Source organism: Larus michahellis, chromosome 1, assembly GCF_964199755.1.
Source record: "Larus michahellis chromosome 1, bLarMic1.1, whole genome shotgun sequence".
Lineage (NCBI taxonomy): Eukaryota > Metazoa > Chordata > Aves > Charadriiformes > Laridae > Larus > Larus michahellis.
Genome location: NC_133896.1, coordinates 65,737,598 through 66,025,955, shown reverse-complemented (window position 1 = coordinate 66,025,955; position 288,358 = coordinate 65,737,598). Strand labels below are relative to the sequence as shown.

Below are 288,358 nucleotides of genomic sequence, written 5' to 3'. Positions count from 1 at the left end.
ATTGGTTAGGTACTCCAGGGTTCACAGTCTGTCCGGAGCGCCTAAAATCCTTCCCGGATGTCCTGCCTCTGTTTACTTCCCTTTCTGCTACACCTAAAGGGATTATCTGACTAGTTTATTTCTTTCCTTTTTGGTAAAATCACTCAATGTCATTAGCCCTGGTTAAATGTTTGACTACCCTTCTAGACACGAATCCGGTATGAATCAGTTTGTCCTTTTGTCTGTGTGATAAGAGATGTTCTACAAGCCTTTGCTGGAGCCTCTTTGTCCAGTCATTCCCTTATCATGTCACCTCTGATGGAAACGGCTTTTCTCCATTGCAAAAACAATACCTGCCTTTCTTACAATGATGTAGGCTCATATCATCCTATAGAAAAGAGCTAACTACATGTCATGGGAAAACCCAGGCACAAGTGCAGGCAGAGATAGTTAGCAAAGTTTATGAAGTGGTATTTGGGTAGGTAATCACAGCTTTCCAGAGATGTGCTCGCTTGCCTGTCTTCTACATGGGAAGGCCCCTCAGACTTTAGCCAGCAAAAAGATACTCAGCCCTTTTATGTGACAGTCCCTAGACCTCTGTAGGGATCTGAGGGACAAAAACATGCTGGTGCTATGTCCATCTGTCCCATTCCTGTACGGTGAATGCATCTGCCTTTGGAGAAGGGGTACCTTGAGATGCTTCTCAAGGGTGCTGCTTGTCTGTGAGGCTCTCATGCTACAGCTGTATCTGGGGCAGCCTCACTCCTCAGGGTGGCTCAGGAGCATGTCTCCCATTTGGCCTCAAAACAGCTGCCAGTGTCTTTTGCCTTCCTGTGCATGTAGGTTGAATCATTTGCAGTAGACTGCACTAGTGCTGCTCTCAATATAACCTTTTTATATATTTCCACTATAAGATGCAATAAGAAGCTGCATTTTTAGGGAATTTACAGTGACCCCTTTCTGAACGGAGTCGTCTTACCGGAGAGGAGAAAGAACCAGGATCTCCTTTTGGGACGACCAAGTCACAGTGGATAATGGGCCTGGCATGACTGTACACCTGCCAGTAATTTTGCTTATTAGTTAAGTGAGATAGTAAAGGACTGTGAGAACACTGGCCATATATATACGTTTTAGTATATGTGCCAAGCAACGTATGACATTTGGTTAATAGGGTGAAAAAGCTTTAGATGGTGGATAGATGGGTAAACACAATTTAACTTAGAATAATTGGCTAGTTAATTTACGTTTAAATTGTTTGGCTGCTTCTCCTTTACACCTGATCTAACTAAATGCACTTTGCATGAGAAAAATGTTCTGCTACTGATTTTTACTACTTTGATGGCAGTGCCTCCCTAATTATCTTCAATGATAATAAGTATCTGGGAAAACAGTGGGATTTTTTAGTTTGTTCCCATGAGATACAAATAAATCATAGCTGCGTTGCGTGACCTTGCCTCCCCAACTTGTTTTTCTTTTATCAAGGCAGGATGGTTTACACTGTGCTTTGAGATAACACATTTAAAGATGAATTGTGTTAGTTGGCCTCTGATGAGCTGCTTATATTTTGGTAAAAGAAGAGCTACTCACTCAGAAATCACAGCTATCTCTAGCGTTACGGGAGATGTGAGCTCAGTGAAAGAGCCCACCTCTGACGCAGAGCAGTCCCAGTGAATCTTCAGAACCCAGTCTTTCCCCAGCAGATCATCAACTGTCAGGCGTAGGGCTTTTGCATGTGACTAAGAGCCACGTGTACGCTCAGTGACTGCAAAAATGAAACTGATTTGGGGAAATTAGTTCAAACGGTGCCTATGCATCTATATCTCCAAGGCCCTGGGTAGCAAGTGCACAGGCTTAAGGTCCAAATTCCCAGTGAGACACACAAATCATGACAGGCAAATTCAGAGTCTTATTTGACAGAAAACAAAATACAAAAACATGACTGCACAAGCATACACAGTTTGCTACAGGGGTCCTTAAAAATCATTGCTGGTAAAACAGAATTTCTACTATGACCAGTTCTTTGTCAATTCAGCAGCTCTCAATTCCATCAAACAGGGGCTATATCCCCAGGAATTCCTCTGGCAAAGGGGTCCCCACGAAGGTTATCCAATTCTAATCTAAAGAAACATACAGTGAAGGACAATTGACTAAAGACAGAAGTCTCTGAGTGTTAGGAAGAGGGAAAGAAAGTGAGAGAGAATGAGAGCGAGACAGCTTCAGTTTCTCATATGAGTGAAGTGAGGAGAATTTATACCTGCTCTTAAGTTCTGATGAGTGGAGTCAAGGTCCCTGGTGTGGGATTTGGACATGCCTGCTCTGCTTCCACCCTTCTCCTTCTCTGTCTCTCTTGCTGTATTGAGACCCCATATTTATGTGAGAACCTTACATTGATTCCTATGGAGTCTTTTCAGATTTATGTGCATTAACAGAGAGGGGCCCTTAACTTGAAAGCAGTGTTTTGGGCAGCACCAGCAGAGAATCTGGGATGCTGGGAATCCTGGTGGTGTACCCAAGTGCTGAGTTGGCTGCTTCTCCTGACAGCAAGAGGGAGACACCAGAAAGCCATTACCTTGGAAAGGCCACCCAGGGCAGCGCCATCAGCAGCTAACAGCTCTTCCAGCAGCCAACAGCTATTCCTAGCTTGCTCCAGGCACTTGTCCCCAAAGGGACTCTGGTACCATGCCTGGAAGGGGAACTGCACCATGATGCATCCTCAGCACATGCCCATCACAGGTGCTGGGATCCCTGAGTTGCCAAGGCAGAATCAATTGCCAATTGACTGAGAAGCACTTGAGCCTGACTGCCCATCCAGCCCATTTACTTTTCTTTATTGCCCATGGCTCCTGCCCACTCACCCTCAAGCACAGCTGGGCAACCCTCCCTGCTTTGGATCTGGCCTCATGGCTGTTGAGTCAGTGGATGGCCCAGGAGCAAGCTGGAGCTCTGCGTTACACAGCAATTGCTTTCATGGTTTTGTGAGGGTGTTCATTTCCTCTCGAATAAGGTGCTTCTCCACAATAGCGTTGTCAGGATTTTTCAGAATTTCTCAGTTCTTTATTTACTGAGAAACACTTATTTATTGCCTGACCTGCATAGCCCAGGTATAGTATTCTGCATTACCTGGTTTGCTCTAGTGAGATGCCTGTAGTACTGTCAAGGGGCAGGAAGATGCACGCAGTCAGTAATATGTACAGAAAAGTATACTTCTGAAAAGCATTCTCACACTTTTTCACTCATGTCACTAATAAGCAAAACTACCTGCAGTTATGAAATCATGTTCCCTACACTGCCAAATGAAGAACATAGCCCAAAGATGCACTATATATTCTTACAGCAAAATAAACCTAAAATAAAAGGTGATGATGAGCCATTAGATAGGCACAAACTTATCATGTGACTTTACATTCTGGCTGTGGTTTCACAAGCTGATGAGTAGGAGTATGTCTCACGCTGCCTCCTGTCTATGTGGTGCCAACCTCACCCTTGTGCTGCTGCTCCTAGTTTCAGTGGGACCTCGTGAAAATAGCAACCTAACTTATGTTTGGCATGTTATTTTTGTTGGTGTAAATACTCTCCTCTGTATTAAAACAATTTCCTACAGTGGATTTTAAAGTGGAAACTACAATGTTTTAGTGGTTTGGGCCCTCAAACCAGGACAAATGTGCATGGGGACAATCAATATGCAGGGTTCTTGATGGTACGGAGCTGAGGCACAGCTGAAACGCACATCAAGGGGTCAGTACTGGAAAAGACGTGTGCCCCACAAGAAAGACATTTTCCTACAGCGTCTAGAAAATTAGAGTAATGATGATGTGCAAGTGAGAGTGAGCTCAAAATTTATGCTGCTGCTTAGAAATTAATAGATTTGCGAGAATGAGTGTACTCTCTTGGGAAAAATATTGTGGAAGTGAGACACTCTGGATTTGCTTTATATTTAACAGGAGTCATGTTTGGACTCAACTGGGCTGCTGAGCCAGCAGGTCTGCAAAAGCAGTTGTTTCCAGCTGTTGACAAACAGCTGTGAGAGGAAGCTTTTTAGCTTGGACATCCAAGGTCCATCATGCTTTAGATGTGGACCACATCAGATAGGTTTGTACTCATGAGGCTGTATTCCAGTGGGTGACAAATGGTAAAAAAACCACCTACTGCTTCAGCTACGGCCAGGAAGAAGGTTACATGAAAAATCCAGTCTATACTGGAAACTTTATAGTATAAATCTAGTACAGCTATAGAGATATTTATTGATTAAGTAACCAATGATAAAGGGTTGTGTGAATTGTATGGTTTTTGTTGGTACTTTATATGAGTGTTTACGGTGACTCTAAACAGTTGTTAATTTATCATGAAACTCCTGTGTTGCTTAGTGTCCAGGGCAAGAGTTGTATAACTTTATCTAAGCTCATGTTTGGAGGAGAGAGGAGTCACTACGTATTCCAGGAAGTCCCTTTCAGACCATGATCAACACATGTTCATGTGACGCCAGAGCAAGGCATCTGTCATAAAAACTTCTTTTGTGGCAAGAGATATAAACCACCATGTCATATCCTTCCCACACACCTCCACTTGCTCATCTACTCAGAATTTTGTGCCTAAACCATTTATAACTGCTGTAATTTGTTCAAGTTATGTGGATAAAGTCGATGCTTTGTGGTTAAGTCCCTGTGAAAAACACCGTAAGATTAGTCAAATGATATAAAAAGGACTCCTCATAAATGCGCTATATGACATAACGTATGTGCACATAAGAGATTGTTTTAAAACCCCACAGAAGTGCAGGGAATTTGCAGAAGCAACAGTACCCCCTATACAAAAGCAGGAAGCTGGTTGTACTGGCCATAAAGCATTTTGTATTGCAGGCAGGCTTTAGTCCAATAATCCTGAAAATCCTCCAAACAAGCACTAAATATCTATGCTCAGAAAACAAACAAAAAAAAAGAATACTTCAATGCCCCAAGGGTTGATTAATCAGATAAGCCACAGCCTTAATGAGCCAAGGGAGAATAAAGATTCATCTTCAGTACCACAAGAACCACGGTCATCACCATGACGTTTTTATTGCTTATGCAGGGTTCCTGCAAACTACAGCAGGGGGAAATAACTATTTACTTGTCTTTGTTGATATCATTAACTAACTTGATTGAATCTCTCTCCTAGAAAAGGATAGCATAGAGGTCTATGCACTTCCGTATCTGACAGAATACATGATTTCCGGAGGAGGCACTTTCAGTTTTGTAAAACCCAATCATACTTCACAGAAGAATTAGTTCAACTGATTTGTAAATAACAGGTTATAAACGTGCTTTCATGGTCCTAGATTATCCCTGAGTTGATGGGAATGCAGAGAAATCAAATCAAACCGTTACAGAAACCTTAAGGAAAATTGTAACTGCATGATTTAAATTACCACAGATCCCAAAGGTGCCTCTACAAATGCTTCAGCCAGGCTTAGCCTATTTGAATCAATGACTAAGCAGCAATGGTATCCTTCAGAGCCAGGGTACTCTAGGCAGCCTCAGACTCTTTTCTGAGACCAATTTGCAAATAATCTAGGCTGCAAGCTGAACTGTGTAAGACAGCATGCTGTTCAGCGTTTAGGTAAATATCAAGTATGTTAAAGAGGGTTGTACACAGCAAAGGGGCAGATCTATAAGCTTGCTCTGAACCCAGCCCTGCACAGGCAAGGGTTGCCCAGGGAAGTTGTCGGTGCCCCATCCCTGGAAGTGTTCAAGGCCAGGCTGGATGGGGCTTTGAGCAGCCTGGTCTAGTGGGAGGTGTCCCTGCCCATGGCAGCGGGGTTGGAACTAGGTGATCTTTAAGGTCCCTCCCAACCCGAACCATTCTGTGATTACCAGCCTAGTTTTGGGATGAGGTATTTCCATCAGACTATATTGTGACTGGGACTCCATGTGAAAATTATGGAAACCTAAGAGAGGAGCTGAACAAATGGTGATTGGGACTGTTGTAGCTGATTGGTAGTCAGTGGCTTGGTTTTGCTCTTGTTTTGTCACAAAGCATTCTGTAACCTTTTAAGTTCTCTGCAATGTTGTGCACGACACAAGGTCTTCAGAGGGGTAAGCCAAGAAAACTGTAGGCCTACTTTAGGGCATTTGGTAAGCTTCAACTCCTAAGACACTACGTGATCCTAGGTTGATAGGTCCACAAACACTGAAGATGCCTTAGCAAGCTTTATGACAGTATACTAGCCTATGCTGAAAGCATTCTTACTGGAAAGATACAGAAGAACTGGAAAGCAAAACAGACAAAACACATTAGAAGCAAAGAGCTTCCCTATTGTGAGTCCAGCTAGAACTTGTTTGACAACAGAATAGACAACTAAAACTAGCAATCTGATTTATATATGTGATGTTAGTGATGGATATCATTCAAAAAGAAAGAAACTTGAAATCCTAATCAGCAAACAAACTCTAAACTTTTATTCGGAATTTATGCAGACATTTGCACCATAAATATTCAGGTTGTTCTGAATAGAGTGAGAGTGGAAATGTGTTTGGGCAAGTGGAAACATGAGAAGAAACAGTAGAACAAGGATTAATAATGGCATATATTGTTAGCTAAGGTCAGCAGTTCACTTGGATCACAGTGCAACCTATGCATGGTTTCATTCAATAACCAGATAGCAAGAAAATGAAATCATAAGATAAGATGACCAGAAGAAAAAGGAACTGGCTTGGAGCCAGAAGATAACTAGATAGGGAAAACAAAAGCAGAGCACTGACTCAGCAGTGTTGCCTAAGGCTCACGTGGAATGAAACTAGATATGGAGGGAAAGCATCACAGTAACTATCGACTCTTAAAGGCTATATAAGGCCTATGCAAAAGCAGTTTGTTCTCAGCAATGAAGAGGATCTTGGGACACGTAGAGAGGATTCAGTAATGGCATGCCTTGTCCTACATGTCATGCACAAGTCATCCTGGCCAGATTACTTGGTTACACACATACTGATACTTCTGTTGGTGAAAATATGAGTAAACAGAGTCAGCTGACTTACAAAGTTTAATAAAAACCACTTTCCCTATCTGTAAGGTCTTGTAGTGAGTTTTGTTTCATTAACTGCCATATTAGTTGGCAGAGAATCCAAGGTGGGAAAGCAAGAGGAAGTCTTTTCATCATTGCTTCTTCGTCGTGAAAGGAAGGGGTTGGATCCATTCATTGGAAAAGAAAAAAAGGTAGAAACCACACACAGTAACTGATAATTTAGATAGAGAAAAAAAAGCCAATTTCTATATAGTGGTTGGGTCTATTGATGCAGAGATTTGTAATAGAAGTGTTAAGATTGGTAAATATACATATGTGTCTGAAAGCACCAGCAGAAACAGTAACAGAAGGGCCAAAAGAACAGCAAGTGTTGGTGGCATAAAAAGACAGATTGTTACCAAGATCCCAGAACACCAGTGAGCATAATGGGAAAAGAAGGACGGAATTGAAGATGTGAAGAGAGAATGGCAGGAAGATAAAGGACAGGATTTTATCCATAAAATATCAGGAGAGGGAGAAACAAAGAGGAGTAAATCAGCAAAGTTACTTCAGGGAGGTTGGACAGGGTGAAAAGAAAAAAGATTACAATCAGTGTGAACTCCAGAAGTACCTTGAAGAGTGAAAGGCACGTTGAAAAACCAGTTCATTTTCCCCAGTCAAGAAAGATAATGATGACCGCTCTCCCTTGTCCTCCTTTTCATATGCAAGTAATCTTGTCTAGACCACAGGCACTCTAAGTGGTCTGACCAAAATGACTTGAATATGACAGGTACTCTTAGTGTTTGTGGGTTTGATGGTATTCACTCACACTCATGATGGCATGAGTGTGAGTGAAAACAGTATTGTTTAAAACAAAAAGTGCCTTCCCTTTCTCATTTTGCTACATTAGCAGCAACGTATTCTGAAGGGTGGCTTATTGGGTAAGGAGAATGATAGCTCTGGGCAGACCAGGTGTAGGTGTTGGCTGATAATAAATAGGTTTAGAAATAAAGAAGAGAAAATAGAAGTTATGTGGTAGAGCACCCATCCATTCTCCTGAAGAAAATTCAGGAGCAAGGGCCTGGTCATTGGACAGATAAAATGAGACCAGGCAGTGCAGCCCTGCCTGACACTGAGAAAAGTTTTGATAGATATCATACTTTATACAAAATAAGTGAAAAGAAGCAAATAACATCGCTTTATGCCATCCAAAAGGGTATCCCTTCTCGGAAAAAGCTTATGTGCTTACTGTCAGAGATGGAATAGTCAAATAGGAAATACAAAAATGTAATAATTACACTCTGCAGGTACCAAACCAGGGAATACAAGAGATTTAACTGCAGGACCATTTAACTGCTATTGCGCAGAAGATAAGTGAGTTGCAAGAGTATCAGAAGCAGGTGGGAGTCTGCAAGTTTTGATTTAAACAGTTGACCATAGAAACCCAAGATGATGGTATTACAACAGATAAAGCATAATGAATTTATGCTAAATGAATCATATTACAGTGTCTGAGTAAAGCAAGACCTAAGCTGTAAGGAGGCTGATATCTTACATCTGTTTCACCTAAAGGAAATGAGTCATTAGTCAGATGCTGGTCTTTCTGTAGGGAAGGGCAGTTTCATGATAAATGATTTTTCTCTTCGTTCTCTCTCTTCGGGGATTACCTTCTTTTATTGTAGTGTGTTACCACATATGCATCAGCTTTCTTCTGCTACCTCACTGCATGAAAACTCTTCTTTGTCAAGGCAGTGCCATCCTACTCTCATGTTAGTTTCATATGAAAATTTTCACATCGGTAGTAGTTTCGTATAAAAAGCTAAGGACTATTTTGTATCAGGAGGTGTTATAGTTCTTTTTGATTCCCAACAAGAAAGGCACAAACATGCTCAAGAAAAATAGTTATTTTATTAATATCCCAGAAAAGGTGATAGCAAGCTATAAAGTCCTACATCCCTTCTGCTGTTGGGAGCCCTGAGATGACACAGCATCAGATGGATCTCCGGTGATGGCAGGGCACACTGTGCAGATGCCATCCATGGTGAGGTTCACCAGGTCTGTGCTCACCTGCACTCTTAGAGAACTTTGCTCACAACACAGATTCGTCAGCCCTGACAGCAATCAGATCTGGGATGTGGATTAGCTTTGAAAAGTCCCTTGGGAATACACCCTAATATCCTTATGACATTCATAAACCTACAGTTCCTAGGATCAATAGATGCAATTGGTAACAAAAGACACACAATATTTCAAGTGGACAGAAGAATATACTACACATGTGCTTACAATTAAACACATTGATTAATTACTCAATGATTAAATACACATCCGTTAGGGTTGAGTAAAGGTCACATGGTATTCGTGATACAGGGGCAAACACCTGGATTAGATATTATGTGGATCGCTAACTCCTGTCACAACAGTTTTACAGGCTGCCCACTACAAATGACATATGTAGAAATCCTATACATCAGCAAAAGATTCTCTACAACTGTAACTGTAAGCTTAAAGAGTTTATGGAGCACACGGGAGACCGGGGAGGGCATCTATCGTAAGCCTGTGCTAAGGCGCAGGCATATGCAGGCAAAGGCAAGGCTTTAGCAGAGCTAGAGCCACAGGAGATAGGAAGCAAGAAACGTGAACAAGAACTAGCAGTGTGTTAGAACTGATCGAACAGAGCAAATTCAAAACCAATTGAAGTAAAAGCTCAGTTAGTGCAGATGGATGTCAGATGATTGGAAATAACAATTGTTACAACAGGAACATCAAACAGTGAGGGGGAAAAAAAACCAAACAAAATTAAAACATGTGCTTGAAATGCCAGCCCCTGTAGGGGGGTTGCTAGGAATGGTGCTGGGAGAACTGCCCATCAATTGGCTAAAGAAGGAAACAGAGTGAGAGTGGGGTCAAAGGCAGGATGAGGCTGTAAAACAATTAAAATTGGCAACTTTTCAAGCTATGAGGCTAAAAACGCCAGATTTGACACATCCTTCTTAGCCACCTTGCCAACAGCACAGGCAATAGTCTTGCCATGAAAAACAACAGAAAGGCAAGCTGGTCCAAGTTACAAATCCAAAAACCAATCAGCGCTGAATCAGATGATATAGTCCATGTTTGGACAGAACAAATATTCCAGGTATATATGGTCAGAGGTCCTAAAATTCCCTTTAAGGCATAGCTTATCACATTCATTGGCAGGAAATAGAGTTTCTTAGACTTGTATTGCCTGAACCAGCAGATACTCCTGACACTTCATTTCCTGGCCCATTGTTGCATCCATGTTTCAAGAGGCTTTGAGTGGAAGTAATCAGAGGCGACACAAATATCAGAGGTATATTTGCCCTTAATAAGATACAACTGAGATATATAGCACTGTAGAATGGCTGTGACTGATTGTGCACACCTGACTCAGAAGCAATGGTGTTCGCACGATTCATAGTTATTATATCGGAGTTATAACCATTAGCCTGCTGGTGGGGTCTATTTTTTGTTGTTGCAGTCTTAGGGCCACATCTAAAGATGGCTCTGGTTCTGATATCAGTTGCTGGCATCCTCAACAGATTCTATGTACGGTCAAGTTACGTGTCCCATGTGCAATGTTTGAATTACAGGTTTTTGGTTTTCTTCAATATTGGGCTGCAACATGTAACATTTGTGTGGACTGAAGAAATACACTGTTTTGGCACAAACAGTTTATTGTTTGAATAACTAAAGTCTTAACAGCAAAGCCTTGTTATCAGTCCGGTGACAATGGTACCAACATTAATAGTTCAATTCATATAAATATTATAGAAAAAGCCATATTAATTAGCAGTTAAAACAGTTGTACAGAAAACTCCTAGTACACGCCCCTGTTCTCTGGTGTTAGACTCGCCCTTCCACTGCCCTCCTGGCCCTGAAGGCTGGTGGTGACAACTCTTACTTGAAAAGGAGAGTTATGGTCATTCATTGGTATTCCTTGTTCTTCACGGGGAGGAGTTTGATGTTGATGATGGGGACTTCTTCCTTACTCTCGGGTCTGTGCTTGGATTTATTTTTACATATTTTGTAACATGCACCACATCTTCCTCTTTCTCTATTGCTTTACAATTCCCTATTCTAACAAAAGTCACTGTCTGTGGTTTAGTTTATATTATGCTGGATACTTCCTCTTTGTTCTCTTTGTTATCCTTAAAACCAGTTTTATCCAGCTCCCAAGGCTGCATTCCTTTAGTGACCAGTAATCAACCACCAGTGATTTGTTTATAACCCTGGGGCCTCTGGTATCATCTGGTGCCTGTACTTTCAAGGCCTCTGGTATCATCCTGCACTTGTACTCCTCTACACTTCTAGGTCACAGACAGTTCCCTCTACACAGAACAATGACCCGTTTTCACTAGCTGTAGTTAGAGAAATACATCAAAACTACCATAACAGAATAGCACACAATTGCATGAAGCTAGCTGAAGTTAAAACAAGTCAGGTTATGTTATAGGTAATTGGATTGTTAGGCAATAGCTGTTACAGCTAAAGAAGCTAAGGCAAAACCCCAGACTAGGCCAAGACAAGCCCAGACAAAGCAACTGTTGACAAATCCCAACCTTGAATCAGTACAAACTAAATCACAGCCTCTGGCCTCTGTACCAGCAACGGCAACACCGCATTACCTGGACTACAAGGCTACACCGTCAAGATATAGTTTCCTGACAGCATTGCCATTTGTGGCTCCATGAGTTTTTCACCTATCATTGGTAGTATAGTTTATGTTTCCTCTGATGTAGCTTAACATACTTTAACATATAGTATCTTGACAGTGTTATCTGGGCGTAGAGTCTCAATAGTCTCAGGACATTCCAATATGGTCCTCTTCTAGGGTTAATGACTAGATACTTTCCTCTTCTAGCAACCTTCAATATTCACTTAATACGTTAATGGTAAAACAATACCTGCATACAACACTTTTTTCAACTGCTTGTCCTTAATATCTATCTAATTATGGCATATTACTGGTATGAATTTAAATCTGATTCTCTTCAGGTTATGATACCATGCCTTTAGTAATGAAGGACCAAAACATGAATGCCCAACCACTGTAAAAGAATACCCTATGGGTAGAAGGCTTTGAAGCATGAATGCATAATTTCAGCACAAGCAAAATTTGGTTCACTATTGGAAGTTCAATGTTAAGTGGAAGATGGTGCATTGGATGTGCAGCCCTGAACATCCATGGGGACAAACGTCTGGGCAGGTAATCCCAGCCTGCAGGCCCGCAAGTGATTTTAGAGATCATGAGGTAATAAAAGGATGGGCAGTTCGTCATTCAGATTACTGTGTGCAGGAAATAAGATTCTGGATATTTGCTTGAGCCAAAGGGTGGTGGAATTCAGGAGATGGGAAGATCATTTCAAATAAGGATCCATGTAAAGAAATTGATAAATAGACAAGTCAGTCTGGGAGCCATTTGTGAATCAGACATGTGAAAGCTCATCAGGAGGAACAGGATTAGGAAACTGAATGAAAAAATGGTGGATATGACTGTTAGAGAGATTGCCAGCCTGAGGCACGTGACACAATGAGTAACAGCAAATATCAGTGAAACGATATCAACAGAAACATGAAGCTCAAGAAAACAGGAAAGGGAAAAGAAGACAGAGGAATAAATAAACATATAATATATTGCATGATAACTGGAAACATAACTGATGTGTGACTCCACACGTCACTGACTCAGCTGGAGGTCTTTGCTTCAAGGGTTTAGTGACCACAACTAGCCTCCAAGGTCTGAGGCTGAAGCAAAGGTTGCAAGTGCTGAATGACCTTCAGTCATCCTGCCTGCACAAGTGGTGCGTGAAAACCAAACCGTTACAGAGGCGTTACAGAGGCATTACAGAAGACAGTGAATAAGAGCAGGAAGGACTGTGATTACCAGTTATCCCTAATCTTGGCAGTTTTAAGATGCTCTGGTTGATTGGCGTCTGGGATTTAGTTCTTCCAAACCCTTTTTTGGAATGAAAATGCCCTTCATTATGCCCTTTACTTCACTAGAAACTCCTTCGGGGGAGATATTTTAACCTAGATAACTGAGATGCATCAGGAATGGTCAGAGATACGAGAGAAAATAAACTAGAAGATTGAAAGAGTAGGAATGATAGAAGTGAAGACGCCCCTTTGAATATGTATGTATGCAGAGGTTGGGGACACAGTTTTGTATTTGAAGTTGTTGACAGAACACAATTTGCAGGATAAAGGTGAAGATCCATCTGTGACTATAAATAGGATGGGTCCTCTGTCACGTCAAATCAGTGAAATGCCATAATGAAAAATGAGTACGTGCATCACAGTTCAAATGCGTGGACTACTAAGAAAATTCTGCTGTTTTCTATCCCTTAGATAGCAATGTTATTCATTGCAAGGCAAGGACTTGGAAGATTGGCGAGGAGTCAAGGACGAGGCTTGGTGTGCATGATCTAGTCCCAGTTCACAAAGCGAACATCCTGCCTCTGCTGATAATCATCAGTTCACAGTGACCTCAGCTTCTAATTACTGAAACACTGAATTGTTTGATGTGGAACCACGTGAGTGTGATAATACATAATCCACTGTCAAAAAGAGAAGAGTATATAAGTGGAGACAGGGACATCCCTGAGTTGAGCCTCAACTAGACACCTGCCCTGACTGTCTGCTTTTCCCATGGGCAGCTGGGGCAGCCCCAGCCTCCGGCATCAGGCACCGCTGGGACATCAACCCATGGATGGGGGTCAGGGTCAGGCCTAGTGAGCGAAACTAGAGCCAGACAGCCCCAGGCTGGCTGGGCAGGGCCCTGGGGACGCGCCAAGACCTGTCTGGGATGTTGACCTGTTGTCAAAGGAATAGGCTTGTAGACTCTTAGGCAACAGCGAACTGTGACCAAGCTTAATTTTTAATACAGAGAATAATTATATATCAATGAGTAGATAGATTATGGCATTGTAGAATTGATTAATAATATGCAGGTGGTAAGAACAAACCATAGAAAAGTACTGCTCATTTGTCCTTTGTATAGCCCTTACCATGGCTGGCTCAAAAGCCAGTCAAGCTGGATCAACAGAATAGCGAATGTAGATAGTAAGCGTAAGACAGAATCATAGATAGGAAATAAGTGATTAACTTAGAAAAGGCTGGGCATTCAAAAATAGACAGAGACTAAGCATATAATTAATAAAACATCTTAAGTTTCTAAGAATACTACAGGTGAAGATTGTTTGAAGAAGATAAGAGACTGTGGTGACCAGACACTGCACCATTGAGCTGCAACTTCAAAAGGGGAACTGGAACGAGATGATAGAATCACCTGAGACAGAGGAATTGTATGGACTTCTGAAATTACTAAAGAATAGAGAACTGAGAAGTTGTGAAGGAACATCTAGACCCTCTCGGACAAAAATACCAATTATGTAATGTTTGTTTCAACTGTATATATATGAGATTATTCCTTGTCAGTCTTTGCCAGTCACTGAGGTGATGACCCAACTCTGAGTTGTCAATAAAGCAAACCTAGAGGTACCCAACATCTGTTGAAATTCATTAACACCTGTAGCTTGATGCAGCTTGGTGAGGCTCATGGCCGACGTGGCGGGGCTGTGGGGAGCTGGAGACCGGCACTGCCGTGGTGTCACTGGGGCAGGGACTGACAGCCCTAGGAGGGCACTAAAATGGGGTCCTGGGACTTGAGCAGGGTAGGGGGAGCCCCTGGGGAGCTGGGCAGGGACGCTCAGGGCTGCTGGTGCCCTCAAGTCCATGACATGGATCTAGGTAATAAGAAAAAATGGATCCAGTTTGACAGCCTCTCCATCACAAGAGAAACCCTGGTTCTTTCGGTGAAAATAGATTTTTCCACCTATTACTGGTGATGATTGTGGAAATAATGATGCGTATTCCTTCACTACTCTAAGAATTATGAAAAGTTGGTGCTGTGGGTCAGTAATATTGTTTGTGTTTCAAGATGCTGGGAACAACACTGTTATTGATGGACATTTTTGATTGGAAGAAAATGAACTCTGTATGGACTAAAAATGATAGTAACCTGACCTGAAGAGTTTATTCAAACTCAGTCTTGTAAAAAATCAACATAAAAGAGAGCAATTACAATGGAATCTGGACATCTAGATGAACTGAAACACATGAACAAAACATGCCATGGACTGAGATTAAAATGAGTATGAGACCCCAGGACAGAGTGGAAATTGAAACCAGGACATGTTTAGTCCCTGGTACCTCCACTTTTGCACACCACCATCGATAAGCACTTGCGGTCCTAGTGCCAACCCATTTTCTCCTTCCCTGAGCCCACCTTTTCACTGTGCCTACACATACCTGCTTGTCTCTGCCCAGATTCTTCCCAAAACAAACAACATTCCCCATATTACTTCTTTGTCATTGGCCTTAACTCTGCTACTCCTGCTTCTCAACCTGGTATTTCCGACACTTGTTACCTGGACAATTTTGACCCAATGCAGTGTAACTGATATAAGTGCTAAACTGCATCAGTCTTCAAGTAGAGCAGGCTTGCCTCCTGTCGCTACCTTCCAACACTTAATTTATAGTGGTTACATTCCATTTATGTTATATGCTTTCTAAACAGAATGATTTCACTTGATCCTTGATCCTTTACTTTTTCAGAGTGCTCTCCTGCCCGTAGTTGAGCCATGGCACACACCAAGGCCTATTACACCCGGTTCCTGTTTGCATCATACTGCTGGTCACACCTCATTATACACAGCTCCTGTTTGTGTAGTATACTCAGCTCTTGACCAAGCAGAGGCCACACCTGACAGTTGTTCCCGATGCCTGTTCCAGTGACTGACCACCCTCTCAGTAAAGAACCTTTTCCTGATGTCTAATCTGAACTTCTCCTGGTGCGGCTTCATTCCATTTCCTCACGTCCTACTGCTGGTCACCAGAGAGAGATCAGCTGCCACCCTTGAGGAAGTTGTAGACTGCAATGAGGTTGCCCCTCAGCCTTCTCCAAGCTGAAAAAACAAGTGACCTCAGCCACTCCTTATAAGTTTTGCCCTTGAGGCCTTTCACCATCTTGGTCACCCTGCTCTGGACACACTCTAGTAGTTTGATGTCCTTCTTATACTGAGGCGCCAAAAACTGCACACAGTACTTGAGGTGGGGCCGCACCAGTGTAGTGTAGAGTGGGACAATCACCTCCCTTCACTGGCTAGCTACGCTGTGCTGGATGTACCCCAGGACACAGTTGGCCCTTTTGGGTGCCAGGGCATACTGTTGACTCATATTCAACTTGCCATCAATCCAAGCCCTCAGATCTCTTTCCGTGGGGCTGCTCTCCAGCCTCTCGTCCCCCAGTTTGTACACAAAACCAGAATTACTCCATCACAGGTGGAGAAACTGGCGCTTGCTCATGTTAAATTTCATACGGTTGGTGATTGGCCAAGCTCTCCAGTCTATCCAGATCTCTCTGTAATGCCTCTCTACCCTCAAGGGAGTCCACAGTTCCTCCTAATTTAGTATCAGAGGCAAACTTGCTTAATGTACATTTGACTCCTGTGTTCAGATCATTTATAAAAACATTGAAGAGCACTGGCCCTAAAATTGAACCCTGGAGGACCCCACTGGTGACTGGCTGCCAACCTGATGTTACCCCATTTACTATAACTCTTTGAGCCCAACCTGTCAGCCAGTTGCTCACCCAATGTATTACGGACTTGTCTAGCTGTGTGCTGGACATTTTGTCCAGAAGGATACTATGAGATGGTGGGGCCTTCAATGATGATTCTCTGTTGCTGGTGCCACCTCAGTCTCTGAGTAACCTTTTAATGCTTTTTTTTTTTTTTAAGTTTCTGCAATCTGTGGCCCCTTGTACTTCCTTATATCCTTTAGATTAATTGCTAATCGTCCCTGGCAAATCACAATTCGTATAACCAGCGCAGAGATAATCAGAGATAATTGGTCACTGTGCCCTTATCCTGCAGCTTAAGTGCAGCATTGTTACATTGCTTACCTTGTTGCTTTCCAGATGTTAAATTGGCAACCTTCTAAATGTGCTAAACCAGCAAGTTGGTCTTTGTGTCACCACAAGAAAAGCTAAATGCGTTGTGCTGGGAGTTGCTTTACTGTCCTGTCGTGGCACATAGTCTCATTTCCCTTTCTGTGGGTCCATTGCCTCTGGCTATTCTTAGATTTCCTCTTACACACGGGACCACAGAAATTTATTAAGAGGATTTTGAGGTTGGTTTGAATAAAACGGGGATGACACATTGTTACCTAAGGTCGGCGGTTCACCTGGGTCACAGCACAAGCTACACATGGTTTCATTCAATAACGAGATATTGAGAAAATAGATCCATGGGACTGGTATCCCCAGCTCCTGACACCTGGTACAAGATCGTGCCAGGACATGGTGACACCTGCTATGGAACAGCGAAGCATAACAGTATGTGAGATGCTCTGGATGGCAAAACTCATGATCCCCTGGTGGTCAGGGATGTCCCCTGTGATTGCTCACTCAACTCTTGCTCAGATTTTGGCTAACCCACAGCTCATGCTAAGGCCTGATGTATGCTGGGAGCAGCACCATTAGGTCAAAGCCAGAGCAACACCAGGTAGGCAGGACAAACTGGGCAGGAAGAGATAAAGATCATTACGCAGCCATTACCAACCACAGCTTGCTTCTCCTGCAGCCAAAATTATTGCATATTGATTTTCTGGCACCTTCTTCAGAATCCACTACTTTATGGAAGGAAGCGGTAAAGACCAAACTCCTCAACTGGGAGGTACAAATACATCAGCTGATCCAAAAGGCTTTTGAAGTGGATTAAACCACTGCCTTTGTGTTTCCCAAGGTGATACAGGCACAAGGAATGCCAGCACCCTCACTGTCGGCTGGAGTACCAGCCTCCATCATTCGTCTTCCTCTGAGGGTTGAGTGGGTGACTCATACTTTTAAAAGCCAGACTCTAGATTATGATTATTGTATTGTGCACTGATTATTAAGAATTTGACCCCATCTGCAGAGGGTGTAGGTGACTAAAAATTCTAGTTAACTGAAATTTTAGGTAATAGGAAAGCTATACCAATTGCGAGAAATTCTGTGTAATGATAAGCTACGCTTATTGCTAAAGTCTATACATAATAATAAAGCTCTAATTATAACCATAAACTTGTGGCCAGATCTCACTCTATCTGTCACCGTAGGGTTGTGTGACAGCTGGCCTGGAGCCAGAAGGTAACTAGAAAGGGAAAACAAAAGCACGGCGTTGACTCGGCAGCGTTTCCTAAGACTCACGTGAAGGCAAAAGGTCACAGTAGGCGTTTACTCAAAAAGGTTATGTATACATGGCCTATCCAAAAGCAGCTTGCTCTCAGCAATGAAGGGGAACTCGGGACGTACAGAGCAGATTCAGCAGCTGCCACATCTTCTGTCACATGCCAGTCCCTCATCCTAGGTGTCACACCAGCCTGCTTGGAGACACGCATCCCGATACTTGCGTGAGTGTCAGCTCATTTATAAAGCTCAATAAAAATGACTTTCCATGACTATACAGTTCTGTAACAAGCTTTGTTTCCCTAACGGCTACTCAGGATACGTAACTTAAGGGTAGATATATTCAGTATACCTATTTAAAACTTAAACCTTTTAAACAGATCATAGCCTTTTGGTAATTTTGTGATGTTAAATTTATCTGTAAGTACTGTACTGCTTACATATGATATCTTTGCACGTTAAACATCTAACTTTTTTTTTTTTCCATCTACCTAGCTTTTACAGCAGAACCTTTACATTTATCAGTCCCCACTTCCCCTAATTGCAAGCTTCCCTCGAAGGCCCGGCTCGTCCTCGATTCGTGGGGTTGCGTGTGTGTGTGTGTGTGTGTGTGTGTAAGTGTGTATTTTGCTTAGAAATCGCGATGTGCCTGAAGCGGGGGAGCTGCGGGAGTTCTCCGAGGGCACAGGGAGGCAGGCAGGGAGGGCAGCAGGCGGGGAGGCAGGCTGTCAGGGAAGGAGGGAGGGGGAGGGAGGGAGGAGGGGCTCAGTCTGAAGGGATCTGTGAACCCGAAAGCGAAATTCGGCCGCGCCGCGCAGCTCCCTGTCAGCGGCCCCGTCGAAACTACAGGCGAACCCCGCCTCCTCCTCCTCCTCCTCCTCCTCCTCCTCGGCAGCACCGCCTGAACCGCACACCTCTGCCTTCGTACCGCCCCCCAGCTCGGCCACCTCAGGCCCCCGCCCGGCCCGGTCGGGGCTGGGCAGAGCGGTGGGGCCTCCTCCTCCTGCCCCGCCTCGCCGGGGGTCCCGCCCCGAGGCGGGTCCGGGCCCTGGCCCAGCCGCGCTTCGCCACCGGCGGTAGCGGTGGCCCCGGTGGTTCTCCTTCCGCTTCTCACCGGAGCCAACAGCCGGTGGCTCCGCCTCTGCGCGTCGAGTGACTGGCCAGCCGGCCGCGCCGGGTGCGGTGAGGACGGGCGGCAGTGGGAAGGGAGCGGGGCGGGCGTGAGGGATCCGCGGCGGGAGAGCAGGGAGGAAAGCTGCCGGCCCGCCCGTAAGGGCCGCGCCGCTCCTCCGGCAGGGCTCGGGGCGGGTGGTGGAGCTGTCTCCTCGGGCCGGGCCGGTGAAGCTGGGCCGCCTCCTCCCCGGGGTAGCGGGAGAGGCCGTGGGCGGAGACGCCCGGGGCTGTCGGCGGGCGAAGGCCCCCTCAGGGCCGCGGTCTCCCGGGACCGTCCTGGGGGGCAGGGGCCTGGTGTGGAGCGGGTCGGGCAGCGTGGCGTGACGCCCGGTGACCGGCAGGTAGTTAGCTGTTCCTCTCGCGGCAGCCAGTTAACATTAATTAGGTGCCCCGCGAGTGGCAGAGCCCAGCACACAATGAGATCTGCGGGCGCGCTTTTCGGCCGCAGTGTTTCTGCCTGCAGAAGCGCTCGCCCCGCCCCGGTCGGCTCCGGCAGAAGTTTATTTACTGTCTTTCTCCCTGGGGTATGGCGGATCCAGGGAGATGGAGCTGGCAGACAAGAAGTAAGAGCTTCCAGGGTCGCGGGGAAGACGAGGTGTTCCGAGTCTCCCCCGTGTTTCAGCTCTGCCGTGGAAGTTCCAGGGTTTGCCCGTGATTTTTTTGCTTCTGCCTTTTCGGGTGGGCATGGCAAGGTGTGCGGTGCGGAGCCTGCATTTGTGTTAAGAGGGTACACCTGCAGCCGAGCCTTGCGGTTGAACTGACAAACCCGTTTGTATAACTAAAGGAGGAAAAAAAAAAAGGTTTTAAAGCGGTATAGGCTGATATTTCTGCTTTGGGTTGTGTGGGTAGTGTAGTTGAAAGAATTACCTAGCCAATTCCATCTGCGAAGGCAGATGGAAATGTGAGAAAAAAGGCGAGTACCCCATCAACGCTTCTTTCTCAACTTTCTTCGCGTGCTCTTGGTGAAATATGCTTGAAATAAGCTTCATATGCTCTTGGTATTGGTGAAAACTAGAGGCATCTGCTAGAACGTGAGTGGGTTTTCCCAGCACTGGAAGAAGCCCATAGGAATGCTGGAGGTTGTTTTCCTAGAAGTTGTTATGACGTTGACTCAACTCTTTCTAGGAGCTCTGTGGTAATGTCAGGCCTTCCCCTGCTCTTAACTAGCCTCCTGGGATGACTTAAAAACAGAACAAAACAAACCCAGCTCATCCTGACTCCTGGTAAATATTTTCTGGCTATTACATCTGGGAACAATGGGAGTAAAACTTGTCACTAACATTAGAACCTCCTTAACTGGGCTCTTATCACCCGATTTCCTTGAATTAACCAGCCAGTGTCCCCAAACATTTAGATAAACATTCCTGACTGAGAAAACAGACTTATGTTAAAATAACTCCTTTACTCTCGGTAGCTGTGCCAGTATAAAAGCTCCCCTGGGTCTCAAAGCAAAGCCTTAGCCAACGTGCGGAGTGAGTTCTGAAGGTGTTTATCAGGAGCCGTTGGCGCACTGTCTTCGTGTGGCGCTTCAAAGGTAAAGGATGAAGCCCTCTTCGTAGTTCGAGCTTAAGCAGTATTTTTCTTTCAGGAAATAGTATATTGTCTGGTGTTTTGGCAGGAAGTCTATGGGGCGTTCTGTTTTCCTCCTTAGTAGCAGCTGAAATAGTTTCTTCAGTTCGTTGGTCTGCCAGGTATTTAGAAGAACTTCTTATTTTGTCATTTTGGTTTTGTTTTCTACTTAAAGCACAGATGCTTTTTCGCTCCTTCCCCTTCCTACCACTCTTAAAGGAAAATAATTGTAGATCAGTAAAATACTCTGCTCTTCAGGAAGCTGTCCTTCAAACACTGGCTTTTTAACAGCCAGCAAGATATTGTCTTATGTGTCTTCTGCAGGCAAATGTGTTTTGGTAGTGCTACCTGTAATCGAATTTAAAGTTAACCATGGCTCTATAGTTAATCGAGCTTTATATTCAATGGCTCCATAGTTAAGAATGTTGTAGATAGTTGCTAAGTGGTTGCTAAGAAAGGATCAAAGGGGAATTGTTTGAAGGAACATCTGTAGCCTAATTACTTGGTCTTCCTGGGACACTAAGACCTTAAATGAACATCTAATCAAGATGTTTCTACAAACAATGCCAATATGGCAGTGAAAACCAAAGTCCAGGTGTCCTTAACTGAACTGTCTTCATCATAATACTAAAAACCTACCCACAGGTCAAGAAGACCCTTGCCCAGGTGAAGATCCTTCCTCTATGGAGGTGCAGTGATTGAAGAGAATGACACACCAGATATTATAACTATATTTAAATTACTAACCAGTCATTGTAATTGGGAATGTACTACCTTGTAACATTTGTGCATAAGTATAATGAGGAAATGGGCATTGGGTTTGCTTGATTTGTGGAAATCCACTGAGCACCCAGGCCTGAATAAAATGCAATATCTTTCCTGTGTGTGTGAGAATTAGTTTATTGCAAGCTGGGTAATGAATGTGCTTTTCAGACAACAGTAGTAGAGTATTTTTATATCTGTTTCTAAAAATTACACAAACCAGTGTTTCCCAGCCCTTTTGTTTGCCTGGTTTTTTTTTTTTTTGGCAAGGAAAAATGATTGAAAGGGGCCTGTTGTGTTTGCTTAGTCACCTCTGAGGGAGTAGAGGTGTGATGGTGCACCTGGCCAGGTGTGTGCTACTCTGGCAGTCCTCCTTGCCAGGCCTTTTGCCCATAGTGGACCAGCTGGGCTGCTTACTGTGACCTTCTGAGCCATCACCTGGGTCTGTTGACTTTTGGCTGTAGGTTGCAGACAAGGGAAATGGCTTCTTAAATCCTGTATGTGCTGAGCTTGCTCAGTTTCGTTTGCTGCAACCATGAGCAACATATCAGTGGGTTGGAGATATGTGACTTTGTCACAGTGTTTGTGGTCTCTGCTGATCCTAATCAATGGAGTCATTAATCTCTTAGTTTGGTGCTGAGCCTTTCTTCTCTTTGTTGATGACTAATAATCAAAAAATGAGCACAGGAGGGAGATCAGTACTCCTCGCCCCCTGATTTAAAAGGCGGGGGGGAAGGCTGAAGACAGCAAAGAAAGAGTGAAGGGAGCAGAAGTCCAAGTAGGTGCTGTTCAGCTCTCCTACTTCCTAGAGCAGCTCGTGCTTTGCTTGTGAGAAACTGTAGAGAGCCTGCTGGTGACTCTTAAGAGGAGGAAAGGAAAAAAAAAAAACCACAAGGAAAAATGGTGAAAACACACATTATGGTTGTTAGCATTGGGTGATTGCTATTCTTTGCTTTTATGAACTGATACTGGGCACTAATATTAGGAAGCTGTTACTTCAAAGCAAATAGGACTTGAAAACCTGCCAGGAGATCCTCTGATTTATTATTAGTAACTGGGGACATAGGAGACTGTTCAGTGATATTGTTGGTGTAAGTCATTGCTACTTCAGTAAAAGTAGCACTTGCAACTTAATGACTATTGTCCCTTCTAGGAGCAAAGGCCAGTAAGGAGCTCCTACTCTTCCAGTGGATGCTGCACATCTGTCTGAAGAGACACACACTAACAATATTGCTGAAGTAAGTGATCTTACTTTTTTTTTTTTTTAAATTGGAAATATGGCAACTCTTTTATTATCTATAGTCTAGTTCATCCTGAGGCACCACAGTAGCAGATCTGGTGCAACTGAAGATGTAGAAATGGGGAAGAAAATGGGGTTGGGGAAAACATAAACTTCTCAACCTGTCTTTGCTACTCAAAGTATTTCTAAGCTGTACTTGATACTGTTACAGCCACAGTTTTTCGAAGGACTATCACTTTCCCATTGCTGACAGGGAAGGGGTTTTTGCTTTTTCATGCATTTCACTGCTAGACACTACTAGGATCTTTCTTTTTTTTGTGTCTCTGATAAGCATGAGAGTTGTTAGTTCTCAACAGTTTTGAAACTGCAAAGGGCAGTGAAAATGTAAACCAAAAAGCTGCAGGATTTTAGACTTGGAGGAATTGCAAGGAAGATCATCTAATGAGTGGAAGCATTGATAATGAAACTTGCAGTGTACAGGGAACTTCACAAATCTGTAGAGAAGAAAGGCATTAACACAGCTATACTTTTTTTTTTAAAAAAAACCAAACCCAAACACTCCTGTGATATTGAAGCTAGTAGCATGCCTTATTTCTGGTATAAATGATCTCCATTAAATGCTGAAGAGCTCTTCTAGTATGTGCTGGTGAAAGATTACTATTATTCTCCATGACTGAAATTAAATTAACTTCTTAGTTTCCGCTTCAGTCAGTATTCCATACATAGATTGTAAACTTTTCTTTAATTAGTAGTCATTAGCTGTTGAATGATTTGAGTGCAATACTTTTAAAAGGGGGTATAACTGCTGAAGATGTGAGACAGTTCTTTGAATGTGCCTTAAAACTTGGAGGGAACTTGGGGAGTCTTCAGAGATTGAAGTGCATTTCACAGTTACTCTGCATTTCACAGTGATTTCCATAAAGTGTGATAAGTAGAAATCTGTAGCTGTAGCATAGGGCTGTAGGTATCTTCTAAAAAAAGTCATTCCATCCAGGATAAAGTGTCTTTGGACTCTGCTTTATCATTAGCTGATCTCTTTCATCGTAATAATACAACTTAAAAGCAAGAGTTACAGATGTATACTTATAGGTATATATTTCTATTATACACATGAACTATGCTACAGAGGCAAGGATATTCTCATATAAAGGAGGCTGGTGCTAGTATTAAAAAGCTTTCATCTGTAGGTTTCTGAATAGAGTATTAGGCTATGTTAATCTGTGTGGTGAATCCGATCCCCATTACTAATGCCTTTTTTCCCAGCGAATCTTCTAATTTTGTGTTGAAAATTGCTCTAATGCTTACAGCTATTAGTCAAAAGTGAACATAATTTTTCCCCTGAGGAGTGTAAGCAATAAATGCTTGGTTGATACCATCAAGCAATCAAATACAATCTTGAAGATTTCGTTTTGTTCTGAGCAGTGACATCTCCATTGCCGAAGTTGCTGTGCTGCTTGGTATTGTGGAGAATTAGAATTCTAAAAGTCCTTGCAAAGCATAGATCTTCCAAATACCTGGAGTCCATGGTCCTAGTGGAAAATTCACTTTTTATCTTCGTGCTTGGTTTAGATGCTGTTTATGACAAATTCAGATTTTTCTGTATCTAGCGCTTCTGATTGTTGATCTGTGGCATCGTGTTTATCTGTGTTATCTCATTTCTGGTGAGAAGAATGACGTCTTTCCTGATGCCCTTCTGGCTGTGACTGCAATTCCTGTGGCTCTTACGCAGTGTTGCTGGGTGTGATTGCTGTAGGACTGTGATCAGGTCCATTGCCAAGTGCTATGGAGTGCTTTTTCCTTGGGTTTTTTTTTGATTTTTGTACTGTCTCTGGATAAGTTTTAAAATTGAATTACATAGTTGTAATTTCTCAAGTTGTTATTAACTGCCTGCTTCAAGAAACACTATTTTAGTACAATCTGTAGGGTATTAAGCAATTATGGATAGTGTAGTGTGCAGAGGTCTGTGTAGTGTAAGGCACCCATGAAAGCTATCAACCGTTGTCTTAAAATCTTACATTCAGCATAAACAGGGAAAAATTGACCAAGATTTTTAACAGTTAATCATTTTATTGACAAATTCTTTTGTACACAAGTGACACATGAATACAGGAGTATTGGGTCATATACTTTGTGACTGGTCTGTTGTTGGTTAACTGTTGGGTTTTCCTCCTCCTCTGGCTAGTTCAGCTTGAAATTACACTTGCACACCCACACACATTGTCATAAATCCACTATGGGTAAAATTTAAATATACTGAGATCCGCTTAATTACTGGCCCTTGGACCTCTTGCACACCCCCTGGTATCTCCAGTTGGTAACTACATATGTAGCCCTGTGACCTGCAGCTCCTTTTCCAGTTGCTGGCACCCAGACTACCCCTGCATGCCAATCTCTCCAGTTGCTGGCACCGAGACCTCCAAGCCCTGTGGTCTTTTCTCCAGGTGCTGGCACCCTGCTCTCTTCAGTTGCTGACCTTAAACATACAAGCTATCAGCCCCGGGTCCTGACTGGACCTTGCTTAACGTGTGACCAACCCTTTTTATTCTCCCTCTCTATTTCACTCTTTCATTGTTCTTACACATTCTCCTTTCCCTAAGCATTCCTTAAGGTTTTTAATAGTCCTGCATCCCTGCCTCAAATATCCCTACTGAAATGTGACTTCAGATTTATAATATGAATATTAGAATAGCCATGACTGATACATCAGTGGAAATGTGTGAGAAAGCGGCAGAAGGAATAGCAGACCACGAGTTAAAAGAATGGCCTGTGTTGACAGTGAAGGAGCACCATTTCCAGGACAGTTTCCAGCAATAAAACTGTGGAATGTGTTGAGTGTAAGGGTATGTGGAAGGTGGTGAGAGCATCTGCTTTGTTAAGGTTATCTGCTCAAGGACCTTTTCAGTGTAAATGGAGACAAGAAGGGAAAGGGAATAAACAAAATGTTCAGAGACACAAACCTGATGGCCAAACAATACTGAGGATAACAAGAAGCAAACCTCCTCAGCTATGCTAATTGATAAGAGGGTGTGGGATGTGAGGGTGTTTATTTCGACAAGATTATCTGATCAAGGACCTTGTCAAATGGGATTATAGGGGAAGGAGGGAAGCTGTAAAGAAAACTTGGAGGTAAACCTGACAGGCAAATGTGAAGGAGACAGAAGAAACAAACCTCAGCAGTCTCTCTTAATTGATGGGCCATTGAGAAACTGCAGGCAAACCTAGACTTTTAAAGTGATTAGAGTGCAAACCTAGGAGTCCCGGGTGTGGGTGGGAGAAAGAGGATGATGGAACCATGCAGAGGGGGAGCAGACAGAAGAGGGTATAGAAGGCATCAGTCCTGTGTAAACCATGGCTGTCAGGAGGTCTGTCTGACTGAGCCCTCTGTCTGATCCCTGCAGCCAGTCCTGTCTTCTTAAGTCCTTTCTTAACTATCTGCATCATCTCAATCTCTGTCCCCTGTGTGCAAGTGCTACAAGAACTATGTGCCAGCTACTGAGGAGACCAGTGTGCGTTGGTAACTGGGCCAGCATGTGGAGTCAGACTTGAGGTGTAGGCACCCCTGGGCCATGGTGCTGCTGGAGTGAGAGGGTGTCTCGGCATCAGTAATTGGAAGGACCATAGCTCATGGGAACATCTCCACAGGTTCCACAGGCTTTGTCTGGAGTGTAGACACCCCTGGCCTGCGGTGCCAGCGATTGGAATGAACAGGAGACTCACCAGGGTGAGTGGAGTGAATGAGGGTCTCAGTGCTGGTGGCTGGAGCAGAACTGTGGGTCTCAGCCCGTCTGTCTGAGGCTGGCTGATGGTGAGAGTGCGTGGGGCATATCTTCCCCAAACTGGGTGTGTGGGGCTTGCCTTTATAATTTGCTAGCAGACTTCAAGGTGGACTAGGTGTCCTGGGTACAGAGAGAGGTATTGGATGGGCAGATGGTCCACGCTGGTATTTGAGGGGATCTATGAGTGTGAAGTGCTTATGAAACAAGTGTGTGCATCTCTTTGCTGGTGAGTATCAAGGTGGACCAGCCAGCAAGTAGCAGATCCTTCAAAGTGTCTAAGAGGGCCTGGGATCTATGCAGGGGTATTGGATGGGTAGTGGGGCTGTACTGATACTTAAAGGAATCCATGAATGTGTGTGTGCGCTAGTGTCTGTAGGCCATGGGGTTGTGTGGGTTTTAGAGAGACACTCAATCCTGACCAGACAAAGACAAGGAAAGGGACTTGTCTGTCTATACTTCTATTTTATGTGAGTCATGCATGTCTGTGGCTGTCTTGTGTCGGTGTCCTGTGTGTGTCTCTGGGGTGCGTGCTCAGCCTTGCTACTGGTTGAACCTGCAAACAGGAAAGCAGCAGCAGCTGTGTCCATGGGCCTCCAATGGAGACATCCGGGTCTCCAGGCTGGGCTCTAGCCCGGAGGCAGAAGGAATCACCAGGCCTGGGAGCTGCTGGAGGTGGTCATTTACGGCATCCCTCAGCAAGCTCCAGGGCTATGCTACTGAGATAATTTGAAGAGGATGATTCCGATGGGTTTTGTTTTAATGGGTGTTGCTTGAACTGAAAGATCTCTGTCCTGTTTCTTCATCTGTTCTGAAAAGGTCCTGTTTGTTCTGAGTGCTCTTCCTGCTGTGCTGGATTTGGGCCTTGAGGTCTTTGATAAAGAAGTGTGTTCACTTAAAAAAAACGCAAAACAAAAACCAACAAAAATTCTAACAAACTGACTCAGAAATGCTGTTGGATAATACTGAATAAAGTTGCATTAAAAGTTCTGGTTATTGGAGGAAACAATGCTAAGAACACAAAGGAAGGCTGGGAGGAAAAGCCTGATTTAAACTGAAGTTCAAGGGTGTAAAGCTGAAACAGGCCCATCCAATAATTGTTTTTGTAATGCTCATCTGTGGCAGCAGATGGCATTAGGACAGCAAAGCCGATAGGTGAAAGTGAGAAATACACTGTTGGAAATGGTGGGATGGGATTCTGCAACGAAGAGTAGTGATGTGTCTTCATATGCTTAAAGTTACTGTAAATACTCTGTGATTGATTGTCAGTCTTAGATACAGGTAATTTTTAAGAAGTTATCTCTTATGTAACTGCTAAGAATTCTTGTGGCAAGAAAACCTGTGTGTGCTGGTGCTGCTGTGATGTTTACAATACAGTTATAAACTGAGGAAAATGAGAATTCTTGATGTGTATGTACTCCTCCCTTTGGGCATGTTTGGTTGATTTGGGCCATCTGGTACCACAGGTGCGGGTCTGCCAAGCTGCTCTAATCTTTCTGTGATACCATGATGTCAAATGTACTGAATTAATTTTAAATGTTTTTGGTTAACTGAGACTGGCTGCTAGATGTCCAGAAGCAGGGGAATGAAGTCATGCTGGCCTGCAGCTGAACTTTTGTCCTTTCAGTTCTTAGAAGCTTGTGTTTGCTGAACTCCATGTCCCGGAGTGGTAGGAAACCACCGAGATCAGAGTGGCTGGCATTGAGTTATATATGTTTGGCGTTTCGAGTTTTGGTCCAGTTAAAGGAAGCCTTTAATAATGAATAAGAATATTTTATAACTATTGTTAGTGCCTCAGTTACACTTGTCACAGGGGAGATTGACTGCTTTCAACAGCCACCGCCAAAGGTGGCAGAAAAAGTAATTGCAGTAAGATGTTGTAAAAATGAGGCTTAAGAAAGTCTGATGGCAAGGTTCAATCTATTCCTTACTGTACAGAGGACATAATAAAAATGCAAAAATACCAATATAAGATCTTAATGCCCTATGATACAAGGTGATGTGTGATATTAGTCACCAAAGATCTGCAGTTGGTAAGGGGTCTCTTATCCTCAAGGAGTAACCTTGAGAGTCTTCCCAACTCGAGGAGATCACCACTGTGCTTAGCAGGGAGAGCTCAAAAAAGGCTCACTTAGGCTGTCTATTTACAGAATAAAGTGGTTGGCTTGTGGTCAAATTATGTGCAACAGAAAAGGTAAGCATGAGACTCCTTGTACCCACAACTTCATTTGTTCCTTGACAAATTAGTCTTGGAAGAACCACCTACTTTTCATGTGTTAATCGCATGATTGGTGTTCTGGTTTCCTAGCTCATATGCATCAAAGCTCACTGTATCACCCTGTTCCTGCATGTGTTTTGAAAGGACGGGTTGGAACTAGAGGTGTTCTTGACCCTTCCTTGGGAGCCTGAACCAAACTAATCTCTAGTTTGGTCAAGGAGTCAAATGCATCCATCACTTTCCATCAATCCACTTTATCGACTCATAGAGTGGTAGTACAGTTATCTCTTGCCTCTGTGTCATAAATATGCAGCGTATTGCAGGTCAGTGGTAAGGGTACAACGATTTGGTGAGTTGCTTAAGTGTTACAATTAATGCTAATTATATACCATTGCACATACAGAATCAGTTGATAGCATAATTTGTTTCATTATGCACCAAACTTTGATATACAGAATGATTATAAGCAATAAAGTCAAAACTGACAAAACTATGACTGGATGTAACATCAAATTCAAAGCTCCAGTTGCTGTTGGTTACCATTCAAGTTCATAAACATACACAGCTGTTCCTGACATAGACAAGTGCTGTCTCAGCGCATTTGTTGGGGTGTACTGAGAAATGTCAGACTCCCCTAGGGGGAATTAAAGCACGTATCAGAGGTTCCAGAAGAATTCCTTTTGCGCGTGAGCCCCATCCTAGGTCAGGGATGCAAGCTTCAATGTCTACCTATTGTCTGCCTTTATTTCTCTGCCAGGCCTGCTGTGATGATCCATGGGGTGGATCACAGATCCATCTTGGCATAAAGCCAGAGATGATACAGAGTAGATTAGTTCAGTAGTAGCATCTCCTATAGTCAGTACACGGGCAACAGCTAAGTCTATGTTTGCAGAGAGCTACCAGACGTGTAGGTGTCATTTGGTGTCAGTGGCATTATTTCTGACAATCTTTATGAATTTCAGCGGGTGGGATTCTGATGTCACCTTGTCACCTCTCTTAAGGTTACAGCTATTGCAGCTCGGACCCATGGTTGGGCTTGTAACTGCTCAGAGCTGAGGAAATGTTTGCTTGAGTTACCTCCAAAGGTTTAGTAATAACATGCAATCACTGTGTTTTGGACATTCCCGTAAAGGTAAAGTGCTTGTGGTCAACCACTGTCCTAATCCCAATGTAAGTAATGATGACTGTAAGGGAAAGTGAAGATTTTGCAGTAAGGTAGTTATTGTGTCTAGTTTATTGGCTGGAGCTTCTGAATCCATACTGTTGAGCACTCCAAATACCTTGTAAAGTTTCTCTGTGTGTTTGTGTTGTGCTGAGTTAGGTTGTAGCTGTGGAGCCAGGCTAGCCAACCTTGTAAGTAGTAGACAAGAAGAGGGGCACACTGAGTTCAGTCTAGATACATTGGTTGGCAGTGTTAACTCTGACTGTTTTAAGGACCAGTTAGGATCCAAAATTAGCTGTTGCATATGATTTTTTTCCAAGTCACAGAAGGACCTATTTGTCCAGAGGAGGGCCGCGAAGATGATCGGGGGCTGGGGCACCTCTGCTATGAAGGCAGGCTGAGAGAGTTGGAGTTGTTCAGCCTGGAGCAGAAAAGACTCCAGGGCAACCTTATAGTGGCCTTCCAGTACCTGAAGGAGGCCTTACAGGAGATATGGAGAGGGATTTTTCATGAGGGAGTGTAGTGATAGGACAAGGAGTAATGGTTTTAAACTGAAAGAAGGGAGATTTAGATTAGCTATTAGGAGAAATTCTCTACTGTGGGGGGTGGTGAGGCACTGGAACAGGTTTCCCAGGGAAGCTGTGGATGCCCCATCCCTGGAGGTGTTCAAGGCCAGGCTGGATGGGGCTTTGAGCAGCCTGCTCTAGTGGAAGGTGTCCCTGCCCATGGCAGGGGGGTTGGAACTTGGTGATCTTTAAGGTCCCTTCTGACCCAAACCTATGGTTCTAATCTATACTTCAGTAACAATGGAGGATGGAGTTGAGGGTGAGTTAGGAAGAATAGTTGGAGGGCTGGCTGAGGTGAGCTCGAGAAGTACCAGTGAGACTCAGACAAGAGAATAGTATTAAACTTAGAGTGGTTAAAGCCTTAACCTAAAGGCACGCAATGTCAACACAGTGAGAAGGTATAAGGGACATGCCACAAAAGGGCTTGTACAGGCACACGTGGCACACTGATAGTTAGACCGGTATAATCTCTCCTAGTATTTCCATAGGGCTGGCTGTGGGTGGCTGATCGCTGAAAGAGACTGGTTCTTCCCCACTTGGGCTTGTGTGACACTTGGTGCTATGTCTGAGGGAAGACGTATTTCATGGTGTGCTGCAACCCTGACTAAAGCTTTAGCAGCAGGATGACTCTAACACTTGTGCAACCAGAGAGCTGGTTCTGTGGTCCAGGTTGGAAGCTTGGGTTAAAGTTTCCTTAGTTTCATCTGCTACTATTGGACTACAGTTGGCTTTCTCATAGGTGTCAGTGTTTGCTACCACTGCCACCCCTCTGATCACAGCAGTGATGTCTGCTTGGGCATTCCATATGGGCTTGGCCATGGGACATGCAGAATGAGAATCAATATGGCCAACAGCCAACGCACGTGAGTGGGCATAGTCCTGTATTTTCTTACGAAGAAGTAATCCCCAAATTTCCCTAGTATGGGTGTGGAAGGAGTGTGCGTTCCAAGAAGGAAGCCAGTGGATGCACCCAGTGAAAACAGCCCAGGAGTTGGTGTAGACCCGGTCATCAGAAGAGTGAATGACCAGCAGCAAAGGGAATTTCCAAACAGATGTTGGGACTCTGTGGGCTGCCTGTTTGGGAGTGCCTGGAGCCAAACAGGTGTTCCATGCTTCAAGACACTTTGGGTCAGGCCCTTTTGCACAGGCTTAGGGGGATTTTTAACTAACTGAATGCAGGGATGTTTGGTGGTAACGATAGCTGCATCTTCACAGAGGAGGGAGGATGACAGAATAAGTATAGCAGAAACTAACTTTACTAATAGTTGGGACCATGTGGCGCTGGACAATGTGCCTGTAAGGCTAGTGCCTGCTGATGTTAATAGTCTTGAGTGGACCAGGACTGTTTTTGACTAGTGGATGCTGCAGTGGCTCAGAGGTATGACAACCTGATAGGGCTTCATCTGTCACAGGGACTACATCTAAAGCGTGATTGATAACCAGACTACCTGTGCTTCATTCCAAATCTGTGTGACTGGCCCGGGGAATAGTCAGAGGCCCTCAGTCATCTCAGGGCCTTTATCACTACCGTATGCTAGTGATGCCTGAAAAGAGTCTGTATTTTCCTCTGGAGTTTGCATCTGGATTCCAGACCCTAGAGGAGGGTTGTTGGAAGCAGAGATCAATATTGCTGATAAACACCTGGTGCCCAGAACAAACACAGAAACTGGGTGAAGATCCGGTGGTTTGTGCTGCCATGGCACTGGGGAGGAAAGAGAAAGCAGGGTGGAGGCTGCACAGTCCCGTTCTTCTGCTTTTCACAAGAAACGTTTTGTACGGCCGGTCACAAGAAGTGTTTTGTTCGATGGCTCATGGTACGACCACAAGGAACGATGGCTTGACCGCAGTCACACCCACTCACTTTGCACAATAGGAGTATAAATATTACCCTGATTTCATACCGAATTGAGGGATGAGAATTCAACGACAAATAGTAGGGACAGATTAAAGGGTTTGTCCTCCTCGCCCTCCCCAAAAGGGATGCCTTTTGGTAAGGTTTGCAACCTTGGCCATGCTGTGTGCTTACCCATGAAATCAAGCTTGCGATTGCAATCGTATCTTTAAAGCTATATAGCTATTCTGCAGTTTAGTGCATTTATCACCGGCAATCTTTAAGAATCTGTATATGTTGCTTAAAAACAAACCATACTATTCATGCACCTGACTGCTGCTTTTGAATGTGGCCGGACCTACAGCAGACGGGCTCTTTGTGCATCTGGTGTCAGGCCTACAGTCACAGCAATAATTGGTCTCACTAAAGGTAATGTTAAATTGGCATCATGGACAGGATTGCCACCGATAAACTACTGTAGGAACGCAGTTGTGCACCATCACAGGCAGGGATTAAATGAGCCCAGAAATTTTGGAAAGATTAGGACAAGGTAGTAGAGTGAATAGAACAACATAGGAGTCAACAGAAACTAAAAAAAAATAAAAGTTAAGAGTGATTTGTGTGGTTTTGGGGGCTTGTTTATCTTGCGGGTAAAAAGAAATCAAAATGTCGTTAGCCCCTGAAAAGATTGCAAATGTAACATACATAGCTCTGAAGTTAGAGATTGAGATACTTAAAGTATCATTGGCTTTTGAGAAGGAGACATGGGGAGAAATAAAAAGGCAAGTAGATGATCTTTTAAGTTAAAACAAGCAATTAGAAAAAATACGGACTGTGCGGGTTAGAGGAACAGCTGCAGGAAAGGTTAGATAAATTATTTGATCAAACCTGCTCTGATTCAGTCCAGCACATTCATAAGGTGGTACTCTGTAATGATCCCGAAACATGGGATGGAGACATTTGGTATGACAGTGATTTCCCAGAACAGGTTCGGCCACTAAGGGAGACTGAAACTGCTGATGAGGGGAATGGAGAAGCCCACACTACTGTATGTACTGTCCCCTGCTGAACTAGCTAAACTGCTGGAAAAATATTCCAGGCCTCCCAGAAGGAATCAGAAGATCCTTCAGAAGACCCTCCATGTTGCTTTGCAAGCGATATTGTACGGGGAATCGCAGATGTGGTGGATTCTTAGCATACTAGCTGCGGCTGTATTTGCACTACCCTAAAACTTTTTCATTTTATACCTTTCCTTAATGTGTGAACAATGCTGTATTTTTGATCATTTTAGTAATTATTCCACAGCATCCCACCTCTGCTCCCTTCTGTGCCGCTTCTTTCCTTTGATTGCTCGGAAATACTGTATAATACAATACTAACCCCACATTTCCACCCCTTCCTTACGTGTCTCAGTGGGGGAAAGTGTGGTCTTTGTGTCCTGGCTGTGCAATACCAGGACTGATGTTTATGCCACGCATAGGTGTCAGATGCAGAGAAGAGTTTGGTCATGGCGTCTCTTTGTCTGTACTTCCTTTTTGAAATGGAAATATCGTGTTCTTTTCAGAAATTGTGAAATCTCAAATGACTGAAACTGAAAAAGCAGAGGCATGGAAGGAGAGTCTGTAGGGCTAAAACTCGATGTTGTCCCAGATAATTGGTCTCTCTCCTGGTTGCGCTACAGAGTTTTATTGGGAAGATAGAAAAGTGATGTGACTGAGTGCATTGTAGATATTGTTAGTCTTGTATATTTTGTGAGGTTTTGTGCAGAGCTCCAGCTTGCTCCTGGGCCATCCACTGACTCAACAGCCATGAGGCCAGATCCAAAGCAGGGAGGGTTGCCCAGCTGTGCTTGAGGGTGAGTGGGCAGGAGCCATGGGCAATAAAGAAAAGTAAATGGGCTGGATGGGCAGTCAGGCTCAAGTGCTTCTCAGTCAATTGGCAATTGATTCTGCCTTGGCAACTCAGGGATCCCAGCACCTGTGATGGGCGTGTGCTGAGGATGCATCATGGTGCAGTTCCCCTTCCAGGCATGGTACCAGAGTCCCTTTGGGGACAAGTGCCTGGAGCAAGCTAGGAATAGCTGTTGGCTGCTGGAAGAGCTGTTAGCTGCTGGCCTTTCCAAGGTAATGGCTTTCTGGTGTCTCCCTTTTGCTGTCAGGAGAAGCAGCCAACTCAGCACTTAAGTTAAGGGCCCCTCTCTGTTAATGCATGTAAATCTGAGAAGAGTCCATAAGAATCAATGTAAGGTTCTCACAAATATAGAGTCTTCACACAAATGGAGATATTTGACACAATTGTGATTTACAGCAATTCAAAACTTATTAATGATTGAGGTAGATCAAAAAATAAGTTTTAGCATTAACCGATGTAAGGATTTACAAGATTATTTAATAAAATAATTGAACAGTGACTTAATTAGCAATTTGAGAATGGCAAGATTCACACTAACTTGCTAGAAGGTATCCCAAATCAATAGATACGTATACGAGCACAAACATACAAACACACACCACTTGGGGGGTTGCACATATGCTTACACATGAGTTTGTAACTGCGAGGAATAAAGGTCTCTTCATAACAGGTAACTCCAGTGAGCCAACAGGTGCCCCTTTTATGCACATGCAAACAAATATTTGGATCCAGTGAAGTATAGGAACATCCATGCTGTAGAAGCTAATGTGTATATAGAGAGGTGGATGAAAGAGAGGCTAGCCTATAGTTAAAATTTCCCTCTCTGTTTTTGGAGTAAGTACAATGCATCAGCATTCCTCAGTGGCGGTAACTGAGACTTGAGGGCAGTTGACTCTCTTAATCCTTGAGGTGTTTGCCTGAGCAGTGTCCTAAATTGGGGGAGACACTGGTCACAGCCCTCTGCCATCCAGGAGAGCTCAAAGGGTCTTGCTAGAATCACTACTTACAGGGTCTGAGATAATTGACTTTTGTTAGGTATTTTTCCACTCCAGCCCAACTCAGACGATGGGATATGCTGGTACTTTCCACCATCTGCAAGTTCTGGTATCATCCCCCTTTGGGCCATGGTCCAGGTACAGATATACTAGGCTGTCAGGGAGTGATTGTTCCAAGAGATAGGGCAAACAGGAGCCAGGCGTGTTAAGGGAGTGCCTTAAGGCTCTGGCCCGCTATCTTTTGCGATTCATGCCTGACTTCTCCTAGGTTGGGATATGAGCCAGGGGCAGGGAATAGCGCCGAGCACCTAGAGGCCAAAGGCGTGGGGTGGTGGTGGTGATGGTGTTTTACCACCACAATCTGCCCCATGACTAAAGTCAATTGATCTTGTTATAGTTGAATTTAAAATAAATCAAGTCCAAAATAGATTCAATAAATATTTATTGAGGTAGGCAGGCAAAAGCAGTGCTGGGCGGCCGGGGAGTCGCAGCTCCACCAAAGGCTCGCAAATTCAAGCAAGCTGAGCAGCTCTTTTTATCTTCACGGAGGTCGGTTTCGACATCTTCAGTACGCCCCTCTAGCTTCTTGCTTGAGGTAGTTTAGATAAAATGTTGGTCACAGAATCAGCTCAAAACAATACATTCCGATAACATTGTGGTTAAGCTTTTTGTCAAACAGGAGTTCCCATGTTGGCGTAGCAAGATAACATTGTGGACATGTCTCTTCTGGTTAAACAGGGAGTTCTCAAGACTGCCACAATGGGTTCGTTCCTCTTGCTTAACTTGTTTGATCAGCAAATCACCTTTAGTTACTTATTACAATCTCATCCACAGAGTGGCAGTGTGATTGCCTCTTGCCTCTATGCATATAAACAGGGAATGCTGCAATCCAGGTGTAATTTGAGGGAAATCTTGTGTTTGGTCATACTCTTAGAGTTTCATTAAATGTGGTTAAGTGACAGTTACCATTTTCTGTGTGATAAGTGAAGTTCACTAACTGCCGCCATGATTGAAACTCCTTTTCAATGTTGTCCCTGTATGGGGTCACCTGGCTAAACAGGTTACGGAGCACAAAGGCGAAATGCAGGGAGTTGTAATTCCTTTTTGATTTGACAGAGCCTTAATCCATTAACAAACAGAATGCCCTGAATCCCATTCCACCACTATTCAGTAACTTTGTGTACTAGACATCACAAAATTAGCAGTGTAGACTAAGGGACTGTCACATCACCAAAGATAAGCATTCCAGATAGTATAGTCCGCTCAGGCATAATCCTGCCCACCAATCAAGTCAGGAAACAAAAACTGTAGGGTTCAGGACACTGTACAAGGTAACTTCCCAGGGATTAGGAGGTGAGGAGAGGGTAAGTGATCAAGAAACATACATATGGTATTTGTCATGCTTTAAGATTGTGATTAGTGCACTTTTTTAAGGTACCCATATCTAGCATGCTTGTGGTTTGTCAGAATCACTTGTAGGTTGTAATAGCGTATCCTGTGAATTGCTTTTTAAATTGCAATAGTGCGTTCCTGTGCTGTATACATAAAACCTGCAGTAGTGGCATATTGGACCTGTGAGTGAAGTTCAAATGAATTGTTAGTTTGAACCTTACGGTGAAGTCTCTCTCTTTCTGTCACAGTCCCAAATCAATTTACAAACCTCAGGAGGTTGGGTTCCTCCTTGTCCTTCTCTAATAATGGCTCCTGCTATGCACTGTATCCATGATTGTGCTTGGATGCAACGCAGGGCAAGAGAGGTGCTCCCTTGGGTTGCTCTGAGGGCTTTTGCAATTAATTGACGATCATTTTCTTCAGTTAGTTCCCAATGAGGTAAAGGGTCCAATAGAAGCCATTGACTTGCTCCCAAGGCTGGTAAAGATCACCTTAGCAGGCTTTCCAATTTGGTTGGGTTGTCAGTAGTAGCAGTTAGTTTATTCATTAGGACTTCAGTGTCTATGCTCTTTCATACTCCTAATCCTGTTCCAAATAACCTGGTGGTATCCTGTCATATGCATTGGGATTGTTTACTGTTAAAAGATCGTCCATGTAGCCATGCTAGGCAGCCACTGTGAGCAACTCCCAGAAAGGTGGAACAGTCTGGTCTTAATTGCTGACACATTAATGTGCAGCGTTAGTTCCACTCTTTTTAGGGACCAACTGGGGTTAAAGAGAATTTGCTGTTGTGCTGTATTCTTAATTATGTAAGGGCCTGTGTTATAAATGTGAGGAGACAGTTTAGTAGGATGCCAAATTGGAAAAGATGGCTGTTGAATTTTGATTTTGAATTGGAAAACCAAACTGGAATGGAATTTGAAGTTGGCCCAGAAACACATTATGAGTACTGAGTGGTATATGTTAAAGCTATACCAACATTTGTGTCCATAAGGACAAGCATGTGCGTGGTCAAAATCATGTTAAAGTTTGTTTTCAGTATATTCTGCAGTCATGTGTGAAGCTGTTGTACACTCAGTACGGTTTTCAATTTGGTGTCCTATTGAAATGGTGTCTCCACTTGTTCCTTTTAGAAATGGGATTTGCCAGGCTTCTCTTTTATGATCCATTTTTGCTTATGGAAGGCAAAATTATTGCATAACGCTGCTACAGACAAATTTAGAGATTCGGCAGGGTAAGTATTGGGTGTGTATCCATTATAGCCTATATGAGCATGGATCCATGGCCATGCTGTTGGGCATGAGTTCCATATATTGCATGCATCAATTGTAAAATCAAATAGTAGATCTGGGTTTTTATCGCCCCGAACACACAATGCAATTACAGATTATGTAAAGGTGAAATTATACCAGCAATCTAAATTTGATTCTCTTATTTTGTAACAACTGTTCTTGTGGTTTTCCACCCTGGAAAAATCAGTATGAAATATTTTAATTTCAGTTGGCTTGTGGTATGTGGTTGATGTGTGGTACGTTCATACCTGACTTCTCCTAGGTTGGTATGTGGCTCAGGGATGGGGAATCGTACCAAGCACCGAGTGGTCAAAGGTGGGGAGGGGTTGCACTACCACAGGTCTCCACAGAGCAAAAGAGAGACAGACGGAGAGATAGCGAGAAGGAGAAGAAAAGAGGGGTGGAAGCAGAGCAGGCATGTTCAAATGCCACACCAGGGACCTTGACTCCACTCATCACAAACTTAAGGATCTCCTCACTTTACTCATATGAGAAAGTGAAGCTGTCTCACTGTCATTTTCTCTTTCTTTCTCTCTTCCTAACACTCAGAGACTTCTGTCTTTAGTCACTTGTCCTTCACTGTAAGTTTCTTTAGATTGGAATTGGATAACCTCCTGGGTTCTGGGGGACCCCTTTTGCCAGAGGAATTCCTGGGGATATATAGCCACTCTGTGATGGAATTGAGAGCTGCTGAATTGACAAAGAACTGACTAAAGAGATGCTGCTTTGTTCATAGTAGAAATCCTGTTTTACCAGCAATGATTTTTAAGGACCCCTGTAGCAAACTGTGTACCTGTACATCCATGTTCCTGTATTATTTTCTGTCAAATAAGGCTCTGAATTTGCCTATCATGATTTGTGTGTCTCACTGGGAATTTAGACCTTAAGCCTGTGCACTTGCTATCCCAGACCTTGGAGATCCCAAACGTGGAGGAACCTGTAAGGAGATGATCCAGACCGAATAGGGCGCTGGGCTTGCCCAGCAACAGCAAAATGATACTGGTAGGTGGTCAGCACAGAAAGCACCGAGGAGAGGGGTGTATAAACTGCTCCCTGAGAGCCCCATGGCGGGAGCACTCCTGAGGAACCCATGTGTGGAATAATTACTAAAATGGCCAAAAATACAGCATCACACACTTAAGGAAAGGTATAAAATCAAAAGGCTTCTAAGGTAGAATACAGCCATAGCTGGCATGCAAAGAATTCAGCATCTGCGATTCCCCGTACAATATCGCTTGCAAAGCAACACGGAGGGTGGAGCTGAATGGAAATTTGATGGCCAACCTCTGTGATAATACAGCAGATATAGGAACAAGATGGTACTATGGAACTGATAAGCTGCATACTTTCTACCCTGAGCCAACAGTCTGTCAAATTTTGACAAAATGCTGTCCTTTGTGCGAACTTTGCTCATTATAATGTCATTATAATACCAAAACACACCTCCACCCCAAAGGCTACCCACCTCCAAGGTGCGACCACTCTTCCTTGAGTCTGTGCCCTGAATTTTTAGTAAACTATACCTTTAAATGTGAAGCGAGAGAATTTTACACCGATCATAATAAAAGTATTTATGACTAGAGTCACTCAAACTCCACCTTGAAGGTAAAAAATAGTATAGAAATAGCCCAAGAAAGGGGGAATATCAGGGAAGACACCATCGTGAGCTAGTCAACTCCATCACAGACTGCCTATGACTTCCAGGACCAGTCGACGGGCTGAGCCTTTCTTCCCCCCATAGGGACGCCTGTGGTGGATAAGACTTAGACTATACAGAATGCTTCCTCTGGAAACCTAGGAATCTCTCTAGAGAGTCTTTCCTACATTTATAGCCAGACTGTATTGTTTATAACTTTGTCGTGCATTTTGTATATTTAACAGTACTTTTATTTGCACCTGCTTTGCAGATGGTGTATTTATCACCAGCAGTCATAAGAACATATATATCTGTTGCTTAAATGAACTGCACTGTTTAAGTACTAGTCATTTTGGTTTCTCACTGAATGCGACCAAAGACTCAAGAGTGGCCGTGCTAGTTCAGGAGCGCGACTAGACTGAGGGTGCAGTCCACTATTAGTGTATCCAGATCATAACAGTTTAATACATTAAACGTGACTGGACTGGCAGTGGTGAACTGGGCATCACTCGGAATTTAAACCCAGCCGCACCTAGCCTCCCATCTCGGTGAGGAGTGTTAGAACGCAAGGGGGTTTATTTTCTGCCAAAACGGCTTTGCCCCTTTCACGCAACAGAAAATTTGGCGTAGTCGGCAGGATTGCTATGAATAAACTGCTGCAAAAATATGATTGTGCCCTTTCCCAGACTGGGAAGGAGTGGGCCCAAAAATTTTGTAAGAATGAAGAGAAAGTGGTAGAACATACTGAAGAGTGTCGGGCTTCACCAAAGCTCAGAGTGGGAAAAGGCAAAGGTGTGATTTCTGCGGTGTCAGGCACCTGTTTATCTTGTGCACAACAAGAAGTTAGGGAAATCCCTGCTCCTAATCTGATTTCTGCTGTAGAATATGCAACTCTGAAATGGGAAAATGAGGTGTTGAAGTCATCATAAGCTTTTCAGAAGGAGACGGGAGAAAAACTAAGAACTCAAGTTGATAAGCTTGTGGGTAAAAATGAAAGTTTAGGAAACCAGAATGCTCGACTTAGGAGTGAAAATCTCCAACTTAAAATGTTATTGGAAAAGGTGACAGGGCTCTTAGATAAAATGCAGCCTTCGGCCCAGGTCCAACAAATTCGTAAGTTAATGTGTTGTCCAAATTCCGGAACCCAGACTGTAATTTTTGGTCTAACAGTGAGGATAATGAAGAAGATGAGGCAGAAGGGACTTTCACTTTGAAATCCCAAGTCTTTCCTTTACGACCTCTGGTTAAAACTGAAACTGCAGTTGACGATGAAGTCCACACCACTGTGCGTACTGTTCTGTGGACACCAACAGAGTTGGCAAAAATAAGGGAAAAATATTCAAGGCGTCCAGGAGAGTCATCTGTTGAGTATGTGTGGTGAGTTTCTTCTGAAGGAGGAGATAGAATTATGGTGAGTGAGGAAGAAGCAGGAGATTCTTGGGGACCAGAAGTGTTTTTAACTACTATGCCCGGGGATCATAATTATTCCCTAACTGCTCGAGCAGCCTGTTGGGCAGGTGGTATGGATCCATGAGAGAGGGGGGAGCCGTTAGAGATTAGAGCGACGGGCTACTCTGATCTGTGTGCGCAAGTACGGAAAGCAGCTTGTCTGCAAGCCATGTATGACAGAGAATAACTTCGGAAATCCCCAATGTCAGCCCCTATCAACCCCGATTGATTAGCCCCTCTCATCCGTGGTCTTCCTGATTGGCTGAAACTTGTCAGCACTCAAGATCTCATATGAGATGTTCGGGGTAATTGTAGGCGGAGTCAGTGTCACTCCATACCCACCTGGAATGAATATGTTCCAGAAATAGACAACTACAGATGCTGAATGGGCTGGGCCAGCCTAACTGGTGAAAAATCCTCCAATCACCCCTGAAAGGTTTGCCAAGTCCAAACTCATGCTCAAAACCCTAAATCAGATGGAAGGTTTAAGCCTGATTAAAAAGCCCTAGAACTGGGAGTACGCCGACAATTCTTGCATGGTGTCCCTACGGGAGATCTCTGTACACTGGTCCAATCTCTAACTAGAAAGAATAATTCGGTTGGGGAGAAAAGTCTAACCAGGGAGTCCCCAGGCCGTGAGAAAATTGTGCCTTCTGCACCAGAGCATGATGTTCACGCAACACCATGCTGTGGTGATCTGTCCTTTACTTGGGACATCGGGTGAGGATACTTTCCCAGGAACTGAGTGATACCTCTTAGGTAAATTATATGGAATTAGGAATAAAAGCAGGATAGTCCTCAGTCACAGGGTGGTGTGATTGTTACCTACTTAATTGAATTCCTTATCCCAGTAAACCTCACTGTGTGCCTTGGAACCTTATTTCTTCAAGGGGTAGATAGCAGCAGAGGGTGTGACCACAACAGCACTATTTGAACGAATTTCCTCACACCAGTTTCATTTTTTCATTCTCTATTCGTGTGGCTCTTAGTCACACGCACAAGATGTGCAGCAGTGCCTAGAGAGAGACTACTTTTTGGCATTGTTGTACTGTGTGTTCAGGTTAACGGTTTACATGAATAAACTCGGAAAAGTTAAGCTGAAGATCCTCTCAGTTGAGTTGAAGGTGCTTATTCTTAGTTTATATTCCTAGTTATTTATACATATATATAAATAAACTTATGTCCACTTTTTTATTTTTAAATGGGAGCCCAAAACACAGTTTTAACTTAAATTCCTTTACGTAAGTGAAACACATAGCACCGTATTGGCTTGAATGTGATGCCATGTGCAGTTACCTTCAGGCTCAAGCCAGATCTTCTTTGGCCAGGTAAAACACAGAGCAAGCCAAACAGACAAGGCTCAACACCTAAATGGAAATTAGTATGTTTATTAGTTAACCCTTACATTTAAATTATCATCTTGCAAACTTGAGGCAGATGAACTACTCTTATTCACATTGCTTTCTACGCCATGTACTACTTCCTGACTATTTATGTCCCTGATCAATTTACTTATACTTGTGTGAGGTTGTTGGAGGACAGCCTCAGTGGTGGTGTCTGTGTTCTCCACCAGCTTGTCGCACCTCCAGCCGTGGTGCTGGAGCACAACGATCAATTCGTAGCAGTCGATATCTTTAATGCCTTCAGCATGCCGAATTTTGTCACGGTGTGCTGGGACAGTAGATTGATTAGCATGGAAGTGGTTATGCCAGGGAAAAAGATGAGCCCTTAATTCAAGTATCTGTTTTCTAAAACTAATAACAGAGTAGTTCTACAAAAAGCGTATCAGCCATGAGCTTTACAGTTCAATGCTCTTTGCAGCCCTATGCTAGGTGTGGGTGGGATGGAGTTAATTTTCTTCACAGCAGCTGGGTTTTGGAGCTGTGGCTAAAACAGTGTTGGCAACTCACTGGTGTTTTGGCAATTGCCGAGCAGTGTTTGCACAATGCCAAGGCCTACTTTTCCCACTCTGTCCCCCCCAGCAAGTGGGGTGAGAGTAGTCAAGAGGCTGGGAGGGGACACAGCCAGCACAGGTGACCCAAGTTGGTGAAGGGGGATATTCCATACAGTATAACCCCATGCTCACCAATAAGAACAGATGGAGGAAGAAGGGAGATTGGGCTTCCAAGGTGGCTGGTGCTCAGAGACTAGCTGGGCATCATGCTACTTGCAGGAGGTGGTGAGTGATTTCCTTTGTGTTGCTTGTTTCCACCCCCAACCTCCCCTTACCTGTTAAACTATCTTTATGTCAGCCCTTGAGTTTTCTCACTTTTTGTTCTTCCAATTTCCTTCCCTTCCTGGTTGGGGGTGAGTGAATGGCTGCATGAGTCCTTGGCTGCTGGCCAAGACTACCGCAAGCCCTGCTGCAGTATATCAGATGAGTTGAGCTCCCATGGACCTATCCTGACAGGTAACTGTGGGGAGGCCAGCCCTATGTTGGCTGTCACACTGGTAAATAAGAGGTTTTGCTGACCACAGTTCAAATCAGGGTACAATGCTAGCTTTCGCCTTATCAGTGGACCTGGATGAAGTAAACTGCCATGCTGTTGAAAAGCACTGAGGTCTACTGGTGGCTGTTTCTCCAGTGTGGTCAAAGGACCTTCCACACAGGGCTGGCTTTGATGTACTGAATTTATATTACTAGTCTCCTGGTCCCGGTGTTACATGGGTCACCTGATCAAATACTCCTTACTTGTCATCCTTCCTTTATATCCTGTGGCTGGTTACTTCCTCATGATACTTTCAGGTTACTGATGTCACTAATGTCCCAGTGAATATTGTTTACTTCTTCCCACTAGTCATGTTTAAGGTCAGTCTGTTAGTGGGAGCAAATGTATGCAGTGTTACCTAGTGGAGGATGGAGACCATGACTATGCAAGCATTACAGTGATACTTTTTTTTTTTTATAGCCCAAGCACTACAGTGTACAATTGCAAGAAAAAATTGCACAAATACAGTAATGTATGGTTATGGCAAACTGTAGTAGAGAACTATTCTGCTAATGTAGTTTATTCAAGATTGAAGCAGTTTATTAAGAACATATAATTAACTGGCAATCACTGAACTGTATCTTCAGAAGGAAAATTGGTAATATAATAAAATGCAACACTTTAAAAATGTTAAGCATCTACATTTTCTGGATGCACCCACTGTTTCTAACCACCTTCCTTTTATCTCAGAAAGTTTTAATCTCTCCTGTGACATGCATCCCTCTCCACCATGTAACCCCAATGTATGGGTTACAAGTACAAGCCCTCTTCTTGCAGGTTGCTCCAGCTTTGTGAGTATTTACTGTTCCCTATAACCTGCTAATCCCATGCTGGTGAGGAGGTGTCCTATGAGTTTGCATGCACACAGCTTGTTGCATGCAAAGTAAGTCCCTACTTGTTGCACCCTCCAGTGTTAGTCTTCTAGCTGGATACAGGCTGGGCTCTTTACAGCATCTGATGGAGAGGATGCTCTATCTGGCACAGGTAGACGTTGTGATATTGACAGGATGTCACACAGGCCTTGACTACTGGTGTTTCCACTCCAAGGTGAGTTCCTCATGTTAAAAAATTCCATGCTGCTTTTATACTTCTGTTGAATCCTTTTTTTTGTTTCAAAACCGTCTTTGAACTTCTACAGTTCTATTTAATCAGGTGATGATTGTATTCCTCTTCAACACCATCAGTTAGTGGTTGATGACCATCTTTCCTTTAGACTTGATCAATTTTGGGCAGATGCCCTCCAGATAAAGTAGTCTTTGGCACATGCACACACACAGAATGCAAGCTCGAATTCTGACCTTACCAGGTATAGTTATCCAGCCCATTTTTCAGGGGTTGACTATAGAAGCAACCCTAGAGTAAGTTCTCCCAGCCTTTTAAGGTCCACAAGATCCTTATATTAGCCCTTAAGAGACCATGCTCATGGGATGAGGGCTCCAGGAACACCTATCCTTGTGTCTTGACATAGCCTGGAGAAGGATGTTTGCCTCCATAACCGTTGATTTTTCAGTTGGTGGGGATCTTCAGTGTTGTGATCCTCTGCTGCTGGTCTTAGGCTCACGCTTCCTGAGCTATCTTTTTATATCCTTTAGTTTCAGCAACCTGCTGCCTTCAGCATTTGCTCACTCCATTTTAACTGATTGTTCATGTTCCCTGGTGAATCATAGAAACCGATTGAGAGGTGAGTAGTTTACCTGATGATCATCATGCAGATGTCTTACCTGCTCCCTCGTTGCATTTACCATTTAACCAAAAGGCTAAATACATTAATGCTAAATTAGCAGTTAGGTTACTGCCAAGCTTTTCTCTGCAGAAATGGTAGATGTTTGCTCAGGGTTGACTGTTCAGTTACTGTTCAGTCTTGGCACAGTAGTTACCACACCACGGTTCTGCAGCCTTCTGCTGCATTTATGTTAACTTCTGCTTCCAGCAATCTGTAGGATAAGGGGTGTAACCTCATGAGTCTTAACTCCATGTCCTTCTATCTTCTTGACTGGTGACAGTGAACTGGTTTGCGGTGTGCTTTCTATACCCTTAGGAGTCAACTGTTACTGTGATCTTGGTTTGCCTCTTGTGAGTCCTGCACAACATTGCTGAGTCTCATACTCTCCCTGTGTTTTCTGGCTCCAGTGTGCAGGTGTACAGACTTTTAAATTACAGTGTTCAGTGAATAAACTATTAAATCTTTGCTGGAATGTCTTACCCAATGCAATAGATCAAAAGCCTATAACAATTTTTTCTGTGTTTTAGGCTTCATTTATTTTCCTCTGTATGTATTTTCCTAGAGGAGGGCCCCTAAGAAGTAATCAGTAACAACCATTGCCAATGAAAATTGAGATCTTTCCTATGAGAAATGAATTTTAGATGATTTGTGTAGATTAAGGCTGTTAGAAAAGGAAGGAAATGTAGCTTTCCACTGTTTGAATTTTTTTTTTGAAGGGAAAAGTACATAGAAACCCATAACAGTTGAACTTACTGGTCTCTATATACATGGCCCAAATTCCCCTCAGATCTCTCTGTGAGGTGAATGTGAGAGTGGTTCAGGGACGTTACATAAGACAGAGGCCAGAGATGTGCCTAAAACTATCTGATAGAGAAGTCTAGGTGTAGGTGTTTTAGTCATGTGGTAGATTTGTTAAAGACCTGTGCTGTTACTCCTGCATTCAGTGGGGGTATCTCTCCATTCCCTTTATATGCGCAATCAATGAAGAATTGGCAGTTGCATGTGTAGTAGTTGCTGATGGTTTCTGAGTCTTGTGGTCAAGATGAGAAAGAAGCAGGCATGTGTGAGGAGTAGTCTTCTCTGTCTTTTGGAGTCTTGTACTGATAGTGATCTTCTCAAATGTTCTTCCTAATACAAGCGCTTTCTGCCAAATATCACTTTTTAAAGTAGCATATTTTGTTGTATTTTAAGGTCATGATCACAGTTGCAAACTTAGTTTTCTTAATCCAGCTAATAATGATAATGAACTAATGTTGTACTCCTCACTTTTATGGTCTTGACAGTGACAAGAATTGGATTTTACTCCTGGCTAAGTTGTGTGCTGCATATAGTCAAAGGTTCTCCTCTGTTTAGCAAGGATTTTACAATTACTACTAGTTGGCATCTTGTTTTCATATCTCAATCGTGTTTCTGGAATGTATAAATGTCTTAAATTTCTTCAGTAGTTATCTAATTAAAGGACATGACTGTCCCCTGATTATTTTTCAGGAAATTCCCAGTATAACGTTAGCAGTCTGAAATCTTTAGCTTGGATGCAAAAGCCTGTTTTCTCATCTAAGATTCCTGCATCACTGTAAGTATTGCCTTAATACTGTTGTTGATGTTTTTTATTAATTTCATCTGTGACTGTTTCCTGTTTTCTTTTGTTATTGGTGTCCTTTAAGAGCAGAGAAAGCAAGAGGGAGAGTGAAGGAAGATAGCTCTATCTTTAAAAGTGGGGTGTTTGTTCTGTTCTAGGTGGGTTTGACCATACTGAAAGGAACTTACTGAGATGCAAACACCATTCGTGCTTGTAGGTTGTCATGGGTTTTTTGCATTTTCCATTTTTGAAGACTGAAATAGTGTTTGATTTGAAGGTGTTGTCTCTAACAACTTTCCAGAGGTTATTCAGCAGTAACGTGCTCACCCAGTTTGGCTTGTTGGTAATCAATGTGAATTCTGGAATATAACACACAAAGAGTTGGAGATTTGTGACTTTTTACCTCCTGGAGGTGCGCTTACTGCAGTAGCAGAGGTGATGATGTCATCTTCATGCTGAGTAAGTTAGTGCTACCAAACATTAGGGGTGGTTTGCTTGTAGCTACATGTGCTGTTAACTACAGTCACAGACTTGTGTTTCTCAAAAATTAGTAAGGGCCCACAGTGTCAGGGAAGAGCAAATGACGTATAAAATAAAAACAAGTGGGCCCCATTATGAGAGAACTTTACTGAACCCAAATTCATTTTCCTTTCTTTTATTGTATTTGAAGGTATAATTGAAGTCCAGTCGTCCTACATGAAAACTCTGATATTTGTTATGTTCTGTAGTTGCTTCTTATGCTCGGCTCTTAAGCATTGCTTAAGCATGTTATACAAATACATTGGGTTTCTTCCATTGCTTTTTGGATGAGAAGGTAAATATAGCAATCTATTGTTAAATTTAAAAGTTGGGTGATGATAGAATTAGCAAAATAATGTGAGGATTTTGTTATTCATTAGACAGTCAATAGATTTGTTAATTGCTGCTCTGTCTTTTTGTACCTTAACTGTGTTCTGGGAAATAATTTATGCAACTTGACATTGACAACATCAATGTCCATGGGATCTGCTAATGGAGTTGCTTTTCTACCTAGCAATTTAAGTTCCACGGTTCTGTTCATAATGCATTCTAAATCACTTTGTGGTAAGTGACATCAGTTTTGATCAAAAGATTTAGGTTTGATTTTATTTTTTTTAGCGTTTCGGTTTTTGGCTGAAGAAATCAAGAAAAGATGGACTGGAATGTAAGACCACCGCAGAATGCTGATGCAAAGAAGAACCTGCAAAGTGAAGAAGCATGTTACAATCAATTGTTCTCTAATGCACATACTTTTCCTCAGACAAATGCCTATTCCTCTAAAAATTCATGCACTTATGCTGGCAATAACCAAATGGCATATCTGCCAACTAGCACCGTTGCCTTCCCTATTGTAAATGCTGAAGGATTCAAAACTTCAGATCAGGCCTTACCAGGAGCATCTGTAACTGGTAACGATTTTTTTGTCTCAAAATACTTAGTTGATAGACGTCCACCGTCTTGCCTGCCAATAGCTCCAAAGCCTCCCAATCAGACATCGCGTTTGCGGACAGAGATCACTCAGACTTCTTGGCCAAACTCTAATGCCTGCACTTATTCCCATAGAAAGTTACCTCCCCCATCTTCTCAAATGAACACTGGAAATAATGTGAGGAATGTACTTTGGGAACATCAGTATGTCACCACAAACAGTTACACTGTGCAGCCACAAATACAGCAGCAGAATTCTATGAGAACTACAATATTATATCAAAGTAACATTAATTCCCAGAATAATTCTGTGTCTCTTGGTACATCTGGGCAACATGTCCAAAACCAACTATATCATCCCAACCCTCAATTTAAAGTTTCACACTCGGTGAATCATAATACTGCAGCAAACGTACAGCTGCTACAGTATCGGCCAAGTCAGGTGGGATCAGAAGCTCCTAGCGGATGTTCTGCACCATCTTTCTTGCCTGCCAACTGTGATTCGAGAGCTGCAGCACAACCTTCAATAGGTGTACCACAGGCAGTTCAAAATGTGCCTAATGGATACACTCTTAGCCAACAGAGGCACCTATCAGATCCAAAAACTGCCTCTGGTTTTAACAGTGTTCAGCAGCACTGTCAGAAACAGCAATCTGGAGAAGTCAGTCAATCGGTTAGGAATGCCTGTAATTCAAGTGGAAATGTGACAGCAAATCAGCCTTTTAATGAAACGTCTGTGCCATCCTCTGGTATTCCCAAAGAACTGTATGATATCGTGCAAGAAATGGAAACTCTTTCTTCGATGGCTGCTTCAAAGCCACTGAGGGATTCTGCTTCAGTTCAGGAAAGCCAGACTAGTAATTTAATGAATGGACCTGTTAATTCTCAAATTTCTTCAGCAGCAGCAGATGGAAGACCAATTACAAAGGACACACTAGCTTGGGAAGCTCAAAGGCTGCTCACTATTAAAAAAAAGTGTATCCTGCTTGAAAGGATGCATAACTATAGAAGAAAACTCTTAGCAGCTTCAGGACATGACAAAAGTACTCCCTCACCTCTTCCAAGTTATCAAAGTAGTCTTGCTAATGGGCATTGGGTGCCCAACCAAAATGTACTGCCTTCGCCATCTGAAACAGCCAGGACAGAGAGTCAAATACTTAACTCTTCACCTGAAGAAAGAAATGACAAAAACATAGCCAATGCTGATAACAGAGGATTAGAGGTGACTCAAAGTAACCCTCAGGTGGAGCAGGGAAGCCATTCATCAAGCTCTGCTCCTGTTCTCTCTCAGAGCAAACTCCCAGCTCAATTAAATAATACTGAGCCCACCCCCATCTCAGAACAAAGCAATGCAGATGCCTTGGCCTCTTCTCAAAAAACTGTGACATCCTTGAACAATGCTTCATGTTTTAATCGAGTGGATAATAGCTCTATTAAAATTGCATCAAAGAATGCGCCAGCCAACCCCAAGAACTCATCATTTCTTCAGTTCGTATTGAGCAGCACAAATGTACTGAAAGAGAAGACAGCTGGTGCTACTGCTGATAAAATACTAACTAGCCTCCTGTGTAGTGAAAAACCGCTGGTAGATATACCTGTCTCGGGTGGAAGCATGGTAAAAGACACTAGTGAGGAGAATGTAGAAAGTTTGAAAGGTGAGCAGGCATTTATGGTTCACACAAACTGTCCTGTACCAGAAACAACTAAATCTGGTGAAACTAAATTCCAGAGTGATGTAGCTCAGAAAAAAACACCATTTACCGAAAATACGTCTTTTAAACAAAGCAACTATGGTTATTCTGTGGAAGAGCTAACTGCGTGCCTGGGCTTGTGGAGAAAGCATCCATCAGAACCTGTAAGTGTGCAAAATACCCAGTCAAATGAAACCTCCACAGCAAATCAGATTTCACCTTACAGCCAAAACACAAAAAATGGAGAACAAAATAATGTTCAGGTTAGTACAGACGAAGCAGTTTTGCCTGTAACAACTGCTTCTGTAGGACAAAAACTTGATACATTGAATTGCAATTTGATAAAAAATTTTGAACTTCAAGTTGCAGTTGTCTCTCCTTTGGTACTTTCTGAACAGAAAACACAGAGTGAGCAGGTAGACAAATGTCCAACGTCTGCAGGTAAAATCTACCCAGTGATTGATTCAGGAAGCACATGTAGCTTGCAAGAAGAGGGGAAAAACGGTTTAAGTGTGGTAAATACCAGTAAAGGAACAATAGAAGCTGTTCGGTTGTCACCCAGCGATTGTGTTCTGGTACAGAAAGTGGACTCACAATTGCAACAGACCAAATTAACTGATAGAAACAGAATAGTAAAAAACAGTGTGAGTGCAAGTGATTCATGTGATGAAAACCAAAGGAAAGTTAGTCAATCGGCACAAAACGCTAGAGAAAATCTGCAGCTTGGATTACAAAACAAGCCTTCTCCTGCATTGGGCATAAATTCTTCTAGTCAAACCTTTCAAGAAGGTATAAGAGACCATAATAACAAGCAAGGTGTGTTAGAGACAGGAGATACAGCCACAGCTGTGTTGGAAGAACGTATGTTTTGTATTTCTAGTGTATGTTCTCTTGTTGAAGGTGATACATCTTATAATCCACAAATAGCAAGTATGTTCAGGTCAGTCCCTGAGACACAGGCATTAAATGGTACCTCATCAGAAGGAAATGCATCTGACCCAAGGCAAATGGAGCAACGTCTGGACTTGGATAAAAATGAGCTGAGCAATATCACTCCCCAAAGAGACAGCTTACTGCAAAAGATGTTGGTAGAATCACCAAGCTGCACGAGTGAAGCAGGTAAAATTTTGGATGGTATCACAACTAGTCAGTGGGAGAAAGAAAGCAGTGGCAATCCTCTTAAAACAATTTCTGCCTCAGAACAAAAAATGTCATTCAATGCATCTTTCAAGCATCCTGAAAATGACTTGGAAATTCTTGCTAGTATAAACCAGGAGTTAGCTCAAAATTCACTAGATCTCTTGATTGGCGTAACTGCTGCAAGAAATACTTCCACTGTTCCAAGAGACAACAGTAAAGAAAACTGCATGTCTGGTAAATATAGCACAGAAAAAGAGATTAACCTTTTTGGAGCAGAACCTATTAAATGTCTAAGTGATCAGCTGTCTGAACTAGTGAAAGAGTTTCCATATGGCATTGAAAATGCGGATGTGCTAACAAAAGAAGCAGTACAAAATGATTCTGTGGCTGAGCGGATGGAGAATCAACCTCAAAAAGAGAGTCAAATTTGTGACAAGAATTCTCATTTGAAGGACCCAGTAGATCAGATAAAAATTGTAGTGTTAAGCTCTGATCAGATGCAAGAACTGCTGCCTGAACACAGCCACTGTTCCTCTGGTGACAGCAAGAGAGTAGGGAGTCAACAGTCAGAAAAGGCTTCAGCTGAGGGGGAGAACCTTGAAGGCAGTATTCAGCCTAGCCAGAGTCTATGCGAGCAGAAAAAAAAACTACAACAAGCCTCTAACCCCAGAAAAAAAAGAAATAAAGATTGTTCTTTAATGTGTTGTTTATCTGGAGCATGTGGAATGCCCTGTGAATTTGGAATGTCTGGTTCAGAGGAAACTAACGATCAACTTTCAAAAACTGAAAATACGAGCTCGGCAGAGATACAAGAAAACAATGGTAAATCTGACGCTGTAATGAAGAACAACTGTGCAGTGGAAAACCTGCCAATTTCTGAAAAAAATCCAAACAGTGTTAGCAAAAATGAAAAAGACAGTTGCAAATACACCTCTGTAATGAACAAAGATGCTAGGCTAAAGGTGAATAATGAATACAAACCGCTTACAACACAACAGGGAAAAAAAGGACCACTTAATTCCTCTGAAAACCAGGATGCTGATAAATCTAAAAGGAGCAGCTGGAAGGAAGAGCTGCAAGTCGACAGAGGAACCCCATTGTTGGGCAAAGAATTTCATTCTGACAAAAAAGAACATCAGACAGTCTCAGAAGAGTTGTCGGAGAAAGCTGGTCATACAGATGCAGACAAGGTGACAAAGTTATCCAAAATGAAAAGGAGAGTTTTCAAAAGGGAGTGCTGTTCAAAAGATAAAACCAAAACAGGTTTGGCCATCAAATCCAAAACAGACATTGACAAATTTACAAAGTCAGGAACTGTTGAAATGAAGCCCGCTAAAGTCAATCAAGGACAAAAAATTAAAACCTGTGAAGAGAACTCAGCTGAAGAACAGAACTGTAGGAAACAAAAGGAGATACTTGGGCAAGATGTAGAAACTAACATCAAAGAGAAAGCCAATTTATCAGCAGAATTAGAATACAAAAAGCTGAATAGTTATTGTGCTGATGCTATAAAGTTCCCAAATCTGGGCACTGTAGACTTAAAATCAAGAAACCACAAATATCCTCAGCCTAAATCTATGAAAGTTCATTCTTCACAGGAGCAGTTGTACAAACGGAAGAGGAAGGAAAATATGATTGGGAAGAGAGATGTTAAGAAAACAAAGGTGGAAGAGGAAAGACTGAATCAATCTGAAGCAAAGAATTCCAAGCAGCTTTCACATAATTGCATGATAAATACTGACAAAGCTAAAAAATTGAATGGAGAAAATGGCCGGAAACCGAAGAGTTCATTAGCAGATCGCTCTGTGCTTAAACTACAGAGAAAAAGAGCTCAGTCTTCCACCATCTCCAAAAACTACTTTTCTAATAAAGAGAGACGTCTCGATGGTCAAAACAAAGACAAGTGCTCTGAGAAAATGTTTCCTGATAAAAACCTGCTGTACTTAAATAGAAGAAATAACAGATTAAAATTGCATCTTCAAAAGGAACCGAAAAAACACTACCTGAACAGAGTTGCATTTAAACGTATGGCACACGAACGCATCTATTTGACAAAATTGGAGACGTCACCTGTCAGACCTGTCTGGCATCGTAAGGCCAAAGTGTCACAGAACAGCCCAGATGTGAAAAGAGATGCTTCTGTCTCAGAAGTCGACAAATCGTGCAAACAGGAGATACTTGAATTTAAGCTGTGTCCAGAGATACTGTTCAGAAATCCAACCACTGATGAAGAAAGCTCAACTGCAAAGAATTCCCTGGAGAGAGAGAAAGCCATTGTGGCAGGTATGGTGCTACCTTGATTATTAATTTCTAAGTAAATTAATTTGCAAGTAAAAAGTATGTACCCCTCTTTGAATTCATGTTACATAAAACTACAGGCAGTGAAGATGTGGGATTCTGAAGGCTGAAATAGCTAGCTTTCTGACAGACTGTAGCTGCGTGTTAAGCTGAAAAATAACACGAGACTGACTTTTCCTTCCATTTAATGTTTTATTCCTTTTATAGAAATAAACTAGTAAAGTTAGAGTAGTTTAGAGCATGGCCATTTCAGGTAACTTCACAAGAAGGCTTTCTTAACCTACTCATAGAAGATAGCTTGGCTTGTTTGTAGAAAGCAGATTGTTACCAAAGGTGATCTGATTTGTATTCAGAGTTCACCTGGTTATGTATCAATCTGCCTGGGTAGAGAGTGGAGGGAGAGATCTTTTGCAGCATTGAGGAAGAGGGAGGGCTTGGGCCAGACACATCCTGCACTCTGTAATCTTTGCCATCTTTGCTTTAAGCTGCCTTTTTTTCCTCCTCCTCTTCCCTATCCCCAGTCTTCTGATGTGTTACTGGTGTATTTTGAAGCATGTTTGTGTCAAATACCATATTTGATTTTAAATAAAACAAAATCTTAAGCTGTACATACCAGCCCTTGCAGTCGTTTTCACACCCAAAGGCAATTTCCTTTTGCATGTGCTAGTATACGTGTTAAAACTTGATGCTGAATAGCGACGAAAACTTGTCATATAAGAACCTCAAAAACATTTTTTAAGTTTTCTCTTTAGGTGTCAAGAGTAAAAAAGAAGATTGGTTAAAATGTGATTCAGTGAAGCAAAAAAAGCTGGAAGAGATCTCTACAGGTGAGATGACTTCTGATTATCTGTTTTTAAATATAAGTTAAATACTCTTTGCTTGGTTTTATGTGTTCCTTTACAGTAGAAAATCTTAACGAGGTATCTTAACCTACTCTTTACTAGCTCTGCTGCTGAAGTGGATACCGTAGCGTAGACGTATGAGTTTCAAAGATTTGTGGAGATTTTTATTGTCATAAGAATATGTTGTTGGAGATTGGAATTTTCCTGCATACATATGTGCGGTTGAATTGAATTGGAGTTAGCACTGGTGACAAGATTCAAGTACAGTTTTGAACTGATGGTAAAGACCAAGCTCGCTCTTTCCCACTTTAAAATGGAGGCAGTGGCATAACAAAACGTAGTGATGTAGTGTGAGACTATAAAAACAGAAAGTGATTTTTGTTTTTATTTGGTTTTCACAGTAAGCCGACGCTGTCCACACATATACCTGTGCTCACAAGTACCAGTGGTATCTATCATCGAATTTAAAGTTAACCGTGGCTCTGTAGTTAATCAAGCTTTATGTATTGGCTCTATAGATAAGGACTGTAGGTAGTTGCTCAGTAGTTGCTAAGGAGTGGATCAAAGGGAATTGTTTGAAGGAACATCTATAGCCTAATTACTCAGTCTACCTGGGACACTAAGACCTTAAATGAACATCTAATCAAGATGTTTCTACAAACAATGCCAATATGGCAGTGAAAACCAAAGTCCAGGTGTCCTTAACTGAACTGTCTTCATTATAATATTAAAACATACACCCACAGGTCAAGAAGACCCTTGCCCAGGTGAAGACCCTTCCTCTATGGAGGTGCAGTGATTGAAGAGAATGACACACCAGATGATATAACTATATTTAAATTACTAACCAGTCATTGTAATTGGGAGTGTACTACCTTGTAACATTTGTGCATAAGTATAATGAGGAAATGGGCATTGGGTTTGCTTGATTTGTGGAAATCCACTGAGCACCCAGGCCTGAATAAAATGCAATATCTTTCCTGTGTGTGTGAGAATTGGTTCATTGCACACTGGGCAACAAATCTGCTTTTTGGACAACACCGACAGCTGTGTCTCTGTAGTCTGGGAAGGATTGTATGTGTATGACACACAGAGGAAAAGTGGTGCCACTACTACATCTTCCTTATTTCTCTTGATTGGCAAATTACTTTTTGGATGGTCTTTTATACCCCTTAGGAGTCAACAGTTACAACAGCGGCATCTTTCATCTCAGGAACTTTGTTGTTTCATCCTTTGTAAATCTTGGACGAGGTTGCTCCATGCCATCTTTGTTTCTTTGCTTTAGGTATCTTTCTAGCTATAGTCTTGTTTTCCTACTGGTCTAGCAGAAAGCAAAATGGTGCATTCAGCATGCTGTAACCTTGTTGCCATCCTCCTCTTAGCAGAGTGCAAGTTCTCTGCTGCCAAGTTACCTGTGTTTGGTCTTTATGCAGGCAATGCATTTTGCAATGTTTACATCTTTTATTGCTGTTGAACGTGTCCTTGGCTCTTGGTGTCTGCCATTCTTTTAGCCCTTCCTCTTGTTTCTTCTCTTACTTTCACAAATGCATATTTTCATTCATACCTTTCTTAATATTCTTTAGAAATCTCTTCTTCAAAGACAGCCAAATGACCATTTGGTGCTTAAAGATGCACTGGAGATTGATTTAAATCTGAGGTGCCTGGTGCTTTAGGAAGGAAGTTTGTGGCATCCTTTTTGACAGTGGGTGGCCTTGAGTACCACATGCATAAGGAGTAGAATCATTTGAGACTCTTAGACTTTTGCTTTAACCTGGTTCTCTGTCTTTCAGCTGAGGACAGTATTCCACTTGATACAGCTATGCAGATCCTGGATGGAGATGGTGAGGCTCTTCACATTCCAATCAAAGACTCAAAAGAGATGTTTCGGACCTTCAGGAAAATGTATCTGGAAAAAAACATGCAAAAGCCTTGAATAGCACTCTTGTGTCACAGGTCTAATTCAGTATCACTGGGGGAAAAATGCCAACATTAAAATCCTTTTTTTCTTTTAAATTTCTGAATAACTGTAAAAAAAAAATATATTTTTTTGGGTGTTGGCAGTGTCATCTCCCCCCCTCCCCCATTTTGCCTCATTTGTGAATGATTGGGATCTTATTCCGTATTTATTGCACAAATCCCAAATACGCTTTAGTGGTGAAAATGCCATTGTATTATTTTTTTGGTGTATGTGAATTTTTTTTTTTAAAGTTACAGGAGATCCTGACCAAAAAAACCTCAAACACATTTAAATTGTCATAGTCTGTTTTCTTTTCTCATTCTGGAAAACTTGTCGTATTTTCCATTGCTGGCAGTAGAAAAATATTCCTACTGGAAAGGAATTCCAGTGGATTTCCAAGCATTACACCTTTATTTTCTCCTTATGCTTATTTTCTACTATGGTAGTCTGATTGATGTGCTTCTGACAAGACTTTCTTTTTTTGTAGAATCTTTCTTTTCTCTTTAGACTGGGAATACAAATCTAAAATCCTCAAACATACAGATCAGGGGATACCATGAAGTATTTATGCTGCTACCCAGTTTTCTTACATTTCTTTTTGTGGAACTTTGTACAAATTGGACTCTAAGTCCTTCATCTGAACACAATGCTGTAAACTGATAGTTGACCGAAGACTTCGTGCTTTTTTTTCACTCTCAGCTTTCTTTACACTTGAAAGAAAAGTGTGATTGTTGAAGTGCAGGGAGTTTGAATTCACTCTTGTCTGGACTACCTTGCTCACTTTAACCAGACTGTAATTAAGTTCTTTGTAAAGTGTTAGATGATGTTTGACTACACTTTCACTGTAACATAAGAGTTATATTTGTTGCTGGATATCTTTTGTTTAAGTGCCTTTTCATTATTGTTCAGAATTTTGAATTGAGTCATATTTTTCCAGAAATTTGGACTTTATTCTTTCTATCTGTTTAAACCTTTATACTGAAAGTAAAAACTGTAGATATTTCACTGAACGATTTTTATACTTGAAATAAACTTTTGAAGGCTATGCCTTGTCTTTTTTTTGGTTTAAAAGTATAAATTTGTGTTTATTGCAGTTAGTTAAATCAGCATTGAAGATATTCCCGTAGACAAAGAGCAGCTTTAAAATAAGTGCAAGATCATCCTTCTTAAAAAGTTTCATAGTTGCAAGTGAAAACTGGACTTGAGTCCAAGCTTTTTCTAATGAACTCCTAACAGGATGTACTTGTCCTTCAGAAAACATAACAGAATGTTTTTCTTTTCAGCATCTTTTTTTATTTTTTTTTCGTCCTGCTCTGACTTAGAGTTGGGAATTGATTGGCATGAGTACTTAAAAAGCCTCCAGTACTATTTCATTCCTGAAGAGATATGCTTGTAGGCATCTTGGATATAATTACCCAGTAGAGCATAACATTATCATTTCCTAGCCTTATCTGCATGCTGAATTAAAAATTGGCTTTTTTGGGAGAAGGAAGTCCTCCCTATCCATCATGTATTCATTTCTTCTCTCAAACCAGGGAACTATTTGGGAGGTTTTTGACTCCCTTCCTGCCTGGCACAGCTATCCTGATAACTTAGACTTTTTTTTTATTGTGTTGGGGTTTTTTTCTGGCTGGATGCCCAGCTAGTAGTCTGTGGAGAAAGTTACCATTGGAGAATTTTGTAATAATGTTGGAACTCTGATAAGGTTTTATTTTACATTGTCTTGGGAGTTTAGCACCTGTATTATATTGCCCGTATCAAGGAAGGTTCATTGTAGCCTTAAGTGTACCCAGTACGAACAACACATAGTTCCTGTCAAGAATTTATTTGGGTTTTTGTTCTGCATAATGATACATGAAGCTGACTTTAATGCTTGAGTGAATTCTTTTCAATAGGAAATTATTCAATCTATTGACCCATGATGATTATATTCTAAATATTTGGAGAAGCTTACTTAATGACCCTGGCACCCAATAAATGAGAATGCCAGTTTTGAGTCTCAGTGGATACAGCTACATCATCTTCCTCTCTTATACCAAGGAGTGAATCTTGGCTCTGTGACCATGTTTACATGGTGACTTGTGCCTACGCTGCTTTGGTATGGATAGGATCTTTGGGATAGACTGGCCACATTCTTTCTGCTTGGTTCATGTGTTGGCTCAGCAGCTATCCTGTACGGTTTTGCACTTAAAGTACTTAGCATTTATGGCTGGCCTCTACCCTGTGCTGCACTGACTGCATCATTGCTGCATGCGCCTGCATGCTAAGAGGACTGTGCCAGATGTTCTTATTTTATTGCCGTTTCTCCTGCTCCTTGTGGGGCTGACTGAAGCCATGATGCTACAGCAAGCCCTTGACCTTGGACAGGCGAGATGCTGACATCCACCTAGATGTGGCTACTGTGAAAAAATGACTACTATGTTGTTTGAAGCAAATGTGAGCATGAGGGCATTCACTAGCAGTGAAGGTACTTACCCTGGATGTGACATGTGCCTGTTGTCTTGTGTGTTGCCTGTACTTGAAAGGACTTGTAATATGAATGTCACCAGTGGGGTTACTTTGTACGAACCTGTCATGGCTCTGAGAGCACTAATAGTTTTTAATAGTCCCGATCATCCATCTGTGGGACATCTACTGCCACCCCCCTGCTCTGTGGGCCCAGGAACTCTAAGTTCAAGCCAGGGCTTCAGTCCCTGCCTGAGTGATGTTCAGGGTCTGCCTGTTACAGTCATGCTTCTGTGTGGGCATGGAAATTGCCTGTTGATCCAGACCCTGACCCATGGATGGTCTTCCTGCCTGGACTCAGGTTATGTTATTACTATGAATCTGCCTGTCAATCATGACTATGTCTGACCCTGGTTACCGTCATTGGATCTGATCCTAGCCTGCAGATTGACTTATGAGCTTCTCATTGGCCTTCCTTCATCACTTCAAGTTTGTCTGGTGATCTGGACTCTGGCCTGACCCTGGTTACCATCCCTCTCTTTGGGTGCTGTGGGGATGAGGCCTTGGCTGGTGAGGCCCCTGCCTTACCAGCTGTGATATCTCCCTCGGCTTCTGGCCCCTGGCCCTCGGGGAGCTGTTGGTCCTTGCTGAGCCCTGACAGATAGAAAACTGGAAGATGTGGGTGTGGAACATCCTGTCCTCTTGGTGTCTATCTTCTCTCTTTCCATTCCTTTCTAGGAAACTTTCTGTGTCAGTAGGAAGAGCTACCACTTTTATCATTCTTGCCTTTGTGCCCTAAGAGAGTCATGGATGAGGTTCCTTATAAATGTAGAAAGATAAATGTCATTTGTCACCCATTTTCAAAGACAAGAAGACAGCCCACAGAACTACAGGAGGCTGGGCTTTTTCTTTGGGTAGATTATAGAATAATCCTTGAAGCCATGACTACCCAAGTACAGTAAGGATAAGGTAATTTGGAACAGTCAGTGCGGATTTAGAAAGGGTAAATCACACCTGAACAACCTGATGACCTTTTATGATGAGATGACAGATTCTGTAGACAAAGGGAACGTAGAAAATGTTGTTTACCTTTAACAAGGCTCTTGATGTAGTTTTTAATGGTATTTTTGTATCCAAATTGGAGAGACATGGTTTGGATAAGTGACCTACATGGTGGAAAATCAGCTGACCAGCTGGACTTGGAGAGGGATACTGTCTGTGATCAGTGGTACAAAGTACAGCTGGTATCTGATTACTTCAGCAATTGATACTGGGTCTGTCATTGTTCACCGTCTTCATTAATGAATTGGAGAATGGGATGTAATGAACTTTTGCAGGTTTGGATGGAGAAATGGGGTCCTCAGGAAATTCAAGAGTAACTTTATGTGGAAGTTCAGGAAAGGCACGCAGGGTGTTTCCCAGAAAATGCTTAATCCCAGCAGGTGAAACGAGAGGTACTCACACAAACTGGTTTCTAATGGAGTGATGAGGCCGTAGCCCCAAAGGATGGCCTGTCCAGCAGATGCCTATCTTCGGCTTCAGGCAGCAATGCCTGCGTAGGAACTGGGCTCATCTGCTCTAGGACCTGATGAGGAGCCTCTGCCCTAACCATCTAGCGAAGTGATGTTCGAGAAGGTCAGTAGCGTGGAAGTCTGTGTAACAGCAAGATAGCAAATTTGACGTGGTTAGTCGCAACACTGTTATTTCCTTTGACCAGATATGAATGCAGGTGCCATAAATTCAGTGGCCATTTACTTCATATAGCTGTCTTGACGTGTTGTAAGTCACACCCACTGTCTTGCCATGTGTCCAGACATACAATGACATAGTCCTTGTAAACTGAGAATAGAGTCAGTCATCAAGAAAAAAAAAGAAAAAACACCAAACAGAAAACAAACATACAGGAAAATATGCATTGAAAAGTGCTGGGCTTGGGAATTTGGAAAAATGTTATCACCACATTTAGTGTTGATAGTACTTTCCTTCCCAGGTGTTGCAAGTAATCTTTTTTGCTACTGATGCCTCATTAGCTGAGTGCTAGACAGGTGTGTGCTCTTTCCAATCAAGAGTGATTTTCTTGGTGGCAGACAGGTGGGTTGTAATGTAGAATGCAGCCTTTATTCCAGAAACCTGGTCCTTTAAATTAAGCTTTCCTTTAAACTTGGCTGTAGCGGCTACGCTTACTACCTCCCCGTCTCAGTCCTCCTCTCTGCCTTCCTAGACCTAAATATTTTGCCCTTACTTTTGGAAACCTTGCCTTCATCCTCGCTTCGTTTCCCTCCTGGGACTTCTTGATGAATTTGCGAGGTTGCCATTGCAACCTTGTTTTTAAAAAACTTTTTCTCTCATCTTGCTGGCCTCCAACTTGTCTTCCTCTGCCTGCAGGCCTCCAGCCTGTTTTCATCCCAGTCTTGAAACTTTTCCTGGGCTCTCGCTCCATGGTTCAGGAGCTGAACCATGCAAAGCCTACCTCATGTTTACACTTCTGCATTTAAGCCAGGGAGCTTTTGATTTTGTTTGCTGTCTGTTTATCAGTATTATGACTACAAGAGGAAAATGGTTCCACGCTTCCAGGTCTTGTGCTCATTACTATAACATCTTCTAGCTGAGAAGAAAAGCAACTGAGAATGTTTGCTTCCTCCCTGCAGGCTTGGGCTGGAGCATACCCATGGCAGTGGGAGCTTTGGAGCGCTTAGCCTTGAGTCTCAGCAAGTCCCCATGGGCACGTACGAACTGATTATCCAGGCTAGGATGTTCGGATTTTGTCTGCTTACCCACTTTTTTTAGGGGGTTAGTGGTTCTGAGGGAGATCAAAAGGTGCACAGCCACACCAGCAACCCATGGTCCTGGTTTCCAGCCCTTCATCGTCAATAGAAAGATGCTAAAGTTTCCCAGTGAATGCAGCACAATTTTTCTAGCATTTTCTTTGAAAGGTCTGAGCTATTTCTGAATAAACTTTAAAAATAACCTGAAGCTAAGTTCCATTTTTGTGGCGTTTCAGTTAAGGCAGTTAAAGTTTGGTACTCTGTGGTGGGTTGACCCCAATCAGCAGCTAAGTACCCACCAGCCACTCATTGATGCCCCACCTCACACACAGCAGGATAAGTGGGAAAATAGGAGCAAAAGCAAGAAAATTCATTAGTTGAGATAAAGACAGTTTAATGAGTGAAGGAAAGGGAAAAAAAAACAACCAACAAGTGATTGAAAGGCAATCACTCACCACCTCCCACCAGCAGATCAATGACCAGCCAGTCTCCGAGCAACAGCTACAGAAAGACTATTCTCCAGTTTTATTGCTGAGCATGACATCAATTGCTGTGGAATATCCCTTTGGTCAGTTTGGGTCACCTGCGCTGGCTGTGTCCCCTCCCAGCCTCTTGCCCACTCTCTGTGGGGGCAGAGTGGGAAGCAGAAAGCCTTGAGGCTGTGGAAGCACTGCTCACCAATTGCCAAGACACTGATGCGTTAGCAACGCTGTTTTAGTCACAAATCTAAAACCTGGCACCATACGAAGAAAATTAACTACATTCCAGTCAGGCACAGTACATTGTCAAAGATGGACTAAAAACTTCAGCTATGACACTTGTCATGGAAAAACGAAGATCCTTGTGGCTCTCTGGAAGCACCTCAGTCCTGGTGCAGAGACTTTGTGAGGAGGACACCTTCTTAAGGCTGTGATGACGGACAGTGGTGTCTGTTAAAGTTCAAATGAACGTGGGCCTTGCAGTCTTCAATGGTAAAGGTAAAATTCACCTCAGTATTTTCATTTAATGAACAGGAGGAAGAGAAAGATGTCTACCTTTACGGTCATATCATGGCATAAAGTGAAAGACATTAATACAGTGTAATGGTGGACTTTGCCAAGGTATCTGTTTTCTGTAATGTTGCTTTCTATGGCTGCATACATAAGCATTTTGCAGCGCTGATTTGTTCATACTGCTCCTTGGGTTTCTCCATGCGGTGCTAACTGATGAGCATTGCTTGTTGATCTGAGAAAGCCGGTTTAGATTATTCACAAAATTATTTCAGTCTTAAAAAGTAAAATTTTACACCTCAGTGTAAAATGACAGAGGTTTCCTGTTTCTGTTTCGGTTTTGCATTGCTATGGCACTAATAATTCAAGTCCGTGGGAAACAAACCCCTGTTTGAAAGTGTGTTAGTTCTGTAAAACAGAGCCTGCACTATTGTGCACCTCCAGCCCTCCCATGTTCCCTGGGGGACTATCCTCTTTCCTCCAATCTCAGTGCTATTAAAAAAGTCATAAATAGCATTCTCTTCAAAAATAAAATTAAAAAATAAAGTCGTCCTGCCATAGCAACACTTGTTGAATAGAGGACAAGCTGAAAGCCATAAACTGTAATCTTTGCAACAAAATAATCCCACAATAAATCACCAGAGAAGATGGTCTTCAGACCAAAATGTGGAGATATAGCTAATAAGGAGTAAAAAAATACCCTGTATGTTAATTGGCCAATAGTGCCTTTCCCTTACATTCCATTAGATATTTTACGGAAAGAAATTGGCCTGCCACGGTGCTTTCACCCAGTAACTTTGGACTCTGTTGACCAATATTAAGCAAAAACTGTAGAAGATAACATAGATGAGAAAAATTATGAGTCCTTCCTTCCCCCGACGCTGCTGTAAAGACAAGGAGAACTGAGCCCTCAGGTTAGCCCACAAATCAGCATATGTGTGGTTCCCAGCTAGCCAGCCACAAGACTGACTTCCACCCTACCAGGAAACAATGTGGGATGCAGTTGGGGTGCTGTATTTGGGTGAGGGAAAATATGGGTCTGAACAGGGAATACTGTAGAGAGGTGGCTGATGGCAGTGGTGGGGGAACATTTTTTTGGACATGTTGGATGCACTTTGTTAATCTCACTGCTTACAGTACTTCTCTGCCTGTCTGGTTCTTTATTGATTTAACTACTATGGGAAAATAATGGAAGATGTCGAGGAGGATTGTATAGATACTCAAATGACTTGCACCTGGGGTGTCAGAAAACACATATATCACACTAATCATTGTTTAGTCTTATGTGCTCAACAAGTAGAACATCTGCACTTAGATAACATAGGCTTGTGATGGACTCAGAGGCACCTTATCAAACATACCTGAGATTCCTGCCCTGCTGTCAGAGAAGATCAAAGCACAGTGGAAAACTACGCCTGCTTGAATCCGTGATACGCGGGCAAGAACAGCAGGTTTGAACTCTCTGTCTTGCTTGCAAGGACTCTCTCTAGCAAGGACCGAGCTCCGCGCTGCCTGCATTTCCACTTGTGTGCCTCTGCCTGGGTGCTGCTTCAGAGATCCCCCGGTTCACAAGGTATCGAGATTAAATTTACTCTGTGCATTTCATCTGTGGTTTTGTCGTTGTTCCTGTGTCCTGCCTGTGTCAGCTCATACAACTGCATTCATTAAAAAAATACATGTCTCTGGTGCTTTAGAAGTACAAGACTGTCCTGAATCTCAGGCACTGCAGAAACAAGGTACGGTGTTGGCAGAAGCACTAGAAGAAGCCTAGACAAGGAGAATTTATTGCAGGATTCACTTTTAAACTGAACCAAAATTAAGTTTGGTGTAGAGAGGTGCTTGCTCATACTCAAAAGACATGAGGAACTAGAAAGAGCAGTACCAATACAAACGTGAAAGATGTTGGTTAATCCATAGTGTTCTCTCAGGAGGACTTTGAGGAACAGACAAAACAATGTAGATTGGAAATAACAGACTATAAATACAATGGATATGAATGAAGACTAAGATAAATACTCTACCTGTGCATGCAATCATTCTACAAGTAACAAGAAAAAAGACTACTCTTCTTAGACCCCAGCAGGAGATAAATTGTGGCCTACCATGCAAATTCATCTTCTAGGACATTCAATTAGAACAAAAAAAAATAAATTGATAGGCATAATAGACATATTCTGTAGGTGGATGGAAGTTTTCCTAATACAAACCAGCAGGGCCACGACAACAGCTCGTCAGCTGGTGGAACAGGCATTTTCCTTTAAAGAATTATCTGCAGAATCCTAACTGGATCTGGCATCGCACGTTACAGGAAACTTATGCAAAACTGTCCATAAATATAATGTGCACGAGATGCGTATTCCTTGCTGTACCCAGTTCCTAGTGCAGGAGGAAAAGACAAATGGAATCATCGTACAAATATTAAGAATCCCTGTATCAGTCAAACAGCAAAGATCATCTATTTCCAAATATGAGCAAATATCAACAGACTAAGAAAAAGGCGGCAACAAGATAGCAAAAACCATATAGGTTAAAAAAAAAAAAAGCACATTTATTTTCTGTTCATTATCACAACTGGCTTGCTGAGGCATACTGATGAAGGGAAAATTGTCCGATCTTATCAACAAGGAATAATTAGTTCAGTCACAGTTATCCTCAGGATATGTCAGGGGCTGTTACACATTTGTAATTTGTCAAGCTCTGTAAGCAAATGTCCGTTAATGTAATTTGCAGTTTGGGTTCAATGATGCCATATTCAGTGGGTTGCTATTACTTTAAACCGCTCTATGCAGTTCCAGTCTCCAGTGTATTAACTTCATAGTGATTTTGCCAATATTGGAATCTCCTTGATAAATTGCCGTGACTGATAAATTGGCCTCTGTTCATTCAGGCAGCTGCTCCGAGGAAAATACCTGCAAGGAGCAGCATTATGGCTACAAGGAGCACCTACAGGGAGCAGCATAAAAAGCCTGGAGACCATCTGCTCCATAGAAGAAGCAGTTTGGATATATACATAAATGTCGCATGTTAACACCAAACCTCTTCTTGTGGTCATGCTGGCTTGGCATAGCAGAGGACCAGACACGACTGTCTCTGGTACTGTCTGCTTCACCTGTGGGCATCTCCAGCAACTCCAATGTAACTGGGCAGCTCGGCAGAAGAGCCAAGAAAAGATTTCCCTAGGGAAACCTGATGTTGTTCCTCAGCATTTCTGCTCTGCATCTCATGCAGCTGTGGTTGAACCTGTTCTGGTGTACAAGTACATCCAAAGCAGATTTATTCTCTGATAAGACCTTAAACAGCTACAGACAGGACTTAAACATGTGTGAGTCCCTAAACCTTAAATTTTCAAATGTCGTTATGACAAAAAGATAGTCTTTATAGAAAATGTATGGGAAGGAGAGCTCAAATAAAGTACTAAACTATGACATGCTTTAATATTTGCAGGCGACCATATATATAGGTATATAAATAAGGTTAGTTCTAAGGGTTTAATGTCTCTGTAAACTTTGTTGATTTTGTGGTATTAATGTTGAAAGATGTCTTTCTACTCTGCTATAACAATATACATTCTGGGTAAGTCACTGTTGTCTCTCACACAGACAGATTTTGAAAAAGCTTCACCCTGATATAATGAGCAATATGAAAGAGATGTTTAGTAATGACTGTATCCTGAGGATACCTGTACTAGATTTGTTTGTGAACACTACTCCCAGAATGCTTTTGACTCGTATTAATTTGGCACTGAGATGATAAGTTTCCTTACACCTTGTAAAAAAGGGCTCCCAGGGAAAAAAAGCGGAGTAAGATGAGAAGTCCCACTGCTGTCTGGTGGGGATGCACTCTCTGCAGGGTTAGTGCAAGTGGCTTTCAGCTTTTCTGTACTCCTGGGATGTTTTTTTGCAAGGGAGGTTGTTTTGCAGAGTTTTCTACAATGTTTTGATGAGAACCTCGCTTACTCCATTGGTCTGTGTGTTGGGAACAGGAGAAGGGTCAAATGCACAGTCAGTGATGACTAGATGTATGGATGCTATAGCTGCAAGTGCTGTTTCCTATATGGACCTGGCCAGGGGTCTTCCTGGGATTTCAGCAGAAGAAATCCCCGCTGTCTCTCTGGATCCTTGTCTGCTGTGTAACTCTTTCTTGGTTGTTACACGAATTCATGATTAATTCTGGTGTGGATACAATTTGCAGAAAGCACAAAGTGGATTGAAAATACGCTGTTTTCCTTCTTGAAGATTCTCTTTTGAAAGATCAGCAGTGACTGAGAAGGCAACTGCTTGTTGAATGAACTTGAAATTAGCAAATAAGTGTGTTTTTGGAGGGCTCCTTCATTTAGTCAGGCTGAGATGTCCAGTTGGTTCTGACTCTAGGCAATGTCCTAACGAGAGAGAGTCTGTGAAGAAATCTGGAGGGTAAAACATCATAACGGCATGCTGGTGGTTTCTTATGTGATTAATAAGATGCACATGTGATTTTTTTTCTGATAGTAGGTATTTAATTTTCTATTGGGAGTCAGTGTGTTATGCCCCACTTAGAAAAGAGGGAGGTAAGTGACTTAGATTCGCAAATCCCCAGCGGCATGGACTAAGTTGACAACTCTCAAGGTCCATATACAAACTTCTATTAAATTCCCGCAGTGATTAATACATGTCTTAACTAGGTCCACGATAATTGGTTGGGTGTATAACAAATTATGGCAAGCAGTATGGTATGCCTTGTGTTACTTATCAACAGATATATGACAAATTATGGCAAGCAGTACTTAACAACAGATGTTCAATGTATTATGGCAAATGGTAAGGTATGCCTTGTGTTACTTACTTAACAACTTCAAAAGAAAAGAGAAAAGAAAGAGAAACAGAGGGACAGAGAGATAGAGATAGATACATAAAGAGATCACTGGTCCAGGTTCCAGCGTTGATCCTGCCAACGGGTGGGTGGGTGGGTGTGTGTAAAAGTGCTCTTCTGTGTATCCCTCCACTTATTTTCTCCTTTTATCAATATGACCTGCCCCATTGCTATGGAGCACTTTCGTCTCAGGTTTCTCCCCCCCAGGTGATGTGTAGCCTGATTTGGGTGGAGAGACGAGTGCTAATGGTGATGCATGTTTAGCATGGCCTCGATAATCTTCATTAGCATATACAGGGGTGTCAACTTTAATATGCATTTCGCAGATAATGAGGCAAAGGTCATTTGTCAGGCACAGTAGGCTTTCAAAGAAACGAAGAACTATGCAGATTCCTGTTATCTTGTCCTTGCCGAAGAAAAGTAGGGCTGTCCTATCTCCATAGGACTTTCCCCCCTCCAGGCGCCCCTGGTCGTATCCTGTGCTCTTTAGGCCCCCTGCACGAGTTACACAAGAAATAAGTTACACAAGAAATAAGCAGGCGTAAGCCTTATCAGTTCTCTGAGCAGAAGGCCTGCATTATCCAGGCTCCACATCATCCATCCCGACTTTTTGTGTTTGAGACATTCCTCAGGAAGGCTTGGAGTGCCTGCTGCCCCTCCCCTTATCTCTCACCATTTGTTTCATGCTTCCCTTAGGCTGCTTCTCTCAGTCTTTGTTTAGGGGAAATTACAAGTCTGTTATACAGTGGCAATGTTTTGGCAGTGGGGAGGCTGCAGGGGGTGCTTCTGTGGGAGGAGGCCAGGAGATGCCCTGGCTCCAGCTGGGTCCACAATGCACCCACTGCAGCACACAGGTGACCCCACCACACAAGCTGGTGGTGCCTCTGGGAAAACATGTTTAAGTAAGGGTAGAAAACACCAGAAAGAGAGAGGAGGAAGAAACAAAAGAGTGAGAAACAGCAGAGGGAACACCAGAGTTGGAGGAGGAGGTGCTCTGTGGTGGAGCAGATATTCCCAAAGTAACTGATGCCCATGGAGGACCCACACTGGAGCGGATAGATACTTCCTCAGAGGGACTGTGGCCCGTGGATGAGCCCATGCTGAAGCAGGTACACCCCCAAAGAGACTGCAGGCCATGGAGGACCTACACTGGAGCGTAAGAAAGAGCAGCAGAGAGAAACTGCTATGTCCTGCACTGCGTGTTGCCTTAGCGAAGGTTAGAGTGTGCCCTGCAGTGGTAACAAGGTGGGAGGAGAGGTGCCTGGAGTGATGGAGTGAAGCTGGGCCTGGGAATGGGGGAGGAAAAGTGTTTTCCCTGTGTATAAACGTTTGCTTCTTTTTTTGAAACAAAAATCCAAATCACTACTCAAATATTTATTTTAATTTATAATTAATGAAGTTAAATTCCCTGAGGCAAGTCAGTTTTGCCCACAACAGTAATTGGTAGGTGATCTCGTGATCTCACTGTCTTTATCCCAACATGAGTTTTGCCTTTCTTTTTTGCTATTTCCTCCCCTATGCCACTGAAGGATGAATGAGCAGGTGGTGGTCCACCACAAATTTAAAAGGGAAAATCACTACGCCTTGAGGGAGCACTAAACTTCTTTGTGAGAGTAGTGCACAAGGAGGTGAAGAACATAAAATCTACTCCTTGCCCATGGCCAGGATGCTGCATTACCAGATAGTCCGTGTCCTCCAGTCCTAGGCACGCTTTAGCTTCCAGGATGCCCAGAAGCTGTGACACCAGTGCTCAATGTGTAACATTACCTATAACCATAGCAAAAGGGCTGTTTATTGCCCAAAAGGGAATGATAGCAGAAGCACAGCCTGAAAACCCATCATGTGATTGTATGTGTTGGAGGGTTGTTGAACTCTTTCTACAAGCAAAGCTCAGAAAGCCCCCAGTAACACTGACCGTAGTTCCTATGCTGTGAGCTCATCTTTTGACACCCCTGAGGGTTTCTTTATCACGTAGAAGTAGAGAAACCTCTAGCAGGGGAGGGGATGGCAGCTTCCATTCCTGCAGTTGACTGTCCATTTTTCTAGCAAGCAAAGAGCCCCCCCAAAAAATCAGGTTTTGATTTCTTCTCAAGGCTGTGTTCACCACCTCTCATCTTTCTCGGTGACTACATTCTCCTGTCCCTGTGTGAAAAGCATTTAAGTTCCTTTTGTTAGCATGCCTAAAATAGAGGGGTTTCCTTTTTATTTTGTATAAGCAACACCTGTGAATCTTAGTGCTTTACAGTAGAGTGAATTGGACACTTAGAACTCTGCTGTGTTTTTTGCTAAAGATAATTTAGAGAGGCAACACTTTTACTAAATTAGACCAAGTCATACCAGTTGGAAATAGCATGTCAGGACACAGTTTAGAAATGAGACGCATCAGAAGGGAGAAACAAACCAAGACTTCCCCCCAAAAATGAGCTTAACCACAAGTAACAAAATATGTATATCCACTTGCCTTATTTGGGAGACTTGGTTCTGCGTATTCATGATAAGATTATGGAAGGAGAATTCTGCTCTGAAATATTTTTTCTCCTGGCCTGAATTATGTTACTCCAGTGGTCCATTCAAAAGGGACAGGTTTCTAGAAAGAGCTTGGTGCTGGGCAGGTTAGCCATCATTTCCAGGAGACCTGCCACCTCTAGCGAGGTCTAACACAGACTTAATTTCCAGCTTATTTTGTATCTAGTACATATACCAATTTCTGGACTCCTTATGTCCTTTGTGCATCATATCCTGCTTAATTTTCTTATTATCATTGAAGTCAATCTAAATTCTTGGCAATTAATTGCTGAAGAAGATGGGTTTGTTTAGAGCAGGTTGTCTGAATTCTGAACTTTTCTACACACAGCTTTTGTCTAGGATTCAGCCATGAATGTGACAATGGGTCTGTTTCCCAGCTAGGTCAATACCGTAGCCTCTGGAACAGACTTTTTCTCAGAGTTTTTGGCAGAGGGTCATTAAAATGGTTATTAAACTGGAGATTTCTATTAAAAATAACCTCAGAATGCACTCATGCAAAAGGTTTTTGATAGAGCTTGTGATGTGAATGCAGAAGCGCAGTTTTAGAGAAGAAAAGCTGTTCCATACTATTAGGTTCTGGTTTGGAAATTGTTAGACTAAATAATGTTCAAAGTCTCACTCCTTTCTGTTGTATGTCAGTGGCCTCATATTTCTCCTTTACAACTTCTGACAAGTCATTTTCCCTTCTGTCTCTGTTTTTGTAAGAGAAAAGCTGGAGGCAGTGGAGGGTCACAGATCCTTGGTACAGGAAAGTGACCGTTGAGCTGAGGTGGGCCGTTGACAAAAGTGCCAAACCAGCACAAACATATTTACCATTTTTCTGATGAGACAGAGACTGGCCAAACTGCCAACTTAGTATAACTGTAAAGCAGTAATAGAATTGCTGGCCTGGCATTAATATATTTAGCTAATTGCTGATTTAACATCTGGTAGACCGTAGGGTTGATGTTGTGAAATCATTGTGGTTAAAACAGCTGAAGAGCGAGGGTGAAGTGGTCGGTTGCCTCTGGGGGAGCCTGGGGAGCCGACTCCTCAGGAAGGCAGCTCCAGGATGCGGATGGAGCGACAGGTTGCCTTTGGGATGGATTCAGAGCTGACTCCCTGGGGATGATGAGCAATCTGGCCACATAAATGAGGAAGTACAGAAGGCCACAGGTCACTGAAACTGAGAGGATAAAAGAGAAAATCAAAGACCAAGAGGTAGGCTCAGCAGAAGAGGATCAGCATGGAAGATACCACTGTCTGGGGATCCACAACTACAAAGGCTGACATCTTTTCCAGGCCACCTTGATACATGAGGTGGGACAGCCCTCATAAGCATGGACCCTAAGGGCCAACAGCTGCATCTTGCAGACCTTCTTGAACTGGGATAACTCAGGATTTTGGCAATGCTTGGCATGCTAATAACACCACTTTACTAATATTTATCATACCTTCATACTGCTAAGTTTATCATAGTTACATACTTGTTAGGTTTAGGCAAACATAACTGGCATAACTGTGTGTCATGATTTCCTTATCTCTGCAGTACTTGGGTTTATTGAGCAATTTCTCAGAGTAGGAGACTGCAAACAATGTGGGGTTGGAGCCTGGAGAGGCAGGGGTGCCGTGTGAAAAGACAGACAGACAGATGGCCAGTGTGCTCAGCCTGTAGAGCTGTCTTTGAAGACTGGAGGGGTATCAAAGGGCACCTACACCACTTACAGTAAATCTATAAGGGGATTTATTTTGTCTTTCACAGACAAGAAACTTATTTCTACCTTACTGTAAGGAACAGAGTTCCTTTCCTAAAAGAAAGGAAAAGACATTCTGCAGTCACTGGTTGGCAGTGGGGAGCTATCCTGCCTGGGAATTACAGTAACCCAAAGAAAAAGGGATTATTGTGCAAAGTGATTAATATGGAGAGAATGAAATTATTGTAAAAGAGGGATTCAGAAAGGAGCAATCCCAAGAGAACCGAGTGAGAAAAGGCAGAAACTGCAGAGGAGGGAAAAAAAAAGTGGTTTAGCTGCAGTGTGTGGATTTACAGTGCAATTACAGTGTAGTACTGAACTGGGCTCTGGCTATCACTGCTACATCCACTAGATGACAGTGTGGAGACTGCATTCAGCCCGACAGCAACATCTGTCCTTTACAAGCCCGTTGGCACTGTCTCACCGCGCTGCTAGAATATCAAAGTTTGCAATGTGCCTCTGCGCATACCCAGGGGCTTCGCGCGTGTCCACGGAGAGAAGGTGGTCTCTCGGTCGTTACTAACAATAAAAGTAATGGCATGAACGGCCATAACTGGCATGGAAGAATGAACTCACTTCTCTGGCACTGGCTGTTTTTTTCCTAAGCCTGGAGGTCTGGGGACTTGGGTTAAATTGGGGAGTGATGATGGAAGGTGAGCTAAAGGATGAAGGGACAGCCACCATCTCTCTGCTGTGCCGTGCAGCCAGTCATGCAGGGGGACAGACTTTTTAGCAGGGCCTGTTGCAATAGGACAAAGGGTAATGGTTTTAAAGGAAAAGAGGGTAGATTTACACTAGATACAAGGAAGAAATTTTTTACAGTGAGGGAGATGAAACACTGAAACAGGTTGCCCAGAGAGGTTGTAGATGTCCCAACCCTGGAAACATTCAAGGTCAGGTTGAATGGGGCTCTGAGCAACCTGATCTAGTTGAAGATGTCCTTGCTCATTGCAGGGGGCTTGGACTAGATGACATTTAAAGGTCCTTTCCAGCCCAAACTGTTCTATGATTCTATGCGTCTGTGTGCACACCATGAGCTCTCCCCATCGCTGCCTCAGTGCATACCCGCAGCGTGTGGTGCCTGGCCCAGCCGTCCCCCAGGGACCACCGACTGATACAGCAAAGAAAAACCTGGAAGGAAGAGACTAGAAGACAGCGAGTTGACAAGGACTAGGTGCACGGTACGGTTTTGGCTTCTATGGCTTTTCCAGTTTTGTATGAAGTAATGGGCAAATCAAGGTGAGAACGCCTGGGGAACACAGCAGGTTTCCTTTCATAACGCTGGTTTCTCCACACAGCCTCTTTCCAGCTGGGATGTGGTGCGACCCTGTGTACAGATATTATTACTGTAGCTGCAGTGTGAAGGACCACTAAAAGTTATGACTGAATATTTAATACTCAACTGGGATTTACACTACAAGAAAAAGAAAATTGAAGCAAAGACTGCATATGAATCAAAATCAGTGCAAACTACGTTAATGTAAATAAAGCTATATATAAATGTAATGTAATTTTTATGACAACACTGCCTGTTTTGAAAATGTGCTGTCAGTATGCAGGCAGGATATAAGTTAATGAGTCTGCAAACCTTGGTTGCTGTGATTAGCCTTGCTTTCAGTTGATAGGTGTCATCTTTATTGCTTAGTCCTCTCAAATACCCTTCATTTTGTCAGGCACCACACATTTTCACCCCAGGATTGTCTAAGTTTCACGCCAGTTCCGTGGGTTGCTCTCCCCTCTTTCTTGCAACATTAATGGTTTTTAGTTGTGCTGCCCGGAGAGGTTGCAGTGGTGTCTTCTCACGGTGGCCTCCCTGGGGCAGGAGCTCTGTGGGGGGCTACAAACTGTCCGATTGCTGTCTGTGGGGCTAAGGTGATTGCCCCCTTCCCTTCTGCTCCATTTCTCCCCTATTAAAAAATGCCTTGGTTTGAGAGACATGAAATATTAATCTGTTGTGTCATTTATTGTAGCGCGGCTTACCACGCACTGGAATCCCAAAATGCCCTGAATTTTGTCTTAGCCTGATACAGATGCCTTGAAACTGGCATTTGGCAGTTGTCCTGGTGATTTTATAACAGCCAGACTTTTAGGATTTTTGATTCACGTGCTGCAGAAACTTTTCCTTATATGGGATAACATGAAATTCTACAAGTGAGAACGAATGGATTTTCTTTTGCTCTGCTTTTTCTTTTAGGGGAAGATTTGTCAGTCTAATTTTCCTTTCTGCTTTTTCTGCAACTAGAAAGAGGAAAAGAATCACTGTGAGTGATCTCACTTAATAACCACCAATCCATGAGTCTTTCATGGCCTTTGGATAGGCGGCTGTGCGGAGAAGGATTTAAAATCAGGATGTCCGTGAATATTCCTTTTCTTCAAAATTAATCGTATATTGCAATTTCATAAACAATTATTTCAGTCTCTTTACTTCTCAAACACAGTATTATTTATCATTAAAGGCTGCTTTGAACATAAAACTATTAGGATGCCCTTTATTAGAGTAGCTTGCCGCAGCTCTCTTTCTAATGAATTTTTTGCTTTATGACTTGCTGGCTGAGTTTGGGCTCTTACTTTAAATCACACAATTGATTCAGTGTTCAAAGTCAGTTTATCAGACCGTATCTTCACGAAATTGCCTGCCAGCAGAGCAGCCTAGGCAATGAAAAATTAGGATGGAAAACAAAGTAACCTTGTTATTTTTCTAAATTGTCAAACATTTGCGGTCTGCTTCTGCAGCCCTGAAACTGTGGGAGGGAGGGGAGACTCTGCTGCCAGCCCAACGAAGCCAAAAGCAAGCCATCCTCTGGAGTGACACCGCTTCCCTCTGGAAGCGGCAGTGAACAGCCTGGGACGGCGGCAGCATTCCCGACGGGTTCGTCACGTGGCAGGCTCCCTCTTCCTATTTTTCCAGTGAGATGCCTGCAGACCCCGATGCTGTAAATTCATCCTGCGGGTGGATTGCACAGGGAAGGTGGTAGGCCCCAGGAAGGCCATCGTTCGTGCTCTGAATGATGCGAGCCATGAAGGCATGCCCGCCTTACAAAACTATGTAGCAGCGAAAGCCATTTCACGAGATACTGTAGTTGAAATGATGATGAGAAACATCATCTGAGAGGATGAGGTTGTGACAGACACTTAAGAAAAAATGTTTGTCTTCTGTTAACTAGCCGGATCTTACCAGTGGTCAAGCAGACATCAAGGAACGCTGGGAGGGGGACATGTAAAATGGCTGGGCGCAGAGCTGGGGGTGGTGTGTATCTGGGATATCTGCAGTTCTACAGCCAAGGGTAAAAGCTCACCTGCCTCTGGATTAGGCACTCTAGGGTCTCATCACCTGGATAATCAAATTTATCTGCTTTTGTTTTTCAATGCATCAGTCACAGCATCTCGGCTGGGCCGAGGCCTGGTTGCATGCACGCCTCTGGTTTGTAGGCAGGAACAGGATTTGACCCTTTAACGAAAGAAAATGCCACATTGCAAAACCTCTTGGTAATTCTGGATTAAGACAGGTCACAATAGGCACTTCCTGAATGTGCACGTGCTTAATTTTGTGCACTCAGACATTGTAAGAAAAGCCTTATTGTACTGAGGTACAGTACAAACTTATATATATTTCTTGGCCGCACAATATGCCAAAAGAATTTTTAATTTGCCAGCAGAACACAGAGTTAAATAAGTATCCAGAAAATCCTGGTTTTTGAAGAAATATCTCATTTTACATCACCTTCTCAGAGAAAAATTATTCATGTTAAATATGCATCAGATCTTTATAAAATTTTTAGTCACTTCTTATTGATTTTCCTTCCGTTATTTTAGAAATATATTGAGGTTTGTTTAATAAAACTGCATGTACTTCAGTCCTTTGGTGCTGAAATAAAAGCCACTGGATTGCTATTTATGAAAATAACTTTATTTGTAAGCCACAGCAGAAAGAATCATGACGCAAACTGCGGTAAGAAAAGAAGCGCTAGGACACAGAGGAATCATCCCGTAAAAATAAGATGTTCTAGTGAAGAGGAGATGGATAGCTACCTAGGATCTCTGGAAAAGTATTTTACTCATCAGTGGAGGCTCCATGTGCAGACAGAAATGTTGACAGTCGCCTAGGTCAACTCACATGGCAGGCTTCAAGACTGTAAGACGTAATTTCTAGAGCTGGGCGAAAAAGAGATCAAGAAAACCTGATAATCACAGAATCACAGAATGGTTCAGCTTGGAAGGGACCTTAAAGGTCATCTAGTTCCAACCCCCCTGCCATGGGCAGGGACACCTCCCACTAGACCAGGCTGCTCAAAGCCCCATCCAGCCTGGCCTTGAACACTTCCAGGGATGGGGCACCCACAACTTCCCTGGGCAACCTGTTCCAGTGCCTCACCACCCTCACAGTAAAGAATTTCTTCCTGATATCCAATCTAAATCTACCCTCTTTCAGTCTGAGTCCGTTACCCCGTGTCCTGTCATGACACTCCCTGATAAAGAGTCCCTCCCCATCCTTCCTTTAGGTACTGGAAGGCTGCTATAAGGTCTCCTCGGAGCCTTCTCTTCTCCAGCATTAATGCAGCATTAGTTTTGACCTAAATTGGAATGCAAATATGAACTGTTTTCCCCTCAAGATTTTGATCTAGAAGTGTTAAAAATTTGCATCAAAACAAACCAGCCTGACATTCCTGAAAGGGAAACACATTTTGCTGTAACTTCTTATGAAACTAAAGTAACACAGACCAAATTCTGGTTTTACCCCACTTCAAATTAGTCTGTTGTGACTGGTAACGGAACTTGGCTCTACAACAAATGAACATTGTTGCACTGTCTAATAACCATGTGAATAACTCCAGGACCAAGTAATATTATCTGAAAAATAGTTATTGATTTTAAAAATGCTTTGTTTAGGGTAATTACTCACATACAGCTTTTCCAGTATTGTGCATTGCATCTTGGATGTTGCTTTTGAGCAACGTGATGCTTACTATAATGCAGAATTTCCTGGTCAGACACATTTTCCATAGCACTACGAGGGCCCTGTGGCTCCCACAACGCACCATACATGCCGTTTAAATAAAAAAACCCAAACACTGAATTGTAGCTGGGAAACTAAGACATTAAGAAAGAATGGAGACTGGCACTCTAATTTATATCATGCAACACACTGCAATCAACAGTAGCAGTTTATAGTAGAAGTGCTTCAGAACGAAACATTTTGGGTCACTTGGAAGAATATTGAACTTCAACTTAAGTATATTCTCCCTTGAGTTCAACCAAGATAATGTTTTGTTTCAGTGATTCAAATCGTAAACTGAAGTTTTTCCCAATGGAAATTTTTAATCCTGCAAAAGTTGCTTTTATATCAGGAAATGTGCTAACTGTTCAATGCCCCAAAGACTTTGCAATTGAACATTCCCTTTAGCAGTACAGGGCCCATACTGCAGAAAATATGACCGGCTGGCTTTGATCTTACTTGGGTTTCATCAGAGAAAAGGAAACACATGCTCAAGACCACTCTGAACTGTAATTAGACTTTGACCCAGCTATCAAAAGCCAATTCCCAGTGTGAACTGGAAAAAGTGAAGTAAGGTTGATATCACACAAGTGATGCTGCTGGGTTCAGGAACTAACGTGGTAACTATGCTATTCTAACGGGCCAAAAAAATACCAGAAATATATTGCTTGCCAATTTGATGGTGCTTGATGAAAATTGTATGCCAGCAAAACCAGATAGTTGTAATGAATTACTTTTAACTAAAAGCGTAGACGTTTGGGTGTTGCTTTAATACTTTCTGAAGAGTAAATATACAAAGAGCTAATTCAACTAGTCAGAATAATTTTGGCTCCTATCTGAGGAACCTATTCAGTTACCTAAGCTTGTAACAAGCCTTTAATTACCTGGCAAGGCACGGTAGTCCTTGAGGAAAGCCATCTGGTAGCAGAAGACAGGGAATTTTTAAAAACGAATTCTTTGATGATCCATTTCTGGAGAAAGTAAGAAGGCGGTGGTCTGGCCTGGAATTGGGTAGAACAAAGCAGAACGCGGCTGCCTGGAAGGGTGAGGACTGGTGGGGTGGGATGTTGAAAAAAGCTAAGGAAAGGAATCGCATGCAAGTCTTGTGGGGTTTCCTCAGCTTTGTATAATTTCTTCATCAGTCTTTAGAGTAAAGTTTGTGTTTAGATGTTCCTCTGGAGACTGTGAGTAACTTACTCTGTCGTGTCACCCATGAACATGGAAACCAGACACAGCCTGGCGTCACAGCCTGGGGAACTCTTGGGCTGTGCAGAAGTTGCTGATAAGATATGAATGAGCCAGTACTTGTTTTCTAGGTTAGGTAGCTGAACTAGATCAAGTCGTTGGCTACAGAGCATTTATTTGGCATAGGAACTAAAAGACCCCTGGATGTGAAGGACACAATGCTGAGGAACAGCCAGCCCTATTTGCACGAGATACAGGAAAATCAAAGTCTGGGGTCAGCATTGTAGCTTCTGCAGATGTAGCTTATCCAGGGCTTTACCAGTTGGATTAAAGTTTATTCGTTCTGTTAAGAAACTGTGGGAGTAGATGATAAATGGAAGAAGAGACGGGAGATAGCAAAGAACTATTAAAATCTGCAAATCATGCTATGGGTGCCTCTTCTAGATTTAAATGTATTAATATAAATTAATTATGAACTTGTCATCAAAGTGAAAAGATGGAGTATTTATGGAAGGGGTACAAAGTGGTATAATCTAAAAATAAAGTAGTTCAGGCTGAATAAGAGGAAAAACGGGGCCAAAAGCTTCCAGTATTCTATCTGCAGCTTCCATGTTTTGATGATCATTTGTCTGAGTTTGTTCTCCAGTGCTGCAGAATATTATGAGATCAAAAAGGCTGACCCATATGGAAATTTCTGTTGGAAAATAAAACCTGATCCTGCTGCTTTCCTGACCCCAGTGAGGTTTGATAACAATGCAAATCACAGAAGCAAAGAAAAATGCAGCTGAAGAAAAGTATTTGAGGAGAACTTCTTCCTTTCCCAGTGCAGACCTCTTCTGTTTGGGCACTGATACCAGGGATACAGGTCTATGGGGGCAGGAGAATACCATGAAAAGAGGAAAATAGAATCTATTGGAATTCCCTCTACAAAATGTATAAATGATCCCACTCCCAAGGAGGTATACTGAAACATTTCAGTTGAAATACGCTGAACGAAACCCAAATGAAATAGCTACCACGTACCCCTAATTTTTAGACTCTGAAAGGATTTAAAGAAATACAGACACTAAACACAAGCAAAACTTTCCTTTGTATCTGGGCCAGTTAAGTGGGCATCGCATTGTATCAAGATAGTAAAATCTTCATACATGGAAATGTGATTTAAGTTTCAGTAATATACGTAATAACAAAAATTATAAATAATCACCCTCTTTAAAGAACAGCTTTCTAAAGTTGCAAGGCTCAGTGGGGATATAAAGAACCTCTACTATGTACCTGAATAATCAGAAATAATTTTTAGATTGAAATAAATAATGCTAGGTGTCCTGTGAATGGAGATGAATATTAAAATCTTTCTTAGGCATCTTATTTGAAGAATATTTTCTCTAAATTTGCTATAGAAACACCAAGGTAAAACAGTTTATTATTTTAGCTGAGGAAATAGATTTCTCTTCTAGTGATACTAATTTCTTACAGTACCTATCTGTCAAGATGGTCCTAGTAATTATCATTCCTCATTATAATGGAAATCAGATCTCATTGATTGATTTCCTAATACATCTTTGGAATGGGCTGGGATGTGAGCTGGAATGTAAGTTAAACATTGATGCATAAGGTAGTGCTTTGGTTTAAGTCTGTCCTAAATTCCTTGGCATCACCTTCACGAACAATGTGAAAAAATGACTGGGTTTGACATGGGAGTTCCAGTCTTTAGTTCACCTTATAATTTCTGTTCATTTCCTCAGTTCTTATGATTTGTCTATTAAATTCTGAGCTCAGTCAGTTTTGGAGGAAAAAAATATCTAATTTTTCCTCCTACCCCTGGTTGGGAGAGAAACAACACATCTGATACAGTCATCATTTTTCCACATTGACTCCTCACAAAACGTAATCCTCCATAGGAAATCCTTGTCTTGCTTCAAACAATGGAAAAACTTATGATTTCATTGGAGTGCTCATTTCAACCTTACAGAGAAGATATGCTTCCTTGCTTTCTCTTTTTTTTTTCTCATTTGTACAGATTTCTATCGTTCTCTTTTCTCCACTCCTCCAGCTTTAAGATTTTGAAGTTATTTTTATTATTCAAGATATGGAAATTTTCTTTAAGGGAAAAGTAGTGTTGCTTCTGGTCTCATTGAAAAATCAATGTCAATTATTCTAATATGATTTCCCGTTACTGACTATATAGCTTTTGTAAATAGTCATTCTGACCAAGCAGCAGGTGAACAGCTGTACTATATCAGAACAAAGCTCCATATACCCTATCTGATATATTGTATCTCTACTATAGCCAGTGGTAGATAGTAAAGAAAAAACCATAAAACCAGGGCAATCTTGGATTCATATTTTTTCGAGGATACTCCTCCCATTTCCAGCAATTTCTGATTTAGAGACTTTCTGATCTACAGGTTGTATCTACATCGTCTTGTCCAGCTGCCCTTGACAGACCTTTCTTCTATGAACCCATCTAGGAGCTTTTGGAATTTATTTGTACTTTGGGCTTGCAAACAAAACAGGGTGTTACGCCCTGCAATGCAATTGGGCACTGCATGTGAAAGTACTTTCTTTCATTTGTCTTTGACCTGCTGCCTGATGATTTCATTTAGTGCCCTGTAGTTCTTGTCTCATGAAAAATAATGACTAATCATTCCCTCGCCACCTGCTCCTCGCGATTTATGTTTTTCTAGACCTCTATCATGTCCTCAGGAGTCTCTTTTCCAAGCTGAGGAAACCAAATCTCTTCACTTTCTCCTACAGTGTAAATTGTTTCTTATTTAAGACCAATCTGGCCTTCCTTGTCTGTATACTTTCTAGTTGTAAAAACTCCTCTTTGAAGTGACCAGAGTTTCACACAAGATTGGGTACACCATAGCTTTATGGAGTACCAAATCATAGTTCCTGTTCCCTTCCTGGTCTTTTTGATGGTTGGGGATTAGGAAGCTTCATCTTCCAACAATCTGTAATGATGTCGGAGAATACTCAGTGATAAAAGCTGACATGAGAACTCGCTATTGGGAACATGTAATTAGGGTCACTCTTCACCACGTGCACTGCTTTGCGTTCATCATTTCTTCTGCCACTTTGTTACTGGGAGGTCTTTCTGTAACTCCTGGCTGGGCAAGTTCAATTCTGCCATTCAGCACTAGCCCTGCTGGGAAAAAAACCCACCAAAAACTAAACAAAACCAGTCGAACCCCAAAATGATAGAGGTTTTATGCCAAATCTCACAGAAAAAGACATTTTCTTGTGTTTGCTTCCAGCTGTTAAGCAGCCTAGAGTAAAAAAAAACCAAAAAAAAACCCAAAAAACCCACCAAAAAAACCCCAAAACACCAAACACCAAACAAAAAACCCCCAAACCAACAAAAAAACCCACCCAAAAGATAAAGTCAAGGATTCTTTTTTTCAACTTACTTTGCCTCCCAAATTGTCAGGCAAACCATTTCCTTCAGTTATAAACCGAAGGCAGAGGCCAGGGAGTCTCCATGAGTAAAGTTTTCAAGAACAGGCTAGACTGTAAGGAATTCTGTAAGGAATTGCAGAACAACTGCTGTTGTGGGGAGGAGAAGTACGAGAGGTCTGTCTGACATCCCCTCCGATGCCGCGACTATGGGATCGATACATTCACAATGAGTCCGTGCTGGCTTTGGCACATTTCATTATACTGAGTGAAAAATAATTGGTCTCATTGGTATATACTTCTTTTATGTGTGTTTTTAAGGATGGGGATACATCACATGTATATTTTATCAGTGTCCTGTCAGTACATAGCAGCTGAACCCGGCGGTGATGGCAGTATTATTTAGATTAGAGTTATATATAGAAATGCTGTGAATTTTCACTTTATTAACAGCTTTGCAGGAGACAGGCTTCTTGTCTTTTATTTTATGCAGTATAAATATGAAACTAAATTATCTGAAGAAGCCTAGCTTTTGTAAGACAACTTAGTATTGTCAATGATATGGCAGCAGGAGAAGCCTGAGGAAAGCGGGGAGTATAAAGGGGAACAGAGAGAGGACAAAAAAGAAGAGGAATATGCAGAACAGAGTGCTACATAGCGTCAAAGGGGAATTTAAGGAAAACAAAGCTGCTCAAAGACCAAGCAAGCAGATTTTTTGTCTCCCAGGGAACCAAATGAAGTTGCTTGGGAACTATTGACATACAAACCCAGGGGGAAGAACAGAGAGCAGAAATGTAAAGCATTGATGCCTATGGCAAATGATTCTTGCAGTTGGCGCGAGCTGATCCCTGCCCGCTCCTGCCTGTTGTTCAGAAATGTCTGCAGATGGTGCAGTGGGAAGTGCAGAGACACATCTGGAATTTGCCTCGGAACCCGGCCTTCATCATTTGAAAGAACAAACGCTCACCCTGGCGTTGTACAGTTCTGCCCTGTCTCTGGGTATCGGCAGGGAGCTGCTTTAGTGGCTAGGACAACAGGATGTCCTGTGGTCTGTGGAACAGGTAAATGTGAACTTTCACGTGTATCAACAGGTCTGCAACATTCAGCATGAAGTATTGTTTAGAGAACAACTTATTTCTGACATAATTCCTAACTCAAGGAAGAGACGCGTTAATACAGAGCCACCCAGTGAAAACATCCGATCTGTGTGATGTGGAGAAAATTCAACAAAAGGTGGCAGAGACCTTTGTCTTTAAAGGCTTTTTTTAAAATTCACCCTGCCAGTCAGTGCCTCACGCTCCGAAACCGTAAGTGTTTAGAGGTTAACTGCAGTCAGAGGAAGCGGTTTAGCCACGCTAAACTAATCCTGAACTGCGACAGCCTGCCAGGTGTAGGCGGGAGGGTGTTTGAGGAGCGGTGCCTCGGGCAGTGCCTGCTCCCAGAGTCCCAGCATCCCCATCCTCATCCCTGAGCCGCAAGCCTGGCAGCTTGTGATGCTGTGCACTGAACCGGGTCAGGGAAGTGATCCACCGGCAAATTTTGGTCACCTGTAATATTTTTTGCTTTTCTCTCTTAAGAAGATCACTGGTTAAAAATAAAACAGGGAGTCTTAGAGCAGCTAATGTAACCTCTACCTACATTTACTGCATGCAGTCATTACAACCACAGCTGATTAATGGCAATAGTTTAAAAGAAACTTTGCTTAATAGTGAGGTTTCTTTTCCCCTTAGGCTGCCAACAGCTTTCCCGTATACAATCTCATTTTTCAACATGAAGTTTTGTCTACCAGGCTGGCTATAATAGGCCTCTCACTTCATTTTTTTTCAGTGCTTAGTCACCTAAGTAAGTTTTCTCTTGATATTTTTATTCAAGCTTTTCTATTGAGACAGCAGAATCTGGAGCACATGAAGCTGCAGACTGAAGAGGAAGCCGCATGCTGGGGCAAGCGTTTGGCCTGTCAGGCTTGTCTCAAGCAGCTCATTTCCCAACATCTATTTCCCATGAGTATGGGAGCAGCAACCTACCATTGAGCGCGTTTCCTGAGGAGCCAGGAAGGGAGGACCCATTTCAGTTGCCGGTCATATCCCCAGACATTGCTGACAAGGATCAGGTGGCAGGTTGCCACCTCTGAAGTTTGCGCTGGGTGGACAAACCCTTCATTCTGTCTCTGATCCACTGACAATTCCCTTCTCAGAGAGTCACTGAAGTCTTACACATTTCCCATACATTTTCTGATTTTATTTTCTTCGTATTGTCACATTGCCAAAGCCATCCTTCCATCCCTCTTTTTTTTTATTTTATTTTTATTTTTCTAGTTCCCACCTGTCACAGGTGGAAAGGAAACACCAGACAACGCGATACTGCCAACCTCAACTTACTTAGTTCACCAAGTGAGGGACAGGCTGTCTCAGGAAAAGCTACACACAAGAGCAAGCACACACACAGAGAATTAACGGAGACCTTCACCGTGCCCAGTGAGTTAGCACCGTCAAGCCCAGGGGAACATGACACTCGCTCTGTCCAGCCTGTCTCCACGTTGGGCTCTGCGTAGCAGCTCAGCACCAACATGTGATGGTTCCACCTTGAGCGTGAGGTGTTGGACATCTGAAGAGCAATGCCTCCCCCCCAGTCTCTGTTACTCTCTAGTGCCAGGGAACTTACAGCCAGATGTCGACGCAGGCCACTAGCCAAATCTGTCTGCAATACCATTTTCCCAGCAGTTTCAGATATTGTTCTCCAGTCACTTGTTGATCCACGGCCTGTCCCAAGGCTCATCACACTCAGTCATTTGCATTAGCCTATTAACCACAGCTCATTATGCTCAGTAACACAACCCTTGATCAAGGCAAAGTCACGATGCTCCAGTAATATCATTATTTATAAACAAGTATATAAATAAATGTGTGTTTGTGGGTATTTAAGCCTTGCTTTGTATTTACTTAACACCAATTCTCAACTGCTTATTGCAAAAGACAATGAAAAAAATATTCTGCTTGTCTTTTTCTTTGGCTTACCTTGAAGCATATGTGTGAGTGTGCGTCTGTTCCAGCTTTCCATGGATTGGAGTCAAAGAACAGCAGCTAGTGGCCACAGAGGTCAGCCGAGAGACATATCTGTCCTGACCATTCCTACGAGGAATCCCTTGTCCAAAACAAGTCCCTCATCCTGCTAATTCATTTTCAAAACATGTTTCTGCTCTGACAGATCCCTTGCAGAGAGAATCTGTGACAAGTTTGCAAATCAACCTTCCCTTCTGCATCTAACATCAGTAAATTGCCAAATCCCTTAAAATGTAGGAGCTGCCATTTTCTCACAGTATTAAGGAGAGGGAATGCTCTCTGAATAAAAGTAGGGAGGAGAGAAGGGTTAGTGTTTGGTTTTCTCCTTTTAGCTGGGCACTTGTAATTGTCTTCTCCATCGTGGTGAAGTCTCTTATTGAAGGATGTTTACTATTTATTCAATTGCTCGTCAACAACAGCCTTGAGTGATCGGCAGCAGACACCAAAGCTGCCGAAAGCCAGGCAGAAGTAGGAGGATGATCTGGTGCCCACATCTATTTTCCCATGGTTGTACTGAATGGTCCAAAGTACCATCTTTCATTCAGATTCGTTTATGCCTCTATCTGTGTTTGCAGAGATTGTTTCATTCATATCGTACAGAAGATGAGACAATAACAGCTGCCTGAGTTTTCAGACGGCCTGGAAACCAGAAAAGATTCATGAACTTACTAATCTTAAAAGGAATAATGAACAGTAATCATTAAGCAGCAAAGTTAGATAATATCAAGATATAATACCTCTTTGCTCATCAAAGCAAGCGAGAATGAGAGGTGTGATCAGAGACCATGTCAATAGCAGCACTGAGATGTTCTGCAGGGCTGTACGGTCTGGTACCACAGCGATAGTGGACTTTCCTTGTACCTGGATTTTCAGAAGATATTATCACTTGCCTGTATTCACGGAATCACGGAATCACGGAATCTTCAGAGTTGGAAGGGACCTCTAGAGATCATCTAGTCCAACTCCCCTGCTAGAGCAGGATTGCCTAAAGTACATCCCTCAGGGCTGCATCCAGGCGGGTCTTGAAAATCTCCAGAGAAGGGGACTCCACAACCTCCCTGGGCAGCCTGTTCCAGTGCTCTGTCACCCTCACCATAAAGAAGTTTTTCCGTGTATTTGAACGGAACTTCCTATGTTCTAGCTTGTGCCCATTGCCCCTTGTCCTGTCGCTGGGAACCATTGAAAAGAGCCTGGCTCCGTCCTCCTTAAACCCACCCTTTAGATACTTGTAAACATTAATCAGGTCCCCCCTCAACCTTCTCTTCTCCAGGCTAAAGAGTCACAGCTCTTTCAGCCTTTCCTCATAAGGGAGGTGCTCCAGTCCCATAATCATCTTGGTTGCCCTACGCTGGACTCGCTCCAGTAGTTCCCTGTCCCTCTTGAACTGGGGAGCCCAAAACTGGATGCAGTACTCCAGTTGTAGCCTCACCAGTGCAGAGTAGAGGGGGAGAATGACCTCCCTCGACCTACTGGCCACAGTCTTCCCTATGCAGCCCAGGATGCCATTGGCCTTCTTGGCGACAAGGGCACACTGCTGGCTCATAGATAATTTGCTGTCTACCAGGATCCCCAGGTCCTTCTCCTCAGAGCTGCTTCCCAGCATGTCCGCCCCTAACCTATACTGGTGCTTGGCATTCTTCCTTCCCAGGTGCAGGACCTTGCACTAGCTTTTGTTGAACCTCATTAGGTTCTTCTCTGCCCAGCTCTCCAGCCTGTCCAGGTCACGCTGGATGGCAGCACGGCCCTCTGGAGTGTCGGCCACCCCTCCCAGCTTGGTATCATCAGCAAACTTGCTGAGGATACACTCTGTCCCATCATCCAGGTCATTAATGAATATATTGAACAAAATTGGTCCAAGCATTGACCCCTGAGGGACACCACTCGTTACAGGCCTCCAACTAGACTCTGTGCCGCTGATCACAACCCTCTGAGTTCTGTCACTCAGCCAGCTCTCGATCCACCTCACTGTCACCTCGTCTAGCCCATACTTCCTCAGCTTCCTAATGAGGATGTTATGGGAGACAGTGTCAAAAGCCTTGCTAAGGTCAAGGTAGATGACATCTACGGCTCTCCCCTCATCCAGCCAACCCATTATAACATCATAGAAAGCTATCAGATTGGTCAGGCATGATTTGCCCTTGGTAAATCCATGCTGACCACTTCCAATAACTTCCTGTTCCTCTATGTGTTTGGAGACGACATCCAGAATGAGTTGCTCCATTACCTTCCCAGGGACAGAGGTGAGACTAACTGGCCTGTAGTTCCCTGGGTCCTCCTTCTTGCCTTTTTCAATGTGGGACATCAGGGAGCAGTTACTTTGCATGTTGTCCTATATAGCTGAGCTGTTCTGGCTTCTCACAAGCCTATTTTAGGACCTACCAAGAGCTGAGCAGAAGTACAGCTCTTGTCATGTCCCCTTCCATGCACAGAATTACTCTCTCTTCCATCTTCTCCTATACAACCCACATTCACATTTGCCATTCACAAGCTGTCTGAAGCTTTTCCACACAGTATCTCCAGGATCTCATGGGACACGACAGGGAAGCAGTAGCAGATGGGTTCCTTGCATCAAAGGGATTACCATCTGTTATTTCTCTTCCCAATTTTGTGCAATGCTGGCAAGAATTTGACTGCTTCTCCTGTTCTCCCTTGATCCTTTGCTGCCCAGTTGGGCAAACAAAGGTAGGCAAATTGCAGCATCCCTCTTGCCTTTTCCTCTGGTAATACCAGGAACTCCCATGAGCAATGGTAACATTCAGCACCCAAAGGTGGTTGCACCCCGGCTTCACAGACTCCCCGTGGCCAAACTCCATCTGCTGCACTTTCAGAAACTCATAATCATCCAAGAAGGAATGAAAAAAGCCTCCAGAGACAACCTCACAGAAACTCCCAATTAACTTTGTGCCTCTCCCAAATGGTAGCACCTATCAGGAGAGGCTCTGGCACTGTGGGATTGGTTTACTCCACTCTTACACCGTATTATTATTTCAGAGCTAGATACGTTTGGATAGCCCTACAACATGATATCTTTCTACATATCCTCATTGACAAGACTTTCTTTTGAAAGAAAAATGCTTCACCCAAATACCTTACTGTGTTTCCCACCAGGAGAGCTCTAGGAATTCAGTCGTGTTTTCTGGTCTATAAGGTCAGGGTTGGCAACCGCTGCATTCTCAATATGTCTTGCTAAATTGCAGGTTTAGTTACAGTCCATCTCTCCTGGGCCTCAAAAGTTCATTCAATAATGATGGAGGTTTTGATTTTTCTTTTTTTTTTTTTTTTTAAAATAAAGCTCTTGGTTGTAAGGAAAAGCTGGAACCAGACACCAGTGAGTTTTGACCTGGCTCAGAAAGCTTGAGGCAAATGAAAATAGCCCAAAATATTGTGGCAGAACAACCCACAAAGAAAATACCCTTAGGGTGTTTTTTATGGGTATCAATTATTTTTTAAGGGTCAGTTTTGACAATACAAGATTCACATGAAATAATTTTATGCAGTACTTGTTTCAGCTATTCCAGTCCTTGTCTCTGTGTTGAATACTGTGATTACTGTAAGACGAAGCATTTATAGTATAAATGCAATTATTGAAAAAAGTTCTAGAGAGGTTTTGAAGTAGTTAAGCTTGTGATACCCTGCTTTATGGTAGACCTATCATTTCATCCAAGACGTACGAAGCGTAAGTGGGAAAATTCACACCGAAGTCAATGTCCAGCTCAAGATCTTAATCTCCTAATTGTGCTTTGACCCCTCTCTTACCTGAGGAAAATAATTGTAGCTTTGATCCAGATGCCTTCTTTGGAAGCCTTTATTTTAGCATTTTGAATACACACCACCTGTTCCGTATTAGGTATTTTGACAAAAATCTAACAAAAACCAAGTTTATAGGATAATGTCATAAATCTGGCCCCTTTCCCAAATGCCACACTCACTTAATACAAATGTAATATAATTTTCTTTGTATTGTGTGTTCTGCATTCATTGTAATGTGTGTTTAGCAGCTGCATTTGAGAGAAGGCCACAACTAACCTATTCTTGAGTACTGAAATATTAGCTTATAGCTCTCTAAAAAAAAAGTTAAGTTGTATGCCTTTTTTAGTATCTGAATCAAATTTTCCTAATATTATCAACACAGCATTATAATTGGATTCCACATAAAAATTTCAATTTCTCTCTCAGCCATCATTGTCTGTAAATGTTTTTAGTCATTGATGTGTGATAAGGAATGTAAGGCAAATAAATGCTAACTTTAGCAGAAATAAGTGCTTTTTGAAGCTGTATTTAATAGGTGCACTGCAGTTTCTAGGCTTTCAATTTCAAGACCAGGCACGTTGTTAGATACAAATTTGTTCTTCTCCCACACTAATCACTTCTGAGGAGAAAAATCAGTTAAAATGGGCCCATAAGCTGCAGTTTGGTTCATATTTCATAGTCAGCTCCCATTTCAAACAGGGGATCTACCTATTAATCTGTTTTTGCCAGCTGCTTTTGCCCATGCTGTCGTGGTAGGAGGAAGCCTGGGAACCGGGTGCATGTCCACTAGCTCCAAAGATGCTGGCGGGGACTCGGCGTAATAAAAGCAAGAAGGAGACTGGAGGAATAATGTACAGCCTCATTTTGCTTCCCAGAAAGACACTAAAGATGATTGAACAATTGATTTGTGAGTGTCTGAAAAAAAAAAACCAACAAAAAAAACCCCCTGGTTTAAAAAGTGCCAGGGTAGAATTGCCAAGAAAAGAGGGCCTCGGACCCATCCCTTTCTGCTCTGAGGAGAGCAGCTGGCCAGGGAGTGAGCAGCACCAGGAGGTTTGGGTCACTGCTGCCAGAGCAAAGAGCTGCTGTTGTGTGGAGGGACCGGACGGCAAAGCCCCTCATTAATCTCCACAGGTACATATCCATCTCGGAGGGTCGTTACTGATGGCTTGATGGCAGTGTGACAGCTTTACCCAGGGGTGCTGGGGAGCAGCAGGGTAGGTTGCCTGGTGGCCACAGGGAGGACCCCCATGCAGCCAGGACACTGGTCTGGGGGGCACCAGTGGGGCAGAGCCCCCAGCCTGGTGCCGGGCTGGTGGGATTGGGGGCAGCTGCGGTGGGAGGGAGGTGGCCATTACCAAGCAGGCAAGGGTAAGGGCTGTGGCCAGAGGAGTTTGAATTGCATGCAGGTTTTGGAGTATTTCTGCTAAAAAAAACCCCTCAGCTGTCATGATGGCAAAAAATTAAGATGCTGTTATCGTGCTGCTTCTGAGTTAAACGTGGCAAACCCAACTGTGTGTAGTGAAGAAAATCCCTGCTCTGATCCTGTTCTTTGGGAATGAAAAATTTTTGATCACATTTGTATGACTTTGTGGATGCCTCTGTATTGGAAACAATCTCAAAATGATCTCGACATGGTGAATAAGTGATCAAAAATCAACACGATGAACCTCAGCAGAGATAAATGCAAAGACGTAGTGGCTAGAAAAGCAGCAGTGCAAAAAAAAGATCCTGAAGCTACCGTAGACAGCAAAATACATACTAATTAACAATGTGTTGTGGTTTCTTAAAACATAGGATGGTGTGCTAGGAGCAGTACACTGGCAATGTGGGAGATATTTGACCCATGTTATTCAGTAGTGGGGAAGCCCTCACTTGGAGGGACTGTGGTCAGCAAAAAATAAGATAGTTCAGAAAAGGCCATCCCGAGCTCTGGATGGGATTAGAAGGGATGATTTACAAGGACAGACTGAAGGTTCTGCGGAAAATTTGCTTAATGAAGAAAAGAGAAAACTGGACAGTCTTCAAACATTGAAGAAACTGATGAAAAGGGGACAGTGTTTACCAAAGGACAGGAATAGATCATATTGATAAGCAGTGAAAAAAGTTTAAACTCTACAGTAGCAAAGTTTCCATTTGTGATGGTGGTGAAATACTGGAAAAGGCTTTGTAGGCATACTGAATATATGTCACTGAGGGGCTGAAGAACATATCAGACAACCCTAACCATGAATGGTCTAGATGCATTTGATCCCACCTACATGTGGGATTGGACTTGATGACCTCCTAAAATGCTTTCTAGCCCTCCGAGTCTACAATGCAGTGAAGATGCCAAAGCAGGGACCATACAGGGGGCAGAGGAAGGTGCAAAGTGCAGCCGGGGAGCAGTGGTTACACTGTCGCACTGCTCTTCCTGATGGTGAAGTGGGGCTGAACTTGTCGCTGGTGGCAGGATCCAGTCTCCCAAATGGAGAACTTCTTTCCTTTGAGGGTGGCAGAGCACTGGAACAGGCTGCCCAGAGAGGTGGTGGAGTCTCCGTCTCTGGAGACATTCAAAACCCGCCTGGACGCGTTCCTGTGCAACCTGCTGTGGGTGACCCTGCTCTGGCAGGGGGTTGGACTAGATGATCTCCAGAGGTCCCTTCCAACCCTATGATTCTATGATTCTGTGAAATACAAGCTGCCGTGGCTCTCCACATCACCTGCCTCTCAGTGGGCGCAGCAGTGGGGTGCCTGGCTTTCTGAGGCTCTGGCAAAAGTAAAAAGGTGTTTCAGGATATAGTTATTTTGCCCTCATCTCTCTTAACAATCTGCTGCCCTAGACAGCCCTACTTGTAGTGCTTCACTGGGCAATGGATGCTCCTGCTCTTCATCTGAGATAAACCACGTTCTCCCTTCTCCTCCTCGTTTTGAATCTGTCTGGTAAGGAACAGTTCGCACTGTGACACTGATAAATCTGGGCTAAAGTGCTGAGAAGCTGTTTGGACAAAGTGTTCTAAGTGGACTGGTCTTCTTTGTGTCACAGGAAATGCCTAGTAGTTTAAATAGGCATAACAATCCTTTCTGTGCTTCTTTCAGCTATTTTTTCTGTTCCGTAAGACTCTGCATAGAGTGGAAGAGCTGTGTCCTGGGTCTTGAGCCCGGGGGCAATGCTGTCAATTAAAAGACTCAGCTGATGTCTGCGGAGCTGAATCAAGACCCGTGTGTAACACTTGCAACATCCTTTCAGGCTGAGGTGGTATTATTCAGTTTAACGGAATAATAATTCACATTCTTTGCTACAGTCTGTAGTTTTTCTATACAGCAGGTATCACTTTGACGCTTAGTTCTTGCTGACTGTGTTTTCTAAATGCTTTATTTTTTGGTAGTTTCTTGTAAAACTCAGGTTTAGTTCTCAAACCCCTGCTCGTTACGCATAAAGCATCCTGCCAACAATTTACGTAAAATCCTTTTTTGTGATTTTCTTGTTGAAGTGTTCTGGTTTATCCTGTTCTTCCTTCTGGATTCTGTATGTTCAACATGAGTGGTTTTCAACCTTTTCAGTTTTATGAGGCCCAAAATTATTCTGGTGGGGATACAGGATCCTGCACACCAATTTTAAGTCCACCTGACAATAACCTTTGTAAAAAATATATTATTTATTTACCTTTGCAGTTCCTTTAAAGGTGGTTCACAGAGGACTTACGTATGGACGCTGCTGTTTGAAAGCCTTTCTTCTTGAATACTGACACTCATGTTAATCAGCATAACATCATTACTTTTCATTATATGCATTATTGTTTATTAGCTCCTGTGTTTAGTTTCCATAAACCAATTTTCTTAAAACCTATTACCATTTCTATTGCACTGGGATCTTGAAATACCTTTTAAAATTTCATTTTCTTCTCAATGCCTCCCTTTTATCTCTAGGCTGGTCATTCATTACAAATGTGGTGCTTAAATTCAGCGCTCGAGGAAGACAAAGCTTTGGCAGTATAACAGCCACTTGTTTATTTCCAAACCAGACCCAGCGCAGTTCCCGTACTGCCTTCCCTCACTGCTTTTCCCCTCTTTTCACGTTCAGGAAATAAATAAATCCCGTTCCTACTAACAACAACAGATTGGTCCTCATACCATTTTTATTTTTACCTTTGGCCACTCAGGCTGGCCTGCCAAACACTACTCAGTAGTAGTTGTTAGATATGGGCTCCGGTCCTCTGAGATGCTCCAGACAAAGGGACTCAAAGTGATTTCTGTGTGTGCTGTAGGGGCAGTGATTCAGCTATCTGCAAAATATAGTACAGGGTGGCTTTTATAGCTGCATTTCCACTAAGATGTAGAATCAGTAGTTCACTTCATATAGGTAATTAAATGCTTCTTAAATGGTTTGAAATTTGCATAATGCTCTCTGGAGCAAGATTTGAACTGTATCATTTTGCCTGTCCTTGAATATCCGATTGTCTCAAAAAAAGGTGTAATCAGAACAGCATTTTTTGGTACTGGAACCTACTATCCTTAGCTTAAGAGTCTCCCAGTGTCACGTGCCAGGAATTCAAAGGGCAATTTCTGCCCATGAAAGGGATGCAATCATAAGGAGGCTCGTTTTATGAGGGTATGTTGAATGTCACTAAATGACTAACGACCTATTTGAAATATTCATGTGAAAGGGGCACAGCAGGGCACAATGAAGGAGAAATAACAATGCAGGGTGATATGGCAACCTTTAGTAAAATCAGGGCATGTTTTTTGAGCTGGGGAGGTAGAAAGTGTAAAAGCATTGTAGCAGGACTTAAACCAAGGTAAGGTGATGCATATCTGGGCAGTGAAATTATTTAAAATGCCAACATGATTGTTCAGGGCTATCTGCTCTGATGAGTAGGCTCCTAAAGGCACCAGATCTGTGACTGACACCTGCGCTTTGCTGGCACCACTGTAGAGTCACTTGAATCTATAGATTATTACAGGTGCTCCAGAAAGCAAGAATTCTCCATCAAAGGAGGTCCCGTTGCTTCAGTTATGAGATCCTCTCTAGGGAATGGTCATGCTGCATCACTTCCTTCTTTAATGATGTCTTTCCCTACAACTGTGATGCTGTTTGTAGGATCATCCATCTTTTTTCATCTCCACAGGGTCAGGAGTGAGGTGAACCAGAGCTCCTTATACTGGGGAAAGGAGCTTGAATATTTTTCAGGTCTACCAGTGGCCTTTGTAGTCCATTATAAATATAGATGGAGGAATCTGGACAGTAGAGTGTAGAGGTGCCAGTTTTAAGCCCTAACAAAAGATACAGACGAAAAAGGTGGGATTCATTTATTTAAGTGTCTATGTCTGAGTGTATATATCTGTGTCAGGTCCGCTGTAGTCAGTGGAGAGAAACTGACAACTCTGGGGCACGATTCATTTTGTCCCACAGAAGACTTCTAAAGCAGTAGACTTCTAAAACAAAGACAAACGTCACCAAAGGAGCCAGATTTGATGTTGCATATGTTTAGGAGGCAAGACGCAGAATAAATGAGTACTAATGATAGCAAATCATGGGCGTGCTGGGAGTTTTCAATTTAGAGTAGCTACAGGATCTCCAGTTTATGGAAACTCTCCCACAGCCACTGTGAACTTCTGCACAGTGCACAATACCTGGACTTCACGCCTCCTTCCAACTTTAAAAGGAAAGATTCTCCCTAAGTTTCTTGTTGGGTATTGCAGAAAAAATGACACATTTTAACATGCCAGATTTCCCTCCTAGGGTACAGATGTTCAGTCACGTGGTGAGGCTGCCCTTCTGTTGTGAGCAACATTGTCAACTAAATGATGTTAAGTGGAGTTACGCTGAGGCTAGATTAGCTGTAGCCATCCTGTTGCTTCAACCGATTTCCACACTGTCCTTGATCCTTTTAAACTGCTTGTTTTCCAATCCATTCCTGAATGACTGTTCACGAAAGGCTTGCTTGCATAGTGGCCTGGGTCAAAAGCTGAGGAACGCACCCAGACTAGAACTTGTAAAAGCTCTTGAGACAACATTTTGCTCATGCTTTGGGTTTTGGAGTTTTTTTTCCTTCCGATTTGTGGACTCTTTCATCCTCTTTTAAGAAAAGGATGTTGAAGTTCAGTTAGGTGTACGGTCGGAATTACAGTTGGAGCACTGCTGTTTTCCTCTTTGACATTCAGTCACTGATGAGAGCAACTCACTCTCCTTACCTATTCACACTTGTTTCTTTCCTATTAATATTCACACTTGCTTCTACACTAGAATTTATTAAAAATGTGCATTTTTGGAAGCCGTTTTCAAGCTACGCAGTTGACAGAACATCTATTGCTTTGCTTGCTTCTTCCATTTATGTTCTCTAGGCAACAAGAAGTAGTGTTTATGCAGGCTAGATTACAATGTGTCCATTATGTGTGCATGCACATACATTTATAAAATAAATATGTTACATACTGTATGCATATACTGTATAACCTGTGTTAGTCTTCCATTTGCAGATCTCAAAGCACTTTGCTGAGGAGTCTAAACATTTTAACCTCTTTCTTAGACATGGGGAAGCTGAGGTAGAAAGGGGATGTGGCTTGTTTAAAACTGCATTAACAGCACAGCAAGAAAGGGAATCTATGTCTTTGATTTCCAATAGAGTGCTCCATTGGTAGGCAGCAATATCCGTCTTCTATACATAACTTATTTTTTTAAAAAAAACCCCATACCTTCCTTTTCCTGGAAATTCTAACTCAATTGTTAAACTTTAAAGACCTAAATTTGCTAGTATTTTAGAAAGAAAAAAGAAAGATGTTTGTAAAGTGTGAAAACCCAGTCCTGCTAGTACTTAGAGCAAAAAAACCTTGGTCGATATCAATAGGATCAGGTCTCTGTTTGCAGGCCATAGTTTAAAGAAACAGTAAATTAGGGTTCAAGACTCCTAGTACCAAAGAAAAAAAGGCTGTGACATGGGACATTATGACATTTATCCAGGATGAACTCACTCTTCCAGTTCAGATACGTAAAATGCCCCTAATCCGGTGTGTTAACTTTTTACTGGCGGGCTTTGTATGAGATCAGTTACTGTCTGTCTGCACCACTCTAATTTTATGCTGGGCAAGTAGCATCTGTCTTTCTGCAGCCAGCATAAAGCCAGCATAAACCTGACTCAGTCTGTGCATCAGGTCCTCCGGTTAATTTGACAGAGGGACAATGGTGTGACCGCGTCTGCTCTGAATCAGTTTTGTCCTGCTGTCTAATCGGTAGCACAGAGACCTTGCACCAACGGTGCAGGGAGAGTGGCCTTAGCTCGCCCACCGCTGTTTCGCATCCAGGTTTTCTTTCCCATTCCCATGTGCATTCACCGGGAAGGGAGCAGGCAGCTCTCCCTTCCCGGTTTCCCGGAATGGCAGGGGAACACTGGAGGCTGCTCCCGCTGTTCCCTGGGCTGCATCTCCCTTTCTATTTTTAACCAGCCGCTAAACGTGGCCACCGTCGCCGAGAAGAGCCCAGAGGCGCCGAGCTCTCCCGGGGGAGAGCTCCGCGCCGCTCCGCTTGCCGGGAGGGCGGCGGAGGGGACCGGGGCCGGTTGCGGCACCGTCCGCCGCGCACCGGTGGCGAGCAGAAGACGACACCGCGGCGAGCTGCGGCTGCGGCCACCGCTCCCGGCGTCTCCGTCCGTCCCCCCCCGCGCTGTAGCGCTGCTTTCCCTCTTCCCCGGCGGGGAAATGCCAAACCTGCGGACGCTGTCATCTTAAAAGAGCGCGGGGGTGGGACCGTGTGGGCAGGGAGGCGGAGGTGCCGGCTCCCTGGGAAGAGGCGGGCGCCGGCAGCAGCATCTCCCCGGCAGCCGCCGCACCGAGGCGGGCACCCGGCCGCCCCACTCGCCGCCCCGGCCTCCAGCCCGACACCGCCTCCCCGGCCAGCGGGGGGCTCGCCCCGCCCGGCCCAGGCGCGCCGGCAACCGGGGCCGCCGCAGGGCCGGGGGAGGCGAGCGCGGCCTCCCGGGTGGCTACGGGGGAGGGCGGGGGGGGGGGCCGCGGCTGCGGCGGGGCGGCCCGCCCCTGCCATCGGCGGCGGCTGCCGCAGGGGGCCCCGGCCCCCATCCCCATTCTCCATCGCCATCGCCATCCCTAGGCCGGCGGTGCCGGTGCCGGTGCCGCCCCTCGGCCGCCCCCGCCCCCTGGCTGCCTCGGCGCGGCGGCGCGGCGGCGCGGCAGTGCCGGCGGGGCTATGGCTGCGGAGGAGGTGCTGCAGGGCGCGGACCATTACAAGAGCGAGATCGAGCGGCTGACCCGGGAGCTCTCCGAGACGACCCACGAGAAGATCCAGGCGGCGGAGTATGGGCTGGTGGTGCTGGAGGAGAAGCTCACCCTCAAGCAGCAGTACGACGAGCTGGAGGCGGAGTATGACGGCCTCAAGCAGGAGCTGGAGCAGCTGAAGGAGGTGAGCGAACCCGGGCTTTTGTCTCGCCCCGCCGGCTGCGGGGAGGTGCGGGGGAGCCCCCCACGCGTGTCCGTGCCCGGAGCCCCCGGGCCAGCTCCCCCCGCAGGTGGGCGAGCAAAGATACCCGGGCCCCGGAGCGGCTGCGGCGATTCGTGGGGTGGGGAGGAGGGGTTTCCCCGGGGCCGGAGGATCAGCCGGGACCGTGGAGCTTAAGGACGGATTAGCCAAGATTGCAAACCCCCTGCCCTGGGAAATGTCCCCGGCGCCGGGGCCGCGCTCCGGCCCCCCCACGCCGGGAGCCACAACTTCTGCTAAGGGGGATTTGGGGCGCGGGAGGTGGCTCCCGTCACACCTGCATCGTCCAGGGCTTTTTTTTTTTTGCCTTTTTTTTTTCTTTTTAAGGAAGAGGAAATTAAACAGCCCGTAGGATGCGAGCAGAGCAAAGCTGGTGTATAAGGACTCGGGATCTGTGTAAACAGTTGTCTGCAGTGCGTGAGGAGAGAGACAATTCCTTTGGAAGTTATTTATAGACCTGCTCCGTTCTGCCAGTGAGGGGAATCGCTGCCATTAAGGGAGGGGGGGTGTGAAGTAGCCGTACAATAGTCTCGAGGTCACCCCCCATCAGTGGAAATTAAACTTCTGCGTCATGCTGAAAGGATAAAATATTTGATGGGAGAAGTGGTTTTGGTTTATCTTTCTAATGCGTTTTTGTAACATCCGAAGTATAAAGTAGGGGAGTGCTACACCTCACCTTTCAGCTTTGCTAAACATGACTCTGAAATATCATCACTCTTCCGATGCTCATCATTAGGGGAAGTAACTTGAGACTGATACAGCGCACATACACGGCAGCTACAGATGAGGCGTGTGTACACACGTATGCAGTACTTATATCTCTATATTTTATGGTATTTTTATACTGTCGTAGAATGTGACTAATTACATATTTTGAAAAGAGAAGATGAACAGGTATTCTCGCAAATTTAAAAGGCATCTTTTTGTTCTACAGAAATATATTGGTATGTATAACGTTCAGAAATTCTATTCAGTTAGAAATTATGGACATATTACATATCGAGGGAAGCCACTTAATAAACTTAGGTTATATATGAATATATTCCATAGGATAATAATTGATGCACTTTTAGAAGTGTTTTTAATAAAATAAAGATTTCATTTTACTTGCAGGTAAATGAATTACGCTACAGGCTTGGTTCAGTGCCCAGAAGAGTTGAAAAAATTGTATTTTCAGTAAGAAGAATAAAGCTGTTTTTCAGAAAAACCTATTGATCTCCTTAAGCTTGATCTCTGGCCCCCCACCCCTGCTGAGCCTATGCAGTAGGCTCAGGACTTTGAAAGCAGTAATCACAGGTTCAGGGATAGAGATACATAACTTGCACTGGCATGAAGGCAGTGCTATTTGAAATGACCCAGCAAAGCAATAGAGGGGAAGAAAGTGCAATGCAATTTCGGGGGGGGGGAGGGAAAGAAAATAAAGAGATAAGCAGAGCTGTAGCTAGCTGTTATCCCATCACAATAATGTCCAAAAGAAGACTGATCAAAAACCAGGATGACACATGGGTGCAGATGGCTACAGATAGAAGGGATAGTGTGAGGAACTGAGTTGAAATTATTAAACGAGAGGGATTAATCAACACGATTAACTGAAATCAAAGATGGGCACAAATTCTTTTCCTGTTTACCTCCCCTTGAAGTCAATGGGATTGCATGCTCTGCAGCCCAGAACGTCTCCCGTGGGGCTGTGCCTTCATGCTGTGCCAGCCACAGCATGGACATGGAGGATATCCACGAAGAGGGTAAATCCTGTAGCTTGCCTGATGCCAAGCAAGAGTGGAACCCCTCCAATTTCCAGTTCCAGCCTGAGGCTCTCAATTCCAGAGCTCTCCATAGCTGCAGGTAGGGCATTTGCATCCCCTACCTAGGCCGCAAGAGATTTTTTTCTTGCTTCTGACCTTTATAGGAGAAACCACACTGATTCTTACTGTGCATGAAGCCCTGCAAAGGAGAATTTACTCCATTTTCCAAGCTTCTCTGTTACCACTTCCATTATGACTGTTCTTTGAGTGCAGATCAGACTCAGTAACTGGGAGACATAAGCAAATGGCACCTCTGATGACATTAGTGAGGCAGAATTCAGGATGTTTGGGCAAACCATCTTGCGGAGACTTGAAGGCATACCTTTTGGGGCTGTAGGGTTCTGTTTGAAAATTCTCAAAGTGGCAGAAGAAGTCCAAAGGCAGCTTTTTTGTTAAGGGTCTCTCCAAAATGTGTGGAGGAGGGTCTTTGTGTGTCATCTCCAGCAGGCCCTGCAGAGGATGGCCTGGATGATGTGGTCTGCATGGTGGGACATCGAACCGCCATGACTGACTAACGGGAGCTAGGAGGACTCCCAGTATGTCAGTGGGGTTCTGTGCTTCTGCTCTTACCTCACGACATCTGCAGCTTCTCTGAAGTCATCTTGGCATATAGAAATTAGGCCTCAGGTTTGCGCTGAAACAAATAGCTTATCCATTCATGAGGAATATAGGTGCAAGAGTGTGGGCAGGATTATGTTTAGGACTTACCTCTCCTTCTCTGGACCTTCTCTGAACAGATTCAGTTACTGGGGTCAAATTTTATTGAGGCAAGTCTTCATTTTTGAACTGCTTCATTGTTAAATTATTTTGTTCTGCTGCGAGGAGCTCATTGTATTTATTGCTCAGCAAAGAGAGCTGCCCGTCTTTAACTACTCAGTCATGGCTTAGCGGTCTAGGGTCTGAAGTCTTCTCCCATCCTCCTTGGCAATTCAAAACTCCCATGAACTCCAGCGGGGCCTGTTCCATATAGATTGCAATACAGAGCCTCAGCTATACAATAATTTCCTTTGTTGGAGAGTGAGACGGGAAAGCAAGGCCATTATAGGATGTTGAAGTAAAAGCAAATTGCAATACATTACATTAAATATTAATACTTGTATACAGGATATATGCTATCCACCATGCAATATGAATTGGTTTAGCAATCTCTGATGTTTCTTGTATTGAGAGGTGCTTTAGCCTAAGACTTTGATGTTTTGGGCCATGGCATTGATTTACATTACAAAAACTTTGAAGTTTTAATCAGTGAACTAATAAGGACTTCTTCTTCCAAAATAGGGCAGTTATTACTCATGTAAGCTGTCCAGGAAAGACATGACCTTATGTTTTCAAACATGAACTGAATGGTAGGAATGTGAAAAGGTATGCTCTGTTGTGTTGACTTTAACAGTCGGTGTTACGAGATGGAGTACTTGTGGTCCTGACGCTAGGCAAGATTGTAGTGTTAAACAAAACATTATTATTTTTAAAGCTTTATTAATTCTCATTGTTTTGTGGTTTTTTTTTTCAGTTGGTAAATGATGTTTCTGTGCCTCACTCAGTTACATCTCAAACTAGTGGAATTTTGGCCTTGTGGTAAAAACACTATAGTTTTAGCGCCCCTGTTCAGGAAGTTACTTTAGCAGATGTGCCTTTTAACTTGCAGTCCATAAGAATGCAGACAATAAGACTCACTGATTGAAGGTAGCCTGTTTTTGATTGACGGTAGCCCATTTTCACTGTCTTTCTGATGTGGGCATTTAATGACAAGTGTATTTTATGAAAAACATTTTTCCAGTGGTTTTAGAATTTGTGGTCTTAAATGTTCACATGCATTTGCTGTAAGGATAACATTTGTTGTTAGTTTTCAATCTTCTAATGAAGTGTAAAATGAAAATGGCTTCATATTGATCTTCTTGCCTGAGCTACCTGCTGTGGCTGTCCCTGCTTGAGCAGGGGGGCTAGATGAGGTGATCCCAAGAGGTCCCTTCCAACCTCAACCCTTCTATGATTCTGTGGTTAGCTATGCTGCACTGGTGACCTGTAATGTTTTGAAAAGGGGACAAATATCAGTCACCCCCAGTCATGATAAAATGGGGATAGAAGGAAGCTTTGACGTCCAACTCTGCAAGACATTTAGGCCTGGGAAATCCTAAGCAGAGATTTCTCTTTGGGAATCAAATAATGAACATAGCGGCTGAGTAGATCCTCAAGTCCCTCTCCTTGGCTCCCTCTCCAACTGACAAATTTAGGCAATATCTCACTTGGCTTCGTGGCTTTTATGTATTTCATTCTATGGAGACAAAAATCTTCCCTCGGATTACACATAGAGCTGGCTATGCGATTTCCAGGTTGAAGATGCAGTTTGGTGTTTGCATTACTTTAAACCCTATTATCCTTCATAAATTATTGGAAACTAAGCTATTGGTGAGCAGCCCTATCCTTGGAAGGTCAAAAATTCTTGTTTTCTTTACTTTGCGGGGATGTTGAATCAATGATTATGAAGTGCTTAGTCAGTTTACTAATGGGCCTTCCACAAACAATTCTTGGTCTGTGACTGAAGAGGGTTTTTGAGGAATAGATCTGAAGCTCTGTCTGGTAGCATCTTTCCTGTTCTGCTCTTCCCTGCACTACTTTAATGTGGGTGACTCAAGCTCTATCCCCCCTCTTTGCTGACACAAAGCTGCCCCTCCAGCTCCCCCACTGTTCTCCAAAGCCTCTCTCACACCTTCTGTTGAAGTCACTTCTCTGCCTCTTCTATCGTTGAAGTGTACAGCTTCTGGGACTTCTCTGGATCCAAAAAAGGCAGAAGAGGGGGAGACTCCCTATCCCAAATAGAGCCCTGTTAAATGAGGATTGCTCTGCACAGCTGTCTGTATCACAGGATGCTTAGAAAAGTGTGAAGCGGTTCATAAATCCCAATGAGATGTTCTGAATTCTTCTAAAAGATTAATGTGTCCCAAATACATAACTTGAAAGTTGTGAACTGATGCCATCTCAGTATATCTTTACACCTCCTTCCAGTGACAGCATCTGTGGGCCTGTGCCGGATGAGGCTGAACATTTTCAGCATCTCACCCTTATCTCAACACTTTGTCCTTGGTGTCTGTTCACGTTGTGTCACTCAGAAAGGCCGTGCTGCCTAGCACCCAGCTCAAAGGTGAGGACAGGACAAGGGGGAGCGAGCTGCAGGCCTGGAGGGACAGTACTCAGATGCTCCCTCCAGTGTTGTCTCCTCCAGAGCCCAGCCAACACTACCTCTGTCTCTAAGGCATTCACTGCTAATGGAAGAGCAGTTCGTATTGGGAGGTGCGCTTATAAGGCATGCCTTGGCAAAATCAAGCAGCAGCTTGCGAAGATTTTTGTTCAGTTATTACAAACTGGGGAGCAGGTCTGTGGCAAAGGATTTGGGGATCCTGGAGGACAGCAAGCTGAACGTGGGCCAGCAGCATCCCCTGACATTGAAAAGGCTAACAGCATCCCGGACTGTTTCTAGCAGAAGCATAGCCGGTAGGTTGAGAGAAGTGGATATCACTTTCAAATTGCCACTTGTTAGACCCCATCTAGAAAACAGCATCCAGTTTTGAGCTTCCCTAATGCAAGAAAGGCATGGATAAACCAGACCAAGTTCAGCAGAGGACCACCAAGATGGTCAAGAGCTGAAGCACTTGCCCTCTGAGGAGAGGCTGAGGGGGCTGAGCTTGTTCAGCCTGGAAAAAAGGCGGCTGTGGGGGACCCAGCAGCAGCCTGCCCATACCTACAAGGAGGTTATTGAGAAGACAGAGCCAGGCTCTTCGCGGCGGTGAATGGCGGGAAGACAAGAGACAACCGACATAAGTTGAAACTAGAGAGGTTCAGACTGAATTTAAGGAAGAACTGTTTCCCCACGAGGACAGGCAGCGCCACAGGTTGCCCAGAGAGGTTGTTCCTTTTCCTCCATGGGGTTTTTCAAGCCCCAAGTGGATACAGTCTTAAGGAACCTGATGTGAGCTCAGAGCTGACCCTGCTGTGAGCAGGAGGTTGGACTGGAGAAGAAAGGAGGTAGACAGCAAGGGACCTTGAACAATGCAAGGTCTCCTAGGGTGCCCACTGTGCCCAGTTAAATTCCAGTAGCAGCTTGCTGTGAGTTACCCAATATGTAACAGCATGCTGCCTGGAAACAGCGACCATTAGCAGCGCCGTAGCCTCACTTCGTGCTTGAATTTCATTTTCTCTGGCTTGTCATTAAGCCTGCATTGACCTGGGGTTACTGAGGGTGTAGTTTGATGTGCTCGTCTCTCAGCAAGACAACCCTGCGTCTCCCTTTGTCATTCCGTCCCCTGTTCCGGCTCTCAGCTGTGCAGCTGTTTATATTGTCACACCAGGGTAGAAAACTGACCTCGGTTAAAAATAACCGAGGAGGGGATGTATGCTGTCTGTAACCCAGATTGGTTACATGATCTGGTTCACAATAACTTCCCATAAACCTTTTTACCTGTATCGCCAAAAAGTCAGCAAGAGGATAGGAACGAATGCCGGGGAAAGTGGTGGTGGGGATGGTGGGGGGGAATGGGATAAACTGTTTAAACAGGTACTGATGTTAAGAGATGCTCATCAAATTACGGCAGGATTGCTTCCTCTAAGAGGAAATGAGTCCTGTGCATTAGCCTACAGAAAACATAAGCAGCTGAAATAATCTTAGGGGAAATTAGGGCTATTGTTGAAGCTTTGGCAGCACGCAAAGAAAAATGTAGATGAACCCTTTTTTTTTTTTTTTTTCGGGGACCTGTGTCGCCAGTTTCTCTCAGTAATTGCATTGTGTCCTTATGAGCCAGTGCAGATAAACATACGATTTTTAGACCTCCTACAATAGCCGACCCTTAAACAATGATAGTCAGCTTTAAAAACTGGGGGCTCACACACTCCTAAATAGAGTTCAATTTGTTTTCTCCCCACAGTTAAATTATTTTCTTCCTTTCGCTCTTTCATCGAAGAAATCCCTCTGTAATCTACGGGATTCTGATTGAATCAACGTCCAAGTTGAACTCCTCTGAAGTAACTAGAAGGCGCAACTGGATTTTACGTCATGGAAAAGTTAATTTTCCATGGATTTTTCTAGAAAATATTCAATTAGTACCAAATACAAAATAACTAATTGAAGTGTTAATGGGTGAGCCAGGCAGTATTATTGTGAAGTACTTCTTGTCTAAGGCTCAAGAATGTACAATTAGGGCTCACTGAAGAAATTTTAAGCTAACAGTCCGCATCTGTTTGGAATTAGGCCCTTTGCAATGGATTAAAAAAAAAAAATTGCTACCATCTTTTCACCTCCTTTTAGGTGAAATATTTTTCTTTAACTTTTGTATTGCATTGTAGATTTTCTTTCAGTCTGTATGCATAACAGTGGTCAGATCGAACACCTGGCTTTATTGAAAGTGCAACTAGGGGCAAAATGATGGTGAAGAAAATAAGATTTGGCATAAAACAGTAATTTGTGAACATTCATCATGGTAAAATGAGGAGCATTCTCAAAGTCAGATGTATAGACTAAATTTGCACCTGGGCAACTTCTATATACCTTACGCAATTGGCAGTTGGAGGAAAATAAATGCAAGATCATGTTTTTATGGCTATGTTGAGGGTGTCCAGAAAAAGAGCTTTCTTCTTGAACAACCTCTCAGTTTTTCAAATGAGCTCAAATATGTTCGTTCTTCAGCACCTTGTTTTCTCTCATGTTTTCGCATTGGTGTTTTGTCCAGCGTATGGACAATGGGAATAAAAATGATTCACTGCTTGTTCCTGCATCCCTCCTGGCTCTGCTACATTGTAGGGCTTTGCTGCACAGTTGCCTTTGTTATGGATTTGCCTTCCATATTTGTCTGATACCTGAGGGGGTAATGTTTAATTCAATACGATTCTGTAACGTACATTTTTTTCTTTGGGATGATTTCAATTTATAATGGCAGAGACTGAAAAGCATGCATTCATTTCTGCTGAACTGCTCTTATATTTATTTCTGGCGTGACTTTCATTCTCCTCTTCTTTCCTTATTTCCTGGTGAACTCAACAACACTCTCATTTCATGGGGGAGGAGAGAGGGTATGTTCCTAATTTAGAGGAATTGATATGGCATGTAGAGACATGAGTGTGCCCTTTGCCCCTTTACCCGCTTGCATCACTAGCAGCAGATGATTATGAGGAGAAACCAGCAATTTTTCATACTGTACTGTGAAAGCAGTCCGTGAGTACAGACCAGCTACAGATGGAAGTATTTAGGACTAGTCAGAAGGTGAAAAATGCATCTCAGCAAGGGCAGGTGCCTAAAGCTGAAGTAAGCAGGAAGAAATCAAGCTAGGTTGCAGATTAGTGTTTTAATGGGAACGCTACTTCTCTGCCAAAGTTAGTACTAAAAAATAATTTTGTGATTATGATTATATGTGTTTCTGAATTTCTTTCACTATCAAAATTTAATTAACTTAAAAGGACAGAGCAGGCCATGTCCTAAATCTATGGTGTTGGGACAGACCTGTGAAGACCACTAACACCAAAAGGCTTTCACTGAGACTGAAATTGGTCCAGTCCCGTTTTCTGCGTCTCTCTTGTGGTTCCTCCCTCTCTGTTTGCAGCCTTTCATTTTTTCTGCCTTGTTCTTGTACAGCATTTGTCTCCTGTCCATGATGGCTTATGTACTTTTTTATCTTCCCTTTTTCGGTCTCTGCCCTACATCTTAATTAGTGTTGATTTGCTGCTCCGTAAGACATGGAGCTGAATTTTTTATATTAAAGGCCCTTTTTGTCTTTGTGTGAATGTAAGAAATCTGGCCATTTGTGACAAACTAGACCTTCCACGCTCTGCTCGGATATTGTAATGACTTGAGGGAATACTAGAAATACTTCGCAATGTTGTTTTAACAAGGGCTGGAAATGAAACAGCAGAGAATTTGTCAGCTCTGCTTTCCAGCAGCCTCACTATTGAAATCATCCTTGGGAAGATCACTTCTAAGGCAACTTTGAAATTGGTTTGGCTGAAGGAAGAAGGTACCTTTTCATAAGATTTTGCAAAAATCAAACCTTTATTTTTTTATTTATTGTGTGGTTTCTGGGGTTGTTAATTTCTTTTTTTAACCCCGGCCAGGAGAATTGATGCCTGGTGGGGTTAGATTAGTGCGCTCAGTCCTTGGGATCAGCGCTGGCAGTGGGGCCCGTTATCCATGCAGTCCTGCCATACCCTCCCCATCGCCCTCTCTGCCCCGACTCACAGCTAATTTGCCTCTGTGCTGTGCAGCTGTGTTAAACCCATCTACACAGCAAGTAGTTTCCCTGTGCCCGCAGTGATGTATACAGCACTGTGCTCAACCAAGAAGCATAGAAGAAGTCCTGAGTTGCCAGAGTTAGTCATCTTTCACTTCGGTCAGTCACTTCTGGGGAGATTTCAACAAGATTATACAAACTTCATCTTTCCTTCCTGTTCTTTTTTGTCTGTATTTGTTTATTTTTAATTTTGTGGTCCCTCAGAGCTCACAGATGACACACAAGTTAGCAGAGGCAATGCCATGCATTCATTATGTACTTTGGGAAGTTTATCCATAGCGAACAGCCTTTCCTTGGTTCCCTTAGTCACTCTGGATGAATTTAAACGTCCGTGTACTGAGAATGAACCGTGAAGTGCTGTTTGTCATCACTGACTAATGGCTACATCCATGGAGGGAAGCTAGAAGTTGTTAACAGTTGGAGTTTTAACTTCTGGTTTGGGTACTTAGAGGAGGAAAACCAGCTCCTAGTAGTTATAAAGCGCAGTTAGAAAGATGGAAAAGAATCAGAAAGTCTCTAAGAGTAAAGACAGGAATTCGGGTCGGGCAAAGGGAACAGGTGGCTTGGTGAAATAATTAATTTATAAAATTTTGGCTGCTGGCCAAACATGATCACAGCATGATTTGGATTTAGTCTTGCTCAGGACTGGAGTCTTGTCTACTCACAACACAAGGTCAGGTGCAGGATGCCAAACTGCACTGAATCCGGGCCCCGTAATTCCAGCAAGACGGAGCTCTCAACCTTTGGGCGTTCGAGTTTTAAGAGAGCTAAAGCATTTGGTGTGGGGGTACGTGGGGAGTTCATAACTGGGTTAAACTCTGTGTAGGCATAGCTTCTGGTTCTCAGTTTGATGGCTAATCCAGGATACTTAACCACTATTGTACAACTTGAATCTATGATGCCTTTTATTAATAACGTGGTCTCAATAGCTTGTAGTTTGTATAATTAATAGTTTCAATAAAGACAACTTGGGTTTTTTTTGGGTGGGTGAGTGAGAAGAGTTTTTCTCATAGCCTGAATACCTCACAGAATTTTTAGAAAGCATTAAAAGATTGCACTGTTCTGGATAATTCCAGGTGTGTGCATGGCAATGGCAAACATGCAGGGCTCGTCCGCGTTTAGTTGAGGGGAATGTTTGCATGCAGTCCTTTCTTTCTTTGATAACTGCACGTGATTCCCACCTACAAACAGTTAGGAAATATTTTATTTAAGCATCTCACACGAAGAATGCTATCTGTAACGGTATACCCTGTATTCAGGATGGCGCCTCAGGGTCATTTATCGAAGGTATGACTTGAAGACCAGCGTCAAAGTCCTAGCTACGTGGGTAAGTCAAAGGTAAAACGGGGCAATGATTTAATGTTTGAGTCTGTGCCCACCACCTGCTGGCAAACAGCACTGTCATCAAGATGTAAGCGATAAAATGTGTTATAAACTGAGAATTCAGATTTCTTCCACCAAAGAAGGGAGAGCTGGCATAGCTATAATTATAGAATTTCAAACCTGCGATCTTATCCTTGCACCTTAATGAATTGTCGTAACTCAGCTGAGCTCCAGTAACTGATCATGTGCGTGCACTTGGCTAGCCCCAAATGTGTAAGGGCAAGGGAAAAAAAAAAAACCCAAACACAAAACCCAGCAGAAACCTGAAGGAAAGAGTTTTCAGCTGACATGTATCATCCATCTGCAGTGAGCTAAAAATGTGCACTGAATCAATTACTAATCCATAAAATCTCAGTCATAAATCTGGGTCCTTGGTGACAAAAGTGAAATGTAAGGATATAGTAACATGGAGTCCTCTGTGAAATAAAGTGTATGACATATAACTATATAGAAGAGAAACAGGAGTTGGAATATAATTTTCTATGTATACCAATATGGGAGATGGAGGCACATGACGTCAGTTAGGAATGCAGTACTTCGGGCATTAGGTAATTACATTTCTTGGGCATTAGATAAGTTTTCGTTTTTTCTGCCAGTTAAGGGCTGATGGTTGCCATCTGATAATAACAAAACTTTCACTTAAGATGCCGTAAGCTCGGCTGTGTAAAAATAGTAACAAATCTGGAACAACACAGTTGAGTGATAACATTTTTTCCCAAATGTGCTGAATTTGAAGTTACAATCATGCTATATATTCTTAGATGCTTACTATTCCTAAAATAAAATCCATTTTAAAGTGATAGAATGGGATTATCAATTTAGACACTTGGAAATTTCTACCCTAAAGTCTGCATTTTAGTTATCATGGAAAACGTTGGGTTTGCTTTACTAAGTGGGCTGAGCAACCGTGTATTGAAACCTATGTGACTTCCTTTTGCCCATACACTTTGAAATTACAGACCACACCTGTTTGGGTGACTATATGCAAATTTTGGTATACACATTTATGCTCTTGGCTTTAAACTTTTTTTTGCTGTGATCTACTTAACACTGCTTCATGATTTGTGATTTCTGTCATCTTGCTTGTGGGGAGATAGTTATTCAAGAAAAGAAAATGCAATGATGCCTTGAGTATAGCTTTGGCACTTGGTATTTGTAAAGTACTTTACTCACTGTTCCTTGGGCTGAGATTAGATACACTCAGAGTCATTCCTATATTTTATGGCTGTTGAATTTGCTTTTGGAGCAGATTAGACTGATGAGAAGAAACTTAAATCTAAAATGAGCGTACAAGCCTTTTTTGGGTATAAATAACCCTTACCCTGGGTAGAACAGGACGAGTTGCAGTTAAAGATCATGCTGTGTACGCTTCTTATTCTGTGAAGATCCCTTATTTGCAAGATTCTTCTTGCAATGGTGTCCCTGGTTTCTTTGCCAGCGAGGACTTGAGTTCGGCACCCACAGCTGAAGCTGGGCTGGGTACCAGCAGTTGCTGCTTCCTTGCTGTTACCCAAGGGTCTGGGTGTTAATTACTGCACTCTTAAGACGTGAATTTGGAAAAGGGGAACCTGAATTCTGTCCCAAAACCCTGTGGCAGAGACTCCTCTCCTGCCAGGTTCCTCAGCTCAGCTGTTCCTTAGGGAAGCTCTCTGCTTGAGAGTGAGAGGCCTCTATTTCAAGTCTTTCATCACTTATTTTTTTTTAGTGGAAAGTAATCTACCACTTGAAAAGGAGTCCAAAATCTGATAAGCAGCATTTTTAGGAGCTCGCAGTCCAACGCTTTGTCCTGTCTGTGGAGAAAGGAATTGCAGCTTTGCAAGTGACAGCGTTATGAATAGTCAAGCACTTACCGGAGCACTGGCACTGGCTGGATGCGGGGGAAAAGCCAGAGGGAGTGAGTCAGCATGACCTTGGCTGCTGCCAGAGGGATGGGTACCGCATCCAGCCTCAACAGTCGATGGCACTGGTTGGGGTCTTTAGGGGGAAGAGCCTACGGTGAAACAAAATTCACCAGAGTAACCACTGATGGTGTGTGTCTGACAGGTGACAACGTGTATATAGTAGTAATGAAAACATGCATCAGCATAAAACGGTTTGTAGTTATTAAAAAGTAATTTTGTTAGTAAACAGCCCTGGTTCTTTGTTACCATGTGAAAGAACAGGCTGCGAAAGCGGAAACCTTTGGAAAAAATAAAAATGTCGCTTGTTTCGTGAGCTGCTGTTTTGCCCACTAGGTCTCAGCAGGGTGGGATAAATGGTTATTTATTGCATGACAGTAGTACCTGGGGATTCCGAGATGCATGGCGCAATGAGTTTCAGACGTATAAATAAAAGCTTAGATATTCTACAGTGAAAATAGACAACCTTGTCAGGGATTTGCTATTAAGGAATAATAAGGGGAATTTACAGATGAGTAATGGAGGCCCTGGAGCTGTGGAGGGGTAGGATGTTCAGCCATAATTTCATAGGGAGTCTGTGGCTAAATCACAAAGAAAACACAGATTTTTCTCAGACCTAGTCCAATCATTTAGTTTCCAAAGAATCTTCCATTTTAAAAAGCCGGTCAACCAGAAAGCCGAAGCAATCAACTGCCCTGTACTCACTGACCAGTGCGTGCACTGGCAGCACTTCCTGCTGGTGCCAGTGTGACCAGTAAGGCCATTTAGGAATGGTTTTGCTGGTAGTTTTGCTGCTGCAACACAATCAAAACTTAAGGAAAAATAAGGGTGAGAAACTTATGGAAACCTCTTTGGTTTCTTAATTCATTATTTGGTGGTGTTTCAGTGGTGAAGCCCTCGTCACTAGAGACCATCGGTGGCTCTCTGCCTGCATCTCTGCCTCCTGTGGAACTGCCGCCTTCGCCTTACTGTCCTCTCGTGGTCCCTCTCCCACGGACTTTGGTGATCCCAGAGCACATGGAGAGTATCTGGGATCCCAGAATACATCACCATCTCTCACCCCCGGCTGCCCTTTCTGCTCTGCCCTCTCCCCCTCTGGAAGCTGACTGCTCCTGGCTGCCATCCCGGTATTTGTAACAGTCTTCCTACTCCTTCCCACTCATCCCTTTCTGAACCACGACTCTTCTCTGCTGTCACACAGATTTTCACATCAGCATTTGCTAATCCCTACGGCTGGTTGAAACGCTTCATTTTTCCTTGCTCTTTCCGCACATTTGGTTGTCCGTTGCGGGGGAGGACCAAATTCCAGCTGCCTCTCCCCGCGGAGAATGCATCTCGCCTCTCCTCACCCGCCATCTCGGGCTAGCCTCACCCCACAAAGTACCCCTTGTTCCTATTGCTGCATGGGGAAAAGTTAAATGACACGCTTTACTGTATTGAGCTCCGGGACGTGGGATGCCCTTTATTATGAGAGTACGTGGGAAATCTTCATGTAATTCTGCAAGGAGTGACTTTTGCAGTTCTTTGGGAGCTCGGGCCGGCTAAAATCTCTCAGGGTACGTTGAGCACTAAATCAGGCTTCTTGCAGAGCTGGCAATGGTTAATGTGGAGCTTGCAGAGGGCAAGGTCTGTGGGGCAAGGTCTGCCCTTACCCGCCTGTTTGTATTGAATGTAACACACTGAGCCTCTATTCTTGGCTGGGACAATTAGGTTCTATGGCAATATGAGTAATTAATAATAATAATGGGGCCTTTTCTGTGGATGGGCTGTTAGAAATAATTTCCTTCTGCCAGTTGCTTCTTTAGAATGTGGTTTTGAACTCCGAGATCCCCAAAGAGATAATCGAAACACAAGCAGCTGTCACAAACCTTTAGCTTTGTTTGTGTAGGCAGTGGTGGAAAGTCCTGAAACTAGATGGTCGGGTGGCTCGCTGGTTTGTGCATCTTTTGTTGCAGCATCGAGCTCTTACGCAACGGACCCTTGTTTGATTAAAGACCCTTCTCGGTAAGAGCGAGTTTCAACTGTCGCTATTTCTTCTAAGGGGAAAAGAAGGAAAATTGTGCAAGGCAAACCGCTGATCTCCCAGTGCTCTGCACCTGATTTGCTTATGGAGCCCACAGAATTAGCTGTGCTGTGCAGCTTCTGTAGCTGGTCCAAGAGGTAGGCTCTTGTTTCCAGATACGGTTTATGAGATGGTGGTGACTCTGAATCCTGCCTTCACCCGTGCGGCAGCTTGGGCCTAAAGGCAGGTTAAAGCGTTTGGTTGCTTTGGCACGTCACAGTCCTTCAACAGCTGTTCTTCATCCCCTTCACAGGACGAGTGGCATCTGGCCCACAGGTTGCCATTTAGATGAGCCTCGTGAATGGTGATAGGACAATGTAAGGAACAAAGTAACATGGGCCCTCCTGTCCACGGGGTTCATCGAGGTCTGAAGGCTCCTTCTGTCCATCTTCCCCATATGTAAGGGAAGCTGAATGGTAGAGGCCTTCAGAGACCTCTTCCACAACCTTCCTTTGTAGCCTTTGTCAGAACTCTGCCGAAAAAGGCATTAATGACTCTGAAATCTAAAGTCAGGGAATAAAGATACTTTATTCCCCCATTCTTTTTCCTAATAATAAAAACCTTGTTCCTTTAATGAACTCAAACCTGACTTCTTCAGGAAGCTGGTGACGTGATGGTGAAGATGAGTGTAACTGAGAATGTCACATCGTAATTCAAGGTTTTAGAGTACTGGGCTCCCAGTAAGCAATGAAAGAATGCAAGCAACCTCAGTAGATTGTTGCTAATGAAGACGGTAATTTCTGAATCTTTTTTTTCAATCCCTGTTCTGTTTCTACTCTGGTAACCATAGTAATTATGCTTCTGTTTTGTGGGTTTAACCTATCCATGACCAAAACCTCTTCTGGTGACCAGTTTGTTATTATAAAGAGCACGTTGTGGCCTGCAGCCAAATGCACTGATATTAATACAGAATGTGATTTTTATCTGTTCTCATAAGGCATGCACAGCCAGGTACAGCAAGTATTTTTTCAGGTTTTTTTTAAATAAAAATATTGGGCTCCATGACAGCACTGGAATTATGATCTGAATTCTCCGCTGCTGCACCTCTCCTGAAATCAACAGAATTATGCTAGCAAATAATTTGGTCCTTCATAGTGTTAAGTCACACAACTCTAACAGTGACTGTCATGATGATGTTCCCAGAACTGTAAGGTGTTTTGATGGGAGGGCTTGGCAGCAGACTGGAAGCACTGGTGACTCAGTGGGCAGTGCTCTGCCTTCGGAGTCAGAAATGAACTGGTGCCCCAGCAGTGCAGTTTGTGGTTTGGTTTTTGTGTTGTTCTTACAAGGTGTAAACCCGTCTGTTTTCATAAAATTACTGCGTATTACTTTTTGAAAAAGGAAAATTACTATTCTTGCTGCTTTTTTCCTAAATTTAATATCAAGATAACTACCCCTAGCTGTCTGTTTTTATGAAGCCAGTAGGAGAGATTAATCACCTTTGCAATCATTATCCTTCAGTGAAATTTGGTCATAATTAGCTAACAGATTCCAAGTTATTAGAAAAGGTGAAACTTTAAGCGCCCATAGGAAACAAGCTAAGACTTGCTGCTTGTTGTTTGCCCTGGATAGTTAGGTCTAAATTTCCATTACTGACTTGGGTCACCTTCCATGCTGAAATGCATCCTAATGAGGTTTAAAGCCAAATTCCTTTCATGTTTTCAAGTTTGGGATCTGTTTGCATAAAGCAGATTTTCTTCTATGATAGTTGTGAGAAGGCTTTTGCCTCAGTGCAGCGTGGCATGGAAAGGGCAGCAGTACCAGTGTCAGCTTTTACACACGGGACAGCTTCTTACGCTGGAAGAGATAGGAGCAGAATCTGGTCCTCATAGCTAATCTAGAAGTTGTGCGTTTTTGCAAATATTAGCTCAGACATTGAGCTAATATACTTGAAAAGTCCCTCCAAGTGAGTAAATGGTCTGGGGGTCAAATTCCTAACTCTGATATAAGAAGGAAACATGGGCACATCAGTCCCCAAGTTAATGACCTGTTGGTACGTCACAGTACATCTTTCAGAATCTGTTCAATGTAACTTGAACTAAGGGACCACCAGAAACATTGCGTAGCCAGTCTTTTTCTCCAGCACCTATATAGAGAATTATTGCAAAACTACTAAAAAAGTCTAATTTTAAGTTGTACAAGCCAGGGGAGGGAAGCCAAGGAACTTCTCTGTTTTGTAGTTTGTGGAAGATTCTTTTACAGTTGATGTCTGAAACCCACTGACTGTAGAAGCTAACAGGACAAAAAAATGTGCGCTTCAAATACCCACTTTACCCCCAAAGGTCTCAAATAGGTAAAGTTCCTTTAAGAGACTTATAGAGGCAAGGCCTGTTAAAGCAACATTGCTTTACCAAAAAAAAGTACATGGTTTTGGACAAAGGGCTCTAGGTGGCCCTACTTGAGCAGGGGCTTGGACCAGATGACCTCCAGAGGTCCCTTCCCCCTCAACCATGCTGTGAGTCTAAGTAAAGGAGTTCTCAAAACTGGCTTCGAAACTCCAGGTGTATGTGTGATATCCGTGGAGGATCTTTGCTTCTCCATTTGAATTCCCTCATCATGTTCATAAAGGTGAAATCAAGGAAAGCAAAGCAAGAGATCAGATTTATGGAAGGAACATCTCACCAGGGAAAGCTGCACACTGGATTGTCCCCAGCAGAATCAGCTTTAAAAACCTGTGGAAGTCCTCTTGAACTAGCTGGAACTGGAACGTAGGTGTTAGATAAGCACATTGCATTCAGTTGGTTTTGTTTGCATGATTTCATCGCTAAAGACGTGTTTAACCATATATTTGATGAAGTATGCTGAGCTTGTTATTTTTCCTCTTAACTATATCCAGTAATAAGTGTAATCTAAATATGAAAGTTCTGCGTATGCAGGCCTCTGATCCCACAGCAACAGACAACATTAGGAGGGTAGACAGACGCCCGTGGAAGAGCGGGATGCCTACAATGCGTGTCTTTTCTACGGAGCTGCACAGGGCTGCACGTGCCACGTCTGTGAACAGGGATCTGCTGCGGGGTCTGTGAACCGTGACCTGCCAGGAGCAAAGGGAGGGAAAACAGAGGATGTTGGTTCTCTTTTCCCTCAAAAGCAAACAACAGCAAATAAACAGCAACTCCCCTGTCCTCTCCGTCTCTATGGGTAGTGAGTTACGAAGTACATAAACATCATCAGGAACTGGGATGAGACGGCATCTCAAATGGATGTAAAAATCTTGCTGTGTGCAGCAATCGCTGTTATATTTGTGATCACAGTAATTTTGGCTGTGATGTAGAAACTCAGCTTGCACCTGTAACTGGCTGAAATGAAACAGTTTCTAAATTAAGCTTAAAACAATTTAAAATAAACTACAGTATTTCCTTTCAATTCCAGTGGAAGCCTGTTTTTATTTCCCAGGCTGTCTCAATTTTGGCTACATATCATTCAGAGCAGGCAGGTTTTCACCTTCTTTGTAACAGAGGTACAATGTAATTTGAGAAAGCATGGGGGGAAAAAAGTTTGCAGTAATTGTTCATTTCAAATTAAAATACGATTTGTATCTGCTGCAATGGAATTTTTTTTTTTTGGCCATAATAAAATAAAATATTTCTAAAATATTTCTCCTGTTTGTAAATATTTTTAGTGGCTTGTGAATGAAAGTGATATGCATTGCAAGATTTTATTTTTCATGACAATCTTCATAAGATGTGCAGGTAGGTAATCGTGCTCTGTAGTGTATGCACCAGAGGACTGGAAAGCAGCAGAAAAATAGTTGTAATTTACAGATAGTAAATTGGACTGCCTCTGTCAGCATCAAAAAAGCGGTGTTATTCTGTATCTGCTGAAGTTCTCATCCAAAATAATCTAATCAGTTATTGTAGGCTTTATAATATTGACTTTTTCTATGACGTTTCTATGTCAATATGACATTTCTGCATAGTGCTGTATAGCTGTAGTAATTACCCTGGCTTAAAGAAGTCTTGTTCATAATTTATGAATGACACAGACTTTCCGACAAGTTCTGAACGTTGAAGTCTTTTGTTATAGGTATACACAGACAGTCATGAAGAAGCTCATTTTTAATTCATATGGATCCAGTATTGCATAAAGTGACAGTTTTTAGTGCCAAACATACAATGAGACGATCTGGGGAATATGCCTACATGTGTACGTGAGATCTGGTGGGGGCTGCTGCTGCATCGCTGAATGCCATTCTGGAGGTCAGGTCATTCACGTGCTTTTAGTGCCGGGACCCCCGCCTTCTGGATGAAGCAGTATCTAAAGAGCAGTTGAATTTTGATGGCATTTTTTTTCCTAGAAAGAGCACCTCAGGATAAGAGCCTGGTTGGATGAATTTGAAGAAAACCAGGCTGACCCAGTTTCTCTGCACGATTGGGGTTTACAGGAATGAATTTACAGCAGTCCAAAGAGACCAGGTATTCTTACTGTCCCTGAAATCCCACCATGAGGCCACAGGGATAATTAAGCCTGCAGTCATAGACGTTATTCCCACTGCTGTTTCACCAGAAAAAGGGATTACTGCCTTTACCTATTGATCTTCCCTTCCCCATTCCTCACTGCCCGCTACCGATTGCCTGATCGGTCCTTAACGCAGTTCTGAAAAAAAGTATGTGAAAAGGAAAGTCCTTAATCACAGAGCTTTAGTAATATTGTGTGGAAAAGAGTAGTAATGTATGACAGTCCTTTTTTATGGGCTTGGCGTAACAACAAGACCAGGTGAGAAATAAAGAGGCTGCATAGGAGAAGGAAAAGGAGGTAAGTCTGTGTGGTGGGTTGGCCCTGGCTGGCTGCCAGGTGCCCAGCGAGATGCTCTATCACTCCCCTCCTCAGCTGGATGGGGGAGAGAAAATATAACAGAAGGCTCGTGGGTTGAGATAAGGACAGGGAGATCACTCGGCAATTACCGTCATGGTAAAACAGACTTCACTTGGGGAAAATGAATTTAATTTATTGCCAATCAAATCAGAGTAGGGTAATGAGACAGTAAAATCAAATCTTAAAATACCTTTCCCCCACCCCTCCCTTCTTCCTGGGCTCAACTTCGCTCCCGATTTCTCTACCTCCTCCCCATGAGTGGCACAAGGGAACCGGGAATAGGGGTTGTGATCAGTTCATCACACGTTGTCTCTGCAGCTCCTTCGTCCTCACGGGGAGGACTCCTCACACTCTTCCCCTGCTCCAGTGTGGGGTCCCTCCTATGGGAGACAGTCCTCCGTACACTTCTCCGACGTGATCCTTCCATCAGGCTGCAGTTCTTCATGAACTGCTCCAGCGTGAGTCCCTTCCATGGGGTGCAGTCCTTCATGAACAGACAGCTCCAGCATGGGCCCCCCACAGGGTCACAAGTCCTGCCAACCAACATGCCTCAGCGTGGGCTCCTCTCTCTCCGCAGGGCCACAGTTCCTGCCAGGAACCTGCTTCAGTGCAGGATCTCCATGGGGTCACAGCCTCCTTTGGGCATCCACCTGTTCTGGCATGGGGTCCTCCACGAGCTGCAAGTGGACATCTGCCCCAGTGTGGACCTCCATGGGCTGCAGGGGAATAGCCTGCCTCGCCATGGTCTTCACCATGGGCTACGGGGGTATCTCTGCCCTGGCACCTGGAAAACCTCCTCGCTCTCCTTCTTCACTGACCTTGGTGTCTACAGGGCTGTTTCTTTCACATATTCTCACTCCTGTCTCTCCACTGCAGGTTGGTTTCCCCCCCTCTTCTGAAATATGTTATCAGAGGCTGACGGGCTTAGTATCAGCCAGCAGCTCTCTCAGACACAGGGGAACCTTCTAGCAGCTTCTCACAGAAGCCACCCCTGCTACCAAAATGTTGCCACGCAAACACAGTATAGGATGTCCTGTGGTTACAGCCAAGAAACCATGTGGGTCCTGATTAAAAACCTATAGATTGATCTTAAGCAATATTCAAGGAGCTATTTCCCTGCCTTAGTTTTCACACCAAAGCTGGTGACTCCTGCTTTGATCTGTATGTTCCTGGTACTATGGAAAGTAAGAAGCAGCTGCTTTTGAAAGCTTTAGGCAGCCTCTCTGGTTCAGCTGTGCATCCCTCAAGGCTGGGCCAGCTCATTATAGGCCGGCTGACAGCACAGGAGCTGTGATTAAGGGTGTGCTTTGTCTCAGGGTCTGTTATGTTTATTCTGGAGGGTTTTGCTGTTCCAGGGAGGTTAAAACAAATAAATAAACAATCCTGCCATGGTTGCAGTAAAAAAATATGAGGCAAACTAACTCCCAGCTGCCTGCTCTGCTCCTCTGATGGACTTCAGCTTTCCCACGCTGAAGCGATGCTGCAATGGCAGGGGGTCGCACTCCGGAGCATTGGCTCCTATTGCAGGTGCAAATGGGTTTACACTAATGCAGTGGGTTGTAAGTGTTGCTGCCTCTCGCAGGGAAGGTTGTTGAGGCTGCTTAATTTTTAGTGCTGGGCTCCTGGGTTTTTTAAGAAGGTTGTGCTGCTTTATTAGTACTGGAGCAGTAAGGACCCATTTCCCTGTGAGAGAAGAAGTGGGGATACCCCAAGGAGAGTGCTGCTTCTGGGATTTGCTCGTAGCTGGGTAAGTGCCAGAGCAGTCAGGGTTTGGTGGGTGAGACGTGTGTGCAGCAGCCCAGGCAGTCTTTTCAGGGCTGCGGCTTGTGCTTAGCTTGGGAGAAAATTTTGCATTTTTATTACCGTGTATTTGTCTAGCTTCATATCACTTCCCGTGTGGTCAGAAATAGTCCGTGTGCAGGAACATTCATGGCTAGGAACTGCCTGGCCATGAATGGTGCTTCTCTCTGCGACGTGCCTTGGCTGTATAAAATGTGCTGCTTCTGCTGATCGTGTCCTGAAAGGCAGCAGAAGCTTCTCAGCCACGTTTGGGTAAATAAGGTTTTAAACAATGCTCTTTCTTCAGTTCTACAATGTTAGTAGCTCAGCTGTGGAAATGTAACTGAGGTGGTAACTGAGCTCCTGGAATGCTTTTTTCCGAGGGTGTGTGGGAAGTGGTGAACTCAGTGTGGCTTTCCTATCTATTGGCAAGTACTTGAAAGTGGTATTTAGAAAAGTCACTTATTTTTTTTTTTCTTTTAAACTGGTAGCTCTACCATAAAACTCTAAGCATGGGAGCCTAAAATGTTGCTTTTTCCATCCTTTTTTTTCTGAGGGGGGGAGAGGTGGCAGTGGGAGAGAAAAAGCCTCAGTAATTCAGCACAAAACTGTGCCTTTATTATGGCTGCAGTCTTGGTTGATCCCACGGCTAACCAAGGGCCAGACACGTGGTAGAGCCGAGAGAGACCGACTTCCCTGCTTGTTAGCTGGTAATTTAGTGACATCTCTGTGTCAGACAGTGAAGTAATTTCAACATTCATAGCCCGTTCCACAAGAGTGAATGTATGAAATGAAATATTTTGATGGAATGGATCGGTGTTTCCTTTTCACTTTCCCTTCTGTATTTTCCTGCCTTAATCTGATAGATGAGGCTTCCGTATTCCATCAAGTGCTGGATGAGTTGGTCAAAGGGACTTGAGTTTAATGTTTAGTGTGACAAGTTTAGGGTTACGTACCTCTCCTTGGTTAAACAAGGAGCTGGATGCAGCTTTTGCAGTTCATCGTGGATGGATTTCAAAGAGATTTGGATTTCAAAGAGTTTTCAATTGATATTTCAGGATGAAAAGTCTTAAAGCCACAAAGTAGCCTTGTTTCTAGGTTTCAACTACCTGTATAAAATGTATACCTGCATATATTAAATATGTAAGGCTTGCCTTAAGGGCAGCGTATGCTGTCAGGTGCATGATGCTTTCCGTGAAAGAAAATGGGGTGGATGCTTACAAATATTTAGGGTTATTGCCCAGCTGTGAATCTCTGTACTAGTGGCTCTGATTAAATGGAAAATATACTGAAAAGACTGTTTTCTGTAGTCACATCAACACCCATATTTATTAAAAAAATTAATTGTTGATAGGACAGAGTATTCTTCATAGAAGTCATACTACCAAGTTATAGCTTTGTCTCATTTTCCATTAATTAAAACTGTGTTTTAGACTAGTCTATAGTGAAGCTTGAAACTTTAGTCCTGTCCTTATTACTTGCCTGCCTCCATCAAACTGCTAATAGAAACCTAAAATGCAATTGTTCTTCCAAGTTACTATTGAGATGAAAATGTCAGTGGGCACTATGAAGACCACTAGTACTGGAGGTATGAATTAAATTTCATCCTCTTTTCATTTCTATTATAGCAGGTTTTGCTAAACACCGATTAGAAGGTATTTTTTTCTAATCTCTGGCTTGTTAGTATTTCAACATTGTTTACTGCATTGTCTGAATTTTTTTCTGCCTCTCAAACGGTGAGAGGAGAGATCACCTGCTCCATGTCAACTTGTCATTCTTTGGAAATACAAAATACATTTGTAGCCTGAAAGGACTCAAAGAAAAAGAATGTGGATTTTTTTTTTTTTTTTTGGTGCATGTCGGGGGTTTTTTGTCTTCCTTTTCTTTGTGTTTTTTTTTTTCCACTTTTTTTTTTCCTTCAGGTGTAGCTCTATCCCAAAGCTCAGGGGCTAGAATTAAAGGAGCCCTCCCTGCATGGATGCAGAAATGTGCCCTCAAAGCCAGACGTGCTGTGACTGTTAACAGAAAAGAATAATTTTCAGGTTTTAGACCTTGCTTCACTTGCCTCTTTTTGGTCCAAGGAAGTTATCATCTAGTATGTTCTTTTTCAAACTTGTAATGGCCTGTATCTGTCCTTTAAAATTATCTCTAATAATCTTAGAATCATAGGGTTGGAAGGGACCTCTGGAGATCATCTAGTCCAACCCCCCTGCCAGAGCAGGGTCACCCACAGCAGGTTGCACAGGAACGCTTCCAGGTGGGTTTTGAATGTCTCCAGAGACGGAAACTCCACCACCTCTCTGGGCAGCCTGTTCCAGTGCTCTGCCACCCTCAAGGTAAAGAAATTCCTCCTCATGTTTTGCTGGAACTTCCTATGTTCGAATTTGTGCCCATTACCTCTTGTCCTGTCCCTGGGCACCACTGAAAAGAGCCTGGCCCCATCCTCCTGACACCCACCCTTTAAGTATTTATAAGCATTGATAAGATCCCCCCTCAGCCGTCTTTTTTCCAGACTAAAAAGACCCAAATCCCTCAGTCTTTCTTAAGAGAGGTGTTCCAGCCCCCTAATCATCTTGGTAGCCCTTATCACATAAGACATGCTTCTCAGATAGTTTTAAATCACATGTAATTGTTGATGCATGTGTGTTATCTGTCCATTTTTGCTGTTGTGTCACTTTAGTCCCTTAATTTCTTGTTCTTTGGTGGCTCTGTCCTCTTTTTCCAATTACTAGGCTTTTCTCTCCCAAGTGTTTGGAGTAAATTTCTGGAAAACTGCATCATGCACAGCTGTCTAGACTTTCCAAAATATTTCTTTGGCTTGTATTCAGAGACAACTCTAGTAGCAAATAAATTTATGGGATTATTTTAGAAGAGAAAACACTTATTCACTAGCTATTTTTACATATGTAAATGCATATTTAAAATTTTGCATTTAGCTTTATGAGCTCATGTAGAAATGAGTTCTTTAAGGCAAGAAGCAGCAAGGGGGGGAATCACGGCTTCTCTTGTTGGATTTATTTTTTTTTTTTTTTGGAGGGGGAGTAGTTAAAAAAAAAAAAAAGTATTACTTAGTGGTAAAGCTGGAAATCTGTGCTGTGGTAATAGCCCATCAGAACATGAGCTCTCACTTTGCAACATTATTATAGATTACTGCTGTGAATTTTCTTAGTAAGGAAGCACTTCAGTTCAACTGTGCTCTGCTACACATGTTAAATATTTAAATGTCATTGAAAAAGACATTCAGGGTGCATGATGGTGAAGTATTTTTGCTTTAACGGTTAATACCTTGTAAGACGAATTCACCACGCACGTTTGGGAGAGACATTCTGTACACCTCTATGAGGAATCTCGTCATTTTCCCTTCGGTTCTTTTCATGGAGCGTTTCTTTGCAGTAACGCTGGTGCTGTTTGATGAACACTGTGTCTAACACATCAGCAATCGGTTTTGACAAATACCGTCCGGTCATTTCCCTTTGCTCCCCAATGCTCCCATGTATCTCTCTGCTGGTTCTTGTTTTAAACTCCAAACACCCTGGAGCAGGGGTCTGCCTTTCTGGGAATTCCTCCAAGGAATACCCAGCCCTTTTGCATCCCAGGCATTGACTAAGTGACTAGTAGGTACGACTACCATACAAGTAATTCATAATAGGGACAAAACTGCTAGAGTCACTGAAGTCAAAGGCAAACCTCCCCTTGACTTAAGCCAGGCTGAGATTTCGTTCCCAGCCATCTGACTATCCGATTCGTGCTTTTGTTTTTCATAGTGTTACATACTTCATGAAAGTTTGGATTCATCTTGCTGCCCTTCTGCCACCCAGATGTTAAGCACACAGCCTTTGGGGCTTCCTTCTTACCTAACGGAGGGAGCGGGATGGAGAGACAGACAGTCAGACTACAAGAGGTCACTTCTGGAACTGCCTCCACTGTGAGGAACTTCTGGCTTGTTTAGGTTGGACAACAAACTTTTAGACGACTTGATGTTGGGGAAGATAAATCTGATCCAAAGTGCTTACAGCTTCACCATTCAGACTTGCTTTTGGCTGGATGAACAAATTCATGGGGTTTAAGGGTAAAAAAAGTGCTTATGGTTTGTATAGTCTGACCTCGGGAGTCAGAGCTGGAATATAAATCTCCTATTAGCTCTGTGCTGAACCCTACGGTTTGCCTTTGTCTTGTGGGCATCTTCGGAAAAGGCATCCAGTCTGAATGTGAAGATAACAAAAGGTAGACTCTACTATCTCCTTGGCAATTAATTTTAGTAGTTAACTCCCTCTGTGATTAAAAAAATCTGTACCTATTCTCAGATTTCAATGTGTCTGGTTTTAAATTCCAACTGGAAGTTCTTTTTTGTGCTTTTCTGTGCTCGAATAAAAAGCCCCAAGGACATTGCAATTTCTGCCTGAGGTGATTTTTTTTTTAATTTTTTTTTTTTTTTACATGTCATAGTCAAGTCACCCGGCCACCACCTTCACCGCCTTTCATCTGCTAAACAGAGTGAGCTCCTTATTCTCAATGCTGAGTTTTCATATAACCTTGAGAGAGTATTGTAATTCTCAGCAACATCTCTAAATTTTCCATGTCCTTCAAAATAAATGAGTTATTGGAACTCTCAGTTAATCCTGCATCTGTGTAGCTAATACCTTACTGGGGGGGGGGGGGGGAAATTGTATTCTTGCTTCCTAATTCCTTTCTATATGTTTGAGGATTGCATTTGCTCTTTTCTGATGTAGAATTATGTTGAGATTTGTGCTGAATTGCTCATCCTCTACTACATCTCACTTCTCTTCAGAGCTTTTGTAGCTGCCAACATTATTTGTAAAAATACTGAATAGCGCCAGACCAGGACTTTATTAATTAGACACAGTCTCCGCAGTCTCTACTCTTCAGTAGAAAATGGTGGTGGAAGTTTAATGAAAAAGCATATTTGACCCTGTGTTTTATCTCTTGTATGTCATCATCTGCCTGCAGCTATGCAATTTTATCTGGATAATACTGCAAAATTAAGGAAATATGAAGGTTTTGGCAGCTAATTTCTAGGATTTTTTTAAATTGCTCTTCAAAAAAAATGAATTGGAGGAAAAAATTAACTGCTTCGTATCTTTGAGATATAATGGGATGAGTCTGATAGTAAAACCTTTCAAGCAGCAGCATGAAAAATACTGATTCATATCATCATTCTTCCTTATTGCATAGATGCAGATAACGATTTTTGATTTTTTTTTTTCCCCCCTCAGAGTTTTGCAAAAATTCTCTACATTGTAGAGAATTCCAAGGTTGCAGAGTTTCTTTTATACAGGTACCCAATGAATTAAAAAAAAAAAATGCTGCTTTCGGGGGTTTTTGGGATGCTTATCTTCACAAACCTCACTGAAAGTACATTAAGTTGCGTAACTAAGCTAAGAAGGAAACGGCTTTTTGGGTACTAATGTACTTCTTAACCAAATCTGCTTTAAAATGGGGGTGGTGGTGGTGTGTGTCTGTAAGTCTGTGCATTTATGTAATGTATTTGGATTTCAATCCAAAACTTTGAGCAGGAGTTAACTAGGGCTGTTTGGAAAGAGGAATTCCATTTTGTGCACATTGTAGCTTAAATCAGGGCAAATCTGAGCCTTCTGAACAATTATTTAAAAAAAAAAAAAAAGGAAAAAGGAGAGAAGAGGTGTCAAATGAGCTAATACGGGAGTGGTTATGTCACTCTCAGGTGATCTCAAAGGTCTGGAGTTAAGTGCTTCAGAACCATTCAGAACTGTTGTTTGCTGAGGAGGAGAGGAGATGAAGGTTCAAAATGGTTCTGACAGCTCCTTAAGGAGCAAGTTTGTTCCCAAAAGAAGTCCATCAGTGATAATAAGAAGCAAAATAGTTTTGAATTGAAACTGTATCTGTTTCAAATCAAGTCTGCCGAAGCTGAAAATTATTGCATTTGAATGTGCAGTTTCTTAAACAGCCATTTTCTGTTCTTCTGAGAAGAAACAAAGAGGAGGAAGACTTGCATTATATTTGCATTGAACTCCTCCAGCATGAAGCCTCAGCATTTGGCTGTTAGTATCTTAGGGAGGTGCAGTTCAGCCTTTGCTTTTCCTTAAGGACCTCAATCTGACCAATGTGGGGCACTTTAAATAAAAATTAAGAGTGGGGTAACTAAGGTGATTGAAAGGATAATACCAGATCCTGAGTGGAGGGCACTTGTGAATGTTATTGATGGGTAATAACCTACTTTTACCATTATACCTTGGAGTAAAACCTCAGGGCCTTTTCTACGGTTAGGTACCACTTGGTGAAACCAAAAATGTGGTAGTTAACAGGTGGTGGAAATATACCCTTCTGCTAGTGAAGATGATGGCCTGGGTGGTGGTGGCACCTCACGTGGCAGCAGGTGCTTCTGAAGCTCCTCTTGCTAGCTGATGGTGGTCCAACATCGCGGTGGCTCCCAGCAGTGTAATGTCATTTGGTTGGTACACGTTGGCTGCTGAGGAATGTGATCAGCACTTGGTTCCCCACTGCTAAATGCTTTCGACAGACTGCTGTGGAGAAGGTGAGGTAGCTCCTCAGCCCACTGCATGAGCTGAGCACTGGTGAGCTCAGTATGGCCAATCACGCTGCTCTTCTGAGGCTGAACGCGTTACTGCTCTAGTGTTGGATCATCACCTCCTGAAGGAGATGCCGTTGCTGTTCTGCACTTCGCCTGAGGTGTAGGAACGGGATGTCAGCACCGTGGTGGAGCTATTCTGCTGCTCTCGGTGTAGGCAGCATGATCTGATGGACTTATGGGTTGTGAGTGGGAGGTCATCCACCTCCACTGCAGGCTAGCACATCTCCTTATTTCACACCTACCGTTTTCTGCTTGGGAAGGTATATATTGTCATCACTGTCTGTTGCCTGTGTTACTATGGCTCATATGAGTCTTGGCAATGGAGTAGGACCTCACTGACCTAAACAACGTGCAGGCAAAGAACCAGGAGATGACTTTTGTCCCTGAAACTTTATAACTCTTCAGGGTATGATCTAGTGGTGAAAACTGTTGATCTAACTAGATGCAGGGTGTTTTGTTTGGTTCTTTTTTTTGTATGAAAAAAAATTCAATTTTGTTGAAATGCTTTTTGCAGTATCAGAGAAATCGCAGGCTGAGAAGTCTCTCATTTAAAAAATGAAAATGCTGTTTATTTGGAAACAAATTAAAAGATGCATTTAACTTTAGTAACAGAATAAGTACTTTTATTTAGGCAAGCACACAGATGTTAGGTTTGGGATTTTGTTGAAAAAGCTTTTTCGGTTATTCAAACTGATATTTTAGTTAAAACTTTACTACTTACTTCTCATCACTGCCATCTAGTTCTAGTCATAACCTTTGCTCCCAAGAAATGAATGTAGGGCTTACGGAGAGTCATATTTCATAACAAGAAAAAACCACTTTTTTCTGGTGACTTGTGATCATGGCAACTTTGTCTAAGTGTCTGTCCTATTTGAAGAAAGTTCATATGGAGAGGGGTGTGGTGAATTGGTGGTATCTACTTTGATTTGTGTGTATATATATATATATACATATAGACAGAGGAAGAGAAAGCTTTAAAACAAAAATGCTGTGAAATCTGATGCAGGAGGAAATTGTAAGTTTAGAAAACAGTCGTTCTACATTAAAAGGTTTGTGGCCATCACTAGCCAAGGCATAAGTCTACTTAGGCAAGTGGACAGTAAACTTGGTCAGGATTTAGGGTGTTCCTATTCAGGTATACCGAAGGCATAAGAACTCTGTTGTGCTTTCTGTCAAGAAACGGCGCAGGAGGAAAGAAATAATAGTGTAGCCATGGCCCACTGTTTGGCTCGAGGGGAATTTGACTGTAAGGGACTTGGGATGGAACAATTAATTGGAAAGTGCTAAGAGTCCTTTGGGAAGACCTTTTTCTAAGCGACTATTTGCACGAGAGCAATTGCTTCCCTGCCTGAGTTGCAGAATGGTGTGGAAGCAGAAATAAATCTGTGTAGTTTATGAACCTATGGCTGTTATTTATCACTTTGAGTACTAGTAGTTAGTTATGCACTGGGATAGCTCAGGGAAGGAATCTGGCGGGCAGCTGGCTAAGTGTTGCCACGTTGAATCTTTTATTTGCAAGGGAATGTGCTAAATGTAATGGTCTGTGGTGCCCTACCAATCTAGAGGGAATTATAATCCAGTAAAAGCAAGTGCTCTTGGGGGGTGTGTGTGTGAATATCGCTACCACTGTGCATCACTCAGTGAATGGTAAGACGTGCAATTGCTCTCCCTGCAGCTCAGCCTGCCTTTCAGCACATCTGACTAGGCTCTAGGGTGGCTAACCTTGCTATTGTAACAGGGTATTCAATTCAAGTATCACTTACTCAGATATTTTGTGTTTTGACTCAAAACTCATTGCAGATGTCATAGAATCATAGAGTTCCTTAGGTTGGAAGGGACCTTTCGGATCATCCAGTCCAACCATCAGCCTAACTCTGACAAAAACCATCACTAAACAGTATCTCTAAGCACTGTGTCTACCTGTCTCTTAAATACCTTCAGTGATGGTGCCTCAACCACTTCCCTGGGCAGCCTGTTCCAACGCTTAATAACCCTTTCAGTGTAAAAATGTTTCCTGATATCCAGTCTAAACCTGCCCTGGTGCAACTTGAGGCCATTTCCTCTTGTCTTATCACCTGTTACTTGGGAGAAGAGACCGACCCCCACCTCACTACAGCCTCCTTTCAGGTAGGTGTAGAGAGCGATGAAGTCTCCCCTCAGCCTCCTTTTCTCCAGGCTGAACAGCCCCAGTTCCCTCGGCTGCTCCTCATAAGACTTGTGCTCTAGACCCCTCACCAGCTTCATTGCCCTTCTCTGGACACACTGGATTTATACGTGGGTGCAAGTTAGCCCAGGAACCTAAAAATATAACTGCCTAATTTTGTTAACATACAGTGTGGAAACCGTAGTATGTTTTGACCTCTGTAGCTAATGAGCTTTGCAATCAGACCATAGCAGCTTAAATCACATATGTATGATGCCTTGTGAGTGTTTTGTTTCGTGGTCGTTTTTTTTCTGTTGTTTCCTTGTTTTAAAATCTAGCATTCAAGTCTGTCACTGAATTAAACGTGCAATGTTAACTACAGTGCCTCCTAGTATATCCTGTTAATGGTTATTTCTGCTAAAACAAGAAAAAATATTGCAGTTGTTTTGCTTCAGAAAGGATGTAAACAGTTTAATTGGAAACTAATTACTTATTAGCTTCTGGTGTCATGCGCTGTTGATCAGTCAGAAATGTAAGCGCTGCTGTTTCCCTGCGCTTCAGTCCCCTACTGAAGTCCTGGAAGTTAAATGTAGGTGACCCAGGGTATACCTTTTCTCACTAACAGCTCTGCATCTCTCCACCATTTTTGACATATCTTTTATAGATGACCCCTGCATGCATTTAATCATATTTAAAAAAAAAAAAAAGTTAATGTATCATGGAAAAATACTCTTTTCCTTTGTAGGCATTTTTGTGAAGCAGTTTAATGTATAGTAAAGCTTCAAAGAGTTTCACTGGCAACACAAACAGAAGACTTTGATACGTGTGTAACTCCTTTGTTTCACAAACAGGAGGTGCATTTAATTTCCTAAATTGAGATTATCTCAAGTGGGAATAGCACGTTTCCTCTTCCAGTTTGGTTCAGCTGCAGCAAAAGGGGTTTTCAACTTGTCTGGTTCAAAACTTCAGAATATTCTGATTCAGTTTTGATTTTTTTTTTTTGGGAGGTGTAATTGTTCCTCAATACTAACAAGCAGCTTTCTATAGTGCTCTTAATATGGTTATTTCAATGATTAATAGCGTTGCACAGTATACTGAGTGATAACACTGGACAGTGTCTTTAGTTTTAATTTTTTTTTTCCTCTGTAGATTCACCGTGTTTGGAATTCCTTTTTTACTCAAGTGATACTTTGTTGCTAACAATTAAATTTTGCTAAATGTAGATTATTTTTTTTCTTGCAAAAATGTTTCATAAAAATCACTGAGTGTAAATGCAGCAGTAATCTGGGTCTGATCTGCATAAATGCTCACTACATTTCAGCTATACATGAAGTTATTGACTGTGCAGGTAATCATCTCAGACTCCTGTGGAACTGATCCTTTTTTTTTTTTTTAATTTAAAAAAAAACACAACAAAAACAAACCCCACCACCCCAAAAAATCCCCAAACAAAAGCAAACAAAAAAACCTCCCAACAAACCAACCGAAAAACCCCCCCAACCAATGCAAAGCCGAAACAGCTGTTCTCAGCAGTTGGGTAAACTTAGGGCATCCAGTCTTCGTGGTCCAGAAGAGCAGCAGAAAGCAGGGAACAAAGGCTACCCAGGAAAAATATGAACTCTGAAGACCCGCTTAGAGATGCCAAGGTGGATGGAGCTCATATAAGCTTTTCATAAAGGTTTTCCTCTCTTGGGCACGAACTGCTTCTCCCGTGACCAGGAGCAAATGACACATTGGTACCTTAAAGACATAATGCTGCTCGATGCCGTGGCTGCTGCTGGTCTTTACCCAGCTGTGCAAGGTGTGGTGTCCCTTCTGAATTTGGCTTGTTTTGACTACAGCAACAGCCCATCTGTGGTGTGGTCCCTGTGATGCTCCTGGGAGTGTCATTATCTATTGTGTGGCCCGTGTATTTCCTTCTTGGAAGTGTTACCTTCCAGTCTATTGCTCTTTACCTTGCTCTGGTGACCAGCTCTCTGGCTTACCACTCTTAGGCTGCACTAAGTTATGCTAAGGTTTGACTTGAACAGAGGCTGAAGAAGCCAAAACAGGTGGCTTTATAGTGCCTTCTCCCTAGGGTCCTGTTCCCAATAACGATTGGTAGGTAGAGCAGCCAGGGCCCGGCAGGACTTGAGGAGCGTGAATCAAATGGCCCAGGCCGTGCTGAGATGTTTGGCTGACCAAGAGCAAAGGGGAAGTAGCACCTGAAGTTATAGCTGCAGGCGTTTTTGTGACAGAGAAATGTTGTTCTTCAGGTTTACTTTTTGAATAAAAGATGTGCTTGGTTAGTTTTGCAAGCATAGTTAGTGTAAACAATGTAATTAATATTTTAGTTATTACCTCAGAAATGTCAGTCCTGCAGCCAGGATCGTAATTGCTTATGATTTGGGAAGAGCGATTGACTGACTCTTTATACCTGATTTTCTAGATCATTAGTGCAGCTCAAGACAAAGGATATCTAAAGGATACCGCTTCTACAAGCAGTAATTAATTCCTTTCCAGCTGTTCTTGGCTATTTATTTATTCCATACAGCGTGCAGTCATTGATTTTCTGCATTTACTGTCCCATCAGTTTAAAGGTTGAAGTCAGGTAGAGATGGGTGACAATGAAAAATATTTTGTTATTACTTCATAAAGCGAGCTTAACTTTTTTTCCTGTGTGGAAACATATTTTGCTTATTAAATGATCCAATATGATACTAAGTACAGAAGTTGATTATTTGCCAGGTTTTCATCATTGTGGCTGATGTTACTACTACTTGCTGAGCAAAACTACTGCGAGCTTGTTCTTGCTACCCTGCTGTGACAAAACGCATTCAGTAGTATTGCCAAAATGTCCACATAAAACTGCAAGCTGTTGTGGTAAGTTCTGTTGGGACTATTTAGCTGCTTAAAGGTAGGTTTTTATTTCACTCAGCGATGAATATACTTGAGGTGGAATATAAACAGCTATGGAAATAAAGTATTAAAGTGACTGCATGCAAAAGTGTATACTATAAATTATTAAAAAGAGACTGCAGAGCAAATGGAGACTTTCCTACGGGGCAACGATGAATCGCAAAAGGAATCATGCATAGGTGTGGTAGTGGTGCCAGGATCTGTATTAGCAGGTTCGTACGTAGGTCCAGACGTTGTTTCTTCGGGCTTCGGTCAAAACCAACCTTTTTAGCCCATGAGGACTGTGTGCTGTTGTCATCATCACTTAGGTGGGAGCCTTTGTCAGTGTTAGGAAAGACTCTGTTCTGTGAGGCTGGGCAGTGACTCTGTTTTGAATGGTGGTGGGAATCAAGTTAAGTGGGAGATAACAGGACTGAATGGTGAATGCTTTAACTAGCTTATAGTTTGTTTTCTTTTATTTTCCTTAATCAGGGCATCTTCATAAAGATGCTAATTTTTCCTTTTTGGCGATACTGTGTCGTTCCTATGCTGGAAGTCCTTGTGCATCTGCGCAGAGGAAATGGCTTGTAACGTGTACATCTCCAGTCAGGCACTGGTTTAATGGGACATAACAGGAGTCTGGGTGCTTCAGCTGTGTTGTGGAAAAGGCAGAATCTGTAACAGCTGTTCTTTGAAATCTAACTTCTTCCATCACGATATGAAGAAGATGAGGAAAACAGTATGTGGAACTGTAAGCCCCACTACTTTAGATTAGATATTAGGAAGAATTACTTTACTGAAAGAGTGGTCAGGCACTGGAACAGCCTGCCCAGGGAGGTGGTTGAGTCACCATCCCTAGAGGTGTTTAAGAAACGTGTAGATTTGGCACTTCAGGGCATGCTCTAGTGACAGAGATTGTAGGGGGTTTTGTGTGTGTGCATGGTTGGACTCAATCTCAAAGGTCCTTTCCAACCATGAAGATTCCATGATTCAATGATTAAATCCCATCTCTTTACCCTAGTTTATTCTACATTAAACACCCATGAAAGTGTGGATGCTTTATTTCTCCAGCTAAGGCGAACAGGACAGTTTCTCTTTGGTCAGTCTGTGCAGTTCTAGTTAACCGGTGAGGTGATAATTGCTCTGGATGCAGAAATCCCTCTCCTGAGGGGTGGAATGTGACACCCTCAGTGGTCCTGGGTCTGGCTGAGGGCAGAGGGATTTGATTGCCCTTTCAGAAGAATGGTTTGCTCTCTAGTGCAGGAGCTGGGTAAACTCTCTGGTTCTGCTCAGCTTTGTGTTTTCCTGGGGGGACCCTGATCACTCTGTTGGTTATGCTTGTGCGTTGGAAAGGAGATGATTCCTCTCCCTAGAAGCGGTGGTGCACACCTCACAGTGCTTGCCCCAAATCCACAACCTGGGCATGGTGCGGTATTTGCCAGACTCTGAGGTTTTGTGTAGCTCTTCCGCTGGTGACGCCTCTCAGTTCAGAGGTCCTGCTTACCCCATGCTCCTCTAAAAGGTTGCTGCTTCCACCAGCAGGTCGGTTCAACTTTGCACGGCTGTGCTTTCAGGGAGGGTCCGCACAAAGATGCATTATCAAGGATGCTTCTCAGGAAGGTGTTTTCTCTGAGCTGGGTTAAGATATAGTTCTCTGAACAGCCAAAGCAATGCTGGTAGTGGTAAGAGATGGGCTGAAGGGGCACAGCTGCAGGCTCCTCTCCACTTTTCTATTTGCTCCCTGAGACTGTTGCTCACTCCCACCTCAGTAGGAGGAACCCTGCCTGCCTGGGTGGACTCCACCTTGCTCCATCACCTCTGTGGAAGGGTACCCATTTCTCTCTGTGTCTGTGCAAATGATACTGGAGGGATCATTTGAAGGAGGAAAGCCTGAATTCACGAGAGACGGTAACAAATCTGCTTGCAGCTCTCCTAATGAAGCTGCAGATGGTTGTGCTGATGCCTGAGCTAGTGGTTTTGTGTATCCGCATGGGGCTGCAGAAATGGAGGAAGGTAAAGCAATCATGGCAGCCTACCCCGTCTGTAGGTTTTCTATTTCTGTATTTCCTGGATCATTACCTAGCCCTGCCTGGATCTCTTTGCTCATCATCCAAACAGCTGATTTCCTGAAAAAGGTTCTTGTTTGATTCCAGCCACCTCCAGTTCTCTTGCATGGACGTTTCTGGAGAGGAGCCCTACCCTCAGCAAGCACTTAAGGAGAAACCAAAGTGGTGGTGGCTTCCAGCCGGTGCTGGAGCCCTGAGCGATGGCTTCTTGCTTCCCACACCTTCTGCAAGATTTTGCCTATTTCTGCCAGACAAAGGGCCGGCTCCATAAGGGTGCAAACCAGATCCAAGTATTTAGTCTGGGCTAGAGCAGTTACTCTTGTCCTGTTCTGCCAGTTGAGAGTGGTGACAGGATTACATGCAGAAATAAGGCAATTTCTGTCTCATAGCAACAGCTTGTTCCATCAAGTGTGTGCCTCCTGTTTCTTTTACAGACTGGCTTTAGGGAAAGGAGGGGAATTCAGTGATAACCTCCTTGTTTCTAGCGTTAAGAAAAAGTATTTATGTATCCAGCTATTTAGAAACAATATGGTGACCGAACTGTTTAAAGGAGGATGATTAATGTATGCAAACCACATTGTCCAGCTGAAATTTGTTTACTGCACTAAAATGTCAATATTATTATCCGCTATTATCTTGAAGTGGTAGTATTTCCGTCTTCAGACAATGCAGCATTGATAGAATACCAACGAGGCAGATGCAGGGGGGAGGCAGGGGACTTCTGAAGCTCATAACAACTCCTTATGTAAATCCGTGTGTGAGATTCATTCCGTATCCGTTATTTTGGGAAATAATGAATGAGGTTTTAGTGCAAGTTTCTCAAAATACATTATTTTCTCTTCGCTATTTCAAGTGTCTTTATCCACATAAGAAAGAATAAAAAACCCTATGGAATTTGAAAATAGTTCTTATATAGTAGATATGAGAATGTGATTCATGATCTTCAGGTGGGAAAATCCATTTGTTTGAAATTATGGATAGTATTTAAAGTATTTAGACTCTAAAAGTGGTGGTGGGTTTTATTTATTTTTTTTAAATTCAGTCTTTACCCTGGTTTTAGTGACGAAATGCTGCTCCGTTTCTTAAGGCTAAGTCGTGAAGATACAGTCAGGAAGCCAATCGCCCCAATACTTGTTTGCGGCAACACAGTGGGTACTTGTGGATATCTTAAGGGCTCGGTTACTTAAAGGTCACCCTCTGTTTGACCTGTCAACGCTTTAAAACTCTGACAGAAATAGTTAAACTATTGAATGGTCACAAAGGATGACAGTAAAATCCCACTACGCATCAAATCAGTCGCTGCGGTTGTGACAAACCCGTCTGTCTCTGCGGGGGCAGGATAGAGTCGCCATCGGGATGGGCTGACTGCCGGACCCCAGGAGGAGAGAGGTGGGCTGGGGACAGAGCCTCTGCGAGCCTGGAGGAGGGTGAGCAAAGGCTGGGTGCTGCTTCCTAGCCTGGGTCTCTGGGCTAATATGTTTGGCAAGAAATTCACCTGAGGAGGCAGATGGTTTTGCTTTCTAGTTTTTACCTTTGTGTGAAAAAAACCAAACAAACAAACCAAAACCAAAAAAAACACACCCAAAAAACCAACCAACCAAAAAAAAGTAAAAGAGTATTTGTGGAGGGTGGGTGGTGGGTGCTTGCAGCTCATTACCAAATAACAGAGGCCAGGAGACAAATGTGCTAAGCTCTAATGAGACAGACCCATAGGGAGACAAAAGGGTCAGTGAGCACCTTGAACTGATTCGAAATAGTATTTCTGGAGATCGGTGAGTTTGGGATGATTGAATGGTAAGGGGAAGAAGCATCTGAATTAGTTGAGGTTTTCTGTTGCTCTGTTCAGTAGCTTTGACTGTTCCACAGTGTTGGCTCGCTTAATGGCTCATCATCACTGCTAATTTATGTTCTCTACAAAAGCCTCTTGTACTAGATATCTTGAATCCTAGTCACCCTCTAGCATATTTTATTGAATTTCTGCTCTGAAGGATAGATAAGAATTATTTGTGCCCACAGCTGTTATTACACGCATATCTCCCAGCCTGATCTGGAGGTGAGAATCAGAGTTGTTTGGAAGTAACACCCGGTTGCTGCGGGAACTTTGTGATAATGAATTTTGCAAAAGAAACCCAAATCTTACTATCTGAAGGCTGAGCTGAAAATTTGAGGCCAGTCTTATCTAACAGCGTAATTTGAAATCTTCTCAGACTTGTTTACCAGAATCGCTAGCTCTGGTGCAAAAGGCATTGCGAGGCCTTTCGGTGCGTGGTCCTCTGCCTCCAAGCCCTTGTAGTAGGGCTGCCAGGGTGAACCCTCTGCCACCTGGCAATAGCGAACACCTGTGAATGAAGAGAATGGTTAGAGAAAACACCAACCCGCAAACCCCCACAGACAGGACGGCTCCTGAATTGTGTGGAAGCTTCCAGATATTTCTGGTGTGTGATCTCATCCTGAACTGGGGTTTCTTTGTGTGCACGGTGCGTGAGATGGGCCTGGCGCTGGGGAGGAGATGCTGGAGTGCTGGCTGAGATGCTGGAGTGTGGTTTGAACAGCACAGCTGCTCCTACAGCCCTCTTCAGTCCAGTCTGCTCCTTAGCAATTGCTCTGAGGTGCAGAAATATGCTCTGCAGCTACTGTTGAGCCACCCTTCAGCCAAACTCAGTAGCTTTAAAGCCTCTGAGGGTCTCTTATGTTCCTTGCCAGCTGTGGAGGTTTTTTTTTTGCTTACTGCCTTTGCACTCTTAGCCCACAAACCTGACTGAAAGGACAGAGAGAAGGGATAATAAAACTCAGTCAGTCAATTAATTTTCAAAAACAGATCTTTCAGAATGCTAGCTTTCAGCGTAACCTTTGCCTTTTGGAAATATTTCTTAGCAATCTCCCTGAATTGCCACTTCAATGTATTTCTAAGGTTTGCACTCTAATTTTGTTCTACCTGCAGTTAAACATCAGCTCCTGCAAGATGACAGCTGGCTCTTAGGTGCTTCCATGGTCGTTTTAGACAAGATTCAGTGTGTTTGAAATCAGGTGTTGATATATGCAGTAGGGAGAATTATGGGCATAAGTGGTAAGAAAACAACACATTTGGTCTAAATATGAAGATTTAAAAATTCCTCTTGGAGGAAGTAGAGTTTTGTTGTTGCTTTATTCTCCCTGTCTGCCTAGATCTGTCTTGTGATAACTTATAATACATGGGACACTGTAGTTTTGTTTTTGTAAATAGCATCTAGCACAGAGTGAGAACCTTCTTTCTGTTATAGTGGTCCAGCTAGCAGCAACGGAGAAAACTTCCTGAGCTTCCCTCCCTGGTCCCTCTTCCGAATGTCCATATTCTTAGTTATGTGTTGACTGTTCCAAATGAGCTACCTTTTGCGTTATAGGCTGAACAAACTCTTCCACTGTAAAATTTTCTTTACTTCATCTTCCTTATATTCCTACAGATTATTTTTTTTTTAATTACTCTAGTATTGAGTAATCTTGTGTCAATGGTGAAAGGCTTTCCAAACTACTTAAGGTAAACCCAAATGCTTGTTTGGTGGACATATGTTAATTTGCAGCAGCAGGTGATGTGGTCCATTTGTGCATGCATTCAGCTATTTATTTAAAAATTATAATAAGCTGGATGAAGCTTTATAAAATTCTTATAATTTTCAGGAAGCATTGCAAAGGAATTGCTATTATGAAACTAAAATGCATAAGCAGTCTTAAAAAAAACAAATCCCACATAAAGTAATGCTTATGCTTCTGGGATTAGCTAGGTATGCAGTCCCTGTATCCTAACCACAGCAGTATTATTGGATTTGGAAGCTGCAGAAAAGATCTTATGACTTTCAGTAGGTTTTCAAAGAAGGCCATCACAGTTACAGTAACATTAATAAGGCTATAATAAGTGAGGCTAGGAAGGAAATGCGATAGCTCTTATTAGAGCAAATGAAAAAGTGGTGAAAGGCAAACAAGCTTTCCAAGACCCAAGCCTTTACTCAAGTCTGAAACCAAAGCATTAACTTCAAGCAAGCTACTGACTGCAGACAGTTGTCTTGTGTTTAATTAACTATCACCTCTTAGCATCCAGTCATGCTGCAGTTGGAGTACTGGGGGATCTGCTACCTCCAGACAGGGAAGATACTTGTAGCATCTGGTGATATTTCTTACTGGTCTGACAAAACTAGGAGCTGAGCTGTACTCTGTATTGTAGAGTGCCTTCATGTGGCATTGAATTTGTTGACAACTTTGGCTGAGCACGCACATAACTTTTTTTTTTTTTTAAAGAATATGTAAATGTATTACATTGCATTCATTTCATAAGAAAATTGTGACAATATACTTAGGAAGTTTTCAGTAGAGTTTATTTTGGCTTCTGTTACACTTTTTATGATATCTGTCAATGAAGTGGATAATCTACACTATGCTTAGACACGTAGTTAAGTTGGGAACCCCAGGATTAGTTTGAATAGAGACTTTTTAAAATGAAATTTTAGGACCCAGCAGAAAACATTCTTGCTTACAAGTATGTGATAGATCATGGGCCTAGAGCAAGTTGTAGTCCATGTTCTGGTTTTTGTAGAGATGACAAGAAGAGAGATCTTTAGATTCCAGTGGTTTACATCTCTGGCACAAATAAATATAACTTATGAAATTGAAAAATTGCCAGTAAGACCATTCCTAGGTTTTCCACACAGCAATCTGGGGAAAAAAAAAATTGGAAGAATGGGTTTAGTGCAATATTGGAAGTGCCTTACCAAGACACTTTGGTCCATTTGATTTAAAAAAAAAAAAAAAAAAGTGTCTGGTACTGTGCCTGCAACTTTTTCATGTGTGGAAAAGCGGAGGTGCAACTGTATTACCATTGTTTCACGGGTGTGGACTGTGCTCTCACGTTTTAGCAGGTTGAGTAGAAGCTCCTTGGAAAACGTGGTTCAATCCTTTTATAGCCTTTATGTTCAACACGTTATGTTAAATGTATTTGTGACTGTCTGTATGGCAGTGATAAATGGCTTACTGGATCAGAGGTCTGGGATAAATCAACAAGGAAACTTCTCCTTCAGTATGTTTGTATCTGCTGATACCTGGAGGGATGTTATTGAATATCAGAGCTAAAAGAAAGAACTCCCTAACTACTGGCGAACTGCTGTTAGTCACACAAGAGTCTTGGAGGAAATGGCAGTAATAAAAATTAATTCTAAGCAATGTAGATGTAAAAGAGATCAGTAATCACTTCACATAACATCTATCAAAGAGTAAAACCCTCTTGCATATTTCTAGAAGCAGAAGTTCAGTGTAGCTAGTGGAGACTGGAAAGCTTCTCATCCAAGCAATTACCTGTGTCAGCACCTCTTTCTGCACTCAGTCATATGAATAATTTAGTTCTTTGGTAACGTCAGCAAGAACTGTTTACAAAGCTTCCTTTACATTAACTTTCTAGTCTTTATATATGGGCTTCCCCCCCTGCATCCCAAAATATGTATACAGAGCTGAAATCCTTCTTTAATGACAGCACCCCATTTCAGTGCAGGAGTTGCAGAGAGCGCAGCGTGGGGGTGGTACGATGAAGTCCAGCCCCATGGGTATTCCCTGAAGCACTGATGGTAGCAGAGGGCTGTGGCTTCTCTCGGAGCAGCTCAGGTTTTTTTTTCTGTACATTGCTATTCTGAATTGCTTGTGGATGATATGTTGCTGTATATCTTTAGGTTGGTTTTATGTTGTTCACAGTGATGGAATGCCACTATAATTTTTGTGAAAGATTCGGTGCAGGGTGTCGTTAGGGATTTAAGAGCATCAGCTGCCAGGCAAAAGTAGGGGTATTTAATCTCTTTCATGTTTGTACTTTCCAGCTTTGCTGAAAACGTGAGAAATCATCCCTGAGTATACTCATCTGGGTAAAACACTGTCACCAAAGTCCCATGTCTTGGTGCAGGAAAGGGAGAGGAGTAGGGAAAAAAAAAAAAGGCAGCTCTGTATTAAGGGATCAGTATCTCCCTCAAATCTGAGTTGGTGAATATTGCTCAGGGGAACAAACATGGTGGCAGGGTCCCCCCCGGGCTAGGCAGGGTCTGGCTACTCCGATAGCCAAAGGCCTATGCCTTTTTTCAGCTGATGGCTACAGGCCCTTTCCAGCTGGGAGCAGCACACCCTCTGCAGCTGATGGCAGTCTTGGGTGGTCACTGGCAAGCAAGAGGATGGTCTGCACAAGGTGCTAAATAGATACAAGCAAGCCTCTTATTGGCCTGCAAGCCTGCCGTCGATCTGCAGAAGCTTAAGCAAGCTTTGAGACAATTATTTTAAAGTTCTGGTCTTTCACACTGTTATTCAAGGAAGGACTGCCCGGTGACCTGCTTGCTGGGTTTTGGAGTGATGGTGGGCATTGCAAGGTGTTTGGACAGGTTCCGAGGAAGGAAAGGACCTAGTCATCGAGGTCTCTTGTTTGTATCCTTGGCACAGTGAATCAAGAGGTTCTGGGGAAAAATACTTAGGCAGTAACTCCCTCTGGTGTGCTCTCTGTAAGGCTTCTTTTGTCCGTTAGCGGTAATTAGGTAGGAAATAGATGGGAAGAGTGGAACCAAATGGACTGCTACTTAAATACGCACAGAGGAAAATAAAATCAGAAAAGGCATATGTATTTCTGCACTAATACCAGAAACCGAAGAAGTAAAATGTGGAACTAAATGCTTGTCTTGAAAAGAGGAGACTGACATAATATGCATCTTAAGTGTGGCAGGAGGATGGCAAACGCTGGGATAATGCAGTATCAAAGTACAGAGAAAGACAGAATAGTCTGAGCTGCCAGAGAAACTGTGCTGTATGCTAAAGCTTAAAGTCAAGTTGGATCAGCAGCCTGCCATAAGTAACGTAAAATCCCAGTGAGTTTAGACATAGGAAAGAAAAATAGGGCAGTAGGACTGTATTATTGCTGTCAGTGTGGTTACACCAACAGTGGTATGGAGGAAGATGGGAGAGACCATAGAGGGATGAGGAACAATGTGTTGTACCTCATCCTGTGTACCTTTAATGCCTGTCTGGGTTGGGTACGTGCCTTACTGGAATGAGATACTGAAACTAAGCTTTAGACGCTGTCAGTGGCAACTTCATGGGCCAACTGGTGAGAGGATTTATAAGGGAACAGGCAGCATCTGGTCCCTGAGCATGCAGAGCAGTTTCAAAATGTCACAGCAGAAAAGCTGCCCTGTGGTAGTAACTACAGCGCGCGTACAGTCAGCATCTCTGCAGGGGCAACAAAAGCCAGAAGATTCCCTCCCAGGAGCTAAGGACACCACCACTGAGAGAGCAGAAAAGGAGGGCGTTTGTGTTTGCTGTGTGGTTCTGTTTGGCTTTTGGTTCCTTTTAAAGAAACACTGAAAGGAGTAGTTAAGGGTCAAACCTTTGTGGTGGTTTAAAGATATTGCATCAGAGACTCCCAAGGACAAGAGTATTGCCTGTCAGGAAATAAAATAAAGGAAAAGTGAAAACACTGCGGTTATCTAGCAAGGAAAAAGAGGGTATTGTAACAAAAAAAAACCTCAAACAAAACTCCCAAAACAAAACCACAAACCACCCACAGCAAAAACAAACAAAAAAAACCCCCAACAAAACAACACTGACCCCAAAGACTCCTTTGAAAACCGGGAGTTGGATCCACATGAGGAATGTAAGAAATAACTGAAACCTGGCAAGTCAGATTGTAAACTTGTAAAAAGTGTAAGTAATTATAAAAAAAATAATATTATTTTCTTTGCAAATACATTGCGAGTGGGAACACTGCCACTGATTCCCCTGCTTTCCCCCCAGGGCCAACAGACCATTGTAGTGGACAGGGTTGTTTTCTTTTTAAAAAAGCATTCAGAGAAGATAGTCGTATTAGTAAAATCAAATTATTTTTTACTTTTGCCTTCCCAGAGAAAAATATTGGAGGCTTACATGCCACAACCCTCCTCTGTAAGGCAGGGGGATACCAAAGGACTTGTCTCAGTGTCTGTAAGAGAAGTGACTGGAAGAATAAATAAGTAAAATAGATAATAATAATAAGTCATCATGATGGTACGCTATTCATTGAAGAACTGAAAAGCTAATTGTGAGAAGTAATCACTCGCTTTAATATGATTCTGCACCAGAAGACTGAAAGGATGGTAAAGGGTCGGGGGGAGGCAAGAGTTTCCAAGGAAGGCCAAAAAGTCCATTGTCTGCATCTGGGAGATTAATTGAGGTTACTTTCTAGAATGGAATTAACTTTTAGATAAACATGATGCATAGCAGAAGAGCCAATATGGATTTTGCAACGTGAAGTTATGCCTCACTTATCTACTGGAGTTCTTTGAAGCACATGATGAATATGTGAACAAAGATGACACCCATGTGATGTGATATATTTGGAGTTTCCATAGGTGTTTGACAAAATCCCCTACCACTCTTCATTTAAAAAAAAATAAATAGAAGTTCAAGGCTGCAATGGACCAAAATGGTAAGTATAAATTAATAATGCATGAAAAATTGTAAAGCGCAGGTATGAGTAAAAGGGGCAAATCTCAAGGTGAAGTAAAGTACCAGCAAACTATTGTAGAGGTCTCTGCTGGAGCCAGTGCTGCTCAATATATTGATAAATAGCTTGGAAAAAACAGTGAATAGCAAAGTGATCAAGTTGCTGATGATACTTAGGTATTCAGGGTAGTCAGACTGTGACCTGACCAAAAAATTGCAGACAGGCTTTATGAGTTTGAGCAACTTGGCAATAGGAGGGCAAATGAAAATCAATGTATTGATCTGAGCTGCCATTTTCCCTTCAGAAGCGATGTCTTAAGATTATAAAAGACATTCGTGTGAAAACAGCCTCTTGGTAGTGGACACACCCCCAAAAAACAAAACCAACCAACCAAAAAAAAAAAAAAAAAACCAACAAAAAAACCCCAAACCAAATCAAATGCTAAGAGTTATTAAGGAAGGAATGAAGAACCGGCAGAATACTTCACAGTGGTCCTGCCTAGGGCAGTGATGCACCCATGCCTCGAACACTGCATGCAGTTTTGGACTCCCTTTCCTATCGTCTGCCACTTCTAAAATGATATAGCCTTACTGGAGCAGACATGTCCAAGAGTGACAAAGCTGAATAAAGGCACAGAATGATTTCTGAAAGTGGAATGATGAACAAAAATATGATTCTTTAGGCTGGAAAAGTGCTATCGTGGAGGTCTATGGGTTTGTGACTGTCAGGGAGGCGATACCTAGGAATGAGTGTTCACTGTGTCCTCCAGCAGGAGAGCTAGCAGCACCAAGCATAGCTGGTAGGCTACAGGTTCAAAGCACGTGAAAGAAATCCTCTTTCTGCACAACGTAGTTAAGCTGTGGAGCTTGTCACGTGGCACACTGCTGTGTTGTTTCACAAAATGACAGAACAGGTTTCAGAAATATCTGTTGAAGGCTGTTAAATAGGAAGATGGCATTTCTGGCTGAGGAAGTCCCAGATGTGCAAGCTAGCATGTATTCTGAGGACATCTTTGTGCTTGCTTTGCCTCCTTATGAGCAGCTGCCCTAGGGGCTCTGCCCCTTGCTGGATGTGGAGAGCATAGGTGGGCTTTTGCTTGGGTTGTACAGCCTTTCATACCTCATAGAAAACTAGTGTATGGGTGGATAAATACCTGTAAATTACACTAATATTCTATAGATTTGTGTTTTTAAATAGTATTTGCAAATAAATTCTCTCCTCACCCCATATGTTTCCATGGCTACTTTTAGATCTGCTGCCTTGAAAGAAACAGGTAAGGCTTCTGCTTTGCCGTAGGTAAAGCAGATAGGAGACTAGATAACACGTGTTGACCTAGAGCGAGCTCACCCAAGAGTAGACAGGATCACCGGTGAGTGAAAAGTGAATTAAATGCTGTTTCATTTGGGGTTTGTTTGTAGTTGTGTAATGGGTTGGCTTTTTTTGGATCCCTGGTCTGTCAGCACTAGGATACGTGCAACTTTGCTGACTGATGGGAGTGTGACAGTGGGAATGGGCGGTGAGGAAGAAGACAAGGGAAGGCTGTTCCTGGAAGCAGCCCATGCTTGGCTTATATGGTCAAGCTCTGCACCCTGGCATGCTCGTGGAAGGCAAGTGCAACTAAGTTTTGCAGAAAAGTTGCATTTGTTCAATCAAAATCGCTTTGCCTTTTGGGAACCGGTATAAAATTGCAGGTAGAGTTTCTATGCAATCCTGTTAGCTTGCATTAGCAAATAGTATCTTTAAGTTAATATACTGCTAACCAAATTATAATTAATGACAAGGTTTTGCAGCAGTTTTACTATAGGAATTAAAAAAAAAAAAGTCATTTATAGCTTAGGGTGCAGATACTTTGTCGTGTCTGTATTGCCAGAGGGCTCAGAAACCTCAGGAAGGCTTTTGTAGAAATCTTTCATGTTCTTCCATTGAGAATGTGACCCAGCAACTGTTTAAAGAGCGAGACTCTTTAAATGATTTCTATTTTTGGGTGTTTTTAGGGCAGAATAGAAGAGTAAGGCTGGCATCAGGAAATACAGGAAGAGACAGGCCATTCACTTCTTGCAAAGTAGGTCAACGTTCCCCACCGCCTGGGGTAAGCTTTCGGCTCCCCAGCATTTGTATCAGCTGCAGATGGGGTGGGGAGCATTGGCTGTGCATCGCCCTCTTGGCCTGAGGAGCAAAGTGACTGAGAAAGAGAGGCTCCTCTGAGGATGAGTAGGGGATGATGGAGGTCTGGGTGATGGAGGTTCACTGGTTAGCTGAGAGAAAAGTTGCATGACCCACTGAACCATTGTAAGGCTTAAAGAAACCCTGCGCTCAGTTAACTCACACTTAACAGTGTGAGAAGCAGCTTTAAATAATGCAAATACTGCCAGCAGCTAATTAGGAATAGTGATCTATGAATTGGTGCCTTTTATAGCAAAGTGTTGTCCAGTACAGCCTTGAAAAGCATATTGTCTTCCCTCAAATGTATGGTGGAAATCTGTCCCTGTTGGTGGATCTTCCTCTTTCTTTTCTGACCTGTATCAATGCCTTGGATTTCTTCTGCTCTCTTCCTAGAGCACATGGGAGTTGGTATTTGTGGTCCCTAATGATTTAGGGTACTGGAAACTGGCCTGTACAGGGTACGTATGTGCAAAATGGATAACTTAAAATCCTATATTTGAACATTCCTAATCACCATAATATCTTGTTTTAAAGGAAAAGAATTCAAAACAATACGTATTTTCTTCAAAAAGCATAACTTTTTATTTTAAAGATTTTTTTTTTTTAAAGTTTGACAATTTTTACTTAAAGGAGATATAGTATAATGAGACCTACGGAAAAAATATTAATTGTCCAGGTTTAAAATAATCATTACAGTAATTCGTAGAATTAATATTCTTAGTAGCTAATGCTTGACATGTAATCAGCTTTGTAGTGGTTTTTCACTAATTCTCCTAGTCTAATTTTGTGTATATTTAATTGAGATAGCATGGCTAATTCAATTTCTTTTATCAACTCTACCCATGGCAAAGGTCTGTGAAGCTATTTACATTGTCGAGCTGGAACGTGAGGGAGACTCTTCCCTCTCCATAAATCGATTGGTTCCTTTAATGCTGCAAGGTGCCCTGAAATCCATTATTTGTGCCGCGAAGTACATCTTGATTGAATTACGCTACTTACTTTCTGCCTATGCAAGCTCTTTGGTTGCTTTTCAGCTCTCCTACAAAACTACTGGAAATGTTTTCAGGTTTTGCTTTTTCTCTTTCCCTTTCAATTTGTGATTTTTTTTTTTTTAAATTTTATTTTTTATTTAATCTTGTGGTTGCATGTGAAAGGGGAAAAAATATCTAAGGGCTGTGCGGCGGGAGCTATCTGATTCCTGCTAAGCTCCTTCACGTACTGGATGGAAATCCATGCATCGTGCATGGCCACAGTTTGGTGAAGCTCATAACTTAAACTATTACCATGATGTAATAACTTGAGGGGATGCTGCCATCAGGAGCAGGACCCTGCCTATTAGGAGCCAAAGCAGCTAGAGAAAAGTGTCCACGTGTAGCACCTGGGTGTTAGCACTGAAGTCCTTGCCGGGAGTGTATTCTCTGGGCTTTAGAGAGTTTCCTGCCTGCTCGATTGCCTTTGTAGCATCATTGCTCTTCCTGGAGAGGGTAGAAGGGATTTGTTTATTTTTATACATAACGTAAGCTTGAAAGGTGCCAGAAAGGTTGGAAACAATGAAAGCTCTGAGGAATTAAAAAGCAAGAGTGAAGGCTGATATTGCACTGGATGGATTCCTTTTTTTTTTTTTTTTTTTTTTAAAATTACATTTAAACTTCCTTTACCATAGAAGCACTGTGCCTCAGCTTCATAAATCCTGAAGGGTAGAAACTGTTTAGAGAATCTTCTTGAATAAAGGTTCTTGTGTTATGATGAGTGAATTCATTTCCCTTTAGGTGTTCTGGCTCTGTGATGACCCAGACAAACTTTTGTACCAAAGATTTCAATTCTTCTTCTTTTCCTATGCACACTTCAGTGAAAAAAGGAACAGATTCTTTGAAACACCTGAGTTGTGAAACAAAACAGGAACAAATCTAACTGACCTAACTAAAATGAAGAGGTAGAGTGCATCTGAGGATTCCCTATCTATCTCCTGTACAGGCGTGAAAAAAAGCAACCCAAACCAAAGCAGTGAACCATTTAAGATCGCCTCAGATTTTAAGTATTTGAAAGCAGAGATGGTACTTTGCAAATTTTAGTGTGTGCTTTATATGTGGGTGGTTGGTTGGGGTTTTTTTGATAAAAATAACTGCACATGAAGTAATGAGTAAAATGGTTCAAATGGCTCAATGAAATAAGATTTTTTTTTTTATTTTTTTTGAACATCACAAAAAAAATCTGTGTTTGTCATACATAGCATACATAGGATTGCAGATCTTATGCTTGGAGCATAAACTTTTGAAATATGAATCTTCCATATAGGATCTTCAGTGATAATGCAGCTATTTGTATAATGTTTAAATGGCAAAGTAGAAATTTTTTGTATCTGTTTTCTGAAGTGCAGAGTATCAATGTTATTTTACAGTTGAAATTCCTGGGATCAGTGAAGATCTGATGTCTACAAGGCTTTCTTTGCTTGAGAGCATTTGCCATCTTTTTTTAAAAAAAAAAACAAATAAAGACAACAAAAAAACCCCAAAAACTTTCCTGTGATAGCGCAAAATCCATGTCCTACGCATGAATACATGTTAAAGTTTGGCTGCACGTGACTATTATCTTAAAAATTATTTTTCTGCATGAATATTTCTGAAGAAAATAGGACAGCTTATGAATGGCATAGTTTTTTATGTCTGTATAATTTCTAGTAGAACTACATTTGCACAGTTAACTTCCCTCAGAGGGGAAATGTATTTAACCCACGGCATCCTTCATTTTGGTGATCTGACAGAGGTCCCTTTACTGACAAATAATGATTACTTTTTTCTCCCCCAGGCTTTTACCTGCTTGCAGCTGGATAAAGCGCACACAAAACAAAGCAATCCTTATTTGCAGTGGGGCATTGTCCAAAACCAGAGCATTTTGAGACGGAGAATAAGGCAGGTGACTATTTTAGAAAAGATACAGATTTGGCAGGAGGGTTTTATCTGAAGGAAAGTTGTATGGTTTCTATATAAAGTTCCCGGCTTTGTGAATCTGACAGATGGGTGTGTCGTTTGTCAGGATTGTGACTCATCTCGTATATTCTAACTATAGTTATAACATTTTTTTGAGAGGCATTTCATAATTTATTCACTGGCAGGAGTCTTCACAGCTCTCTGCAGGATGAGGATTTTCTCGGCACTTCAAAAGCAGGGCAACCACTTCTTTAAGTGGGATCCTGCTTGGGGGCCAGCTCTGGATTTGGGGGAAAAAAGGGGTAGGTGGACCAAAGGTGCATTGCTATAGCTTTTCGCTTTGTGTTAGCTTTCCAAACCTGCCGAGGTCCCTGCTGTTTGCAGAGGAAGTCAATGAAAGGGGTAGTGCGTCACAAATGTGGGTGAGGAAGAGGGGAATAGCCTCAAATACATCTTACTGAGGTGTATGGGATTATTCACCATGCTTTCTGCTTAATGAGCTCATCTGCCTGCAGTTACGGTATAAAAGGCAAAGGTGATGAATAATCACGAATATTTACAATTTCCAAAACCTAGATGAAGACAGTTACCCAGACACCGGGCTGGGTTGCACGTCCCAAAAAAATGCTGCTGTAACTTCTCTTTTTCCTTATTGGAAACGTGATTCTGTTGATCGTGATGATACAAGAAGGTGTGAGATGGCAGATGAGAGCTGGCTGTGATTCAAGGGAGGGAAGGAGTGGGACCAGAGTTTGTCCCTGTCCTACAGGGAATGGGGGAGAAGAAAAGAGCAAGAAGAGGTTTGGGGCTCGGTGAAGGAATCTAGTTGCGAAACCTTTTGCCACCAGAATTCCCCTGATCACCCCAATGAATTCTGAGTTTCCTGTGTCTGCAGCTTGGTAACAGAAATAATACAGCTCTCCTGAAACCAGTGGGAACTGGTGAATGTTCAACATATGATTTAAAGTGGGCAATCTTGACACTTAAATACAGTGGGCATACTGTTAGCCATTTGGGGGAGAAGGGGGAATTGTATTTGACTCGCATAGTGAGAAGCGATAGAGAAAAGAACAAAACCTCTGACCACACGAACCTTTGAAATGAGTACTGAAACGTTGATTTAGTGCTGCAGCACCTTGGTCTGTATCTCCTGCAGCTCTGCCAGCCTTGCCTGCTTGCTTAGGACATGCCTGGTACATTGGGGTACCTTCTCCTTAGAAGATGTAATGCACAATGACTGGAATTAGGCATGACCTGTTTTCCTCTTAGTGCTAATAATGTTAGTGACTGCCTTTTGAATGCAGAATTTTAAACAACTTTTGTTGCTTGAAAGAAACCAAACCAAAACAAAAAACCCCTTTCCTAATGATATTGGCTATTGTACTGCGTGACCCTGAGTGTAGTTTACGGTATAACAAAGAGGTATTTTGCTTCCAGATGACAGCATAGAGCAACATTAATGGAATCAATATCACATTAAAGATTCAGGCTCCATTAGGTTGATATGAGAGATTATTTTCTCCGAGTGCTGACATCAGGCTTGGTTACATCCATTCCTGGATCTTCATGAGGTAGCAGTAGAGCTGACTCAGCCCTACTGAGAACTTCAGTCTCTCAGGAGGTCCTCCCTTGTGCCGCCTCCCGTGGTGCCGTCCCTCCTGGCGCGGTCGCCCAGTTGTCTTCACAGAGGCTGCAGCCAGTGCTGCATCGGGATGTCCTAGCACTGTGGTCTGTCCTGGGCTTGGTGCTGGCCGGGATGCTCGAGGTGGTCCTTGTAGGCCTTGCCAGGTGGCTGAGTTATCCAAAAGAGGAAGGTAGGTTGGAAATGGTCTGTAGAAAGCCACCAAAGGGAAGGGTGACACTGGGGAGGTCAACAGGGGAGCCAATTTCTTCCCTGGTGTTTCTGTAGCGATTTGCATGATAAGGTGTTGGGCAATAGCAGGGTACTGGAGTGGGATGAAAGAGCCTCAGCTTTGCTCCGTAGTTATGTCTCTAGCTCACTTTGTGGCCCTGAACAACTTGCTTTCAACTTTACCCATAGGGAAATCAGGAAAATAATGCATATTTATCTTTTTATAGTACTTTGAGATGCCCAACGGAAAGGTGGTGAGTATTATTACTCGTAGACTTGGTTCTTTTTCCCATTTCTCTTATTAATTTTTGTACATTAAAATTAAATGTTTACATCTCTTAGTCTGGTAAGATTAATTTCTCACTTAAAGATGATGTTTCATGCTTGCCAAATTATTGCTTTAATGGTGGTTATGCCAGTGTGCTGCTGGAGAGGCTACATCAAAGGAAAATGACAAAATGGTTTGAATTTCAAAGCCATGATTTTTACTGCACTGTGTGCAGTGCCTGGTAGGAAGGGACTTCCCTGATTGAATATTCAGCTGTGTTTCTAGGAAACTGTTGGTCTCCATTAACACAGCTCTTTCAAAGCTCAGGAGTAAAATTTGCAGAGTCTTTTATGCAATTAAAAAGTTTTCATAATTACATTAGCAGGTGTTGTAAAGCTTTATCATGTAGGGAGGTAAAGGGATGGTTTATAAAAGCAGCTGCATAACTTGTTAATCTACAAATAAGATCAGTCATTTAAGTTTCTACCTGTAGATGTAGATTGTCTAGCTCTATACTCTTGGTATTTAATTTTGGATACGTCACTAGAAAACATCATGTTAAAATGTGATTTTTAAAATGTCTAATCAGCTATTCCTTCTTCAATTTGATTCTCCATCAATGCGGAATTACATTTTCCCCTTGCTAATGAAGTAAATAAATCGATACAAATGACTTGCAGTCATAACGTCTACTGAGTTATAAGCTTATGCAACACCACAAAGTCCACAAATTCATCATTTTAGTGACTCAGCTCTGGCTTATGAAGTAGCAAGTTGGTAGGGGAGGTAATAAGGCTGGCAGGAAAGCTAGCAAGGCACAATTTCCCTTCTGGAATGGCCCATTTTGGACTTTTTTTTCTGCTGTTCCCTTGGAATGTGCTCTATGGGCTTCCCAGTCACTCCCATCCTCCTCCCTTGGGAAGTGCATGAGCCGAGGCTCCCGTCTCTGGTGGTGGTACTCATGCAGACTTCCCAGTGCTCTGTACTTCAGGCCTGTGCTCCCACTGACCATGTCCTGACATGCTGGTGCTGCTGGGAAGTGGGATCGGTGTTGTTGTTTCCCTCCTCTTCTTCTGGACCTTTCCATAACTCTCTACTTCTGCTACCCTCAGTATTTTTCCTTTTGAAAAAGGATGATTGCTTCTTTACAGAGAAATGGATTTAACAGTTGGGAGGAAGCAGGTGACCAGTCACCTTTGTTTAGTATCAAGGATATATGAAGTGTGTGTGTATATATATGTAACTTTTATAAGTCATAATATACAATATTTATAAAATTATAGATTATGTATGTGTAAAACAGGTGTATGGGATATATACACATGTATGTATACATATATGTGTATTTATACATATCTATATACACACATTACAAGCACCATATATAATTTTTTTTATATGTATATAAATAAATAAAAGGTTTAAATCCTGTACAGAAAAGGTTTAAAAACTGCTCAGATGAAGACATGTTCTGAATTTGATATATCTTGTCACTTTATTATTACTGATGTGTTTATTTTTTGGTGGAGCCTGGATATATATATAGAGAGATATATATAGAGAGATAGATAGATATTATATATAGATATAGAATCTATGCAAGACTATAGCACTATATGAAATACATAGTAATCTCTTCAAGACAGGAACTGAATAAACAAGGTGAAATGAAGGTAGAGGATAAGCAGGCACAGAAAAGATACCTGGTCTCTGCTGGCCTTTGCTTTTACCGGTATGCATTTGTGAAGCTAAAAGCATTAGCTTCCCAAAGTCAGGATACAACATGATTGTATGTTGTTATGAGTTAAGTGATGTTATGCTATGAGATAACTTTTGGTGATCTTTAGTTGATTGATTATTTTTTTTTTAAGTTCATTAAGATTGTTTGTTGAAAAACTTCTGTTGTAGTGAAAACTTTTTTTTTTTTTTAAATGTGAATTGCTTCTCTGTAATGGACAAAAACCTAATGTTGTGGTTTTGGAGAGCAGTATGTTGCTTTATTGATATTTCTGGTTTTTAAGATTAAATCACAGTGCTCTGGGAAACTTACAGCTAGCGGTAACAAAGCAGAGACCAAAACCCTCCCCAGGCAGTTGCACACCTGCGTAAGGAGGTGGTGCAGTGCTGGAGGTGGAGCCCGGCGGCGCGGCTGTGGCGGTGCACGCTTGTTCCGCTGATGGGTCACGGTCTGACTGAACTCAGGTGGATTTCAATTTACATCTCGATCGGATCAGCGGCAGAGCTGGGAAGGAAATGAATTTTCAGTTTCACTCACTCAGTAAGCTTCAGCTTTACCCATCCTAGAAATAGATGGGAGCTCAGTTTGTGTCAAGGTGTTGCGATTCAAAAAATTATTTGGCGGACTTGTCTGAAGACAATTTTTCATTGCATTTTGTATGAAGTGTGCCCAGCAGAGCTTGTGCTGTGACTGCTGAACTGCAGCAGCCCTACTCAGTCTGTTGCCTCTTCTAATTTAAATTTCAGATTTTGTTTTCTAAAATGGATGTTCCCTGCCTTCCTAGGGCATGGCTCTGTTCTCGAAGGAGTTGGTAAGAGGTGCTCGTGTCTGACTGCCCTTTGAGTTTCTTCCACGATGCAACCAGGTTTGCAATATAGACAGTCATTTCCATGGCCTTTTGTAGCCCACCACAAAACCCAAACCAAAAAAACAAATCAGAAAGAAATGCCGATTTACTGAACCCTGATCAGGAAGAGGAAAACCAACAAGTGATGCAAAGGCAATCACCACCTCCCACCAGCAGACTGATGGCAAGAAGTGGCTGCCTTGGGCAGATTGTCCTCCAGTTTTATCAGGGAGCCTGATGTTACGTGGTCTGGGGTATCCATCCCTTTGTCCAGCCGGAGTCAGCTGTGCCAGCTGTGTCCCCTCCCAGCCTCTTGCCCACCCGACTCGCTGCGGGGAACAGAGTGGGAAGCAGAGGGGGCCTTGGCACTGTGCAAGCACAGCTCAGCAATCGCTAAAACTCTGGTGAATTATCAATGCTGATTTAGCCACAGATCTAAAACCCAGCACCATATGGGCTGCGGTGAAGAAAGCTAACTCCATCCCAGCTGCACTCAGTGCACCATGATACGATTAATTTGAAAATACAAATAGCATCTGTAAAATAGTATTTAACTGAAGGCAATTTTTAACATTATTGAACTTTCATTTAACTTACTGTAACTGTGGGTAGTAGGTGGAAAAGAAACACTTGGTTTCTATTCTGTTGCTCTCTGAAATAGAGAACTGGGGCAGAGGAAATGTAAGGAATAGAAAGAAGAAATAGTTCCTTTTAGTAAAGACAAGCTTTATACTTTTTTTTTTTTACCAAGCATGCAACTTTAATAGCTGGAATATTTTTCCATTTGTACTATCTTAGGTACAGACAAACTGTTCATTGCCACAACTGAAATGTCCATATGCAGCGTATCTGACAGACAAATTTGTTTCAGATGGCTTTGTAAACTAATTTTATGGGGAAAGGTTCAGATGAAGGAGCCCTGTAACACCTTCTTTAACACTATATTAATTCACCAGGACATGAGTTTGCCACATGTACACACACATAAAATGAAACTCTTTCTTGAAGTACACTCCGTTCATGATAACACCTAATATATTGTTTCAGTGACAGCTTTAGTGGGACTCTGTTTCCACTCTTCAGTTCTCTGATGACTGTGGATATTACAGCTCTCTGCACGCTTTAACCAAAAACATTACATGGCTGTGGTCTTGGTCTACTTCATTGGTTAGACACTGAATAAGGATTAAATTGGAGTTTATTGATGCAGAGGTTATAGTGCTGTGTTCATCAGCTGGATAAACATCTATTTGGAGAATTGAAGGTAATGTTTTCTGGAAGTCATCAATATCTATTTATCCCCTTTGTTGTCCTTGCTTCTGTTGCAATAAGAAAGGGAATTTGCATGAAGTTTCAAAAATTTAATGTCAGTTCAGAATTCATAATGTGAGGCTGGAGGGTAAAGTTACTGACCTTTGTAGATTTAACTTTGCTTTCAATCTGTCTTTCTATAGATGGTCTTAAATGCAGCACGCACTGTGTCAAAGGAATGATACCGCATTATCTGCTGCTTCTGTTATTTATGCACCCTCTTGTTTCTGTTTCAACACATCTTTTTAGGCTGTCCTAAGATGAATGCATAACTTCATTGGGGGGAGGGGGGGAGAAAATATTGTTTGTATTTTATTTAAGCTGTTCAAGAGAAGGCTGTTACTTGGGGAAGCAAAAGTAGGTGGCTGAAAAGGGAGGAGGAGGTGTATTTCACCCCCCTCTCAGGGATTCACCACCCTGTCTAATCAGGGGTGCAGAGCAGGCTGATGCTCTGGCTGCAAGAACCTGTTCTCCATATCTGTTCCTGCCTCGTTCTTCCCTGTGCCATTCCCCTTACGTGGATTCCTACACAAGCAATGGGGAGGGTTTCATGGTACTCTATCTTTTCTTGGGAATACAAGGGGAGGATATAATGTTTGTCGTGGGCACTGTTGGGTTCTTGAGAACAGTTCTGTAGGGGGTTCTTAGATATAAATTTGGGGAAATTGTACCTTAGTGGCTGGACCTACAGGTTGACTGAGTCAGGGAACCTATAGTTGAGTCGTCTACCACTTGGCAGACTTTCTACCATTTTCCCTGTTGAAATAGTAAAGAATAGAAATTACATACAAAATATACCATTGATGTAATAACTTTCATCAGCAAAAGAAGTAACATGCTGCAAGATAAGGAAAAGTAAATGTAGGGCTGCTGGAGATCTGGGCTTACCATTCTAAAAGGTCTTGGGAACATGTGCTTTGAAAGTCTGCATTCTTCTAGATGGTACTGCAAGTCAAGAAAAAATGGTCACTTTTTTTTTTTACTACTATGTCTGTAACTGGTTCACTATAACAATGCAAGAGATCCCTTGAAATAGGGGCTGGTCCTGCATCTACTAAAGCAAACAGAGAGTGAATCTCATAAGCAAAATCTTCCCTTATTTTCACCTTCTTGACTTTTTTTCATCTTCTTGACTCTTATTGACAATTGATTTTGACAAGCGTATGCAAGAAGCAGGTCACGATGAAATCAATGCCTTGACATATTGTCAGAAACCGTTTATGATACATCCAGATTTCTTAAACTAGCATTTGAATCCTGTGGAAAGATGGGAACGTACATTCGCACAATTCATGGGTGAAGTAGAATGAGAAATGTAACCTGTTTAAGCATTTATATGTCTCACTGGTGAGATACAGCTTCTTTCTCTGACATCTATAATTACTACTCTTTACCATATGGTTGGAGGAGGACTGTTTTTTATTTCATTTTCGCTAAGATGTTCCTTTGCTTCTTCAAATCTAGTATCTATGAGGAGCTGTTCTTCCTGCAATTACAAGCTTTTAAAATGTTAATCTTTCAAGTTTTCCTCTTCTTTCCTCTGTGGTCAAGTTCATTGCGATCATTCTTGGCAATTAACTGGTTTATTAGCAAGCTCAATGCATGCCCTTAATTCCTGTCGAAGCAGAAACAATCCTTGATTTAAAGCTGCAATGGCAAATAATAAAATCAATGGGAAGTCATTCCTTCTAAATGAAGATGTATGGTAGACTTGCTTGGATTTATATCAAGTGTGGAATGATTTATCTTTTGGGACAGCCAATAACAACGCTACTCCGTGCCTTCAAGTAAGTTTGAAATGGTCAAGTAAGGAAACATAAAGAAAAATCCTGCCTGCCTTCCTCTCTTTCTCTCTCTCCTTGAAAGCTATGGGAATACTAGGCTGGACGTGAGTAACATACCACGCTCTCACCCCCTCACTGGCTGTACCTCTGAGGACAGCTTCAGGCGACATGAAGGAGGTAGAGCCTGCCTTACTGTCTCTAGTGGTTTGGCAGTTATTTTAGGCTTAAAATGCAAATTTGACTTTTGACTTTTTATTATTTTTCTTATGTATGTGACAATGTCTTTTCAGCATGAGAACGTGATCAAGCCAGTCTTTGATTTCACACATTGTTAAAACAGATGGAAATTACTCTTTCAGGGGAAGCTGGAAATTACAGAAGACTGTAACTGTAGGTGAATATATATTTTGCAGGTGGTTATTCTTTAAACATAATAAATTCCACTAGAGAGATCAATTTTCAGTGTATTCTGGATAGATTTACTTTTTTTTTCTTTTTAAATCTTTCATCTGATATCCAGAACTCTCCATTTCATCCTCACCTGCTGGCTTGAGTCAGCAAGCAGGGACGTTTGCAAGTGAGGACAACACTGAGGCCTGAGTCAAGATCCTCTGAAGTTGATCAAGGGGCTCCTGCTGGCATCTACAATCTCTTGATTGGGGTGCATGCAAGTGCTGGTTGTCCGTTGTGCTCCAGATTTAGGAGAAATCAGTGATTTCAATGACTTCCGTGGCAGTTTCAACTAAACCTAGTTCTATATGGCTGAAGTTCATTTTTTGGTGTATATGTGTGTGTATGTATACAGGTATTGCTGTGTGTGTCAATACCCTCTAAACTGAATGATCTGTGGCAGTTTAAAATGTTTTTAAGTTGAACAGGCAAGTTCCATAGCTCAGCTACCATCCCCTCTATTTCAAATTTTAGCAGTGTTTTCCAGATGGTTAAAAGAAAGAGGAAACTTTTTCATTACTGTGGCCTTGAAGGGAAAAGGTGAATCTCTTAATCTAAAGAGAAGCAAACTGATTTTAATCAAAATCCCAGGCTTCAGTGAGCACAAAGAGTTGATTTTCATCTCTCCAGCCTTTTTTAATCAAAATTATTTTTTGCCTGAGTTCTGTCGCAGACACTTTGACAAAGGGAAGGATAAAGTGTCAGGGCTGAGACTACTGTGGGGAGCAATAGCCGAAACAGCGGATGCACTTGAAGTGTCCTTGGGAGAAGAGAGAAGTCCTGAGGGTTGGTAAGCTTGCAGGGCAGGATTCAAACCCAGGCACAAGACCAATGCAGATCTGCAAACAGTGCAAACAAGAAATATTGGCAGCTCCGGGAAGGGTAAAGGCGAGGAAAGCCTTGAGTGCTGTATAACTAGAAGGACCCAAAGGATGCTGTGTCCTATCCAGGGATGCTTGGAGCAGCAGAGCTAACATTACCTAGGGCTGCCAGCTCAGACCTCATGTCGTGAAAACATACTATGCCTGGATTACCTTGTCAGAAGCCATCGCTGCAGAGCCTCGGGAACTAAAATTAGATTGGCATTTTGTCTTTAGGGATATTGCAGGGTTGCATTTGTTATGAATGTGAGGATGCCTGGTATTTTGAGTATAGAGAATGATACAGAGGACTGTTGCTCAAGAAATAAAAATAAAGCACTCCCTAAAAAATGAAATTGCTGAATTTTAGGCTGGGCTTCAAGATGTTTTTCCATGATAGTGTTGGTAACAAATTAACTTTGTTAGCTGAGGGATCAACAAAGAGCCAGGTGGAAGCCTGCCCATGTCATTGAACAGTCCTTGGCAAGGCATTTTGACTTTCCTTAGTCTGATTTTTATATGCTGCTGAGGGAGGGATTGCCAGTACACTAAGAATTTGGAAGAAGGAAGAAGTGACTTAGAAAAAAAGGAAAAAAAAAAAAAAAAAAAAAAAAGCCCTCTAAGTGCCAAGTCTATCATCTGCTTTATTAGTATGTCACTTGCTGTGTTGACTGAAAACTCCAGTCATGCTGGGAGTCATCCATCCAATATGATGCATGTGCTGTGATCGTTTCTCCTAACAAATCTGATTTTATCAGCTCTGTTTACAATATGGCAAATCATGCAAGTTATGCTAAAGTCTTTACTCAGGAAGAATGATACAGTTAAGGTTTACACTGGAAATATCAATTCTGAAAAGATCTTAAGGATGAGAAGGAAATTTAAATTTCATCTTTTGAGTGAGGGGGAAAACAAGTCATCAGAGCTGCAGGTAGAATAAGTCAGATAAATTGAGAGAGATAAAACATAAGAGGACAACAGTAAGAGAAAGGGGCTTCAACAAAAGGACTGGAAACACATTAATAGTGCAGTGGAAAGGATCACTTTAAGACCGGAACAGGCTAGGAGTAACTTCAGGTATACTCCATTGCCATGAGCCCCTGAAGTGTGTAGCAGGAGAGGGAAGAATGAAATACCCATCTTACCTCTAAAGAAACTGAAATAAAAGAGCCAACTCATGAAGGATTTTTGTGTTAAAAAAAAAAAAAAAAAAAAAAACCCACAAAAAAACAACAACAAAAAAAAACCCCCTAGTATTATGTTAATTTCTCTTACATTACTCCAAGCTTAAGTATTCAAGTACAGTCTTTCTACTGCAAGACGGATTGGGCTGCAACCTACTTAAGGCAGAAGTTTATTCAAGACAATATGTGTGAGATCAGTCCATCAGTGCCGTAATTGTAGAAGTGAATCCCCTATTGATCGGCTGTTCTACCAGCCACTGCAGATCTGCCCCCCAGATGGAGCCTGCAGGGTGTCGTCTTTGCGTGCTCAGTGTTACGCTAGCTCAGGCTAACCCGAGGGTCTTCACTTGTGCTATAAAACCCTTACCACACTGCTTCCCTCTTGTTCAACATCTGTGGGTTTGTTGGACATGTTTCAGTTTGTTAAATGTGTGGCTGGGCAACAACTGTAGAATCTAACCATCAAAACCTAGGTGACAGAAAAGGTCATTATTCAGTGTCTTATCTCCTTCCAGACAGAAGCACTGCCTATGAATTCGTCATTTCACATCTGTGTACTTTTCCTGACAGCTTCCTAGATCTTCTACTTATGCCCATTAAATCAAGGTTTATGTCTGGTAATAGGGCTTTGGATGTTGTAATCAAAACCTCTTTCTTCATGAGAATGCATTGTTTCAATCTTTTTTTTTCTCCCCCCCACCCCGTGCTTAGACATGTCACAGAAAATAGCTGACAGACACAGGGCACTTTTGTCAGGGTTTGTTTTTTTTTTTTTTTTTTTAATAGTTGGTTGTTTTTTTTTTTTTTTTCCAGGGGAGCAGCAAAGTTGAACACAGAAGGATGCTGCTAACCTCTGTATATGCACCATCCGCTCAGGTTTTGCTGCTCATAGGATATACAGCATGTTTCCATGCCATGCTTGTTTCCACAAGCTTTAAGGACAAGTTTTGGTATTAATACTGGGTCAGTAGCAAGAAATCTCTCATGAGAGCTGTAAATAAGAATCTCCGATTAGTGTCAGGTAGCAGAGACACTTATGCCTGTAGGTGCACCCATGAGCTCTGTAATAAAGCTGGTGCTGTGGGCTGTGTCAGAGATGCAGTTGTTCTAACCACTAATTTCTCTCAATATTTTTACCTGCTCAAATCCCTTTGTTTTGTTTTGATTCTCTTTAGTTGTCCTGAATCATCATAGAATCATTTAGGTTGGAAAAGACCCATAAGATCATCATCGAGCCCAGACATTAACCTAATACTACCAAGTCCACCTCTAAACCATGTCCCTAAGCACCATGTCTGCACATCTTTTAAATACCTCCACGGTATTTTTTTCTTAATATCCAATCTAAACCTCCCCTGGTGTGATCAGTGTGATTGCTAGGCAAAGTAGTCTTCAAGGTGTGTTCAGTAGGGTCAGCTGGGGCCTCCCACACCTGAATAAGCTTTCAGGTGACAGCAGCCACTCTTCTTGGCTTTGGTTAAAACACCTTGTGGAAAGGTCCATCACCTGTACAGTGATGCATCTTGACAGCCTTGTAGGGCACAGCTCCAGCCAGGTGCAGGTTATGAAGCCTTTTTAGTTACACTCAACATTCAAATAGTCTTTGCTGATTCTTGGAATTAGGTCAGTAAAACAGACTTATGACTAACTCTTCTCAATTTTGGCAAGCTGAATGGTGGCGCAAGTGGAAGGTCTGGGATTTGTGCAACTGGCATGTGGGTTGGAACCAAGGCAGCCTTGGAGTATCCTGGGAGCGTGTTCCTGTTTCTTTGCAGAGCGAGAAGCCTTGATGGCTTTGGACAGCCACAAAATATCTGACGATTCAAGAACCACAGCAGATCCGCTGAGTGTGTTGTGTCAGGAAGTTGTGCCTCTTCAAGTGGCTCAGTGTGAGCTTTGTCATGTCTCTCAGCCCCAGTACAGTGACACTTAAGAATGTTATGAATACTTAGGCAAAGTTAGAAATACCTTTCATGCTAAAGCAGTTTAAAGTTAGCAGGATGATTATATGCTCATCGGAAATATGCAGAAATTCCATGGCCTCCTCAGTTCAGCTGGATGGATGTTTTGCTCTGGGCAAGACTCTGAAGATTACTTCTTCTCAATTTTCATCAATAAGCGATGAGCATGAATGTCACTTGCTTAATGTTCTTTGTAGTTTGTTCCATTTTTGCCTAGGATCTATAGGTTAGAAGTTGTTCTGAAAGCTTTTGATGAGGGAAACTGATGAAATGCAGTAGAAGTTTGTGCTCACGTATGGCTATTATGTTTTTGATAAGTGTTTTTATATTGTTTTCTCCTAGTCCAGTAAATTCCAGTTCTCTCTTCCAAAGTGGTTGCTGCTGTTGTTTATGGCTGTAATTGAATTCAGTCATCATGAAGTAACTGTGATGGAAAGGAATCTCTGTTCCTTGTAACCAACAGGGGCCATCCTGAGTATATCTCATGTACCATGTTTCCACAAATAAAATGTCATCACTTGTTTTTTATAATCTCACGTTACTAGCATCTTACTTGAAAGATTAACTTTTTATGAATTTCTCTTGCTTTCTAAACTGACTGTTAAGACAGATGACTTCAGTTCCATAGAAATGCATAACATATTTGAGTTAATAGAAGATCAGCTTCCCTTGCTTTGAAGTTAACTTTTTTTTTTTTTCCAAAAATCCCTTCAATTCTGTTCACTAGCAAAAAGTAAGATCTCAGTTGTTCATATGTTATCTCAATAATGTCATGCCACAGTTTTTAGTTGTGGTCAATCTTGGGGGCCAACCCCCTGCCTTTGCCGGGCTAACTGACTGTAACCTTAGATCAGGATTCAAAAAATGCACTAAAAATAATCTTATTCTAGATTTTGCTTCCCCTCCACAGCTATAGCAGCCATACTACGTGAATATTAGTTGTATTAATAATAACTGAATAAAACATTTGAAACTGAATAAAAGATTCATCTGGATTCTGTGAACTGGAGTGGTGAAGCATACAGAAATATTTGAAATATAATAGGATGCTCTTGGAGAGCACATTACTTCTAAATGGGTGGAATACATGCATAGGCAACAACTGCAGCTCTCCTGTTAATTGCTTTAGACTCTGGAATTAAAGATGCAAAGTAATCTGCACATGCCTCCTTGGAAATATTAAGGACATTGATTCATTAGCTGGTTTCTGAAGAGAAAGCATTAATCCTCTCCTGAAAGAATCTGCAAGAACTTGCTTTCGCTTGTATGTTTTGTTGCATTTTTAATAAAGGAGGGAGAAGGGGAAACACAGACATGCGCCAAAAGTGCATGCAAGTTGGGCGAGACAGCCTGCTGGCTGACCAAACGCTTGCTCTGATCCTGCTGAATGCGTACTAGTAAAAGCAGTGCAAATATTTCTCGGGCAATTCTATCTCTCAGCCTCAAGTTCTGTAATTTAGCTGACTCTGACACCGGTGAAACTGCAGTGGAATAAATCAACTCGGGGGAAAAAGCTCTCATCACAGACAGGTGTTAGATAACTGAGAGGTGCAGTAGAAAGCATCCTGGGACAGTGCTCTCCAGGCAGTGCCTGTTCTTTGGCTTCTCCATGCTTTTAATACCCTTCTTGATTCATAGAGCTATTGCATTTACCACATTGCTCGCCTTGAATCTGTTGTAGTTTGGTCTGTGTGAGAGCTAAATGGATGATTGTACCAAAACCAGGACCTTGATACTAATCTGCATCTTATTAGAGGAGAAGTGAAACTGCCACTTCAGGTTATATACAGAAAACAACAGGAAGTTTCACTGAGAGAAACTAGCTTGGATTACATTAGAATTAAAATATTCCTCAGCTGTATTGGTGTGGCTTTTATTCTAGGGATTTATTCTGGATCTGGTCGGTAAAGACATAATACACATGTTTAAGTTATTTTCTTTTTAAAGATAATATGCTTGGAATTGTTTCTGTCAAATACAATGCTTCAAAATACTTTTTTTGCTTTATTAATCTACCTTACAGAAATATTTTTATTGGTTTGTTGTTTTTTGTTGTCACTGGAAGAAGCCGAAGAGGAACTCTTAATCTGTTCTTTCAACTACTGAGATAAAAGTATAGAGGTTAAGGGAACCTTCTGTGCGTTCTAGACTTTGGTTAAAAAACAACTCTCTTCAGGAAAAATGATGCTCCACGTGTTTATTTTTCCTGGATCAACAGTTAAAGATAGAAGGATGATGACAGCCTGGAATTGTGCATCTGGGACCCAAGCGGTGCATAGCTGTGAGTTACGCTGTAGGGGATGCCGTGGGGACCCACCACGTTCTGCCAGCCCCGACTCCCGATTCGAGCTGTTTGTGCCGGCAGGGCTGTAACCAGCCTGGCCTGACGTGTCTGATAAGAGGGATTCTCTGTTGTGGGTGCCAGTCTGTTTCACTCTTATTTCCATATTGTTTATCTACTCCTGGGTAGTTTGTGGAAGAGGACTGTGTGAGGATGGCTGTTCGGGACTGCTCAGAAGACTGAGGACCCCGAAATAGTGCTTGGCTTTGGCTGTGATGGCACGGTAGGATAGACTGAGTAGAACCTTAAGTGCACGTTTTGCTCAGGATCGCATGTTTCCTAAATTTGTTGCTGAAGCAAAACGAGTTGATTTGTTTTGAATTTCTATGTTTACATGACTTCAGCTTTTTCTTTCAATTGAGCTGGACTAAGTTACACTTTTAATACTGCTGCAGATGGCAAATAAAACTCAATTAGCCCCAAAAGATACTGTAATCTTATGAGATCATCTAGCATTTCGGCGACGTTATTAAGCTCAATTCTCAAGAGCGCTGCAATTGCAGAACCACAAAAACCAGCTGAGGTTATCTGACAAGCGTGCGCTTCTGAATATGTTGGTGTGTGATGCCAACAATTCAGCCCATCTTTAGAGGGGTGTGTTGCTGGTAAAGAAGTTGGGGGGGGTTGGAAATCAGTGTTGGTGATGGATGTGTGGCTGACTGGGACAGACTCCAGTGTTGGTGAGAAATAAATCTGTGGAGAGGTGTGATTCAGGCTCCCATCTCAATGGGCAAGGCTGCCCACTCAGAAGAGTATTTACTTGCCCTGCTTTACAAATAGCATGGAGTTTTGTTAAAAAGTAGGCGTGCATTAATCTTTCTGTATTAAACTTGATCACTAAGCCTCACTGGGGGAAACAGGCCAAGAACCTCTTTCTTCGGTGAAATATTCATTATGGTATGTTACTATCTCTCAAAGACAGTTGGAAAATTGACTGTTTTGAACTAAGTTAAACAATTATCTGCTCCTTCCAAAATACTGTCGAGGGGAGACTAAATATAATAAAAGCACCCAGAATTGTGTTACATCAACTGTTATTTAATGACTTTAAAAGAGCTCATTTATAGGTGATATTGTATTACTTATATTGCATATTTAGAGTTTATGAAAGTTCCCCTGAAAATTGGCTGAGGAATTTTCAGTTTTAGGATTGTGAAATACATCCAGGATAATGTATTTGTTGATATATCTGACTGGTCATGTTTTCAGTCAATAGTGAATCTGTTGAGGTTGTCTCTGAATATCCCAGATCTAATTCAGCCTGCAATAATTACCCGAGTAGCTGTATGGAGTTCTGTCCTAATCCAATGAAATATCTTCTTTGTTATTAGTGCCATGGAAACCTGGAGGCCTATTTACATGCTGAGGTTATCACGTGCTCAAGTGCTTACCTAGATTGAGAGCTATTTTGCATCTTTATTGAAAATCCACTTAGAGAACATCTAGATCAATCTTGTTGCCTTTTAAACTGCTAAAAAGGGTTTGCAGCACCGTTGTTTTTCCTCTGCTCATGCTGAGTCTCTTTTGCACTGCTTTTATTCTTCTTCATGACTTGAAGTGTACCCACATCCTTTTTTTTTTCTCCACTCCTTTTAGGGTGAAATGCTTCCCTTACATTTAAAGGATGATGATGTTGATGACCAAAGGTCTGGATTTTTGTTCCTACTGTTTTCCTTGAGGTTGTCCACTGGTAAAAACCTAATCATTTGTACATCAGCCTTTCTAAATCCACATCAGCTCTCTGGGAGACTTTTCTGTGATACGTGCTCATGTAATGATTTAAGATAGTGACTGTGACAACAGGGGGGAAATGACTTATAAGCAGTCTGTTTTTATGGCTCGTCTTATGTGCCCTCAGTTTTTAAGTACATGGATGATAGTCATGGTTTTGAATGTCCTTGGAGGTGACTTCCTTTTGAACATGGGTTGAGAGAGGTTGTCTGTGGGGAAATATAGTTGCATCTGCGTAGAGAGATCCACATTGACTGAAAGACTGCCCTGGACCCTGGGAGCAGTGTAGCACACTGATGTGGCACTCCACCAGGCAGGTAATCTGTAGTGAGCTCCAAGTTGTGGCTGGCCCAAGCTGTGCACCGTGCCAGCACGCTCACACTCATTCTAGTGCCTGGGCCAGCTCATTCACAGCTAACTGGGTGCATTGAAGTGGCACTGGATGGTGGTGTATTTCTCACTTCGTTGTGTGCTACCAGAATGACATTCCCTTGGACCCCATCCTGCTGGTGGAGGCTGATACAAATATGTTCAGTCTCTGATCTGTAAGAAAGGCTTTTGTGCCAGTCATGACATACCTTCTGAGGATTTCTTTTATCTTTGGGATAATCTCATGAAACACCAACCTCAAACCCAGAAAACACAAAAACCCCAAAACCAAAACGAAAAAAAACAAGCCTTCTTTGCCCAGACCTCTAAGCAGAGAACTATACTTTAAGCATATTCATGTCACGTGCCAAATTTTTATTTGGGTGCCACTTCATGCTTGTTCTTTCCTTGGAGCCTGAAGGATGTTCTTGGTGGCCGAAGCTTTTCCCAGCGCAACAGGTTAAGCAGTTCCTTGGACCGTGGGTCTCCTGTAGCCACCTGAGCAGGCACCTTACTAAGCTGCTTTTGGATCAGTGACTCGTTCTTCCTATAAACACTTTTCTTCTTGCCTGAGACTCAGCTTGCCTGAGCTGTTCAGACAGCTGAGCTAATACCCGCTCGTCTACGTGCTCCTTAGTTCATCCATAGTCAAGGCACCAGCTGGGAAGCCGGGGGCTGATGGCACAGACTGGCCTTCCTCCCCTGGCGGAGGTAAGGCTGTGCCCTATCTCCCTTTATCAGGGCTAACTGCACAAAAACATATAAAGTAGTTACTGGTAGCCTGCTTGATTCAGGACAGTTGGTTTGATTTCTTAAGCCATGCAGAGCTCCTTTTTGTCGAACTACCTCATTCACTTGAAGTATCAGGTTGTCTTTGTCGTCTTAGTTCTATAGCATTTTTCAGTAAATATCTTTCCTGCAATTCAGTCAGATTTAGGCATTCATCAGGGCATTCAGTCAGATTTAGTATTGATGGCAGACACGATTCACAGCTGCTTTTTTTTTTTTTTTTTTTTTGCTTGTTTCCCTGGAGCTGGTCTGTGTTACTGAACAGAAGGTTGATAATTCCCTGCTGAATTTCCAGGACTGCTGAATGAATAAATTGTGCAAGGGAGTGAGTAGGAGGGGAAACACTTCTTCTCTGTGGTGGCTTTTTTTTTTCTTTCTTTAATGAAAAATGTATTCTCTAAAATAGTGAAGCAAATCAACTATAAAAAGTGAGCAGCACCAACTATAAAATTAGCCTGAAACGTGCAGGGTGTAACTTCTGAGTATGGTTCTGTAGATAAGCCATATGATTTTTTCTTTTTTTTTTCAAAAGAGGTTAGAAGCAATCCATCCTTAATATATGCATGAAAATTAATCTTTAGTATTTCATTAGGCTACTTTGTATCACAGGCTGTCAACTTGGACAAAATCCAAGCATGGAGGGGAGTTTTTATAAGCAGTCTTTCCCCCCCATCTCCCTTCCCCAGCTCCATAGAGTACAAGATCTAAAGATGTTTGTTATTCCTGTTCTTTATAATTATTACATACATACATGTATCCATACAAATTAGTATTTAGAAATATGGAAAAGTATTCCTTACCACTGTCATAAATTAACTACTTATGCTGTTACAACTGTTTTGGGTTTTTTTAGGATGATGTTGATGCATACAAGGGAAAAAAATAATCCCCAAACTGCAGAATTTGATGCTGTCAATTTGATGCTATGAAAATACAGGCTGTGCAGGCATGAAACCTCTATGGAATAATAGGACAGACCTTCTGAAGTAATATATAGAAAAGGATAGATGATGAAAAATAGCTTGTTTGGTCAGAAAAGATTAATTCAGTCCCAGGCCTTTAGAGAAGATAGTGTGAATAAAACCAGAGGGTCCCTGCAAAAAGAAATGAGATGTTTTCTGGCTGTAAATTGGAGTAATTAGGTGTGAAAGTACACTTACCACAAGCCAGCTCAAAAATATAATTGATGAGTCTCTAATTGGCTCCTAGAAAGGAAAAAAGAAGGGACAGTAAATGGAAAGCAAAATTACTGAAAATTTTTTTGGCAATTAGAGATTACTTTTTTTATTATTTAGTGTGAAAAAGAGAGATTGCAGGCTCATTTGCCCACCATGCTGACACTGTGGACATATGTTCCATGGGATGATTTTTCAACTGACCCAAATACCAGATGAAGTTTTTAATGTAGGGGAATGATCATCTTTGTAGGAGCTTTTCATTTTACATAGTATGCTGGGATATTCCAGATGTCGATTTCGGCTACAGATAAAATCCATGACGTGCAGGGAGTTAGTGGCATTTCATCACCCAAAGCAGAAAATCAGTCTGCAATTGTTAGAAATGCACTCAGAATTACTGACTGTTTTTCTGTTTATTTTTCCTCTCACAAGTTTTTAGAAATGCGGTTCCTGAGTTCTTTTCAATAGGCTAAAACTAAAGTTCGGACCTAACCAGCCTTGAAACTGGATTTCCTTTTAGTTGTCTGTGTCAATATCTCAGGTGCTTATAAGAACCTGCCTAGCTCCCCATCTCTCTGAAGTGAGGATGCTTTTGTGGATGAAGAAATGTTACTTTAAATGTTTGAGCTTTACTCCTTATTCTGTTTAAAAAAAAAAAAAGAGAAATCTGTGCTTAAGAGGGTTCTGGCATACAAAGCATCGGTTGAACTTACTTAAAAGAAGCAGTTCAGGATGTTTCTTACAGACACGCTTTTGGAATGGACAGCAGCTTTGTTCAATAAAATTGATCAAGGTGTTAAGATGCACAAATAAGCTGCTGCCTCTGTCATGTCAGTAGATGAATTGTTATTGCAGCATAACAGTCTGTGGATTCTGGGTAAGCAGTTCCCCTCACAAAATGGATGTTAGATACGCTATTGGTGAGAAAATGGGGAATGCAAATATATAGCCTTTGTAACTTCAGTGAATCCTTGCTTCTGAAGTGGAAGCTTTTTTGATATTACAGCACCACGTATCTCGCGTACTCCAATATTAAATCTAGTCTTGCTCAGAGCAGCTTCACAGCAGTGGGAAGGTTAAGGATCTGGAAGGATCTCTGTCTTACCATACTAAAGTTCTTAATTTCTTCTCTTCCCTTCCACCTCCCGTAGCATTTCCTACTTGTTCGTCTGTTGTCCTTCCTGCTGCCTGATACTACAACTGGTAGGGCTATGTCATTTCCATGGGACCAGGAGATCTGGGTTCTCTTGCCATGGACACACAACCTGCAAAGTAATTTGGGCCAGTGTTATTCATCTTGGCTTTGAAGAGATAGAGACCAACAGTCGAAATGCATGTACTTAGGCAAGTAGCCTGGTTTTAGGCTCATCTGTCTACAGTCCTAGTGAAGAAAGTGAGGGGAGTCTATAGCTGGTGCCCCTGGAACGCCGCCCTGTATAGGCTTTTGGCATTAACCTCCTTTTTGCTTTAGTTTCTGCTTCTATGTATGTACTTATATGCATATATATACATGTTGTAGTAGAATTATCTAGTTTGTAAACCAGTGAAGTTATTTTTTAGGCTCTGATTTTGTTACTACTGGAAATACGATATTAAAGTACAAAATATAATTTATTGTTTTCTCCGTTCTGCTTTCCTCAGGGCTACTACCTATCTCCTGCCCAGTGAACCACTTGGAATGAAAACAAAGAAAACTTATCCTAGAGAAACTTAGTGGAAAAAAGTCTGTATGTTACTTTACAGAATAATGCCCAAAGGTCAGCGATGGAAGCTCCATTTACCAATAAATGGAGAACTGCCATGAAAAAATAAATAGCAAAAACCCCTACATGGAGCATGTAGCTCCTTGTACATGTGTTAAACTGTATTTTAGGGAAACAGAGTGGGTCATCCTTATATGAGTTCTGTGTTAAATACCTATTTGTGAATAATACTTGTGTAAAAGCAGGTGGGACCACAATGAAAAAGCAGAAACAGCATCAGTATTTTTTCTGACCCATTCCAAACTCAGAAAATCACAGAATGGTAGGGGTTGGAAAGGAACTTCAGAGATCATCATCTAGTCCAACCCCCCTGCCAAAGCAGGGTCACCTAGAGCAGGTTGGACACGAATGCATCCAGGTGAGTTTTGGCTATCTCCAGAGAAGGAGACTCCAAAACCTCTCTGGGCTGCCTGTTCCAGTGCTCTGCCACCCTTAAAGTAAACAAGTTTTCCCTCATGTTCAGACAGAATTTCCTATCTTCCAATCAATATGTGCCTGCTGCCCCTTGTCCTGTTGCCGGGCACCACTGAAAAGAGTCTGGCCCCATCCTCTTGACACCCGGCCTTTAGATATTTATAAGCATTGATGAGATCCCTGCTCAGTCTTCTCTTCTCCAGGCTAAACAGACCCAGGTCTCTCATGTTTGTTTTGGATTTCTATTTTTGCACCAATTACTGATTCTGCTTGAACATATTTTTATACAATTTATGTAAGAGCTTTTGGGAAGCCTTGTAACTTCAACACTGTCCTTCACAATAAACCCCAGCTTGAATGTCACCAGTACTGGCTTTTAGCGCACCGTCGTCTGCTGATCTTTCAGTGGCCACTGTAAAGTACTTTCAGATTGCACTAATGTGTGTTCCTTATTACAGGTGGTGTCTTATCTTAAAACGCTTCTCGTAATGTATTGTTATTAACATAAAGGCTTCTTTCTGGTTCAGCAGAAATAATAGGGCAAGCAGCCAGGCCGTCACTCACTGTCAGTGTTTTAACAGCTCAAAATCCAATTAGTTATCTCAGAACTGCTCTCTATTATAGGGATTTGCCAATTTAAATTCTGCATACAGAAATGCACTAACCCTTATGGTTTGAGTAATAGTCACAGTTGACATCCACGGTACTTCGGGTGAAAAACGTGGATGTTTTCTGCAAATCGGGAGGCTATTTCAGCAGCGTTAAAATTGGCCACGTAACTTGACTGTTATGATTCTTGCGTACTTGGACCACAATTGCTTCAACAGAGAATTGTGGTAGCATTTCTGTCCTTCCTGCTATGTGATTTACCTTAAAATATTTATGTGGATTTTCTGAAGAATTCTGACAAGTCAGTAAAAATACATAATTGTGGCACCAACTGATGATTTGTACACACACAGACTACATACGAAGTAAAATTTTTTTATGGTAATCTAAGAGAAAGAGGGAATGAAAAGTTTCTGGCTTTTTTATTTTAAGCAAAATGTTTTCTGTTATCTCACTTATAAAGAGCATATAACTGTTCTTTTAAAGTGTAAACATCTGTAATTTCATGCCATTGCCATTAGTAATGCTTATAGCTTGTGTCTATTTAAAAATAGAATAAAAACTTTTGTTTCAGCACTGCTGTTAACAAAAGTTGCATGGAAAATTAAAGCAACTGGGTTGGAGACAGTAACACTGTCAGATCCAATTTGATAATTTAAAAAACAAAATCAAAGTATGATAAATAGCACTTTGAGAAGTAAGAAAATGTTTACACAGCCTTAGATTGCCAAGATGAGTGTAGGGAAGGGATATTGATTCTTTCCCTTTATCAGATCCCAGGCTCCTTCCTCTTCAAACTAAAAGGTTTGCATGTTTTTGCATTTAAAAATATGAAATGTCTTAGATCTAGAGAAGGCTTTCTGCTCCATTTCTGAGGGGAAATACTAACTAGAATTAATCTTTCCAGGAAGCTTCCAAAATAACAATGGTAATAAATTACTTATGAGAGCCCAGTTTGAAACTAGGTTACAAGGGACTTGATATTTAGAAAGCACTGGCCTTTTAAGATTCAAAGCCCTTTGAGGTATATAAATATAGATACTCAATACTCTTTGAAAAATGTTGGCTAGTGTCTTCACTTTGGTATTGAAGAACATTATCGAAATGATGTGGTGATTTTTAAAGCCATGATCATTGTGGTATCTACTTAGTGTATAAAATGAACATTGATCTGTCTTCACCATCCTCCTGACCAAATGAATACCATATTCCTGTCAGTATGCTATTATTTATTCATATTGAAGTGGTATCTATAAGTTCCAGCTATCTATGAGGAAAAAAAGTCTTTATCGCTTAATGAATAATTAACTTAGTCAAGTAGTGGAGAGGTGGACTGATGCACACAGAGGTAATGTGGAATAAGCATGGTGAAACAGAAAGTTTTCCTGAGTTTGAAGTATAGTTTCTTGGTTTCTTTTATGCTTAACTTGTAACTCCTGTCTAAGTTTTAAACTCTTTTCTGTGAAACTCGTTGATGATATCTGACTTCTACTCAGGCAGTATTCTTTGCTTAAGAGTTATGTTAGCATCTCAGCTAAAAGATAGGGTTTTGAGGATAGTCACAGTGTCAGTATAATTATGATATTAAACCACTGCTTTCGGTTAACTGGAGTCAGCTCAGTAGTTACCAGTGTAGGGTTTTCAGTGTTAAATTTATGAAAAGGGAAAGGTTAATAAGCTTCTTTCAGATGTGATTTAAAAAGGTCAAGATTATTAAGAGAAGAATAAATCTGAAGGCCAGAAGAGACTGTTATATTAACTGTCTTAATTTGCTATTAAATGCAGGCTATAAAATTTCAGTCATTTTTCTGTTGAGTCCAAGATCTTATGTTTGACTAATGCATTTGTTGCGTCCGAACTTTTACCACCAGTCTTCAAAGGCCAGGTGAACAGACTGACCAGGCAAACATAGCCCCAGTACCAGAAATACATATCTCTCTTAATGGTAGTAGGACAATACATACATAACACTACAGACCAGGATAATCAGAGTAGTGACCGTATATCCAGTTCTGATGACAAAGGGACACCAAATGGTGGGTTTTGCAGTCTCGTATGGACAGCCTAGAGGCAGCTCTGCTGCTTCCGTCAGAGCGGTCAAGATGTGATTTCTTGTTTTCTTCTCTTTTTCTGGATTTTTCAAGAATAGTAATAATACCTTATTGATCATGGATTCATTTTGGGTTCCCAGACTTCTTAGCGTAGCTGGAAATTCATATTACATAGCAATGATAAAAGGACACATGTAATACCGCTCTATAGACAGGTGCTAACAACAAGTCAAATTACAGCAATATTATTGGCATTGGTTTAAACTCGGTTCTTTTCAGGTTACAACAATCTCCTCTTTGATGGTGACCTATTCAGATAACCATCGTCTTATAAATCTGGTTGCTCGTAGACTGGTTATCTATAAACTCTAGTTTATAAACTGCTAGGACTTCTGTGCTGCCCTTTGCATCATTATTTGGGTATCTTAGGGCACCAACCCCACCTCTATCAAGTCATTAGACTTGAGTCCCCATCTTTTTGAACTATGTATCTTGAGAAGTGACCTTATGAGGTATTGGGATCTTGATGACCTGCTGTCAGCGTGTGCCTTTCTGTTGCCCTCCCCTTGCATCTTCTGGTGCTCCCACACTCATCGATATTAGCATTTATTCTCCCTTTCCACCAACCTTATCAATTACATTACACTTCTCCATAGGTATAGTTTATCAAAGTGGATGTTTCTGTGCTTAACAGACTGAGTTTTGCTGCTTGCAATGTCCAAATACTTGTAAAAACCTTTTCCTGTCGGCACACCACATAGGCCGGGTCATGTTCCAGGCATTCTTCTTGCTGTTTGATGCTAACGAGGACATAGCCTGTTCAAGGAACAGTGATTCTGCTTGGTTACATACTAAGACTTGAAACTTTTTTTCTCCTTTCATCACATGGAAAACTTTCAGCTCAGCTTTGATCGCTTACTTCAAATGGATTGAGAGCTATACTAGTTAATGGCCTGCTTACAACTCTCAAGCTTCCTGATGAAGAATTTAGGTCTCTTCCTCTCCATTTTGCTGTTAGGTGTTTCTCACTCCACTGTTTGCCTCGCCTGGCATTTGCTCCAGTTGAGCTATTTGGAAACTGAAGTTCAGTTGGACTGCAGTTGATTTGTATCGAACATAACTCTACTCCAAACGTGAAACATTTAACTCTCCAGGGTGGTTTTGGGTAGTTGTGATCTCCCAGAGATCTCCTGCTAGAGCAATTATTTAATTTTTATAGACTCATTGGACACTGAGGGATGCTCAGTGGCTACCATTTAGGTTCGACCCAAAGTTGCTACCCTTCATGGACTGTAACAGGGAGATAAAAGGCATTCTGGGAGTTACTTGTGTTACTACTCCATCTTCAGTCTGCTTGAAAGGGTTTTACCATGTGACACCATAACGTCTGTTTTATGCCACAAACAGTGAAAGCTGTTCCCTGTCTGGGTCTTGCTTTTTAAGTTCAGACAAGATCAGAATTTGCAAGGTAACTTTATCAGTTTTTATGTTGCAGTTAGACTACTGATCTTTATTTTTAACCACCTCTGAATATTACCAACTGGTATGCTGGGTCGGTATCACTGAGTTATCTGTGTGAGTATAATTGTAGCATGGTAGGTGGACAAAAATCAGGTGCGCTTAGGAAAGCCTGTAGCACATTAATAAGAGAGTACTGCTTCCCTTGGAACACCAAAGCAAACTTACAGCGGAGTCATTCTGTTAAATCATAAATTATTATTAAACCACTTTATGATTCTGTGGTTCTAAATTTGCTAAATGTACTGCTGAACGCTGTTTTGCCCCTCCAACATTTGTAGTGTTTTAGCTGGAGCTAGTTGCGGACAAAAAAGGTTTTAGGGCTCATTCTATTGGGTTTGGGACTGTTCAGTGTATTTAGGATTCAGCCTACTGCCTGCTGCAGCAGTGGCTGGACTGGAGAGCCATGTATAGCCCAGGACGGCTGCGCAATCATACACTCCACTTGCTGACCTAAACTGGCACAGACCAACTGCAATCACGTTTCCGCCTGTGTATGATATCTGTACTGGCCCTGTGGGACTGGGGTTGGACCAGTAGTAAGTACTTTCACTTGACTGTTCCCATGTCTGTTTTTCTTATGGGCTGGGCGCTCTTATTGACTGATATGGGTGAACTGTGGAAATCCAATTTTCTCTAACCTCATTCATAGACATCTGCTAGCTAAATCAGCACCAAATTATTGTCCCTTAACAACAAGCTGCCTAGTATGGCTTGTTGTGTTCCTTTGGGTCCATCTTCAGTTGAACACACGGTGGTCCTTTTTCCTTGCTAACTACCTATAGTTTTTGCCCTTAGCGGCTGTAGCACCAGGCCCTTCATATGTGCTTGTGGTCTGCCTGTGAACTACATCTCCTGTCTATGTAGTCTCTTTGATTCCCTTTGGTACTCCAGGCTCTTATTTGCTCTGGCCCTGGAATCAGTTAACATAAAGGGGTGGTACTGGCTAGGGTTTATTGATAGTTTTCCTGCCTTCCCAAAAGAACAATTGCTGCTGTCCTAATCTGATCAGGAAGGGTTTTTTGCTATACCTGTGTTCTTCAGTACTTCATGTCCCTCATAGTTTTCACTGAGACCCTTCACTAAAGGACTGGTTTCTTATCTCAGCCGTATCTTCTCCCCATCCCTCTAATCACTCCCAGTGTTTTTGTTTCTGGTACCCTTTAAGGACATGGTCAGTCTTCTAATGCAGGTTACAACACATCCACATCTTTTTATTCTGGTTTCCTCTTCATCCATGAACTTTGCTTGATTCTCTAGGCCTTTGGGGAGGTTTAGACTGGATATTAGGAAAAATTTTTACACTGAAAGGGTTATTAAGCATTGGAACAGGCTGCCCAGGGAAGTGGTTGAGGCACCATCCCTGGAGGTATTTAAAAGACGGGTAGACACAGTGCTTAGAGATATGGTTTAGTGATGGTTTTTGTCAGAGTTAGGTTGATGGTTGGACTAGATGATCTGAAAGGTCCCTTCCAACCTAGGCAATTCTATGATTCTTTGTAATAGATTACCACTTCATAGAATCATAGGGTTGGAAGGGACCTCTGGAGATCATCTGGTCCAACCCCCCTGCCAGAGCAGGGTCACCTACAGCAGGTTGCACAGGAACGCGTCCAGGCGGGTTTTGAATATCTCCAGAGACGGAGACTCCACCACCTCTCTGGGCAGCCTGTTCCAGTGCTCTGCCACCCTCAAAGGAAAGAAGTTCCTCCTCGTGTTTAGGTGGAACTTCCTATGCTCAAGTTTGTGCCCATTACCTCTTGTCCTGTCCCTGGGCACCACTGAAAAGAGCCTGGCCCCATCCTCCTGGGCTTAAATAGGCTCTTCTTCATCCTTATTAAAAAGTATGCAAAAGTTCATCTCACAGTCTCCCTGTAAAATGTTTCAATCCTTCAGAAATTATCTACAAGCTCACCCAAGCTAGTTGCTGCTATCTGATGGGGCAATAATCACCTTAAGAGGTGACTTCATCCTTCATATACCGTTAGTTTGAAGCTATCTTCATTATAATTATGTTCCCTCTTGTTCTTGAGCACAAACACAGCTGCAGCTCCCACTAGTTGCTGCTTTGTGAAGAGCAATAAGAAAATGGGAGATATGAGGGATGTATAACATTAAGGCAATCTTGATAATACAGCAAAGCCTTTAAAGCACTGCAAGACTCATCAAGTCCATCTATTAGCTCATTTTTAGTTATTGGATTAGCTTGCATTTCTGAATTTAGCACAACCTTGTCATCTACTATTCTGGTTGCTTGAGCAATTTGATTTTGATCTATATTTTACCCTTCTATTGCAAATCACTCATGTCTCCCTGTTTAAATGCCTAATATAATTTGGTACGGTTCTAACTTGACTGACATCTAATTTCATTTCAGTAATAATTTGCTCATTTCTGCTTTGCTCATGATCCCTGGCTCTCTGTATTTAATAATGTGCTCTGTCGCAAAGTTTTTGCATTTGCTTTATTTCTTTCCTAATGGAGCGCAGGGAGAGCTTGTACTATGTTGTCCGGGACACTTGTAAAGTCCTGCAAAATGTGAGTCACGCTAGACGTTCCTGTGCCAGCTGTTTGAATTTTCCCCAACTTTTATGTCTGTTAGTGTACCTGTTTTCCCTGCTCACTTTCTGAAGCCGGTATTTGCTCATTATTCATTATGTGATCAGTAGTCTCCTTCTGATTCTTCTTCACCTCCAGCATGACTTGAATGGCAGCCTGTGTTTCACTGAATTTTTCTTCTCTTTTTGTTCTTGTGTCCTCTCGTTGAAAAAGATGGCTACCCCCTTTTCTGCTGTAGCCTCCTTTTCCTGGACATGTCTTAACACAGTTGCTCTTCACAATCTTTCTGCTATTGCATTACATTCCTTGACTTTGTATTCCTCTATCTACTGTCGCAGCTTTCACAACTCCTGCTCTAGGGCTTCAGCTTTTCTGGTTTTAATACTGTTTTCAACCTTTTTTTATCTTATTTTTCAGCTCCTACTTCTGTCTCCTTTGTGTAGACACCATGGTGTCCACAGGCTCTAATGCTGTTCAGATGTTCCTAACTTAATTCCCCACTTCATGTTTACTTTAATGCTCTCGAAAAATCATTCTGCATTTTCGAACTGCCATTAAAAAAAAAAAAGGTCCTCTATCCATGGATTGGGACCCCACTGAGAGCAGTTCTTGTTTCATGGTATTTTTTTACCCTCAAAATAGGTTTGCTGCTTTAGGTAAGTGACATCTTTTTGATAGACAAAGTAGACAAGTCTGCTTGCAATTGAAATTAAATGGGAGTCATTTATAAGCAGTCACGTCCATCAAAGCAGAAATGAAAGGGCAGAAATGCATTCCCCTCGGTTTGGGTCTTTGTTTTTTCTTTCATCCCGTCTTTAACGCAGTGGTAGTCACAATGCAGTTGAAAAGACGCCACAGGAAGAAAGTCTGGGTTTCTTCCAGAGGTGTGACGGGCGAAGAAGGTGGCCAGTCACAGGACCCGAGTGGCCTTCCCAGTCCCTTGGAAGAGGCTTGGCCAGGTCCCTGCTGAAACAGGCTGGTAGCTCAGGTACAGCGCTGCTACTTAGAGATACAAGTGGGTAACTAATGTGTTTCCAGGCACTTAACATTTTCCTTAGCAAGAGATCAGTGTTCCTAAAATCAGGTTGTCTGTCATAGGTGACCCCTCTACAAGGTAGCTAATAAATGAATTTTTCATGAAAAGTTTTTCATTAGAGATGCCCTTCTCCATGCCACCATTTAAAATCTTTTCTGTAGGAAGTGTTTCCAGCAACTTACTTAAGTTACAAGTAAGAATCATTCAGTTTTTAATAGTTGTTACAACCATTTGTCCTGTACTATCCAGGAGATTAGACCATATAAACCCTTGCTCCATGTTGAGCGCATAATCTCAGTCTGAATAGTAGCGAATTTTATGATTGTATCACAAGATGAAATCTGGCCACTTTTTCTGTCTTTGTTTTCAGTGCTTTTTGTCCTGAGAATCCTAGCCCATCAAGGCTTTTAACAAGTGACATTATTCTTTTTCTACAGAAAACGCGTTGTCGTTTTACTCTGAGCTTGCCAAAACCCCAGACCTTCCTCTGTGATATTTCACTGGAGTTAAAAGCTGGAATCCCTCTTTTTATTTCCAAATATACCTATTCTCTGTCACCAAGGGTTGCTGTGTGCTGTCATTCTAATTCTATTTGTTTTCTGTGCTGTATTGCAAGGGTCAGCAATGAAACATGATTATCTTGGGATCTAATGAAATAGTTTCCTGCCTCCTGTAATTCTCACAGCGGCTCAGACATTTGACCTTTTGACCTATTGGGACTAGCCTCCTAATAAATATACTGCTATGACAGCAGAGCTGTCTCAATTGTTTGCTGTATTTCCAAAAAGTCAAATATTTTAAACATTTAACATTGCACTTCTTTTACTTCTCACATATGATTTATTTTTTTTTTTAAACACAGCTCAAGAAACCTAGCCTGTGTTGAATTTTTGAGTCTTGCATCCTATCTACTTGAATTTTATACTAATAAATTACAGCATGCTAGGTAATATCTGGAAGAACTTCCAATGGCAGGAATTCAAATATTTTCCGTTAGGCTACATCATTATTTCTTTTTTACATTTTTCTTTACCTTTATAACCTCTCTGCCATTAGCATGTGTATTTAATCAGGACAGCGTTAAGTGGTGGACTTTACCATAGACATGGCTGACGAGGTTCCTGATACTCTGATACTTGATTTATGTGGCTTTTATTACCGTTCCTCTGGTTTCTCTGGGCACAGTTTCAGTCTGTGCCTGTGTTTCGCAGCTGCGAGATGGCGTGCCACACATGGCTGGCCCAGCTGAGCTGCAGCGCTGCTCCTGCAGAACACACCTTCATAAAATTGCTTGGAGCATGTTAGCTAAAATGGATTGAGTAGCCCTGAAAAAAAAAACAACAAAAAAACAATGAAAACAAAACAAAAACCCAAACAAACAAAAAAAACCCCAAAACAAAACAAAACCCCCAAAACCTATGAGTTGCTATTTTCAAAGCAGCCTAAGGGTTTTGGACAGTCTTTTAAATGAAAAATCCGTCTCCATTTTCTGGAGTGTTCTAAAATCATCAGGACTGGTGTGTAATTTGGTGTATGTGCATGTAAATACACACCACACTGTCTTTGGTGCTATTTGTGTAATAAACAGCAGACTCATGATGAGTTAAGCTCTTTTTTTTTTTTTTTCTTTGAACTCTGTCCGAATCAATTTCTTTTAAGAGAGATAGGATTATGAATCTCTGGTTTCTGTATATTGCCAGCCTTTTCTAATTTGCATCGGGGCAGAGATGTATAGTAGCATAATACTAGAAATTTACTAAAAATATTTCATTCCACTCTCCCAATTTTTCCTTCCAAGCCATGCTTTATGAAATCTTGTCACAGCTCCCAGTGATGTGTTAGCGGTTTTTGGAGGTTTCTGATTCATCCTGTAAAGGGAAACCAACACTTGAGAAGCTCTTGGAGGTGGCTTGGATTCACTGACTCGAACAGTCTTTTGTGCAAAAGGGGCAACTCCTGCCACGTGGGACCAGCCCAGAAACCAGGATTGTGGGGGAACGTGGTACAGAGATGGCTGATTAGCTTTCTACAGAGGCAGCCTGTGTTGGCTTGGCCAGTGTTGGAGCAGGTGAAGAAAATCCTGCTGGCCTGCTCTGCCACTTGAGGGCATTCATCAGCTTGAGCGCAAGACCTTGCTTCCTGGACCTTCTAATCCCAGCCTTTTTGGTTCGCTAGCAAGCCTGTGGAAAACCTGAAGTGCTGAGAAATGTGGTGCAGAACAGGCTGGCTGGAGCTGTGGTGGTCAGGCCGGATTTGGCAGGGCTCGTTCATTCTGGTTCATTGCAACCCACCTCCCATCCCAGCTGATGGTGCAGAGCCTCATGAGAGCCTGTTCTCTGCCTTCCTAGGGATCCTGCTTAACGGAGCACTGCACAGCCCCCCAGAGTGTGTCAGTGTTGCTATACACACAGCTGTTCTTCCACACAACTGTAGTTACAGGATTTTCAGAAATGTGTTGAGAAGCGCGCATCCTCCAGTTTCCTAGGGTCACTTAGGTGGGGTGGCTTTTGTTTGTTCTGCCATGTCCCCCTTTGGGTACACAGAGACTTGAGAGTGGTGAAGTTTCACTTAAACATCATCTGTATAGATTTTATATGGAGTCATCATTGTCTTTAAAAGGCTGGTTTAGAGATTCCCAACAGTATAGGCATCTATAACTATATTTTGAAACAAAGGAGTATCTATGATACTGTTGCAAAAGAAATGTGTTGTTTGATGACACAATATCTTTTTCACTTTGTGTATCTTTTTCTATTGGTGTGTGTTTCCTACAAATGCCCTTGCAGTTGTGCTGTAGTTCAGAGGTTCAAGTTCAAGATGTTTGCAGGCTTTAAAAAAAAAAAAAATTAAAAAAAAAATCCATCAGCTCTCTCAGGAGTTGCCTCAAAGTGTGAGTCAATAGGGAGCTCTCTGTCCCCTTCTGAAGTTAAAATACTTCAATTAACTGACATATCTTCCCAGCGTGGATTTCTCTGACACTCTCCAAAGGCTCTTTGTCTGTAAAGCAATGAATGGAAAACAGGCATCCCTATAGGCAACTTCATCGTCTCTGTCAGATGTCATATTGTGATAGTATTTTTTTCATCTAACCATCAAATATGATTCAGTGTAAATTGTAAATGCAGATTAGAAATGCTCTTCAATTAATGGAAGTATTTCTTAACACAAAGTATGAGAAGCTAACAATAAATGGAAACTGCTTATGATGACTTGTCTTGCACTGAGGTCCTGGTTCTTTCAGGATCTCAGTAAGAAGAGCACCCAACGCTTAAAGCTGGTCAACTAAGTTATTCAATAACGGATGGAAATTAGAGAGAGAGTGATGGCAATCTTGCATCCCTCCTGATGCTGGGACCCTGCCTGTTGTGACATTGGATGAGCCCTGGCTGGTTCATGGCACGCTGTGCCTTTCCCATCTGTGGTGAGTGTCACCAGCCTTTCTGTGTGCCTGATACTCTTGCAGGGTCTTGATCATAATACGTGTTCACCGATCACTTACAGCAGTCAAGTTTGGAAGGTGGACTTAGCTTTGAAAAGTCCCTTGGATAATATGCTCCACTACCTTATATAAATAAAATCATAGTTTTTGTACAGGTGCACATAGTAGTTCAAGGACAAGACAATGCTCTACACATATACTTACAATTGGGTATACATTGTATATATAAACGTTGATTATAGAATCATAGAATGTGTTGGTTTGGAAGGGACCTTTAAAGGTCATCTAGTCCAACCCCCCAGCAGTAAGCAGGGACATCTTTAACTAGATCAGGTTGCCCAGAGCCTCATCAAGCCTGGCCTTGAATGTCTCCAGGGATGGGGTCTCCACTACCTCTCTGAGCAACCTGTTATCTGTCTATTCATTTTGTGTACACAGATTAACTATACTATTGTGTAGAGCAGTCACACAGTATCTGTGATAGAGGCACACACTGGAGTAGTCATGGCTATTCTGCCATGGCTGGTTGGTGTCACAGATACCCAGAGCACACCTGCATACGTGAGAAAGAAGCAAGAGTGTGGGTCACTAACTCCTCAAACCACAGTCTTCCAGTTGCACCACTGCAACATTGAAGGATGAGTAGAAACTTGTGAAATGTGATGTACGCCTTTCACCAAAAAATACCAGCTGTGTTAGAGTCATTTTCCTAGTGAAGCCACTGTAGTTCAGGTAATATGAAGAGGTCTTCTAATGAGTTGTTAATGTTGGAGGTATGTACTTTTTTTTTTTAAATTATTAAAAAAACCCAACCATCTCCAAAGTGAGGCAAACTGTTAGTGCTTCTGGAGACCTCATGGAGGGGGTAGGTGATACTCATTTTACAGAATCTCTAAGATGCCTGACTTCTACCTACCTGCACTCATTCTGTTATAGATTTCATTCACTGACACTCTCATACGCACATACCTTCGAGAATGAAGATGTGTAGATGTGTATGTGTATACAAGTAGTCACGTCAGGATCATTTGTGTGACGTGGGACACCAGGTACTCATCATGTGACTTGAGTTCTTATTGACTGGTAATGACAAACTGGTTTTTGACTGTATTTTTTAGGAATGGATAGCAGTTTTGATATTGTGCTTCATATTTTGTTTCATTCCTCTGCAAAAAATCCTGAATTCCCCCGTTCTCTTTTTCCTTATCTGGATATTTTATGGTTTCAGTCCTGTTCTTCATTATCCTGACACCTTATCTTTAGGTCAGTTTGTTCTTCCGTTTCTTTTACATGAAATCACACATATGACACTCCATAGCAAATAACTGCTAACTTTCCTTTTAACCCCGGTTCTGCTGTTTTTTATGGTGTGCATGTGAGCATGTGTGCACACATACACAAATATTTTCTTTCGTTCTTCATTTGTACCGATATTAATGCTTTTGTTTTAAATCTCTTCAGGAGAGTAGGAAATCATTCCATCTTAGTCATTTGTGGAAGGCATTGATGTTTGCATTCTGCTGTTGCAACTGCGCATACTGCATATTGTTCTCATACTGGAATACATTCCTTTACAGTTTGCTAAGTATCGAGTTTAGAGTCGTGTGAAAGCTTCCTTTCTGGAAGAGAAAAGGAAAGCTCCAGGATCCGGTGCTGTGACAGGTTTAGCGTGCTAGCGAAGCACTCCCTCGCTGGCTGCTGGTGGGGGTGTTCTCCTGTCTGTGCCGCTGATCCTCCGCTCTGCGGGAGCACAGGAATTGCTCCAGCGGCTGGGTGTCAAGGGAAGAAAGAAGGCTTTCCGTTCCACGAAAACTGCTGTTGTGAGAAGGAAGACTCTAATGGGAAAATTCTGGTGGTGCTGGGGAAGTGGTTTGAAAGTCTCTGTGAAAACAGGACTGCCTCTGAAAGAGCTGAGATTGACAGGTTTTGCTGGTTTTCAAAAGTTAGTCCTTTAAACTGTTTGCAATTTGCTTGCAATTTCCACGTGAGCAAACATAGTGAATCAGGAGCCAGAATATGGTATATCATCCAGAAATAAATACCCAGGGGTGAAATCTGAGCTCCGCAGAAGCCAATGAAAGCTCTAGTTTCTTTCTCAGTAGAAGTCATGGATGCTTGATTTGCATATTCTTATACAATTATTTTACAGTCTGGAAGATAGGTCACCCTGACACAAAGCTGCTGACAAAGCAAAAGCATATTGTCCTCTTAAATTTGTTATCCTTTGCAAATTGCTTATTGGGAGGCAATTTATTTGACAAATGGGAGTTTTCATCACCAGGCGGTATTATGTATTTCACACCGTGTCAGAGAACAAGGCTGAGAACTACTCAAGAGTCTGGTTTTTGGCTGAGGGAAGATGGGGATATCCTACAAACGTGCTTGCAACTCTGGAAGTTGCCTGCTGATTCCTGACCTCACTGGTTTGCGTGCAGTTTTCAAATCCCATCCTCGCTGCAGCCGCCGCCTTCCGTATTCCTAGGGCAAAAGGAAACTAGTGCTAGGGACAACTGGGTCCTTAGGCAAAGGCACTGGGACAGCTATGCCTGGACAGATGGCCCAGATTGCAGGTTTCTTGCTTGTGAAAGCTAAATCTTGATTGGAATATTGCCTCTTGCTTATGTTAGGATGGCACGTGGGAGTCTGATCAGGCTGGAGCCCCGCTGCACTAAGGCAAGTAGGTATACAAATGCAGTGGATGGGGCATGGTCTGCCACCTTCAATTTATCATCAGGTTGGCTTTAGACAGGCGTGTTTGGTGTGAATGCAGCAGTACTTGGAGGAGTGCCAGGCCACCAACCTTCTCACGCAACCTCATGTGTCAGACAAGCCTTTCTCCTCATTTGGAGATCTGCTGGTCAGCCAGCGTACACCAAACTCCTTTCCTCGCTATCTTTACTTTAGTTGAATAAATGAGCAGGGGTTTTTTGTTGGGTTTTTTGGGGGGTTGGTTGATTTTGGGGAGTTTCCTGGGTTTGGGTTTGCTGTGGGTGATTTTTTTTTTGTTTTTTGTTTTTTGTTTTTTTTTTACCCCCTATACAAAATTAATTGAAACTCCCTATGGATTACAGTGGGGACAGTTTACAGCAATCCCATTCTTTGATTCTTTCACTCTCTTTTTTTTCTTTTCTTCCTTTTTTTTTTTTACCCTTGTATTAAGTAGACAGGCTGTTGTTTTTGTAACATGATTATCAGTACCACCATATGCCTTAAAATCTCACTTGCTCTAGCGGGATGAGATTATCCAGCACTTGCAGCGAGCACCCAGCTGCAATAGCATTGTGTGAAATAGGTGTGTGCGCTGCGTTGATCAATGCTAATGGAAGCACAAAGTTCCCCCATGGTAAATCTGTGGCTGGCAACACTCTAATTAAACCTTCCTTTGAAAATAAATGAGAGGTCTGTAATTTTGCCCTCTTGTTCGGAAGGGCATGCTTTTATTTAGGGATTTTTCCAACTTCAATTTTTAGGAGGTTTTATAAAAGCCTGAAGCAGCACAAATGTCTGAATCACCTGTCTTTCTCCTTTTAAACCTTTGGTTTAGAAATTATTTCTCTAAAAGCTAATGTGTAGCAGCAGCAGAAGAATACAGTTTCCTTCTAACTTGAGACCAAACCTCAGAGTCTCTCCTAAAGTGAAGCCCAGCTACTTTAAAGCTTTCAGGTGATTCAGTAGTTCTGTTCTTCAAGGGTGGTGTGGGAAAATAACAATTAGGTTTTTTTTAAAATTGCATGAATGTACTTGAAAGTTAGCATAAACCCAGTATTATGAAAATAAAATACGGTTTACCGTGCATAATTTTTATCTGTGTTGAGGCATATTCCTTACATCTTCAGTAGACGTTGATACAGGATTTCTGCATTGCTTATTTTCCTCTAATATGCAAAGAGCACTATCTCTTAAGAAGCAGCTTTCGCTTTCGTTGCTTCATCCAACTTAACTGGTTGGTGTGCATCTGTGTCTAGGACGTGGTTGCGTTCCTACTCCTCATTTCCCCACCTCTCTTGTAGAAGAGGCGTTCTGGGCGTGTGGCCTTCAATTCCTTATACGCTGCTCTGCGATCGTCCTAATTTGTTGTGATAAGAGTCCGTCCTTCCTCCCCCTCGTCGTGCCTTTGCAGCTGGAAATAATCTTTCCCTATACAGTGCTACCATTGAAACTTCTCTCCAGCAGAAAACTACAGCAAAAGGTAGTAACAGCAGAATGCAGTTGGTATCCTTCATGAGTTGTTTTTATTATTCACTAACGACATGACTTTGCTTAGACCTAAAATGCTCTATAAATGTGCTCTCACTATGGAATGTGAGTTTACATATGGGGAGCTAATGTGAAATAACCAAAATGTCCCGGCAGGCCAACAGCTCTTAAAGAATTGGATTTTGGCGCACGTTCTTTGCAGCTTTATTCAAGCAAGTGCCGGAGAAGGAATTGCAATTATTTCGGCAATTTCATAGTTAGGAAAATAGAAAAAAGAAAAGCAGCCAGAAAACCCCCAAAAGATCAAGTTTTAGTTAAACATGGGATTTTGCTCTTTACTGCAAAGGTAATAGAGCCTCCATGGAAGGTATGTTCCATCTTGGACTTCAGATATTTTGTTTAAAAATAAAAAAATCTTTAACAGTCTTCCATGTTTGTTCTGGTAATGCTTCTATTGGTTGTAATTGGAATTTTGTGAGAGCTGGAGCTTGGCCTGATAACAGACACCAATATAAGCACTAATTTAGACAGTGATGCAAATTTTTAAACCACCTTATGTTTCATTAATAATATGGGAATTATTTTGTTTATAGAAATAATTAAATTATTGGCCATATTCATTTTGAACAGAGATGCTTTAAAATTACCAGCATGAACCTAATTAGCTGTGTCGTAGATAAGTGGTGCTCTTTGTTACAAGCTTCCCCTTTCTTGTGTTTTCTGTGCCTGGAGGGAATGCTGAGGACGGGGAATTGAAATCCTCATCTAGAGTGCTGTTAAAGGCAATTAAATGGAAATTCTTATTCACTCCCCCTTTTTACTGGAATTGAATGTTCATTTTCATGGTAGCGCTTTCTTCTCCTTGTCTATAAATATTTCCTAGCCGTCACATTTAGGGATATTTTTATTCCTTATTTATAAAAATGCCTAAGGCCTCACGCCGTGGCATATCGATTGAAATCGGCACAATATGTACTGGGGCTGCAGAAGCACGGCCATCTCTGTAGCTGAGTTGAATGTAAATGCTCATTTCCCCCAGTACTTTCTGATGGCTTTGTTGATTAGCATCTGATATATGGATTTCAACAGGCCTGCAGGCACTGTAGGGATCTATTGAGAACAAACGGAAGACGTCCACACTGTGCACGCTTTTATCCAAAGCTTCCTTGGGGAAAAGACTATGAATTGTTTACATTTGTCCCACTGCTCTGTGTCTGTAAACAGTATTACTTATGTTTTCTATGTATCTGATCTCCTCAGTATGCCTGGCATAGATAAAACCTCTGGCACGTTTGTTTGCAAGTCTCTTTTGCAATTTACATCTCTCATGCACATATTAACTTACATGACTTTACCACTGCACCAGCATTTGCATTATTATTGAATTGAGTTGATTACAAGTAAGCTGGTATTTTGCAATAAAGTTAAATGCTTTTTGCCTTTGGGAGGTAACAAAACAGCTCTTCAGGTAACATTTATGGATTTCTCATAGCTACCTATAGTGTGCTCATAATTATAGTATGTTGTATCTTAGATCATGAATGGGTGTATCATAATAGTCCTTTTCACTGTGTAGCAGATACTGTCCTCTACATTTTTTTGAATGGAAAGTCGAGGAACAATTTTCTTAAGGTCATCTTAAGTGTCTATAGCAAAGCATGAATTGAAAATAACAGTCCTTTAAAGTTTAATTTTCACCTCTTTCAGAAGGCTGACTGAGCTCCTAAGAACAAATAAGGAACCCCCAGTTTGTCAGCTTGCTTTAAACAGTGTACAAAACTTTTAGCATTTTTTTCTACAATATGGGGCATATGAAATAAATGGCATGTTGTTACATTAAAAAAAAAAAACAACCCAAAAAAACCAAAACCAAAACCCAAGCAAACACACAAAAATCCTATTCATGTTGTGTGGCACAGAGCATAAAACCGATCATCTTGAGTCTGGAAGCCATGAAATGACCAATGCTGAGACAGTTGCTTGGGTACAACTGAATTTTGATCAATTATCTCATATTCCATTTGACCAGGTGACTGGTTAAGTCTAGGGACTTTGCTGTTCTGAGCTGAAAGAGGAATTAGTGATGGGATCGAGCATATTTCTATACTCTATTTCTTTGTAGGAGAGACCAATATCCTGCTTTCTTGAATGCAGGAGGAATTAGACAAATGGGATGCTTCTGAAGCTGTGAAACAACAAGCTGTTTCCAGCTAGCCTGTCAACCCAGAAGTTCATGGTCTAGTTTTCTTGCCTATATGCCCATGCTGATTCAGGCTGTGTTCTCAATCTGTTTCTGAGTTTTCAATCTGCTTCCCTGCATGGGCTGTCCATCTCATATGCACACAATACCTATTATATTCCTCCTTCTCTCATTATTTTGACTAAATGTGCAGCTGCCTGTGTTTTGATTGCAATATGCCTATTATTTGCATTTGAAGACTTTCATCACTTCAGTATTGGATTCCAAAAGAAAACCTATTGACCTCTCGCAGCGATCTTAAATGAACATCAGGAGGTCGTGTCAACTACACAAAGATTTAATCTAAATTCTGAACGCATTTTAGAGGCATAGAACTTTCCCACTTTTTAAGAAAACAGACATAACATGACTGGAACCCATCAGCCACTTCTGCAAAGGGCGCTCTTTGTGCTGCCAAGAAACTCAAGTCGGGTTTAGATTCAGCGCCTACCTACTGTGCTCTTCAAGAATAAAACACAGTCCTCGTCCAAGACCCCGGACAATCTGCGTACCTGAAGTGTGAGGGAGCAGGGAATGGCAAAGAGCCATGTGATCCGAACCAAGCGCTGAGCGTACGCCTGTAAGAAAGCCCACGGAGAGAGAGATTCCCCGTCTGGCTGAATGCTGGCTTGGATTGGCTCGCGCAGAAGCTGCTGCGTGCAGGTTGATGTCAGCAGGGTGTAAAATAATGGATGGAAGTTAAGGAAATAATGTGATGTGGCTCCATTTAGACACATCTCGGGGTGTGGGGGGGCAGTTTTGTACCAGCTGGTTTTGAGGGAAGGGCTGGAGCCTGCTCAGCCCCTCACGCACCCTCCCCCCACTCAGCCTTGCCTGGAGGGGGTTTCCTCCCAGACCTGTGTCTGCCACTGACTGCTCCTCAGCAGAAAAATGTCAGAGAAACCTGAGCTTCGGTTAATGAATGGTGAACAAAGGAAAAAAAAAATTATATAGTACGCTTAAAAAAAAATAATAAATCTCTCATCTGAAAGAGAGACACAGAATGGCAAGTGTCTAAGGGAATATTAAGAGGTAAGTGGCCATTCAATTTGTGCCACAAAATTTGTGCCTGTCCCTGACAGTTAACCACAGTGAGGCGTCTCTAGCAAAGATTTCCATCTGTGGTGCCATACTGACATTTGTCTAGGAAATACGCTACCATCTTGGATAACACCAGTCTGCTTTTTCCCTGCTTTTGTGTTAGCAATGTGGAGGTAACTAATACATAATACATTCTGCTTTGCAGCAAGTTAGCAGCTGAAATAGGTAATCACTTGAACAAATTCAATGCTGTTGCATTATGCATCAGAAAAACTACATTAAGTGTCAAAGCCATAAAGGTAGGTTGTCTGCTCATTCTGATAGCAGTCAGGTTGTGTTTTATTGCTTATTAATCATCACAGAAGAGTGAGTTTCTATGCAAACAATTCAGAATTCCTGCCCCAGGAGGTGGCTAGTAAAAATAAAACTGAAACTCAGAAATAGCATCCTTTATTTTACCTGCTTACGTTTTGAGACGATCTTTTGCTTACGTGCTGCTTTCTACACCTAAATTAGACATCTGGCTTCTTTTCCTTTTTTTTTAAGTGCTAGGTATAATTTTCATTTTACAGACATCATTTCGTGTCACTCACTGCACAACAACTTTCTATGGCTGTTTATATTTGTCATATAAATATTTTTACATATGTTGTTTGGAGCAATTGTATTTTTCTATTGCTGTTCTACAACTCTGTGCCCATTTTGTTCACTGCATTATTTATTTCATGCCAGTTTGCTTCCGACACTGGAATTTCCATCTGGGGTTATTTAGAGTTCAATTGCAAATGGCCTTTTCCTCAAAAGTTACGCCTTTCTCCCCGATCAGGCTGACCTCTTACCTGTGCATGCCACCGTTGCCATCTTTTATCGTGCACTCAAACAAATACTGATCCTCGTTTTAGCGTTCTCAAAGTTCAAATTTTAAGACACCCCTAAAAAGTCACGATACTGCTATACATTTCTCAGGTCTCAGAATACATATACAGGGCTTAATGGCACCTTGTTTCTCAGCTTTTATGACCAACTTACAAAAAGGTACCTCCTAACTCAGTCAACAGCACCCTTTGAAGCAAAGTCTTGAGAGAAGTGATGGCACTAGTATAAGGTGAAATTTAGACTGCTCTCTGTCAGGACAGTCTTTGCAGCTGACTTGAGGTATTGCCCCTGCCCTGGGAGGGGGTTTCTCAAGGGAATAGAAGCCATAAAGGGCTATACAGCCCCCTCTGAGTCCTGGTTTGAATTTGGAAGATTCGGTGCCTTGTCAGAGAAGCTCTGCTATTTGATTGCTGAAACTAAGAGCCACCAAGGGACCAGAAGTGTTTTCTGAGTGATTTTAACGGGCAGTCACACCAAGCAAGGCAGCACCACACTGACAAGAGCTGCGGTAATTAACTAATACATCTGCAAGATACAGGACAGCACCCATCCAAAATGGTAACATAGAAACAATGCAAACGAGTCAGTTGGGCACCATTCCCACAGTTACAACCACAGTTCTTTGCCTCTGCAGTTACTTCTTCATGGCTAGGTCAGAGAATTCCATAGTCTATGTTGATGTACTTGTTCTAATCCAGTTGAAAAGCATGGAAGAGTCTGGCTCTGCTTTTGCCATCCTGGCATCACCTGAAATTTGGTTTAGGGAGAAGCTGGTGTGGTACTAATATAGGTGACAAAGTATTTTTAGGCAGGAACAGCATCTCTCCAGGAGCCAAACTATATACCTTTGCTGTAAATATCTGACCAAAATATTGATTTCTTCAAGGGTGAGCACAGGGAACATCTGCTCTGTGTTTGCACAGAACTTCTCCCTTGGTGTCACATGTTATCAAAGGAAAGCTATTTCCATAGCAGGCTGGTGTTTTTCCCATTTCCATACCATAAGATATGCTCAGCAAACCAGTTTGTATCTGACAGTTGACCCAAATGCAAGTGAACTTTCATTAGAAAGAATGTTTGCCACCTTCTCATGTTTTGAGCTTCATCTGCCGTTTCTGTCTTCAACACCTGATGCCAATGCCAGTTGCATCCAATTCTCACATATGAATGTTTATGTTTGTGCCAAATGCCCTTCCAGTTTGTATCTTGTCCATCACTGGCTCTCATCAGTATGGCTTTCAAGCTCCTGGGGAACCTTCGGACTCTTTCCTGTCCAACGTGTTCCAGGAGGTAACTGTGAAGGCTGAAGTGGGCTGTTCCAGCTCTCCCAGGCTGCAGCCTGTTCGTGCTGCTGGCTGAGCCTGGGCGTTCGCGCGAAGCAGTGGTGTGAGGTGCGTTGTCACGTCCACGCTTGGAAACCAGGAGTTGTTGGAAGACAACTGCTGTGCCTGTTATAAAGTTAGTTGACCGGAAAAGTTTTTCAAGTCAACTGACTTTTCCCACTGTAGGGATGGCTTCAGTCAAATAAGTGAGCATAGTTAATCGAAATGTTTCTGTCATAGCAAGGTTATAAGGTTTTATAAATAAGTAAACGTATTAAGAAAATTATTAAAACATAAAATCAAAATAGAATACCTGTCTACTAGCTGGTGTGTATGTATGGGTTAATTTAAAAGTGATCAATCTGATGGAAGGCCTTAAGTGGGCATGTCTGGAAAGTTTAAACTTCTTGGTATTCTATACAGGGCATGAAATACAGAAGCAGGACTTCTTGCTTGTTTTTTAATTAAAAGGCATCTCGCGTTCCTCTCCTTGTTGCATGGATCTGCATAATTTCCATCTATATGGAAAGAGACTTATGCTTCCCTTATTTCCTTCCCCTGATTTTTAACATACTGATAGCAGTTTAAGAAAGAAAATGACTAGTATTATATAGAGTAATGTTCAAATCTGGTTTCATAGGAAAAAATGTTTAATTTTCTCTGACATTTTCTCTTGTCATAGGTACAAGGAAATGTTAAGCGTGCAGTAATTTTCTGTTACGCTACGCACCCTCCCCGAAATCTGCATCCATGGCCATCCTCAAACATCACACGTGTTAAAATGCACCCTCAAAGTACCTTTGAGGAAAATATAGTGTGTACCTGGAAGGCCGTCATCACTGTGTACTGGTGTTTACCGACAGTGCTTTAACTATAGCTCTCTAGTAGACAGGGCTCCAGCTCCCATTCTTCATGAAGTTCTCCAGCCCTGTCAGTCCTACCTGCTGCTCTGCTGTGTTTTGATTTTTCCTCTGGATATGTGACCTTTACATTTGTCTTGTAGGGCCTCTATTGCGCTGGTGCTTTTTGCTTAGTCTCAAATTAGGAACAGTGAACCATTGAATCTAAGTATATGTAGAGTAAGATATAATTTATTAGCAGTGTTCCTGAAACAGTCGTCTTAGATCCACAGATATAGTGACTGAATCAGTGCTTAACAGTTTCATTAAATTGGATTTCTTGTTATTTGGAAAATCCTATCCGGCAAGTTGCTGATGCTTGCTATTTCAGTAACTCGCAGTCTTTTGAGAAGACAGCTGGGTTAATACATTATTGAATATTTTTAGAATCCTTTAATGCTGAGTTCACAGGATTCTCTAAGTGAAGTAGACTTAAAAGCTAAAAAGTTTTTGAACAGGATTTTGCTTTGAAGTTTCTAAGGGGCTGCTTCAGTCCTAGTGCCAGTAAAACTTAGAACATGTTCTGAAAAGCTATAAATACTGGCAGTAAAACAATGGGTTTCATTTGGCAAGTAATTCTGTCGATGGGAAGGCAAAGCAGGCCACTGCTTACAGTGGGTGCAAATACTGCTCTGCTTTGTGGTTTCATAGGACTGGGTAGAAATTAGGCCTTTGGGGAGAATTTCCCACTGAAAGCGCATATATTACCATGATTTATAATTCTCCTATATTGGGGAAAAAAATTACAACTAGTGGTCTTTCAAGACGCTCTTTCGAACACACTCTCTTTGAATTAAGATATAGGAGAGAGCTTTTGCCTGTGTTAGGCTAAATGTTTTTAACATTGGAGGCCTTGTTTTGGCTTTTTCCAGAATTAGGCCATGTAATTTTCAACCAAGTCTATTTTTAAAGGTAATACAAACAAAACAGGTTTTGCTTTTGTTTTACTTTACAATAATTATTTTATTACTGTTTTATTTTATTTTTATATTATTTTGTGTTATTACATTATTTTTTATGTTATTATATTGTTGCAGGGTTTTCCCCTCTGTCTTTCATTGATAAATGATATCTCCATCACTTCCACTGTTGTGGCTTGTACTTTGCTTTATTCCAGGTTGCTTCAGAGCCGTCCAAAATAACATCAGAAATTATCACTGAGAAATACTGCCTTATTAAGCTAGCAACAAGAAGAGGAAGAGAATCACTGAAAATTACCTGTATAATTAGAAACTTCTTGAATACTTAAATATTGTTTCTTTTCAGTAGAAGCAGAAAACACTGAGTACAAATGAGATGAAGGGGCTGTTAAAGTCCATGTTTAGCTTACCAGCAGTGTAGATGGCCACTGCTTGATACTCAGCTCATTTATCTTTCTTTCAAGTTATGGGAAGCTCTTATCCATAACATGGAGTCAGCTCCTATAATAAAAGAATATTAAAAGTGGAAAGCAATTTAGAAAGATTTGTCAGCTATTTATGCTCTTTAAAACGAAGCAAACCGCGTGTTTATTTTGCAGAACTGGAGAAGAAAGGAATGGACGAATTATCAGCTGGCCTCATGCAGGAGAGCTAAACACTGGTGCTAATTAATGGCTAGTTAGCAGAGCACCATCTTGATCTCAGTGGAGGTCGCCTGGACAGAGGCCATAAATGCATACTGCAAACGAGAACAGCTTCAAGATGCTTCACTTCAGCTAAATGAGATGGTGGCCCTCAGCTGCTAGGAAGCTGCTAAGGCAGTATTTATTAGGTCAGAGTTTGGGACTCTCAGATCTATTGAATTCCCGCTGGCTATACATCTGCTCGTTATTGTTGATAATTTTTCTAGGGCTTCAGTAGTTTTATACTGTGCACTGTTTTCCTCTTGCAGGCATTCGGACAGTCCTTCTCGATTCACCGCAAAGTGGCTGAAGATGGTGAAACACGTGAAGAGACTCTCCTCCAGGAGTCTGCATCAAAAGAAGCTTATTACCTTGGGAAGATTTTGGAGATGCAGAACGAGCTGAAGCAGAGCAGGGCGGTGGTCACCAACGTTCAGGCAGAGAATGAGAGACTCACTGCTATTGTCCAAGATTTGAAAGAGGTAAATGGGGGTGTGCAAGGAGCAAGGGAGGTGAATTTTCTTGGAGTATCGTGGATGGCGTGGTTCGGAGTCATGAAAATACTACAAGAAGTAAAAACGCTCACCTACCTTTCTGTGATCATCCCAGAAACCACCTGGCCTGAGAGGGCTGCAATTTAGAAAGGAAAAAAATGTAGCTTTTCTAAATTTTTAAACAACAACAAAAAAACCAAATATAATAAAATCCAATTCAGGAAGCTATAATTTCCAAAGTACTCTTAGCATTCGCATTGTATTTTATAGGGCCTACATATAAGTGAATTTAACGCAAACACACTTTCTGCACACTTCTGATTCATCAAGCTCCTCTTTCTCAACATTCACATCATTTCTCAGGTATTCTAGATTGGCTGGGGTCAGGTAGAGGTTTCACCAGTTCTCTTCTACTGTAGAGCAAAATTAAAATGCACGCTCATGTTTAGAAAACGGGCAGTAAGGAAGTCAAATGTAGTTATTGGCTATGTGGCAGACAGTTGTTATTGATTAACTTCAGTGGAGAAATTAGTAATATTTAATAAGTTGTAATTTTTCCTTTAAATTTGGAAATTTAGAGAGAAGATTTTTTACTTGCTGTTGCTTCAGTATTCCAGGTAGTGGGGTACTGAACTAATTTTACTAGTTTGTTCTTTCCATGTTGATGGTTAGTTTGCACAGTCCATGTAACGAAGCTTGTAACATGATTGTACACCAGATGAAGGTGACTCTGTTTCCCTCATCTTTACTACCAAACTGGCTCTTGCTCATGTTCTCATAGACTCACTAAGATGTGTGCATTCCACCACTCTGTCCGGTACTAATTGTGGCGAAATGGAGGATAAGGAATGCTGACTGTCAAGACCCCATCACCTGTCCTGGGTTCCTCGTAGATTTGTGACCATGTGCTTGTTTTGGTTGTGCCTTTTGTGCCCGTATCTATTGAAATCTTCTGCCTCTCCAGCTTGTCCCACTCCTGTGAGTCATTGTGCAGCACTGCTGATCTATTTGTTCCTCTCTAGTCTCCTGCCCTGGGCATAGGCTGGTTTTGCAATCTCAGTGTCAGAAGTTGCACGTGAGTCTACTGTGATCTTGATGGCCTGTTCATCGAGGTGCCTTCAGTGCATACTTTTCTTTTATCCCTCTGCCATTTCTTCTAGTACTTTCACGCACACGTTTATACCTCATTCATACCAGTCTGACTGTTTCTCTTACAAACCCCTAGAGATTCAGTTTTCTAAGCAGAATAACTACACACAAAGGAAGGCAGCACTTGGAAGTAACCCCACATCTTCCCTGCTTTCCCCAGAAATGCCTCGGCCTAGGGTCTCTCCCCAGTGTCCAGCTGCTGGAAGAGATCTTTCCTAGGTGATTCTGCAAAAATGCTGCGTTCATGTGAATTCAACAAATTAACAAATTTATCGTGTTTACTGTAGCTGAGTGGAGTGGCATCCTTTTAACCTATAAAAACTGCTGGGATGGAGTCTCCCTGGGCCTGGGTCCTTTACTGCCATTGAACGTTCTTATTTAATGGTTTCACTGAACTTGCCCGTAATACAAGTGAGGTTTCAGTAAGAAGTAAATATATGCTATTTATTCACAAGATCCAAATGAAATACATGATTGTAATTGCTGTTGCGGTAGTTAACAAAAAAAAAATAATCAATTTTATATCTACTCATCCTAAAAGCTTCTTGGGTGGCAGGCAACCAGCTACTGACACACCTACCTATTTGGTTAAAGATTGCAGGCAAGCAGAGTCCTGATGACTTGGGGTTCAGTCACAGATGAACAACCAAGTTAAAGAAAACACACATTTGTCTTTTGTACTTAATTCCTTCCTCTGGGGTCTCCTTGGGATTCCTTCAAATGCAAAGCTCCCTTCCATTGTCTATCATGATTATTGATCTGTAAGTTACTCAGGAGGCAGCTTCAGTACCTGTCCTCCCTAGAATATTGATTGTCCTCATTTCTTTGGAGATAATAGTAACCCTTAGTGTGAGACCAGCTGCAATTATTTCCTGTTCTAATGCTAAATAGAAACAAGCCAAAGTAGTTAATTGGAGTGCAAGAAAAGAATTTACTTGAATAAAAATAATGCTGATAAACTGTGTGTTATTATTAAGATGATATTGGACCCTGAGTATAAAGTCCTTGATTACGTTGAACTCTTATTTTGTGGAACTAGAATCAATGTATTTAAACATAAATGGGATTAGTGCGGTCAGTTCATAACCAAGCTTACACCAGACACTATTATGATTAATTACTTGAATATAATAAAAGATAGAGGGTGATTGACGCCTACCTCAGGCTGTTAGGGATCTTGTCACACTGAGTTACACGGGTATTTCACCTTGTGCTGAAAGGTGTCTTGCCCTTATACCCAGCTCAGTATACCTTGGTCCAAACATATAAATCCTAAGGCAGCAATGTGCAAGTGTCTGCAGAAATGAGATGGCCTTTTATTGTAAGCATTTATGAACTTTGTCTGCTTGGTTCTGTGTACCGCTGATAGGAAAAGGCAGACTTGGCTTACTACAAATCTTGACAATCACGAAGGTGGAAAAGCCCCATTTTTTAAAAATTGAATGTCTGGTACATTTTGGGGTAAAGACAGTTATTAGAAGCTGCCACAGGTAGATTGCTACAATGAGGAAATCATTTGTCTCTTTGAAAATCTAGTTGGAGAAAAAAAATGGAAGAAAAAAGGATGGTCTTTGTCAGCAACTGTACTGAGTGATGTAAAGAGATTCTGGATGTAAGTTACTTTAATGTATGCTGTCTCTTCCCCTCCCTGCTTCACTCTGCCAAGAGAATATGCTTTATAGTTGTTTTTTAAACCCTACTGAAATATCTTGTAAGCTAAACCAAAAACTATTCACGTCTTTCACCTTCAGACTTAATACAAAAGGTTTGAAAAACTGCTGTGTGGTTCTGGAAATGGTGTTTTTGCATAGATGACAGAAGTTTATGGTATTTTATCCATACACTCAGTCCCTTATGATACTGAAGACTGATGGCTAGGTTTTCAAAATGTGACCACTGTTATTGGTACCACATCCCTAAATAACACAGTCGGTGCTTCTCCATTCTGTCGTGGGAGTTCTCCTCCAAATATGTTCTGCTTTCTGAATTTGCACAGAAATCCATAGTCATATGAATGTGTATGAGCATTTTGTGAAGCATCAGAATACTCTTGCATGAATGCTGATGACTTTTAGGAATCTTGGGAATTCCATCGCCCCAGAGTTTAAAAATTCATGTATTTTTGCAAGTATCTGCCGTATAGTCACAGCTGATGTCTGCAGGGCAGCTTGACCTGGATCTCTCTTGCTATAAAAGTGAATATATCAGGCTCAGGTCTCTGGAGATTATGCATCTCAGTCTGGGAAAGCAAACAAACTGATTTCAACGCTCATCATGAGAAAAAGACGTATTTGTTTCACCCTGATGGTGAAGGATGAACCAGGAATCTCCGTACACAGGTGGCTTTCTAGATTCATGTTAAAATGATCAAAACAGTAAAACACTGGCAGCATTATTTTTGATGTAATAAAATCCCCAGAGTTTTGGATAGGAATACTATTAACTATCATCTAACTAAATAAAGTATACATTTTCGAAAGCAGGTAGCCGTTTTCATCCTTTTCTCCCACCAAGACATCAAACCGGGAATGTAGAAAGTTATTTGGAGATACTTAAAAGTGCTGTAATCTAAACCAAAAAAATACACTGATCTTAAAACTGAGGCCAGAGAGAGAATTTTTTAGCAGAGACCAGATTTTGTGTATGTTACGCATCACAGTTTATGGTAGATGGCTCTCTGTGTGGAGAGATCAGTATGGTTATTAGCTCATTTAACCTTTTCTAACCGCATACGAATTGCCTGCCTTCATTATAAACGTTTTAAAAAAATACTCTTTTAAAAACATATTTTAAAAATTCAATCTTTTATAATTTTCTAATTCTCTGGTGTTTTTTTTTTTTCCTATTTAAAAACACTTGGATTACTTATAGTCGGGAGATGAGTGACTGGTTCTTCCATTTGTGCCCCTGAAAAATCTTTCCTTATGATAACCATAAGGACTTTATAGATGGATAGAGAAGATGAAATCATTACCTTGAGAAATTGATAACTGACAAAGGTGGTTACGCAAGCACAGATAAGCCAGCTCAGAAGTTGGAGCAGAAAGTTCTTGTGATGAGATCAAATTTCTCCTTCATGAGGAGGCTGAATGCCTTGGAGCTGGGCATGTGACTCAAAACAGGTGGCAACTGGAGGGGGAAGAGCATGAAGCAAAGAGGGGAAGCAGGTGAAAGCATAGAAAATGGAGATGAAAGATGATGGCACAGTTTGAGTTTTGTGGGTGTTATGAGACTAGATTAGGAGTTGTTTGAAGTGGATAGATGAATGCTTTTGTGTCTGACAGTGGCAGGTATGGGTCAGCTTTTTCTTGCCAGCAAGATTAGTGAGAAGGAAGAGGAATAACATAAGAAAGTCAGGAAGCAAAGGGTTAAAACTCATAGGCCATGCTACTAAGCGTTACTCCAGCAGCTGCTGGGATTGCAGAAAGAAATCTGCACCTGGGTACCTGCAGTCCAGGAGATAACAGATGAACAGGGAGGTTTATGTGATGGCAATGTTAATGGGCCCTGGCAACAGCAGCACACACCTGGGCTTCCAGAGGGGAAAAACAGGGATGAAGGCAGTGGAAAAGTGGGTGGGGAGAAAAATACAAATTGCTCAGGCATTATGTGCTGAAACAAGGTGAAACAAAAAATCTAGGATGAAGTTGTGCAGCCCTGCTGCCCTTGAAGTCAATAGCTAAACTTTTATTCACTTCATCAGTACGAAGATCTTGTACTTCATGCTAATCAGGGAACATATGGGTGTGATAGCCTGCACTTTTTTTGAGGGGAACCTATGTATGATGCACGGCGTGAGCACTTGTGCTGAGTGAATAATTATAAGAAGTTTTACTGATAGTTATGGCCATTTCAGAAGTGCAGCCTATTCAGAAATGCTAAGAGGCCATGTCTGCATTCTGAAAATACAGGAGAAATGGAAAAAATTTACAAGCATTTTGTTCAAGTTGACTCTTATCTAAAAAAAATAATATTAAGAACTGGTATTTCTATATTAAATATACCTTCAAGCAATTCCTAACTGGCTATTTCCTATTAAGAAATTACAATTTCTCAGTCTGAAGAGTTAGGGTTTTTTCTCATTTTTAACAACTCAGAGTAAAGCCTGAAAACTTGAAATGTGAATATTATCTAGTGTAAACTAGATTCTGCTTCTGCTGACCAATTTCGTGTTCTTGTTTTGTTGCGCTAGGGTTAAATTGTAACAGGATTTGGGTATATAGTGCTTCCTATTTAATGGAGGATGTAGTTAGATGCAAAACTGAGATCCTTAATACATTCAATTGTTACCCGCTCCTGGAGTGTCCTACAGTTGTTATCAAAGCATATCCTCAAAGTGGTCAGTAGTAATTGAAGTTGAGAAGCCGTGTGCGTGTTCTCACAGATAATGAGGATTCTATCCTTGATTCTGTCAAGGATGAATTAACGAAAGAACTCCTAATCAAGAAAAGCAAGTATTGTTGTTATTCTTGAGGAGGAACATATGAGCATATGGACTTTGAAAATGCTACATGTTTTGAAAAGTTTAATCAACTTGGCAGAATAGTGAAGATTTTGAGTGTCCTAAGCTGAACTACCTTCATTACAATACTAAAAAGAACACCCATAGGTCAAGAAGACCCTAGCCCAGGTGAAGACCATTCCCCTGAGCATGCATAGTAGCTATAACTTGATTGTGCAACCATATGTAAATTACTAATTAATCAAATATAGGTAGGAGGCACTACTATGATAATGATGTTGTAAAACGTGTATATAAACCATGTGGAGAGTCGCGTTTGGTGTGCTTGACTGGTCGGAAACCATCAAGCACCCAGCCTACTGCAACTCTTAAGTAAATAATCAATGTCTCATCCCGGCATGTAAGATTGGCTGTTGCGCACCGGGTAACGAATACAATTTTTTGGACAACAGTTGTTCGGTGCTTGAGTTTCCACCTGTAAAATTTTCTGCCCATGTAAAAGTCTGTTTCCAGATGCATTCAGGAACACCTCTGATTTGGAGTGAGGTCTGTTACTACGCTGTTGTTGGATATTGAGCACTTCTGTACGTGCTATTGGGATCCTCCAAGGAGATGTTTCTGTAGCTGACCTCATCACCTAGTGATGTCCTTCCACTCTCTGGTTCTGTGATTGTGGCAAGGTTTGGGGGTCCATTTTTTTCTCTGCCTGAGGGATTATGAATCCACTTCTCCCTCTGAAGAATGTGCCGTAGCAGTCAGTTGGCAGGCTCTTCATTTCTTCAGATGAAGCTGTTCCCCTTTGTTGGGGAATAGTTAGAATTTTGTGGGTCAGGGAGAGGGAAAGTGAGCAAGCTCATAAGAATGACTGTAGCCTAAAGGCTAAGCCACTCAGCTGGGAACAGGGAACTAGTTCTAGTCCCTATTTCAATTAATGTTTAATAAGAAATACTTAAATATTAATTGGGGCAGAGACCAGAACCCCAGTCTCTCCTCTGTGAGGTGACAGCCCTCAGAAAAGGCTGTCTTCATCTCTCAGAGAGCGTGTGGTCTTCAGCCTGGATCTCCCATGGCTAGTGGTTTGACTATTGATCTCTTGGAGGGAGGTAGCTCCAGGTTACTGAGTAAGGTAACCTACTCTGTGTTGAAGAAAGATGGAAAAGGTAAGTCCAGGAGAGGAATCACTGCTATGAACCATGTACAGGTACCTTTTAACTGCTTGGCCATAGTGACAAAGCTCTCTTAGAGGGTAGCGAGCTCTCTTCAATATTATTAGCTTGCTTCCCCTTTCAGTTGTCTGACTTTCTTCGTGCGTAGAATAGGGAACATGTGATTGTGCTGTGATGGTTATGCTAGACAGTGGAGTGATTTAAGTAACTGCAGCGTTGACTATGACAATGCATGCAGCATCCTTCCATGATCTCCCCCTCCCTCATGGTGTTGTCCTGTGCTTCATGATGGCTGCATCAACAGACTTGCCCCACTAAATCAACTGAACAATGGAAGTTTCTTTCGGCATTTCCACTGATTAAATAAAGCCTGTGTTATAAATATATTTATCTTCTTACTAACAGTATGGTGGTACTTGCAGCAATAGCTTCATTTCCAGAGGGAGAATAAGTAAGGAAATATGGTGAAGTATTCAGAGTGGCCATTGGTAATGGTGTCTTCATCTTAATGTACCTTCATGCAAGCACTGCTTTTTGACAAGAAGCTGTAGGAATGGGATGCCAGAGCAGCCCACGGAGATGACTGAGGGAGGTCAGAGCTGCCTGAGAAAAAAGGTGCAGCCGAGGCATGATAAAGAGATGACAGAACTGTTCCTCTTGTCAGGAGAGTTCTGTCATCGCAATTGAGGGTAGTATTAGCACAGTCACTCTAATTGACTATATTTACATTCCTTTGTTGTGCAAGTTTCCTTCAACTGGCTAGAACTGGCTTTGAATTAGGCTTAGAATATAAATTCGTTACTTTGCCCCCTGGGAGATGTTTTTATTTTGTCTCTCCTGTTTTTAGAAAAGCCTGCTGAAGGAAGATTTTCCAGCTTGCTGGTGCCTAGCCACCCTCATAAATTTTTCTCCCTACTTTGCTGACAGTGCCAATGGGTGGGGTTTTTTGTCTTGAGAGGCTGAAAAGTTTGCTAAAAATGCGTTGTTTCCTTCTGCTTTCAGGAAAAGTTTTGAGATTGACCTTAATCTTAGTTATCATGTAACAGCATTATGTTCTGTAACATGGGGAATTTTATTAGATGTTGCTGACCTGCTTCAAATCAAACTCTGGTGTATACTTGTGTCTTATCTGGACCTCTTTAAAAACACGTTAAGTTTCCGTAAGCTGTCAGGTGTTAATGGTTTTCCTGTGGAGGCACTTAACTTGTCTGTGCTTTATCTAGACTGGAGAGAGCTGCAGGACGTCTAGGGGCTTTAACTTGAACAGGGTAGAGGGTGACCCTGTCCTTGCTCCAAATTCCTGACCTCTTGACAGGGTCTCTGGAAAATCAGCAGTGCATGTTTGTAAGGGAGGGCCACCGGTGGGCCATCATTGGATTGACTGCAAGTGGTGCCCTTCACTATCACTGCAGGCCATGCCTCTAACCCACATTCTGTTTTTTCTTTTTGACACTTACACACACATTTCCATTCATCCTGTATTCGCATCAGTCTCACTGTTTCTTCTACGAGCGCCCACATCTGCTCACTTCAGAGTGATGTAGACCAAGGTGTAATCCCTGTAGAAGAGGTCCACTGCAGAGTTTCTCCTAACAGGCAGTGAAGGTTGTGTGCGGATGGCTTTGGTGACTGTTGTCATCACCGCCTGTGGCGGGAAAAGATAGCAGTAGACCAACTGAAATGTAAAACCTGGCTTTGCGGCGTGAGGTTGTCTGGAAGGTACAAAACTGGGGAGGTCATCATCAATGGTGTTTGCTGACAAAGATTTTTTTTTTTACTAATTTCCACATATCTTGTACAGTGGTTTTGTGAGGGTGTTATTTTGTAGGGTTAGATACTGATGCTTGTTAAATGGTTTTCTCTGCCCTCTGCGTTTACTTTCCCTGTTCACCGAACTTTACTTCTGAAAAGAAACAAAATGGCTTTCGTTATGTCTTGGAGACAGAAAAATAAAGCAAGCTGTGACTTGTAATCCTACCAAATCTCTCCTCATGCAGTGAAAAAGATAGATATACTAGTAACTGATACAGTCTATCTGTCAAAAAAAGAGCTTTGCGTATAGGTCCTGTCCAGCGTAGACTGCTTCTCAGTGCCCTTATTAACAGATAAAGGCTTCATTAAAAATCTGTCATTCAACTCCATCTACTACTTAGTTACCACCAAATGCTTTTTTGTGGTTCATTTCGCACATTGATCAACAAACCACTCGCTCCTGCAGGTGAAACCAAAGGTGGCCGTGTAAGATTCACCCTTTTATTTCCTAAAATATAGTTTATAATCCTAAATTGCTATAATCTAATAATTGCTCATAAAATGATGGTATTCCTAAGTATCAACTGTAATAGAATAGGAAGGTCAACAGTTCAGGATAAATCCATTTTGTTGTGGCACTGTTTTCTCAGGGTAATTGTCAGCTCCTTGTTCTGCTGTTCTTGCCCTCGAATATACCCACAAGCTACCAAAAGCAGCTTTGGTTGGTTGTGTTTCCTGTTAATGAGCCTGGAACAATGACTTGGGATGCAAACTTGTGATCTGACACATGCATGACACTGTTTTCTTTGGCAAGGTTCAGGCATTTAGCTCTGCTGTGAATAACAGAGTCAAACAATGGACAGTGGGGAGGTCAAAAAAAGGCCAGGAGGGATAATGGAGCATAACCAAGAGACTGTTGCATAAATACACAGTGCCTTATTATAAACACTCAAATTCCCAGCCCCTTCTTTCAGAAAGGGTCCTTTGCAGGGCCTCAAATAGAAAATGAAAGAGTGTGTACTCTCAGCTGCACTCCGTAATCTCTAGGCAGTAATTAATCAAATCGGGGATCTGGCAGTGCTCGTTCTTACATAAGATCTGTGAAGTAATGACCCCTTATTTGCGCTAAGGTAGAGTTTCAAAGCCCTTTATATACACCCCTGTACAAGGGGTATTCAGCCTGGAGAAGAGAAGGCTCCGGGGAGACCTTTACAGTGGCCTTCCAGTACCTGAAGGGGGCCTACAAGAAAGCTGGGGAGGGTCTGTTTGCAAGGGCATGTAGCAATAGGATGAGGGGCAATGGTTTTAAACTAGAGCAGGGTAGGTTTAGATTAGACATTAGGATGAAGTTCTTTGCAATGAGGGTGATGAGACACTGGCACAGGTTGCCCAGAGAGGTGGTGGAGGCCCCATCCCTGAACGCATTCAAGGCCAGGCTTGATGAGGCTCTGAGCAGCCTGATCTAGTTGAAGATGTCCCTGCTTGTTGCCATGGGGTTGGACTAGATGACCTTTAAAGGTCCCTTCCAACCCAACACATTCTATGATTCTATGAAGGTGTTGTTTGAGACCATGCTGTGGAGGTATACCTGGATTTAAAGAGGAATGAGACAAATGTCATGGAGGATGGGGCCCTCAGTGCTTCTTATATGTGGAGCTCCAGGCCCAGCAACCAGCTCAGAAGGTTTCTCAGGGAACACAGGGGACTGTGATGGGATGCCGGGGAAAGCATCGTCATATAATGTCCCTGTTCCTTGGGTGTTACCCACCTGTGAATGTCTGCTGCTGGAGGCAGGGTATTGGACTAGCAGCTCTCTGAACTGAGAAAACACGAGTTTTGTGTGGGCTCTACTTTTTTCTAAAATGCATAACTTTGCTGACTTGTTTTTGTTTCTAGATGAGGAAGCCCTCATAAGAACTGCTTGTGCTGACTCAGTCTTTTCAGTATTAATTTGCTGGTTAAGAATAACTTGGGCTTTTGTCTATTCAAGTGGTGTGGATTAAGACGGGTTTTGGCAGTGCTGGGATTAGCTGCGCTGCCAATTTTTAAAGAATCGTTGCAATGTGATCTGGACTCTGAGGAGTAGGAGCCCAGGAGCTGGGCTGGCTTGTGCTTTGTGACTTCATTCATTTGCCTGGGATTAAGCGGGAAGGGAAGAATACCCTGGGTGCCAGACTTACTCTGAAGCTCAAGTCCAAAAGCTTAAGCACTCTTCCAGATAAAGGAAAGACATAACAAGGAGAAGAAGAAATTTTTGCTGAGAGTCCTCGCTGCCTGAGTGCATAAGCAAGTAAAACCTAAGTTTCAGCGACACGTTGTCACTGATAAAGAATATTAAACAAAGAATGAAAATAAGTTTTTCTGTCCCTGTTTCAATTAGTTCCCTTTGATTTTTGAAAATATCCTGAGCAGGCTCCAATATAAAAAAATGAGGAGGGGAAAAAAAAAAAAAAAAAAGAGTTAAAGTTTCTCTGAGATACTGATGCTGTTCTTCCCGGTCATTCAGTGTTAGAATGTGCCTGGCAATTGTTGAATGTTTTATGCCTTCAGGACTCATTGGGGTCACAGAACAGTAATCTTGATGTATTCCCAGTTGTCAGTACAGAACCAGTGCGGTCATATTTCTCTTCTCCTGGGAGTCCCCGTGTGCGTTGTAGCTGTGCCTGACTTTACCTTCTGTTGTTGACTTTCTCCTGTTCTTTGCCTATGGGTGCATCACTGCCTATTTTCCTAACCTGCTCCCTCCTAAACTTTTGACACTACTCGTGATTAAGCAGTGCAGAACTCATGGCACCCAAGAGTCATTGATTCAGAGATGAGACCCACCAAACAAAACTGCAAAACCTAACTATCTCTTCTGATGCTGTGATTAGTACTCGGACCTTGAGAGAAACTCATGCATGCTGATGACACGTGGACAATAATTATCAGCCAAGGTACTTGAGCTTCCACTTCTGTTCTTATTTGTTCTAAAACCTAATTTATTTTCAGTTTATTTTTTCTTGTCCTTTAATCACTGCTGATTTCTTTATAAGGGTTTCTCCTGGGATTTACTAGGTAATTTTGGGAAATGGGATCTACCTTTTCCTAGGGAAATGTCTTAGATACCAAGGCACAGAACATTGCTGGTGACCTGAACCCAGACGTGGATGATTTGTTAGGTGCGATCAGAGTGAGACTGAGCATGACGCCTCTAATCCATACCTCTGGATACTTAGCAATTAGCAAAAATTTCCTTTGCCAAAAAACCCAACAAACAAATAAAAAGGAAGAAGCCACATAGAATCAAAACCTATGAAACCCTGAGAGATATGAGAAAGGAGAAGTCTTTGGGGTTTGTAGTTTTGTGCTCTGTAGGATGGCATCCTCTCATTGGGCTTCATTCAGCTTATGCCTTACAAACTGAAGTCTGCTCTGTGTGGCGATGTGATGCCATCCTTGAGTATGATCCTCTGTGGAGTAGGCTCTCTTCAATTCCCTCATCTGCCTCAAAACCCCAAACTGATTACCAGTTTGGCACTGGTATGAAATCGTTAGTTCTTGGCTCCCATCATCCGTGTTCATTGTGCTTTCTGCAACAAGCTCTGTTCTCAAGGGGAAAAATATAAGAGGAAGATGACAGGACGGTGAACAGCAAGAAACGCAAATATGCCACCTCTTTTTCTCCCTTTGCCCTTATTACAATATATGAGACAAGCTGGTTATTTTTAGTTATTCTCAACAGTCAGTGCCAGTCAGCATCCAGGAGGAGGGCAGTGAGTCAGGCAGAGGTCAGACAGTGTTATCACCCTTTCATTGTGATGGCCAAATCCACTTTTAAGCTTCAGGATTGAGAGAAATGAACTTTTGCTGGCAAATGTTTTAGATGTGTACGTGCAGATGCTCATACACAATCAGAGCTTGTCTGCTCCTGTGAAGTTATTGTTCAAAAAAAACCCCATCAAATAGGTAGGACTAGATATGTGTGCAATTTTTGTCTTCACTGCTCATTCATTCTGCCTGTGTAGCCTTTCCTCTCCTTCTGAAGCACAGTACGTTGGCTCTTTCAGCCAAACGTGCCTTGAAGGCATCATCATAGAGACGTGATTTTTCACTTCAGTGAAATGGTCAGGATGTCTGTTCTGATGCTGTCTGTGAACTATACGTGGAGAATCACCATGGCATTACAGTGTCAGCTTCAGAGTGAGGTGGGTTAAAAAGTGGGCCATTTCCCATCAGTCACGCGTACCTAGTAATGAAAATGGGACGCAAAAGCGATGCTGTTCACAAATGCAATACTGTGAGTTGTGGCTAATGATACAGGGTAGTTTACATTTGTTGCTCATATTCCCTTGTGTCTCATTTTCCCAAGGGAAGTAGAAACACAACAGCAGTGAGAAGGTACCGGATTCTGGTCTGTGCTTAGTAGCTGTACGTGATTAAAATAGCAAGGGCAAAATTCTGGTCGATGTGGAGAAAGGAAAGTGATTCTTTCCCAAGCAGCTTCTGTCGACTGGTGTTTCATGTGCATTGACTATCTGCCCCTCCCAAATGAGGCATGCACAGATCTGCAGACAGATAAGCAGTGAAGAAAAAGTAAAAAATCTAAATAGGTATAGACAGGGGTTTGTTGTCGAGTAACTAGGAATATATTAATGAAATAAATACAATATTATGGCCTCTATCAAGTCAGCAACAAGGATCCATAAACTCACTCTGCCTTGGTTTGCTCCAAAAATCTGAGAGAAAAAGGACGGCCTTGGTTTGTTGTCCAAGACTTCAAACGCAATGAGGAAGAAGGACCGAGTCTGCAGACCCCTTTGCAAGATGTCAGAAAAGAAGTTCCAATTCACAAAGACATCTAAGCATGTTTTGAAGCAGAAGCATAAAAGGTGTCTAAGAAAGCCTATGGATAAGCTTATTCATGATACTTTCAGACCTGCTCATAGGCACTCTATAGAACTGGTGCTCGCCTTGTTTTGGCAGCAATTCTCATAAGCATTTTAGTGTGCAGTAAATTGTTAAGCAGGTAAGAAGTAGCTATAGGTGTAGATTTATGCGATCAGTGTGTTTTTTGACATTAATTTTATTGTGGATCAGAATATTTTTGGTTTTGAGGGTAGGAGGTGCAGCTAGTTTTTATACAGCTTGGTTTGCCCATGCTCTGTAAATGTCAGTGATGATTTGAAGTCAGTCCCTCCTTGACAACATTCATGTATTAGATTTTTACATTGTTTTATGTTTTTATCCCTTGCAAACGCTTTTAAAAAGCCAGTTATGAATTTTCCATTACCACTTTTCTTGCCCTCTAAAACCTATGAATGACTCTTCCTCCTAACCTGACTACACAATTTCTCCTCACCAAATTTGTTATGAGATGGAGCTATACACCAGAGCCATAACTCTGTTTTAAAATTAATCACTTTAAGGTTCAATTTCATTTATAGCCTATAAATTCCTAATAGAGTTTAAAAATACTATTATATTGTTAGTCCACTTGAAATTGTATTAACATCTTCAAAGGAAAGAAATAATGACGTTGCGTGTTCTGAAGTTTAAAAAGTGAAAAAGTTTTAGAGCTCCGGGAAGGAAAAAAGCCCTTTGTGGATCTGGAAACTTAAAGAAAGAAACACACAACCCTGCTGGTGTTTCTGTTTAGAAAATCCTCCTCCTTTCAGCAATTTATCAATAGTAATAAGCTCTTCTTGCTTGATCAGCTCTAGCACAAGGCAGGTGCACCTCCTGCCTCCTGCTGAATTCAGGCTGTGAATTGCCTGGGGGAGCTGGGGACCACTTCGCAGGAATTCAGTGAATACTATTACCTAGCTTCATGCCGCAACAATCCAAAAGGCAAGGCGAAGCAACTACCAGCTCAGCTTCAGCAACATTTATGTAGATTAATCATTGTTTTATACCCATTACTTTAGGGAACCGTATTTCCTTTTCAGATCAAATAAATGCATTCTACAAACAGAAACTCTGAAGTTCCCCTTCTACACAGTCTACATTTTTGTTCTTAGCTGAACTCAGAAATATCGGAGATACTGATTCTTTGCATAGTCATAATACCAGTGCTACAGCCTCCGTAACTTTATGCCTTGAGTCAGGAAGAAGCATGATCACCTATTTAATGGCAGGATAATTAGCAAAAATTTTGTTCTGTGGCTAAAGCTGGAAAGCTCTGTGCTTCCAAAGGTAGCAAATTTATTGGAGATTGCTTTCAGCCCTGTTGTCATTTCATTAAAAATCATGGCAATAACTTAGAATGGAGTAGAAAGATAATCCTTCTTTCCATCAAGAACCAAATTCAAAGACTGGATTATCATTATGTTTTTCATATCATGTTGCACTGACCTTTTCCTCGGGGGTTTGTAAGCAAGCCCAGGACAATAAAACCAGAATAGGCTGGTTTCTTCTTTATTACATGCCATTGCTTAGGGAAATTTAGCCTTCACTATGTCCTTCCCATCCACCACTGCAGCAAAATGCTGGTATAAGAATGATCCATCTTACAATGTTTGAAATATCAAAGCTTGTCTTGTTACTAAAACTTCAAAAAACACAGTTTTTGTTACGTGTATTTAAGTATTTTTGTTTAATAACTTTTTATGCTGGACTTTATAAGAGAACTCCCCTCTTAGCCGTGCCTTGAAGTAGTGGAGGCAGCTCTAAGCATCATTCCCATCCAAGGTCTGGAAGGTCAAGTTATTTTTAAAGTTAGTGCTGCAGCTGAAAAACAGTTCAGGCCGTTTAACGGTGTCATTCAATGGTGTGGTAAAATGGGTTGTGAAAACAACAGTAAAGTAAAATAAACACATGTCACTTCCTCCGCTGAAGCACATAACTCAGGGGCTGTTGGGGTGCGGAGCCACGTGCCTTCCCCTCCTCTGGCTTTGTGCTTTTCAGCTCCCATCTGTAATCCATTAGGAACTTTAAATCTTTCGGCATGATCGGGGTTAACTTCTAAACATGACTTATTACTGCCTCTTGTGAATACATAGACTCAACCTGTGTTTTCAGCTACGCTGTTCTCCAGTTAGATACAGATTATTTTTTTCTTGCTGTAATTTTCACTTTATAGCGTGGGGTTTTATTGCACAGCCCTTGATAGCCTATTATTGTTACAAGGATGGGGGAAAATAATTTCACCTGAGAAAGGTTGTGTATGAAGCAGACATTTTGTTTTCCATTGTTTTGGGAACAATCTTCACGTTCTTCAGAACATAGATTTATTTATTTTTATTATTTTCCTAGAGGTTTTACTGCTTTGCTTTTAGAAAATAACAACAAGCACCGAAGCACTAATTTAGCCCTTCAGGAAAGTGCATCCGTAATATGAAGTATCTCTCCCACCTTTTCCTCCGTCCTGCAGCTTCTGCTGGTGCGTGTGGTGGTTCCCTGTCCTCCCAGCTGGTCAGCTGAACAGCAAGTCCATGCAGTACCAGTACCTTGCATTTTCACAGCCCTTGGAGGGAAAAGCTTCACTGAAAAAAGTCATTAATTTGAAGAACTTCTGTTATGTTATGCAGAATACATGAAAAACAGACAAATTCTTTTAATAGCAGTGAGAGTTTACCCAAGGTGAACATTTTTCTATATATATATGTACTTAATTTTTTTCAAAAGAGGCCTCAGACTTCCTTTAAAACAAACAATATTTATCCTATGTTATTGTTGCACGGTCCAAAGCACATCCTACCCCTTCTCTTAAATCCAGCCAGATTTAAGACATAGCTGTACTGATAGGTTTAAAAGTGATGAGGAGATGTGTCTGGGTGTGTGTTGAGCTCGCCCGTGCATGGCTGGGCTTTTTGGAGGGCGCCAACTGCAATCAACGCGGTCCTCGTAGAGGTTTGCCGTGCTGCCGGGTAGCTGGCTTGCAGCTAGCGATAGCACTCGGGGCTAATTCAAAGATGATTCTTCTCCCAGAGGAGACGGATGGATTTCCTGTGGCTCCAGCATGGCTTTTCTGGACGCAGATAAAAAGGACAGCAGTCGAGTTTTGCGAGGATGTGGATATGAAAGAACAACCAAAGCTCTAATAGAGCATCTTCCCTGATTAAGATAATGAACATTAAGGGGTTGTATGTGGGCCTTGCACAAGTGCACTCCTCTCTGCGTTGATGGGTTGGTAGGCTTTTCTTTCTTTGCCAAGATCACTGCTGTATACGGTAAGTAGGATTGGTGTTTGTGTTTTAAGAAGAGCTGATAAGGAATAAAAGATCCAGAGCTGATAACACCAGTTTGGGGATTTTTTCAGCCAGGAAGTGGCTCCTCCAGATCTCACTTGCTGTTTTCTCTGAGTAAAGGGAGAACTACAACGATGTCTTCTCTTGTGTTTGCAGACATCTTTTCCGTGTGTCACCTACCAGGAAGACTGTATTCCTTTCTTACCTGGGCATTACTGACTTTTCAGTGTGTTTTGTAGCCTTATACGTTTAATAATTTTCTGCCTTACTCAGGCCAGACACATGCATTTCGACTATCCGCAGTGTAAAAACAGCCTGTAGGCAAACTCTGGCATGTATTGCATCTTCAATTAAGTTAAAAATTCCCTTATAAGATTCAGGGAGTGCAGTAGTTACACCCTCCAGCACTGTCCCATCATAGAAAAGTCACCATCCCTCAGCTTTGTGCGCGTGCCCTGATTCAAGGATATTAAACCTCATAGTTACTGTGAAAAAAAGAATGCAAGATTTGCATTGGAATGAAGTTCTGCGCCACACAGAACATTTCTAATCTTCTTACGCTGCAAGAGTTACCCTGGGAGGCTTTTTTCCTGTAAGGTACAGACAGCTGGCTACAGGAAGCATCTTGGTGCCAGATCAGACTTTAGAAGCTCTGTTCCAGTCTGTGCCCTAATTTGACTTGCTCTTTTCAATTGCTTATGTGAGGGACAAGTTTCTGAGACCTTAAGTGCTCTGCTTTTTTTGTTTGCTTTTTTTTCTTTTTTTTTTTTTTTTTTTCCCCGGAACGGGTCTTGTCTAGGTGTAAAGAGGCACCAGATGTGTTTGTCTGCATATAGTATGTTTATAGACCTTGGCCAAAATTAATCCCTAATGCATCACTGTTGACCTCAGCTGAACTATATCTCGTATATATTTGCCTGCTGTCTGACAATTGCTACTAAAAATTGCTAAAGGTCGCTGTTTAACCGTTTGCATACTGGCATGCTAAATCAAAGAAAAAAAAAACCCAGACAAACCCCAAACACACAACTCCACACTGCTCTCTTCCATTCAGTAAAATCGAGCTAATTTTCTTGGCTTTAGTGTGAAACGCTGCACTTAACAACTCATTTGTGAGCTCTAGCTGTTAATGGAAATAGCAATAAAACAAATTCTTTTTCTGAAAAGGCTCTGATTTGTAGGCAAGGAAGTACTCCAGTAACTCCTGTAATTAAGACCTTTCTCCTTTGCTTTGGAACATACGGCAGGATGGGATAAATAAGCAGGAAGTTTTCTTTCTCAGTATGACCAAGGTATTTTGTCCCTGTGTGTTTCATTTGACTATATAAATTCAAAAGCGCCCCAAACCAACCATGGTTTGCCTTCCGTGGGTAAGGGATTGGCTCCTTATAAATGCTGTCATGCATGTTTTGGCTGGGCACAATAATTGTGCTCTAAACCAGTTCTCTTTGTGGGCAAGATAATGGTGGATGTGCAGCTCAAGAGAATCTTATCCAAAAAAGCCTACAAAGAAACCAAACAACCTGAGGTAGCTACTGTCAGAACGCACATAGTTCAAGTACATTCTGAAAAAACGTTCTGTATCAAGTAAGTAGTCTTTAAGAAAAGAAAGCCCGCAGATAAGCAGAAATGGGGTATCTCTGTATGTGATTTCCTTTTAGAACTACTGATGATATAATGCTGACGTCTAGACAGTCCATAATCTTCCATTCTAGGGGAAAAAAAGGAAATTTTCTGCCTCATCCTCAGAACGTTGTATTTCATAGGTGAGTCACTTTATAATGTTATGGAAATGATAAAGATCATCTGGATAAGTGGGGACTAGCGATTCCCATTGCTACCTCAGTGGTGCTGCCATCTGTTCACCTCCCTGCGTACTTGGTGAGATAATTTAACTAGTCTCTTCTTACAGCACACATTCATCTTATTCATATGAGAGGTAAAATATTATGGAAATAAATTCTGTTTGCAATAAGACATTTTTTTTAAAAAAACAACCAAGTCACGTTTTACAAACTTCCTACCTCTTTATATAGATGCGTGTATTGTTTTATCTGGTTATCAAATTTTTGCACTCTGTTCTAACAGTGCTCTAAGTTCTTAAAGTGTATAACTGGTACAAATTTACGATAATTCCAGGAGATTTTTCTCCTAATGGGGAAGTTGAGGCATAGAGGCTGAGATCCCAGGTTTTTATAACTGGCTGCCTTCTTGCATTTGTTGGTTCCTTTCACGCTTGCTGATCTGTGTGAGATGATGGAGGAAGTTTGTGCTGCATCCTAAAGGTCAGAAATTCCTGGAATTCTCCTATCCATAACACTAGCTGAAATGTACTGATTTCACTACCCAAGGTTCAAATATTGTAATTTTTTTCCAGTGCTCGAGTAGCTTTTAGCAGTGCTAGTATGAATCTATTGGGGGGTTCTTTATACCCTGCAAAAGAAGACCCAGACTCTGTCACGTAGCAGTTTTCTTTCGCATCTATTTTGTGTGCTCAAACACAGAAAATACTAACGACGTTCTGCGTTTTCTTTGATGGATTATTTAAAGAATTTACCACCCTTTTTGGTTTGCTGTTAAATTATTAGGTTATTACAGATAGCTTTCTCTTTAAAACAAAGGTTTTTTTTTTTAATTTTCAGGAATTCCTTCTTCTGCATCAACTTTTCTCTCCCATTTCCCAGTTACTCTCGAAGCTGTGTACTGGTGCTAAATCCAAGTTTCTAATTGAGATTCTAAGCAGGAAAAATTGCATCACCGGCTTTTGTTCTCCCATGAAAGCCCATATTAACGGAGACTGCCTTGTATAAAGCAGACCCCTTTCACCTTTGAAAACAAAGAAGAGTTCCTGTCTGAAACGAGTACTGGGGCATTGCAGTGTTTCCAAAGAGCTGTACTGAGCTTTATCCAGAACCTTGACTGTCCTCCTTATCGGTGCGGTGCACAATCAGCACTGGTTTTGGTGTGGTGAAATATATGGTACGATCAGAAGGAGCTCCGTCTCCGAGCCATTTCCCAGGGCTGGGAGAAAGGGAGCCTTTGGTTTTTGCTCAGATCCTGGCAGAGAGATGGTGCTTCACCTCAAGGCCAGTGCAAGAAAGTAGCTATGCCACAGGCTGGCGTGTGCCTTGCGATCTGCTGCTGCCTTACCTACCCCTTCCGTTCCAACACCTGCCAGAAACGTGGGATCCCATTCAAAGCTCTTCAAACTGACAGTTTGAAGATTTCCTATCCAGATTCTTCCCCTGATTACCCTGAATTTGGATCAGACTTAGGATTTCTGTAGAAGAGAAAGGCGCCGATGCTCGGGCTTGTGGCATGGGCTATTCCTTACTGCAGCACGTTACGCCTAAGTGAAATGTGTGAATGTAGCTCTGTAGTAGGAGAAAAGTAAGATTCAGGTGTGATTAATCAAGTTCTGACTAATCTTGACTTACTACGCTTAATTTCAAGCAAATGTTCAGGGCCCTGACAAACATAAAAGAAAGAAAAGACATATTCCCACCCCCCCCACTCCCCCCACCCCGTTTATAGCTGCTAAATGTTAAAATCCTCAGGCTAATGTATGACATTGTTAACATCTGGTGAGACTGAACTCAGCCATGTGACATGCAAGCATATTATGACTTACGTTCTCCATTGTATGCTTTTAATATGGGCTAATTAACACACACTAGCTGATATATGATAAAATACGCATTTTCAGCCATGGGGTTCTGGACTGCGGAGACAAAAAGTCATGTCCACAGTGTGCCCCAGCCTTTCCTTCTCCCAAGCTGAGAGCTAAGAGTATCATGACTGTTTTACTGAGAGTTGGGTTTTCTTTTTCAAAATGATGGTTTGGCTTTGGTTTGGTTGTCTCAATTAAGTTTTTCCCATGAATATGAACTTGGGAGAAAACTTTGATTTTATTTTTTTTTTTAAAAGGACTTTGATTTTTATTTTTTTTTTAAAAAAAGGACTTTGATTGCCAAACAGTATCCTCATTTCATAAAGCTGCAGAGGAAAACAGCATTTTTGAGACCAGCCTGTCCCACCGTCCAGGAGAGAGGTAGCACAGAGGCATAGACTGTTGTGGTTGGTTTTTGTTTCTGGTTTTTGTCACTAGGGTATGGTGCTTTCTTCTTCTTTAGCAAATAAATAAACAGCGTAAAACATTTGTCATCACTGGGGTAGTAATGCACTTTGTTGATGAAGTTTGGCAAATGAGCAGCCTGCAAGATTAGCAATCTTTTTTTTCTTTCCACTTTGAATTTAGCTATTACTAATTAGCTAATCACATTTGTATATCTTTCCTCAACCCTTGTTTAACTCAAATGACAGATATTTGAGAGAACTTTGTTATTTGTTGCAAGTTCAGCACACTCACACCTCTTATTGAAGAAATAGGGAATAAGATGTAAGGGTTGGAGGGGCAGAAGAAACAAGTATTTTGGCAGTCTCCAGTAGGGAGAAAAAGGACCAAAAATGGTAGAGAAGAGGGAAAAACTGAATTGGTGGTGGTGTTAAGCAGGGCGGGATTTTTTATTGCTGGCTTTAGAACAAGTCATAAGGGCAGGAAAGACTTTCAGTACAATGTTTACATTAGAGGAAAACAGTTTGATGAGATTCACTGGGCTTTCTCTGGGTCACCCAAACACTTCTCCAAGGGAATGAGAAGAAACAAAATTAAAGTCTGTTTGGAACAGGCATGTTTAATTTTGCTTGAAATCTGTCTCCTGTGTTAGAAAACTAGCATGCCTTCTCTTAAGTATGTAGTTTCATGAGTAAAGCAGTTTCTAAACAAAACGCCAGCTCAGTCAGGGTCAAAGAGCAGCCTGTCGGAACAGTGCTAAAGCTGCTTCAGTCCCTTAATGAGACTGACGGAGGAAAATGTTTAGGCTTTATGCTACATTCATTTATAAGAGCAAGGAAAAAAAAGGCCTGTTTCAGACGATGCAGTTGTGATACCACAGTGTGCTAGGCTAAAAACAAAGAGTACATCTGAATTCTGTCTAGATGCTCCTGAAACCCAGCTTCAACTAACATGATCTCTGAGGGGCTCAGGAGTGTAGGGGAAAAACATTTAGGATTCAGAGGCTCATGTCTTATTCATCCTTTTGTTGCTATGTGAGAGCTGTCTCCAGAAGCTTCCCATTTAGTGATGATAGCTGGAAATGTCCATAGGGAAAGCGATGGTTCCTACTTTCTCTGGTCCAAGGCCAGAGATGGATTTTTAACTTTAACTTGAGGCTTTGAATTGCACATAGAAAAAAATCCATACTTTATGGAAACCTAGGGATTTTGACTTAGTACTTCCCACACAATTAATGTCTCTGATTTGTAATGGGGATGTTCTTTTCCTAAAGCAGCTCAGCGCTTCCCTGTGCTTGCTGCAGCTCCACCACTCCTGCAGGAGACAACAAACTGCTGCAAAGTAATGTCTGCCGAGGGTAAAGGACAGACAGATGCGGCTGCACAATTAATTTTTTCTGCTCATGGTTGCAGTCTTTCACAAGAGGTACTTGCAGTCCGTACAAGCTGAAGAAAAATTACCTGTGTCGCAGAAACTTCCACATGATCAAAGGTAGAGGCTATTAAACAAGTGTGCAGTCTCCGGCAGGGGTCATCCATTGCCAAAAGCTGTGGTTACACCAGAAGTTCTGTTTGGGGGATTTTTCCCGTTCTACCCTTGTATTTGACAATGTCCTACGTCACACTGCACAAAGATCATGGTGAAAGGGTGTAGGTGTGATGCATATCCCATGTCCCATATGTATATTTGTACGTAGGCACACAAGATCAGGAAGATGCAAAGCCGATTCTCTGGTTGAGGTGCTGGGTAAACGTAACCTCAGTTTAATTATTAAGAGCCCAAGGAATTGTTAGCAGCCTAGGTCGTCTTCCTTATAGACACTGGTAGCAGTATTTCAATGAGAAAAAACCTGAGAATGGTCCACAATTTTGTAGGTATGACATGGAATATGTTGATCAATTAATGGGGGGAAGTTCATAAATCTCATCTTACTCCTGTTGCTTGTCTGAATTCTGACCTAGTTCAAGTGTGATGTTGTTTTTCCTCCCTCCGGACGTCTGTCATTTTACCAGATTGATTATTCTGCTGTGCTTTTTTTTTTTTTTTTTCTGCATATAACTGAATTCAGTTGTGCTGTATCAAGCCATTGGTCATACAACAGAATAAGAACTGAGAAACTTGGCATTTAAATAGTTATTTGCTGAAACTAATATTGGATTTCATTAGTAATGATGTTACATCAGGGTCTTGGTTGAATACTTTAAAAACTCAGAGGAAATTTAAGAACACTGTAATGAGCTTGGAGCCGTCCTCTAATGTTTTCTTATATTTTATATTAAAAATCAGTTAGAAAAGAAACAAAACGAAGGGAGCATGAGCTATCAATCAGCAGTGGCCTGCTGGGATGTGAGAGAGCAGAGGGAGCAATTAAGACTTTGGGCTGCAATCCTTCGCTGCCACGGAAGTTTCTTCTCAGTATCTGGAGATTTAAAGTCCAGCACTCCAACGTTACACGTGGGTGCCCTTGCATCTCGGGGGGAATCACTGCCGAGGGCTTGGATGGGAGGCTGTAACGCTGCCGGTGTCTCCCCTGTGTCTGAGCTGGGCAGGGGGGCCGGTCTGGCACCCCCGTTTTGCCCAGCTGTCACCAGCAGGCTCAAAGGCTTGAGCGAAGGCTGAATTCACAATTTGGAAACACTGATATTGAGACAGATAAGGCTTAGGTGAATGTGCCTTTGGAAGAAAAATGTTTTCCCCTCGACTTGTCACGTGGGCATGTTGGTCTGGATTTCCATAAATCTGGAAAAAGAGCAGTTCTTCGTTTATCAACGTCCTTGATAACAACCTCAGCAAGGACAGGGAAACTGCTTCCTTCTCATGCTGAGCTTGGGGCTTTTTGCACCAAGAGCTGCCGAGTCCCTTTGCTCTCATGTGCTTCAACAATCACCGAGATCGCTTGCTATTTGCCATTAGATACTGTCCCCCTCATGCCACAAGGTATTTATAGAAAGTTATCACTGCTTTAGTGAATATTATACTTAGGTAAATAAAGGGCTGCTTTAAGTTTTTCGTGGGCATTCCCAGTTCAGTTCTTTTAGCCGTATCTTATTAATAATTCAATAATCCGTTTCAGCAGAAGGCTTCTTCTATCAGACCAACACCCATCATGAGCTGGATGGAAGTCCAGTGGAAGCCAATGCTGAAAGGAAAACAGCAGTGGTTTTAAAGGGGAATACAAAAGAATAAAAAAAAAATAGATTTAAGCATCATTTTAATATCCAAAGTCAAACAATCCCAGAATGTGACTAATATTTTACTCCCTGAGTAAATATGGCATTTGATGGCATTTTTTTCTGTTTTGATGCATTGCAGGCAGTGAATAATATTCAGTGTTTATTCAATTTCCAAAAGAATAATTTAATTCTGAGGCTGTGCTGCCATGAGCAACATGCTTGAGTAACTCTCCCAGAGATTAGGACATTAGTAGTCAGCCCTTGCACTGTGTTCCTATGGCATGTATTACATTTGTATTTCTGCCCTGCGTGCCGAGCAATGAGAATCTTGTTTCCTCAGTCTTTTAAGGACATGATAGAAAACTGTCAATGTAAAAATCGCTACTGCTGACTGTAATATATGTATATAAAGTAAATCTGTGAAATATGCAGTCAGTATTAAAATAAATAAAGGGCAGATTATAAAAGCCAAGGTCAGGTTTCAAACCAATTTATGTTGAACAGTCGAGAGTACTACCATGTTAGAGACACTTTCTGAGAACAGGTATTTTCACTGTCCATACCAATAAATTCAAATAACCTTTAGTGCAGTTTACTTATCAAATCTTCTACGTAGTCATTCGTATTCATGGATCACTGTGTGTGCTGTAATGAATAAAAATTATGTGTAAAATTCAGTCCTAAAGAATGTAGTTTACAGACAGATGAGGTACTTATCTTCAGCTATATTTGCCACCTAAGTCACTCAAATATATGACCTAAAATAAAAATGCTAAATCTTTGAGGAAAAAAAAGGCATTAGTCATCAAGCCCTTTTCATCTTTTTAATATTAATCAGCTCCTGTATCTGAACTGATGTTTCAGCTCATGCCACAGAAGAATAAGCAGGGGTGGGTGTGTGTTCTGCACACAAGGTCAAATAAGCTGCAGAATGCCGTGCTGCTTCTTGCAGCAGATGGGTAATGTTACATGGGTTTTAATTATTGAAATTACTCCTGACTTTGAGGAAATACTCTCTCTTAATACTGACAGAATTGACCACATGATAGGGCTTGAATTTTGTGGCACAGATGTGTTTGTTTAAAGATGCCATGTCTCTGTCCTCTGGAGAAGAAGAATTACCGACCTTTAACTTTCATGTTGCTCCTCCATTCTTAGGAACGTTTTTTACCATATTGATATTTTTTTAAGGGGAACTTGAAATACTCTGCCATTGGGAGGGCGGTGGGTGCAGATTCACAAAAAGCTTTTAAACACCTCTGCAGCTGGCAATCTGCAAGAATAATTTTGACAAGGGAAGCTCTGCCATGAGCATGGGTTTACAGAGCTGCTTTGATGCTGAATTCTTGCAGCTCCTCTGCAGAACAATAGGGAATGTCCCAGCAGATGACTGCTTGAAATAGATTTGTACTTGCAAATAGTTTCTTTGTATCCTTTAGCTATTTATTCACACTACTTTCTAAAAAGTATTAATGGTTTCTCCTTGGTTTCTTTCAATATATTTCTTCCCTCTCAATCCACTGTGAGGAGCCGGGTACAGAGGGAATATGGAGTGTTAATCGGGGTCTCCTATTCCTCCCCCCCACCCCCCCGACATCTAGTTACCATTGTCATCACTGCCCATCTCCCTACATTTCTGCTGTATTTCATGGAAGGACATCTAACAAGTTTTCTCTATGGTAGGAGATATCTGGGATCCTCACTTCTCACGTGCTTTTCTGTTGGTAGAGGAGAGAGAGGTGGGTGTAGATGGGTAGGGTGGGTAAATGGAATACTCCTGCAGAAAGGAGCAGATGCATTTATTTTCCTGCCTTTTGTGGGTCAGAGAAAAAATACTGTTTTCCACTTGCAGCCGAAAGAGTCGGGTTCAAATTAGACATTCAAAAGTGGTTTCTGACAAAGGCAAAAGTGAAGTCAGGAGGCGATTTTCTGGGGAAGGTGATGGGATCTGTTATTGGACGTGTTTAAGAAGAGATTAGACAGATACCAGGAATGACATAGATGTAGTTACTCCTGTCCTGGGAAAGACAAATGGACTAGATGCTGCCATGGGGCCCAGTTGAGATCCATTTTTCTATGATTTTAATGATCTTTTGTGAGTCGAGGATCGGGATTAATTACATGTCTCATTAATTTGAACTCAGCCCCCTACTAATTTAGCTGCACTGTCTGAGGCGCCGGATTTATGAGTGCTGCTGCCCAGGCCTGGGTCTGTATGTCGACATGCTCTCAGCTTCCTCGGCTCTAACACGGCGCTGCAGCACGGTCCTCCCACAGCGGGAGAAGGCAGAGGCACTTGCTCACCAACAATGATATTGCAATGTCTAGCTGGTATTTACAAGGCCAAAGATTGGCTTGGCATGCAAATTGAAAAAAAAGCAGAGCTTGGATAGTGTTGGAGCGTGGTGCAGGATGGGGAGGCTGAGCTGAGAGCCCTGGCCCGGCACGTGCATCCCTCGACAGCGCGGCTTGATTACTGATATGAGGAATGTAAGGAAGGTTAGGATTGAGCTAGCAGCAAGCTTTAATTAAAATAGCTCTGAGTCCTAAGGAGGAGGGGAGGCCGTTGCCGTGGGGAATGGAAAGCTTACAAGAAGCCTAGCTCCATGCCCGAAACATGGGAGAACGGAGTCACTGCCCGGCATGCTCACAGACGGGTTACCACAGGGAGCTCTGAAACCATCCTGACATCAAAAGTTTGCGTAAGACAGCAGAAAGCAATGCAAAACAAGCAGTCAAACAGGGATGTATTTTTTTCAGTCCAACCAAGCGCTGTGGGTCCTAAAGTAGTCAAGCTCACCCCTGTTATTTAGGTGCTGTGGTGTCTTTCCTCTTTCCTCCTTTCCATCCTCAGGAATTCACTTTACTGTTCCCTGCATCTCGCCGCTTCAGTGCATATAGTGAAATCTTATTCCTGCTGGAGGCTATGTATATTTTACCACTTACGTCGATGGGGCTGGGTTTCCACCTCTGGTACTTGGAATAGATCATATAGTTGCTGCTGAGCAGCAAACGTATCCAAAATCGAAATGGCATGTCTTCCTATTCCCTACCTCCTGCTAGCACAAGCGTGTCCACCCTGTCAGCAATGTCAGGGAGTATAAATACCATTAAAACTAACTTTTCGTTTGTTTGTTTTCTGGGGTGGCTTGTTGCCCCTGATCTGGCTGATGATGTGAAAGCTAGCGCTGGCCCAAGGGAGGGTCAGGACGTGGGGGCAGCAGCTGTGGCGCCGCTGGGCTTAAACCGACCACAGACCCACATCCAGTTAGCACAACTTCTCTTTTGTTGGTTAGCCGGTGCCCCCTCCTTCTAGAAGGAAATTTGGCACTTTGCACCTGACAGATGGCCTCTCAAAGGGATACGTATAACTGGCAGATGCCTCTCCCCAAGTGATCAGTTAGGCTTTAAAACCAGCTCTTGGTTTCTTGATGAGCTTGAAAAGGCCCGTGTGGATCCTCCATCAAAAAGCCTGCCTTCAGGCATTGTCATGTAGAATCACTGCTGCTGGCTTCTTAAATTGTGGATAGAAAGCAACAACCTTCATAGGAAAGGTTGTAATTAGGGGAAAAAATAATAAATTACCGCTCAGTCCAAAACGTCGCAGACCCCCCTCCTTTTTTTTTATTTTTCTTTATTTTTTCTCTGAGCTAATCTGGCAAGAACAATTTGAGTTTAGTATCTTTATAATAGTACCCAGTCAGCCATGGGGTAATCAGTGATGTAGAGCATGCAACAGCCCCGCTTCAGAGGGTGCAGTCTCAAGCGTTTGTTACTCAGGGACTGTTCAGTGCAGTGGGAGTAATGAGGCTGGAGCAAAACAACTTGGCTGAAGTGTGACGTTAGCAGGTAGTGCCCTGTCTGCTCCTGGCTGCACGCTCCTGCCCCGTGCTTTTCATCCCGACCAGAGCACGAGGATCCCGGGACCCTAACCCTAACCCATCCTGCTCCCCCAGCAATGGGGCTGGGTGGATGGCAGCAACAACATGGCATGGAGGGAGCTGGGGATGGGTCTAGAGAGCAAGTCCTATGAGAAGCGGCTGAAGGAGCTGGGGTTGTTTAGTCTGGAGAAAAGGAGGCTGAGAGGAGACCTTATCGCTCTCTACAACTACCTGAAAGAAGGTTTGTATAGAGGTGGGGGCCCATCTCTTCTCCCAAGTGACAAGCGATAGGACAAGAGGAAATGGCCTCAAGTTGTGCCAGGGAAAGCTTGAATATTAGGAAAAATTTCTTCACTGAAAGAGTTGTCAAACACTGGAACAGGCTGCCCAGGTTTGAGCCTCAGCTTTGATACTGAGCACGATGCAGAGGGGATGGAATACCCTGTTGGTCAGTTCTGGGTCACCTGTCCTGTCTGCTCCTCCCCACAGGTGCGACCCCTCTATGCTCTTCTGCTTCTGACCTTCCAACGTGGCACACAACAAAGTGAGCTGACCTTGGTTGGTTATAGGAATAAGGATAAGCAAGAGCCTCTCTGCTTGCCATTCCTTGGTATTAACTACAAACATCAGATGTTATCACTCTGGAAGCAGACACTGTCTGAAAAATACGCCTTTGGTTTAGAAAGTGCAGTTACTTAGAAAAGACTTAACTGAAAAATAAAATTGCTGAATAGAAAATTGTTTCTGTTCTATCTCAAACCAGGACAACAGGGAAGTGGTGTCACCACCCCTAGAGGTATTTAAAAGATGTGCAGACCTGGTGCTTAGGAACATGGTTTAGTGGTGGACTTGACAGTCTTGTGTTAATGGTTGGACTCAATGATCTTAAAGGTTTTTCCAACATAAACAATTCTATGATTCTGTAAGCGGGAGTGGGACTGGCTTTTGGGCCATGGATTTGTCCATTGGTTCCCAGAGAAATTTGAAGGCCAGTACAGGCATGAATGGACTTTGGGAAGACTCTTCCTGGAGACTGTTGCATTGGCAAGATGCTGTTATCAGCCTGCTCCAAGGCATGGATGTGTCATCATCTTTCATTTACCCAGTCAGAGTGGTATTTAGAAATAAATCATCCCACTTCTTAGAAATGTTTAATGCCACTAGAGCTGTAGCAGAGTTTTAAGTTTAAACAAAATGACCTCCACAATGTCCTTTTCGTGGCAAAACTTTTTCCAGCTAATTGATATTTTGCTGTTTGCAATGATGATATGTTAACGTATGACATCATTCTGCAGATATGCAGAAAGATCATATTAACTAAACTGTGTCATAACCCTGGAGTCTGAATTTCCCCTCAAATTGTTTTTATATGGTTTAGTTTGGTAAAGTTTCTCTTCCTTTGAAGGAATTAGGAATATTCTAGCAGTGTTTGTAGTAGGGTGCTAATATTAGTTATAATTAATATATTAATATAATTGATATATAATTACTGCGTTAATACTAATGCATTAATGGCTATAAATGTGGTCAAATCGAACCATTATTTTTCAGATAAAGGCATATGATTAGAGATTTGTTGTTTATATCAGTTTATAAAGAAGTCATTATAATATTACGTGGCCATAATACTTAGCAGAAAAATTAAATACCTGAAGAACCAGAACATTCCTTAGTTCTATATTTTTATATATACTTATTTATTAAAGTCAATAAAATAGATATTTTATAGGGATGTATAAGTAGCAGGATTTACAATGTTAAATATTATGGGTTTCAAACTCTGCGATAACTACATAAATGGGCCATTTAATTGCCCTTGATAGAAATTCACCTTACTTCTTTAGATTTAGCCATTCCAGTTAAATGCATTGAGCATTTCAGATGATTAAGTTATTAGACGTAAATGCTTTATTTAAGAGATGTTGCTGGTGAAGGAATTTGAAATATAGATTATCTTGATCTGGCTTCTGTCCAATATGCTATAGCTAACAAATATGTAGCTTTTTTCATCCTTGTCTTTGATAGTGTTGTCATTCTGTACGTAAATCCATGGAAGGGAAAGATTATAGGTACTTATGTTATTCTACGGATGTATTTTCAACAATGCCTTGTGCACAATAGCACGCCTGTTTTTTTTCTGGTTTTGAGACAATGAATCATATATCAAAAGCTAAGGAATGTCAGAATTGTACATAATTGCAAAAGTTAGTGGTTTGTGGGTTTGGACAATACGAGCTGTATTTGTGCTCTTAAAGTATTATGTCAATACAGCTGGTTAGATCAGATACGACATCATGGACTCTAATAATGCCACCTGAATGAAACTTTTTGAAGGATGAGATCAGATAAATTCAGATTAAAAAGGAGGATGCAGACTTTTAACAATAAGGAAGAAGAATCTTTGAAACAATTTGTTTTGGGATATAGACATATCTGTGTATTGAAAGGGAAGCAAAAATGGGTCTGCAAGAGATGCTCCATCCCTGCTTAGCTAGGCATCTACATCTGTGAATCAGGAGGATTGGTCTGCAAATTCTGCAAAAGGATCAGACCAGGCCACTCCAGGTCATCCATGAAGTCCCATTATGGTTTTAAATATATGTGGAAATGTGGAAAATGTCATTCTTTCAAGTTCAGGGTGAGTATTCCTGTATACAAGAGAGGGGAATTTTAAGGCTAGTCTAGAGGAACTTCTTTGGGGATTTTAAACAGTTGGTGCTAAATAAAAGAAAATGGTCCTCGCTTTTCTATTCCCCCTTCCATCCTCTCCTCTCTCAACTTTCCTTATCCCTTCAGAATGAAAAATCAGGGCAAGCGGGGTATTTCTGCAGTCCAGAGAGTGCTCCCTGGCTGCCTCCTCCCTGGCATGGCAAGGCTCTTTCTGGGATTTTACCTTGTACTATTTTCCTCTTTGGATTCTTCCATCAGTAGAAAGGAGGAGGGCTGGCTTTCCAGTGGTGTCCTGGTGTCCTGCTACATCGTGCTGGTGAGAAGAATTCTCTGTATGATGCAGAATTAGATTTTCCTTTGTTTACAGAAAACAAAAAATGTGCCCGTAGTTCACATTAGAAGTTAATCTCCTCTAAAGAGGAGATATAATTGGGCTTTAAAGTTTCTAAGGGTGTATCTGTGTATTCTAAAAATAACGGATCAAAGATACTTAAGGGTTTGGTTAATTTTTTTCCTCATAATTTCTCATTAATTTATTCATACCTGCATGTTGCCAAGTAGATAAAAACAATATATTAAAAAAGAAGCCAAAATCACTTATAAATGAGGTTAGTTTTGTGACAGAATGATCCTGAAGGACGTCCCAAGCCTATTTTTGGCCAAAGTTGTGCTGGTAGTGCTGCTCCATGTGAAGTCAGCATGTTTGTAATTAATTTGAACCCTAGTTAAATTGTATTTTCCGTGATATGCCTATTGTTCCTCATGAAAAATATACCTTTAATTTTCCTCTGCAGAGTAAAGTAAACATGACATACAAATTTACAGTGAGACTTGTCAACAAACACATGAGATCATGGATATTAGTCTGAGCATAAACTTCCTATTACATTCAATTTACTGCTAGTGCAATAAAACTGTCATCAGATTGAACGGGATTTTATACTGCATCAGCTATAATACAGTGCCATTAAATTGGAAGTACATAAATTTTCCATTGTTCTCTTCCCTCATGAGTTCTGAAAATTAGAAAGTTACGCACAGCATCATGCTATGGCTTGCATATTCCAACAGATCAGTAGTGATTTATTCAGGGTAGTTTGGGGCATATACTTAATTTCTGATTATAAGGCTGTTTTGCAGTGTGAAAAATAGTATATTTTACTGCAGTAAGGACCTGTAATCTTTTAATGAAAACTTGGATGAAATAAATGTAGGGAAAAGGCCCAAACACTAGTTCCCCGATTTTGTGTGGCACAAAAACTAGTTGATATAAGCTAGAAATAAAAAAAGTCTTTTATGTACTCCAAGATAGAATCAAAATAGTTAACGGAACTGCATTCACTTTAACAAGAAGGCTTCAAAACAACACCAGTTTTCAGTAAGTTCAGTCTATGGGTCCACAGTTCAAGAAATCAAGAGCCGCAGAGTTCCCTTCTCATCTTGGAGATGAGAATACCCTGCTTCAGGTCACTGTCCCTTGACCAGTTTGCTTTCCTTAGGTATATTGATAGGACACAAGGCCGTAACAAGTGGCTTCCTTGGGCAACAATGGGGGTGTTCTAATAAAAAAATGACCATGGGGGAATCATATTTTTTTTAAAGCCCTTTCTCATTGTTTTCAAAGTTAGATATTTCCATTCTTTCATTTTAAAGTACCTTCTCACTTGCATTGTTTGATATTACAAAGTGTCTACACATACAATTAATATAATGCGCTCTGTGTGTAGCATATGGAATACAGCATTGTAAAAATCTACACTGAATCAAAAATGAATAATATGTTCATAAACATTGCATTTAATTTTGGTAAGAAGTACTGTCATGGTTTAAACCCAGCCAGCAACCAAGCACCACACAGCCACTCGCTCACCCTCCTCCCAGTGGGACGGGGGAGAGAATCGTAAGATTAAAAGTGAGAAAACTCATGGGTTGAGATAAAGACAGTTTAATAGGTAGAGCAAAAGCCACATGTGAAAGCAAGGAAAAACAAGGAATTCATTTACTGCTTCCCATTGGCAGTCAGGTGTTCAGCCACCTCCAGGAAAGCAGGGCTCCATCACTCTTGTTATTTGAGAAGACAAACATCGTAACTCTGAATGTGTCCCACTTCCTCCTTCTATCACCAGCTTTATATGCTGAGCGTGACATCACATGGTATGGAATACCCCTGTGGTCAGTTGGGGCCATCTGTCCCAGCTGTGTCCCCTCCCAACATCTTGCACACCCTCAGCCTACTCGCTGGTGGGGTGGTGCAAGGAGCAGAAAAGGCCTTAACTGTGTATAAGCCCTGCTCAGCAGTAACTAAAACATCCCTGTATTATCAACACTGTTTCCAGCACAAATCCAAAACACAGCCCCATACTAGCTACTATGAAGAACATTAACTCTACCCCAGCGAAAACCGGCACGAGTACAAAAGTTTATTATTTAATATTTATTATTCCACTGATGTTTGGAGACCTGCCAGGATTGAAGTGAAGTTTGTATGGTAGAGATATGGTCCTTGCCCCTGTAAAACCTAGAGATGTCTTTGACTTTTCATATATGGCAAGTCTGAAAATATATCTAAGTAGTAGTGGACAGGTGACCTGAACAGACTTTATCTCAACTGAGCCTTCTGTTTTTAATTTCTTGTGGTCTGTTCTGTTATGTGTAGGTTCATTAGACATGCTATGTGACTGACATCTTCCACAATTAATGCTCACGTGTAATTAGATGCAATGCTGACAAGGACTCTGTTGTTTTCTATAGTTTCATAGAAAGGCCTTTTCCTTCTTCTTTGGCACCAATCCATTAGAACGGTTGCACCATGTTCAGCCGCTGACTGGGACTGAAAATAATTTACAGCCATTAAAACATTGCTCGTGTATCATTAGCTCCACCTCTTGGTTTAATTTGGTTTTTACACATAACAGTAGTTCATAAGGGAATCCTCTCTGGAAATGTGCCCTAGTAAAAGCATCTGGCTCAATTGCTCTATCCTGCAAGTTTAATGTTCAGTGCTTGATTACCAGTAAAGTTTAATTACGAATTATTTTACTAATAATTTGAGTTACATTGTCCTCTAGTGGCTCATACAGATAACCACCCTGCTGACAGACTCTTTTTGCCTTGTGTTTTAAATCCTGCCATACTGTTTTCATACAAGTCCAAGTCACCTCAGAAAAGGACTGATGCAATGGCCAAATAAAAAGTTTGCATCTTACCGCCACTGTACCTGTACAGCAAGATCTATCTTCTGTAACTGCGTATAGTGTGCTTAAGAAATAAATATTTAAAATAGTTCAAAATAACAATAAGAGAATTGCAAGAAGATACTGTATTTAATCAGAGCGTTTGATGGAAACAAATTTATACTGCTTACTGACAGTAACAAAGAATAAACTTGGCATGATTTTTTTTTGGTAGGTTGAAGACTAGTTCACTTCCACAAAATGCATAGAGATGTCATACAAAGGAAAACAGAACAGCCCTTCAGCGTGTCCTGTGGCTACTCACTCATAAACCTCAATAACGCCAGGCTTTTACCCTGTCACACGGCAGCATCACCTTTCATGGGAAGCAGTGACAGCACTAGAGCGCTTTGCAGCTGGATGTTTGCAAGTAGGAGGAGGCATCTGGGAGCGTGGAGAATAACCCCAGGGTGTTTACAGTGCCAAAAAGCACATTTTACTTTACTTTGAAAAGGTGATACCCTATTCTCTGAGGTGCTGAGTTAGTTTTTTCCCTGTGGCAGAGCAGTAGGATTGCTTCCAGCGGAGGCCTTGGCCCGGGTCATGGGAAGCACGGCAGGCAGCGCTTCGGCAGGCACGGCTGGTGGGATGCTCCGGCTGGCGAGTCTGCCCTTTTCATACTGTTTCTTCCTTGACCAAATGCCATAAGTAATGAGGAGTAGAGGTTGCTCTGCAGAGATAGTTTCTGCATGTGTAAGAGGAAGAGGAGAAGTGCTATAAATGCTTCTGTTTATGCGTCCAAGATGATGTAGGAGAAGGAGCAGTTACAAGTAGTGAAGGAATGTGGTTTCTGTCATCTTAAAGAAATGGTGGTGCACTCCAGCAAGATGATAGCTCCCTTTTTCTTTTGCTGTTTACAGTAATAGGAAAGACAAAGGAGTACTCTGACCTTACAGAGTTACTATCAGAGGCTTTTTCAAAGTAGAGTGCCTTGTACTCTTTCAGGGAAATAATATATCAGGATTGCTCTGGTCCTCCATCTCTTGCCACCTTTTTTTCTTCCTCCCTTTTCGGAGAGACCTTCCTTTCAACCAGCGATGTGACTGCATGCGTTGGATGGATGTCAGCTGGTTCCCATTCATTCCCTGGGCTGATCTTCCTCCAAACACCGGGAGAGTTGCAGAGTAGCTTAATTATACCTGACACAGTGGAGTCGTGCATTTGGTGTCGTTCACGTGCTGCCTCAGACTTGCACGTATACCCACACCTAGCAAGCGTCAATAATCACCACAGCTGAGAACCTGCTGAGAGAAACAAAACGTATAAGGGCAGCCCTGAGGTACAGAATGCCTTCAGCTCGTGAAATCATCTGCGGTGCCATTCTTACAGTTCACTCGGAGGTCTATTAGGCAGTGATGGATGCAGGAATATTTGCAGAGAGTTACTTTCATCTAGTGCTCTGTGGCTCTTCTGCCACTGGGAATCTTTTAAACCAAAGGCATGCCTTCAGTTAAGAAATCATGTAGGGTCTTTATTTCTTCTTAAGTAGCTGTCAGTAGGGGGAAGGTGACAGTTTTCATTTTTCTTTAATAAAAAGGCTTCATTTTATAAAGTGCTTTTGTAGCTCTTGCATCAACGTAGTTTTTTTCCATGCTTTGCAATGTTATTTTCCAGGGGTTACAACTGTTTATTTAACCTAGGTGCTGAGCCAAGTTCTGTTATCCTCAATTCAGAACATGTGGTTTTATCCTTTGTGTACTAAAGAGTAAGTTGTACAGATTGATCTATTTAGAGCTCACTGACTACAGTTTCTGCTGCGATAATTTTTTAAACGTTTGACATTTCCAGGTAGCTATCAGGCCAGTGGTTGCCCTCCCGCCACACTGGAATCTTTTATAGAAACCCATTACTGCTTCTCAGGCGTGCTCTTTCTGACACCCCAGCAGCGAGGGGACTCTGCCCCATCATTAAGGTCACAGTAGCGCTTCCCTCCACCAGCTGCTGAGCCAATGCTCAGGTTCCTCCTGCAGCCAAGGAGAAGACGTGGCTGATTATGCCTATTCTTATTAATCAGGAAAATGCAGGCTTCTCTTCAAAGCAGAGGGAGCGGTTGATCCTACCAACCGTGTTGGTCACTGTTCTTTTCCAGCTGTGTGTTAACTCCACCTTCCCATAGTGCATAGGGTTGTGCCAGCAGAGTCTTTCTGGAATAACCAGATCCTTGATGTCAAGCTCAGTCAGAGCTGGAATCCAACGGAAGCAATTTTTGGTGAAACAGATCCTTCGCAACCTCTCTCATAAGGCTGTCTGGGAACTGCATACGCTAATGGGGAAAATCAAGTGGTGACCTTGTGTGTTCTCAGGCTCACAGGGTGTCATCCTGCTCAGCACAGCAATGCAGTTGTCAGGTTTTTGATGAGTTCTTTACAGCCGTCTGCCTGGCAGGTCCCCCCCGCCTACCTGTGTGCAGCTCTAATGCCTGCAGGTACAAACGGGCGAGTGCACCTTGCTCAGAAACAGATGGCTTTACAGAACAGATGCCGCTACTCGTTGCTTTTCTGTATGGATGTAGAAAGCATCCTTCGGTGGAAAACAGGGGGTAATTTTATTTAAATCCAACGGTATCGTAGAGCAATAAAACCAATGAGATGATAAAGCCTTGCCAGGTTTTCCATTTCAATAAGCATCTAATCTTCAAGCTGTTTTAATCGACCTTCTTTATTAGATGTTCTCATTTCTGCATTGCTAGCACACACCTGAAATTACTGCTTGGCCTGAGATGAAAAGGTGATGCTGTTTTGATTTGCACTGTTAAATCATTTCTGTTTGAGGATTAATTTTTTGTTTGGCCTTTTCTAAAGGCAGTGTCCGTCATTAAAGTGGCTGTGCATGAATGGTAATGCACTTGCATTTTCTCTCATCAGAATAATGAAATGGTGGAACTACAGAGGATACGAATGAAAGATGAAATTCGAGAGTACAAGTTTCGAGAGGCGAGACTTCTACAGGACTACACTGAGCTTGAAGAAGAAAACATCACTTTACAGAAACTGGTGTCCACGCTGAAACAGAATCAAGTAAGCATCGAAAGATTCAAGGCACTATGTTGAAAAATGACAACATTTTCTCAGATTTCCATAATGTGATCCCGCAGAGCACTTTGATAGAAGTTCCTTTCTATGTTTTTTTTAGTTGTGTTTTTGCTAAACGCTTATTCTGAATCAGTGTTATTGGCCGGTTTTGATGTATGAGGAGGCCATTACCTCAGTTTTAGGAAAATCCTGGAGGAATATTTTGTTGAGGAACTTACGTAATAGTGGAGGAATTATTAATATAGATAGAACCGTATCTTTTTGCTTCCTGCTTTTCCTCTCCTTCCTCCCTGCGCGCTGAACTTGGTGCCCAGTGGCAGAGCTCAGCCCTCTGTTTCCTCTCGGTTGGTTTCCTGCATGTCCTTTCCTCTACTGAAATGGAGAAAAGCAGAAATAATCTTCTCCCCATTCTCCTTTTTTCCCCTGCTCCTCAGGTTTTCCTGTACCAGTGTTGCTTTCTTCTCAGCCCTGCTAACCCGCAAGTTTAGCAAGCTTCGAAAATAGGCGAAGGGACATCAGATGTTCCTAGTTTGTCTTTTGTTTTCCTCATTACAGTAATTTGTAGCTGATGGCAAACCAACATGCTGTAATTCTCACGGCAGTGCAGAATCCGCCCCGAGGAACCACTATAAACAACAGCCCCGTTGCATCCAGATGTAAGCGGGCGTGGGGTCTGTTCTACCCCCCTTACAAAAGCACAGATTCCTTTGCTGCTGGATATATATACACCGCTGAGGAGGCAATCAGGAACCCAGTTGTCCGTTAAATTGAACAAAGGAGGTTTGTTCTCACGTCAGAAGAGTTAACTTGCCATGATCAATATTTTAAGTATCCAAGTTGGATGATGTAACGCTTTCTGCCTTGTAGACACTGTCCAGACCAGCATAACGTGGCACTCCGTAACACCATTGCCTTAACTGGTAGCAGATGATAACAGTGCTGCGTTGCAGCCCCTGGTTTGTGTCCTAACTTGCTGCCTGGTTCAGTCAGGGCTTTTATCAAATAGCCAAGACTGTCACAGTCTCTAACGGCAGCTCGGTAAGAAAGATGCCTTATTCCTGCAGGAATATGCAGTACTATTTCAGCTTTCTTTTACTATTATTTTACCACTCCAGCACAGATGCAATTGAAACATTTAAAACAACAGAGCCGTGCCGCAGGGAATACGCGGGTAATAGAAATGGGTACATCGTTTTCTTATTTATGAAGATACCCAGACTTTCACACTCCTGAAACTGAATTTATGGTAGATCATCTTTGTGTCAGAGTTATTTACCAAGACAGCAAATTCCCCCTTTGAGGCATGGATTTTTCCCTCACCAACCTCATAGGAGGCATTTTCACACTATCAGAAAATTAAAAACCCCTTTATAGACTCTCCTAGTTTTCCCCAGAAGAAAATCCTTTTGCAAATGTTTATATTTGTCATAATATTTCATTCTTAATGAAACCCAATGCCAGTAGCCATTGGAGAGAAAAAGCATCGCCACATTTTGAATGGCTTTAAAAATCAGTCTTTTTGCATCACGTATCCATACGCTTGTGATTCCTAAAATAGCTTTGATCTACAAGATAAAATTTCAAGAGCATTTTGTACTTTAATCCTTAAATTTAAAAAACCGTACGTTACAAGTCTTAGTGCTAAACTGTCATTATATGGGTTGGGCTTTTTTGTAGCTGTTGCAAGCAAGAATTCATGAGATGGTAACCATATAGGTAATATAGACCTCTGGTTTTCATATGGATTTAAAATTTTAAAAGGTTTCTTTTTCCATGTCCTCAAGTTATAAACATAGCTACTTGATGGGATTTAATAATTTTTCAGATGGACATCTCTCTCCAGTCAGGAAAGATATCAAATTCCTAAACGTAGATTTCAAAATATCACAGATTTTTCTTTTCTATTTAACATTTTCCAATATGACTTTGGAACTTTCTTTGTTGTTTGGAACGTTTCCATTCTCTGGGTTTGAAGATTAGTGCGTTGGTTTTTAAGTTTGCCTTTCCAAAGTTACTTAAGTACAAGACTTTTGACAGATTGATAAATATTCTACTCCAATAGGAATGGTTGATGTTTCTATTTATTTTCATTAGAACCTTACTATAGTTTGTTTAAATATATATATGTAAAATAAAAAATGTTCTAGACAATGCCTTCAAATTGCAGATAATAAAGCATACTAATGCATATGAATGAGAAAAGCCTCAACTGAAAAAAACTTTTTTTATGGAAGCATGAAAATTCAGTATTTCTCTTCCTCTTTCACCAAACTATTAAATTATTTCACCCAATACTGGGATTTTTTTGCATTTGGAAATGAAAAGGTGGATGAGTTACATGATTAGAATTAAATTAAAAATCAAAGCATGATTGTTTTTACCAGGAGTCAAGGATGAAGAAGGACCTTTACAAACAAAGGTCTTCCTTTTGATTGCTGCGGGATTTTCCAACAGTGTGAAGGAGGAGGATGAGGAGGACCAGCAAGGGGGGGCGTTCTGCAGTGAGGATCGGCTGTGCCATCTAGATATTGCTGAGCAATTGCCTTTGAGCTAGATTGGATTTACCTTGGCTTTGCTTCTTGTTAGGTACAATAGAAAGGGCTGAATAAACGTAGGAGCTGCCTTTTAATGAAGAGAGAAGCGGCAGTTGTTTTCCCTCAGCCCACGCTGCCGAAGAATACCTTGATAAAATACTGCACCAAGGTGTGGGGCGGGGAACCTGCCCTCTGAGAAGGAGAAAGACCGGCGAGTCCCTCCAAGCCTGGTGAGGCTGCCCCAGGTCGCTGGGGGAAGCACTTCAGGCAGCGCTGTCACAGCAACAGGTTGCCGAGTGCTCCAAAGCGGCATCCCCAACACACGGTTCAAGGATTGTGTGGCTGGATACGCTGTTTCCTACATTTGTCTGGTAGTTTAAAAATCTCTAACCATTTGGGGCATTTTAGAGTTTAAGCTGGTCGTATGAATAGTTCGCTGGTTAATTTTTAAAATCAAATGCTGCTTGCACACTGGAGAGGGTTCTGTGACACAGCGAGAAGAGAGTTGAGGCTCTTCTACAGTTTTTGTACTTGAACACTACTAGGTCACCGCATACTTTAGAGCATCCGTGCCTGAGTGACATTATATCTGGTACGAAATTAGATAAGAAGTCATCTTCAGAATACTTGTAATTAATATATGAGACTATTTTAACCTGAGATCTATACATGCCATGACATACCAAAATTGTTTATGGCAATTCATAACAAATCTGTGGTTACCAGGATATCTGCTACAAAGCAGCCTTCTTTCCATGAAATACATTGTTTATTGGCAGAAGTTACTCAGAAAAAGGTGTTATATTTTTTGATTCTCACATGCTGAAAAAGTGAGCAGTGGAGTATTGAACAGGGAAAGCTTCACTTGCATTTTCTGTGCAGCCAGTTCTTTGCAGCTGCAGGCAATGTCTGGTATTTCGAACTATATTTTCTCTAACACCTATTTCAATAAGGCTGATAAATGGCAGGTTTTCATGACTCAAGTTTTAGTATTATGAATGTTCTTTGTCTTGTCTAATTCAGGTTGAATATGAAGGCTTAAAGCATGAGATTAAACGATTTGAGGAGGAGACAGTGTTGCTTAATAGTCAGCTGGAAGATGCCATCCGGTTGAAGGAGATTGCTGAGCATCAGCTGGAAGAAGCTCTGGAAACTTTAAAAAATGAAAGAGAGCAAAAGAACAATCTGAGGAAGGAACTCTCCCAGTATATCAACCTCAATGATAGTATGTATAATAACCATATTAATATATCAGTAGATGGATTGAAGTTTGCAGAGGACGGGGGCGAGCCCAACAATGATGACAAAATGAACGGACATATCCACGGGCCTCTCGTGAAACTCAACGGTGACTACCGAACTCCAACGGGTAGGAAAGGAGAATCTCTGCACCCCGTCTCTGACCTCTTCAGTGAGCTCAACATATCTGAAATACAGAAACTGAAGCAGCAACTCATGCAGGTAAGAGCTGAATTTAATCTTCCGATGTGTGTAGACACACGTCCTATGTACCCTAGAACCAGCTTCTGCAAGGATTTTCCCCAGTGATGTTCTTGACCACATACGTCCTGTTCTCAGACTTCTGCCTTCTTCATGTCCAGAGTTTGCTAGAAATACCCCTGGAAAACAGAGTATCTCTCTGTGAAAAGTCAGTGTGATCTGAGCAGATGTTTAGTGGGAAGGGGAGGAAGGGACCTAGTCGCTGCAGTTGCGGATGGCTACATTCTTTTTTTCCTGGTTTGATGATGGGAAATGTCCCTGAGATTGCAAGTTGAATAAAATACTCTTCAGCATGACCAAAGCTATCTGGAAAACCCCCACTAAAATACAGACAGACTTGATTATGCTCCTCTGTAACTTAGAGGGAGTTTTTGCCGTTACATTCAGTTTGAACAAGATTTGGCATACCATCAAGAGCGAACAAAAGGAGAGGAGCGCTCCTCTTAGTAACTGTGCGCTCGGCGAGCATGTGGCGTGTGAGATGTCACAGAGCGCCCTTGTCCAGCCTGGCAGTCCCAGCGGATGCGCAGGCTGCAGGGGGTGCCTTGGGGACCGTACAGTGAGCATTTGTGCGCTATTCATCCAAGACCAGCCCAGGCATGACCAGAATAGGAGCCTGGGAAGCAAGCCAGATAAAAGCGCAAGCTGCCAGCCCCGATGCTGACATCACCTTAGAAAGGCGTACAGTGCCACGCAGAGAAAGGGTCCCGCTGCCCAAGCTGTTGAGCATCTTCTCTGTCACAAGAGCTTTTTCAAGCGCTTTTCAAAGTTTTGGCACCATCAAGGAAACATCCAGCATTTTCTGGCTGCCGCCTTCCAAAAAGTGCTTCTTCTAAAGAGGGTAAATGTAAATCCTTTACTGCTTAAAAAGTAAAAGGCGATTTGGAAGTAAAGTAAAGTAGAGCAAACCCAGTTCTCGGTGCTTGCTAGAGAACAATAAATCCCTATGTGACGTGTCCTATATTTGCTGAAGAGTTAATTGTTTTATTTACTTCATTGCCAAGCTCACCGTGGGAAGTTTTGATCTAAGCTGTGACATGGCAAACACTGATGACATCTAGTGCTTTGCACAAATAACGTTGATGCAAGACATACATAATTGAAGTGGGAAAGCTTGAAATTAGGAATTTTATTTCTGTGAAAAATTGTATCAGAAATTTTTCCAGTATTAAAAATGTAAACAGTGTAGTTTGTGTATATATGTATATATAAAAATATGCATGTATATGTACGTATACATTTATGTATATAATACATGCACGTATATATTACATGCAACTTTTGATTTCATTCAGAAATATAATTTTAAAAATAAAAAAAAAAAAACAGCTTCAGAAGACAGGCTTTGAAATGATCACATTTTAAAATACGGCGTAAGCATTTTCAACCATAATTTACAATTAAGTTTATGGAATATAAATTTGGAATGAAAGCTGTTTGGAAATGAAGAAACAAGATTGTTTGAGTATGTTTTGTCTTGATTTTATTAAATTAAATATTGAGCTTGATAAATCATCAGACTTCTACTTCCAAGATACTGCAAATGTTTTGATGGTCTCTGACTTTAACATTAATTATTTATTTTACACTTCTTAAACAGTCATAGTTTAATAGTTAATATTAGTTAAATAGTTAAATAGTCTGAAGGCCACTAGCCACAAACTGTTGAGGGTCCTATAGGACCCTAGGAGGACCCTAGAAAATAAATATAACCATTTTTCAGTCAGAATGGCTTTGCCCGGCCCTACCACCCTCACTCCAATAGCCGCCACCATTGCTCAGTGTTCTAATCATATTCAAAGGTTTAAGGTTTAAAAAGAAAAACTAGACCCAGCTGGAAACCTGGTTTCTTTAGATACTGAAAAGACTTAATGCAAATTGCTGATGCGTACTTTTTTTAAAGTTCTCATCTTCTCTGCTGAGTTGCATCAGCTCACCTTGGGTCACACAAATTAAATGGGAAAAAACCTCCAAAATTTCCTCGGAGTAGTTGGGAGATTTAATCAGGTTCAAGCTGACAAAAGGTAATTCTTCATCAAAATTGGATTTCTTTTCTCCTCCACAGTGTGGTGTTCATTCAACCATATCTCAATATTTGGTATGCGTTCCTCTTGTTTTTTCTGAAGAGGCTGTATGTACTATGGCAGAGTTGCTGAAGGAACTGACTCTCTCTTGGGAACTATTTTTATGTCTATAGGATAACAGGCTCCTTTTTTGAGAGAAGCAAACTTCAGATTTGCCATTTTGTACATGTGTGGCAAATTTTTTCACTCCTCAGTGTCAAAAAGAAGCCTTCACTAAAACAGCTAGTATGACAGGTGTAATTCCTTCTGCAGCTTTAGGATGCTGCTGCTCCATGATCTGTGCTGGTCCTTAGGAGAGATTTAATTGTAATCGTTCCCTTTCCATCTTCAAAAACCTGCTAGGTAACAAAAGTCTTGCTGAAAATTCTTACATTCCAAGATTTTCTCAGAAAAGCTCAAGGCTTTCTGCTCTTCCTTCATGTTTGTTGTCCAGCGGGAAGAATTCTCCATCTCATCTTTAAAGCCCAGGACACTCTTCCTTCGGTGGCAATCCTTTTCCTATTCCTGAGGCCAACATCATATTTGGAAAAATTAGAATAAGTTCTCTTTAAAAAAAAAAGAAAAAAAAAAAAGTCATGCAGCCCAATTTCTGACTGTCTTCTCCAGCTGCCTGGTACTCTCTGACAAAGATCAGAGGATATCAACAGCTGAGGTTCAGGGTTCTTGAACTGAGTTGTCCAGTTGATTTGTTCCAGTCTCCACTAGGAATTTTTCACTGATATTCTGATATTTTTATTTTTTTTAAAAAAAAAAGGATAAATAGCAATCCTAAAATTGGTTTCCATAGTTGCAGACTATAGAGCAAATTGGGAATGAAATTGCCTCAAACTGAAATCTTTGAAGGGAAGGATGCATTGCAAAATAGGTACAGCGACTTTTGAAATGCTTTTATTTTAATTTCAAGTTGATAAACATCCTTACTGCAGCTACTAATTTCAATGTCAAAAAAACCCCACCAACTGGACTTAAAAATAACTGCAATTCCCAAAAGTTTGCTGTGGGTGGAAATGAGTGTATAGTGTTGTCTGGAACAAAAAATATAATTACCAAACTTGGAAACAGCAGAGCCATTAATATTCAGAAGGTGTGCTCAGGGCTGAGTTGGAGCTTTGGGGTTTTTTTTCCATGGAAGTAGAAGCATGTATTTATAATTTTAACAGCATTGGATTAACTTAATCCATAATTACTGGACTAAAATGAGTAAAATTTAGTAGATCTATGTATTTCATTTCACCTACTGTCCAAGTTGGTATGTGGGTTTTAAAAGTTGCATGTTTTCTCTGGAAAAAAAAATCCTATCTCTTTGAAGGAAGTATTTGTTTCCAGAACACATTTGTGTTCAGAAGAGAAATGATCATAAAGATCCCAATTATCTCTGTTACAGTTTTTCTTCATGATAGAGTATGACGGCTGAGATCAGTAATCTGTCAGGATCAATTCTGTCTGATTAATTTCGGCACACACTGAAATACCGTACTGCTTTAACACCAACTTGTTTTCTCAAAGGAAGGGCTCTCTGGCTGTAAGCTCTATATTTATTTTTATGCTAGTGCGATTAACAGTTAATTGCCTACTTCATGTGAATATACCCACAGTGGGGCCATATACCTTAAAAAGACAACTGCCTTTGGTATGTAATGTATGGATCTTTATTATCCATATGACTCCTCGCCATAAGGTGAGGTGGTCCTTTAAATTAACCAAAACTCAGATTTTCATGCAGGTGTGTAGCTCACCTTACCAGCCTGAAGGAATAAAAACCTTCATTATCTGATGAGGGTAACGCAATTAACACCTAAGCCTGCTGTACAAGGTGGTAACAACTGGAGTTCAGCTGAAAGTTTCTGGGGAGAGCAGACATGGGGCAGACTGCTCCATGGGAAAAAAAAACAAACGGAGGGCTAGAGAGGAGGCTTTTGCTGGGGAGCTCTCTGAGACTCCCCAGGACGGGTCTGACCAAGAAATCTGTGGAGAGCGGCCACCTTTTAAGAAGATGCTCTTGGCAAAGGGGAAGGTTGTTCTGTTTGGGATTTTCTCAACAAGAGTGGGCTGACACAGGGGGGGTGAGCAGCAAAGGGGGCGGCAGGCGGAGACTGAGGCAGCAATGGGGAAACAGCGTCAAATGGAGAAAGGTACCAATATACTCGTAGTACGTGGCTGTCCTCTTCTGCGTTACAGCACAGGCTATGCGGTGCCTAAAGTGGAGCACCCTGTATCTAAGGAGACAGGCTCTTCCTGGATCATAAAATAATGATGAGGTTTGGCCCTGTTTTTTTAATTGTTAAGCCATCAATCACCTGTACACAAGAAAACTAGGCTGATTTTTTTTTTAAAGGTGTTTTTAACATGGCTTCTATTTTTATTCTTACAGTTTCTGCCTGCAATTGATTGCAGGTTCTAATAGAGGCCATGTTTTGAAAGCCTGTCTGTAAAACCAGGGGATCATCACATGCTTTAGTGCCTTAATACTTCTGAGCAGCAGCCACTGCTCAAAAGTCTGAAGCGCTGCTTGGAGCATTTTGTGAGATGGCATTAATACCCTCAGTCTCTAAAAGGCTTTTCTTTTCCTTCAGTAAGATTCATCGTGGCTGATTTGACTCTCTTCCAAATACTGCCTGCCGGGATGCTGATAGGGAAGGAAATACTTTTTAAAGGGTTTTTCAGAACGGATAGCTTTGAATTCTCAGAATTAGTAATTTACCCGCTCATAAAGGAAACGTGGAGCGGGCTATTTTCACTGCACGTGTAAATGCAGGGCTGAAATACTGCAACAGTGGGAGAGAAAGAGCAGAAAACCCGGTAGGCTCAGGATCCTGTTGGAAAAAGCTGTGGAAGCAAGTCCTTGTACCTTCCTCTGATTCCCAATTCACAACCCGGAACAGGACAAAGGCATAGAAAAAAAAGTTGGAGCATTACACTTAAAACTTGAAATGGGAGTCTTTCAGGGGTGTTATCATGAATAGCAAATACCTGAGCAGATCAAACTTTGGTTTTTCTTGTTCACTTGCTTTAAGATGCTGTGCATTAAGACTTCTAGAGTCCTCCTCCATGACCTCTTCTGCTGTTCAGCATCCACATTTCTCTGTAGATACTCAGAAAGGAGCTCACTAGGTCAGAACCAGTACTTTGTTAGTTATACCACAAATCCTGCTTTTTCTGCCTTGTACTTAAAAGGTTGGATTTTGCTTATAGTTAAGTCCTGGGAGTTGCATGTGCGCAGTCTCCTGATCTCTGTTTATTCCCACACGGCGGGTTATTTAATCTAATCTGTGGAAATACACGCAGCCGTTTGTTTACTGTAGTCGCATTCAGTAATCAAGTCTTAATGAAAGTTTGCAACAGTCCAAAGATATAAATAAATATTGTGAAGGATTGGTAGAGCTCTTCACAGGGAATGTAAATTCAAACTCCACTGAGAAATGTGTATGTACCAGTGGAAAGGCTTATACTTGACTGGTAGTTGGCAGTGGTGCAGCTCATGCCTATTAAAATTTGTGGAACATGCGTCGTAGTAAATTCATTCTCATCACTCTAGCTGACTAGGCATTCAGTGCTTGGGCACTAAGTAGTTCTTCAGTGGGCAACGCGTAAGGTCATGACCTAGTGATATTGCAGATTGTAACAGAGGCTGGGACTACATAGCCCTGTACAAATTATACGTACCTTTCTCTGACTTAGTTTTATGGTTTAGGGATCTATGGTTTAGGAGCTAAAATCTCTTTGAAACCTTCAAGTTGTGTATGGAGAGTGGAAGAGTAGAAGAGATGAATGTGATGGCAGAGTTTAGGGCTCAGCACAGGTAGGTCGAGATTCTGGATTTCTTACTTTGACTCTGTTGCAGGTGGAAAGAGAGAAGGCCATTCTCCTAGCCAACCTGCAGGAGTCTCAGACGCAGCTGGAGCACACCAAGGGAGCCCTGACCGAGCAACACGAGCGAGTCCACAGGCTCACGGAGCACGTGAATGCCATGAGAGGGCTGCAGAGCAACAAGGAGCTGAAAGCTGAGCTTGACTGTGAGAAGGGCCGAGACCCCAGCGAGGAAGCACATGACTATGAAGTGGACATCAATGGTTTGGAGATCCTAGAATGTAAATACAAAGTAGCTGTTACTGAGGTGATAGACCTTAAAGCAGAAATCAAAGCCTTAAAGGAGAAATATAATAACTATGTGGAAAACTACACTGAAGAGAAGGCCAAGTATGAGAGCAGAATCCAGACGTATGACGAACAGGTGACAAACCTGGAGAAGTCAACCAAGGAAAGCCAGGAAAAAATGGTCCACATGGAAAAGGAATTGCAAAGGATGACAAGCATAGCAAATGAAAACCATAATACCCTCAACACCGCCCAGGATGAACTGGTGACGTTTAGCGAGGAGCTGGCTCAGCTCTACCATCACGTCTGCCTGTGCAACAACGAGACACCAAACAGGGTCATGTTGGACTATTACAGGCAAAGCAGAGTCACCCGCAGCGGGAGCCTGAAAGGACCAGATGACCCTCGAGGTCTTCTTTCCCCACGGCTTGCCAGAAGAGGGGTGGCGTCACCCGTAGAAGCCAGGACCCCGACCGAGCAGGTGACAAAAGAGGCCGCGGAGCCTGGCAAGGAACAGAGCCCGACGAAAACACCTACCATTTCTCCTGTCATCACAGCCCCTCCTTCCTCCCCCGTCTCCGATACCAGTGACATCCGCAAAGAGCCGATGAACATCTACAACCTCAATGCCATAATAAGGGACCAAATCAAGCACTTGCAGAAGGCTGTCGATCGGTCACTGCAGCTGTCGCGCCAGCGTGCTGCAGCTCGGGAGCTGGCGCCCATGATTGATAAAGACAAGGAGGCCTTAATGGAAGAGATACTGAAACTGAAATCACTCCTGAGTACGAAGCGGGAGCAGATTGCGACGCTGAGAGCAGTGCTGAAAGCCAACAAGCAGGTAAGATGCTAATAAAGCAGTCAGTCGGGAATGTCTGTTATTTATACAGGTCACTTAGAAGCTTTCCCAGGAGTATTTTGGAGCAGACATTTTACTCACAGGTTATTTAGCCTCTCACTCAATCATGGTGAGGGCAGACCTTTCTTCCCTCCCGCCTTCCCTCCTCTTTAAGCTTTTAAGCTCTGCTTTTGCCTAGCACCCAGCATTCAGCAAGGGCACAGGCAGAAGAGCCTTTCCTGTGGGGCGAGAGAAAAGCAGAGGGGCGGGGAGGCATCACCTACCACCCAGCCTGATGCACGGGCATGGTCCTATTATTCTTGTGAAATGAAAATGTTTCCAACATCGGAAAACACACCAGAGTGTGCATGGAGAGGCTCTCAGGGGCGTGCTGGCCCCTCGTCAGGGCAGGTACCGACGGGAGCGATGGGGAAGGCAAGCTTAGGGGAGACCACCTGGGCCAGCACCTCAGCAGCTGCACGTGGCCCCCCTGGTGGGATTTAGCAGAGCAAATGGTCCCAGCAACCCATTACGTTCTTCTTGGCTCCGCAGGCTGCAAAACTTGAATGTCCCCCAGCAGATTTTAGGGGATTAAAAATAAATGCCGCAAAAGCCAAAGCGTGCCTCAGGAAGAGAATGACAGGCGTAAGAGCGGGACCAGCATCTTTGGGATGGACAGAAGCTGGGCATTTCTTTGATAGGTGAAATGCTGAGTTATTTTTGTTACATACAGGTGGTTGGAAATTTTTTAAATAATTTTTCTTTTTAGTCAGAAATAATTTCTCCTGCCATTGTGACATTTTACATCCTTTAAGAAATACAAACAAGGTTTTCTTTTTTTTTTTTAAGAAAAAGGACATCACTACATGATAAAGATGACTTGAAACAGTCACTGCAATTTTTTATTTTGAGAAGGATTAATTATAAAGTTATATTTTAAGAGAATAAAAAATCTCAAATTATTATTTTGAAAATTCTCACAGCTTAAAAAAATCGACTCATCATACCACTTTATTTTTGATGTTTCACCAGTGCAAATAAACTGAGAATTACTGCATTTCATATCAAATGCCAAAAGAGGAACATGTAATTGTGTGTTTTTCATTTTTTCTGGCATAGTATATCCTCCCAAGCCCTTTGTATCTATTAGATCCCAGGTCTGCAAACACTTCAAAAAGTTAAATTTAAGCATGCAAATAGTTTTGTTTCCTTCGGTGCGTCTCCTTATGTCCAGAATGAAGTCTGAATGCAAGTTGCTGCAGTGGCAGAGTCATTGTTCCAGATTGCCTGGGACTTTTCTCCTCTGAAAACCGTGCAGCCATCCCCACATGGGGGCGTGAATCCTGGTTAACAGCATGGGATACTATTAGCTGGTGACCGCGATGGGTTTTCTGTGTTAAAATTCCCAATAGTCAAATGGTCTGAAGTTACAGTTTCAAGTTGAATTGATTGTTGGATCTGTAACTGCATTTCTAGAGTACTGGGGATTTTTAAATTGCAGCAATATTTCAATATACATTGAGTCTGTTATAGCATTTCCACCCCCCCCCAATACAACACACGTTAAATATTAATTCAAGTAATTAAATACCATCTCTAGCTAAGCAATAATAGCTCTGAGCAATTATATGTGGATTTTCCATGTAGTTAAAATGTAACTAAGACGCAATTGAGGTCTACGTGTTTAGATTCCAAATTAAAGATTTTTTCCATTAGCATAGAGCTATCATTTATTTTTTGATACTACCAGAGAATCTGGCTCAGTCTTGCTCTTTTATTGCTGTCAGAAATAAAGCATCATCCTACAGGGTGCTCACTGAAATGGGAGAGATAGATTTGCTGAGTAAGGAGGTACTGTTAATTAAATTTTTATTTATTGGATAGCTGCGTAGCTATTGGTAACTGTACAACTGGGTATAGAATCTTGCAATACTGTTCATGCAACCCTAATATCAAGAACCCTCAAACTTTCAAGTTAAAAGACATAATAATATAAAAGGAGAGATTTAAAGTTACAGGGGCGGGGGAGTTTTATTACGCGCTAGCAGTACTTCCAACCTCAAGTAATGTGTGTTTCCCAGGACCCAAAGCACATCTCATGTTCAAAAAACAGCAGTCAAGATTCATCCCCTTGAGTTCTTCCCCTTCAAAATAGTAAGTTTTTAAGCAGCAATAGGCTGGGGGTATTTTTCCCTTGTGCGTTTCAGTTTAGATGACCCTGCAGAGGACATCTGGTTCAGTTTCTCACACGTGCTCCAGAATTTTGGTTTGTTAAAACCTTCCTCAAGCCCTAATGAAGCGGATGTTAATATGAAATTATGCCTTTCCATCCCTTATGTAGTACGGGAGACACTGCTGGTGCCCAAGGTAGCAGGGAAGAGCCGTGGCAGCCCCTGCGAGAGGGAAGCCTGCAGCCGGTGGGGGGCTGGATGCCCAGGCGCCTCCTCAGCCTCCAGAGGGGTCACATCACAGCTCATTGTGCTTTGTCGCAATGCTGTTACAACCCCCCTGTATTTCTCAGCACTACAAACAGAGACACTTTAGGTGAAGCTTTTTTTTTTGGTTGGGGTTATATGGGAAACCAAGATGAGGACAACCAAATGGGGACAAACGTTTTAGCAGGGCCTGTTGCGATAGGACAAGGGGTAATGGTTTTGAACTAAAAGAGGGTAGATTTAGACTAGGTATAACGAAGAAATTTTTTTACAATGAGGGTGGTGAAACACTGGACCAGGTTGCCCAGAGAGATGGTAGATGCCCCAACCCTGGAAACATTCAAGGTCAGGTTGAATGGGGCTCTGAGCAACCTGATCTAGTTGAAGATGTCTCTGCTCATGGCAGGGGGGTTGGACTAGATGGCATTTAAAGGTCTCTTCCATCCAAAACCATTCTGTGATTCTATATGCATTGTAAAAATGGCAAAGACCTGGCTTTCCTAGAGAATCTGGCCATTCAGATCCAGAGGGGAAGACCAGCAGCCGGCCCCCGGGTCTGGTATTTGGGGCTGTATTTCAGTAGTGAAGTCAGACCGTTAACCAGGGAAGCACGAGTGCTATCTAGTGACCACCAGAAGCACTGCAACATCAGATTAAAACCAGAATTGTAGAGTTTTCCTGGCAATACCCTTCGCCACAGTGCACTGACGTCCTCTATTATCCAGGTACGCAGGGGCAAGTGGCTCATCAGAAGAGAAAATAAGCAGAGTTTTCACTTCCAGACTTGAATTGTGTTCACTTCTCTTCACAGTGACTTACCTGACTGCAGAGCCCCAAAGGAATCTCTGTTTCTGTCTCCTCCTGCCACAGTGGGCCTGGAGCTCCAGCAGTCCAGTTTTAAATCGTTAACAGCATACAATAAATTAGTCTTTGAACATGACAAGATGTTGCCTAGTTTAATGCATTTGGGAGTATCTGATGATATTTCTTTTTAACCTAGCTATATTTTCTTTGGTAATATTTTCAAATAATCATTAAACATTAGGTGAGGCTGCAAACAGACTACACAAAACTCTGTAATACAAAAAAACAAAGGGCAAGATTTGCTATAAGAAGCTGCAGACCTAAGCCCAGGAAAACAGATTATTGAATCAATTGCTCAAGAGAGCAAGGCTCATATGTCTTGCTTGCTTGCTTGCTTACTTTGTCTTGATTTATGTATCCATTTATTCGTAGCCGTAATTACTATGTCAGCACCAGTTTTGTGGAGCAAGCCCAAGTAGCACTAGCATTAACAAGTAGCATAAATTTGTGAAGTAATATCAAATTAATGGTATAATAACTTTTAGGACCAGTTCAATAATAGTTTTTATTTTGATTTCTAGTAAGATTCAGAAAGCAAAGCTGCCTATGAGGGGAATTTAATATCCTGAGGTTCTGATTGAAAAATGATTGGTTGTTCTCATAGGTAAATGGTTCGATGGGAAGGAGTTGAGTCAGCAAGACCTTCACATCTCTGTAGGCAGTAACTGTGGTGTCTCCAGCTCCCATAACTGAGATAGCTATAAAAGTCCTTCAATAAAAATAGCTGGATAACTCCAGATATATGGTACCTAATCTAGAAACAAAAGCCCTGATGTTATATAGAGAGAATGCTGCATGGAAAGATCTAGCAGCGTGTACGATTTCTGCTCTAAAACGACAGGCTTTCTTGTGTGAAAGCAGTTTGGCTTTCTTGTGTGAAAAAATACCACTGTAGGACTTAATATTCTCTCAGCAACAATTTTTTGACTTGGTTTGCGTATCACAATCTTAGTGTAAGGTAAATGAGATACAAAGTCTTCTTGGGATGTGAAATCTGTATAGAGAAAATGAAGTGTGTTCACAGATTTCAGGATTAAAGTGGCAGCCTTTACGCAGCTGGGCTTGGGCAAACATCTCTTCAGTAAGGATAAGGAGAAGGATGGAATGGTCATTGTTAATTCTGGCATTGCCTTGGTTCCTGGGGCTCAGGTGTGTGCCCACCTCAGGCTGGATTTTGGGGATGGGGGGGCTGAGCTCTGCATGCCCCTGCTCTCTCTTCCTGCGTAGTGTTTCCACACTCTGCAGGAGTCTGGCTGTTGGAGCTCTCTGCTCCCTCACGGCCTTACTGTCAGCTCCAGGTGACTTCTTCTGCACAGCAAACGCTACACGCTCTGTGAGCCGTTAATCCTGCGTCTACAGGTGGCTTGCTGCATGGCTGGGTGGTTCCTTTGCCCAGTTCTTCAGCACGACTGGTCTCCTGACAGGAGTGTCATTAGCCCCTCTCCTTTCTGATTGCATTATCTGCTTCACTGAAGAGCATTCAGACATTTTTCTGCGTTTCTCATCTTTTTCTTGTGCTCCCCATTTCCGTGTGTGTTGCTCAGAGGTTGCATTTTTATGTGACGTTCTCTAGTTTCTCTGACACATTTTGTAGTGAACCACAGCTAAAAAATCAAATGCTTCAGAAAGAGCTGTTAAAAACAAAGCCAGGTCCTGGGTGTCTGCTTTCTTCTGGCACCCACTACTTGGAGATGTTGCCCCATCCGTCCTTTCAGAGCACTCTCTGAGCACACCGTTCACATCAGGCCTTTAAAGTATGGATTATCCCACAGAACTGGGTTCAGGCACAACCACACGTATGTGGTTCAATGGGCACAATTTTTGGAGGTTGGCTGAAATAATTTAGACTAGAGGTGCTGCTGGAGGAAGAGTAACATGAAGCTATGGCTTCAGCTCATTTTGTCCGTGTTACTCTTGGCGCAGTCTGGCAGTACATCTGAGGTGACCCGACACATAGCTACCTCTGAGAGAGGGAGTCTGAGTTCTCCTTCTCCCCTCAGCCCCTCTGCCCATCACATATTCTAGTTTCAGGGTGCTTCAGGTGAGTTTTCTGCCTCTTTGGGCTCCCCAAACTGGCTCACAGCAAGCACAGGAGAAAAACACCCAATCTGTAAAGGGTAAGGATGGGGAGAGGGAGGGTAATTATTCTTTTGGTGGCAGCTAGCCAATATAGATTAACTTGGCTGCATTGTGAAATGTCATCCTGAGAGCCGAGGAGTCCGACAGCAATCGGCTTCAGTCAGCATCCAGGTCCCAAACCGATGAGCTGTAGGTAACCTGACCATCCGCACAGTTGGGCGCCCACCAGCTCTTACAAGGACCTCTTGAGCCTCACGCTAAAGCGATGCTCTGCTGGACCTGGCTGCAGGTTTCCAAAAGAAGCTACCCTTGCTTGCTTCCCCCTTGTTTCTCTTGCCTATTAAAAACACATTTTTGTTCGTTTTATTTGCTTCTCTCGTGGAGCACTTGTGCCCATTTGTTCTTCGCTTATGAGACTTTCAGAAGGGAGACCTTCGACGGCCTGCAAAGGGCTGTGTTCAAAAGCTTATCTGTTGTGCGGAGAGCCCCCAGGCACTTCCAACAGGTTTTACAATTTATGCTTCATTTTCTGTATGTTGTTTTATGGAAAACTGTAATAGGAGGAAAAAAAAAAAAAGTTTGAAGATTTGACACAGTACTTCCTCTGCTACCTTTATTCATCAACTAAATTATGTTTCTAAGTTATTTTTCATCCAGTAGTGTTACCTGTCCATTTAACTTATCCTGACATCCAGACTAAAACACGGGGATCACAGTGATCTGTCTGATCATCGTGCATGGTTTCAGTGATGTGTAGATTATTTGGTTTACATGGAACGTGTAACCTCACTGCTGAAAAAAAGTAACAATTTTTTTTAAAGTCTAGCATTAGGTGGCACATATCTTTAAATCATTTTAATTCCTAAACAAAGGAAAATCTTTACATGAATTCTGTATTTGAAGATCAGGTATGATAGGTTAAGCGACACGAGGCTGTATTTCTCTTACAAAGCAAAGACTTGTGAGTTCCTGCCTTAGGGGCAAAGCAGAGCTCAGTTTGAGCTATAGAGTCTACCTCTGCTCTCATAAATCACTTCTGCCTCATTAGCGACCTGAAAATTCTTAAATAAATCTGATTTAATCGTATCTGTTAAATAGGAATTTGTCCTCTGATGCACTGTTTCCTAGATTTCCCTTCAAAAGGTAGTTTTATTAAACATAGTTAATCCTTCTTCTCCATGTTAATTTAGGAGTGTACGTTTTTGCTGATGGCTGAAAACAGATAGAAAGCTGACAATTTCTGCTTTATCCTGCCAAGTGTAGGATGCTGTCTGCATCATACATTATACCAAAGCATGTGTCAGCAAGTTGAGAAAAGCTGCATTTATTTGAATATATCCCTAAGTAGCTGATTTTTTTTTTAACGTGTATTGCTGGTGATTTCACATTCGGCATGGAAAAGCCTATCTATTCAAAACGACAGGTGACTAGTGATTTTTAAAATATCTCTTTTCTCAATGTAAACTATTGTGAAAGTAGAGAAAACATTATTGGTGAGTGTACAATTGGAAAAAAATATATTACTTTAATGCTGCTAACTGTACTATTTCCCCAGACACGAATGAATAGAGTTGGTTTTTAGTAGGAGATGCTAATATGTCCTTTTGTTAAGAGGCATTGTTAGTGGGAAAAGTATTGCATTTCAGAAAACCGAGTTTAAAATAGGTTTCCAGCTGTTGAGCCACTAGCATCTTTTGTTATGTCCCCTTGCTGGTTGCTTTAAACTAATGTTCTTCTATACTTCTCTCCCCTGGTGACGGCTCAAGAACCCACAGGATCAACAGGGGAAATTGATTGCCGACAGGAAGCGCTGCAACTTATTACACACGAAATTAAGTGAAAAAATAACCATAACCCCCTCTGAGTAAATGTAAAAGGAAACATTTTTTTCTTCATCTTGTTCAATAGCAATTTTAAATGTCTCATAGCAGTAGTAGGTACAAAGCCTCTATAAAACTATGTATTTTGAAAACTTCAAATGATACTAAACTTCCTTAGGTAAAGCAGAAGGTTCAACTCTTGCAAAAATAAGACAAATTTAACTATTAAAAGCAGTAGGGCAGTAAATTAAAGAAATTTGATGGATGAAACTGAAAAAAGAAAGGAGGAAGCAGAAAAAAATGAAGGAATAGGATGACTACAAAGCCTTGCTTTCCTGTTAAGTGAAAATTGTAATTTACGCTTTTTCTTTTGTTCTTTTTCTGTAGTGGTTAAAACTGCCAAAATAATGCTGGTTTACCCAACAGTAGGTACTGCCCGTGCTGAGACATGAAAGCAAGCTGTCAGGTCCTGGCAGTCACCTCGCCCAAGGAAAGCCTCAGCTGGCAAGAAGCATGAGGTGAAACACGTTAATTCCCACCTCGGCTACAGAGGCTGAGTCTCACGTGCCCTGCGTCCCATTTGCAGCGTGGTCGGGGGACACATCTGGTTGTTACTGCAGCTCAAACGACATGGTAGCAGCTCCTTAAACTGGTGTAACTTACTTGCCTGAGTCCTCAACGTACAGCTGCACAGGTTTGAAGGGACATTTAAGGTGTTGCGTTGTTCCCAGTGCATTGACATCGGCTTTGTCCTTTCAACTGCTTTTCCTGGTTTCATGGAGTACAAGTGCAATGAAGCTCAGGTCTAACTTCTTTTACCGTGTGAATGAAGAAGGAAATCAAAAGTAAAATCAAACGTGGCACCTTAGCTGTTATCAGGTATGTGTCTCATAACCATATATCCTTGTTTGTGTTTTCAGACAGCTGAAGTGGCACTAGCCAATTTGAAGAATAAATATGAAAATGAAAAAGCAATGGTGACTGAAACCATGACCAAACTACGGAATGAATTAAAGGCTTTGAAGGAAGATGCAGCAACCTTCTCATCCTTGAGAGCAATGTTTGCAACCAGGTAAGGGAAACGGTTTCACCACCTGCCTCAGCACTGTAAAGGTAATATGTGTGTGCTAAGCGAGCCCAGACTTAGCCGTGTATGTTGGGTGCTTAGGAGGAGAGGCAGAAATTATTTTCTGCAAGGTCAGGGGTTTGCTGGATGAAGGTGAATGAATCTTAGAGTGCACACTGTGCAAAACCTGCAAGCTTTCAAGTGCTACTGAGATGCGTGTCTTGGAAAATAAAGCCAGAGAATAACAATGTCAATACAACCTTGAGTAAAGTGTTATAAATGCCAATATCACCCTCCAGTATATTTGCATTTATAGGGCTTTTTAAAGTGGAAATCAAATAGTAGATTTATGTGGCTGATTTTCTTATTCAGAATTATGCAGTGATTCTGTCATGTAAAGCTATCGTATGGTTAATGATGATCTTCAGAATCCCATGTTTTCATTATCGTAAGATTTATTACTCAACACTAGTAAAATCTATTTCATCAACCAGCGTATGCTGTAATCCAGCGCTAGTAATTGTGAGGCCACTGCAATTTCCCACTCCAGCATGAATTCTTATTTTATCCTGCTGTGATATTCAATTTATTATCTTCTCCTTCAGAGGATAAAAGTTTCACTCATCTTCTGTAACATAGTTCCTCCTGGCAGGACAGTAATTAATCATCTCTTATCTTTCCTTCTCCCACACCTTCTTCAGAAGAGCTTTTGGTTTTAGCTGCTTTTTAAAAGGTTACCTAAAAATAATCTTTTTTAAAAAAAATCCAATGCTTTTCATCAATAAATTCTTAACTCCCAAATAAGCAAGGAAATTAGTATCCTCAGGAAATTATTCTGTTATATTAAGGCTTTTTTTTTTCCCCTTATGGTCAAACACAATGTAGATTTCTTGCTTGTGCTTTAGTCCATAAGTGATAAGACGACTTCATGCTTCATGCCAACATCTCTCCAGTGCTCCCTGCGGTATATAGGTGCCGTCTCACCTCTTCCAGCCTTCTAAGGTCCTTTTTTGCTCAGTGACAGTGGCAGCAGCAGCTGGGAGAGGTGGGAAGGAAGGAGAAGGGACGTTTACATGCCATGACATTGGTGCTGTGTACAAATTCATCATAGGTTCATCGTCAGAAGAGTACGTGTAGTGCCATAATGGAAATGAAGAACCAACTCAGCAGGTGGTGTGAACAAAGGTAGCTCCATTGATTTCATTGGCATCTAAAGATTTTCTTCAAGAAAGCAAAGTTGTGTGTGTGTGTTTCAGAAATCCATGTGTGAATCTTTATTTGCAAGCTCATTACTCTAGGAGATACACAAATGTACTAACTCTATAAGGCTGCCTGGAAGGCTACTAACTCCAGAGGAGAGGAGTGACATCAGGAGCATAAAGCAAACAAGGGTCTTGCATGGAGCATAAATCAACCTATGAGGTAAAAGAAGTTTGCAAAGATTTAGAAGTTGTTACTTTAAGGGCCTGTTAGGTTACGGGTGTACTGGATGCTCTTTACCCTATTTGGGCATCCTGAGTGTGCACTCCAATTCTGTTGGGTTTAAGGCATATCCTAAAGCTGGTGGGAGACAGCAGCATCTTTTCTGTGACAATTAGGCTTAAAGGGTGCCATTCACGTAGATGCCATTTATAGATGTGTTGCGTGTAGGATGCAATGAAGCTTCTGTTTCTCTTCTATGAACTATAGAGGGAATCTGGGTGACTAGCCAAATTACGGATTTCCACTTTGTAAATGTCTAATGTTAGTAGAGATAAACCCCACCTAAAGTATCTACTGCTGCTGGAAAACTCCATGCAGTAGTGATTAAACACTCACTGCGTGGCCTGTGGAACGTATCCCTGCCCTTGAGGTTGTAAGTTCTGCCCAGTATTTTCTGAACAGAGTTATAAAGAATCATTCACTGCAAGGTCTTGCATATCAGTGTGCTCCTATAGATTTTTCTGTTGTAAAATATTCCTTTTCCTTCCTTAGCCTGGAATCTAATGGCCTTTATAATTAAATCAATCTTCCTAAATGTTCAAATCATTGACTCATTCTGAATCCTCCATTTGGAATGCTATTTGTTTAAATGACAGCAAAGTGATATACTATAGATGTCTGTTCGAGAAAAGAAATCTGTTTGAAAATACAAAACTGTAAGATTCTCCATGCAGTAACATTCCATTCAATAGCAACCTTCGACATAAAAAAGCAATTATTTTGTCTTTTGTTGAATAAAACAGTGGTTTCCATGGTTATCTTGCATCACATGGTATTTAATCCTGAATTTGAACTGTAGAGAGAACATCCTTTTGATACTGGAGTTATATTCTAGAGCTGAAAATTATTTCATATACTGTTTGATACAGCAATATCCTTTCTCTTTCATACACCATCCTTTTTCTGTTCATTTGGTCCCCAAAGGGATGTTCATTCTGGTGCTGAACTGTGTAGTTTCTTCCTCGGACGCACTGGATAAAGGTCATACCACATTATTAGGAGAGCACAGCGTACCTGTTTCTGGTCTGAACAGCAGAGAGGACACTTTTCTCCAAAGCTCCCCTACGCAGAAAGCAGGAGCCCTTCTTTGTCTGTGATTTTCCCTGACACTTGTGCGTCCTTCTGCTGCTGGAGTTCTTCTCTTGCCCTCAAAAGTCCTTCTGACCTGATTGTACCTTTACATTTGCTCTTTTTTCTTCTGGGACTGTTTTGTTTCCCAATCCAAAATCTCTTGTGGCTCTGATCTGTACAGCTTCCTCCTTCCCTCTTCATTAGCCTTGATCCCTTTCTGAATTTACTTCAGACCTGTCAAGAATGTGTCCTCAATACAGTTCAAACTCCCTTTTCCCCAAACACCTCTCTTTCTTAGAAAAAGAAAGCAGCAGAGTATAAAACCTTCTTTTTTGTGGGATGCATGGGGTTGGCAGAGCAGAGTTGAAGTTCCTGTTTGATGCCAAGGCCATGTGCTGCCCATCAGATTTGCAGCTCCTGCCTTTAGCCTGCTTATTTTGTCCTGGGCTGCTTCTGGTAGTCCCAGACCAGGAAAAATGGTGAGAGCCTTTCCTGCCCCTCCTGTCGTTTCCCCTCACTCCAACCCCGAGTCGCTGACCCAGCGTGGGGGCTGTGGGAGTGTGAAGCAGTGAGACTGGTGGCCAGCCCTCATCTAGAGGGAAAACAAAAAATATATTCTTTAAACCATTCATTTTCCTATCTAGAGTAGGTGTTGCTCTGGGAGAGGAAGGGAAGTCTAGTGTGAAGGAGAGAAGGAACTACTTTTAGAGCAGAATCATAAAGGAATTCGAAAAGCTGATTTTACAGAGTCCCTACACATGCTTGTATTCCCAGCCTAAATAGAGATACTCAAAAGGAGAGAGCAAGAAATATTACTCATGATATTGCCACAGTCCTGACACTGCGTGCACTGGTTTTATTCTCCATCCATCAAGACATTTTCTTATGATTAATATTTAAAGAAAAAAGAGATGGACTAGGAAGTTCAGACAGATCCTAGCTATCCTAGAAGAGAAAACATTTATGAGCAGAAAAGAATTATGCTTATATAGCTAGATCTGTCACTGTCGGTGTCCCTGGGTTTTAGCTCAAGCTCTGCTGTGATTTACGTTACCTAAATTACACATAAGCCTGACTCAGTGTTTGGTTTGCATTCCTAAATGAGGGAGATACACGGAACTAGAAATCTCTTAAACTCCTATATAAGCTTCTTGGATCAGTTCATACAAAATAAGTGGGCTTATGTGTCTGTCTGCTTCCTTTCTGAGACAAGGGAAATGAAAAATAAGTGAAATGTTGACTTTTGCTCTGGCAATAAGTAGACCAGCAGACAGCAAGATAACAGTGCTGTTTATTTAAGTCACTTGCAGCATACGACCATTCTGGGGCAAGGGGGAAACTGGGAAAGAGCTCTGACTCAGGAGGACATAACCTAACTTCTGTTGTTCACTGCTATTTGAGTGCTTCTGACAGACCTGTTCAGAGCCCTGGTGCATCCTGGAGCCTTGCTTGGTCCACAATCGTCTGTGTCGTGCCAGAAGTCATTTATCTTAGGAGCTCTTAACCTTTTTCTTCCTCAATATGTTGTGAGACTTCACGCACATTTATAAAACATGTGGGCAAAAGGCAATATGGATGTGTGTGATGCTTTTTTAATTGGAAACACTTCTCTTTTTATCCCACACTTGGATGTAGCAGGGAATATTTCAGTGAAGGGAAATGCCATGGCTGCAGGCAGTACCTACATCCCACTACGTGGAATAACCTTAACTGCTGCAGACTTCAAGGAGATTTGAAGCTGCTAATTCAGCAGTTTCTGAATTTAATTATGGCCTTTACTTGACTGATTTAGGTTTAACCTTTCTGAACACTGTTTCTCAAAAAAAACCCCAAACGTGCTTGAGCAACAAAACACAGAGACAATGGACCACATGTCTGTGAAAAATAATAGGAAACTTCGAGTTGTGCTGGAGGTCAGATGACTCAAGCCACCCAAACACTGCAGTGAACTGCCAAGAATGCAGGGTTGCTGTTATGGGGGGACTTCTAGGAAGGGAATATAATCAGAACAGCTGGAAAATGTTGTATTAACGAGATTGGTTTTGTCTCAAGTATGAGGCCAGCTAACAGAATCTAGTCTATCCAAGTTACTAGGGCCAGCTTGGTTTAGTTCATAGTAGGTAACAAAAAGCAGGTTTGTCTAAGTCTGCTTTAGTAATATCCACCTTCATGGAGCTTATATTTCTTAACTGCTCAGTCACACTGTTTTACAGAGCAGACGCCTGAGGCCGGAGGAAGCCCAGTCTTGTTCCAAAACCAAAATTGGCTTATTGGCATACTAAAGCAAGGCAGTTCATTCCTCTAGTGGCACTGTGCTACAGGCATTGCTGCTGGTGTTAACTTTAAACAATTTTCAGCAGAAAACATATTTGGAAAAAAAAGATGTCTTCTAGACAAAGAGGAAAGCAGGAGAGAATAAGAGAGATGGATACAGGATCCATCTGGTTACAAGAATGAGTCTTTAAAACGCTGATAACACAGACATCATAGTAATTCCTATTTCGAAGTAATTGAATTCAATCTCCCAAATGCTGATTTCATTCTAATGTCTCTGTCAAAGACACTGGCTAAAGCATCAATAGACATCTCATGGCTTGGAGCAGAAATGGGGTGCAAGTTGGCCTTAAGCCAACCAATGTTTCAGGACTATCTCTTTTCCTCAAGGCTTGAATAAAGATGGTCATGCTTATTAAGGTCCTGTAGAAGAAAGATAATACTGAAACTGTAGATGAAACTATGGCTGACTTAGTAATTTTGCTTCCAGTGCCTGAATTATTCAAAAGGAGAGTGCAATATATATATGTGAGTGTTTGTGTATGAAAAAAAAACCCCTAGGAATTTTCAAGTACACTTTATTTCTGTTTCTCAAGGAGAAGATGAAAGTTACAGAGAAATCAGTTTCATCCCTCAGTTTGTAATAATTCAAAAGTTTTCTCACATATCACACATTTTGAGCAGGAAAACTAAAATTATTTTCTGTGTTTGTTTTCTATGTCTGATACTGATAAAGTTAAATCCTCATCCATTACACCATTATAATTACACGCCAAAGTTATTTAGTTTTATACAGATCTCGTGGGGGGGAGATTTGATGAAAGCTGCATCATTTAACGTGAAAAATTCTTGGATGTTGCCACAAATGTCCGATGGTCAGACAGTACTGCTACCTGTGAATCATTTCACTTCTGGTATACATTTACTGGTATACATTCACTCTTGGTCCTTACTGATTAGATGGTCTATTTTTAATAAACTGAAGCTATTTCACTTCAAAAAGTGATTAAGATCATCCTGAAATGTCTTGCTCCTCCTGTTAAATTTAGGCATCATTTAAAGTGAGACTAAATTGAATTCAACCTTAAATGATAACAAAATAATGAGAAAGGTGGTTTTATTTCAAAATTGGTCTCAGAGATCTAAAGCAAATGAAAAAGATACAGTTTTTCACGTGCATAAAAGAGGCTGAGGGTTAAAAAGGAGTAGGTGACTGTAGCAATGGATACCTGGGCACACCTCCAAGGACTCAACAGTAGATGTGAAATAACTTCCAGGTGTGGGGTTTCCGGAATACTACCTCTTTAATCAGCTAAGAATATGCCCTAATTTCATCTGGGATAGAGTTAGTTTTCTTTCCAGTAGCTGCTCTCCTAGTTGCTGTCAGGGGTTAAAATGACAATACAATGGCAAACAACTGAGCACTTCTCATTTCACAAAGTCTGGTGGGTCAAGTGTTCAAAGTGCTTGCAGTCTTTTTTTCATCATTTTTTGTAATATTTTGCTCAAGTAGATATTACTGTCTATGAAAAATATTATTATCTAGTTAGTAGACATTCTTATCGCTGGTGAATTACTAGCTGAACCAGCCCCCAAAATTGTTATTTGTGGTCTAACCTGCAGATAATCCCAAACCTTCCCTCCAGTTTCTAGTTATCTGCATTAGAAGTTCTGTATCATGTTGTCATAGACTACTCTCATATTCTAGATACAGGTTCTCCTGCTGAACGGGAAGTGTTGCCATTCAGATCCAAGTCCAAATTTATTCAAAGTGGGAACGGAAAAATTCAGGCTGTCTGCTTCCAGAATTAGGTTTGGCAAAAGCTTGGATCTCAATCTTTCCCTGTAACTGTGTCCCGGGAATTTGATCACCGATAGGGTTGGTTCTTGGACTGATTCCCCAGATTTCTCCCTTGTTTGTTTTCCCAGGTGTGATGAGTACGTCACGCAGCTGGATGAGATGCAGAGGCAGCTAGCAGCTGCGGAGGATGAGAAGAAGACCCTAAACTCTCTGTTGCGCATGGCTATCCAGCAAAAACTTGCCCTCACGCAGCGACTGGAGGATTTAGAGTTCGACCATGAGCAGTCCCGACGCAGCAAAGGCAAGCTTGGAAAGAGCAAGATCGGCAGCCCTAAAGTAAGTGAGGAGGCATCAGCCACCGTGCCAAGCATAGACACTTTCCTCCTGCATAGTCAGGGCCCACAGCAACCAAACTTACTGGTCAGCAGTGGCACTCAGAGGAAAAGGTATGCATGCAGTGATCTTTACAGTACAGTGCAGTGGCCAGACTTTCATTAAAGTCGTTCACTGAATTGTAAACATTGTAATTCTTTTTTTTTTTTTTTTTCTTTCCATACTTTGACTGGGGAGAAGGAGGCGGGGAGGATATGAATATGAAATTCAAAGTCTGGCAACATGTGGTTCTGATCCACCTACTCACTATGTTATTTCCTCCTCCTTAATGCAGTGTTTTGAACTATATTCTGTCGGTGTCTCAGTGCATCTTGTATGTCTTTAATATTAGTGTGAATGTATTTTCTTTAACAAGTTTTCCTTAAGTTTTCCTTAAGGTTTTCCGTAACGAGCATCTGAAATACAGAAAAAAAAGGATTGTACTCCATGAGCATTTCAGTGCTTAACACAAAAGAAATTGCATCTCTTTGTTAAGCTCTGGTGCTCGCTTGTTCTTCATCAGTGCGAAAAGAATATGGATGTGTTCACTCAGATCAATTTTTCTGCATGGGAGCAAGCAACCTTTTGAAGGGGGATGGCTGCCATTCATAACCTAATGCAAATATTTTGCTGTTCAAGCAGTGAGTTCTCATCTTGTCTTGTGACTGCCCTGCCAAAGCTCTGTAGGTGTGGGCATCTCCACGGTTCAGAAGATGAAAAGGACTCTCTGTTAGAGAAGTCCTAGATAATCATTCCCTTTTCTTGTATGCTCTAGTCACAATGCAAAACCAAGAGAACGTTCAGGGAGCCTTGCACATGTCGACTCCAGGATGCTGAGATATAACTCAACCTCCTCTCCTCCTCCCCTAATATGAACCAGGATTTCCAATGCAGGCAAGTTGCCCTGCTGTGGAAATGATGTGGGGTGGCAACACTAGTTGGTTTTTACCTGTTAAGCAAATTAACATGATGTTGTCATTCATGAGGCTTTGAAAGGTAATTAAAGTAAAACTCTTTTGTTTCCATGTGTATTTTTCTTGGATCTCCTGCAAGACTATTCTCACCTTCCCTTTGTGATCAGAGCCATCCCAGGACTTCAGGGACCTACCTCCAGAAATTATTAAGAGCCCCCCCTCATCCCGCCTCCACAGAATCATATCTTCTGAGGGGCCCCCCTTCCATGAGTGAATTCATCCATGGGCACCGTCTCAGCAAGGAAAAAAGGTTAACCGTGGCCACACCAGGTAAACATTTTTTCCTTGGGTGCATGTGGTGCTGAGTGATTAGCAGAGCAGGGGACCCTCCCAGCACTGCAGATGCAATCTAGTTTGGGCACCTTCTTGAAGCCTGGAAAGCAAAATGTCTCCTCCTGCGTCACCTGTGGCAGGAGCTGACATTCTGCCCGCAGCGGCCCAAACTAGTTCCAGATGCAGTGGGGAGAGTCCTGCTGTGGTGTCGGTGGGTGCCATCCCGCTGGCATCCACAGAGGCTGCACCCCTGTGCCTGGGTGGTGCTTATGCTGGCGGTTGCGTGGGTAGTCCCCACAGAAGACACAATCCCAACGGGACAGAGGAGTCAGATGTGCGAGGACCAGCGAGGGAGTGATTGGCAGCGTGCAGGAGCCTACGCAGCATCCGTCTTCTGCTCACCCTGGAGCATTCAGTCAGGTTTTTCTAAAAGGGTAATGTTAAACTCACAGAAGGTTTAGTTTATATAAATTGAGTCATGAAATTTATCTTTGCAGGAAGCTTATGCTCTTCGTTTCCTGCCAAAATATAGTATCTGCTTCGAACAAGGCGTAGAAAGGAAATGCAAACCGGAATGCCATTTCAAAGGTTGTGACATCTTTCTTCTCCTGACAGACAAGCTAATAATTACTTTTCTTCTGCGCCTGAGCAGAACCTTTAGCCTTTAAACGTGCTCACTCTTGTCTGGTGCTAAATTTTTTCATTCTTTGTTTTGAAATTTACTATACAAAACCATAAGTAGAAAATATAAAAGCTAAAACCCATAAAGTGATTTCTGCTCAAGTAAATGTTTATTCTGGAAAGCTGAACAATACCCTATAGGACGATATATCTCTCTCTCAGTGCCAGCAATATGACAGCCGCCTTTGAGTAGTGCCATACAAGTAACACCCACTCAGAGGACAAGTGTAAAACTGCAGACAGTCTAAACAAGACATTTTCCTAAGGAGTGTTGCAGTAAATAAACAAAAGACCTGGCTCCTGGGAGGAAAAGGTGGGGAAGGGGGAAGAAGCAAAGACTTTAAAATGTATAAAATAAATGGTACTGATCATTCAGCAATTTATTTGCATTCTGTTGGTAATAGAAGACCACATGCTCGTTTTCTACCCCATAGACAGGAATCTGTTTCCTAAACACTGGCAGTGTCTCTGGTATTCTTTCCTCTTCATGCTACAACAGAATAAACATGGTTTTCTTTCTGATGGACACTTGCATCTCTTTAAAGAACTAGATTTTGCATTTTCTGTATAGTCTAACTCCCCAGTTTAGCAATGTGAGGATCTAGGCCCAAAGATGGCAGTCTTCTAACATAAAATTTACAAGACTTTTCTAATTGTAATTGTACTTCCCATGTACAATTTACAAGAGTGCCAGGCCAAGCAGAATCAGGACTGATGACCTTTGTGTGAAGAAGCCTGACTGTATGTGGTAAATGCAGTTTAGTGGTCAGAGGAAGTAATGATTTAAAAAAGGACTGTGCTCAACAGATAATGGTAAACACCATTTTCTGTATTGCAAAATTGTCAGTAAAATGGTAAAATACATGATCTTTGAATTTGGGACTGTGGGTCCTGACTGTCTTCATGCATTAATTTTATTTTTTTTCGCTGTTTTCGTGGACCAGCATCTGATATCTCACAGAGCATCACAGATGCACAGACCACAGATTGAGAAACACTGACAGAGTCTCTAACTTTTTCCAGTAACAGACGCCAAAGGATGAAGCAGTGTGAAAAGTAGAATTATCCAGAAAATAATGTTCATCTGAAGTCTTACCTGGCACTTTAGGTACATCTCTACATACTCAGAGCATAAGGGTCTTGAGACAGCATTACTGATTTATGTTACAATTGTCCTCATGAATCTACAACAGTCCCAGCTTTCCGAATGCATGTGTCAGAATTTTATGCCATCGCATGGCCTTAGTGTCAGCCTGTGAGACTGACAGGTTCAAAACAGAGATTTTTCTGAGCACTCAGATGCCAGTATTAGCAGGGTCCATGTTAGAATCAGGTTGAGGATTAGGTAGGGAATTTTTCAGCATTGTTCTTACCAGTTTCTGGAAGATTTCTTACTGTTGTTAACAGATGAAAGGAATGATGCACCAAGTAATATTTTTTTTTGCCATCTGTCTAATTATCTGTTTCATGAAAGTAAGGAACAGTGAAGGACGTTATTCTGCTGGTTTTATAGGGAATGTTTAGAAGCCATGTATCAGAAAGAGTTTCTTTGCTCAGACTATTTGTGCAGTCAAGCAAGACGGCAAGAAATGTGGCAACCCACACCTGCTTCTTCATCAGAGAGGTTGCAAAAGAGCAGCATTCAAACTCAAACACTATGGAACAGAGTATAGCTTGGCTTGAGGCCATGTCCTCAGGAGTGGAGGAAGAATGATTCAAGCCTAAATTAAATGGAATCATGTTTTGTTTGGGGTTTTGTTTGTTGTTTCTTTTTGTCTTTTAAATTTGTGAACGATTTCCTTCACATTAATATTTCATCATCTGATGTGCAGGCTTTCCCTGTCCTTTCATTAGCTCCCAGTGTTGTGGAAACTGTAGCTGGGAATGCATTTGATGGAGACCAAGAGACAAAATAACTGAAGATGGCAGAGGGAGGAACCAGGCAGGTTCCCCTGCCCCGCACTCCCCGTGCAGTAGGCAAGCTGTGCATCTCTTTCTCTTGCCCTTTCTTCTGGACTTGGTGCTTGGCAGGAGAGGCTGCCTTCGCCGTGCTCTGGCCCCAGCTTTGGCTGCCGCTGGCTCCCTAGTAGGAAAAACCTGTGATTTCCTTTTGCTGCCTTCTTCAGAGGAAGACCCTGGCGTGAAGACTCCCTAGTGAAGACCAACTGAATTAAAGACCTCTGAAGAAAGAGATTGTCTATGCCTAATTGGTTTCCATTTAACTGCTCTCAACTTTAAAGCAGCATGCGTGTCCCTCTGACATCAAGCTGTGGCAGTAGAAATTTACCTGGGCTTTCTAATTGAAGTAATAAATCCTTACCACTGTGGCTAAAAATACCACTCGGTCCATTTCCAAAGTGTCATGTTTCATTTCCACTAGGTAGTAGTATGCATTTAGCTTTGCTGTGTGTTTCTTCTTTTCTTCTGTTATTTTCTATTATTTTTGCATTGTAAAGTCTTTCTGACAGACAGACAGACAGAACCAGCTGCTATGTGCCCAACACAATTCCAGCCCATTTTTGCATGAGGCTGTTTTCAGAACAACGTGAAGTCAGGGCATATAGAAAACCTAAGCCTGGATTTTACAGTGTGTAACACTGTATTAGAAAGGACCTTTCCTTTGCAGTTGCACTCAAACTCCTTGAATATAAAGTCACTAGATGTCTCTTAATATCCCACAGTCCCAAATATCAAATGTGCTTCTCTTGACTTCTTCAAGGAAAGAAAAAGTCAGAAAGAGTTTGCTGTAGGTGCCCTGATACCATTTTTTTCTCTGTTGGTTATTTTAGCATGGAAATTCTAAAAGGTGAATGTAAAGTTTTGGCTTAAAATTAAATCAATTACGGTCCTTGTGTGGATGATGCACCTGAAGAAAAAAGTTTCCCAACAGGCTTATGAGATGGAGAGTAACTAATGACTGCAGTGTTCTCCCTTAAACAGGGTCAGTTAAAGGGCAACTACGGTCTGCCTGAGAGTCTTTCCTTCTTTGAAACACCCCCCAGAAAAACTGTGGTAGATGCTTCTTTTCTATATTGTTTATGCTTGTAGGTACCACAGGGCAGATTTCAATATTTAAGAATCCTGCACAGGAAAACAGTTTGATTTGTAAAGTATTTCATATTTCCTAGGAAATCAGATCATAAGATCATAACAAACAGTCCTTTTCCTTCCACAGAATTCTGTACAGTCGTATATTTTACTTTATTAAAATAGAAAAAGGAAAGTAGCCTTAAAATGTGACACATTTCTCTCAAATTCAGAGCCCAGCTGAGGTTAGATGTTTAGTTGACATAACCCAGGCTGGCCCCACAGGTTTCAACAGAACTATGCTGGTTTTATTCCAGTCACAAGTTTTCATTCTGTAGGGTTTAGATTTTATTGTTCTTCATTGTTAGAAGACCATTTCATAAAATGGTTCTTCTAAAACTTATAAAAATAAAAACCACTCCAAAATTAGGTAATTTTGGGGAGCTGCTCATTTCTGAAAGCACATTAAACCTGAAAGTTTGCTTGCTTTTCAGGTGTCTTTCAAGGCTGTCTTACAGAATGGTGTTTAATTCCCACAAAAAGAGAGTAATGTGGAAGATAAAGGCAGTATAAGGAAGTCCATATAATAGTACAGGAACTGCTCGAGCTCACCACCTACAATACATAATTAAGAGTATATGGTATATATTCTTAATATAAAAGTCATCCAAGATTAATTTCTGCTGTAGTTCTATGTTTACAGGCAAATCAAATATGAATAACAATACGATACAAATAACTAGCTTTTGTTAGTTGGTTTGCATTCTTGCCATAAAATTTAATGTAATTTACAGAAATTTTGTTCCAAAGGAAATTCCTATAGAGTGTCCCTAATAGTGTCTCCAAGAGATAACTTACAGCATCTGTAAGTATATTTGTTAAAGCTAATAAGGAAAATGACAACAAAAAAATCAATCACCCAAATATGGAGGTCCTGAGAAGTCTTCCAATTAAGTCTTTAGGTTGGGACTCAAGGGGAATTGCTTAAGATTTGTCTTTGTTAATTGCCCTTTACACTGGAAGTGTTTTCACCTGTGAAGAATAGGTTAGAAACCTGGGAATGCACTGATCCGTTTGATGTAGCACAAACACAGTTTAACAGAATGAGGAGCAGAGTCTGTTGAGTAGGGTGGTCATTGGTGTTACAGGGAGTTAGGGGCTTTCGGTAGGCCATGTGAGGTGTTGAGCAATCTCTCCTGGCTCAAAGGATGAGGAATATGCTCTACTGCTATTTTAATTTGTTCTTTCTGGATTTTGAGCTTTTTCTAAGTGTAGTGTTTAGGATATGATTTTCAGAAATATTCTGTAAAAAATATTTGCTGTGTAATCAGGAGCTCATGTTCCTTCTCATATATTTTTCTTAAAATAATGTTAAAGTGGAATTTATCATGTGGGGCAAGGATCTTGTCTTTGGCTGCTGCTTCTTTATATAGCTTGGGCAGTGCATAGATATAGGAAAGCATCTTCAAAAAGAATATTATGGGTAGAAGCCCGTGTTAGGAAATTAAGCTGTCTTTACCCTCCCCTTTTGGATGAAGGGGTTGGGAGAATGACCGAGGGAGGCTCAGGTTGCCACCGCTCTCCACAGCGGATGCTTTCTAAAGAGATGAGCCTGTGAACCTTGCAGCATTGGGAAGATAGGGTGAATACATTTTTGATAGCGAGTTTGTGTCTTCTTTCATTGTGTGGTGAAAAGCGTTTAAGTTCAAGGTCTTTAGCTGTGCACACTTTTTATTTGTTTGGGAATATTTTGCCAAAAATAGTTCCAGCTTTGCTTTTGAGCTTAAGTACCAATGTTGGAAAGCTCCTCATGGATTTCTAAACCTTGCTACTGTAGATATTACTTCAGTACCTCAACTTTGGTTTTTTATGTGCTTCTCAATTTTGAAACAGCAGGACTGTTAGAAATCTGAATACATAGGAGAGCACAGCTTCTTTTAAAAATTATTGTGGAAGAAGTCATTTGAGGAACATTATCAGCTCAGACATGAATTTTGCTAGGATGGTCCTCTGTATATCTTTATGATTGTTCAGGTCACCTAGTGAACAGTTTAAAATGTTTCTTACTTGTCTTTTGTGAAGGAATTGTATAGATTAAAAGGAAAATCAACATGACTAGGATCTAGATACCTCTTTCTATGCTCATTTGTGTTAAAGAATTTTATTCTGAGTTCTAGTTCATGACCAATATGGATTTATCTGTACGTTAAGTGAAAGAGTTTATTCTAGAAAAGCAGGGTAGGTGACTAACTGAGCCACCACTACTAAATAAGATATGCAATCATATAGTATTTAACTAGTTAGGTGAGTCTGCTCTGATTGTTCAGTCAGGTAAGTTTGATTTGCTTCATCCAAGCAATGCGAAGCAGCTGGAGCGTGAAAATTCTTCAGAACCATTATTTCTGAAAAACCCCACAACTTTATTCTGACAACTCAAATTTACAGAGTGCAAATTGCCTCTTACCTAATAAGAGATCCGTGGATGATCCTTCTGAGTCCTTGGCTATGAATGTGTCGTATTTTTATTTACCGAGAATGTACTTGTGTGGATGGTGATCCTGTACCTGCAAGACGTCTCTGAGCTTGTGTAATCAGGCAGGCTGCTGGCTATTGCAAGGCTCGGGCGGTATTGGCCTAATCTCTCTCTGCTCTCTGTGAAAAAAGGATTTTATGTGGTTTTAGGAGGGTTTTTTGAAATCAAGTGTAGCCTTTTTTACCTAAACACGATGCTCTTCACAAAAAGGATAATTCAGCTATTATTGACTTACTGTCTGTGTCCACTTTTTGTTCTGCATTGTTCTATTTTTCTGTGGGTTTTGTAAACATGCCATATTTGTGTATATATGTGTTCATTGTTTAATGAGCGATATTAGTGCATATATACAGATACATGTGTATGTCTTCCTGCTCTTGGGGCCATGTCCTGCATCTGATATGCTCATTTAACTATGCTTAATGAGCATTACATATTTATACCATTTCAAGCATGGTACGTTGTCCTTGTGGAGGCCGTTTTGAATTTGAAGAACAGTATCCTTGCCAAGGACATTAGTTGGCTGTAACTGATGAAGAAGTCAGCTGGGTAAATGTACTTTTACCTCTTGGTGCCACTGTGAATTAGGACCTTTTTGCTCTATGCTTTTCCTCTCTTGCTCTTAACTTTCCAGTTATCACTGATGAGACCAGAACCATACATTTCATGCTGATCAATATAATTTAGCTGTTATGGCATGAATTCACTGCAGTTCTACAAGTTTAGTTTAATTTCTATTTGTATATTTCACTGTATAAAGAAAGCAGTTCTGAAATAAAACCTATTTCTAATAGAAGATCCAATCTGTTTGTTAAAGAATTAGAAAAAAAAAAAAAGGAAGAAAAAAAAGATTGCAGTGATATCCATGCCTTACTGCTGTATATTTTCATCAAAAGGTTATTGACATTTTTCTCTATATATCTAAGTTATGACATAATTGCTGAATGGAATGTTTAATATTAGCATCATTTGTTGATGTTCTCCTGTAAAATCTTAGACTTCTCGTTGTTTCTAATTGAACAGGTATGCAGGTGACACATTGTACCTTCAAGGCGTGTTACCAGATATTTATTGCTTTCTGTGAAAGTTTTGGGCTTTGGATTCCAGTGTTATTGATTAACTAAAACAGCTATTGAAATCTCTTGAAAATGTTGGTAACAAAAGCCATCCATCTTTACTTTCTTTTATGACAAGGTTTAATGTGGTTTCAATACTTATTTTTACCATCAAATATACAGGAATATTCAATATTGTGCTTCTCATCTCATAAAATAGGCAAAGCTGAAGTGAGCCTCTGTTTAAATTAGACATGCTGACATTTTAGCTCTCTAATAGAGCAGTTCCTTGGGAGGTTGTGATGTATGGAGTGAGCTCACCAGCATTTCTTTAATCAAGACTAGTATCCCTAATTGTAAGTATCTCCCTATCTGCATTTTTTAGGGCTATGAAAGCTTATAGTTGTACCCTATGTTGTTTCTTCCAAAGCCTACTAAAGTTACGGTTCCCACTGACTTCAAGTTTTGGATCGGGCCCTTCTTTACCTGTAAAATAGTACAAGTATTTTTGGCTTGGACGTATTTGTGGCCATCTGAAATGTATCCTAGACACTTACGTTTCCATGAAAGATGAGTAACGAACAAGACAGAAGTGTGATGATTTCTGTATTTTTAAGACCTTTCCCATTCTGAAATGTTTACAGTGTGTGTCTTTTAGTAAGTATTTCATGAATCATCAGACCTTTCTAAATGTGCTTTTTATGAACTGTATATAAAAGAAAGGAACTGAATACATGTTTTCAGCTTCTATCATTTCCATTTCTGCTATTTTACTAACCCATTATTTAGCTTCTCAGTGGATTTAATGAGGAATTATTTAAAGCATTCACAGAAACCATTTGAGAAATAACATAAATACGTCATGTTATAGAAAGTTTGAAAAAGCATGCAGAGCTGACAAGAAACCTCTTAATGTTCTTTGTAACTGTAGAAAAATGCATTTCACTAATTTTGCTAGTGACTAGGTATTATTTATTTAAAAAAAACCCTATTCTTAACATGAGCTACAGCAAACAGCAAGGTTCGGATATAGTTTTTTCACTATATTTTGAGCTATCAGTCACATTACCACTGAAGCACATGGACTGATGGGGGAACAGCTCTCTAGGTTGGGGCTAAGTCAGGTCTAAAAAGAAAGCAGAAATCAAGTCATGCAAAATAAGGAAATAAGGGGAAAAACACTCCATATAGTGTAGCTGTTGTATAGATGAAATAACTCACTAGAACACAGCCAAGAAACTTGACATGACGTGACCTACTAAACTGTGCCTGTGTTATGTGTCAGATAGTGATGCTCCATGAGTTGGTTTGTGGAAATTGCCAAGACAGATAGCATTTCTCCAAATGCTATAAGAAAATAGCATTTAAATACCCTACCTGTTCCAGTAACCTCAATCACCTGTTTTTACTCCTGAGAAGCATTTACCAGAAGTCTCTCTTATGTTTATTCTGTCTGACCTTGTCCTGAAGGTAAAGATCTGAGAGGAGGAGGAGCAGGAGGAGGCCTGTGTCAGAAGCTTGGACGTGTAAAAAAAACAGTGGGACATTCCCAGGCCATTCCCAGGCAAGGAAAAGGGTGGACATGTGGAGATGACAGGAGATGAGGATTTTAGATGCCTCCTACTGCTGGCCTATTACACCTTAGTGCAGTATGTAGATATTGCTGATGCCTTCAGCTCTCTGTGTGACTTCAGCAGCATGCTCAAATCTCTTAACCTTTATTCCTCAAATAATTTTTGAGAGGACTAAGAAATAAATAGTGGAAGAATTCATTGTTATTGAAACATCTCCAACCAACAATAATCTAAGACACCAAGTTTCTCTGAATAGCAACCTTAAGATATGAGTTAGCTGGATATTTGCAAGGCTTGACAAAGGAATTTCACAATAGATTAGCTCAACCTTCAAGTAAGCCAACACCGATACATGGTTGATAAATTTATCTATCTCCATTCAATGATCCGTTATTCAGTTTAATGGGAACAGAGGTAAAACTCAGATAATGGGAAAAGCCATAAAATCTGGGTACTGGAAAACGTCTGTGCAGGAGCTAACTTGCACCTGGTGAAGTTTATTAGGCTGCCTGCGTGCTAGCCCTGCCAGAACAGGGGTGGCTCTTGCGGAGCTGTACAACGGCTCAGTCCCATGGCTCAGTCCCCCTGCACTGCTTGTTTTATTCCCAGGCCAGGACAACCCAAGTCAATCCTGCTCTGAGAGAGCTGGGGTCAATAAGGCCGGCCAGGCCCTGTGTGGTTGCTCCACTGTAGTCCTCTCCTTCCAGGGATGGCCTGCAGAAGCACAAAGCTGCCACCCAGCTTGCAGCTGGCAGACCGACCAGCTGAGGCTGTACACAGGGCAGAGGTAACTGTGCTATTTCCAGACCCACACTGACCCTGGAAGCAGGATAAGGCAGAGACTCTTCTAATCTTTGACCCGTACCATTGTTCGTGCTTTTTTCCTAAGGTAAGCCACAGCTGTCCTCTCACCACCTGTTCTTTGCGATAACCATTACCACTCAAAGTTCCTCTTGGCCTTGAAGAAGATCATAGTGTTCTTGGCACTCATTAGAAAAACAGCGATAAATTATAAGTGAAACCAGCTAGTCAAATAACGGTATAAACTTATGTCCCTGTCCTCCCTAGACATAAACAGTTTTGGGACGTTTCTCATCCTGTCAGATTACACTTTCAAAGCATCTCTACAATTCTCAACTCAGCAAGGTGGGCAAGTGTTTTAGTACCCTCTGCCCCATTCTTCTTAATATTTCACATTTGTCTTTTGTGTTTGGAAGTTTTCCTGATTCCTCACCTTTGAATAGAAATGATCGATTTTTTTTTTTTTCTTGTCTTTGTAGGACTTGCTGTGTAATGCAGCATGTTTCTGCCTCTGCACAACTAGAAGGCTACTGATTTGTTCTTTGCCCAATACTTTTGACTCATCCTATTAACCCTTCATTCTTTCCCATTAAATTGACATCTCGGGGAAGAAAACAATTCATTACAGCTTCTCTTTTCGAGTAAGTTGTCAGTAACATCTTCATAGGCGTGCTATCAAATTCCTCAAACTTTGTGAACCAACTTCGATTGACATTGGATAGCATGACACAAAGTGATATTGCACGAAATCTTTTAGCTAGGAAAGAAGGACTTTCTGTTGGCTTGCAGTGGTCAATGGGGTGCTAAGGAGAGTTTGCTTTAAAACACTGAAAAAGCCTCAATCTCACATTTTGTCGTAAGCATTTCTTGAGAGCTCTTCTTTTATCAAGATCAGATTTTTCCCAATGTTTTTCATATCAGAAATACTTAATATGTAACAGTACCTGTAAAAGTGTTGGATTGTGTTGTTGTTTGACTCTCAATTTTCCCCTTTCAGATAAAAGAAAAAAGCTCTCCATTGATTAATTGAACTAGATGCAGTTAAAAGTATGTTATGTATCAGTTACTCATTCACAGCATCCCCACTGCTTATCTTGGGATTCTTACTAGTCTCGGTCTTTGACAGCTCTGTGTAGAGATTAGTAATTTACTGAGTGTCAGAATGTGCTGAAATGTTCCATTGCAGCGTGCTTGGTCCTCAGCAGATGGGATTGAAAGTGCTTGCGCGTAGATTTTTCACTGAGGACATTGCTGATGTCAACAGAAGGCATGCCCATCCCTTGGATGCTAATATCCCAGTTAAGCAGGCCTGTGTTGATTGGAGTCACCCAGTTCACAGACTGGAGGGCAGAGGACACCTTGTGACATGAGGGAAAAGCATTGTTTTTGTGGCTGAGCCAAAGGGAAGCACAGGAAAGTACTTTTTTGTGAGATTTGCTCTCGGCAGATAATTTATAGCAGCACATTCAGTCCTCATACGAGCAGATGTAGCTTCTCTGAGCGTGGTATTTTTAATGCTCTTGTATCAGGAGCTGATTAGCCTGATTAGGACTGGGCATTAGATTCCAAAGGAAAAGCAGCACTGGCTAATCTGAGAGAGAGGAAATCTCTGAGCCCTTTACACCACCATTGCCAGCAAATGGCTAAAATGTTAAGAACTGGGAAATGGGAACAGGCCTAACAAATCGTACGAGTCAAGCCCCAAAGCTTCAACAGATGTGGTGGTGTACGTTGCCTGATACTGCCACAGGACTCAGTACGGACTCATCTCCTGCTGAATTCAGTGAAAACTGGCATATGCATTTTTGTGTGCAGTAGCCGTTCTCTGCCATTTGTGGTTGAAATGGTCACTGAACTTCATTTCTTTGGTTTATGTTCATAGAATTGTAAAAGGGTTCTTAAGAGATTGGCTAACCCATCCCCTGTCCCCAGTAGTTTATTTCCTCACAGCAGCTGGAGAAGATAGAGAAAAGAGATAATCTGTATTTAATAACTTTATTAATCATTTTGTTGATGGTGTTCTCTGAAGACACACCAGAAAGTTTAATCTGTGTCTTTTCCCCAGGTGTCTTCTACATAAATAGCAAACCGTCCTTTCACTCTGTAGCCTGACTGATGCTCCCTGAGATTTGAAAAATGACGGGAACGGGCTTCCTCCAACGTGATTTTTAATTTTTTTTTTTAATTTGTTTTTATTTTTTAGTAAAAGAGAGCATGTCTTTTTTTCCTTGTCTTTAGGGTATGTGAGGTTGACCGCACAATCAGTAAAGGCATCTTTGAAACTTTTAACCTGCAACAGAGTATTTCAGAAAGAAACAAACATTCACTTGATAGAGGCAGTTGTTCCTTAGTAGAAGGGAAGGACCAAATGCTGTCTTCTAGTTTTCACCATTAAAATTACTTCTTATTACATTGTGTATCAACTGTCTGGCATTAGAGAATAGGGTTATAAACCCTCCAAAATATTTAAAAAGGATTAAATATAGAAGGAATAAAGTTTAGCTCTGACACAGCTACTTGGACGTAAGTCGATAAGAGCTCCTTTGAAACTGAAACGCGTGTATGTAAGCCATGTGCATTCAGCTTAGCTCTTTCCTAGCGTAATCCTCAAAAACTTCACTCCTGAAGGATGTAGGAGAGCGATTCAGCCATCTGAAGTCCTGTGGATCACCAGATATTGGACTGATGTAAGTGAGTGTGAGCCAGGTTGCGTGAGCATTGCTGACGCCAGGTAGAACTGTTGCTTCATGTGAAGTCGAGGGAGTTTGCTCACATCGAGTACTTATTTATCCAGGTTTCATAATGCTTACAGAATCTGGCGCTCTATTCACGCGTTCTGCCAAATGTAGCAGATGAAGAGGCATCATAAAATGTTTGCAGGATGTTTGAGATATTAGAATAGGATCATAAATCAGGCATTTGCATTGTTCTGGAAAAGCCTGTCAGAACAATTTCTTCTGTATTTTTGAAACCCGTCTGCACCTTTTCATCACATCATAGCATTCTGTTCTGTATTCCTTTTCTCGCTGACTACCATCTATAAGATGTCAGGGATGACTTTGCTTTGGACTTCTGCAAGGTAGGTTTTTTTTTTTAGAAGACGACGTTAATTTTTATTATTTTTTTTATTTTTGACAGTCATTTCTTCTTTGCAGTTAGCCTGCTCTGTCTATCCCCCTCAGGCACCTCTTTTTTTAAATTGAGCTTTGTCCTGAAGTGACAGACCCGTCTATTTGTGGCTCAAATACATTGCAAGCTCTTGCACTTCTCTGCTACAAGACGTACTGAGGACTATAGTGGTTATCATGGCAAATGAAAGAATGGCACAGTATCCTTTCTTATTCCATTTCTGCTTCCTGACGCAATGGTGTCAGCACAAACTGTGCATGTATTTTTCTGATGTAGATACCTGTGCACTTGAAAATCGGTCCAAAACCCTCTCCTAGCTGAAGTGTGAAGAAACTAGTGATTTGGGTACACTTGCTTCCACCCACTGGAGGTCAGCACAGATCTTTGTAGGAAGTAGGGAGAAGGCTCTGGGGTTTTGTGTGAAAAGGAAATGTCTGGCTATGATGCTCAGTGTTGCTAGGAAGGTGTGTTGCTCTGCATTGTACCTAATGTCATTTCAAGACTCTTGACAGCAAATTACTTGCATGTTCTTCCACTTGATTGAGACAAAGAATAGAAGTGGGTTTTGGAAAACATCCACATTGTAAAGAGAAATTACTGGTGTTGAGCTGTAAGTAGCAGCCAACTGAAGAAAAAAAAAAATAAATCAAATTCTTTCCAAGTACGTGAAGTCTGGTCATCTCATTTTTAAGGTTCAGGGGAAAGTAACTCCCTTCTGCTGAAGAGTCAGGTTGAGAAACAGGTTGAAGCAGTCAGAGAGGATGATAGGTCTGCAAACCCTGCTGGAGACAAAAAGTAATCTCCAGTAGCTTTCTAGGTGGTCACAATTTCACCCATAGATTTTAATGTTCAAGAGGACCCTGATGACTCCGTTGTCTGACAATCCGAATCACGCAGGCAGTGGAATGAAAGGCCAGACTGCTGCAGGGAAAATGATCAGATCTTGAGATCTGGAAATCTTGGTAGAAACTAGTGAGGTAGAAAGCAGGGTTGTCTTGCCCAACTACTTTCATGAAGTCTCACAAATATTATTGAGTTTAAAGCTGTCTTCATATTCCAAATGCCACAGTAAAACCATTGCAACCAAGGATTATTTGGCTTTACTGTTATTTAATAAATTAAGCACTAGAACACAGCTTTGCAAGTGATTAATGTGGGAACTGCTTTGGCAGAGAATTGACAAAATAATCTCAACAAAACAGTAAAAAACAACTGTATCAAGTTATCCCTTTTCCCTACCAAAAACAATCTCATGAGCAATATTTAGAAATTGTGAAGACCACCTTGAAAGCTTTTTCTCGAAGGCCATAATGAGATGGCATCTGTAATTGTTGTTATATGGATGTAAGTTCTCTGGAGAAATTTTGAGTAGCTTTATTGACACTTTTTATATTAGATGTAAGCAAAACAACTTCTTCACCAGCAGAAGAATGAGAAGTACAAGGTCTAAATGCAGATCCTGAATACAGCGCATTATTGTAAGGGAAGACAAACAAAAAATGTCTCCACAGATGCTTCTGAAAAGAAAAAAAGGCAACAGCTATCAGAAAAAAGGTGTTTCTGTCAGATAAGGAACCAAGAACACATTCCTCACTAAATCTTTCCATCAGATGCGTAGCCTGTGTACTACTGTTACTAACCCCTTGCCCTGTAATCTCTCTGTATATATGTCTAATTTATCAGTTTCTTGTAGATTGTCAGCAGCCTGCTGCCTCCATACCGCCACACGGCTCACAACTAGCCAGGGGGCCAGATTGCCAGACTGTCAGGTAAACTTAACTAACTTTTCTCTTTGCACACAGCTGCATGTACGTCTGCACCTCCCTTCCTCTTCCTTATACAAAAGCTCTTCACTACACTCCGTCACTAACAGCAAACTTCTAACGACTTGAGGAGCAGTGATATTTTCTGCAGTGACAGTACGAATGTAAATCACGGCGTGCACGTACTTATATCCATGTAAAAATATGGAAAAGAATGCAAAGTTGGATCTCGCAGTCCTCATTTGGGCTTTTTATGCAGACAGTTTCCCAATGATGCCAAAATAATAATGATTTTATTTTGTCGCTAGATAAATTTACATAAATAGAGGATGTTTAATTTTAGGGGTAGGAGTAGGCTTCCCTTTTTGTAAGGTGGTATTTTAAAGGCATTTGTGAGATTTTAGCAGACGCATTTCAGAAAGCTCTCCCTGACCTGGAAACTCTGACTCACCACAGTCAGTTCTTAATCTTGTTGTTAAAAGTAAAGTCCTGGTGTCCTTGCTCACAGGTGGTGCAAAGGCTAAATCACGCTTCTGAGTCAGTTGAGTTAATCAAGGCACAAGAACAGACCAAAGCAAAAAGAGATTACAATAGTTTGCTTTATCTGTTCACGGTGTATTCTGTGCATATATTCACTTCTGCCTATACTCTCATTTGAAATAGGTTACATTATTTTCAGACCTTAGCCGGATCTGTAGCGACCGAGTCGATCTGTAGCCCTACATGTAATGAAGCTATTTCCCACGCAGCACTGAACTCTGCGTGTGCGGAAGCCTGCAGTGATGCCCACTGGGGAATGGCTGTGGTGCAGCTTTCAGGCTGCACATCAGGCTCTGCTGAGCGCTAATTCGGCGAGGCGCAGGAGGTCTCCCAGTAGCCTTGGAACGGACGCTTGGTTTGTGCCTCTCTCTTACTGCCTATAAAGTGGAAGTATTATTAACTTCCTTACTCTGTACGGGTATTATGAAAATTTTACTGAGAAGTTGGTGAAAGCTCATTATAGTTGCTAAGTACCACTTACTGGTTTGCAGTTTGGAGTTTTACAGCACACTGAAAAAAAGTTACTAGTTCCATTTTAAATCCTTAAAATCCCTGTGAAGTGATTTCTGCTGTATTTTAGATGTTACAACAATTTGAGAATATCACTAGGTGCTTTGGATACACAGAAGTCTTATTTTAACCCTATTTAATTTACCATCATAAAACCAAAGCCTATTCTGTTCCTTCCAGAGCTCTCCTGAGGGAGAATGTGCCCTACTACCACCCCTCTCTAAGTACTAACAAATATTTGCTCCTGCAATTTCAAAAATTCATCTCAGAATGGAAGACCTGCCTGATTTACTACTGCTATACGTTTGTCTGCAAGCATTACCTTGTACCTTGCGAACAAACCCACAGAAAGGGATGAGGAGAGTCTCAGGGTTTTCTGTTTGTCCCTGAATTTTGCCTCAGTTAGGAAGGACCTCACTAGCTACAACCAGACCTGGAAGTGTTGTTCAAGAGGACTTTCTTGCCATGTTTCCAAACCAAAACTCTGGTATATGGGGAAAAAATAATGATAATTAAAAAGATGGTTCATATTTTTAAAAAATTCAGATCAGTCATCCCACAAACAACACACAATGTATTTAGCTGAACTATTGACTTTCAAATGACTTTTCAACTGATACTCTTCTGGCGAAGTGAAAACAACACACTATTTTTCATATATTTACACTGTTGCATGTCTCAGCCACATAGCTGCACAGTCTCATAAAGAGTGAAGTGTAACAACAGATTTAATGCAAGTCAGCATGATGTCAGGAGTTACTGAGTGCTTTAAATAAAGCAACTGAAATCTGGAATAAAAACTGAAGGCTTTTAAAGAACTAGTTAGACTTAATAAGGTTCAGATTTTCTAAATCCACTAGAGGAGGAAGACAGGAGCATGTACTGCCCGTCCTCATCCTCTGACAGTCCCTGCTGTTATGGCACATATGCTTTCAATCATACGGTGCTGAAAAATGAGGCAGATTAAAGCTCTGCCCAGCCCCGAAGTCGCTCATTTTAAGAGAGAAGTATGCTGCTTGTTTTTTAAGTCTCTAACATTACTTTTGCAGTATTGTGACCTCTCAGTGGCATTTCACCCAGCATTAAACAATAGCTTGTTAAGATTTGTAATTCACACAGATGTTTTCTGCATCCTGCAATATGTCTAATCGTGTTCAAACTAGTTAATATGCCTGACCATAACACGGATAGGTTCACTCTGAACTTTAAGATCAAATACATGAGTTTTCCCTCATCCATATCTGTACTGAATTTTAAGTGGGACTTGCGTAGCTCTGATTTTCTAGTAATTGTGATTCCAGTGCATAGGCTTTGGTGAACCTCACTGGAAAAGCTGTGAACAGTTTCAAGCCAAATGAAAATCCAGGACACATCTAGTCAATTTATTTAGCTATACATCTATCTGTCTTTTTGTTTAAGTTTGCATATTTCAACTGGAACTTGATCTGGAGAATCTGTGAGAACTTTTCTTAAGAGATTTTCTAAGTAAAGTGATGCAACAAGGCATGAAAGTCTTGCTCTGCCTTCCATGTACCACCTCAATTTCTAGGTCCAGGGCAAGCAACCCAATCTGAAAATTACTGGATGATGTTCTCCCTTCCTAGCATCTGTAGCTACCTGTCTGGTGGACTGTACTGCAGAAGACTAAAATATTGGCATCAGCCAAAATTAGATAGATTGTGTCTGTCTTTGAATTGTGTTCAGGTTTCTGTTGAATGCAGTGAAAACCTCCTTTTCTATATTAGAGGCCAAACTCTAGACCCAAGTTATCTATGAATGAAAACAAACCCCCAAAACCTGATACTGCAAGTGAAATCAATGCTAATTTTTAATAAGAAATAATGCTTTTATTTCATATATAATAGGAAATTAAAAATAAGGCAAAATATTACTGCGTGCAAAATTGTTGCATTCTGAAAATATCACTGGTCTTTTTATATTTTCCATTGCTGATTTGTTACAGTTACAATCAATGCCAGACAATATTGCATGCGAATGGCATCTTTAAGACAAAGAACAGAGTACTTACTAACACCGAAGGGCTTTGCATGCTATTTTCCAATTGATTTTAGAAATACATGATTAGCATTTTGAGTGCTGGGGGGAAAAAAAAGAGCTGCTTAAAAGCAGACAATAATACTAACACAAAAAATGACACAGACTTCGTTCTTCAACTGAATGAATAGATCCCCAAATGATACCAGTATTTAAAGAGAGGTTTACAAAAAAGTCTGTTAAAAACAGATGTTTTAAAAGCCGCACGTATCCCATGGGGGGAGTGTAACAATGTTCTTCCTTATTCTGAGTTAATAGTTAACAGTTTCAGGTTCTTCCATGTCTCTCTATTGCTTTGTGTTACTGATCTCACCTGCCATCCTCTGCTGCCCGTGGCTGTCAATGTGCCTGATAGCTCAGCTCCAGGACCTGCTGCCACCATCACCTACACTGCCATAAAAAGCACACTGCATGCCATGTGTCACTTGCTGATCCGGATGTAATTTTTGTTTATATACTGCTATGGTAATCTCCATTAATGAACTGGTTGTATCGTGTTTCTGAAGACAGGGTGGTAAAATAGTAGAGTTTTAGGAAAAGATTCGAATCTGCTGGGACTGCAAGTGATGCGTTTATACGTGTTGCTGCAAAGGTGCCTGATAACCTTGTAATTTTTTTCCTCTTCCTAATACCCCTAATATTTATTATTGATTGAAAGGGGAATGGTGAGAGAAAATTTTATATTTCTTCTGTGCGTAGAAGTGCGCTTGTATTTCAAAGTGAGAAGCAACACCGAATTCCCATGAAGAGAATACGAATGTAATTCTAAGCACAGCACTTCCTAATCTGAGCTTAGTCTGGGATAGTTTGTATTGCCGTATTTGCAGTCAGGGCTGACTTTGTACTGAAGGTCATGCCAAAGCATTATTACGGTTGTGTATGTTTGTGTAGAGGAGACCCTCATGTGTCTCAAAGAGGTCCTTTTTCAGGCCATTGCTGTTCATAACTAGCCTTAACTATGGCTCTTTCCTCACCAGTCCTCTCCCTCAGAGCACAAACATCTTGTGTTGCTTATTTTGAAAGCTGGGAAGGAAGCCCCAAAAGACAAACACATCTCTGCTAATGAGCAAGGAAAATGTCGGTTGAGTTTTTGTTCCTCTCTGACAATTGCAGAAGTCCTTTGGAAAAAGAAATCGGGTAGCAAGGGAGGAGAGCAAGGCAGTCTTTGTAGGGTAACATGGCCAACTCCTTCTTTGGATTCCCCAAATGTGCTGTTAAAGTTCTAATTCACTTTTCTTTCTCTGAAGGACTTAAGACTAGTGGTGCTCCTAAGCCTATCTTGAAAACTTAGGAGGTGCTGAAGCCAGGAGCTGGCTCTTGATGAGTGGATAAGTTTGAGAGTAAATGCGGACCTCTTGGGTCCATCTGCAGTCACCCCTGACACAAACTGATTTGAGTGGAGTAGGCAAAGATCTCGCTCAGATCCCTCTTCAGATGCTGTATCTGCGTGTGGCAGAGTATGACAGAAGAAAAGGATAGTTACAGCCGTTGAAAGAATTACTTAGAGGAGACAGGCTTGATGTCTTCTCAGTGTGTTTGATTAAACAAGTCTAACTACTAATCTTGAAGAAAATATTTTAGATTAAATATTTATGCCTAGGTGCTTAAGGTTAGACTAAATCTATATGTAAACTGAAGAGTCATAGTCCATAGCACTAAACACTTTGGGACTGACCGACTCAGACAGCTGAGCACGAAACAAAGCTTGTGAGCTCCCGAGCTTCTGTAACCCACTCTCACCAGCCATTTTGCAATCAGGAAACTCGTCTTCAGGAGCATTAATGTGAAACAGAATCTAACTTAAGCTATGCAAGTCTATGACCTTCAAATAAACCCAGAGGTGCAAGCACTGTATCTGCTGCTGAACTGTAATACCTGTGGATTTGTTGGCATAGTCTCCTAGGCTTCTCTGATTTGAAAATGTGGACATTGCCATCTACTTTCTTAATGGTGATGGTGCACACTTGTTTCTGTCTTCAAGCAAGCGCAATGTTATTTCGTTGTATCCCTAAGCAAATGCTATATGTGGAACTACAGACATTTTCAGTACCGCTGGCATTTCCAGTGGCAGATTTTCAAATACCTCTGGCATTTCAAATTGATTCATTTCCAGCAATAGACTAATTGCATTCCTTCAGCCAACACTCCAATAGTCTGTGCTGCAGAGATAATGTGTAACAGCATGGCTTCTAAAGAAGGAAAACGCAAATTTTCTTGAAGACAGGGACATAAATGATTGTGCTTCATCATATATCTCACTGTTGAGGTTGGAGTAACTTCAAGACTGTAGAACATTTGAAGCATTAGGAAAAAAACCTCTTCCCAGAGCAGTTACAGAAGTGGATTAGGTTTTTGTGGTTTTTAAAATAAATTGCATTTACTGGCATTCTATTTTGGTATCTTGTTTTGCCGCATGCTTTCCTTCTAAGTTTAATGGCTGTCACTTAGCTTGACATCGGCAAGAGGAGTTGAAGTTCACCCTTTTTAAAACAGCACAGGCCAAGGCTGAGGAATCACACGGGGCTCGCTTAAGCTGTGCCTGCAGTGCCTACTGCAGTGTAGCGTAGACTGCTGAGCCGCCTTTAAATGATTTACTGATTTCCTGAAACCTGATTTCCCAAAGCTTTTCTAGCAGGAGCACCCTGGAACTCTGCACCGAGAGGTGGGCCGTGTCTGTGTTAGCTGCCCCTTCTCTTCGTAGTGCTACTCCAGCCCCACCGGGTTTGCTGGAAACTAGTTCAGACCTCTCGGCACTCTATGACAGCGTATGCTGTAAATGCACACTTAAGAGGTTCAACGGGTGAATGCTGTTATCAGGCAAAACATACGTGAGAAACAATCAAATGACAAAAGTATGTGAGAGAACTGAAGAGGATTTAAACAGCACAAAAGCAAAAGAAAAGAGAACACAAACCCCCCCACCCTCCGGAAGTGTTAATTACAAAATATGTAATGCTTATGTTGCCTGACGAGGAAGGCTGCACCATATTTGTATGGATTTACTAGTAAATAGGTCACATTCAGTTAAGAGATAATGTTTTCACAAAGTGATGAAACCTGATTTCCAGACTAGCGCTGTCCTTCATTTCAAACAATTAATAAGTTGCAGATAGAAAATCTTTAATGCTCACATAAAGATGGCGCCTGTACTTCGTCCTTCAGATTTTCTCCCCCATTTCACACATGCATTCACTTCTCCACACAGCGTTTTTCATCAGAGCACGGACACAGCAATTGTGTAGGTGAACGGGCAAGCAGGATATCCGTGCCGCTTCACGTATGCATCCAGGTGTCACTGAATGTGCCTGCACTGAGGGTTTTCTTTACATATACTGTGTATCTGAGAATACAGATTGAGAGAAGAGACTTAATCCCCTTTTAAAGTTCATTTCCAGCCCTGTACTATTTATGTGCATTTAAAAACTTCGCCGTGCATTTTAAGCGCTCTTTCTCTCTTCTTTTTAATTTTCAGTCCTAATGCTCTCCCAGAAGAGCAGCCACATTCCAGCTCTCAGTGTGCCCCTCTCAACTGTCTCTCTAAGCCTCCTCCTTACCCCTAGTCTTCATATGCAGCGTAAGAGAAAATGCAAACGGAGTGGAGTTCACGCAACAAAGGTTGGGGTTGTTCCCAGCAAGCGGGTAGACCATCCTGCCTTGTTGCTGCGTTGACAAGTCTGGATTCCTGTCCCCTGCTCTGGCGACTGAGGGAAGGCTGAGAAGAAGAACACAAAGCACAGAGCCCCAACCTATCAAGAAGACTTTTTATGGTTCCTCTGATTGTATTCAAACTTTGCTATCACAACTAAAGTGTAGTGGAATTTAACATCTCGACAAAAATGTTCCTCCCAGCTGCTTGGCTTTACCTCTGAAATGATGAGAGACTTAAGCCAATATTAAGAAAAGTATGTTACACAAATCCTACCCTCACATTCTCTAAGTTCAGCCATAGGAACCAGTTCGAATTTCCTTTTGTCATTAAGGGTGTGATATTTATTTCTTACTTTATTTGCACCAGAATTTTGTGTTTATAAAATACAGTCTCTTCTTTTTTTGGTGAGAGTTGTATTTAATTGATTTAATTTTTTTTTTTTAAAAAGCAGAAATAGCTTAAGTGAAGAATGACTGTGTTAATATTAAAAAGAGGCTCGTTGCATTGGCCAGCATATGGCCAATTTTTATTGCACAAAAATGTTGGAAATGGGTTGAATTGGAATGTTAACAATGACTGTATATTTTGCTGCTGCACTGATATTGTTTATGCACTTGTTTTTTTAATTCCTATTGCATTAGCTTCTGATTTTGTTCTAGCTCTTCACTGAAAGATAATTATTAAGCCTAAGAAGGAGATGAAAGGATGATGTATTGATTTGTTCTCAGTTGTTTGCTTGCATTGTAATTATATTTTTGCATTTCAGACAAGTAGACGAATTGGTGCTGTTCTTTGGGGTTACTTTCTATTTGGTATCTGAGAAAGAACATCTAAAACAAGTAAAATGCTGTGTGCTAATTGAAAACATTCTTTCTTCCCACTCCCACATTCAGGATACTAGCTCGAGGCCTTACTGTGAAAGGCTAGTGTGAATGGCGCAGTCGTATGCATTTCGTGTGGAGTATTCTGTGGTGAAAGAACTCACGCAGGTAGGGTTAACCGTGTGGATCAGAGTTCGTAGGACTTTGCTGTAGTGCATTTTTTTCCTTGCCAAAAATCAACAGACACAGAACCTTAGCTCATGTCAGTTTATGACAAATACTCAGGTGATCTACGCTACGCAGACTCTATCGCAACAGTGCACAGTGTTCCTAGTTAAAGATTCTTTCCTGTAAAAGCTGAGTACGTCTAGGTTTTTTTTCTTAACAAAAGTAGTGAGGTTCAGAACAAAATCAAGGAGAGGGGAATTTATTTTGCACAGTACCTGACAGCAAGGCAAGAGGCTAAGTAGGGGGTCATGGTTCAGCATCTATGGGCTTCCCCTCTGGTCAGCAGCTCGAAAAAGAAGTCTGCAGTACTGCCTGCCTACCTACTTGTTGGTAACTGTTGCTTTGTCAGGTGGCCTTAATTAATTTACAGAAGAAAGGCTTAGATATTTCCATATGTCTTTATTCCTTCTCTGCAGCATCCGTATGACCTACAAGCAGGAACCACAGAACAGCCTAAGGTACAGAGCAGCTGGGGGAAAACAAATTGCTGCAGGTGTGGTTGGAATAATTCTTTCATATTTTGCCTGAATCTGAGAAAATGAAGTCAGTCTTCTGTTAGTAACAGTGCTTACCAAATGTTACGATACGCGGAACATCAGCAGAGGAAAGAATCGGTGACCACTCAGTGTGCCTAACAAATTGTTATTACCATAGTACCAGTAACAAAGGTGCTGTAAATAGAAATAACTCTCTGTCATCAACAATGTATGTCATGTAACCTTGGCAAAGCAGCTGAGCTATTGTAACAAAACATTCAGAGTCAGAGGTGGAGAAAAGAGGAACAAACTGATCTCCAATTCTGATCAGATCAAATAGACGACACCCGGCAATGTTTCGACTTCGGTTTCCATGCAGTTCGCATGATTCTTCTCTCACACGTTTACATCGCTGTTCAGTATCATACTCAACCTACGTGTTGTCTTGTCATAGAGAACTCAAGTGAAACCTTGTTCAGCTCTATCGTAATGTCTGACACTGAGATTAGCTGCTATCGTGATTTTTATTTTTTAAAAACAATGACATTATGTCGGAGGCAAATGCTGCCTTCAGAAAGCACCTCATAACTCCTGACCTTGTCAGACTGGTGTATGAATATCGCACAGTGGCCACGTCTGCATCCAACAAAGACAGCTGCTGTATATTGTTAAAAAGAAAAAGAATTTGCATTGCACTTTGAATACAGTTACTGCAGGCTGCACTTGGAATAGTTTTTCCTATTTCCGTATGCAAATCAAATGCATTTTCCCTGAATTTAAGTTAAACAGAAATTCAGTGAAATACATTTACTTTCTATACAGATACAAATTTATTGGAAAAAATGTTGTATCGGAACAGTTGTTTGGAAACATATTTGTTTCCAGTTGTGATTTGCAAAGCAACTTTGGGAAATCGAAACATTGTACTGGCATGTCCGTGCGATTAAGGGTTATGAAACAGCATAGAAACAGATATAGAAATTCTTGCCCCATTTTATAGAAATAAGTGGGTTTATTAAATTTTTTATTCTCTTAAGCTTTAAATTCTTCATTTCGAAGTTTTCAATTTACATTTTTTTATATGTAATAGAACTTCAGTGTTGGAAATGTAAGAAAACTAGAAACAAACCAACTTAAATGTACAAATGGCTGTAGTTATCGCATTGTAAGTTATAAAACTGTGTAGGTCCCTGGGACAACTTTTGTCAGTTAACCAGTACAAAATAAAATATAGATCTTGAACTTGAGATGATAAACCCTTCTTTATTATACAGTGATTGATAACACAACTTTGTGAGAGATTTTGTAGGAAATATTTACATGCAGACAAAAGCAGAAACAAAAGCCTGTTTTTTAAATGTTTGCAAAATATTATATTTTGCCCGTTTAAAATTAATTTATGATGTGTTGATATATACTCTGATTTTTAAAGATTAAGAAAAATCTAATACGTATATTTTGTAATGTTCGATTATACTCAGAGAGGACGAAATGTGTCCTACACAGTAAAGAAGCAATTCAAAACCTGCTCCAACTTTCGTATCTGAAATGCGGCTTTCATTCTCTATGATGGCCTTGAAATTTCTTTGGATTTGGAATAGTCTATTCAGTTCTGGGGCATTTTGGTTTGCGTTTTATTTTCTGATGTAGTGAAAAAATATTCCTTGTTCAGTGAAACGATCCACTTTTGGAAATTCAGTTTATAGGAAATATGTGGGGAAAAAAAGAAAAGAAAAAAATAATTTCAATAAAGGGGGAGAAAAAGGTTAATAAATGCATTGTAAAATGTAATAGTATGGAAAATATATATTTTCTATCAGTCCGAAGACAAATGGAGGTTTTACAGAAAGAGGAAATATTACCATTTTTCATGCTAATTGTATAGAAGTTTCTGCCTTCTAGATGGAGGCAATAGTGATATTCTTTCCGAATTATCTGATTGACAGGTTGGCATCTCTGTGCTTTCTCCATCCACATTTTTCACAGTAAATTCATGTAACCGTAGCTATACAGTAGGGTTCATAGAATGAAACTGTAATTAAGGTAACGCTGCAAGTTTTAATGCCAAGATGACTTTCATTTTATTTTTTATTTTAAAAAAATTGTGACCTTGTTTAAGCCATTTGCCATATTTAAGTGTGAACAGAACGGAGAATATGTTATGAAATATAACCTCACTTATGAAATATGACCTCACCTATGAAGGCTGCTCATGATCATTTAAGTCAGCTGTTAGCAAAATATGACCCCGTCCTCATCACACTGGGGACAACATCCACGAGTCTGGGCCCTTATTTTGATACCAACCTCACCGTTCAGCGTGCAATGCCAAAGTCAGTAGTTGTGTTACCAATTCCCCTATAGCCGGGTTGATAGTCGTAGTAAGGTATAGATTTTATCAGCCCTTCTGAGGTCTGTTCCTTTCTTTGGCGGAAGATGCGTATCCACTGAGGTTACAGTAAATTCCTTCCTTTTGTACTTCGGAAATCTTCGTTTGAGAATGGCAGGCACTGATGTTTTACCTTTGAAGTATGATAATTGCTATAGTTACCTCTTTAAAAATTCCAGTCATCACTTTTCTTCAGTTTTCCTTTGCTGTGTGTGCAGTGAGTCTGAAAGGGATATACAATATCCAGACTTTTTTTAGCCATTAAGGGGTTTTTTTAATATAATCAAGCATCCTGCGGAAAAGAAAAAAAAAAGCAATTGCCTTTCGCCTTCAGGCACAAATGCATCTAAATATGCAATGTAAAATGCATGCATGAGATTCTGAACATCGTGTAGCTTTTCCATATCCATAACTAAGCTAGAAAATTCTTATTTCTTGTGCAATTTGCATAGTCCTCCTGCTAGAAAGGCGAGAGGGCTATCACAGAGAGTCTGTATCTTTCATTCTGAGGTGCATGGCTTAAATCCGTATTGGATTTTAATCTGTTTCCTGTGGAGATCTTGAGAATCCCCTTCATGAGATTTAATGGCAACCAAGTGACAAAGTGACAAAAGGTAAAGGAAAAATCCTGTATTCCATAATTGGAGTTAATGTGCAGGCAGACTCTGGGTGATAGCGTCTTGTCTTTCAAAAATGTCTTTCTCCGAAGCTCTGTATTTGTCTTGATTATCATGGTTTGCTGTAAAAGAAAGCGTGAAGTGTGTATGTTTTTTCTCAGCATTAGTAAACTGAGTTTAAAAGTTTTTATTGATTATATGGTTATTGGATTTCAAGAATATTTTGGAACTCAGTAAACACAAGCGATTGAGAAAAGTTTCAAGTAGACTGGCTTGCTAGCTGAGTTGTTGCGTTATCAGCTATGAAGAAGAAATAAGAGTAATCTAGCTTTTTTTTTCTCCTGTTCACAGATATGGCTATGTGTGCTATGCCAGTGGGTAAATTAATCCATTTCATTAGTTATTGCCCTATTGATTTTCAGCCCTGTGGTTTGACTGTTAAAGGGTTAACTAACTTGATCCTTTGTAAACAATTTAAAAAAAAAACCTGATGTTTTGTGACTTTTGTATTCTATTGAATGTTTCCATTTGCATGATGTTCTGTATCTAACGAACCATACAGATTGCTGTGTTCCTTTCAAAAGAGTTTTAACATTGGTGGAGTTTGTGACAAACACAGATTTGTATACTGTATGTTTACTGCTGTAATAACTCAGCTACTCCCATGCTGAACTGACATTATGTTGTCCTGCCTTCTTGGGGTTAAATGATGGAGTGTTTCTAGATGGTGAAGAATATAAAAGTATATATGTTCATTTGCTAAAGACTGAATATTGGAAACTCTTCTTGTTGCTACTTTATGCTAAAAGCAAAAAAAGTTAAATAATTCTTGTTTCCAAAAATGCATCATTTGTTTTTAAAATTGAAGTAATTCCCATGTTAACCCTTCCTTGTCCTTGTAGACAATCCTAGATTAATGCCTTGTGAGGGATTCATAAAGTCTGTGCTTGTACATGTGTAATATGATCATGCAGTCAAATGGTTGGGAAAAACACTCTAGTGCTGAAGAAAATAATTAAAGAAGCCAATATACTGATTCTTACATCTTTATGTTCCAATTAAAATTACAGTGTAATGCATAACTGTTCCAGTGAATAAACTGGCCATTTTTGTTCATTTAATGCAGTGCTGTCTGGTCTACTTCTGTTTATGTCAGTTTGCAGTGTGTTGGCTTGGCTTATACTTCTGCATTTACTTAGTTCTTAAAGATCCATAATTGTAAGTTTGAAAGGTATCAGATAGGAAATTGAGAAGGGAAATCAGCATTAAAGGAAAAGGGAATCAGAATTAAAGCAGAGATGCTTCCTCTGTTTTCTGAGGCAGACACTAAAATAAAGACTGGTTCCCCCTCTACCGTTTCCAACAGATTTGAGTAATCTCTGAAATGCTGCAAGATCTGCACAACGTCCCAGTACAAGAATGCTTTGTAAGTTGCAAATCTCCATCCTCAGGGGATGTGGAAGCAAAGGGAGAGCTGAAGTCGGCATAAAATTGTCTTGGGAGTGCTGTGTACGATACAGCGCACCATACCTGCTTTTTAAAGTAAGAAAGAAATGTCTTTTATCCCTTGTGGAAGAGCCTGCTCTGACAGCAAGGGGGTCACAATGCTCCCTCAGCAGCGGGTCCCACTGTGGTCCGGGAGCGTGACCCTGGCAGGCAGGTGGCCGCTGCAGCTCCTCCGGTGAACCTCACTGCTGGCAGGGTCTCGGAGGGGCAGCAAATGTCCAGCTTTTGGAAATGGGGCCAGGAAAAGCTGAGAGCCCGGGGGAAGGACTGCGCCTCCGAGCCTGCTGTGCTGTTTGACTCAGTGGGAACTATTGGAAGGCTGTCTTTGTTTTTGGCTGCCTGGCAAGGTGCTTTGGATAGTAACGGGATTTGTGCACGGTGACAGAAATGCAGTTCAAGGGCTGTTACTTGTCTGAGTTCTTCCCACTTCTCTCTTTTCCTCCATTTTCTCATGTAGCAGGGGGAGGTCTCCCACCTTATCTGTGTTCATTGCAGAAATGCCTTTGGCATGGTGTTGCATGATCATTTTAGCAGAAGTCTGACTGCTCAGGGTAGAGTTTTCTTATGCTTCTCTTCACTTTTAAATTAAAAGACTTCCTGAGAATAAAAAAAAGGGGGAGAGCAGACTTTTCTTCCTCAGCGTATTTGTTTTGACGGCAGTTTCACAGAGGGTTGCCCCTTGCGGGAATGTTCTCATGGCAAAGTCGATTTGAGAAACTTCTAACCCTTATTGCTCCTTCCGCTTCCTCTTTATCATCCCTTCAGCTGCTCTTGTGCAGCTCTCTGAAAGGCAATGGTATGAGTAAGGTCACTGAAATAGTTTGGATAAAAAAAAAACAACCAACCAAACAAAAAAATCCAAAAATATATCTCCTGTTTCCAAAGAAAATGTCTGTGGAATATCTCCCATGTTCTGGAGCAGTAGGTACTTTCTGACAAATGAACTATTGATTTTCCTACAGAAATATGCCAGATGATAATGGAAAAGATCCCGAAGCTAAAGTTTACAGTGACTGCCACTGCAAGTTTCTGGATACCTCTGTTGGTAAATCCTGCAGTTAGGCTTAGAGAAATGCCAAGAACTCCCAGTTATACCTAAAGGCAGCAGGAGCCATAGTTTGACTCTCTTAGCACTGTAAAACACTGACAACTCAGGTTGAGCACAAAAAATTACTGCATAATTTTGAACAAGGTTGAAACCCAGATTTCATGAGACCAACAATAAGAACAGGGGTACTAATTCTGAAGAGGGCCGTATTAAAGAGCCTGACATCCACATCTTCTAGCAGCCTGTGAATGACAGAAGAAAATATTTTCTATATAGAATAAAATACAGGGTGAAAATGGAGCTAAAATAGATAATAATAATAACAACAACAACGTGCATCCTGGGAAAAAATATTTGGAATAAAGCCAGCTCTCATCTATTTGTGTATGCTAAAGGCACAAGCACAACTGCTTTCCTCTCAGTGATTGTCTGAATGAAAGAAGAAAGTCCTAACTTTGCACAAAAATGAGCCTTAATACTATAGTTGGCAACTCAGCAAAACCTCAATAACCGCAGAAAATATTGACCTTTGCAAGAATAATTCCTTCTTGACTGGAGCAGTATATTAGAAAACACACATTTCACTCATTATTATTTATAAATTCTCCTATATCATATTGGAGGTATCTAGCTTCAGGATTAATGTTTGGTGGCTGGTTTTAGATAAAAACCCCCAAACGTTTAAATTATTGTTATAATAATACATGACTGAGAAAATGTTTTTTGTGAGAAAGCTACATATTAGGCAGAGGGAAGGAAGCCCTTTCATCTCCCTGAAGCGAGTTATCAGGAAACTTTGGAAATAAATACTGAGACAGTTCTGTCCATTTTACTTAATTCATAGGATTCCCTACCTGGGAAGGGCTGTCATCTTTTTAAGTGTTGATTACCTCTATCAAGGAAATTGATTTTTGCTATTCAGTGCTGTCATATTGGTTAAGGTATTAAAACTGAGCCTATTTACTCAGATTAGGAATATAACATGGAAAGCTACATGAGTACAGAGCTCCCTTGAAGATCAAATTCTGAATGTAGAGGATGTGGGCCCAATATTCTGTTCCTCCTCAGAGAGATGGGAAAGGCCTATGATCACAGGAGAAAAAGAGCTACTGTTTTTAAGGCACACAGGTCGTCTTCTATCCACCTGTACAAGACTAAATGGCTTTGCTATAGCAGTAAGAAACCTCTGTTAGATACAGATGACCTCTGTAAACTCAGATGGCTCAGTGCTGAACCACCCAAGGTAGTTCTTTCTACAGCGATACAGCTTGTTAGTGCTCGAAGATGAAGCGGCAGCTGCCCTTTGTGGCTATACGGATGCTACCATCAGGCCCTAGACCAGGCAAGTTACTGCAGAATCAGGTGGGTTTTGACCTGTGTAATTCACAGTTGGTTGGGAAACTTGCTTTGACCTGAGTTAATGGACTTGACATTCAGTTAGTTTCTTTGATTTAAAGAGATCCCTGGGTTGGAGCGTAGCTCCACCGAAATTAGTGTGCTCCATCTGGGTGTTGGGCATTCACCTGTGCGGAGCAGATGGCAGAACTGGGGGCATAACATGAAGTATCTCATACAATTTGAAGATGTGGCTGATGAGTGCTTTCATGACCAGCTTGTGACTCAACTTCAGCCATGCAAAACATGAAATTAGAACTTTTATAAATGCACTGCATACAAATACCAGCAATCTCAAAGTCCTACATTACTTAAAAAGAAAATGCCACTGTGAAGCCACCACTGCTTTCAAACGTTTGTGTTATCTAAGCCAAATGCAAAGTAGCTCTTTTTATCTTCAGAGCACTCTATGCATATTAATTTGCTCCTGAAACTTCTTTGCAAAATGGGTACTGTTATCTCTCACCTACAGATAGACAAATCGAGACTGTGCAATGGGAAAACATCAATACTGAACAAAGTGAGCCAAGTTTCTCTACATGTAACCCTTCACCTCTCCACGTATGTCCACCCTGCACACACTGGAACACCAAAGTAGCCAGGCAGTCTCACCAAGGTGAGTTATTTAGTCCATGCGGTTCATACCCTGCTCCAGAACCTGCATTGCTCGAGTGCTTGAGTTGGTTCAGAGGCCGTTCCCTATTTCTGCGGTGCTAATAGATCTTTGCTATAAATAGCAGAGGTTTAACATCCGCTTTCTGGTTTTAATTTCCTTAGACCTATGCCCTCCTTCTAACTGTCTGCCAGGCCTGTAAACCAAAAAGGCTATTTGACTCACTAGGCCCAAGATAAAAACACTGCCTAAACATGGGAAAACTTTTCTTCCCCAAACAATGTTACCTCAGTAAAATATAGATGTTCTTTTTTTGGTAGAGAACTTGGATTTCCTTTAAAGTGACTGCATCCTTTTAAAGACTGTGTTCAAAATTGTGAATATAAATCTGTGACAGAGCCAAAATTAAGATTCTGGAGTTTCTGAAGTTTCAGACTCCTCATCTATACAGTTATGCTTAGTGCTATTTATGTTTGAATATAAAAGCACGGCACATTTCAGTACGGTAAAGTTACAGCCATTTGCAGAGCATAAGGCCACGGATGTATACTGTAAATCTTGCTTGAAGTACTGAATTCTAAAATTAGACAATGTTACATCTCTGGAGGTAAAAATACACTTTAAAAATTATAAATATGAATGGAATGCTATTTTTGAGATTCGGGATCCAAGAAAGAGTTTAAGTAAGTGGAACGGGAGAAGCATTTATATCCTTTTCACAGCCTTTGCTCCAAATAATCACATTTCAGCCCCAAAAGATCCAAGGGAGTCTGTGGAATGCAGAACAGAATGAAGGCAAACAAGGGCGGATAAAGCTAACTGTCTGCAAATGCAGCAACAGCTTTGAAGTCTCTGTGTTTAAAGTCACTATAAATTATTGAGAAGCATGCTGAAACCCCTGTGCATGTACCATATGCCTCATTAGGAGAAATCTTAAGTACCTGACAGCTTGCTTTTTACAGTAAGGAAAAGAAACAAAGTTAAGGGAGTATTGCAATATTGAGACCAGTATATTCTCCTCCACAGAGCTGGAAGTAATAACTACATCTTTCTTCTCACAACATGTTTTATCAGCCAATTGCTCTGCAGGTGTTGATTTGTTAAGGAGAGAACCAAAACATTTTGCTTTACTGTTTAGGTAAGCATTCATAGAGAGACAATGGTTAATATTTAATGTATATATACAGCACTTAAGCAGTACGCAGCTCTTGAAACAAAGTACGATCCCATACATCATAGCACTGAAGAAGAGAGGCTGGCATTGGGAATAACTGCAAAGCAATGGCAAAAGAGCACTTCAGTTCATGGTCACACATTTCCATGCAGACAGAGCCCCTTCTGCAGCCCTCCCTGGTGCTTGTGCACAGGGAGCATGCCAGAGGAACAGCTCATGGCAGCCACCAGCTCCTTCCACACAAGCTGTCATCTTTTCCTCAGGAGTCACCACCAACTGTCCCAGCACCTCACCGGGCGCAGGCCCGTCTGAGAAAAGGGAGAAGCTGCAGGGCCCAGAAGAGCTGGTGGCTAGGAGCTGGCTGCTGCCACCATCAGCAGGTTAGCACAGACCACCTGCAGCTCCCCACCGACCCCTTGGAAAAGCCCACCGACGATCTTGCTGGCACATGTTTTCCTGTCAGACCACAAGGAACTCGTGGGCCATACCAGTAGCAGCTTTGCCTAATTTAAACAATTTTCAACAGTGAATTTAACTTGATCTGGCAAAAAGTTAGAGAGGCTATTGATTTTGGATGTTGGATGCACCTAAAAGAGTTGTCCCTCCTAAGATGTCTCAAATGGGGAGTTTAGACCATGGTTTTTTAACTTTTTTTCATAGTGGCTGTTGGCTGTCACTGCAGAAGGAAAGAAGGAACAGGAGGAGAATAGAACATTTTCTCAAGCGTAGCTTGCTTTCTGTCTCCTTTTTACTAGCATGACTTTATGGAAGTTTGTTTTCACCTGTAGTTAATCCAAATCAAAGCTAAAGCATTGTTGCTAATGGTATCTAAATGTCTGACATAAATTGCATAGTGGGAAACATATTTCATTAACGTTTGATGGTGATAATGAAGAATAGTCTGACTTCTAAAAGCAATCAGTCTTTGTTAAATTAATGCCATTCTGCAAGACTTATCTAACAAAACTGATTAAATAGCAATTACTCCCTCTAAGCAGCAATCCTTCAGCAAAACTAAGGGATATGTGTGATAGCTTTATCTCCACATGATTTCCATAAATTCCTAGAATTTGCTTGCAATAGACAAAATGCTACTATGCAGCAAAGAAGGGACAAGACAAAATTAACATGGAGGTCGTACATAGCAGGAATGTTTCTTCCTTTGATTATCGTAGTGCTGTTCTTGCAGAGCTACATGTTAGCATTCACTGAGAGGGGATCTCATCAGTGCTTATAAATATCTAAAGGTCGGGTGTCAAGAGGATGGGGACAGAATCTTTTCAGCAGTGCCCAGTGACAGGACAAGGGACAACGGGCACAAACTGGAACACAGGAAATTCCATCTCAACATGACGAAAAAATTCTTTACTTTGAGGGTGACAGAGCACTGGAATGGACTGCCCAGAGAGGTTCTGGAGTCTCCTTCTGGAGATATTCAAAACCTGCCTGGATGCATTCCTGTCCAACCTGCTCTAGGTGACCCTGCTTTGGGGTTGGACCAGATGATCTCCGAAGGTCCCTTCTGACCCCTACCATTCTGTGATTCTGTGATCTGTGTGGTAGAGAAATAATCCCTGACTGTAGGTGGTATAAATAAGTCTTTATTACAGTGGCTGGAACTGGACAAAACCTGCTGCTGGGTAGCTCCCATAACTACTTTTGACAGGGCCCAAAATGACAACGGGGGAAACAGATCAAATGCAGCAATGTTCCCTCTTAGACAGTCAAGCAAAACGGAACAAAGATCTACATTAGAAGCATTGCCTGGGTGAAAAGAAACTGTCACGGATTTTCCTCCATGGGCCACCTACCTAAACTTTTTTTGTTCCAGCAGTTAATACCTAGGATTTGTCTAACCCCCCTGGACTGTTTGTCATGAGTTACTTCTGATGTTTGACTCATAATTCACACTGTTGGCCCTGCAGCTCCTTCTCATGGGGAAGTAAAGCCATTTCTAAGATACGGTCAATTGAAGGCTTCTCGATGGGGAGTAAGTAACAAAATAACTGGGTGCATTTTTTCATGTAAGCCAGCATAATGCTATAAATGCAGAGTCCACACCCTGTTCTGACACACGCACTGGGTGCTGCAGAAGGAACAAGCATCAGGCTTGAGTCCCTCTCATCTTTGTGAGCCACTCCCCAGGTTAAGAAGCCAGAGTCTGCAGCCTCGGGCTGAAAGTAACATTATGCCTTTGAACGCTGCCTTCTGTGTTTGCCTGCTGATTTAACCGAGGTTAAGTATCTGCCTCGCGTCTGGTTGCTTAGTCTGGGTATCTCTGTTGCACACACTGCAGTTGCTTTGTGCATTGTAACTGCTGCTGCCATTGGAAGAGACTTTTCATCCGGAATGTGCATGAGGGCCTGAGATAAGTGAGATTCTTCTCTAATTAGTATCCTACTCTATCATTTGCTATATCAGTTCCTGTTCTTCATTATACTTCCCTACTGGCAGAACTGGTTTGTGGGTTATACAATATGCAGTTCACGGAAGATTCAAAATGTATGACGAGCTGTACCCTAACTTAGGCAGGACTTGGCTTGGTTAGCTATGGATTTAAGTATGGATTTTCTACCCTACAAACTGCATTTTAATTTTAGTTTTTATTTAGAGTTTTGTATCTAACAGAGAATGGCATTTTTCTGTCAGACCTCAGAGAAAGTACCGTCCAAAGTAGCTGTAAATAAGCTAATGTTTGTAATGTTTAGAAACATTATGCATGCATTTTTGTTAGGTGATGAGTTCGTGCATCTTCTCTCCAGGGTCCTGTATGCTCTAAAAATATGTCACTACACAGACTTCTGTGGGGTACAGCACAAGGTGGTACTCAAAGAAACCAAAGCTAAAGGCATAAACTGAATCCAGGAACAGATTTATTGTGTAACTGAGAAGAAAATAAAGTTAAACTCCAGCAGAAATAAAGAAACTTGACTAGAGGGAACAACAGAAACAGTCTCACTCAAGGAGTTAGTTAAAAATGAATTTTCTGG

The 288,358-nt window shown here is 41.8% G+C and overlaps 2 protein-coding genes across 21 annotated transcripts; both read left to right on the top strand.

Moving 5' to 3' along the window:
- Positions 1–19,165: 19,165 nt before the first annotated feature.
- On the top strand, positions 19,166–67,362 carry RESF1 (retroelement silencing factor 1). 11 transcript variants are annotated; one of them, XR_012586536.1, is made up of 7 exons: positions 19,167–19,385; positions 22,861–22,945; positions 46,873–46,957; positions 48,101–53,523; positions 54,279–54,365; positions 56,171–64,109; positions 65,424–67,362. XR_012586536.1 is itself a non-coding variant. In XM_074583191.1 (7 exons), the coding sequence occupies exons 5-7, from the start codon at positions 48,135–48,137 to the stop codon at positions 56,311–56,313; spliced, it is 5,619 nt and encodes a 1,872-aa protein (XP_074439292.1). In that variant the 5' UTR covers positions 19,347–19,385; positions 20,502–20,599; positions 22,861–22,945; positions 46,873–46,957; positions 48,101–48,134; the 3' UTR covers positions 56,314–67,362. The 11 variants fall into 11 exon arrangements, 10 of the variants coding, with proteins under 10 accessions (XP_074439309.1, XP_074439284.1, XP_074439267.1 ...); XM_074583191.1 differs by adding an exon at positions 20,502–20,599 and having other exon boundaries at positions 19,347–19,385; positions 56,171–67,362; XM_074583208.1 differs by lacking the exons at positions 56,171–64,109; positions 65,424–67,362 and adding an exon at positions 54,782–55,118 and having other exon boundaries at positions 19,166–19,385.
- Positions 67,363–95,781: 28,419 nt separating this feature from the next.
- On the top strand, positions 95,782–280,757 carry BICD1 (BICD cargo adaptor 1). 10 transcript variants are annotated; one of them, XM_074583085.1, is made up of 10 exons: positions 95,782–96,421; positions 189,237–189,449; positions 226,055–226,207; positions 229,780–230,217; positions 236,182–237,276; positions 245,392–245,543; positions 252,294–252,611; positions 253,591–253,781; positions 268,278–268,353; positions 274,925–280,757. In XM_074583085.1, the coding sequence occupies exons 1-10, from the start codon at positions 96,209–96,211 to the stop codon at positions 275,010–275,012; spliced, it is 2,937 nt and encodes a 978-aa protein (XP_074439186.1). In that variant the 5' UTR covers positions 95,782–96,208; the 3' UTR covers positions 275,013–280,757. The 10 variants fall into 10 exon arrangements, with proteins under 10 accessions (XP_074439186.1, XP_074439240.1, XP_074439219.1 ...); XM_074583076.1 differs by having other exon boundaries at positions 95,802–96,421; positions 229,747–230,217; XM_074583139.1 differs by lacking the exon at positions 253,591–253,781 and having other exon boundaries at positions 252,294–252,501.
- The last annotated feature ends 7,601 nt before the right edge of the window (positions 280,758–288,358 follow it).

What these genes read in the sequence shown, in the direction of transcription:
- RESF1 (XM_074583183.1), top strand. Translation starts at nt 48,135, where the DNA reads ATGGACTGGAATGTAAGACCACCGCAGAATGCTGATGCAAAGAAGAAC. An exon ending in AGAGAAAGCCATTGTGGCAG is followed by an intron (nt 53,524 to 54,278) that starts GTATGGTGCTAC and finishes ACATTTTTTAAG; the next exon opens with TTTTCTCTTTAGGTGTCAAG. An exon ending in GCTGGAAGAGATCTCTACAG is followed by an intron (nt 54,366 to 56,170) that starts GTGAGATGACTT and finishes TCTGTCTTTCAG; the next exon opens with CTGAGGACAGTATTCCACTT.
- BICD1 (XM_074583076.1), top strand. Translation starts at nt 96,209, where the DNA reads ATGGCTGCGGAGGAGGTGCTGCAGGGCGCGGACCATTACAAGAGCGAG. An exon ending in AGTGGCACTCAGAGGAAAAG is followed by an intron (nt 252,612 to 253,590) that starts GTATGCATGCAG and finishes ATCTCCTGCAAG; the next exon opens with ACTATTCTCACCTTCCCTTT. An exon ending in GTTAACCGTGGCCACACCAG is followed by an intron (nt 253,782 to 268,277) that starts GTAAACATTTTT and finishes AGTTTCTTGTAG; the next exon opens with ATTGTCAGCAGCCTGCTGCC.